Source organism: Eulemur rufifrons, chromosome 7 (genome assembly GCF_041146395.1).
Source record: "Eulemur rufifrons isolate Redbay chromosome 7, OSU_ERuf_1, whole genome shotgun sequence".
Lineage (NCBI taxonomy): Eukaryota > Metazoa > Chordata > Mammalia > Primates > Lemuridae > Eulemur > Eulemur rufifrons.
This window is the reverse complement of record NC_090989.1, coordinates 210,363,273-210,651,630: the sequence shown is the minus strand read 5'-3', so window position 1 is coordinate 210,651,630 and position 288,358 is coordinate 210,363,273. Positions and strand designations below refer to the sequence as shown.

The 288,358-nt window shown below is 37.4% G+C and overlaps 5 protein-coding genes and 1 non-coding gene across 18 annotated transcripts; 2 read left to right on the top strand and 4 right to left on the bottom strand.

Moving 5' to 3' along the window:
- Positions 1-19,522: 19,522 nt before the first annotated feature.
- IDNK (IDNK gluconokinase) lies at positions 19,523-36,358 on the top strand. 4 transcript variants are annotated; one of them, XM_069476336.1, is made up of 6 exons: positions 19,567-19,612; positions 23,642-23,846; positions 24,379-24,409; positions 24,782-24,868; positions 32,737-32,780; positions 35,108-36,358. In XM_069476336.1, exons 4-6 carry the CDS (start codon positions 24,839-24,841, stop codon positions 35,457-35,459), a joined length of 426 nt encoding a protein of 141 aa, XP_069332437.1. In that variant the 5' UTR covers positions 19,567-19,612; positions 23,642-23,846; positions 24,379-24,409; positions 24,782-24,838; the 3' UTR covers positions 35,460-36,358. The 4 variants fall into 4 exon arrangements, with proteins under 4 accessions (XP_069332436.1, XP_069332439.1, XP_069332438.1 ...); XM_069476335.1 differs by lacking the exon at positions 23,642-23,846 and having other exon boundaries at positions 19,523-19,612; XM_069476338.1 differs by lacking the exon at positions 23,642-23,846 and having other exon boundaries at positions 19,523-19,686.
- Positions 36,359-51,165: 14,807 nt separating this feature from the next.
- On the bottom strand, positions 51,166-92,357 carry UBQLN1 (ubiquilin 1). 2 transcript variants are annotated; one of them, XM_069476333.1, is made up of 11 exons: positions 91,676-92,357; positions 74,762-74,913; positions 72,989-73,104; positions 68,540-68,802; positions 67,277-67,435; positions 66,859-67,093; positions 59,326-59,468; positions 56,385-56,468; positions 55,056-55,171; positions 54,644-54,812; positions 51,166-51,679 (listed from the first exon to the last, which is right to left on the bottom strand). In XM_069476333.1, exons 1-11 carry the CDS (start codon positions 91,853-91,855, stop codon positions 51,527-51,529), a joined length of 1,770 nt encoding a protein of 589 aa, XP_069332434.1. In that variant the 5' UTR covers positions 91,856-92,357; the 3' UTR covers positions 51,166-51,526. The 2 variants fall into 2 exon arrangements, with proteins under 2 accessions (XP_069332434.1, XP_069332435.1); XM_069476334.1 differs by lacking the exon at positions 56,385-56,468 and having other exon boundaries at positions 91,676-92,356.
- A 29,523-nt stretch (positions 92,358-121,880) lies between these two features.
- Positions 121,881-189,531, bottom strand: GKAP1 (G kinase anchoring protein 1). 4 transcript variants are annotated; one of them, XM_069474085.1, is made up of 13 exons: positions 189,265-189,531; positions 188,724-188,855; positions 178,781-179,040; positions 178,096-178,239; positions 163,545-163,622; positions 160,227-160,350; positions 156,612-156,634; positions 144,180-144,332; positions 132,021-132,122; positions 128,550-128,613; positions 124,637-124,707; positions 123,767-123,844; positions 121,881-122,200 (listed from the first exon to the last, which is right to left on the bottom strand). In XM_069474085.1, exons 3-13 carry the CDS (start codon positions 178,994-178,996, stop codon positions 122,153-122,155), a joined length of 1,101 nt encoding a protein of 366 aa, XP_069330186.1. In that variant the 5' UTR covers positions 178,997-179,040; positions 188,724-188,855; positions 189,265-189,531; the 3' UTR covers positions 121,881-122,152. The 4 variants fall into 4 exon arrangements, with proteins under 4 accessions (XP_069330186.1, XP_069330189.1, XP_069330187.1 ...); XM_069474086.1 differs by having other exon boundaries at positions 121,952-122,200; positions 132,021-132,118; positions 144,176-144,332; positions 189,265-189,320; XM_069474087.1 differs by having other exon boundaries at positions 121,952-122,200; positions 132,021-132,118; positions 144,176-144,332; positions 188,786-188,855; positions 189,265-189,320.
- Positions 134,775-136,793, bottom strand: LOC138387185 (60 kDa heat shock protein, mitochondrial-like). The gene is given in 3 exon segments (XM_069474083.1): positions 134,775-135,014; positions 135,301-136,286; positions 136,289-136,793. Coding segments are annotated over 3 exon segments (1,731 nt in total).
- On the top strand, positions 183,976-184,079 carry LOC138389046 (small nucleolar RNA U13). Its single transcript, XR_011234486.1, has one exon. It is a non-coding gene; the product is annotated as a small nucleolar RNA U13 (small nucleolar RNA).
- Positions 189,532-208,398: 18,867 nt separating the features above from the next.
- Positions 208,399-278,267, bottom strand: KIF27 (kinesin family member 27). Of its 6 annotated transcripts, XM_069476324.1 has the most exons (17): positions 277,933-278,267; positions 269,491-269,691; positions 266,124-267,082; positions 259,758-259,901; positions 251,300-251,506; positions 247,040-247,209; positions 246,460-246,563; positions 245,023-245,178; positions 242,453-242,658; positions 238,434-238,631; positions 230,988-231,101; positions 228,459-228,635; positions 222,606-222,821; positions 217,491-217,697; positions 215,742-215,940; positions 212,992-213,156; positions 208,399-208,944 (listed from the first exon to the last, which is right to left on the bottom strand). In XM_069476324.1, the coding sequence occupies exons 1-17, from the start codon at positions 278,228-278,230 to the stop codon at positions 208,460-208,462; spliced, it is 4,206 nt and encodes a 1,401-aa protein (XP_069332425.1). In that variant the 5' UTR covers positions 278,231-278,267; the 3' UTR covers positions 208,399-208,459. The 6 variants fall into 6 exon arrangements, with proteins under 6 accessions (XP_069332425.1, XP_069332426.1, XP_069332429.1 ...); XM_069476325.1 differs by lacking the exon at positions 238,434-238,631; XM_069476328.1 differs by lacking the exons at positions 222,606-222,821; positions 228,459-228,635.
- Positions 278,268-288,358: the final 10,091 nt, after the last annotated feature.

Genomic DNA, 288,358 nt, shown 5'->3' with positions numbered 1-288,358 from the left:
CAACGCTGTTGAAAGGAGAGAAGAGGAACCAGGGGCTCTCAGAAGTGTTTTAGTTGTCGTGTGCAAGACCTGCAGGCTGGGGAGTTCTACAGCCATGGCAGCCAAGAGGCCTTCTCAGTTTATACCCATAGTGGGGACAGATCCCATCCCATCGATGTGGGACTGTATCCTACAAATAGTGTCTACATACACAGGTGGTCTGATAGTTTGCCATTTCAGAGAAAAATGTGATCAAATACTTTTTACATAGATCTCAGAAATTTGAAATGGAATATTAAATACCATTGATTTTCACAGACATTCTATTACATTCCTAATAGTCATTACATTTTTAAAAGTTGTATATATACCTCAAAGATTTTGTTGTTTAATTTAGTTGTACATATACCTCACTAGCATGTTACTATTAATACAGTATCATAATACCTAAAATAGTAGCTAGGTAGGAACAGACTTAAAAATTGAACAACTGTCTTCTTAATTCATATCAACTATTATATGCTGCCAGAACTTCTATAGCTTTTTGTGTTTACAAATGCTTTCACCTTTACGTCAACCACAGCATAAGATAGGGCAAGCATTCTCAAAAAGTTTAAGTGGTATGTCTCCAGAGAAGAGATAGTGTCTGTCTGAGGCATTAATAACTCCTCTATCAAAATTTGGAATATAATTTTGAGAGAAGTTATAATTCAGTCTACAAAAATGTATAATTTAGAAAATTTGTTTCTGTCTCTTGTTGGTTTAGTTTTTTAGATTATCTTATACTAAGGATGAGGTCCTAAGTCCATTAAATAGACATCAAAAAATGATTTTTCGTTTTATTATACTGTTTCTGAATTATCTCAAGCATAAAAATTGATATTTCTTTTCAAAAAAGTATCACTCTATGGTCCCAATAATATAGAGTAAAGATGGTTTGTATTGTTTCAATGGCCCTGCTTAATGGTTCTCAAATGAATTGTCTCACCTATTCCTTCAGGGCCAAAGTTTCTCATGTTTTAATAGGAAAAAAGGGCATCAGGCATCTTAAGAAGAATGGGCCACTGTGCAAACCACTGACTGTGGACCTGGATCTTTCGCAATGGTTGATGATTTTCATTTGTTCAAGAATAAAATCAATGACATGTGGTTTGGCATATTTTCATACCATATGCAAAAACTTAAAATGGAACATGAGGAATGACTTTCCAGGGCTGACTGAAGCCAGATTGGAGCAGGAATCCTTCTCCATCATCACAGCATCTGTGTGACCTGCTGGTTGGGTTAGCATCTATCTCACGGAGCACTGAACAGTCACCAATGAGCTCTGTCCATCATTTCTGTAAAATCCAGCACCACCCAGCAGCTCCACAGCGCTTGCTGCAATTCCTAATGACTTATCATTGTGAATTTGCATTCTCTAAATTAATAGAAGTCAAGTCTAAGGAAATAAAACAACAAAGTGTGGAAACTCAGCTGTAATTTAAGCTTTTTATCAAGTTATATATGTGAATGATTTCAAACAATATCATCCCTCCCACCAATATGAAATCATTAACAAGTTTAGGATCAATTTTTAAAGATTTGGCTTTATTTTTATTATTTTAAAATTTGTGACAAAATATATTTTTTAATTAACTGAAAGATGTTGGTTCACATTTCTTCAAACTTTTGTATGAAGGGCCTACAAAGGAAAAAAGATTGAGAAATGATATAGGGGTTTGCAAACTATGTTCACAGGGAATACTCATTTTTCCATGAGATGGATCAACATATTTTGCACTAAAATCATACAATGACAATTCATATTTTACCAACCCACAAAGTAATAGTAAGTTTTAGGCAAAATTTTCTTGAGATTATGTTTCTCTCACACATACTCTAAATTTATTAACACCTGTAAACCTTGTATGTAAATGAGCATCACCAGTAAACGATTCAACGAATAAACAGATAACATACTTTAATAATGTATTTTTTCAGATAAAACATTTTTCCTCTGGTAAAATTATTTCTAGTTCACATGACAGAAATAAATGTCAACATATTTCAGTGCATTTTATAAAAAATACCATGACTTCTAGCTTCCCTTGAAAAAAAATTAGTTTAGAAATTATGCTAAGTAAAAATCTTGAACTTCTGGCAAAAAGAAAATACACAAATAAAGTAATAAAAGACAAATTAGGGGAAATTGCAAACAAATATACAAAGAAGTTTTTATAATTCAGTGAGGAAAAAAGAAATGAACCAATAGGAAAACACAGAGAAAGACATGGACAGGCATTACCCAGCTACAAATCCACAAGTCTACCATGATTCCTGTGATAGAAAACAGTAAACTCAACAGAGTAACGGTGATGGTTCCTTAGATTCTTTTACAGTTTATGATAAATATCTGCTGAATCCATTCAATTCTTTTTCACTCTAAATCCATGTCTTTCAAGCAATCTTCTGATTGATAATTTGTTTTCTTAGGTTTCTAGAACCTGAAATGGGATGAGTTGTATTGTAAATCACAGATGTATAAATTAACTCTGGGACTTACACATTAGGCTCTTGTTATTAATCTCTAGGGACAATTGCTTAGGCAGGGGCAATTCTGCCAGATACGCATCCCCTAGGCCCAGGAGCACCTGTCCAGGGTGGAAGAGGCCTAGTGCAGAAAGCTGACATCCCAGAGCAGAGATGAGGAACTCTCTGTAACTGGCTGCATTAGCAAGAAAACGTTTTTTTTTAATAGTGTTTTTAGTTCCCTTATGTTTCAAACAAGTTTTCAGTGTTCACACTGTGGCTAGAGCTGGCTGCTCTCAGTGGCCTTGAATTGGTGATACCATAGACAGTGAGTTTTATCTCAACACCAGTAACTTAGCAACTGAAGTTTCAAAGTAGGCAGAAAAAAAATAGAGAGACAGAGAGCTTAGCAGACTCAGTAAGATTTGCTGACCAAACTTTGTAATTTTCTGTTGTACTGATGCATTCCTTTAAGTTTCTTTCCCAGAAACAGCAGAACCTCTCTGTAACCACAAGATAACTATAAAGCCTTACACCACCTGTTTGTCCAGAGAAGATAAGATAAGCAACAACCCACCACAGATCATACCCAAGGACCCACTGAGCTGCCTATTCCCCGAATCCCACCTCTAGACAAGGCTAAAAGAATGACCAATGTTAACCTCTAGCTCATTATACTACTAAAATCTCACCCAGGGAAGGAATTATCTGCCATTTTTTTGACCATGGGATGTATGTTCTACCATGATTTCTCACTGCACTTGCGTGCCCTGCACTCCACTCTAAACATGCAATGCATTATTCATTTCACCTCCAGAAAAATCCCTGACTCTGGTGGTTGGAAGCAGATTTGAGGCAGTCCATACCTCCCATCTCCCAGTTGATGAGTCCTCTGCAATAAGTCCTTTCTTCCTTGGCAACCCTCGTTGTCTCAGTAATTGGCTTTCTGAGGACCTATTAATAGAAAGCAACACCCCAAATAGGACCCAAAGAGTTGCCACAACTAAATCTGGTGTTTGTCTTCTATTCAATACCTCATGGGGAAGACTTTGTGAAGGTACTTTTGCAAAAGACTGCAAATATTTGTACAGAGAAAATAATTTAATTCCACATTCATCTGACACCTATTTATAACATGCCTACTCTGTGCTAGGCACCATTCTAGATTTTGGTGGGGAACAAACAGGCAAAAAAAAAAAAGAAAACTGGTCAAGTGGAATGTACTGAAAATGTTACTGTCTTAACAGATATCAACAACAACTACCAAATAAAAATCTCTTTGTTGGGAAAATATCTATGTAAACAGCTTGTACAGGGAACTGGGGGAAGATAGCATGAAAACGTGTATCAGAAGTCGAGATAACCAAAGAAGAAATTTCTCTACATGGGAAAGGAACTGGAATTTTGAGCCAAACCAGAGACTGAGCCTTTGAAAGAACAACCATGTGGAATATTATAAAGTGCAAGATAATCAATGAAATACCCCACATACAGTGGGGAAAGGACAGTCTCTCCAATAAATGGTGCTGGGAAAACTGGATATTCATATGCAAGAAAAATGAAACTAGAACCTTATCTCTTGACAGATACAAAAATCAAATCCAAATGGATTAAAGACTTAACTCTAATATCTAAAACAATGAAACTACTGAAAGAAAACATTGGGGAAATGCTTCAGGATATTGGTCTGGGCAAGGACTTCTTGAGTAATACCCCCAAAGCACAGGCAACCAAAGCAAAATTGGACAAATGGGATCACATTGAGCTAAAAATCATCTGCACAGCAAAGGAAACAATCAACAAAGTGAAGAGACAACCCACAGAATGGGAGAAAATATTTGCAGACTACCCATATGACAAGGGATTAATAACTAAAATATATAAGGAGCTCCAACAACTCATTAGGAAAAAATCAAATAATCCAATTTTAAAAATGGGCGAAAGATCTGAATAGACATATCTCAAAAGAAAACAAACAAATGGCCAGCAGGTATGTGAAAAAATGCTCAACATCATTAGTCATCAGAGACATGCAAATCAACACTACAATGAGATATCATCTCACCTCAGTTCAAATGGCTTTTATCAAAAAGACAGGTAATAACAAATTCTGGTGAGGATGTGGAAAAAGGGGAACCCTCATACATTGTTGGTGGGAATATAAATTAGTGCAACCACTATGGAGAACAGTATGGAGGTTCCTCAAAAAATTAAAAATAGAACTAGCACTGCCAGGTATTAATATATATATACAAAAGAAAGTATATTGAAAGATATCTGCACTCTCGTGCTCACTTTGGCAGCACATGTACTAAATTGGAACAATACAGAAAAGATGAGCCCTTAAAAAAAAAAAAGAAAAGATATCTCCACTCTCATGTTTATTGCAGCACTACTCACAGTAAACAAGATTTGGAATCAACCTAAGTGTTCATCAACCCATGGATGGTTAAAAAAAATTGTGGTACATGTACACAATGGAATATTATATAGCTATAAAAAAGAACGAAATCCTGGCGTTTACAACAACATGGATGGAACTGGAGAACATTATGTTAAGTGAAATAAGCCAAGCACAGAAAGACAAATCTCACATGTTCTCACTCATATGTTGGAGCTAAATATTAAAAACAATTGAGGTCATGGAGACAGAAAGTAGAATGCTGGTTACCGGCAGCTGGGAAAGGTAGCAGGGGGCAGGGAGAAATGTGGGGATGGTTATTGGGCATAAAAATATTGTTAGATAGTTAGAATGAACAATATTTGATAGCACAACAAAGTGGCTATAATCAATAATAGTATATACTTTAAAATAACTAAAAGAATGGAATTGGAATGTTCCTAACACAAAGTAATGGATGTCTGAGGTGATGGGTACACCCATCTTGCCTTGATTTGGTTAATACACATTGTATGCCTGTATCAAAACATCACATTTACCTTATAAATGTATACAACATGTACCATAATAATTAAAATTAAAAAATAAAAGAAATTTCCTAGCCAAAGGGTAGACAAAGGTCTTTGAGTAAAAAGGACAGTTAATACTAAGTTTTGTGTTGTTTGCATGGGCCTCTCTGGCAAGTTTTTTAGTCTGCTACCTCCAAAAACTCCTTACAAGGTAAATGTGTTTCTGGGAAATTGCAGAAGGGCTGTATCTGCAGTTAGTGGGCAGGGAGCGGAGAGTCTAGGGCCACAGGAGAAAGAGGAGCCAGATGTCAGAGACGACAAGGGAAAGATATTCCCTGAGGAATCTACTGTCTACAGTGAGGACAAGGATTGAGCCATTTCACCCAGCAGGAAGCTTCTGGCTTCTGCATTATACAATCCACCAAGGATTTCCAGGAACAAGCTGCACACAGCACTGATACAGCTTCCCTGCTTCCGCCTTTCCTTCTCCACACGTGGAGCATATCAGTGGCTCTATTCTTCTACACTCACTGGATGCAACAGTTTTCATGGCATTTACTTCCTCAGGCCCAGAGGTGAAAGAACCTTCTCCACTGAAGGAATTAGTCATAGAACAGGTCTGTGAAAATATCTCTGAGCCTCCGTTTGATATGAGCGTTGCAAAGACACATCTCTGTGTGGACCTTTCCCCACCCGCTCTCCTGCTCCAGGGAGGGAGGAGAGGAATACGTTTCCCTCTCACCTTAACCTAACAAGACAGGCTTCAAGAAAGTTCCATGGGGAGTTTGACATGTGTCTCCTGGCAGGGGGTGGGTGCAGAAACCAGCACCTAGTGTGAGAGTCTTCGGCTGAGTCAGAGGCCAGATGCCCTGTGAACGGCTGCCTCCCCAGAGCTTGACAGAGAGAGGATGCCCTGCTGTTGCCCATGGGCTGGACCTGGACCCCACAGAAGACAGACGGTCCTCTTAGAAGGAACTGAACCAGCTCTTCCTGGAGAGACAAACCCTGAGAGCTAAACCCCAGGTGCTGGGAGCTGAGGAGTGAGTGGCCGGAGTCCTGGCAATCAGCACGTGGAGCTAGAAACACAAACTCCAATGAGAAGGGGGCGTCTCCAGCACACACATCAAACAGCCCCAGCAGAGATACCCCAACATACCCCGAGGCCTCTGACTCCAGGTAAAAGCCACAACAGACTGTTAAGACTGGACCTTTTCTCACATGCCCCATCTCTCTCAAAGAGAAGGGGAAGAGAGAGAAAAAGAAATGAGCCAGGCCGTCCTTCCCCACCAAAGACCCACAAGGATAAATCAGGCACAAGCTGGGAGAGGTAAGAGACTCTCGATGGGAAAGGCGGCGGCGTTTAGAGCTGCATTCCGTGCACTCCTTGGCTCACACTGCCTTCCTCCACGGTCAGGACCAGTCGTGCATCACATTGCCTTCCTCTACGTCAAACATCCTCTGCCTCCCTCTTCTAAGGAACTGTGATGGTGTTTAGGGCCCACCCAGTAATCCAGGACAATCTTGCATCTCAAAATCCTTAATGTAATTGCAGTTGCAAAGTCCCTTTTCTCAAATAAGGTAGACTTCACAGGTGCCGGGGATCAGGGCCTGGCTATCTTTGGGGGGCGCTCTGCAGCCCACCCTCATGGCCTTGGGGAAAGTGTTCTCAACGCAGTGACGGGACAGGAGAAGCCAGGTTACAGAGAAGCAAGTGGAGCTGTCATTCAAGGTGGGAGAGGTTCGGTGAGTTTAAACGCCGGTGAGAAGGAGCAAGTAGAAGGAGGCGCTGCAGCGCGGGGAGAGAACGTTGCCAGGGTGGAAAGGGACCCATGGCCCAGGGAAGGCTTGGCCCTAGTTGGGGGAGGGAGGACAGGGAGGGCGGGATGCACACAGGTTGGGTGGCAGGAAGCGGAGGTTTCCTTTGTCTCTGCCAGGGGGGCATTGAAGTAAATGGTCTGTGGAGAGCACACAGGGTAATCTGAGATTGGAGAAAAGGTGAGAAAGTTTGAGGCCGTCACTAGAGAACCCTGGGAGAGTGCTGGAAACAGAAGGGGATGGGGCTCTCCGGACTCCTCTTAGTCTTCCCCTTGGGTGTCCTTTCTGATGCCAGCACCTGTGTGACCTAAATCCGCCAGCCCCCATGCTGTCCCCACCGCCCCACAGCCAGGCTGAGGTTCCAGCAGCGCCGGGATGAGTGTGCTGCCACCAAGCTGTCTCCGGTGGCTCCGCTCGCCTCTGTCCGAGAGCTCAGCTCAGGCCCGCAGGACACATGCCGGGCTGCCACCACCTTCTTTGCCCATCACCTGAGGCTCCAGGCCAACCACCCTCTCCCCGCAGAGCCTGTGAACCCCGATCTTACAAGGTCACCATGAAAAGTAAATGAGATGACATATTTAGGAGCGGTGCCCTGCACCTGCCCCTCTGTGAGCCTCTCCTTCCCCTGCACCCACTCCCAGGTGGTGGGGTTTCAGGGGTCAGGCCAATAGACAGGGGCAGGTCTCCCAGAACCCCAACATCTGTGTCTCACAAGCGTGATACGGGCTCAAGCCAAAGAGGGCCACCAACACCTCTCCACCTTGGTTTAACAGACTAGAAAATTGAAGTCAAGAGAACTGATTCCATTTCTTATCTTATTTAACCAATAAGTTTATGTGTTTGCTGAGCAGCTCCCGTGAAAGGCACTGCATTAGGTCGTTGACATTCGAGCATCCGCGTTGAATTCAGCAGTGTGCTAGGTGCTGTGAACATCAAGGATGACATACACTTCCAGACACACCAACCTTCTCAAAATGCCAGTCCTTGAGGAGGGTGGGAGGGGGGGCCAGGGGGCCATATGAAGGCTATGGACAAGGTTATGAGTGATCCTTAAAAGTGGAAGTAATAAAATCACCATCACATTGTATTAAGCCAACATTTTTGCTACCCATGATGAATTCATCCTTATTGCATTCATCACAGTCTATCATGAACGGTCCCACAGTTAATCAGTAAACACCATTTTGCACAGAATGTCACCGTGGCAAAGACTTTGCCGGGGCGGTGTCAGCAGATGTCCTTGCAGAATGGGATTCTACTCACCAGAGGGAAGGTGAACATTCATGGCAGCATCAACTGCTTTCCAGAAACCCTGTGTAACATAGAAACTCCCTTGAGGTGCTTTTAATGTCTGTAACTCTGAGGGACTGTTACCCTTTTCCTGCTTATCCTCAGTGAATAGACAGACTACTTCTGGACCCTGCTGCAGCCAGCTCAAACGTAGACAGGGACCATGACAGTGCAGAGGGCAGGGGAAAATATAAGTTCCCCACCACTGGCTTTTAATGTTTACCAGAGTTCTTTTGAAGTTGGAGATATAGATCAAAACAAGGAAGCTGAGAGAAATCCAAAGCACAAAGGGTATTCTTAAGTAGCTCCTTGTGCGTAGATGGTCAGAAGTGTTAAGACCAGTTGAAACTGTTTTAAGCTGCCTTGGTTGCCTAAGTACCCTTTAGTTAGCTGTAATGCTAAAGTCCCCACCTAATGGGGAGGACACAGGAAGTCCTGTGCATGCTTAACCTGTATGGTATGTACACATGCAGTGACGCAGAGAAAGAGCCCTGCACCATTTGCCAAAAAGGAATTTAAGGCTCCACAAATAGGCAGGGCAGATCTTACTCTCTGAAGAGTTCCTGCCACTGCCCAGGAGCAAGTGCCTGGAGGATTCCTGTCTTGACTGGGAATGAGAGCCCTGTGTACGTCACCTCTAATAAACTCATCTAACTCGCCAAGCTGGATTTATCTGAGCCATATCTTTGGTCTCTCAGTCCCATCTCAGTTTGGAGGGCGGTTTTTCTATGCTGTCCTGGGATTTTCCTGAAATAAGAGGGAAAAACAACAATGTGGTATATATGAGAGTGTTTGGGGACCCATGGGGACAGAGGTCAGAGTGGGAAAAGCAGAATACTGTAAGGTACCGGAGTCCACAGGACGGGCGGCCCAGCTGAAAGTCAAAGTACCCTCCCAGGTTTCGGCACCAAATGTAAGGTTTTTTGGAGTGGCTGGCACCAGAGAAAGAAAGATGAGCAGAGTTGAAAGGGATAAGTAAAGAGGCTTTATTGGGATGTTCCCAGGTGGGGGTAACGGGACCCAAGAGAGGGGCCCGGGCGAGCCTCATGGTCCCATGAGTGGAACCAGAGAAGCCCCCCTGCCCAGAAGTCTGGGTGGGCTTATATACGTTTTTTTAGGGGTGGGGGATGGGAGTTTCTCTGGAGGGAAGGTTTCGGCGGGAAGAGTGAGGAATTTCTTTGTTTCAGCTTTAGGGCGGGTATGGAGGAGTAGGAGGGGCTTCTTCTTTTTCCATTAGGGAGGGGAGGAGTGCCGCCACCAGCCTTACAAATACCAGTTATTTAATGCTTTGTCACAAACAACCACAAAATAGCAGCAGCATACAGCATTCGTCATCTATTTCTCACCTTGCCAGGGACTCCTCTGCCCTCTCAGCTGAGCCCACTTATGTAGGTGCAGAGTGACTGGCAGTTGGCTGGTCCAGGCTAAGCTCACCTGGGCAGCTCAGCTTTAAGGTGAAGGGCCAGTTGGCTGGGGCTCCTCATAGCGGGTTGGGCTTAGATCTGTCCTACGTGTGTTGATTCTGGGGGGCAACAGCTGACTCGGGGCAACACGTACCAAGGGCAAATTCTTCCCAAGAGAGAACCACAAGAGAACAAGCAGGAAACGTGACTTTCTGCCCACATTCCATAGGCCAGTAAATCAGATGGCCAAGCCCAGAGCCAAAGAGCAGAGAGCTACATACAGAGGTTTGCCGAGGAAGGGATGTGGGTATAGTGAAGGGCGAGAAATGGGGCTAATAAGTCAATATAGCACAGACAGGTAAGAAGAATAAGTAATGAAAACCAAAACAAAGCACAAAATCGGTGTAATGCCACCCACCAGCATCTGATCAATAAGAAATACAGCTATAAGAAATTACTCCATTTTGCAAGATGAAAAGTTCTGGTGATCTGTTGGATAATGATGTGAATATAATCAACATGACTGAACCACTTAAAAATGGTTAAGATGGTAAGTTTTGTTAAGTGTTTCTTTTCACCACAACTGAGAATTTTTTGTAAAGAGAAGTTACTTCATTATAGCTTCTGTTGTGGTAGCCAGCCTCCAAGAAGGCCCCAACAATTCCCACCTCCTGATGGTCACACCCTGTGCAGTCCCCTCCCATATTGTTCCAGAAGTGATGGTGTGTCACGTCCAAGATTAGGTTCTAAAAGGTTGGGGCTTTCACCTTGATTCTCTGTCTCTGTTTCTCTCTCTCATAACTCACCCAAAAGGAAGCCAACTTCCATGTTGTGAAGCCACTCAGGCCACCTGTGGAGAGACAGACATAGCAAGCAGCGGAGGTCCCCAGCCTACAGCAAGCAAGGAGCTTGTGCGTGAGCTTGGAAGCAGGTCCTCCCCCAACTGAGCTTCCAGATGAGACTGCAGCCCTGCTGACAGCTCGGCTGCCAGTCCCAGATCCCTGGCCCTCAGAAACTGTAAGATAATAAATGTTTGCTACATTTTGGGGTAATTTCTAATGCAGCAATGGGTAACTAATACCCAATGTGATGATCATTGAATATTCAGAATGACCCAGGACACTAAAATATCCTGACATGTTTTCTGAATCTTCAATAAAAGATGCAACTGCAGTCTCCTTATTTCACTGAGGACTTAGTATACTCAAATTCCCTGTGTGACACTAACTGTGACTTTCTGAGTCAACCAGAAAGTTTGAATAAGTTGAAATCCGTATCCCCCTAGCCTTCGGAGTAACTAGGAATTTATAACAGAGAAGAACTGAGAAGAAAAGATTAAGAGAAAGAAATCAAATAATGAGCAACACAGCGATTTTCTTCTATTTAAGAAATTGACTCTTAAAGATAATTTAGAAAATGTACACCATGTGAACAAAAGCTTTCAAAGGCTGGCATACTTTGGATTGACCCAAGAATAGCCAACTAACTTTTCTTCAAGAAAATAGAAAAGAGAAGAAGCTATTTTATAAGAGTAATGAAGTATAATTGTGTCTTCCACTTAAAGAGAATTTAGAGAAGCTTAGTTATCTGGGGAATTTGTACTTATATAAACTATCATCATTATTGTGTAGATCAAAGGATAAGAGAAAATGTACTTGGAGTGCATTAAAAAATAATAGGTAATGCATTCCATCATTTAAAGTGTTGTCTGAATCAACTGGCTCTGGTAGAGGAGATAGAGATATACTCCATCAAAGTTAAGCAAAGGGGTGTTTTTTTTTTTTTTTTTTTTTTTGTTGAGACAGAGTCTCACTTTGTTGCCCAGGCTAGAGTGAGTGCCGTGGCGTCAGCTTAGCTCACAGCAACCTCAAACTCCTGGGCTTAAGCGATCCTACTGCCTCAGCCTCCCGAGTAGCTGGGACTACAGGCATGCGCCACTATGCCCGGCTAATTTTTTTTCTATATAGATTTTTAGGTGTCCATATAATGTCTTTCTATTTTTAGTAGAGACGGGGTCTCGCTCAGGCTGGTCTCGAACTCCTGACCTTGAGCAATCCACCCGCCTCGGCCTCCCAGAGTGCTAGGATTACAGGCGTGAGCCACCGCGCCCGGCCGTGTTTTTGTTTTGTTTTAAAATGGATTTCATTTTTTTAAGTAAAATGTAATTCTTATTAAATAGCTAGTATTCACAAACTAACGCCAGTGAAGGAGTATTTTGCAATGCCACTGGTGTCAGAGAGAGTTACTATCAAGTGCAATGTCAGGAGACACACTAGCAGCCAGTTAGGGAGTAAATCAAGCTGGAGATGAAGGTCGAGAGCAATTTAGATTTCTAGCATATCAGACATTATTCACTCTTGCTTTGCCAGCAGGAGGGACTTCCCTGGGTGCCTCACTGCTGCTGGGGTCTGTAAATTAGGTAGGAAAGATCCCAGTTGAGTGTGTACATGATATATCACACACATAGAAGTATATAAAATATAGCTGTACAGTTTGAAGTAAAAGAACAGGATAAACACCTGTGTGGTCAATATCTAAGCTAAGAAATAAAATATTGCCAGTTCACTAGAAGACATTTTATGCCTTTTCTAACATCCTTCATTTTGAATTTTAGGTTAATCACTCTCTTCTCTGCATAATTTCGTTACATGTATATATATTCTTTGACTACAAATGTATTGGTTGCTTTTCTTGTTTTAAAATTTTCTGTAAATGAGGATCATATCAATTTCATTCTTCTGATCAGCATTATGGCTTTGATATGCTTTGTATCTGTAACCCATTTTATTTGCTATATGGTGTTCCATTGTTTAGATGTGCCATGTCTTATAAAACCACTTCATCATTGATGGACATTTAGGTTGCTTCCAGTTTGGGACTATTATGAACAAGACTTCTTTACATTTGCCTACATGTTTCCTGGTGTATAAACCCAGGAATGGAATTGTGGAATTGTAAGATATGTGCATATTTAAGTTTTACTCTATCATGCCAAACTTTTTCCAGAGTAGTGATGCTAATCAACATTTCCCCCAAAAGAGGATGAGGATTCTCAAGCTTCACACACCAGCCAGCGTTTGACACTGGTCCACTTTTCAATTTTTCCTAGTCTAGTGGGTACATACACAGTAGCTCATAGTTTTCATTGTATTTCTCTGATTATTAATAAGGTTAAGGTTAAACATTTTCTCTTATGTTTATGGACCACTTGTGTTTCCTCTCCTATAAAATTCTTGTTTATATATTTTTCATTTTTTCTATTGAATCTTCTGTATTTTTCATATTGATTTATAGGAGACCTCGTAATAGTCTTGATACTAATCCTGTGTAAAAAAATCTCTACTCATTCTGTGACTTGTCCTTTCATACTAATTATGACAAGTTTAATGTGTATACATCTTTTCCTTTATGTATCTTATTTCCTTTTGTATCTTATTTTAAAAACTCTTTGCTATTCTACACCCTCATATAAGATCTTCTAAAATTTTAATTTTTCCTTTCATAGTTAAGCCTTTAATCTACCAGGACTTGCATCAGGTGTGAGCAGTGTGATAGATTGCACAGACATCTGCAATTATTTCCCCTCCTGTAACCATGTCACTTTGTAATGTGACTTTTCAGTTCTTCCCATCAAGAAACAGAGTCAACTTTCCTACCTCTCAAAAGATCTCGAAAGACCTATATAATTACCCTTGATCTCTTGGAACTCTTCCTCCACCATATGAATAAGCCCAGGGTAACCTGCTGGAAGATGAGAAACCATGTGGAGCAGAAATAATCCCAGACTAACCTGCTGGAAGATGAGAAACCATGAGGATAAAGCCATCCCAGGGCAGCCAGTCCCCAGCTGATTTAACAGCTAACCACAGATGCATGAACAAGCCCAGCCAGGACCAGAAGAACCACTCAGCTGAGCTCAGCCAAACTGGTGACCCTTAGAAAGAAGACCTAAATAAATGGTTGGGTTTTTGTTTTTAAATCTCTACCTTTTGGGGAGGTTTGTTACACATCAACAAATTAATAGATATAGTTAGAAATTCAATTTCATATTTTCCACATGGATAATCACCTGTGCTTGTATCATTTATTAAAGAACGCATCCTTCCTCACTAATCTGCAATGCCACTTCTCTCAAATAGCAAGTATCAATATATGGATGGGTCTCTGGGCTTTCGGTTCTGTTCCATTGGTCTGTATGTTTATCTCAAGGCCATTACTATACTGTGTGGTTTACTATACTTTTATAATAAAATTTAATATCTGGTAGAAAAATTCCTCCCACCTTGTTCTTCTTCCTCAAGAGTTTGTTTTCCATTCCTGTCCCTTTGCATTTTTATATAAATTTTAAATTAAGCTTATGAGTCTTCATAAAATACCTTATTGGAATTTTGATTGACAATGCATTTGAATCATTAGATCAATTTTGAGAAGAGAGACATCTTTACAATATTAAATCTACCTATCAAAGACCATGGCATACCATTTATTTTGTCTTTGATGTCTCTAAAAATTCTGTAATTTTCTTCATAGAGGAGGTTAAAGGCCTTGCACACCTTTTGCTGACTTATTTCCAACTCACTTTCAGTGCTATTGTAAATAGCATCTTTCTATAAATTTCATTTTCTGATTGCTGCTGCCCAATAGATCTGTAATTGTCTTTATCTTTAACAGTGTTATTGAGATATAAGTCACAGACCATAAAATTTACCTACTTAAAGTATACAATATAATGATTTTCAGTATATTCACAGAGGTGTGCAATCATCACCATGATCAGTTTTAGAACATTTTCATCATTCCAAAAAGGAACTTAATATCCATTGGCATTTCCTCCCCACTCTCTCCCAACAGCCATCCTCCCACCTCTGACAACTACTAATCTACCTTTGTTTCTATAGATTTGCCTATTTTGGACATATCATGTAAATAAAATCATAGAATATGTGAAATTTTGTAACAGTCTTCTTTCACTTAGCATAATATTTTCATGATTTGTCCATGTTTAATACTAAAAGGAATCAGTACTTCATTCCTTTTTGTTGCTAAATAAAAATGTATATATATTGATTATATCTACCACTATTTATTTCTTCATTCATCAATTGATGATCATGTGGGTTGTTTCCAGTTTGAGGCTATTAAGAATAATGTTGCTATGACCATTCATGAACAAGTTTTTGTGTTGACATATGTTTCATTTCTCTTGTGTATACATTACACCTAGATGTGAAATTACTGGATCATATTGTAACTCTGTTAAACATTTGAGGAACTGCCAAATTGTTTTTCCAAGATGCATACCAGCAATGTCTGAGGGTTCTAATTTCTCCAGAACCTTGCCAACACTTATTACGATCAATCTTTTTTTATTATAGTTATCCCAGTGAGTCTGAAGTGGTCTCTTACTATCATTTTGATTTGCATTTCCTGATCTGATAGTGATGTTGAGTGTAGTTTCAAGTGCTTATTTTCCATTTGTATGTTTTCCTCATAGAAATGTTTATTCGTCTGTCCATTTTTAATTGGGCTATTTGTCTTTTTATTATTGAGTTGTAAGAGTTCTTTCTATACTCTAGATATATGTCCCTTATCAGATATGTGATTTACAAAAACTTTCTCCAATTATGCAGCTGTCTTTCACTTTCTTAATGGTGCCCTTTGCAGCACAAAAGTTTTTAATTTTGATGAAGTCAAATTTATTTATTTTTTCTTTTATTGCTTGTGCTTTTCTGTCATAATCTAAGAAACTAATGCCTATTCCAAGTTCACAATGATTTGTGCCCATGTTTTCTTCTAATATTTTTGTAGTTTCAGCTATTATATTTAGACTTTTGATCCATTTTGAGTCATTTTTTCTATGTATATAGTGTGAAATGGAGTCAACTTTATTCTTATGCATGTGGGTATGCAGTTGTTCCAGCACCATTTGTTGAAAATACTATTCTTTCCACATTGAGTTGTTTTGGCACTCTTATTGAAAATCAATTTCCCATACAAAAGTATGAGTTTATTTCTGGACTCTCAGTTCTATTCCATTGGTCTATATGTCTATCCTTATGCCAGTACCACATTGTCTTGATGAGTATATAGGTACAGTAAGTTTTGAAATTGGGAAATGTGAATCCTCCAACTTTGCTTTTTCAAGACTTTTCTATATCCTTCAAATATCCATATGAACTTTAGAATCACCCTGTCAATTTCTGCAAAGGAATCAGCTGGGATTTTGATGGGGATTGCATTGAATCTGTAGAACAATTTAGGGAGTGTTGCCATCTCAAAAATTTTAAGTCTTCCAAAACATGATGTCTTTCCATTTATTTAGGCCTTCATTAATTTCTTTGTTTTATAGTTTTCATAATACTATCTTGTATTTCTTGTACTTCTTGGACTTCTTTTATTAAATTTTTTCCTAATTATTTTATTCTTTTTGATTCTATTATAAATGGAATTTTTTCTTAATTTCATTTTCAGATTATTTAGAACTACAATTGATTTTGTATATTGATCTTGTAGACTGCCACTTTGCAGAACTTATTTATTAGCTTTAATAGGTTTATCATGAATTGCTTAGGTTTTCAATATATGAGATCATGTCTTCTGGAAATAGAGATAGTTTTATGTATTCCTTTCCAATCTGGACGCCTTTTATTTCTTTTTGTTGTCCAATTGCCCTGGCTAGAAAGTCCAGCAGGATGTTGAATAGAAATGGTGGGAGTATATACAAAAATATTAGCCGGGCATGGTGGCGAATGCCTGTAGTCCCAGCTACTCGGGAGGCTGAGGCAGTAGGATCGCTTAAGCCCAGGAGTTTGAGGTTGCTGTGAGCTAGACTGACGCCACGGCACTCACTCTAGCCCGGGCAACAGAGTGAGACTCTGTCTCAAAAAAAAAAAAAAAAAAAAAGAAATGGTGGGAGTAGACATTCCTTGCTTGTTACTGAACATAGAGAGAAGCATTCAGTCTTTCATCACTAAGTATGATGTTAGCTAGTATGATGTTAGATGTTTCATAGATACTCTTTGTCAGGTTGAGAATTTTGTATTCCTAGTTTGTTGAGTATTTTGTTCACAAAGGAATATTGAATTTTGTCAAATGCTTTTTCTGTATCTATTAAGATAACAGGTATCATTTTGCCCTTGTGAAAACTTTGTTCTGGGCCTTCCAAGTGGCTCTTTTTAGTTTTGAACATGTGAAGCCAATATACGGCCATTATTTCCAGAAGAAAGTATAACAGGTTACTTTGGAGCTTGGCTAAGACCTGTGGAGCTCTCCCATATATCTATTTGAATTCTTAGAATTAAACTGGAATCAAAGACTCTCCTGGAAGGGAAGAGGTGCAGACCCAACTTCTTCCCAGTGAAACATCTCAAGACATTCAGTCCAATCGGCTGAAAAAAAAAAAATTTTTTTTTTAATAATAGAAAAAGAAAAAAAAAGAAACATCTCAGATCTATGAGGCTTCTTTTAGGTGAATATCTGCCCCTATTCAGCCATCTTTGTAGCTGATTGGCTTCCCAGGGAAGTGCGTCTGTGCATTAAGAGCAGGTGTTCCCCACTGAACCCCATTTTACCCCTGTGAAGGAGGCAGCTTCATATAGGACCCTTGCCACAGCCACCATTACTGGGCAAAGCTTACAGTGCAGGCTGTCCTGAATCGGGGGGTGATTCGGTAACACATACAGGAAGCTTTGCCTTACCAGGAACTCTTGGGGTTTCCAGGGTACCATGTGCCTTAGCACAACAGTTCTTGCAGCAGACAGACAGGACCTAATATCAGACCAATGTCCAGCCTCAGGCTGCCCATTAGTGACAGCCAGGAAGCCCTGGGACTACCAGGACCAGCAGGTGGCACTCTCTGGAAACCAAAAAATATGGAATGAGTTCTGATGTCCTGGAAGCAAGCACAGGAGGACTTCACTGACTGGTGGGCAAAAGTGCTGGGTATCTTTCATTTGCTTCTCTAAACACACTTTCCACCCTTCTCTTCCCTGCTCTGTTCCCTGGGAGATTGGCATGTATAGGCCACTTCAACTTCCTAGCTCTCTGGGTTCCAGTTGGGTTTGGCAAGTGGAGTTTGGCCACTAGTATGAGATCAGAGGGCAGGAGGAGGGGAGGAGAGGGGAGATTATTTTTTCTTCTGATTCCCTCTCTGTTGGGTCAATGAGGGATATCTGTCTCTCTTCCTAAGGTGACAGTCCTAAGGTGACAGTTCCTAAGACAGTCCTAAGGCGACAGTCAGAGACATCTCTCTCCATACAGTGCACTTGCTCGCTCTCTCTCTCTCTCTCTCCTCCTCTTCTCTCTTCTCATAAAGGCTCCCTTGCATCACTGTTTTATAAGTAACTAAGACCTCAGTTACTAAGACCAGGACACTGCCCTTTGTTGCTGCTTCTGACCCCGCCCACCTCTCTGTGAATAGTCCCTTTGTTAAATCCTGTTCAAGTGACCCAACTTGAGTGTGCTGTTTCTTGCCACCATCCTGACAACTACAGGGAATTTGAAATCCTTGGACATACCTTGGGAGGGAAACCCAGGGAGAAGAACCAGACTTTCCGTTAATCATTCTGATTTGCACATTGAAAGAAATATGAACTTTTTTTTGTACAGAGCTGGTAAAACAAAGCACAAGTTACAGCATTTGCTTACACATCTGTTCCTCTTATTGGTCTGAGACTGCCTAGAGGGTAATATTCGCCCTTTTAATGAATGTTAATATTATACCAACCTGTGAATGGCAGCTGTTCAAGAAATGTCTATTCACCATAACTGACCTGTTAAGACCTGTCTCTCCAGGCTTCAATTTCTTCATCTGTACCACCCCTATCCAGATTGAAATCTCACCTACTCAGGCTAAGTATGAAAAACAAAGTCAGTAAAGGGGTAATTGAAATACTCATTAGATGAATGATTTTATGTCACTTCTATTGCTTTCTAGGGCACAGAGTAATACAAACTTGGTTAATAAAAGACCAACGAAGGTGATGCAAAATGTCATTAGAAGTGCTTTTAATCAAATACTTTAAATCATCCATAGTAAACACATCGTTTTAAAGCAAATGGGCATTTTAAAGGAGTGCTCCTTCCTCTAAGAAACGTCCCTAACCAGAGCGGGATTAAATAGCAGAGCCATGCAGCCATAGGCCACCCTATAGATGGTCAACCCTGGATTTGACACCAAAAGATGTCCCCCGCATTACTGTGACAAATAGCCAGGTCACAGAACACTGTACAGTCTGATTCCAATTTCATAAAATATTCATACCTGTCTACCTACACAGGTCGTTTTAGGAAGAGCTGCTTATTGCTGCCTGGTATGAGAAAGTGTGAGTTTATTTTCTGTTTATGCTTTTTACAAGAACATATTCTATAAAGAAAGAAATGAATGAATGCTGTTTCCATGGGTGGAGGGTCCGGCCTGCCAGGGCGGGTGTAGGCGCCCCGGCAGCCGAGAGGCCGGGTGGAGGAGACGGCGGGAGCCCCCTCCAGCCAGGCCCGGCGCGCGCTGCCCTTCCGGGCGGAGCGGCGGGGCCGCGGGGAGGCGGGGAGGGCGCGAGGCGCACGGCTCGGGCCGGGCGGGCGCGGCTCCGCCCTCCGGGCGCCGGGGAGGCCGGGCCGGCGGGGCCGGAAGGCGACGCGAAGGAGCCGGGCTGGGCCATGGCGGCGCCGGGCGCGCTGCTGGTGATGGGCGTGAGCGGCTCGGGGAAGTAGGTCGCGGAGGACGGGGGCGCGGGGTGCCCGGGAGGGGGCGGCCCTGGGGAGCCCCCACCTTCCCTCGCAGGTGAGGAAGCCGCGGCTCGCGGCACCTGCTTCTCCTCCCCACCTCCAGCCTGCCCGTCCCGGGGCGAGACCCCGGCTCTCCATCTAGGAAACTGAGCGGCTCCGGCGACCCCGGGGCCGGGAAAGCCCTTTGCAGTGAGGCGCCTGCAGGGGCGCAAAGAGAATGAAAGGTTGGCAGAGCAGGAGCGACCGTTCCACTCAACACCTACAGTGGCTCGCGCGGTCACACGTGCTCGGGGTTTGGGGCATCTTGCCAGAACAAGGCGGGAGGTGCAAGGCCAAAGCCGGGAGGCAAACCGCGTCCCAGGCGCTTGCTAACCATGGTGGGGCTGGGCACACGGCTGCCCCCTCCTGTCAGGCCCCGCACTTCCCTGATTAGATTTGGGAAAGTGAATTTAACCATCTTGTCTATTGTTTTGTGCTTTCTTTGATCAGTGTTTATCAGCTTAAACTGGAAGGAGACCGCGTTACTATGAAGGGTGGCTCCTGAGGGTTTGGAAAGGAAGGAGAGAATTCTGGAAACCACACAGGTTCCACCAAGCACTGTCTGGCAAACTTGGGGACTGGGAAGTTGGCCTTTGGCTTCCTGATTAGACCAAAATCTAACTGTGTCCTTTATCAGAAAACACAGCTACCGTACCATTCCACCACAGACAGGAAGAGACAGAACGTAATCAAATAAAAGATCATAACCTTCAAAGGCCTATAGTACCCTTCTAGAATTTTCTGAATCAGGAGCTGCCCATGTACTCAGGTGTACATTAAAGACTCTGTAAGGACCAAAGCCCTTGGCCCCTAAAGGTTTGCTGAAAAGGCAGATTGACTAATAGGAGAAAAGCCATACAGTAAATTTATTTATTTAACATGTATACATGTTCACGCAGCTGGGGAGACAAAAAAAAATGATAAATTTTTTTTTTTAGATATATACACGGGAGCCTTCAGAATTCAGACCCAGAGATACAGGGGAAATTGTCCATTTTTATGCTTAGGTTCAATCAAGTATAGACAGCCATTTAGAAATATGATTGGACAAAGCCGAGTAGGGAAACCCAGCAAGGCCTGTCGGTCTAGACTCTTCTTGGCCTCTCCGAGCAGCATCCCTTTTTTCTGGGGGTGGGGCAGGACCTTCTCTGGAATGGGGGCCTTATGACCTACAGTCCCACAAGCTAGGTCAGATCATTTCTTTATGGTAAGTTATTACAGAGTAATTTTAGGTTTTGTGGCTGGCTTTAGAAAAAGGGGTTCTGGTTTCTATGACCTGCCTTGGGGACGAGGGATTCTGGTTTCTGTGGCTAGCCTCTGAGGAGAATGGGACTGACAGGTAGGAGAGCAAGAGAAGGCCAGAGAAAAACTTGTTTCTGAGGCCCTCATTTTGGGGTACTGTTTTCTGAGCCCCAACAACTCTTACTCCACGTGGGTGGGTCTAGCTTTAAAAAATTATTATGGGGTTCTTAGCCTCAAAGACAAGAAATCTTAAACTTACATTGCAATAAAACATAGAGCCCCCAATTCCCTATCTGTTGTATGATTTGAAGAAATCAGAGTGTAAAACCATTGCCATGGTGTGATTAGAGAGCTAAGAGTCCTAGGTCTTGATTCTGCTGCTGCCTGGCTGTGTGAGCTTGGGCGATTCACGTACTCCTCTGAGCCTTGGATCAGATGGGGCAGGGGGTGGGGGCCTAAGCCATGTGGTTTACAGCTTGTGATATTCATGGATTCAGTAACCAGTCATTGAGCGCAATCCTTCCTCTATGTCATTGTCATATAGTGAACACAACAGATGGATATCTGCCCTCAAAGAGTTTACATTCTAGTATGGAAGACAAAGAGTAAATGAATAAATACATACAGAGTGTGCCAGTTGGGAACAGATGCTCTAGGGAAAAATAAATGAAGGGAAGGGGAAAGAGAATGTGAGGCAGGGTGGTCAGGGAAGGCCCGTCTGAGGAACTGGCATTTGAGCAAAGGCCCACAAGAATTGACGGACCAAACCGGCAGTCCCCAACCTTTTTGGCACCAGGGACCAGTTTCATGGAAAACAATTTTTCCACGGACTGGGGGTGGGGGGTGGGCAGAGCTCAGGTGGTCACACGCAACCTGTCTCTTAACAGGCCATGGTCCGGTAATGGGCTATGGCCCTGTGGTTGGGGACTGCAGGGCTAAGCCATGTGGCTAGCTGGGGGAAGGCCGTATGTAATAGGCAGAGGGAATGGCAGGTTCAAAGGTCCTGAGGCTTGTCTTCTTCGAGGACCAGCAAGGAGGCCATTCTGGCTGCGTGAGGGGAAGAATGATGGAGATGAGGCCAGAGAGAGGGAGAGAAGTCAAGGATGGTTCGGGATTTTAGGACTGGGTAGCTGGAAGAAGGGAGTTGCTACACGCTGAGATGGGAAGCAGTAGGTACAGCAGATCTGGAAGAAAACCTTAGAAGCTCAGTGTGGGATATGTTGGACGTGCCCATCAGTTATCAAGTGGATTTGTCAAGGGGATGGTTGGATATTCAAGTCCAGCAGTCAGAGGAGAGAGACTTTAGATGTAATATGGGAATCATTGGTATGTGAATGTATTTAAAGACGTAAGATGTTGAGGTCACCAAAAGAGTGAGTGTAAATAAAGAAGCTGTCCAAAGACTGAGCTGTGGGCCCCCCAGTGGCTGAAGGTCAGGGAGATGTGTCAGGTGTTGCTGACTAGCTGAGTAATAAAAACACTGAGACTTGATTATACTGATCATTGGACGTAGGAACATTGAGTTCTTTGGTGACTTTTGTGAACCACGTTTGGGGCCCACCCTCAGCATCCTTTCTAGGTTTCCTTCTTCCCCCTATTGGAACAAGCTCTGACCTTTGGAATATTTTTCTCATTCTGCATCCCTTCCTTCTCCCCCACTGGCCTCCTGTCTTTATAAGTCCCTTGCTCCTGATTTAAACCAACTGAGTGGGAGATATTTGGACCCCAAACCTTGGTTTATAAGGCTTGGGTCTGACCAGGCTCCTATGAGCAAAGCACTGTGCCTTATTTCAGCCAGGGCTCCTGGTGCGTATTCCAGGTGTTCTCTGGTTTGGGAGATTTGGATAGAGCAGCAGACAGTGGCTTTTCCTTTCCTATCTCCTTCCTGCCAGTGTACACCCAAATCTATGTAGCTCTACTTTTAAATTCTGGGTGGTGGCTGGCATGATCGTTCACCGCTAATCTAACTTGGTCTTCAGTGTGATTTCTGTTATGCACAGCTCTGGCTTCACCAGCCATGGATTTTGGCTGGGAGGGTTTATCCATCAGTGAGCTGCAACATGTCTCCCTTTGCAGCCTTCAATAGAGTGAACACGATGAGAAATGTTTCGGTGCTCTTTCAATGCTTTGGTTACTTCAAGGAGCAGGTCTCAGGGTCTCAGCCTGGTACAAGGGTGTCTTTAACACCTTTTTGATACCTTTTCAGCAAAAGAGACAGGACCCTTGCTAGGCAACAGTAGCCAGCTAGAATTTAATCACATTGTTTTGTTTTCTTTGTATACACCTTTTTGGTTACTTTCTATTTAAGGCAAGTGATGATAGCTTCTTGTATAAGGGATGAAAAGAGAGTTCCATTGTTTAACACACTAATTTAATTTTTACAGTGAAATAATTAAATAAAAATTTCCAGCAAATAATTGCAGAGGTGGTGTGCAAGACTTGAGAGAGAGGGCATGATGAAATGGCGTGAGGGTGGAGTGAAAATTATGAAGGTGGTACCCAAATAATTGGAGCTTGGGCAACATTTTAGAGATTGCGAGCAAGAAAGCACTTCTTACATCATCGTCTTCTGGCCTCTACCCCTACCCTGTGGTGCTAGACTGCACGCCTCGAGAGGGCTGAGACCGTGTCTTAGTGGGACACTGAGAGCTAGAAGTGCTCAATAAAGATCAGCTGAATGAAATGAGGTGAATAGGTAAACCATGCAGCTCGGTTCCCTTGTTTTGCAGGCGAGAAAACTGAGGTTTAGAGGAACAGGTGCTTTGCCCAGGAGCACAGTCATTTAGCGGCAGAAGGCGACTGTGGCCGGCCCCAGCCTCCAGTTCTGAGACCCGAACCCTTTTCACTAGCACGTGCTGCCTGTTAGGGCACGAACAGATTGTCAGCAGATGCTTTGCCCAGAGAACACTTAACTCCCAAGCTTAACAAGTGCTGGTAATTCTTCAGTCATTAACCCTTGTCCTTTTAGAGTGTGTCACTCTGAAACCCCAGGCAATGTTTTTATGCTTTTACGAGTCCCCTGAACTTTGTGTTCAGGAACACTTTGTGCTGCCAGAGACAAAATCCTCCATCAGAGCCCTCCTATTGGATATCCTCAATAGAATTTTATCACTTTTTTTAATTTGGTATTGTCTTGCGAAAAAATAAACATCTACGCAACAGGGACCAAAAAACTGATTATTGAAGAAAAAACTTCAGGGGTTTAATGAGATCTTATAGATTGCCTTTTGAAATAGAAATAGTGGTAGCTGGCTAATTATTTCTTCACTGACATTCCTGGAGGACAGCTAAGGCCAATTTCTAGACTCCAGCGTCAAGGGCATCACTGCTTTAGGATCATGTACATGGCGATTGGTGTTTCAGTGCTGGCTGGGGCAGCTGTCTCTTTTCTGGGTGTCCTTGTGTGGAAGGAGGTGTCACGTGTTGGGCAAGGGCAGTAATGGGAACACCTGTGTCTTCTCAACAGATCGACCGTGGGCGCCCTGCTGGCATCCAAGGTAACATGTTCTAATGCCTTCCTCAGTGCATGTGCCATTGTGTTCTTGTCACTTCTCTCCTTTTCTCTGGGCTGTAGTAAGTTGGATAGACACCTCCACATGGCTTTGAACCCACTGGGGCAATTTGATTTTCTCCTGGGTGATTACAAATAGTGACGAATGAATAAAGGGACTGCAGCAGCCCAGCCACGGGGGACTGTGAAATGGCATGGCCAGGCTCTCCGCTGCTGGGGGTTGTCCTTGGGGCCGATGGGGACAGAGGGAGGTGGTATTGTTTCCACACCTACCCATTAGTGTTAGCAACCCCACAGTGGCTGTCACATGGGCCCGACTGCCTGCCACGTACACGTATCCTTTCACTTTGTTCTGAAGCTGGGATGGAAATTCTATGACGCTGACGACTACCACCCGGAGGAGAATCGAGTGAAGATGGCAAGAGGGATTCCGCTCAACGACGAGGTACTGTTCACGGTCTGGGTCAACACACATATTCCACCTGGGTGACGCAGGGTGAGGTCTCTGCGGCCCCTGGTGTAGTCGAGTTTCTGAGTCGTGTCAGCCGTGTGCAGGTGCTCCAAAGAGCCAGGCGCACAGTAGGTCCTCCACGTATGTTAGCTCCGGCCCTGAGCTAGTCTCCGAACTCGGTGCCAAGAGCAATGCCGCCCTCTGCCCCAGCTTGGACAGGGTCTGCCGGAACACCTCGTTGCGGGATTTTAACCTGCAGAACGTAATCCCTGAGAGGGCAGGGGCTCCCCCATGCCTCATCCGTGGGCAAGTTCATCATCTTCTCTTCCACATCCCACCAGCCTACCACCACCGCCGTACCCTGGCATCCACCCAGCCAGAGTGATCTTTGCAAACCCAAATCTGGCCACATCTGCCCTTGCTAAGACCCTTTAGAGGCTTCCCACTGATCTCGGTCAAGACGAAACACCTAAACTGCTAAACGTGTGTGGCCTGGCGTCCACTCCCTGTCTCCGCAGGAGCCACCCTGGCCCCTCCAGTCCCTCCTCCTGCAGGGCTGCTCCCCACCAGGCCCTTGCATCCCTGTTCCCCTCTTCCCCGAGTCTGCCCTGCTCATCCTTCAAGTCTCAGCTCAGCCACTTCCCCAGGGAAGTCCTCATGGACCCCTCCGTGATGAACTCGCCTAGCACCGTTTAACTGTTGCCCTTGTCCCCGTTGTACCTCAACAATTGATGGTGTGAGGCTTTGATTAATGCTTATCTCTGCGACTAGACTTTACCCCCAAAAGGGCAGGGACTACAGCCGTTTCTGTTAACCATTGTATGTCAGGGCCCCACACACAGCAAACGTCAGAAAGTATTTGTGGCATGTTTTTGAGTGGATGAGCGAGTAGCACTCTCCTGTGTGCAGGGCCATGAGGACATCTCCTAGAGCGTCTCTCGCAAACCAGAGTTCCAGACTGTGGACTCGCTGGCAGAACTGAACTAGCTGTCACTCAGGAGAGGCTGTGGGGGCAGGTCGAGGGCTGCTCTGGGGCGCTTAGGTCCATGCGCCAAGTGTGTCCAAAGGGCAGGAACGGATGGAACTGGCCAAAGACCAACACTGTTGTTTTCACCTTCAGTGGCCTGGCTCAGCTCGCCCCAGTGGTGCCTTCCCTACCTCACTGTCTTCCCTGTGTTCTGCCTTGAAGGACTTGAGCCACTAACAAGATCTATTTCACTGGGTTCTTGGGAGGATTAAATGAGATAATACAAAAAAAGTACACAGAAAAGTACCTAAAGCATTCAGTAAATACCACTTTTTAAATAATTATTATTGATATAATACACACAACGTAAACTGTGTATACAAGCACAAAATATAAACCATTTCTACAAAGTTTGTAAAATGTGACTGTGCCAGTGTTATTTTATTTGTCTCTTTAGTGAATGCAAATAAAAGGTAAGTTAAAGAACAGAGTAAAGCAACCCAGGTGGATGGATTTCAAAATGGCATTTTGCAGCCTTGTTCACAGCTGTATGGATTGGGGGTAAGAGTCCAGAAGAGGAATTCACGGACAGGAGAAAAGGTTACTGGGAGAAACATGAGTTACTTACTAAAACTTTTCAGGAAAAACTATGCAAGTTAGCGAGCCCTTAAAGTGAACCAAAATAGGGAGAGAAAGAGGTAGAACCGCAGATGGTTTACATTCTTGACAAGAACTCGGTGAGTTACCCAGTCCTGCCCCCCAAGGGGCCCCATGGTATTAAGTAAAAAGTGTCAAGGGAGAGGCCCAGGTTCTGCCTCAGGGAAGAGTTTGGGGAGCGTTTGGGGAGGGTTTTGTGCCCAGAGTGTTCAGGGCTGAGGTCTGAGCTGAACATATCAATGGCTCTGTAAGACTATTTAAATGTAAACTAATTAAAATTAAATAAAATGTAAAATCCAGTTCCAGAGTTGTACCGGCCACATTTCAAAATCTCAATAGTCACTCGTGGCTGGTGGCTACCATATTGGACAACACAGCTATAGAAATTTCCTTCCTTGCAGAAAGCTCTATCTATGGACAGCGCCAGTCTAGAAAGCTATTCCACACAGACTGTGATAAATTATTAACGTGATGATGTTAAAGAATTTCAAAGCTATGATCACTGAGTCTCCCCTATGTGTCAGGCCCATACTGTCCCATCTGAGCCTGCAGGTGCCCCTGAGTAGACTTCAAAGTCCGTTTAAAAAAGAAGGCTTTTTTGAAAAAAAAAATTTTTCTCCTGATTATAAATGTAATATTTGCCCTGCATAGAACATCTGGGAAGTACTGAAAATTTTTTTAACAGAATATATCATCCTTGATTTCATCTTCCAAAAATATCTACTAATTGAATTTTGGAGTTTTTCTTCCTTTTGCGGTGGGGGAAGGGTATATATTCTTCCTCCATGCGTTCTTCTCTCTCTGTGCTTAAATTAACTTTTGCACCAGGTAAAACCAAGCCCTCTCCCCTTCTCCCCCCAACTCCTGCCTTCCCCTTCCCCTCTTTCTGCCTCCCCCAACTGCTGGACATGCTCCACCACCGTCTGCTCCTCTCTTCTCCCTTTGGCCTTTATTTCTCTAGATGTTTCCATCAGATCACTGAAACCACAGGCAGGGCAGCTTCCCCTGGCCTCACAATGTTCTGATTTAACTCTCGGTGGAATGTTTATTCACTTACTGTGCTCACCTCCACGCGCTGGGCTGGGGCTGGGGGCTGCACCCCCCACCACCACCCCTTGCATGTAGGACTATCAAGGCTAGATGACCTTGAACATCAGAGCCAGAGGCAGAGATGCTAATTTGGGCTGTTTTCTCCTGTCTTTCCCCAATCACTTTTGTGTGTATTTGACTTTTACAATTTATTGTATCTTCCACAGTAACTCTTTGGGAGGCACAGAGCTCTGTGAATTTGCTCTAATATCTCCTTCTTCTTGTCCCAATTTCTTCATCTGTAAAGAGATCTCCATCATTCCCTTTCTTCATGAATATTATGAAATAAAATGTGCAGCTCATACGTCCAACTCCTTCCTCATATCCCCACAGGAAGGTCCCCACTCCTTAGCAGGTCACTCAAGGTCTTGACCATCTCGTCCTGACAATGTCCCTACATATCAGCTCTTACAGCTCCCGTTCATCAGTGCTAAGCACCTGCCTCTTCTGTGTACTCGTGTCTCCATGTATAAGCTGTGATGCTCCCAGTCTTGGATTATCCCTTCCCTCTGCTGGGCAGGCCCTTCTTCAGTTGAAATGATCTGTATCTTCCCAAGGTCTGATTAAAATTGGCCTCTCCCCTATACGAGGGCTGTCCGGAAAGTATCCAGCCATTGTTAATATAATGAGAATGGTTACATGGCTGTATACTTTCCAGACAGCCCTCATACTCCTTATACCTCTCAGTATGATAAATCTTGTATGTCCCTCGTCACTGCCCTCCAGGTGATCTAATTGATCATCTGCTCCTCTGTCTCTTCCATCAAGTTGTGACCCCTTTGAGGAAAGGAACCACACCATTCATATTTGTATCCCAATGCTCACTATGGTGCTTTGCACATATTAGTATTCGATGTTTCTGGAATTAACGCTCAGTATCTACAAAATTCATAAATTAAAACTCTTTTAAAAATTGAAAGTAGGAAATAAATACTGTTTATGTCAGCTATTATTAATAAATCAGCCAAAAATAATGTTTAAAATGGAGTTTATTATTTAAATTCCAAAGTAGCTCAATAAATTTTATAAGATCCCCATTTTACAGATGAACAAAGAGAGTAACAGAGAAGTTAAGTAACTTGAGCAAAGCCACACAGTGAGAGGAGTCTTTCTAACCTCAAAGGCCATACTTTTCCTACTATGTTAAGGGTCCTGATAGTCCACCGAACAAATGATTCACAAGAATTGAATCAGGGTTGGCTAATTGGAGAGAAAAGGGTCAGAGAGAGCAGGGATGAGCGTGGCAGCTCCCCACAAGCAGGTGCATGGAAGGGGCCTAAGCTTTAGGGTGTTCAAGGCACTGACTTGAAGGGTGGTCTGGCTTGAAGCAGGTCAGGAGTGAGAAATCTGATTTCCACACTGGAGCTGCTTTGGAAAACCCTTCTCCCTGTGGCCTCATGGGATCCTCCAGGGAAAGATGCCAATCATTTAATTATGACTCACTATGTGGAAATCTCAGAAATAAAGTTCAAAAGGCTTCTCTTTTGTCCCCAACCTTCTCTCGTCGTTTTTGTGACGGAGGCACACGGTCTTTACTGGTGCGTGGTCATCAGTCTGGTCTGCCATAAATGCTGATAGGGCAAAAGTCGGAAAGCAGCCATTTTTGTTAAATTTTATTATGATTAAATGAAGCAACATGCTTTATTATTGCCTAAAGCATATATGAAGGCACTATTAAAACAATAAAAAAGCATAGATTTAAAGTAAACCTCTATTTCTTTGTACACAAGCTAGAAAACTTACCTACCCAAACATGTTTTTTTGTTATTTTTAATTTGTTTATTTCATTCTTATTATGAAGTATTTTAGGCACGTGGAAAATATAATGAATAATGTAGTCAACACTCAGCTTAACGAAATTATGTATTTGCTTCCTAACCCATAATATAATATAGACATTGATCTCCATTTCTACAGCACAAACGAATAGAAACATTTGTGCAGATGGGACAGAGGAAAAATAGGATCTGAGCAAAAGAACAAAACACAAGTCTGTCCTGCTAATGGGAGGAGAGAAGTATAGACATTTAAACAATTTTCCTCCCTCCTTGGTTCATCCAAAACCCATTATGAACATTTACTCATGCCAAAAAATAATTTTTTGTTGTCTATTCATCTCTGAGATGGTCCTAATTCATGGTTAGAACTGCCCCTTGCACTCTAAGTAGGTATGAAATATATAAATTAGCATTCAGTCCTCTGAACCTTCCAACCGTCTCTCCTTCTAACCCCAACTTTCTTTTTGCTGAATGAAGACCGGCAGCCCACACACTGGTGTCAGGATTTTAAGTGAAGTTTCACTGAGAGACTTGTGCGATGACAAGGGGTTCATTGTGGGAAAGGCTGGCTGACCACCCAGGCAGGACCCCCGGGCAGGCTCTCTCTGCCTTACCAACACCCTTGATATAGTCAACACACTGAACATGAGTTCATCCCTCATGTGAGACACCCCCAATCAGGTTTACAAGGTGGCTGGATAAACCAGACTGCCAGTTGATTAATTGACCAAGAGAAAACTAACTGTCACATGGCCCCTAACACTCACATCAATGTGATACGCACATTTTCAGAAACCAGCTTACAATCAAAAGGTTTCTTAGTGAACGTGGGAGAGTTAGGACCAAACTTTCTAATGGTCAAGACCATCCATCCATCCCATTAGTAGGAAGAGATTTGTTAATGAGAACATGATGTTCAGAGACCAGTGGCCAAGACTCCGGGTCCTGGGGACAGTACTTCACCATTTCAGTCTGCAGCACTCTGCTCTGGGCCTCCTGCCCGCCCGGCCTCCCTGGGACAGACATGCTGCCTTTGTGTGTGTAAAAATGTTTAATTGGATCACAGCGATGGCTTGCTAGCCTGGGAGTCACCCCTGCTCCTTCACATGACCTTGTACATCTCCACTCCTTTCCATTAACTGTTAACCCTTAGAGAACAATTTTATTTCCTTTGTTTCAAAGTCCTTAGGAAGGTACCTCGCTGTAGCTCTAAGAAGATACGTCCTTTGACTCTTAGCTTATCAAAGTTGACATCACTTCTGTGATTCAAAGCCAGATGCCCCCATTTCCATGTAAAACACACACTGGGGTTAGAAATCAGCCCCCTAAATGCTTATTATACCACTAAGTAGCTGGTGCTTCCCTTCCTACAGGCCCTGTAGGGGCCCCCACTTTATAGGATTGAATCCCAGGGTAGGACATAGAACTATCCTGCTGACGTGTGGGGTTTCCAGGCCCAGCCACCCTCTTCCATTACAACCTTCTGTTAGAGGAGCTGTTTTAGAAAATATATCCAAGAAGTTAGGAAAAAAAGGCAGCTTGTAAATAACAATATTATCTTTTTCATTTCCATTAGTCCATGAATGTGGGAGAAAAACTTGGCTAATTACAAGGGAAATACAGGAAAGAAATGAATTTAGAAAGATGAGTTGAAATGGTACCTTAGAAGTTACTCCACCGCAGAGTGATCACATGTAGGGTGTTGGACCAAAAGTGCTCAGAACAGTATCTGGGCCTCCCCAAGCACACAACACACACTTATAAATGGAAAAAGAAGGTGAAAATGCAGATTTGTGCTTGAATTGGCAGCTTCTCCTCAGGGCAATTTTTCCAAAAAATACTACACATCTCAGTCCATCCAGTTAATGTCCCTGCTACCTGGAATCCTAGACACCCTTCTTCCCTGTTCCCTGCCGTAGCCCAAGAAACACTGTTGCAGTGGTAGTTTCAAGTTGCATAAATGTAGCCCCTCCAACTGTTTTTCTCCTCACAGATTGTCCAGAACATCTGCTTTTTGAGTAGGATGTCCTAGAAAACCTTGCCAATAACAACCCTTAACTATATACACCCTCCTTCAAATAAAGTGCCCCTCTATATTCTAACTTCATGAACAGATTTCTTTGTGGCATGCAAATAGGGAGCTGGTAAGCCTCATCTTGTTACTGCATTTACAAAAAACCACACTTGTTCCATTAAATGCATTCAGACAAGTGCTAACATAAACAGGTGTTTCATTTGTTAGATACATTTAAGCTACCATGTGTGTACATGGCAGTAGCTGTTGTAATTTGAGTAATGAGTTGTGTGAATTATGTAGCTATTGTCATTTAGGATAAAATTTGTCTAAATCATGTGGCTTGTCATTTGATCTCTACTTTGTGTGACTTTTGTAGCTATTACGTTTGGACTCCTAAGGCAGGGGTCCCCAACCTATGGTGAGTTGTACAATTATTTCATTATATATCACAATGTAATAATAATAGAAATAAAGTGCACAATAAATATAATGCCCTTGAATCATCCCCAAACCATCCCCCACCTCCCCAGTCCATGGAAAAATTGCCTTCCATGAAAATGGTCCTTGATGCCAAAAAGGTTGGGGACCACTGTCCTAAGGGATTTCTGGTGGAATAGTGGGAGCCACGGTGGGGATGTGGTTGGGGGCGTATATAAAACAAAACTAATCGTGGGTTGAAAATTGCTGAAGCTCTAAAACCTCTGTGAATGGTAACTAGAGGTCTGTTTTGTACTATTTTGTCTGCTTTTGAGTATGTTTTAAATTGTCCATAATAAAAAGTTTTTTGTTTTTGTATCCGAATGCACTGTGGCCAATAATCAGGATTTATCCCAGGAAGAAGGAGAGAAGATGTCTCAGGGAGATTTCTTTGTGAAACACTGCAGGGTGTGCTATGTAAACTTCCGTCTTCTCTTTGGCAAAAATAGAAATTTCTTACAATGTTTTTATCTGAGGGGAGTTTGGTTTTTGGAGGGTTTGAGGAATAGGACCGGGGGACAGCTGACATAGGGGTTCATGTGAATACCCCTCTGCGTTTGAGATCAGAGGTACCTAAAGAATCCACGCAATACAATAAAACGTTTGTAAACATATCAGAACCAGGGAAAATGTATATATAATGGGGAGATTCAGATGGGGAGAGATACATACTAGTACTTTAGGGCAACTCTCATTATTATGAAAACAGCCACTAACACCTGAACCAAGAAACCATGTCTGTGGTTAACTGCCCTTGTGCATGGCCTACTTCTCAACGCCACTAACCTGTGGACCTTAACATTTGTGAACATGATGTAACTGTGTTTCTGTGCAAACAATACCCAGAAAAGCCACTGTGTGTCTGCTTTAATTTCAGGACAGGATTCCGTGGCTCTGCAATTTGCATGACATTTTACTAAGGTAAGAGACCATCAGGCCTTGGCATAAGTCAGCGAGTTAAGAGAACCCATCAGAAAGTTAAAAAAAAAAAAAAAAAATACACTCTTGAAATCACAACTAACTGATGGTAAAGGATCCCATAAATCGAGTGCACCTCTGTCAAGTAACGAACAGTGACTTCAGCCAGCCGCAGGCAGCCTGTAGTTTAGTTGGGCTCTGGAGACAAACCTTCTAGACAGCTCCATGATTACTAGCTAGGAATTTTGATGAGCCACTTGGTTCCCGCAAGCCTGTTTCTTCATCAGTAAAATTGTACTTTCTACTTACAGATTATTGTGAGGAATAAGTGAGATGGTGTGTGGGTAACACTTAGAACTGTATCTAATACATAGTAGGTGCTCAAACAATGTTAACTGATGCCACCTCTGTTACTGCCTGTCTTAGTCACCATGTTTTCTTCCCCCTTGCTTCAAGCTGTGGCCCGGAAGGAAGACCTGAGGTCATTTGCAAGTCAGCAGATAATTAGCCACCAAGACTGGAGTCCCACCTGGCCCAGCTCTGTGGCAGGCCTCTGAGCAGACTTGGTCCCCTGCGTTATCCGCCTGCCCCACTGGTTGGGACAGGAAGGAGGATGAAGAAAAGGCAGGGGTTGGGAATGGGTTATAAATCTTGCTTCCTAAGATGATGTCATATTTTACCAACCTAAAACCATCTGGGCCCTATGAAGTTAGCATACACTTAGGACTAAAAATTCAGTTTGCTTTTGGCACACCCTATTGACATGGCTGGCAGCCCCACTGTGTCGGCTCAGGGTTTTGACTTAAGGGGTTTAGGGTTTGAGAACTCCTGCCCACCTGGGTCCCCAACACAGACTCACTGACCTGGGATGGAAGGAGCAGTGAGGACCCTCCAGAGCACGGATCAGACCTCCAGGCCCAGAACAAACACGCGCTTGCCGTGGCCCTCGCGAGGAGCCAGAGCTCAGTACAGAAGTTTGTTTCCCAGGAAACACTCCAGCCACGGGGTCTCCGGTCCAACTTGGCCCCGAGATCAGAGGGAGGACCCTCACACCAGCCCCCTAAAAGTCCTTACCGTGGCCCGCTCCGGCCGGCATTGTTAGGAGCGGATCTGTTTCCTCCTCTCCTTGCCCACCATGACTGTTGTCAAGCTCTGAAATATTTAATATTTATTGGTGTGATGCGTGAGAATAATTTGTTTTAATTGCATTCCCATGATTCCCAGGGGGGCTGAGCACCTTTTCATGTTTATTGCCCATTTGGATATCGTATTCTGTCAGTTGTCCATTGCTATCATTTGTCTGCTTTTTGGTTATATTGTTTTGTCTTTTTTCTGAGTCATTTTTTTGCCTTCTTCCTTATATAAACCAGAATTTTATTTTCACGATGACTTTTTTCTTCTTTCTACAGTTAAGTCTGTTTCATCTACCCAACTTGACTATAGACTTCTTGTGAGTGGATATATTATTGTTGCTTTATTAGTATTTTTATATTTGCTAATACCATTTGTTGGCTGCAAAGAAAGGGGGGGCGCTTCAGAACTCATTTCTGAAGCGAGCTTTCTACTAGATACCCAAGCCAGCGTTTGCACCCCACCTTTTGACTGGAGTGGAGTCGAGAGGCTCCATCCTGACCCCAGGATGACTGTCTCCCCTGCACGGTAGCTGGGTGGAAGCCGGGGCTCACTTACTGGTGCTGTGTCCTGCCGCCTCTGTTGCTGGTTGTTTTTTCCTTAGTGCATCCCTGGAAACTTCTCACATCCTGCTCACCTTGCCCTGGCAGATGCTGATGCTCCCTCCTCTCCTGCCATCTCCAGCTCTGAACTGGCAGCTTCCCCAGACGTTCCCACGACATTGTAGAACAGGAGCCGGAGGAGCTGGTTGTAGAACGCAAATCACTGCACAACCTGCAGAGGACCCGAGCCGAGCTGCCTGCATGGCGCAGATGCACGCTGGCAGCCCCGTGCACACACAGAGGCTCGGCCACATCCCGCACCCATAGGAGCAGAAGCAACACTTATTGAGCACTTCTGTACACCAGGCATCTCAATCGAGTTTTTCCATACAGCAGCCCTATGGGCAGGTACCCTGAGTAGCCCCACTCAGATGATAAACTTGATTCCCAGGGAGGTGAACACCTTTGCCCAAGACTGTTCAGTTCACAAGTGAAAGATCTTTAACCCACAGCCAGGACTGCCTGATGCGTAACCACCATCTTCTAACAGCTGCCACTGGCACAGAAGTAGGACTGGAGTCCTCCCCCTCGAATCGATACCAGTTATTTTAAATGTCTTCGTTCTTTAGCCTCCCTTTTTTTTTTCTTTTTAAACAGAGATGTAACCTCAGGACAGTGTGTGGTTCTAGCCTGTTCAGCCCTAAAGAAAATGTACAGAGACATCTTAATAAGAGGAAAAGATGGTGCAGCTCTGAAGAGTGAGGAGTTGGGAGAGGAGGAGAAACCAGGGGACGTGCAGCTCTTCGTGGTCCACCTGAGCGGGTCGTTTGAGGTCATCTCTGGACGCTTACTCCAAAGAAAAGGACATTTTATGCCCCCTGAGTTACTGCAGTCCCAGTTTGAGACTCTGGAGCCCCCAGCAGCTCCAGAAAACTTTATCCAAGTAAGTGTGGACAAAAATCTTCCAGAGATAATTGCTACAATTATGGAAACTCTAAAAATGAAATGAAAATCGTTTTGTAGCCATGGTCCGGACAGAATTAGGCACAAATCTCTATCCCATCCCAAACATTGTTCCAGTCTCCTGGCCCTTGCTGTATTGTAAATTCTTATGGTGAACAAACCACAATGTGTCAAGATAGACTTGTTTGGATGTATTTTTAGGAATCACGTGCTGGCACATACAGAGAAGAGGGAGCTTTAAAAGTCAAGTTTAAATTGAAGTTTAACTCCATCTGTGATCCAATCAAATGATCATAGGAAATTTTCTGTAATCAATGATGGAAATCACATTTAGAACATTCTTGCTCATGCCTGTAGCGGTACAAATAAAGGAAAACTTGTCGATCCCCTGGAAATTGGTCTGAAGAGCAGAAACTTGTACAAAATCAGCCTCCCGCAAGCAAGTCTTTTCACACCACGCACCTCCCAATCCTCTCTCTGTCCTGGAGCTGCGGTTCAGAGCAGTGGCTCTTACGCTAAGGTCCCAAAAGGTGGTACTGGGAGAACAAGCAAACTTCGTCCAGTTCCTCAAACAGCCCAATGCAAATATATTCACCAGCAGCAATACCAAGTTTTTTGCCTTTTGGCTAAAATTATGTCAACTCAAAAGTGGGAACTCTGTCTCTGCTGAGCACTTGTGAGATACATAGATACAATTTAAACATAGAAAAGTTAAAAATTCCTATGTGAAAGGTAGAGTTTGGTCAACAAAATTTGGTATGATAATAAAAGGACTCATTTTGGTAGAATAGAGATTGAAAACAATTATTTTAGAGTAAAAAATATGTTTTCCAAGTAGGGGAGCTATCAAAATAGGTCACCTTAGAAGGTCCTACTCCAAACTGTGAATTAGCTGAGATCAGTGCTGGGGAGAGACCTCAGCGGTCAGCCCGCAGCATGGCAGCACCGCTGAGAACACAGGTGTGGGATTTCAGGTTTCCGCGATTTCAGGCACAGCATCAGTTTGATGCACTGGACCCGAAAGGCTGCCCCTTACCTTTCTCTGTCACTCTGCCCTCCGTGGCATGGAGAGGTGTCTTCGGTTCTCGCCAGCACCAGCCAAGCTCCCTTTTCAACAGCGACAGCAGCGGCAGGCTCAGACCCCTGGCAGACACCTGGTCTCGCCACAATCGAATTGCTTCATGTTCTCGTTGTTTCTATCTTTCCTTCTATTTAAGGCAAGTGTCCACTTTCCATTTAAAGCAGTGACATTAACAGTTTCTTTAAAACTGAATATATTTAAATAAAATGGGTCATTTCAGGATAAATAGGTAAAAAGTACACGACTCGTGTATATACAAAATTGTGAAGGTGGAAATTGGGTAATGAAGTGTGGGACTTGCTGAGCTGGTCTAGCCCTCGTTTTACAGAGAGGCACCTGGGGTCCAGGAAGACCCCGGTGAGACTAGGCTAGTGCCCGCCCGCCCTCCTGTGTAAAAGCCGTCAGTGACGGACACTGGGCAGGTGAAGAAAGAGCAGCAGCTCTGCTATGGCCCAGACACGAAACGAAACCTTCCAAGGGGCAGTAACGCGCCCCTGGCACGGCGGCGGCTGGGCTGGGTGAGGAGGCGCGGGAGGTTAGAGGTGCTGGTGCATTCGGGCACGTGGCTTGCCAGGGCACCCGCTGTGCAGGCCGAAATCTGCCCAACACGGGCCTGGTTTGAGCCCTTCCCCACACTGGGCACCAGGAAGACACGTGATCCCTCTATCCCAACCAGGGCCATAGGACCCGGCCACCCTGCAGACGCACCGCTTAGCTCTGGCCAGAGAGTGAGTTTAGGACCAATTAGCTGTGTTTCCTTTCAAGGGCAGGCCATCTTCGACTCGGGAACTGCACATGGAATGCGTGCTAGTGGAATGAAAGGGCCCTTGTGGGTGGATGGCCTTCGCCTAAGAAAATGCGGAACCTGGGATTTTGCTCTCTGCCAAGCTATGCGGAGCACCTCCTGCCTGGCTTCGGTTTATGTCAACCCTCTTACGCAGGGTCCAAGCCCTTGAAGTTGTCCCGTGAACATACTCCTGGGTGAGAGTCCCCCCGACGTAGGATTCAATCAACCCATTTGCACTAGTGAGTCTGCACCGTGAACTGCGGTGGGCGCTCTGCAGGGTCAGGGGGCGTGGAGCACAAACCCCTGGCGCTCAGATGGCTCACATCAGGGTGAGAGATAAGACATCTCACATTCTCTGGCACAGGCTACAGCCCTCCTAGGACAGAGAGGATATGACAAGGCCTAGAAAATGGGGGTTTAGACCTGCTGAAAGACAAGCATCCCAGGCCATTGTGCCCCTTCCCCCAGGTCCCCTCCCATATGGGTGCCAAAGCACATCCCTTGACAAAAGACTGGAACCAGAGCACTGCAGTGCAGCTGCTCCACAGCTGGACTGCCATGCTGGGCCTCAGCCTTCTGTGGGGGCAACAGGAAAAGGAAAAATAGAGGAAGACAGTGGTTCTCAACCTCAACCGCGTGTGGGACTCACCTGAGGAAGGAACTTAAAACACAGAGGCCGTGCCGCCTCCTCCCAGCTTACTGAAGCAGCGTGTGTGGTGAGGGGCCCAGATTTCAGGCCTAAACTCTCCACAGCTGACTTGACGTGCAACCAAGGGTAGGAAGCCCAGGGTGGGGTCTGGCAAGCAGGACCCTGTTTGGATACTCAGTCTGTGCTGAGCCCCACCCAGAGGGCAGCCGCAGGGAGACTTGTGACAATGACGTTCAGGGCTGGATTGGTTCTGACCGAGCAAGGACCCACTGGACAACTCCCAGAGGGCCACAGATGATGTGCAATCTCTAAAGTGGCACTTTGGGCGGGCGACGGGTTGGGGGGCAGGCTACGGGTTGGGGAGCGCCCGACCTCCCACCCACCCATGTAGAATGGCTGGTTTATTTGGCTGGGATCACAGGGAGAATGGACCAAAGAAAGGGGTGGGGTGAATTCCTTTTCTGGTTGAGGACACTGATTTACATAGCCTTGGGCACAGCAGACCAGAGGGGAAGCTGGTTTTGCTAAAATGGTCTGTCCAGAGGAAAAAGATAGTCTGCTGAATGCCATTGTATTAGTAATAAAGCTGGGGCCCTCCCCCCGTCAAGTGTTCCTCTTGGTTTAGAGGGGAAAGAGGTCAGTGAGGCCTTCCGTGAAGTGAATGCAGAGAGGCAAGGGGAAAGGTGGGGAGCCGACAGTCAAGGCTACCAGCTGATGAGTAAACAAAATGTGGCCTCTCCTTACAGTGGAGCATTATTAAGCCATAAAAAGTGCTGTCATATGCTACAACATGGTGGACCCTGAAAACATGCTGAGTGAAAGAAGCCAGACCCAAAGGCCACATACTGTGGGATTCCATTTATATGAAAGGTCCACAGGCAAATCTTTAGGAAGATGAGGGGGTTGCCAGGGGATGCAGGAAGGTGGGAATTGGGACTGGCTGCTCATAAGTACAGTTTCTTTTTGGGATGATGGAAATGTTCTGGAATTACATAGCAGTGATGTTGGCACAGCAGTGACATATACTAAACATCACTGAAGTGTCCTTTAAAATGGTGAATTTTATGTACATCATCGCAATGAAAAAAAATCAGTGGATCCAGCAAAGGCACCACAGTGTGTGAGGAGGGGCATAACCCGGCACCTCCCCACCACCCGCCGTGGGAAAGTCTCCCTGAGGGAGGCAGCAGGCCTGAATCCAGGCCCCGCACACCTCTCACACCTACGAACGATTCCTGTGTGTAAAGCCCCCGAGAGCAAGCCGGCTACCTCGTCTTCATTCAACCAGCCTAGCACTGATCTATCACGCTGGAGGGCGTAAGGCTGTGTGGGATTTACCCAGAGGTAGCCTGTGTTTGGTGGTTGGTTGTTCCAGGTTTGAGGACACTTTTGTGTGTGATTTTTATTTTATCAGCTGCCTTAGAAGACAGCAAAGATGCAGTTTAGCCCCTTGGAGGCTGTAATGGTAAGTCGGAAGCAGAACCTGACACCATGTGTGGTGGGAACGAAACCTCCCGTACTGGCTCATTCCGTGGCCCCCGTGCTGTGCTGGAGGCTGGGGACAGAGAATGGAGACAGAAGCCTGTCCTGCACGAGTGGGGCTCTGCACAGGCAAACAGCTCCAAGACAGTGTGACAAGCAGGCACAGACAATATAGTCTCCTAGTCCAGCCTAAGGACATCTGGAAAACTTCAGCATCTCCGTGTTACAGGTCAACTGCTCCCAGCCCTCCAGAGGCCAACAAGGAGCCAGCGGTTCTCAGTGAGGAAGGCACTTCCTCCAATGGCAGTTTCGGAAATTCATAGGGATGTTTTTAGGGGTCACAGTGATGGATGGCAATGAATGGGGTGGAGGTGTGGGTACTGGCATTTAGTGGGCAAGGGCATACATGGCAGTTCTTCAGAAAAAAGAACTGGTTTTCAAGCCGGGCACGGTGATGCGTGCCTGTAGTCCCAGCTACACTGGAGGACTGCTTGAGACTAGTTTAAGACCAGCCTGGGAAACATAGTGAGAACCCATCTATTAAAAAAGTAAAATAAAATAAATATATTTTTTTCAAATATCTTCCTGCTGGACATTCATGTAGGACCAAATGAAAAACCTGTTTATAATTATAGGAGTGCAGAATCCATTTTATACATACAAATAATTTTTGCAATTTTAATATACATTGAAATTTCCAAGAATGCAATAACCTTGTAAATAAAGGGACACAATTTTATTCTATTTTAACTTTACCGAGAGTTGTTTACCATTTTCAGAAAATCATGGTGTATTTGTCCCCAACACAACATACCTACATTCACCTGCATTTGTAATTCTTTCACGGTGGTCTGCTGATGGGCACAATCCACCGTGTTCCTCCAGGGTAGTCGTGCCCAAGCAGTACATATTGACAAACACAGTTTATTAATAAACTTACTTTCCTTTTATGTCCCCTTTATACTAGAGTTAAGACATATTTATTATTTGGTTAGATAAGTTTTATCAGCAATTAATTTCATTGTGAGATGGTAAAGGGAGCATTAGAAAATAGTCGTTAATAAGGAGGTGTTGAGTCTGGTATGTTGAGAAACACAGTTGACCTTCCCAAATGCCACCCCTGGGAGGGCCAAGGTGTGAGCCAGTACTGCCCTCTGGTGGCCAGGGGTGGGGGGGACACAGCAAGCACAAACAGCCCTCCAGCGGCCAAGGGTTCCAGCATGTCCCTGGGCCCCGGGGCAGTGGAAGGCTGCTCCCCACCCAGCCCTGACCTCACCCCTGCATAGCCCTTCTGACCTGGGAGGAAGTGCTGGACGGTTTGCAGAGGCTCAAATGGGATGAAAATAAAATATTTCCAAACCCTGCAAATACCACTCACCATCCCCACTGGCAGGACTCTCTACCACCACTCCCTAGTCTCTCTCTACTGACACCACTGGACTCCATATTAAATATTTTCCTCTCCTGTCACATGGGGATAAGAATGTGAGAAGTGGGATAAGACATGCAAAATGCTGAGACCAAAACCTGATACAAATCCTGGATCTTCATACTTGTCATCGGGAGCCTAAGGGACTGTGGCCATAGGAAAAACTCCTTTTCTGGTTGTGAGGGAGCCTGTGAACCCATTCTAAGTATGTGAATCTTAAGTCTTTTGGCTCTGATCTCCCTTCCTTCTTAACCCCTGCCAAGGTCTCCTTTCACCCCTTCCCCCAGCCTTTGGTCAGGTTAAATCAGACAGGGTCTGGGATGGGGCCCCTGAAGTGCGGGATGACCCAGCAACCTGCTGGACAGCCAAGCTCTGGAAACAGGACCCAGAAAAGCCTGGGCTCAAGATACAGCACTGTCACAACTTCACTGGGTGACCATAGGCAAGACAACCCTAAGGGATGTCACTGGGTGCCTCCGAGGTGCAGTGCTCACATCCTGTGCCTCTAGAAACTGATGAGCACACTGTTTCAGTGGATAGGAGTGCAAGAGCTAGGAGGAAATTAAAACAGGCTGACTTTAAAGATAACCATGAACCAGGGACTTTAATTTTCTTAAACTGCAATATTCGAGTTTATTCTCCCCTCATTCAATAGCAAATCTGTGTATTCAAAATGATCGAAATCGGGTATTAACTATATCATGGGCATTATGAATGCCTAGCTGTTACCAAGGAAGTAAGCTTTGATTACACATCCAGCCTATAAGCCATGTTGAGCATCAATGTGGGGAGCTGTTCCAATCCAGCTTCATAGAATCTCAGGTGTAAAATGTGGGCTGGTGCCAATTTCCTGGTCTGCAATCCCTCCAGTGGAGCTTCCCCCCAGCAACCTATTTTGGATGCTCTGGAAACTTAACTCCACTTTGTGGGAGGTTGGGGGACCCCAGACCTGAAGTTGACCCAATCAGATGATGCTAGGGGAAATGTCCCCAAACCTTGACAGTCCACGGCAGGACTTGCAAACTTAAAGGCCCACAGGGTGTGGCAAAAAACCAACACTGATGGGATAAGAGAGACTGTGAAGACAGTGACAAAATGAAAGATGCATGCCACAACTACACAGGGCAGCCGCTCCACAGCCCCAGATAATGCAGGGACACAACCTGCATTGAACACCTGGGTTTAGTGCTTGTTGTATAAGGGAGAACACACACCTTCAAGAACTGTGGAGCAATCTCTAAAGATGTTAGGAAGGATTTAAGAGGATCTGGATGCATGTAAGGCGACTTGGGAGAGCTCAAGGAAGCAGGGCTCTCTCTAAATGGATGCTGTCAGGAAATGGGGGATGACTGGTTATCATAATAAAGGTGAGAGGAATGAGGTGAGGCTAAAGCTGTAACTGGTAAAGGACATTAGCCAAGACAGGGAGAAATCTGGTCATTTTTGTGGTTTGGACAATGTTTGTGTTTTTCTGTGTTCAGGCATCACTATGGAATGGTCCCTTACCTTGACCCATCGTGGTCACAGAACAGTGTTGTAGTGATGCAAGTGTCCTGTGAAATTGCTTATGTTCAGCAAGACACAGAGGCCCAGCTTTTAATACCAGTTTACCTCCTGGATGACAGGTTTTCTTTCAGCGATCACTTCCACTAAGGTCTTTTAGGCCTTGACTTGAAATAGGGACACATTTATCTTTAGAATGACAAGCAAAGAATTCAGATGGGAGGGTTTAGCTTGATGTCCCTTCTCAAGAAATGAGAATTTGGTAGGTCTTCTACCTAAGTAAGGGCCAGGTTGCAGTAGTTGATGATGCCCCAACATGAGAGGGTTGAGTGACACGGAGGAGTAGATTAATGTCTCAGCGCATATACCACTTCTCCTTCTGCAGCGAGGGCGCTTGTGGTTAAGCTATGTGAATTGGTAGACCTTAAGCAGTTGTCCCATCTTACCCAATACATTTGTCCAAGGAATAACCAGGGCCTGTCTAAAAATGTCCATTTTAACATGTATCAGTATTTTTTGTTGCTGAATGATATTCCATTGTATGGATATACGCCACATTTTTAAAATCCATTCATCAGTTCATGGATATATGGGTGGTTTCCACTTTTTGGCTTTTAAGAATAACGCTGCTATGAACATTCATGTACAAGTTTGGGGCGGGGGGGGGGCCTTAACATTTTCATTATTCTTAGGTATATATTAATACATACCAAACAGTGGAATTGCCGGGTCAAATGCTAACTCGGCAGAAACTGCTGAATTGTTTCCCAAGTGGCTGGACCATTTTACCTTCCCCCTAGAGATGTTAGAGGGTTCCAATTTCTCCACATTCTCACCAACACTTGTTCTTGGTCTGTCTCCACAGTTACAGCCATGCCAGTGTGTGTGAAGTGGTATCTCCTTCAGGTTTTATTTGCAATTCCCTAGCCATGGAGAGCATTTTTTCATATGCTTATTGACAATTTGTTCATCTTATTGGAGAAATGTTTATTCAAATCCTTTATCAATTTTTTGAGTTATCTTTTTATTGTTGAGTTGTAGAAGTTCTTTATCAGATATGACTTCCAAGTATTATCTCCCATTCTGTTGTTTGGGTGGTCTTTCCACCACTTTCTTGATCATCTCCTTTAAAACACAAGTTTTTAAGTTCAATGAAGTCCAATTTACCTATTTCTCATTGGTTGCTTGTGCTTTTGGTGTCATATCTGAGACACCACTGCCTAATCTAAGGTCACAAAAATTTACACCTAAGTTTTCTTCTAAAAGTTTTATAGCTTCAGCTTTTACATTTATTTCTTGGATCTCCTCTGAGTTAGTTTTTGAGTAAGAATATGCATTTTAACAAGATCCCAGGTGATTTGTATGCACAATTAAAGTTTGGAAGCACTGCTTTAAATCACTAATAAATTCCCATTTCCTTTAAATCAGTGGTTTTCAACCCTACCAGCATATTATAATCACTTTGGGAGCTTTAAAAACTTATGCCTGTGCTTCACCCAGATACAACAATTCTACTTAGTCTGGGGTGGCCTTATTTTATAATCTCTTTAGTTGATTCTAATGTGAAGCAAGGGTTGTGAGAATTAACCACCTCTTTACTGATCAACCTTCTATAGCCCTCAACTAATTCTTCAACTTCATAAGGATGTCCACAAAGCTACTATCACCATCCACTTGCCTCCCTGTTTAATCAATGTTTCCATGTCTGTCTTATTTGAAAAGAAACCCTTACCATCATACACATACCCTTTCCACATGGATTTCACCCACATGCCTTTGATAGGCTGGTTTGTACCCACTACTTGTTTAATTGTGACGCTGGGACTTCAACAGTGCCACGTTAAGATTGGGATCAGTGTTCACAGTGCATGCAGTACACGAATATGAAGTAGGCTTAGCGTTTGTGGATATGACACAAATCATAACTTCATCAACAGACTGGAAGATGGAAGTTATATTGGCTGGTAGTGTATGAGGGTGAGGTGGAACAGAAACAAGAAGAGGAAATAGAGAACTTCAAGCATTCTGGAAAAATCAAAGATCTCAGGTTGGTCAAGAGCATGGTCTACAACCAGCAACATTTTAACATCTAGTTATGTTCTCTTTGAGGCATTGTTTGTCCTTGGTCTTTCTGAGTTTTTTCTTGAAGGGGAGGGGTGGAAATGGATAAAACATTCCATTTTGCATTTGCAAATCTTCCATTTGCAAATCCAGAACCACAGAACCAATTACAAATTGAACCTTCCACCATAAACAAAAATAACTCAAATGGATCAGTGACCTAAATATAAGAGCTAAAACCATAAAACTCTTAGAAGAAAACATACAGGAAAATCTCCATGACCTTAGATTTAGTAATGTATTCTTAGCTATGACACCAAAAGCACAAGCAACAAGAGAAAAATACAAAAGTTGGACTTAAATAAAATTAAAACTTTTGTGCAAAGGACATTACCAAGAAAGTGAAAACACAACCCACAGTAAATGGTTCTGCAAATCGTAAATCTTATAAGCATTTAATATCCAGAACATATAAAGAAACCCTACAACTCAACAACAAAACACAATTAAAAATGGACAAAGGACTTGAATAGACATTTCTCCAGAGAGATATACAAATAGGCAATAAACACATGAAAAGATGCTGAACATCATTAAGTCATTAGGGAAATGCAAATCAAAACCACAATGAGTTATCACTTTATACCTACCAGGATGGCCATAACTTAAAAAAACAAAACAAAAAAAATGAGCATTAAGGTTGGCAAGGATGTAGAGAAGCTGAGACTCACACACTGTTGGTGGCAATGTAATGGCACAGCCACTGTGGAAAATATTTTGATAGTTCCTCAAAAAGTTAAAAATATGACCCAGCAATTCCACTCCTAGATATATACCCAAAATAACTGAAAACAGAAATTCAAAACTTGTCTGCTAATGTTTATTGCAAGCTTGTTCACAACAGGAAAATGATGTAAGTGTCCACCAACAGATGAACAAATAAAATGTGGCATGAACATACGATGCACATACAATTCAGCCATAACAATATGGATGGACCTTGAAAACATACCAAGTGAAAGCAGCCAGACACAAAAGGCCACATATGGTATGATTCCATTTACATAAAATGTCCAGAACAGGTAAATCCATAAAGACAGAAAGTAGATTTAGTGGTTGCCAGAGGCGGGGGTGAGGGAGGAATAGAGAGAGTAAATACTTAATGGCTACCGGGTTTCCTTTTGGGGTGATGAAAAAGTTCTGGATGATGGTGATGGTTGTACAACCCTGTGAATGTATTAATACCACTGAATTGTACCCTATAAAACGGTTACTATGGTAAATTTTATATTACGTGTGTTTCACCATAATTTTTTTAAAACAAAGAAAACTATAGGCCTTCCCCACAGGGGTCAGGCCTATCTCACTAACCTCATTACCACACAGCAGAAGCAGACTAGAATACATGCTTCCCCTGGGACAGACTGTTTTCCAAAGAAAAGTAGCTGTCAGTCAAGTATACTTAGTTCTTTCTACAATATTGAACAAGCAGCTGAGTCCTACTTCTCTTAGAAAGGAGTGAGCAGTGGTGAAGAAATATGTGCCCCTCCAACATGTTTCTCCTGGGATTACAGTGTGTGATAGATCAAGAGGGTCACAAATTCTTTGACATTCTTCCCATCAAGCAGTGGGGCCTATGACCCCTCCTAAATTCGGGAAAGCTAAGTCTCCTTGACCAATAAAATGTGGGAGAAGTGACACTGGGCCAGTTTTGGGCCCAGGACTTAAATACTGGTGGCTTTCATTTTTCTTGAAATACTTGCTCTTGAAACCCATCCACCATGCTGTAAGGAAGCACAAGCAGCTATGGAAAGGAAATGAAACCCTATGTGCACTCCCAGATTAAAACATGCACTAACTTAACAACCAGGTGAACAAGCTCTCTTGAAAATAACTTCTCCAGATCCAGTCAAGTTGCTCCAGCTGTATTCACCAAGCCTTGCCAAAACTGCTCACTCATGAACAAAGTAAAGGATTTTGTTCTAAGCCACCAAACTGTGGAGTAATTTGTTATGAAGCATTAGACAACCACAACACAGTGGAAATCCCCTCCTGTCTCTGAGAAGTAGAAGGATGGAGAATATGTCTGAGTAACTCTTTTAAGAGATCTAGTTTGAATGCACAAGTGACTGTATATCCCACTAAAGAATCAGGCTCCACACTCAGCTTTGGTCTTCTGAGGGAAACTCTACTAGAGCTCCTACACCTGCCTAACCCTGTTCTAAGCAAACTGAGGGTATGCTTCACCACTGTCCAGCTCAAGAAGAAATCTCAATCTTGTTCTATGCAATCTTAAGCAAAAACACTGGAAAGGGGGTGCTCTTCCTCTATTTCAGAAAGAGTTGATCACAAAGAACAGTTCAGATGGGCTGGACAGGTGTCACTTCTACTGATAAGAAAAGGAAAAGTTAAGGAAAATGATGACTAGAAAGACAAAGACACCCTCCCCTTCACACCTTAGCCGCCCATGTAAAAAAGGTACTGATATTAAAAAAAAAAAAAAAAAATCCACCCTATTCTAAGGAATCAAATGCTGGCAGTAACTCCTTATTCTCTGTACTTTTTGGTAGAAAACAATTACCCCATCAAGTCTCCTCTGCGCCACCCCCCTCCATGCTATAGTACTTCCTATCTTCAAAGAAAACCAAAGACAAACTTCTGTATCATCACCACCACACGCACCCATGCCCCACAGATATAGTCCCTTTCTCTGATTCTCTTTACTTCAAAACTGTGCCTCCTGGTATCTCCTCAGTCTACTCTAACCACAATTTTACCCCACCACTCTAAACCCTGAGTCACAGTTATGAGGGTCATTTCTTTACTAAATCTAAAGAGTGAAAATTCAATCCATGATGAGTACTTGAAGCAGCAGCACATTTAACCTTTCTCCTCCTGATTAAGTGTCCTCACTTGCTTTCAGGATCTCTCTTGATTCTTACCTTATGACCTACCTGTTCATCTCCTCTGCAACTCCTCTACTTCCTTCAACATTCCCACTGAAAGAAACGTTCGATCAAGTACATTCAACTTGTATTAACAAGCCTTCCATGTCAACCCCTGAACCACCCCTACCTCATTCCCCACACCTCTCCAATCTTACTCCCTATACCACTTTCCCCCTAGCTTAGCCACACTGGCCTTCTTGGGTTCGACAAACATACTGAGAAAAACTTTTTATCTGAAAAATGTGAGGCCCTATAAATTATCAGGCCCAGAGAGGCATTTAAATTTGACAGCAGTCACATATTGTTCCTCTCCTCTTGAGCTAATGAACTCTTGAAGCCACTTGTTATGTGGGCTCCAGACTGACTCCAAGAAGCATAAAATGCCATACTCTGGACACCATTAACTCATACCCTGTAGTTCAACAATGTACAGCCAAACACTAATCAATGTTATTTCTGCAAACCAATGAAAATTCCTGTCAAACAATTTTGTATCAACCCACCCCTTGTTCCTTTTGTCTTTAAAAGCCTACTTGCAAAGGCCAAACAGAACTTTCCCTAAGGCAACTTGAAGTATATCCTTGGCAGCTGTCCTCACTTTCGTTCAAGAAAACTCCTTAAATTATATTTTGTGCCTCAGCTTCTTCCTTTAGGTCAACGATACTCAGAACACTTTACAGGCCCTTTTCCCTAGTTGTCCCTCTTCGTGGAAAGTTGTTCACCCCTCCAGATATTCAAGTCTCTGTTCAAATGTCACGTTCTCAATGAGGTAAGGCCTTCTCTGACTACCCTATATAAAATAAGAACATCCCCTTCCTGACCTAACCTCCTTACTACTCAGAATTTTTCACCAAAGCACTTATTAGCTGGCAGGCAATCAATATGTTTTACTATCTCCCTACATTCAACTATGTAAGCCTCATATGGACAGAACCTTGTTTTATTTACTGCTATACTTTGAGCAACCAGAAAAGAACTTGGCACTCAATAGATGTTCAATAAATGCTGACTTTCTGAAGCAATGGTTGCATATGGGAAAAGATAGAGAAGTTGAGGAGGAACACTTGATGTTACTTAGGTAATTGCCAAGACAATTTCAGAGCAGGGAAATGAAAGAAAAACAAAACAGTACAAAACGCCGTAAGGTGAACAGGAAAAAAAGAATGCAGCAATTGACAGTAAAGGCTAAGTAATTCAGAGTTAATCAATCACTGGATTAGCAAAGCTCAGGAAGACTTCAGAACAGCCCAGAAAGAATGCTAGGCTCTGTAAAGCCAAAGAAGACAGATAAACACCATATGCAACACCAGAGAAGGGGAGATTTACCAAGTATAGCTTTTCCCAAAGTATGTTCATTGGATATAGCATTACCTTAAAGACAAGTCCAGTAAAAGGGATGGAAAAGGCTGGATAAAACAACTTTAAATAGATTTGTTTAATGTAGGACTTCTTGTTGACTTTAAGACGTTTAATGTTAATCTCTAAGAGAGGAAGTACAACATGGAGTATTTCCCTGCCTTAACCACACAACTTTTTGTTATACATGTGTATATACATGTGTGCACACACAGCCTAGATTCATTTTTGCCACTAACATATTGTTATCCATTCTGTTGTATTTTATCATGATCTGTCTATTAAATTAACATAATAATAATGTCTCCCCAAACAAAACATCCCTTTCATTACTATATTTAAAGCCAAGCCTGAAACCCAAGATTCTGAATACACACAGAGGCCAGCTGTCATTTATCTGATTGTTCAGTATTTGCTACACTTTGTTTAGGATATCACAAATATTACACTTGGGAAATAAAATCTTGAAATGTTATTTTCACCACTTCATTTTTTATTCAATTTGTACTAAATGACAACATGAGAACAATTTAAGCCTATGGTATTTTTAAGCATCTTTTTAGTACTTGTAAGAATTTTAAGTATTTTCAATCCCTTAACAAATATTTAGATCTAAGATAAACATATTAAAACAAACAACAAAAAAAATCCTACCACTGCTGCAGCTTAAAGTACTTAGCAGATCACCCAGTCCAGAGCACCCTATAAGCCTCACCACCACCACGTGTATGATAAAGAAATCATGATGCCTCTTCAACGGCAAATAGGTAGGTACCAAAAACACAAGCAGAGGTCAGGTCACTTACCAGTGCGCTATCTTTTTAACACACCACAATACACTGTATGTGACATTTTAACTGGGGAAGCCTAAAAAATTAATAAAGAATAATCTAAAGTGTGATAAAATCTGGGGTAATTCAATTCCAACAGCCTTTAAAAGACAAGGTTAGAGAAAGTAAATTGAAGACATATTTTCCTTTCTACAAATGAGGCAAGACAAACCAAGTGTAAAAGCTAGAGATTTATTGTTATTTTGTGATTAATAAATCATCAAATTGGTTATGACACTATCCCACACTGTATACCATCACTCACCAGTACAAAAGTTTTAAAACCAGACTGAGGCATAAGGCAGAAAGAGCAAAGACACATGAATACCATCCTTAATAATCTCTAGTCATGCCTCCACCCTAACCTTTGTACATATTTTCCTCCTGGGAAAGTGTCAGAACAGTGCATGGACTGGGGGGCAACCTGGCCTCTTGACCTTTTTTTAATAGCAAGCAACTTGCAGAAGTAATGGAATTCAACTTGTATTTCCCTTGATTTTATTGGTCTGGACTCATTTTAGTTTACTTTAACATTTTAATTTCCTGTAACTGTACATGAGAGAATGACCTAAGAGAATACTGAACCAGAGTCAGTCAAATATATTACTGACCCTAAATTAAGTTTTAGTTGGTCCTAAAGGAATGTACCACCCCAACAGTTTGAGAGTTAGGCAGAACTTCTCTTGGGAGGGAAGAAAAAGGCTGCAGAACAGCCAAATGTACTCAACATTGTTAAAACAGCTTTTGTTTTTCACCCCTGAAGGATACTTCTTCACTACACTATATGCACAGAAATCCTAACAGAATCTTAGTTGCCAGTATTATTTAAACTGGCCTAATCCAGGATAGATTCCACTGTCCCCCCTTCCCCCGTCTCTGAGGCTCTGAAAGCACAATATTTAACTATTTCTTAATAGAACTACCAAAACACTTCAGAAACAAGTGGCTCACAAATCATTTCAAATCCATGTATTGCCTGTGCATGAGAAAACAGATAAACCCAAAAGACAGTTCTATTTTTATATGGCGATTAAAAATAACTGAAACATCAAGACACTTTCAGTGAAAGCAACATTTCAATTACAAATTGTAATGCCTGTTAAACTATCTATGGGAGAAGCTGAAAAGTCCTAGGCAAATGCACTTTTGGGTATACTACAGTGTTCCTTCAGTCTGCACAAAGATTAAGGTTAATTTACAGTCAATCTGTGAATGTTGAGACAATGTTACATTATGCTGTCTGTACAATTAAATGTCCTTAAAGAGATAACCAGAATCAGCTTTTCTACTGTATTTTCAAAAAACCTGACTAACCGATACTTTTGCTGGGAGATGTTTATCAAAGATGCTGTAAGATTTTATACAATTAGAAAATACTCAATTCTCAGAGTATTTCCTTATCTTTACTTTTTTGATTACAGGTGTTTTGCTCAGATAACCTATTGCAGTATGATTCTAGAAACACAGTCCCAAATGTGCATACTCTATATTGTATACAAATAAAGCCAAAATTGTCAGTAGTATAAATCTTACAGCATTTTGTTTGCAAAAATACATGCCAAAGTCACAATAAGCAATATTGTACCACAAATTATAGAGCGCAAATGATTTGCTTCTTTTTAATGCTTTTATTCTACATAAATTACTACCACAGGCTAATGTTTAAAAAGCAAATTGGACAGATGCAGGACAAAACCTGTTCACCCAACTATAAAAGGTGATGTTTTTAAAAAATTACAATAAATGCAGAAGTGTTTGATGCATGCAGTAGCCTTAAATGAAAAAGCATTGATTCCCACTGTTCCAGAAAAGAAAAACACAGAAAAACCCACACATCTTACTGCACTCCACCTTAAAATGCATCATATTGGGTTTGTTTATAACAGCACAGAATTCCAAGAGTCAAAATGAAATAAAGCAGGTATTTGAAAGTTTTAAGAGCCGTTATCAAAAATAAATTACATTTTTTTAAGATACAGAAATGCTGCTATGATGGCTGGGAGCCCAGTAACCTTTCAATAGCTGCATTGATATCACCTCCTGTTGCTATTAGCGCTTGCAAGTTTGCCTCACGGTTCAAAAATCCCATTGCACTGAGTTGTTCCAGTTGTTGCTGAAATCTGACTTCTGGATTCTGTAGCTGTTAAAAAAAAAAAATTAATCAGACTCTAAAGGAAACGAGTACATGTCACACCTAAATAACTTTTTAAAAATTTTAATTGCTCTTTTGTAACATATGCTGGTCTACTGAGCTTTAAAAGCACTGCCTCTCTCTTGAAACACATTCAACATATTTACAAATCCATTAGCGCTTTATTTTGTTATTTTAAATAACCTAGTTTATAGCTAAACAATCATGTCAAATGGATAACTTTCCTTTGGGGAAAAAAAGCTTAATAAACTCCATCCATTATTTTAGAGGCTCCATTAACACGCAGAAAAACTTAGAAGTATATAAGCAAAGAGTTTAGAATTAGATGATTTATTTTGTGTAGCTACTAACCAGCTGAGTAACTACAAAAGCCAGTGTTTTATATAAAATTCTCAAGTTCCAATAAGGCTTAGAATGTGGGTTCAATTTCTACACTGGCCAGTCAATTCTTAGAAGAGTTCCAGATGCAGGCCCACAAACTATACTGACAATCCGGTGGCATCAAATCTCTTTTCAGAAATGAGGTTAAAAGCATACACACACATATAAATGATCAACCCAATCCTGGCCAACCTGATAACAGGAGGGCTTATAGGTTAACTTATATAATAATTAATTCTGTCCTATACCCAAATCTTTTTTTCTTATTAATTCCACAAATATTTACTGAGTACCTACCATGAGCCAGAAACTATGCTAGGTATCAGGAATATAAATACATATTTAAGATACCTTGCCTTGTTTACAGAAAACACAAAGCATCTAGTAGACCTTGAAACTGTTTTCCCATTAAGACATTTGGGGACAACCAGGTACGGTGACTCATGCCTGTAATCCCAGTACTTTGGGAAGCCCAGGCAGGAGGATCACTTGAGCCCAGGAGTTTAAGATCACCCTGGGAAACACAGTGAGACTTCGTCTCTATAAAAAATTTTTAAAAAATTAATTGGGCATGGTGGCACACATCTGTAGTCCTAGCTACTCTGGAGGATCCATTGAGCCCAGGAGTTCAAGGCTATAGTGAGCTATGATCACACCACTGCACTCCAGCTCAGGAGACAGAGCGAGATCCTGTCTTTTAAAAAAAAGAAGTTCGGGGGCAAACTACTGTAACAGGTTTGAACTGGCAATCATCTTTTTATTAGGTTGGTGCAAAAGTACTTTTGGTGTTAGCATTGTTGAAATTTGCTGTTTGATATTGGAATACATTCTTAAATAAATGTGGTTATGTTATACATCATTTTAATGCGCATTTCTCACTTTATATTTTTTTGCTAATGATTTATTCCTTGCTGTTTAGACTATGGAAATGATGTTATACAAAAAACAAATTCCAGTGATTTTCTTACTCAAGTTCCAAATGGGTTGTAAAGCAGAGGAGACAACTAGCAACATCAACAACACATATGGCCCAGGAACTGCTACTGAACGTTTAATGCAGTGGTGGTTCAAGAAGTTTTGCAAAGGAGACAAGAGCCTTGAAGATGAGGAGTGCAGTGGCTGGCCATTGGTAGTTGACAACTACCAACTGAGAGCAATCATCGAAGCTGATCCTCTTACAACTACACGAGAAGTTGCCTAAGAACTCAATGTTGACCATTCTATAGTCATTTGGCATTTGAAGCAAACTGGAAAGGTGAAAAAGTTCAGTAAGTGGGTGTCTCATGAGCTGACCAAGAACCAAAAAAAACGTTTTGAAGTGTCATCTTCTACTCTTGTACGCAACGACAAACCAACTCCTTGATCGGATTGTGACGTGCAACGAGGAGTGGATTTTCTACCACAACTGGCAATGACTAGCTCAGTGGCTGGACTAAGAAGCAGCTCCAAAGCACTTCCCAAAGCCAAACTTGCACCAAAAAAAGGTCATGGTCACTGTTTGGTCATCTGCTGCCAGTCTGATCCACTACAGCTTTCTGAATCCCGGCGAAACCATTTACAGCTGAGATGTAGGCTCAGCAAATTGATGTGATGCACTGAAAACTGCAATGCCTGTAGCAGCATTTGGTCTACAGAAAGGGCCCAATTCTTCTCCATGACACCACCTCACACAACCAATGCTTCAAAAGTTGAATGAATTGGGCTACGAAGTTTTGCCTCATCCACCATATTCATTCATATTCTTGCCAACCAACCACCACTTCTTCAAGCATCTCGACAACTTCTTGCAGGGACAATGCCTCCACAACCAACAGGATGCAGAAAATGCTTTCCAAGAGTTCACTGAATCCCGAAGCACGGGTTTTTATGCCACAGGAATAAAGAAACTTATTTCTCATTGGCAAAAGTATGCTGATTGTAATGGTTCCTATTTTTATTAATAAAGATGTATCTGAGCCTAGTTATGATTCAAAATTCAGTCCAAAACATCAATTACTTTTCCACCAACATAATATAATGACATACTGTTAGCAAAGCCAATAAAGCTTGCAGACACAAGAACGTTATCAGGGGTCCATTATTTTTTAGCCATATTTGTGAGGTGTACATATAACACAAGTTACTGCAGGAGGTGGTGTGGTGGTGGGTAGGATAAGGTAGTTAGGATTTTTCCCAAACTCAAAAGACAAAGACTAGAATACAGCTGTCCTGTAGTTACTTGGAATAATCAAGTTTCCATTCCTCCCTGATAAACTTTTATAAAACAAAACGTATTTCCTACGATTTTCAAACAGGAACTCTGAAAAGAAATACATTTTTAAAGGCAACTTCTAAAAAGTAAGGCATTAGACTGTAGCATGTCTTCTCTACAACTATAACATTTCCTTTAGTGTATGATAAAACACAAAAGTCAATAATTTTTGTAATGCCTGTTTTTAGATTCAATATCCTTAAGACTGTGCTTTTCATTAATCTAAAGGCCCACCATTTTTCCCCCTTTTTCTTCTTTTTCGAAATTTCTACATTTCTAACATCAAGGAATACAAAACTTGAACAGAAAAGAATTGTTACCTGAGGGTTTACTCCAGCAAGAGCCTGTAGCATTTGTTGAATAAACTGCTGGTGTCCAGGTTCGGTGGTTCCTGCTGTGGGGCTTGTGTTTTCACTAGGTGCAGCGTTAGACCCATTGGTTCCTGAAGAGCCTCCAGTGCTTCCTAATGCCCCTAGGCCAGGAGTAAACCTAGGGAAAGCACAAAGAGGCAACAAACCTAAACTTGTGCAAAACCAGAAGTCAGCCTAGGTGGCAAATCAGTTACATTTTAACTTAGTATCAGCTAAGTAATCTTCTTGAAGCAAGCATTTTTAACTTGGAAAACTGTGACTTAACAATCTCAACAAAAAAAGGGCAAAATGACATTAGGTCTGAAATTCTCAGAGAAAGTAACCATTATGCACTTTTATAATCTTCCCCAAATAAGCCTACCCTGGGATGAGGCCTGGGGCTTCCGTTGCTAACGTCTGCAAACCCTGCTGAATCTGTAACAAAGCCTGCATTGCTCTAGGGTTTGACATTGCTGAGAGTGTATCAGGATTCTGCATCTAAGAAAAAAGAAAACCAGTGGTTACAAGGGAATTAAAATCAGTGAAAGTAAATCTTATTATCTTTTCTTTGCTATGTTTCTGGAGAAAATCTAAAACCTCATTGGTAACTTATAATTTCTTTCCCAAAATAAACACAAGTACCTCCTCTTTGACAGCAAACCTAGTGTGCAAATCATTACTTGACCTCCTCCCAAGTCCATCATGAAAGCCATTTGCATAATGGAAGACAATCAGGAGCTACTCTGGAAGCCACAACTATTCCCCTTCTCCAACAGAAGATAGTATTATTTCTAAGAGACAACCTCCAAATGCACAATTTATATGACATGGTAACATAGTGAAAGCCACATATTCCTCCTGACCAAATGTTATCTGTTGCTGACATAACAATCTTACCAAAAAGGTACACTCTAAAACAATAGTTCCAAATTTGAAGTTAATACATATGTCCTAAATTTAAAAGCTTCACTACTTCCAAATATACACCACCTGACTGACCAAAAAAGATAAGCTTACATCATTATAATAGATCAAGGACACTAACTAACCTTGGGAAATAGTTTACAGGCCTGAGTATCATTTGCATAATATATAAGGCCCTAGAACTACCAGTTTCAAAAACACCAAGACTGACTTCTCTTTTATCTTTTTACATAATAAAATACCATGGGAATCAAGTACTTTTCTTTGTAATATAACCTTCCTTATATGACAACACTGACAATTTTCATCTTACTAATTCCGAGTTTGAGGAAATGAGATCTACCCCTTGGAAAAAAGGCATTCTATTAATTTGGAAGAAATTAAAACATTACAAAGAAACCAAATCTGCAAAATAGATAGGGTAGCTCTTTCCTATTACTCGAAATTAGTTAAACTATAAGGCGTAACATGACACAAGGAAGCACTTCAAAGTTAGTACAGTGAAAGAAAATGGTTTATGGTATTAACAAAGCATTCAAAATCCTAAATCCTCAAAAGCAAAAATAAAATGGTTCTTTCCTCAGCATTTATGTTTAAGAAACATAAGCAAAAGGTCAGCAGTGAAATGGGGCTGAATTTTAAGATCAAGCTGAATTCTCTACCAATTGACAGCATTATCAATCTCTATTCTATGTTTTGCTATCAGCCAGAAGAGCAAGGAAAATGTTTATCAAACTTTTTTCAAGCACATCATTACCGAAGATAGCTAGCATCTTTTCTTACTCACTTGTTGGAGGAAAGTTGGGAGCTGTTGTCTCATTTGTTCTTGAAGCTGAGGATTTCCAGCAAATAGGGGATTATTCAGCATCATCTATGGGGCAAGTGTTCAAACAATTTTAACTGGAAATATCTGAAACAAGTAATGTACCTTGTTTAATATTCTATCTTCCCCCCCAAGTGCCTAAGCTGGCACTTAAAAGGGAGGAAGGTAGAACATAAATAAAAAAGGAAAGGGGAAGATACTGTCCCACAAGAGGGATCTCCAGAAAAAAACAAAAACGAGGCATCTTCTCTCTTAATGAGAATGGTGATGATAATGACATGCAATATCCTAAAAAATAAAAGCAATCATTTTCTTAGGCTTTTCCTTGAGCGAAGGTGAATATCTGCCCTTGAAAGAAAAATGGGAATAACTGGCATTCATGAAGGATACATGTGCTGCTACACTGACATAAACATCAATACATGAAACTATATACATGGCTTGCTTAGAAACCTTGACAAACAAGTGGGCAAGCACAGAGACGATCCATAGCTGGAACCACTATAATCTACCTGCCTACTACGAAACAGCTAATATTAGGTCCAAAAAAAGAACACCACAAAACAGCAACCAACTTGCCAGAGAAATGGAGCTGATAGGTGAAAATCAGCCCAGACTAGCACCAACAGTCCTCTGGGCAAAGTGTTAAAATGCTCTAAGACCTGAAAGACGTAAATCCATTTGAGAACACCAAGATTAGCACCTGGATTTCACCTCACTACCACCAGAGATGAGAAAAGTGGCATATCTCCTAACCTTCAAATAGGTGTTAAGAATTTAAAAGTCAGGGCCATTATTAACATGATGTGGTATACCTGAAAATAAGATTGTAATACACAATCAGCATAACCAGAAACTAATAAATTCTCATAGCTTTGAAAAAGACAAATTGTATATTATTTTTCCCAGAGTGAAAAGTCAACTAACAATGATTTACTGATAGCCTATTTACCCCTCCAAAGTCTGGGGAGGAAATGATTCATGCCTTCAAGTAGTTAACCACATTTAAGAGCAATTAGATGTAAATGCTGAAAATAGAATTCCATCATCCCTTTATAAAGTTCATCTATTGAAGCAAAGTGGATCTTTTAGTTAATTTCAACACAATAACCAAAGCAGAATAAGTCAGACAAGATTTCATGGAAATATACTATTTATTCAAAGTGACCAATAAGTTCACACAATAAATAAAGTAATACCCACTCGAGGTCAACAAACCTGCTTCTTTATTAGCGCCAGTCAAATATTTCTTTATTATGAACACATTAATGAGGTTATCACATTTATCTTTCAGGATTTATGTCATTTAAACTAATGTAGAAAAAGTACACCATCTAAAACTTACTCATTTTTCCTCAGAAAATCATCTCATTTAATTAAGACATTTATCCTAACTTACCTGACTGCTTATATCACAATTAATTCAGTTTTTACATGTAAGACTATTAAAAAAATATTTAGAAGTCAAAAGCAGAATAGAGAAATGGCAAATTTTAATCTGCTGATAACAAGAGTACATTGTAAATATAAACTGAATAAAAGACATCCATATCTAGCATTGTCAACATTTTGCTTTAGAGTACTCAAGTCGCATTATAAATGTAAAATTGTAATTATAAATGGCTAAGAATGTGCTCATTATAGTCAAATTTTAAAAGATGCACATTATTAACCAAATATACACTTAAAAATATACAAATAGGCTAACTCTACTTATTTTCTAATTTATGTCAAGCACGTGAAAATTTTTGCTTAACTTACAGTCAAAAATGGCTGAGTACAGTAAGTTGAGATATTTATTCTAAGTATATAATTTACATATGAATAAAATAAAACTATCTTCCATAAAATGTACCTACAATATGCAAAATTTTAAACGCAAAAATTATCCTAAAAGTTTTTTATTTCCAATTCCACAAATTTTGAGAGCAGAAGTTAGTATTGAGAATTATACATCAGACATCTGCTATATACTTGAATCAATATGGTCCTAGAGTTTGGAAAATAGAAACCATTTCAACTGACATAATGAACAAGTGATTAATTATAGCTTTTAAAAGTTAATAAATGAGATTAAAGAAAAGTATTTCAAACTCCTAACACTCTACAGAAGCCACTTTTAATAAACAGCAATATAAACTACAGATGAGCAAGGCATACTTCACATTCTCCAGAATTTTTCAAGCCCAATGGTACAGAGCCTAGACAATACACTGGAATCATCCAGGAAATTGGGAGTTGGAGGGGAACATCCAACCAATGCAATTAAATAAAAATCTCTAAGGATGGGGCCCAGGCATCAGTGTTGTTTTAAAAAACTCCCCAAGTAACCCTGAAGCCAGTGTTGATATCCATTAATTTTCTTAGTTATGGTCTCTTTAGAAACAAACTAGAAAATGAATAAATTAATAAGAAACCACTATACTATCTTGGGGTGGGGGGATCTATAATATAGAAAGAATAAGAACATGCCCCACAAGTCCCTCTCTGCCTTTAATAAACAATTTCAGGCTATGTTACAATGCCATTTTGAGGATGACTATTATAATCCGAGTGATCTACTAAATAAAAGATTTCAAATTTATTAACAGCTATTAATTGCTTTCAAGATTTACATTTCACTAAAGAGTGTATCTTCAAAAGAGAGCAATCCAAAACTTCTGTACTTATCTCCTAATTCAACATATGTAGATACAAAGTAAACCTGCACTATTTTCTAGTCAATAAATGGCTGCGATGACATTATTTTAATTATATATGAAGTATTAATTTACTACAAAGAAACAGACCGTCCAAAAAAACTGGATATGCAGTTTACATTTCTAGCGTACTAAAAATCACAATTATTGGATTACGTTATTTCAATTCACACTGCATAGTCCTTTAAATACAATTACAAACTCACCTGTGCAGCAAGGTCAGGGTTCTGGCTTAGTGACTGCATCATGCTTCTCATGTAGGGGGCAGACAACATGTTTTGCATGAGTTGCGGATTTTCAGTTATTTGTTGCAACAAGCTCTGCATTCCTGGTGTGTTGAACATACTAGCTGAAAGTTTGTTTTTAAAAAAAAAAGACATTTTATTAAGGAAATAATACACAAACGAAAGTTAAAGCTTTAAAATATAATATATACTGTGCTTAATTTTAGCAAGTGCAGATGAGTATACACATTATGCTATCAATTGAACTAAGAAAGAATTTTAAAACTAAGATGATCTCCAAAAGTACGTGCCCAAATTATACCAGTAAAAGATGACTTATGACTTTAAACATTCTGGTTACATTTACAGTAAAATCACATCTAATGGAAGGGCTAAGTTCTAAAGTCAATTTAAGGCAAAAATGAGATATGGTCAAAATTACTATTGAAAAATCCCATAAAGTGAAGAACTCTGAGCCAACTTTTCCTCTAGGAATGCAAATGATTGCTTAATTAGAACCATGTTCAGCACTCAACATGCTCACACTCATGAAAGAAGACTTCACGTCTAGGGAAAACAATAGATGCAAGTTCTCTATCCCATTTTTGCTGAGTGCTGGCACTCACTGAGTGAAATGGTAGGCACATTTAACATCTGAGAGACCATTAGAGCACAGCGACTAAGCGCAGTGTCTGGACCAAGATCATCTGGGTTCAAATCTAAACCAGGTGATAACCACAGGCAAGTTATTCAGCTTCTTCATACTTCAGTTTCCCCCTGTAAAATGGAAAAAATAGTATCTACTTCATAGAGTGGTTGTAATAAATTATTTAATGTGTAAAGTGTTTGTTATGATTATTCTTATTTTTGTCTCTTTTTTGCCAAGGGCTACAGGTGAACTAATGTGAATTCAATATATCATGACTCAACTATATACTCAGGCAAATCTTCACTGAAAACTAAGTAATTTCCTTAGCTTATACCTAGGTTTTCAATTACTGGGCAGATATACTTAAACTCTCATATATTCTCAAACTTACTATGTCAACTCATTAGCTTTTTCATTTCCTTTCTGCTCTTACTCTTTCCCATGTAGTTTTATCAGGCTTAAAACATTTGACTCTTCCCACTTTTCTTTCTAGTTTATTGTAATTCTCCTACTGATAATTTTGTTTTTCCTATTTTTTCATGTTATAAGTTGGAATTTAGTTGTTTCCACATCCTAAAGTCTAAAACCACAGGCATACCTCAGAGATACTGCAAGTTTAGCTCCAAACCACGACAATGATGTGAGTATCACAATAAAGCAGGTCTTACAAATTTCTTGGTTTCCCAATACATATAAAAGTTAGGTTTACACTATACTACAGTCTATGAAGTATGCCACAGCATTACATCTGAAAACAATATACATACCCTTAATTTAAAAATACTTTATTGCTAAAAATGGCCAATAATCATCTGAGCCTTCAGTGAGTCATAATCATTTTGCTGGCAGCTGTGGCAATTCTTAAAAAAACACAACAGTGAAGTACGCTGCATCAATTGACTCTTTCACAAAAGATTTCTCTGTAGCACACAATGCTGTTTGACAGAATTTCACCCAGTGGGACTTCTTTTAAAACTTGAGTCAATCCTCTCAAACTGTGCCACTGCTTTATCAACTAAGTTTATATAATATTCTAAACTCTTTCTTGTCAATTTCAACAATGTTCATGGCATCTTCACCAGGAATATATTTCATCTCAAGAAACCACTCTTCGCTCATCCATAAGAAGCAACTTTTCATCCTTTCAAGTTTTATTGCAACACTACAGCAATCCAGTCATATCTCCAGGCTCCATTTCTAATTCTAGTTCTCTTGTCCACCATATTTGCAGTTCCCTCCTCCACTGAAGTCTTGAACCCCTTTACGTCATCTATGAGGGTTGGAATCAACCTCTTTCAAACTCCTGTTAATGTTGATATTTTTTCCTCCTCCCACGAATCATAAATGTTCTTAATGGCAACTAACATGGTGAATCCTTTCCAGAAGGTTTTCAATTTACTTTGCCCAGATCCACCATAGGAATCACTAAGTTATCACCTTACGAAATACATTTCTTAAACAAGACTTGAAAGTCTAATTACTCCTTGATTTGTGAACTGCAGAATGGATGTTGTGTTAGCAGGCATAAAATCAACATTAATCTCCTTGTACGCCTCCATCAAAGCACTTGGTTAACTAGGTGTACTGTCGATGAGCAGTAATATTTTCAAGGAATCTTTTTTTCCTGAACAACAGGTCTCAACAGTAGGCTTGAAATATTCAGTAAACTATGCTGAAAACAGATATGCTGTTATCCGGGTTTTGTTTTTCCCTTTATAGAGCACAGGAAGAGTAGAATTAGCATTATTCTTAAGGGCCCTGAAATTTTCAGAATGGTAAATGAGCACTCGCTTCAACTTTAAGTCACTGGCTGCATCAGCCCCTAAAATAGCCTGTCCTTTGAAGCTTTGAAGCCAGGCATTGACTTCTCTCCTGCTATGGAAGTCCTAGACAGCATCCTTCCAACAGAAGGCTGTTTCCATTACACTGAAAAATCTATTGTTTTGTGTAGCCACATCTTCATCAATTATCTTAGCTAGATCTTCTGGATAACTTGCTGCAGCTTCTAAGCACTTGCTGCTTCACCTTGCACTTTTATGTTATGGAGATGGCTTCCTTCTTTCAACCTCATGAACCAACCTCTGTTGGCTTCAAACTTTTCTTCTGCAGCTTCCTCACCTCTCTCAGCCTCCACAGAATTGAGAGTTAGGGCCTTACTCTGTATTCACAATTTGGCTGAAGGGAATTTTGTGGATAGTTTGATCTATTCAGATCATTAAAACCTTCCCCATATCAGCAATAAGGCTGTTTTGCTTTCTCATCATTTGTGTTTTCTAGGGTAGCTCATTTAATTTCAAGAACTCCTTTGTATTCAAAACTTGGCTAACTATATGGCACAAGAGGCCTAGCTTTTGGCCTATCTTGGCTTTCGACATGCCTTCCTCACTAAGCTTAATCATTTCTAGCTTTTATTTTAAGTGAGAGACGTATGACTCTTTTACTTGAACACTTACAAGCCACTGTAAAATTCTTAACTGGCCTAATTTCAATATTGTCGTGTCTCAGGGAATAAGGAGGCCTGAAGAGAGGGAGAAAGACAGGGGAAGCAGCCAGTTGGTGGAAAAGTCAGAACACATACATTTATGAAGTAAGTTTGCCGTCTTACATGGATGTGTTCTGTAGTGCCCCAAAACAATTACAATAGTAACATCAAAGATAACTGTTCATGGATTACAACAGATACAATAATGAAAAGGTTTGAAATATTGCAAAAATTACTGAAATGTGACACAGAGACGCAAAGTGAGCACATGCTGTTGAAAAAAATGGCACTGATAGACTTACTTGACAGAGTTGCCACAAATTTTCAATCTGTAAAAATCAAAATATCTGCAAAGCGCAACAAAGTGAAATGCAATAAAATGAAGTATGTCTGTATTCTAAGACAGGCTGGCAAACTACAGTCTGCAGGATACATCTGGCCTACAACATGTTTTTTGTATACAGCCCATGAGATAAAATATTTTGTGAAATGTAAAAACTATCTGAAATTCAAATTTCAGTGTCCATAAATACCATTTTATTGGAATAGTCATGCTCACTCATTTATCATCTATGGGTGTTTTTACACTTTGACATACGCAAAACTGAGTTGAGACACAGACTGTCTACGGTGTTATCAGTGCTTCGTATTGCTGCTCAGTGTACTACCACAAATCAGTTAATCAGTTGTAACTCATGCAATGTGAAATCATTGCAGCATGTGTTTTTATTTTAATTACCAGTGCCTATCAATCATGTCAGAACAAGAAAAAAGGAAGAAGTGGACTATGAATGTTGTGCTTTTAAAGCACAGTGAAGTATAAATTATTTTATTAAACCAGATGGCAAAACATTGTTTATTATGCAATGACACCAAAAGAATACAACATGCATGGACACTGACAAACTAAGCACTCATCACAATATTCCCCACCCACAGGAAAGCAATGGTTAGAAAAATCACAAAATTTAAAATGAAGTATCTCATCACTGCCAAGTTTGTCTACAAAAATAAAAATAAGGCTGCCACCAAAGTTAAGTTTCCAAGTGACTTATTTGTTAGCCAATCAAGGAAAGCTGTGTTCTAGTGGTGATTAATCAACATAATTAATTAAATCTTGACTGCAGCAGCCAAATAAATGTGTCCAGAGAAAATAAACTTTAGTCTATTAGCCCTTCAGGGAGAAGAACTTTTCCCACACAGTTGAGGACACTGGGTGCAACACCAATATTCAATTAAAAACTAATGCAAATGATTTTGATGAGTCCCAGTTCTCGATGAGTCAACAGATTTTACTATTACCACTCAGTTCTTATTTAAAGAGTCAATGCCAACTTTGAAGTGACTGAAAAATTAGCCTCTATAAACAGTCTGAATAGAACAACTAAGGCAAAACTATCTTCAAAGAAGTTAAGAAATACTAACTGGGTACAACCTGAAGTAGAATCTGCTAAAATGTGCTACATCAGATGGTGGCAGAAACACGGAGAACTGAAAGGATTCAGCGGGACAAATTTACAAAGCCTATAAAAATGTTATTCACCAGCAGGTACTCTGGAAAATATTTTAATCTATCATGTTACTGAACCAGGAATATCAATGATGAACATCATTCTTCACTCTTGTGAGCTTAGCCAGTCAATTCCATGAATTTTTATTAAAAACTGTTCAGTATCCTGACATGCCAACCACACAGCAGGCTGGTGGCTTAGCAGAGGTAAAGTTTCACTGCATTATCTTATGAGGTCATGCCTAAGACTAAAACATTTGTAAATAGGAACCATCACCCAACCAACATTATCATACACTGAATAATTTGGAAATCAGTTTTTGGTAGGGAGTTGGTAATGTTTCTCAATAAATTCAACCCAAAATTACAAAGCAAATAGCATTTATGTGTGAAACTCATATTGTAGTAAAGTCATTTTAACAACTAAAATTGTTTGAATCATAAGCAATGTCAAGCTGCTTTATATACTCCTTGTGCTGTCAAAAACAAGACCTCCATTCCCATTAATTTGCAGATTTATTTATTTTATTTATTTTTTATTTATTTTTTTGAGACAGAGTCTCACTCTGTTGCCCAGGCTAGAGTGCCGTGGCATCAGCTTAGCTCACAGCAACCTCAAACTCCTGGGCTCAGGCAATCCTACTGCCTCAGCTTCCCCAGTAGCTGGGACTACAGGCATGCGCCACCATGCCCGGCTAATTTTTTCTATATATTTTTTAGTTGTCCAGCTAATTTCTTTCTATTTTTAGTAGAGACGGGGTCTTGCTCTTGCTCAGGCTGGTCTCGAACTCCTGAGCTCAAATGATCCACCTGCCTTGGCCTCCCAGAGTGCCAGATTTATTTTTGAGCTCATACTACCCAACATCTTTTTTCAAACCTCAATACAATGGCAAAGAAAATTCACACTTCAAAATTCATTTAACTGTGTAATTGAGGAGCTACGACCTAACCCTCAATTTTAAGTGATTAATCTGCAATGTAGTAGCATGCTAAAAGCAAATGAATCTAATAGAATTCTATAATGCCTCCCCACACTGAGGAATATGCTATTAAAAATTATATATTTTTGGAATAAGTACATAGTCTGAATAAGTCTCATCATATATCAGTATTAACAGATGAATATTTGCAATCAATTTTGATAAACACAGAAAACTGTGAACTCCAATTAAGTAAAATGTTATTCCCCTAAAGAAGTCCATTCTTCTCATCAATAGATATGTACGAGGAAAATATTATATGCAATTATTACCCAGTTTTTAATTTCATCAATAAAAAAATTTGTGGTAATTTGTTTTCTCTCTTGATGTAATGTGCTCAATTTTGCCTTTTGGCCAGCAAAGCCTAAAGTATTATCGGACCCTTCACATGAAAAATTTAGCAACTCCTGCTCTAAGACCCCCTTCACTTTCTACAGTAAGTGCTTACAGGGTAAAAGAAGAGTCAAGAATTTCATCTTTACATGTATATGTGTACATCTGTACATGAAACTTCAAAGACTTGAGTAAGAATCATAATAGTACACAAATATGCTGGCAAATTTATCAGCCAGCATAGTAATTTCATTTTTGCTGTTTCTTACTTTCCCTTGACAGAAATATTAACACGAAATGTTAAAGTACCAAGTCATTAAATTAAAACCTGAGTAAAAAGTTGCAAAACTGATTTTTCGCTTGTTATACAAAAGTTGTCACTGTAGACAACCATGCTATAGGAAAAAAAAAACAATACTCTGCCAGTCAGGAAATCTGATTAAATCTTTGCTCTGCCTGCTCTATATCCTTTAAAGTGGGAACAGTGCTTCTCTCTCAAAAGATTGTTAATCAATACGGATCAAGTAAAATATATAATATGGTAATTTTTCTTGATTTAAAAATGGTATTATTTCAATTTTTATAATACCTGTATTATGTCCAAAAACTTCATGATACTCAAACTGTATTCTACGAAAGAATATACACCACTGTGACCATCAATTACTATCCTCATTCTGATTCTTCTCTCAGCAAGGAATTTTTAAAAATTCCTTATCCAGCATCTCATCTTTACACTTCCTCTGACGAGATTACAGGCATCTTTAAAAATATATCCAGGCTCTCTCATCATAGGTAAGTGCTCCCATGCCTCTGTTTCTTCCTATTTTTATGCTAAGTATTAGGACTAAAAAAATCATCACTCTGGCTAATGATCTTGGACCTAATTCATAGAAAAAACATCACTATGTAATATCTGAATGTTGAAAAGAAGCCATCCATTTATTGAATCTAGTTTACAGCAAAGTGGACAAAAGTAAATTCTCAACCCACTCCCACATCAGAACCAGGAGGAGCTTTACACGAACACAGATCTTAAACTCCACAATGAAAGATTCTGCTCCACGAAGTCTGAGACCTGGGAATCTGATTTTTACAAACCTGGCAAGTGCTCTGATGCAGCTAGTTAAGCCCTGACCTCAAGGCTGGTGTTTGAAAATCCACTGATCTAAAATACAAAACGAGACTAAGGCTAACAAACATGTACTCTAGTAACAACTACACAGGTAACTACGTGTTCCCTCTGCACTTCAGTTTCCCTACTAGAGAAGTAAGACCACCACCCACTTCACTCAGTACCATTTTAGGATGTAAAAACATAAAACTGCTTCTGGAAATCTTCAGTACCCCTCTCCACTATAATGCACTCAGGGAGTAACACTAACCATCACCTAATAAAGCTTTCTTAAAAAAAAAAAAAAAACCACTTGCAACATGAAAAGACAGTTCATAAAAGGCACTTACCATACACACAACACAAAAGCACGAAGAATAACAGTATAAGCAATGTTTTCATTATTCATATAGGTAAGGAAAAAACCATGAGTGGTTATACACATACCTCCTACTCCAGACACCAAATTTGGCGCAGTAGTGCTCTGCCCAGCAGTGCCACTGGCTGCATTACCAGCAGCGCCACCCACAGTGCTGGTGGTGCCACTGGAAGCTGGTGAACTCTGGGAAGCCGGTGGAGCCCATGGATTGGGTAATGGATCTCTATTTTCTGTACGGGAAGGTTGACTACCTTCTCCTGAGGATGTATTGCTCACTAAGGAAGCAAACGGATTACCACCAAACTGTAATAAAAGACACAAAAACCATAAAGAATAAGCTTTTGTTCTAAATAACACAGAAATTAAAAAAAAAAAACAAAAAAAAAAAACCCACATTCACCATATAAAGGCACCCCTCAATAACACACATATTTGAGTTAAAATAGAAACTACTCCCTGGCCTGAATCTTGGAGTTAGTGGATCACCTGTTCTTGTGCGGCACTCAGCATCGGTTCCTGAATATCCGTGTACATGCGCCTTAAAGCATTGTATCCCCCTGGGATGCTTTCTAAGTTGCTCAGGGCTCGGTCCTGGTTTCTCATCATTTCTTGCATCATTGCTGGATTCCTGGCAAGTTCCAGTGTCTAAAAAAAACATTTCCATTAAAAAAAAAAAAAAAAAAGGCAGTGCAATACACATGAATTACTTTAGCTATTACCTATTGTTAAATAAAGTTTATGGGAGGCCACTGTTCTGGACTAGAATCCTGCACTAGGCCACAGCAGATGAGACCAAACCAGAATAAAGTCACTTGTGCTAAGTGCCATGCAATCAAAATGAACTTTGAAACACGACAGTTTTTCCAAAAAACCAGGAGACTCCAGTCAACCTGAACATCATAACAAGAAAGTTCCCTTTGTTTTAACCCCATTAGGAAAGTAACTATGAAGAACTAATCTGGTTTTTGTTCCTGTTTGTGCTTTCTTCAGCCCTTTTCTGCCTATAAAGCCAACCTCCCCACTGCTCACTTCACGGGAACACTCATTCTACTTTATTAAATGAAGTGCTGTCTGATTCTAGAATCCCAAATAAAAAACTATTATAGCCAGGTGCAGTGGCTCATACTTGTAAATCTTAGCATTTTGGGAGGCAGAGGCAGGAGGATAGCTTGAGGCCAGGAATTTGAGACCAGCCTGAGCACAAGACCCATCTCTACAAAAACAGAAAAATGAGGGCCTACTGGTAGACCGAGGCAGGAGGATCACTTGAGGCTAGGAGTTAGAGGTTGCAGTGAGCTGTGCTGACGTCACTGTACTCTTGCCTGGGACTAGGTAATAGAGTGAGACTGTCTCAAAAAATAAATAGATAAAAAAACAACTGGAGCTTTAAACTAGAGTTGTTGTAAATTTGTCTTCAATATTTAAAAGTCGGAAAATTATTCCTGGTAGATTTCACCTTCAAAAGCAAGCTAACATTCAAATAACATCACGAAGGAAGAACTTTATTGTGAGTGAACTGCCCACAAAAAACTATTGTTTCTGAAACCTTTAAACTATTTACAATGATCTTTCAAACGTTAACAGAAAATTCAGAGTTCAAACAGTCCACATTAATGGTTTGTTAAGTTTTCCTACACAAAGATTAGGATTTCTCTCTTTACCTTAACCATATGTATAGGGCAATCTCTTTACCCACAGAAAACTAAATAATAAGAAAAATATTATGAACTGGAAGAACTTTCCACATACTTGTCTCATTATATCTGGATTATTCAGCATATGACTAATTTCTGGATTTCTCTGTATCAACTGCTGCATTTGTGGATTCGCCATAATTAACTGTCTCATCAGGTCAGGATTTGAGAGCATGCTCTGAACAAAGGGATTTTCCATGATCTGGACCATCATTTCTGGGTTGGACAGAAGTTGCCGCTGCATCTGGCTCTGTAGTTCAGAGAAGTTGGTAGTATTCAAACCCAGGCTACTCAGACCTGCAAGTCCTCCAAGGCCACCTATGAGGATAAGGGAGAGAAAAATACATAAATAAAAGTCAGAAATTTTATCATTTAGAAGACTATGCTAAAGTAGGAAGACAACAAAAGTATTAACTGACCCAATAGTCCATTAAAAGAAACCATTTTAAAATAAAAATAATACCCACTACTAACACATGCTTAACTCCTATAAGTGAAATCAGCCAAAAATTTACACTTTGATATTTAAGTAATAAAATCCACAAAATGTATTTTTATGTGTATAACATAATACAAAAATATATTTGGTCTTTCTCCTTGATCCCTGACAGAGTTCCTAAAACCCTTGGGATTTCCTGAGTGACAGGAAAGAAATGTCTTTTGTTATTAATAACAGGCCCCTTCGAACATTATGTTAATGAAGTGACCCTAGCCAGAAAGACAAAGTAATAATTAAAGGGTTGGAACTTTCAGCACTAGCCACCAACCTACAGGAAGGTGAGAGGAGGGAGCTACAGACAGAGCTCTGTACAAACTGACGAATAATACGATTCAGAGCTTCCAGGAAGGAAAGCACATTTGAGTGTTAGGAGGGTGATGCACTGAGAGGACCTGGAAACTTTGTGCTCAACCTCCATTCTCCACGTACTCTGACCCAATTCTCTTTGAAGCATTTGTTTCTGAGTTGTATCCTTTATAATAAATAGGTAAACATAAATAAAGTGTTTTCTTGAGTTCCGTGAACTATTCTGGCAAACTATTGAACCTGGAGGAGGTCATGGGAACACCCCCGATGGTGGCCCAGAACTCGTAACTGGTATCTGAAGTAAAGGCGGTCTTGCAGGACTGAGTCCTTTAATTTGTTGGATTGAACGCTAACTCCAGGTAGGTAGTGTCAGAACTGAATTGAATGCTGGACACCCAACTGGTGTTAGAGAATTGGTTAGTGTCAGACAAAACACCCTAGAATATGCCAGTTAAAGGAAGAAATAAAAAATACACACCAGACTGTATTTCTAATAATCTCTTTCCACAAGATAGTTTAAGTTTAGCAAGTATTAAATAGAATTCACCTCTAAACTCTGGGTAGAAAAGGGCTACTGCCAATCAAGGAGAGAAAACCAGAGAATACTATGGAAATAGATGTCTCTTTGGAGAAATGAAATCACTGAGAAATCTAATAGCTCTAACAGAATGATTAACTCCTTTATCATAAAATGTTTGCTTTGTAAATTACACAACCAAAAGCATTCATTCCTCACTGAGCAATTACTATATATGTCAAGGAATGTACCACATATTAGAAATTAAGGTGACAAGAAAGACCCAGTTACTACCCTCAGAACTCAATTTAGTGGGGAAAAATGACAAGAAAAAAAATGCCTACAAGGATGTGAATAACTACTTCAACAAAGATATTCACAGCATATCATGGTAATAGAGTACCCAAGTGGAATGACTGCCTTTCAAAGAAGAGAAGATATTTAATAAGTTTGGACAATGAATAAGTTGGCAAGAAGTGAGGAGGGTTAGGAGATTTAATAACAGGCATAAGGAACACCATATACAAAAAGCACAGAGATAACTGTACTGATGAATTTTTGAAAACGAAAAAACTTCAATACGACTGTACGGCAGACAGCAGTGCTCACCAAACATTTCACGTGCAGCCTTATATTTCTTTTATACCTGGACAGGCCCACGTGATAAGTTATGGCCAAAAGACTGCAAGAAATGACGTATGTCACTTCTGGCCAAAGTATGGCAGGTTCAGCTTGAGACCCTTCAGCTATCTCTTCTGCCATGTTTCAAGTGGTATAGCGACAAGATGGCAGAATTTCATTAGCTTGAGCCTCTGCGGGACTATATGGATAGAGACCTCACAGACCAGTGAAAAACCTGTAGCATGCAGGAAAGCTCTGTAGCAAGATATTAAGCTTTGTTGTATTAAGCCACTGAATTTTCAGTGCCTTAATTAACACAAGATAGCCTATCATAACTAATATAATTAACTGATGGGTAAGAAATGAAGATGTAGAGGTAGATAATGACTAAATTTTAAAAATCTTTTTAAAGACTTAAAGGATTTTAAGCAAAATAGTCACATGAGATGTTCTTATTCAAAGAGCAATGTGGGAAACAACCAGAGTGAACATTATAGATGAAGAAAGTTGAGGGCCTGCATCAAAGAGTAGCAATGGACAATAATTGCATGGAGTGGGATAGAGAAGAAGTTATGGACCAAGAGACTCGGTGTGGGAAAGGCAGAGATTTGAAGAGCAAGATGGTAAGTTTTTGCATTTGTTTTCTGCTTTTGTTTACAAAGGAGACACAAGCTAAATTACTTAGAGAACATCAGGTAATATCTAAGAGAGCTGAATACAAGGAATGGAGTTCAGGAGTGATGTGAGTTGAGGTACAGATTTGAGAGTCTCCAGGATGTAACAACAGGATAATGTCACTCAGGAAGAATAAATAGAGTAAAAGAGAAGAAAGCCAAGGCAGAACTCTGAGGAATGATGCCAACATAGACAGGGGAAAAAGAAACCCACAAATGAGGAGAAAAAAACTGATCAGAAAACTAACCAGAGAAAAAAATAGCATCATAGGAGTTAAAGAAGAAACCTTCAAGGAGAAATTTGTAAGCATTAAGAGAGACTGATTTAAAATCTAAAAAATGTCCACTAAATTTGGCAATATTATCCAGGAAATTTTCAGTGAAGTAACGGGGGCAAGAAATAGAATGCAGTGAACTTGGTAAAAGGAAAACATAGAAAACAGAAAATGCATTTCCAGGGATAGCAAAAGAAAGGGTGGTAGTGAGATTCTGTGGCTTTTACAAATGCAATAAACCTTAATGAGACCAGCTAGCAAAAAAGAAAGCTGAATATAGAGAGTAAAGGAAATAACTGATGGAGAAAAGCCACTGAGATAGGAGGAGGGTTGGGAATGAGACTAGAAATGAAGGGATTAGGGAGCTGTTTGGCCTCAGACAAATTAACCAAAAGCCTCTTCAGGCTTTGATATCTTTGGCTTTAAAATGAGGGAACACGGGAGAGATTTACCTCAACGATACCTTTCATGGGTCTGAACACTAAATAATTGCATCTGAATCTCTCCGGATTGTTCATGTTAATTATTTTGACAACTAAAACTCACTTGCCCCAACCAAAAGATCTAGCGTAAGATCTTTTTTGAAAATAAGAGCAAATAGAAAGAAATTAGCTGGACAACTACAAATATATAGAAAAAATTAGCCAGGCATGGTGGCACATGCCTGTAGTCTCAGCTACTTGGGAGGCTGAGGCAGTAGGATTGCTTGAGCCCAGGAGTTTGAGGTTGTGGTGAGCTAGGCTGACGCCACGGCACTCTAGCCCAGGCAACAGAGTAAGACTGTCTCAAAAAAAAAAAAAAAAAGAAAGAAAGAAAAGAAAATAAGAGCAGCAGACATAATAAAATAAAATAAAATAAAGCAAATGTGAATTTATGCCAATGCATGCCACGCCTCAAATGCTTCCAACATATATTTGGCATAGTACAACTGAATTACTGAAACACTCTTAAAGAACGGATAAAAAGTATGATCCTTGATGTGTGAAAACTGTGCATATAAAAAATAATGCCATTTCAAGGTACTATACCAGTCGTACAACTTAAGAATCAAAATCTATCTAGTTCAACTTCTGTGAGTTTCAGAATACTTTTTTCCTCAACAAAATCTTGCACAAAACCTTAGTATATAAAACCAACATTAAAAAAGCAGTTTTGGCTGGTACAGGAGATCCTTAACTACTGGGCTGATTTCCAGGCCCCAGTCCTTCCATGTGTGTTCAGGACAGTTAGTAAATAAATAATCTGTTCATTTTTGAATGAGAAAATTATTATTCAGGAGGCTATCTTATAATGAACGATTAGCTAATCTTCCTCAGATTCAATTATGTGGTAGTAGTCACATTAGGCATACATACATCTCTTTCATTATTAAAAAGAAATGTGTCAATTACTGACCACTTATTAAATGTAAATATAAGCTAACCCAGAACTCCTGTATTCCCAACTACTTCCTTAATATCAACAATTATAGAAGTAAACTACAAAAGTTTTTTTAAAAATTTTGTTGTTAAAGTAATGTAATGGTTTAATTCCGTTATTTTATCTAAAACTACTCAGAAAGGGAGCTGTTTCTTTTTTTTTCATCCCTGTAAAAATGACTAAAGACACTTACCTAAACCAAAAGGGTTGCTAGTAGCAGAACCAGATGTGGAGTTACTATTAGGAGCTGATGATGTGGTAACATTGCTTCCAGTGGTATTTGTTTGCTGAGCTGAATGATCCTGAGACCTACGCAAAATAATTAAATCACAGTGTAAGCAGTGGGGCTAATTATTTTTAAAGGAACCTCTGAAATAATTCTGATACCCAAAAATAAGGGGTAAACTCTCAGACCAACTCAAATTATCATTAAGTAAATACTCTGAAATAACTAAACATTACAAAAATAAATATACATAGTAAAACCTTACAAAATCTAAAATATATATTTGCAACTGCCCCTCCTCTTTGAGTATAATATATATAAATATTACGATCAATCATATTGATTATTTAAGAAAAAGAGATAAGTCATAATGATCAGTCACACCAGCAAAGATGGACTATAGAAACAACTTTTTACCTACCCCCTTCTAGTTCTTGAGGTTTAGGGGCCAAGAGGGGCCAGTTTCACTCAGACCCTTGAAATTCTTAAAAATAAAAAGTGAGAGACCTCACCAAGAGAAGGCTGAGAAATCAACACAAATAACTGAGTATTACTTATTATCTTTAAGACAATAGTTTATCAGAAAACCATTCCATCTGATACCAGTTAAGAGTTCTGAATCTGTTTCTTCTGCTGATTCTAAGGCACACATTTTTTCATTTTAATGTCTTTGAAATCAGGATCCGTCTTACAATTGTTGACAGCCAGGCATCAAGTGTAATGTCTGCAAACATGTGCTCTGTAGGACTTCAAATGAGTAAGTACAGTGCTGTACCATACAAGTTGAGTTTAATTATCACAGAAAGTATCTTCAGAAAAATGAGACCATTAACTGGCACTGAAAGAAGTTATGATTTATACAGAAAAGCAGAAAAACAGGAAGAATAAATTTTTTATCAGTAAAGCAAATATTTGCTTTTGGGGAACACCAGTGTAAAAACTTACAGAATGAGTGTCAATGGCTTGGAAGAAAATCCTTGAGAAAATATCGTAGTGCTCTTTTAAGAAATGTGATACCACCAACACTCTTGACAGAATACAGTTTGGTACTGTATGGAAAAATATGAACACTGACGAAGAAGTCAAAAGGGGATTCAAAAAAAATCCGACAATGTAAAGAAGTTTTAGGGAGGTTTTAACCAATTTATTTCATTTATATTTTCTTTGTATGTATGCCAAGACTGATATGGTAAAATTCCATATCCAAATAAATCTAAAGGAACTCTTTCACTAAGTAGAAAATAAAAATTCTAACTGGCAAGAAAAAAACCAGTTCAATTTAGCAGTATTCCTTTAGTGATACACAAAATAAATATTTCTCTTAAAAATTTATGATGCCTTAGACTTAAAGAGATATGGTTATCAATTTTTGGTTTGCTAAGGTGGTAAGTAACCCATGATCTTTGTAGATCTTTGTAGAAATTTCCCTAAAACAAAAATAGCTAAAAACATATTAATTTGCTTATTCTAATTCAAATAATTTAGACATAATGACTAAATACTGTTGAATCTTCTAAAATAATAAATGCTCATATGACAAACATATAAGCACTAACATGAAATCACATTGGTTGTTTTTTTTTTTAAATTCTGTTATAAACAGCAACAAAGAAACAAATTTTAATCCATTTAAATTTTAAATGGACGGGGAAAGCCATTTAAAGCCAACACTGGTTACTTTAAAAGACAAATATAAACATGTATTCATGGTTTAAAGCTCTATGTCTTCTAATACCATACCTGTTTTGTGTTTTGATGACAAGGTGAACAGTAAGTCCATCGTGAATTCCATGCTGACTCAAAGTATCTTGATCTTTTAAAATTTTCCCAGCAAATATCAACACAAGTTGGTCAGTATGTGATTTGAAACGTTTAGAGATTTCTTCCTTGAACTAAATGAGAAAATAATAAGTATGTATTATAGGTGTTTGCATAGCACCATACAGTTTTAGTTTCCGTAAGTACCTCAAAGAGGCCCCTACTACAGATACTACAAATCAAACAATATAAAGATGCATCTTTTATAGCACCTCTTGTATTATCCTGGATAGAGCTGGAACCCATTCTACTAAGTGAAGTATAACAAGAATGGAAAAACAAGCACCACATGTACTTACCAGCAAATTGTACTCACCAGCACATTGGTATTAACTGATCAACACTTAAGTACACATATAATAGTAACATTCATCGGGTGTCGGGCAGATGGGAGGGGGGAGAAGGGGATGGGTATAGACACACCTAATGGGTGTGGTGAACACCATCTGGGGAATGGACAGACATGCTTGAAGCTCTGACTCGGATGGGGCAAAGGCAATGTATGTAACCTAAATATTTGTACCCCTGTAGTATGCTGAAATAAAAAAAATTTTTTTTAAAATGCAACTTTTTTGTGTATCTTGATCTTGGAAATGATTACCACTTCATCTCTAACACACAGGTCTTATTGTAAGGTGCACATATCCTATTTCAATCCTCTGCTAAGACTTAAGAACTCAATACCTTATAATAGCTTTATTCTTATTATGTCAATAAGACCAAATTTAGTTCAAGCCATAATCTGTTCTTAACAAGTTTACAAAAATCTATTCCTTAGACTTCTATTATATCTTCTTCAATCCTACTTTCTTTCTAGTTGACCACAGTATATATAGCCAACTTCATATTCTCGGCCTACAGGTTGAGTATCCCCAATCCAAATATCTAAAATCGAAAACTTGTTGAGTGTCCATGACACTCAAAAGAAATACTCATTGGAGCACTTCAGATTTCAGTTTACAAGCGTTTTCTCCTTTAGCAGCTATCAGAAATAATAACGTAATGAACAACAAAACACACAGTTTTTTGAGGAATAAATAAGAATGTATATAAAATACAAACATCATACACAGGTGGTAGTCAATAAATGGTAGCTACTACTATGACAGCTCTTTGAATCCTCAAAAATCTTGTGAGGAAGATGGTTTGTAATCCTATTTCAGACACAGAAAAAGAAGTTAAAGATGTTCTCCTTCCCCCCATAATGACATAGCTAATAAACTGCTGGGTTAGAATTCAAACCTACATCTGACTTCAAAGACAGAATCATCCAGATTACCTAAGACTCTATTTCATATATAAAATGAAAGGGTTAATCTAGATTGGTGTTTTCTAACCTTAAACTCAGAAATCCTTTTTAGAATTTTTGATATCCCTTGTTATTCTGAAATAAATGATTTAATTATCTAACATGCAATATAACATTTTATATTTTAGTATTTGAAGACATGTATCTACTCTTAACATTCTTTCAAGTCCCCAGTAATACAATAGGATTTTTAAAAAGCTTTACTGAGACATAATTCACATACTATATAATCTGTCCATTTAAAGTATACAAGTCAATGGTTTTTGGTACATTCACAGATATGTATAACCATAACCAGTCAATTTCAGGATATTTTCATTACCTGAAAAAGAAACCTGTACCCTATAGCCATCACCTACCTATGCCTCCATCACTTCCAGCCATATGAAACCAGTAATTTACTTCTATCTCTGATGTTACTCATTTGGGGAGCTCTAGGGCAAGTCTAATAGATTTGCCTATTGGATATAAAAGCAATCACAGATGATCTTTGTGACTTGGCATGTTTTCAAGTTTCATCCATGCTGTATCATGTGTCAATACGTCATTTCCTTTCTATGGCCAAATAGCATTTCATTGTATGGATATATCACGTTTTGTTGATCCACTCATCAGTTGATGGACATTTGGATTGTTTCTATCTTTTGGCAATTATAAACAATGCTGCTATAAACATTCACATACAAGTTTTTGTGTGGATGTATGTTTCATTTCTCTTGACTATATATAATACTTCAGAGTAAATTACCAGGTCATATAACTCTATGTTTAACCATTTGAAGAACCACCAGAGTCTTATCCTAAGTGGCTGTACCATTTTACATTCCTACCAGTCATGTAGGGTTCCAATTTCTCCATATCACCAACACTTGTTATTAGCTGACTTCTATTACAGCCATGCTATTAGGTGTCAAGTGGTTTTGATTTTTATTCCCCTGATAGCTAATGATGATGAGCATCTTTTCATGTGCTTACTGACCATTTGTATATCTTCTTTGGGGAAATGTTTATTCAGATCCTTTGCCCATTTTTCAACTGGGTTATATGTCTTTTTATTATCGAGTTGTAAAAGTCCTTTTTATATTCTAGATATAAGTCTCTTGTCAGATATAAGTTGCAAAAAGATTTTTTTTTCCTGAGTTTCTAAGGCAGAAACTCAAGACGAAAGAACAGATGGAAAGTTGTCAAGTAAAACAAAATTTGGAAGCTTGAAATCAGATGGACATATGATCAATGAGTTTAGTAAACCCAAGAGTACTGAGTCCTAAGCTATTCAATTTACTCTGCATAATTTCCAGAAGACTCAATACTGGAACCACCAGAGGCTGAGGATGGGAAGGAAGAAGATGTGGGGTGCTTAATGAATAAAATAAGCAGGACTCTCCGAAAGTCTAAGCAGCAAACATCCTCACACTGCACAGTAAGCAGGCAACTGCCCCTCCCCAAACCCAACAAAAGACTGGAGGATTTTTTCCCTCTCTGGAAAGGGAAACCAAGGGCCTCTGGACTAAAGGACACACCAAGCATACTGAAAGCAGGAATACAAATACTAAAAACAGAAGATTAAGTATAACACAGACATACTAGATACTGAGTACCCTGCGCCCCCCATCCCAATACCTTTCTCCTAGCAAACAGAATTCTGGCTGCTGCATCTTCACCATCCAAGCAGGAAGATTATATTAATAATACTTTGTGTCCCCAAGTAGAATCTAACTAGCCAAAAAGAACCTGAAGATATAGAGGTAAGAGTTTTTCACAGTTAGTCACCCTACAAATCACCCTGGAGCAGTGCTTCTTCACAGGGGCAAAAGGAGGCATTTGGCAACATCTGGAGACATTTCTGGTTGTCACAACAGGAGTGCGTACCACTGGCATGTGGTGGGTAGAGACAAGGGATGCTGCTAAAGACCCTATAATGCAAAGGACTGCCTCAACAACAAAGAATTGCCCAAGTCAAAATGTCAATATTGCCAAGGTTGAGGGAGGAGGCAAAAACCACAGTGTCAAAAGTGAGAATACTGGTTACCTTTAGGAGGTTTGTAAAGGATGACAAGGTAACCTCTAGAGAGACAGTAATGTTCTATATTTGACCTTTATGCTAATACATGGAGCTGCACATTTATGATGCATGTATTCTTCTGTGCGATACTTTAATAAAAACAGTTTTAAAAGTTGACAAGGAATGCCCTTAAGAAATAGCAGCAAGTCAAAACACAGCCAACTTTCCTGAGCATTCCAATTTCAAGTGATTCACTCTGTAGAAAGCTAAAATATGCCTTGTCTCCGGCAGGTCATCTGAAAGGAATTGGAATGAAGAGAACCTAGTGTTAGGTAGCAGACTACACTGGATATAAGACACGGAAATGACAACAGAGATAATCACCCCAAAATAAGAGATGATCATCCACGAGCATTTTTATATCAAAGACAATTAAGATCTGATATCCAAAACAGCTGCAACCTCAAAAGGTTATAGAACAGCAATGAACAGTTCAGTCAAATTCTTAGCATTATTTAAGGGCTGGAGTCCTCCTAATGATGAGTTGTAGAAGGACCAAAAACTCTGCACATGCGTCAAATATCCTTAAACTTCTATTTTTCTCCCTAAAAAAGGAAGGGTAATTGAAAATAGTTTCAGTTTACACTGGCTTCAAACTTCCTAGAAATTTTATCACTAACATTTTGAACTTAACTGCCATGTCTGTTTTATCTATCACACTTTTATTGCACAACAAAAATTAGAAGCTAAGTATTACTGACGTGGAAAAACTTCATTAGCAATCTTAGAAAGTCTCAAAGCTACTTTAGACAAAAGCAGCCCACTGACATTATCCTTCTGCAGAAACAAAAAACTTACAGCAACAAATTACATAAAATATTTTCATCTATCTAGGGAATAACCAGAACCATAAAGGAAGGATTTTTGTAATTTCCATTGGACTACACCTAGATATACTTATTTTTGTCCTTAAGCCCATATGGCCACCATTAACTCAAAATAAAAAACACATGACAGAATGTGCCTTGAAGGATCCATATTTCCTACAAATGTATATCCTACTCTGGTCTTACACTGACAACCTACAATAACAACCAACAGGCCAGAAGAGTTGGAAACTGAAAATTACTAGACTCTTACTCAATAACCACAAGAATAAAAATTCTAATGTACCTTGAATATGTAATTTAATGATTTCAAAAATCAACCCAGCATATACAAAACATTCAGCAGCTCCTTTCCCAACATCATCCAAACGTCAGATGTTTCACATCAGTGTACTACTCTCCAGTTAACTGAAGTTTACCTGTATGAGCACCAAAACAATTTAACTTTTTTTAAATTTTTATTTAAGACCTTTATTAACAGGTGCTTGCAGTTTGTTGACTTTTTTGAAAAAATCAAGTTGTAAACTTTTATTACAAATTAAAAATGAAGTTCTTAAAAATCTCAATTTGACCAGATATGAAACAATTTAAAAACGTTTAAAGGCGTATTGAGAAAAACCAGGCATTTGTTATTACCAAAAAAGACATCTTTAGGTAAAAATAATAAAAACCCCATGCTGCATAGATAACGCAGATAGTTCTAGTTATCTGGTCAACGGGCAAAACGCAAGCACTTAAGGTCTTCAGCTCCAATCTTGTTCATTTCTTATTGCTGGAATTTCACCAGCATTTCTTCTTGTTGGATGACTAAACCGGACGATGGTGGAGATGGTAAGCTGGCATTTACTCAGCCCCGCCCCGCTCAGCCTCGGGAGTGGACGAATTCTCAGCTGGTGGATGGGCTGCTTTTGTCTCTTTGCCATCTTGTGGTTTAGGGTTCTGATGTGGATATCAACTGCTCTTCTGCAGTATAGTGATAACTGTTCCAGATTCTCAAGGTGCCTTTTTTCTTTTTCTTCTTCTTTTTTTTTTTAAGAGACAGGGTCTCAATAGTCACCCCCTAAGGCTGGAGTGCAGAGGTGCAATCATGGAGCTTACTGTATGTAGCCTTGAACTCCTAGGCTCAAGAGATTCTCCCACCTTAGTCTCCCCAAGTTGCTAGGACTACAGGCATGCATCACCATGCCCAGCTAATTTTTTTAACTTTTTTTTTTTTTTATAGGCAGGGTCTCACTATGTTGCCCAGGCTGGTCTCAAATTCTTGGCTTCAAACAATCCTCCTGCCTCAGCCTCTCAAAGTACTGGGATTACAGACATGAGCCACTGAGCCCAGCCCCTGTATCTGCTTTTTTATCAGACTGTCAGTTTTTGTTTTGATAGCATACCTTCTCTTCTCTCCATATCTGCTATTTTTAATCTGGAGAAGAAGAGGCAAATAATAATCAAGAGTTTGAAAACCATATAAAATAGAATGCTCAAAGAATTTGAAATGTTGTCCTGTAATGAAAATACCTAAGATTTAACAGATCAACTTTCAAGATGCCAATCTCAGTTGTTTAAGGCCCACTTTGCTTACTCCTTGTTCTTGATTGTTTTGGGGAAGAAAAATGAGACATACAAGGGGGGAAGAGGGAAGAATCAAAGTGTGACCACATTACACAAAATATTTGAGACGTGGGCCTTAATTCAAACCTTGGCTTCGCCACTTACTAGTTGTGTGACCTGGGGGATGTTACCTACCTCGGTTTCCTCATCAGTAACTTGGAGATATTTACTCTACAGGGCTGATGGGAGAATTAAGAGATATATGGAAACTGCCTGGCACAGTACTCACAAAGACACTCAAATATTGCTAATCTAATTATGTACGTATAGATTCTCAATTATAAAGTTTTTAAATTGAGTTAATATGACTTTAAGTTAGCTAAAAGAAATAGTCATCCTTTAAAAATATTCCGAAATCCAAACTTGCCTTTAAACAGCCATTCTCTCTCTCTCCCTATTAAATATCCTCAGGGAAAAAAAAATAGAAAAATCTTACAACCTATCAAAAAAGTAAAATTTAGTAAGCTCTGAAGATAAAACATACACGTTAATTTCATTTCCTACAGAACCACACATTAACAGCAGTAACATTAACAGCATTTTGCTAGAATTTTCTATATAGTTGCCTGAATGATATACTACATTCAAACCTTTGCTATGTCAGTATTTTAAGGTTCAGGTCCTTCAAGAATTTATTTCTGAATCAGTTCTTTACTCAATATTGCTACCATCACTTGAAAAAATATCCATGGTTAATACATCATACATATACAATAGCTGACAGATAACACTCTACAAACATCTGATGTTTAACCTTGAAGTTAGTACCCTTATTAAAACCACTGCACAAACCTTATACAAGGATGTCAAATATGAGAAACAACTACACTGAGTATATGAACAGATACATGGGAATGGGCACCTTCTTATAAAATTGAACACAGCCACAAATGTTACAGTGGATTATCTCTAAAATGTATTTTTTAAATAGAGTATCTATGATCTAAATATGACAAAAAGAACAAACTAAATGTTTCACTATTCACATACTATGATACCCTTCCTTCTATCGCAAAAACTTAAAACTCAATTCACTGGTGAACAAAAGTGTGCAGAGGGAAAGAAACCAATACAAGTAAAGCATATAAACTCTTGAGCCAGGTACTTTATGCATAGTATCTTATGAAATCCTCCAATCTACTAAGTATAACTAATATATCACATGTTAAAAATGTAGCCAGTGAGGCTTAGACGGGCTCCTTGCCCAAAATCAGATTTCTCCAATTCCAAGGTTCGTGCTCTCTCAATGCAGACTATATTTCAATATACTTAAAAGCCAGTAACATACCAGCACGTTTTTTTCTTTCTAAAAATATTAATATAAACAAACCAAAACAATAAAACATACAAGTAATAAGTAAGTCAAATGAGCTAGTTCTACATGGAAAGACTGCCAAGATGATACAAGTACAAAGAGAATAAAGTAAAGTATGGGTATTGACCCCACCTGTTAAACAGAAAAAGTATATACAGATATACAGATAAATATCTTTCTGGACAGAATCACCAAAAAAAATTGTTTTCTCTGGGTGTGCCCATTTTTATTTCATACTTTTCTACATCATTATGAATTTTCTAATTTTGAAGTAATAACATGCAAAATGTATTTATTTTTTCTTTGTATTCTTTATTTTTAAATATAAAAGCTGTATCCTTCAAGAAAACTGGAGAATACTTTAAAGATTAAAAAAAAAAAAAAGGCCAGACATGGTGGCTCACGCCTGTAGTCCCAGCTACTCGGGAGACTGAGCAAGAGGATCCCTTGAGCCCAGGAGTCTGAGATTGCAATGAGCTATGATGATGCCACTGCACTCTAACCTGGAGATAGAACAAGACTCGAAAAAAGTTAAAAAGATTTTAACAAAAACATTATATCCAAGTCTAGACATCTGTATAGCAGCTGCTTAATCAGTAAACCCGTCTGTTGCTGTCATATCTATAGAACAAGGTAACTTGTAATTGCACAAATTTACCTGGAAAAACCAGAGGTCAGGTCTTCCAGTAATATTTTACAAAATACATTTTTTTCAAAGTTATAAGAAATGGAATCTGTTAATCCAATAGTTTATGCATCAAACAACAGATTTACAGATACACAGTCTCTAAAAAGCTCCCAATGTCAATTTAATGAGTTTTAAATATAGTTTTTCACTTTTAAATTAATATTTAATTGACAAATCATAATTGTATACATTTATGGGGTACAATGTGTTTTAATATATATATACACACAATGTGTAGAATGATTAAATCAAGCTAATTAACATGTAATGTCCATCACCTACCTCACTTATCTTTTTTATAGTGGAAGGTGCTGGCACAAAAAAGCAACTGAAATAATGCCATCAGACATTTAATTAGACTAAGAATAAACACATTTCTTCAAGTAAATCACATTGTTAAAATAATCCTAAATAAGTACAAAATACTGCAAATAAATCTTTAAAACACTATTTCTTCACTTACTCAATAAATACTTGTATTACTCAATATGCACCCAGGCCACAATGCTAGGCATCATGAGATAAGAAGGTAAGTGAAAAAGTCACTACCCTTGGGGTTCTTACAGTATTTGGGGTCAAAGGAGGGGGGAAACAGTCCATATAATCACAAAATGGAGTCACAGATTACACTCAATCTAATTTAGAGTGGTAACTCCAACCACCCTCTTATGAACTGACATTTAAATAAACTTTTTTAAAACAAAGATATGGGGGTCTTGCTATGTTGCCCAGGCTGGCCTTAAACTTCTGGACTCAAGTGCCATCACACTCAGCTCTTAAAAACTTTTAAAGGCTGAAAAGTCAGCCAGAGAAAAGTCAAGGCAGTATGGAACGTGGTTAGGTGTGGACTCCAAAGTGTGAAGAGCCTGGGTTTGAATCTAGGCTCTGCTACTTAGTATGTGCATGACTTTAATAACATTATTAATCTAAGTGTCAGTATCTTCATTTTTAAAAAAGGATAATAACAGTACTTTCAGCATAAAGTTGTGAAATTTTTCTAAAAAGATAATGCATTATGCCCTACTAAACCTGCAATAAATATTAGCTATTAGGTCACAGTCATGAGCAGCATTTGCAAAAGCCCAGAGAGGGAGGAGAGAGCTAGTGATATCTAGGGGAAAGAAGACAATACAAATGGCTGAAATGCAGTGACAAACAGGGAAGACGTAGGTAGGGAGCAGATTCTGAAAGCTCTATTAACTGTGCTAATTCAGTAGTCACTAGCTGCATAGGCCTGTTAAGCACCTGAAATGCAGCTAGTCCATACTGTGATGTGCTCTAAGTGTAAAATACACAGCAGATTTCAGTATTTAAAAATTCAAAATGCTTCATAATCTTTCATATCAATTAAATATTAAAATCTTTTGGATATATTAGGCTAAATGAAACATTAAAATTGCAATAGCCAAAAGGTAGAAGCAACCCAAGTGACTACCAACAGGTGAGTGGAGAAATCAAATGTGATATATACATACAATGGAATATTACTCAGCCTTAAAAAGTAAATTTTGACACATGCCACAACATGGCTGAACCTTGAGGACATTACATTAAGCGAAATAAGCCAATCACTATAGTCCAAATAATCTAAGACTCCACTTACATGAAATACATAGAGTAGGCAAATTCAGTCAGAAAGTACATAGAATGGTGGCTGCCAGGGGTGGGGAAAAGGGTGAAATGGGGAGTGATTGTTTAATGGGTACAAGGTTTCAGTTTTGCAAGATGAAGAGTTCTCGAGAGGAATGGTGACAGTTACACAACATGAATGTACTTAAAGCCACTGAACTGTATACTCAAAAATGGTTAGGATGGTAAATATTATGTTCTCTCTGTTTTACCACAATAAAAAAAATTAATTTTGGTTCTTCCTTTTTGTTATTTTAAGTGGCTACTAGGAAAATCACATATGTGGCTCACACTGTATTTTTATTGTACAGCATTGTTTTATCAGTCACAGCAAAAATTTCCAATGAGAATTATTTTTGATGAACAGTGTGACAAAAACGAAAACAGGAAGGCCTAATGCCTGGGTCAGCAAACTTTCCGTAAAAGGATAGACAGTAAATATTTTCGGCTCTGCCAGCCATACGGTCTGTTCTGAAAGGAACCATAGATAATATGTAAGGGAATGGGCATGGTGGATTTGGCCTACAATAGTTTGCTAACCCCTGCCCTAAGGCACCCATCCATTGTTAAGAATGCCTCCTAAATTTTCAAGAATTTTATGAGCCCATTTGATATTGGTAGCTTGAAATCTGCTATGGTGAGAATATCTGCCTCCTGGAAATCCAGCAAACACTACAAATCAGTGCTGTTTTTCCTGAAGAACTGGTTGATAAACCAGTATTTACCAGCATACCATTGACTATGTAAAGAATTACCTTCTCATCTATGCATCTAAGATTATGTCACTTACGAATCATCTTTGAGAAAAATGGATAGTTACTTAAATAATTGTCTGTGTTCTGTGGCTCTGATGAGAATTTCCAGCTATGAAAGGCCATTCTAGCACAATGTGTTCCAGGCAGAGAGAAGCAAGAGTGAGCATCCTAAGGCAGTCAAGAGTTGTGCTTCGAGAGTGGAGAGCAGTTTAAGATGAAGCTTCTAGAAAGGGCTAGAAGCTAGTTTATGTACATACTGCATTCAGTAAAGGTTCAATAATTAGTAGTTATCATTAAATCGATATTATTGTGCATAATGGTCTGTGTTCATTTATAAACAATTTACTAAGCCCACACTATGTGCTAGGCTCTGGTAATGCAATCACAAACAATCACTGTTCCTCTCTAGCAGAGGAGAGGCATTAATTAATCACATAAATAACTTTTAACTGTGATGAATTATGACAAAAACCAGGGTGTTGAGAGAAAATGCAACAGGGGTCCCAATCTAGGGATACTTCCTTGAGAGACTGACCTTCACACTTAGATTTAACAAATGAGTAGGAATGGACAAGAAGTGGATGTATTCTGGGTAGCAAGAACAAATGGTAAAAAAAAGTCTTGAAGCAGGGGAAAAAATGTAATAATAGGTCGAGGAACTAGAAAGTCAACGTAGTGAGCCAAGTGAGCATGAAGGAAAGGCATCAGCAGATAATGGAGAAGGTGGCAGGAACCGTATCACACAGGGCCTCATTACTGGGCATATATTCTAAGATCAATGGGGAGCCATTAGTTTTATGCAGAGGGCTACAAGATCTGTTTAATATTTTTCAGAGATTACTCTGGGAATGAATGGGTGTTACACAAAAGTGGGAAGACTGACCAGTAGGCTACTATCGTTTCCAGGCAAGAGACAATGGCAAACCAGTAAAGTCAATCCTCAATATTTTGTACCTACATAATCCATTAAATACTCTCCGCAACAGACATTTTTGTTCTCAGGACACCACTTTACAAATTTGGAATTCCAAAGAGTTGCATTTATGTAGGTTTTATCCATTGATATTTACTATATTAGAAATTAAAACTGAATAATCTTTTAAAATATTAATTCATTTAAAAATAAACCCACTACACGTTAATATAAATAATATTCTAATGAAAAATAACTATATTTTCCTAGTGAGAAGATTAGCACAGTTTTAAATTTTTGGCAATCACTTCAGTAGTTGGATTTTCCTATCTGTTGTGATATCCCATATCTTAAAGCCTCTGGCAAAACGTACTGCTTGATTTTGAGAAACTCAGACTGAAAAAACACAAATAACATCTCAGAATCATTATGAAAAGTTTGATCTCATGTACCCCTAAAAGGGTACTGGGGACCTCTGGACCACATTAAGAACTGCTCAAATAATAAAAAGCAAAGTAATCACAGTAAGATAGTTCTCCACAGCCAGTAGGATGGCTATAATAAAAAAGACAATAATAACTGAAATCCTCATGCATTGCTGATGGGAAAGTATTATGAAATGGTACAGCCACTTTGGAAAATAATTTGGCAGTTCCTCAAAAGTTAAACATAGAGCTACCATATGACAAAGCAATTCTACTCCTAGGTATACACCCAAGAAAAATGAAAACATATGTCCACACAAAAACTTATACATAAGCGTTCATAGAGGTGTTAATCGTAACAGGCAAAAAGTATAAATATCCATCAAATGATAGAGAAATAAAGTGTGGTATATATGCACATAATGGAATGTTACTCAACAATAAAAAGGAAATGCTACAATGGGGATGAACCTTGAAAACATTAAGTGAAAGAAGCCAGTCACAAAAGACCACGATTCCATTTATAAAACAAATGTCCAGAATAGGCAAATCTATAGACTAAAAATAGATGAATAGTTGCTTAGGGCTGGGGGTAATTGCTTAGGGCCGGAGGGCACAGGAAAAATGAAGGGCAACCACTAAAGGATATAGGGTTTCTTTTGGGGGTGATGAAAATGTTCTAAAATTGATTGTGGTGATGACCATACAACCCTGTGAATGTACTAAAAAAACACCGATTACAAACTTTAAAATAGTGAATTGTACGGTATGCAAATTATACTTCAATGGTGTTTTAAAAACAGATAAGCAATCTCTGTTAATCAGAATCATTAAATCACAAGAGTTTTTCAGGAGTCCAATATTAGAATACAGCAAATAAGAAAGTAACACTAATTTCAGGGACATTTTTTCCTTAGATATATCTTAAAATAGTGATTGAACCCAACCTTCTGGATAAGATGCTGTCCAGAAGAAATAGAACACAAGCCACACAAAGTGATGTTAAACTTTCAAGCAGCCACATTGAAAAAGTAAAAAAGGTCAAGTTAATTTTAATAATGTATTTATTTAACCCATGGTGTGCAAAATGTTATTTTGACATTTAATACATTTACAAGCTATTAAGACATTTAACTTATTTTGTTTATACCAAATTTTCAAAATCTGGTGTATATTTACACTTACAACACATCTCAATTCAGTCCAACCGTATTTTGCACTCAATAGCCACATATGGTTGGTGGTATCAAAGCGTACAATGCAGTTCTACATCCACATTTTATAACGTTAAATGATGTTTGTGATGATGATCCTACGGCATTGCAATTAACCTTATCAAAGAAAGGCTCAATTTTACTCAATACAACATTTAAACTAAGTATAAATTAAGTCTAAGTATATTAATATTTTCCCCAAAGTTCCCATTGCCAAAGACACTTTCAGGCAGCATACATTGCCTGAACATTTCAGATAAATGTATTTCAAAATTTTACACTATAATCTGGAGGGCTACATAATCCAAAGAAAGCTAATTACAAGTTATAGAAACTCCCTTCCATTCTCTGCACTAATTTTAATGTTTCTCTCTCTCTCTCTCTCACCTCTCTCCATTCTTACAGATGTTATCTTGCTTATTGTAACCTGGAAATCCATAAAGTTGTTTCAAATAGGTAATAATGTATAAGTAACAGAAAATATAATCTCATACACACGGACTTTGTGCCACTACACATTTATGGTTTTTAATCTATTTACTTATACAGGTTGAACATCCCTAATCTGAAAATATGAAATCTGAAATGTTCCAAAGTTCAAAATATTTTGAGCCCCAATATGACACCACAAGTGTAAAATTCCATACCTGACACCTTTGCTTTCTGATGGTTCAATGTACACAAACTTTGTTTCACTCACAAACTTATTAAAAATATTGTATAAAATTACTTTCAAGCTATGTGTATAACGCATATAGGAAATGTAAATGAATTTTGTGTTCAGATTTGAGTCCCACCCCCAAGATATTTCATTATGTACATGCAAATGTTCCAAAATCTGAAAAAATATGAAACTCCAAACAGTTCTGGTCCCAAGTACTTCAGATAAGGGATACTCAACCTGTATTATTAGGAAAACTCCTATTAATGAAACCACCTTGAAATATACACAGTGCAGTTTATAGCCTAACCACCTCTAAGTACAAATTTAAATGTGACTCAATTGCTTCTGAGTGCTCCATGAAAAATAAGTTTCACTTTAATTTGGAATAAAGTTTAAGCTTTATTATCAACTTTGAACAAATAACCTTATTAAATAGCAAGTGTACACGAAAAATTAAGGTATCCCGTTTTTGCCTGTTGACCACCCACAAACAGAAACCAAGGGAAAAATAAGAAAATAAATTACCACCTTACGATTTATTTTACAAGCTACCCAGGAGGATTAACATAATTTCATCTAATTAGGACATATTCATATGAAAACAATATTAGTATGTTACTCTACATCATATAGAAATACTTATTGAAAGATTTTAACTTAACAGAAAATGGGATTTGCCCGACAGAGCACATAAGGCTTCAGTGTTATCCTTTGGAAGTCTTTTGCTTAACCTCTTACCCACCATGATTAAATAAGAATTTTCAGAACCAAGTATTTCTCAATTTCTAACTAAACATTATTATAGTGGAATCTTAATGTCATTAAGTATTTTTAATGTCATATTTTAATCTGTAGCAAACAGTTTAAATCTATCAAACTCTTTAAGAAAGTTTAAATTACAAAACGGCAAATCTTTTCTTGCGCTTTAAGGAGAATTTTACAAATAGGTCATCTGAATACTGCCTTTCTTATTCTTGCACATTTTCTGGCATCTGCTTCCCTTTACAAAGCCCAACTTGTCTTCAAATTGGTGCAGAGGTAAACTTCAATTTTTATCACGTTTTCTGCTTCAACAAAAAGCAATGATCAAAAATTTAAAGATTAACTGCCATCAGAAAAAGTTACTTCTGAAAGGCTTTAACTTTATTAAAAATTCACTTTGGTTACAGCACGGTAAAATAAAAACTTACACAGAATTTTAATTTTACCATCACAAAAAGCAAAAAACATTCTCACAGATAAAACATATACTGACCCAAATGAAGTTTTCTATTTATAAAATATTGACTCTTTCTAATCTTTTGCAGTAAAATGCTGAAAGCAGCCAAGATGATAGAGACCTGAACAAGGAATCCTAGAAAAAAGACCTAGGGCTTCAAAACTTAATATGGTTACACATCCACTAAACTAGCTAGCACTAAAAAGACTGACAATATCAAATGTTAGCAAGGATGTGGATACAGGACTTCCCATACATCATTGGTGGGACTGTAAAATGGTACCAGCATTGTTTTAAAACAGTTTCTCATAAGACTAAAACATATAACTGCCCTATGACCTAGTCATTCCACTTCTAAATATTTAACCATGAGAGGTAAAAGCATATGTCCATAAAAAGACACATACAAGACGGTTCACAGTAACTAACTGGAAACAGCCCAGGTAAATCTCAACAGTGAATAGATAAATTACAGTTTATTCATACACTGGAAAGCCACACACCAATAAAAAGGAACTACTGACATACATAAGGATGAATCTCAAAAACGTGCTGAGGGATAAAAAGCCTTAGAAGAGTATATTCAGTACAGATCCCACTTATGTGAAGTTCTAGAGAAGGCAAATCTAATCTACAGTGGAAAAAACTCAAAACAATGGCTGATGGAGGGGAAGAGTGACTGAACTGACTGGGAAAAAGCAAAGTTTCTAGTCAATTATAAGGTTCTACATCTTGATAAAGGTTTGGGTTTACACAGGTGTAAGCAATTGTGAAAACTCATGGAATGGCAACCATAAGCATTTCATTGCATGTCAAATTTACTTTAAAAATGTAAAAAATAAAGTTGGACTCAATAACACGCACATTGCTGAGGTGACATGCACTTGTGTCATGTACTGATATTTGCAATTTACTTTGAAATGCATCCAAAAATTAAGATGGACTTAGATCATATAAGAAATACAAGAAAATGGTAATTGTAGGTGATGAACATATGGGTGTTGATTGTACAATTCTTTCAACATTTCTGTATGTTGGAAAATATAAAAATGTTAAGGAAAATTTTTACAAGAACATCGGGAGACCAAAAAAATGCTATAATTGGTGGTAAAGTTTCTCTCATTTGATGCTACACACCCTACTGCTTCACAAAACACACCACCTTTGGAATTAGATAAATCTATACCGAAATCATTTACTGTCCCCGGGGAAACTCACATTTCAGGATTTGTTCATTGTTTCCCCTCATAAACCGTTCACATTTTTTGAGATCGTCAGAGATAAATTCAATAATTAATGGAAAATACTGTAGAATGTATTTAACAATAAACTAAAGCAATTTGAATTCCACCAAGATTCTTAACTGCAAAATTTTGTATTCCTAACAAACTTCAGTTAGTAAATTATTTGGTAATATTCTCCATTAGCTCCAATTTTATTTTTTTATTCGGTTGCAAACACTAGTATCTGAGTAACGTCACTACCGTCCTTCTAAAATCAAACAAAAACCTACCCAATAACTGGCATCTAACAGATAAATATACTAAATAGGAAACAGCGAGTCATCAATGAATGAAAGTCATTCACTTTTCTCCTTAAACCTAGTACTATTACTTAAGATGTGGCTGAAAGCAATTCCTACGTCATACTTAATTTTTTTAAAAAAAGGTTGGAGGCTGGGAAAGATTTCAGCAGTCAAAACACAGAACTAAATGTACACGTGCTCCTCACCCCAAAACCTACCTTAACCCGCAGACAGGTAAAACAATGAGCACCCCCTCCCTTTTTTAATTCATGAAATAATAGCAGCCAAAGCTAAAGCCAACCTTCGACCCCGCCCAGCCTCCACCCCGCCTGGAGCCAGACGGTGGGTCCCTTTCCTTTGTGAGGAGCTGGAGGAGAGGCGACTGAGGGCGGGGAGCTGGGGGAGGAGGATGGGGGTCGGCGGACGCCAGAGAAGGCAGTCTCGGAGCAAAGCGGCGTCGGCGCGTCCCACAAACAGGCCGCGCAGCCACGCCACAAACCTCTGTGGTGTCCCGAGGAGCAAACCCACGAACTTGGGTGTGATCTAATTTGGGGCGAGAGCCGCAGAATAGTCATAGGCACCTCCGAGGACTAGCCTCTCCCAGGACCTTCCGAAATGTCTCCTCCGGCGGCGGGCGGAGGTCCTGCCGCCACCCCCACCCCGGCCCGAGCTCCAGGCGGCCTCACCTGCTGGACGGAGCTATTCTCTGGCACAGCGAACTCCTCCTTCTCCTTCGGGGTCTTCACGGTGACTTTCATGATCTTGGGCTCCGCAGAGGCTGCGGCCGCGGGGGCGCCAGCACCTTCGGCCGCAGCGGTGCTGTCCTGGGAGCCCGGTGGGCCGCCGCTTTCACCACTCTCGGCCATGGCGGCGGCGGCGGTGACTCAGGCGAGCAGGAGGGAGAGGGCGAGCGAAAAGAAGCCAGCAAACGCCAGAGCCGGCCGGCCCGGGCAGCAGAGAATGCAGGGCACGCCGCCTCAGTGGCAGTGGGCGCAGGGCCGCCCTAGCGGATGAGGGGCCGCGGAGCTCGGCGTGGGCTCCGGCGCAGGCCCGAGTAGGGCGCTGGACAGCCGCGGTGTGTTCAGGCGCCGCTCGTTCGCAGCGACATCCGCAGCCACCGCCGCTTCCTCCTCCCTGCCCCTCCCCCCGCGTCCCTCCGCCGGCGCCGCGCGGGGCACGCCGGGTAAGCGCCGCGGGCCGCGTCGCCGAGTCATCCCTGGCCGGCGTCGCTGTAAGCTCCGAGTGCGTTCCTTTTCCTCTCCCGCTCCATTGCCCAAAGTGCAGGTGCGTCCAGCGTGAAGGACTAAAAGCAAAGTGGGGTGGGATAGATCAGTTCATTTTTTATCCATCTCCTTCACCAAAAAATAAAACGAGGTTTCTAGGAAGCACTGTCACGGCGCACAAGGATGACGTCACGGTTAGCGAAATTACTAGAAAGGGGCTCGACCACTGGGCGCTGTGGCCGCGCATGCGCTTGCAAGCTCACGGTCCAGGTAGTCTCCCCACCCCCTTACCCCAGCCCCTGGCTGGGCCGTGCTCTCCCTTCCAGGCCGTTGCGGTCGACTGACCTGGCCTTCCTGCGTTCCCCACGGGGAGATGGGTCTGGTGATAAAATAGTGGTGAGGTAGTTTGTTGTTATTTTGATATGCTTACTGTTTAACTGCTTGGAGGGCTCAAAAGGCTTGCTCTTACTGCTCTGTCGCGGAAGCTGAAAGATTAATGAAGGAAGAGGTCTCTTCATAACGAAGGGAAAATGGAGTAAACACCTGTGACTACCCTGCGCAATCCCATGGAGTCATTGCTCCATGGCCAGAGTTGACCGCCCTCGGGTCAGCCGGGTTTGGTCAGATGATCTGGCAGCCTGTGTTGACAGTGGCCTCCGCTGCCCCGCTAACAGTCCTGCGCGGGCGCCCCCAGATTCTCCTAAAATGTGGGGCGGGAACAGTGTGCCTGAGGGGTGCCCACCTAGCTGGGACAATTTAATATACCTGAGGTGCCCATTTTATATTCTATCAAATTAAGTGACTGCTCCATTTCGGACTTTAGGTGGCATTAAGGATAGTTCAAAAAGTATTTCTAGTGTTATATAGATACAACTAAGAAACAAGTTAATTACTTTACTTCTGAGACTCCTACATTTGAAATGACCCCATCGTTTGCTTTTAAAGATGACTTGCAAGGAATATACAAACCAGTACATTAACCATGTTAATCATTATTGCACAAACGTAAACTTTGACAGCCCATTATGACCCAAATCTGCAAAGACACATTCTGTATTTCTGCTCTTACACCATCCAGCCCTGTTCTGGGGATACTGTTGCATAAACACTACTTTTTACCAGAGCCCTTTGGAATCTGGGTCTAAGAAGTTCTGAAGGTATAAATTTCAATATAGACATCATTTGATACCACGTAAATTTCTGGCAGCATTGTTCAATTACACGAACTAACACAAGGTCTTCTACTGAAGGATGACTACTTGGTTATGTCTAGGTGTGAGATAATCACTATTTCTCAAGGTAAAAAATGCCATCATTGGACGACCAATCATTTGAAATTTCTTCCATATATTTAAATTAAATTTCAACTTCCTTACTTCCCCATTGCCTGGTCCCCTGTCATGCTGTATCTAGCCTGCACACTTTGCTTAGGCTGCCTCTTCTGCCTAGAATGACTTTCCCCTTGCCTTCACCTGCCTAACTTCTGCTCATCCCATATCACATTCCCCTAGAAAACTTCACTCCTTATCATTTAGAGACCTGGTGTCTCTCTTGGTTCTCCAATAAATACCTGTGAGTGTGTCTGTGTGTGTGTATGTGTATTCCTGTATGTATGGATTTGCTTTGTAATTATCTGTCTCTACATTAATTTCTAAAATTTTCTGATGCATATGTGACACAATTTATGATGTAATATGATATATCTGTAAGAAGATTGAGTGTAATTGGTTATCCATCGTTGAGACACTTTTTAGACATAATCCTAACCTAGAAGGGGCCACTGGAGGTAGAAGGACCATGATGTAAATCAAGGATTGACAAACTTTCTGGGAGAGCTAGATAGTAAATATTTTAAGCTTTGCTGGCTACATGGTCTTTGTCTAAAATACTTAGCTCTGCCTTTATATCACAAAGCAACCATAGACAATACGTATGTGAATAAGCATGGCTGTGTTTGCTGAAAACTACTTACAAAACAGAACAAGCACAGGATCTGATTTGGCCTGTGTAAGATAACTTTGACAACCCCTGGTATAGGTGTCTGTTTGAGGTATGTTCTTCTGAATGGTTTTTGTCAATTAAATGGTTAGTCTGGAGAAAATTATAGAGCATATTTTATCCATGCTACACATGTTAATTGAACACAATTAATGTCCAAATACTGTATTGAGGTTACAAAGACAAATACAACTCAGTTTGTGCTGTCAAAAAACTTAGAAGATAGTTGGAGAAGGGAGTTGGGGAGGGAAATAGACAGTGATGTGCTGGTAAATTTTTAATAACCAACTCTCCAGAAAACAAACCTTGATTTATAGCATTTGCCAGTTTTCTTGATGTAAATACTTGGAAATGGCCAATTCAAGCTACCAACTTGAGGTAAACTGGATCATAAAACACCTAAAATTTTACCAATCAGGCCTCACAAGGTAGCTCCAACTGAAGAGGTCTCACTTTGAGAAAATCCTTACTCAGAATTCAAGTATATTGATAAGAGGTTATTATTCACATGATAGAAGAATTCTTGGGGTAATCACACTGTGGCTCTCCCCGTTAATAAATTCATGTGCCTTGTCTACAAAAGAAAAAAATTCTTTGATAAAATGATTCAGTCAATTCAATCAATAAAAATTTATTGAGTACCCTCTGACAAACTTTAATCCTCTGATCTTGTGTCCAGAAACTGACATACCTTTAATGCAAGGTAGTACATATGTCAAATAAGTGGTATAAATAACATGTCTTTATCATGTTGCTACCCTCCTCAAAATCCATTATAAACTCCCCATTGCCTGGCAAATAAAGTCTAAGCTGCTTTTTTTTTTTTTCTTTTTTTGGTAGCTCATGCAGAAGGAAGCTCAAGCTTCTTAACTATGAACTCAAAGCCTTCTGCAACCGATTCCTAGTCTGTCTTTCAAGCTTCACTCCTGTTACTCTATATGGATACACTCTGTTCCATTCAAACATGTTTATTACCATCTCTGGAAGTACATTACACTTTTCTCACCTCTGTACCCATTATTGCTACCTCCTCTCTAAAACCTTCCTTGGATACCCAAGCCTGCGGAGTCGTTTTAGTTCTCTGACCTTCTGTCGTAATTTTTTGCACAATTCTCTTGACCATTTCATCACTTGTAGCATAGCTTCTATTATCTTAAGCTGTTTCTCCTACCACCAGTTTAGTTCACGTCCTCATTAACTCTGGCCTAGATTACAGCAATAACCTCCTAAAGATTCTTCTGCCTTAGTAAACTCTCCAGTCTCAACTCTTAGTTTCTAATGGTTCTGTAAATTATCCTTCTAGAACTAAGCTTTGATCGTGACACCTGCTCGAAAAATGTTAGTTGCTTTCGCTAAAGTATTGGAATAATGTCTAAACCTTGTGGCATGGTATCCAGAGCCTTCTGTAACCAAAACCTTTCTCCTCACTCATATCTTATCTTCAACCAAGCCAGTCCACTAAACTGCCCAAGCATGTCTTACATTTTCCTACCTCCAACCTTCCACACAACATTTACTGCAAATAGAAATTCTTCCCCCTTATTTTGTCCCCATTGTTTTACCCATCCTTCAAGATTCAAATGTGACTTTCCCTAGCAATTTTTCCCTAATAATGTTTTTGGATCAGAAATATTCTGTAAATCCTCTATATTCCCATATAGCCTTATTATCTTCATGTAACACATCACATTCTGGCTTGTTTTATACTTACTTGTGTGCATATCTCCTTTATTAGACAAGGTCCTTGAAAACAGAGATCAAGTCTTAATTATCATTTATACCACACAGTGCGCAGCCTAATTTCTTGGCATGAGAACATTTACTGTTGAACTGAATTGTTGAACTGTCATGGTTTCCACTAGGGAGGAAACTCACGTAGAGCTTTAGATCACATTTTATACTCCTTTGTCTGTCCTAAAGTTTATAGTGTAGTGACATAGAGAGATAGATAGATACATGCATACATGCCTCGGAACTTAATTGTTTTACAGTGGAAGTTCAGAGGAAGGAAACATTATTCACTCCCTACTTGGGGGTGGAGAAGGTGGGAGAGTCCAGGAAGGTTTTTGAAGGAAATGATTTGAACCAGATTTTAGGGAATGAATACAACTTGTTATGTGTGTTGAGAGGGACAACATCCTGAGAAAGACACAGTAGTGGGAAATGGAAACTCTCCTAGAACACTGGTGTCAAAGTGGGTCCACAGTTTAGGAACAGTTCATAAACATCTCTAGGGCTCTCCTGCGTGCCCTTCACCCAGCTTCCCCCAATGGTGACATCTCAAATTGTTGTATAATATCAAACCCAGGAAATTGATATGTCACCTATACTACAGATCTTACTTGGTTTTCACCATGTTTTTTTAACCTGCATTCATTTGCACATGTATGTGTTTGTAGTTCTGTGCAATTTTATTCCATGTATAGACTTGTATATCATCACCACAGTCAAGATACAGAACTATTCCATCACCAGTCTCACTATTTTTTATCCTTCCTATATAGCAGGGTTTCTTGACCTTGGCAGTCTTGACAGTTGAAGCCAGATAATTTTATGTTGTGGGGGGCTTTCCTGTGCATTGTAGGATGTTTAGCAGAATCCCTGCCTCTACTCATTAGAAGCCGGTAGCAATCCCACTCTACCCCTGTCATGACAATCAAAAACATCTCTTGACACTGTCAAATGTCCTGTGGGAGGCAAAAGTGTCCCTGATTTAGAACCACTAATGTACAGAGTGCTGGTGGGATCATCCCTACCACCTGTACCTTTCCTCTGATTTCTTCTCACACAAAGTGGAGTAGCAAATGTTATCAAGTATCAAATGATATTTCACTACAAAATCTTTTTAATTCTGAGTTTGTTATAATACTCAAGATAAACTTCACTGTGGATTTTCCCCAGTAGATGGTAAGTATTGCTATGATTCCATCATAAACTTGGGTTTAATCTCAGTTGTTGCGTTTCACTTACTCATCTCTTGTCAAGAATCTGGAATTTACGAAGTCTTTATGAAAATGCCTGAAAATACTCAAAGACTATTCTCTTTGGACCTTTCTTACAAACAGCATACCTGAGACACAGTCCCTAGGACAAGCATTGAATATCTTGTGGAAGTGGTAAAACTGGTTCTTCTGGAAACATATGATTACAAGGATAAATGTTTTGATAAATAGACTCAGTCTTGGTCTTACTTTGTGTAAAACCCCATGCCTAATGATTTCAGTGGACAAATTTATTCAAAACAGACACATTTGGAATGTGTTTCCTGGCCTTAGGAGGTTTCCTTATGTGAAGGAAAAGTCTGCCATCACGTTGTATAAACTAAGCAAATGAGCAGTGGGGAAATTTTAGGTGTTCTCTGAGAGCGGAGAGAGGTAGGTTACAGATTTTCAAAATCTATATATCAAACAAATCATCTAGGAGTTCCAGAGGATAATAATGTTTCTGGGGAAAAAAAATAATGCTTTTTGCATCATTTGGGGGGTACTGAAGAGTTTTATAACACTCAAGAAAGCAACTTGTTGAGGTATTTTATGAGAAGCTGAGAAGTGTTTACAAAAATATATTGTCTTCCCATCATTCCATTTCATCCAAATAATTCTTATAATCTTGGTTCCCAAAATGAGTTGAAAGGTCAGGGAGAACAACACTGTGGCTTATCTGAGTTGTTCTGTAATCTATCAAGAACTAGAAAGCATCTGAGATTTTTCCCTACTTACAAGCTAACAATTTCATTAATGCTAGCAGAAAACACAAGACTGCTACATCAGAAACAAAGGACTTTGTTAACAGCAGTATCAGTGGCTAGTGTATCAGCATTTTCTTTCACCATTTACCCAACCCCTAATTTCCACAGGGTGATGCAAATAAGGCTAGGTGATCTCTGTACACAGGTTGCATTATAGGAGAGGAAACCCAAACATGGGGAACCCAAATCTTTTATACTGGATAATAAGCATGCCTTCCCTTGGCTCCGTAGGGAGATACTGTATCTTCTAAGACTGTTCACTATACAAATATCCTTGAAAAAATGGTCCAGAACAAAGGCAGTATATTAGTTTCCTATTGGTGCTGTAACAAATTACCACAAATTTAGCAGCTTAAAATAACACAGATTTATAATCTTGCAGTTCTGGAGGTCAGAAGTCCAAAATGGATCTTAAAGTGCTAAAATCAAAGGCTGTGCTCCTTCTGAAGGATGTAAGGGAAAACATTTTTCTTGCTTTTTCCAGTTTCTAGAGACTGCCACATTCCTTGATTTGTGGCCACATCACTCCAACCTCTATTTCCATTGTCACAACTCCTCTGCCTCTCTGCCTCCCTCTTTCCTTTATAAAGCCCCTTGTGTTGCTGTTGGGCCTACCCAGGTAATCCAGAATAGTCTCCGTATGTGAAGATCCTTAACTTAATCACGTCCTACAGAGTCACTTTTGCACGTTAAGTTCTATGAACTGAAATGTGGACATCTTTGAGGGTCCATTGTTCTGCCTCCTACAGGCAGTCAGTGCCTTTATTCACAAGAGGTGAAAGACCCATAAAGAATTGTCTTCCAGTAATATCCAACCCTTGTTTCTATACTCTCTTGACTTCTGGAAAACTTTCCCAGGAGTATTCCGCTCTGTTGGTCACTGATTAATCTGACTACCTGAGGCTGGGACCAAATCCATTCAATTTGTCGCATACAGCATTAATAAGGATACTGTAAACAAGACTCCAAGGAGCAGGATAAGGCCAACCTACAGCATTAAGAACCATGCTTCCCAGGGTTCCAGACTCAATCAGCTGAAGAAATCCCACAAACTATCAATATCTATTTTGTCTGCCTCTTGGGTATTATTTCTTTATTGATTTTTCTACTTGGCCCAAGGTATTAATCCAAGTACAGCAAGATGTATTAGCATTTGCACATACTTTGCCATGGTCTGCAAGGAGGAAATCTATGACAATTATATCAATCATAACAACCCTGAGCAGTGAGTTGAGGCTAATTTGAATGCCTTCCAGAGACAATGTGATGTCATTTATCATTTCAGCTAAGCTTTGTTTCACTTCTTCAAATTGGATGGTTCACATTGTAGGAATAGCTAACACAGGGTACACACAAATAGCAAGTCAGTTATTCCTCTGAGAAACTCCTCCAAGTAATCTAGAGTGGCCTTGTTTTGGAGAGTTCTCCCAGCTATCTGAAGAATATGTGATCTACTGGTGGTCCTTCCTTAAACACTGGAAGCTCTCTTATGACCACCTCTGAGGTGTAAGTCACTGCCTGATTTCAACATAAGAAATTCAGTTCTGGGAGTGTACATGGTACACCTGGAAAGAAAATGTTTATCAATTATTAGAGCCCCTGAAATGTGGTGTATATCAGTCTGGAGGCACAGATAATGCCTCCATTGTGGCCTTCCAGATGGTTGGTAGGCCTTAGGGTTCCTCGTTCATTTTGAATAATTGAGTGTAGTTTTTATTTATGGAGGGACTTCCTGAGGACAATTACTCCAAACTGTCCTGTTTGTTCATGTGAACAGCCAGGTGGCATTCATCTGCCCTACAGAACGACTAGCAAAGCTTACAGGTATGGGAGTGGGAAAGATATCCAGAGGTGTTGATATGTTTTGCATGAGAGGTGCAGTAGCTGGGCCATCCCCTGCTGTCTTCAATAGGCTTCTTATTACGATTAAAGAGAATGGAATTTTGTGGTCAGAGCTTTCTGGCAGGGTATGGCAGACCCAGCAGTCAGTTATATTTGAGGTGTTTGCAAGTTCAGGAGAGCCTCACCAGAGTATTTTCCTTCATGAGAAAAGATATGGGGATACAGGAATAGCTCTGAAAGATAGAAGATCATTAATGTTTCTCTCTCTCTTGTGCCTCCCATCGTCTAAGATGTTCCTTCTCCTAGCGCTGGAGTTGTTTAATCTACTTCCACCACCAAAAAAAAAAAAACAGTGTGTCCCAATCAAAGTACAATGTAATCAATATGTCAGGAGTGTGGTCTCGGTCACTGGGAGACAAGGTGTCAGCTTTTGTCAGGAGTCACAAGTTTGGCATGCAGTGGTAGCTTCCACATCAGATACATAGATTTCCCTGCCCTGTCTATGACGATGGGTGCGTACTGTGTCTAGTACAATGATTTACACAGGCAGCAAAGGTGTCAGTCGGGGCAGCACAAGCTTGATCATCAGCTTAGCTCCAATCAGCCTCATGAGAGAATGGGCCCTTACCATGGACATCTACTGGTGAGACCCACAAGGTTGGGTCAGCAGCTATGATTTGTTTCCATGGTTCACAGCCCCAAAGAGGAGTGTTTTCGATCTGCCGGTCTTAAGGTTTCCAAGTGCAGATCAAAAAGCTAAGTCAGTGGAAACAGCCCAAGAGTCAGTACAAATATAACAAGGTTCATCAAGAGGACTATGATCAGAGATAAGAGATTGGCCTTGAATTCAGTCTACTGAGTGTAGCAACTACATCCAGTTTTGGTTCTGCATAGTTAACGCTAAGGCCCAACAGCCACAGCAGCTCAGAGAATACCCATCAGGTTTCAGCTTAGCCAAACCGCCAGTGAATCAGGCCAGGAATTTAGGGGAAATTGTGAATTTAGGGTCCCATTGAGCCAGTGGCTTTGCTTTAGGCAGAAAAGGCAGAAAGAAAGAAGGGAAAGGGGAGTATAAAGTTTCTCCCAGAGGGAGAGCTGCCACTTTTTCACATAAAGACAAGATCCTTCTAGGGCCAAAACGGTGGCATTCTTGAATATACCATTTGCATTTGACAAGCAAGGTTTTTCAAGCTCTTCCCACCTTGTTAGTCATCCTGTCCAAGCTGATGTACCCCAAAATGGGAATTTCAGGCTGAGAGTCACAAGGCCTTTATCGATCAAACACTCTGTTTCAACAAGAGCCCAGTACCAAGCAAACAGCTGCTTTTCAAAATGTGTGTATGTGGTAGCTGTGACAGGGAGGCTATGAATCCAAAACTCTGGGGGCTACCTCTAGCTGGAGGCTGCCGCCTCTTGTCGGAGACTTCAATCAGCAAAATCATCAGTCAGGTAAACTTTGTAGCTCAGAGGCGTCATTAGGACCTTGGAGCCTTCCTCAAAGGCACTAGCACTATTCTACATGCAGCTTTTCTCAGTCAGGAGACTCTCCTATGGCACTTACAGGATGCGGAAACACAAGTATATAGCATATCAATTCCTACTATACATTCAGATATAAAAGCAACAGTATACTGATTGGCCCAGAGAACCCCACCCACAAGGTCATGCTAGTGCTCCTTGCCTAGGTGAACCCTTCCCAGACTCCATTAGCTGAGTCCAGGTGCTACTGCCTCCCATGGAACTGGGTAGAACAGTGACTTGGGCATCTGTGCCCAGTAGAGCCCAATTTCAGTTCCTCCTCTCCCCAAAATTCCTCAACATATTTGACAGGTGTGTAGGCCTTTGGTCCCTTTTAGTGACTGGGAAACCCCTAATCATGTATTCCTTAAAGCAGTTTGGGATAGAGAAGGAGGGAGGGACCAAGGGCCCTGGGAGAGAGTGACCACATGCTGGAAGCAAGATGCATTTGCTTTGTTTTAAGCAGTGCAGTGGCTGACCACAGCTTAACCAAACAAACTTCCAGTGATTTCAGTCCACTCAGAGCCCTATGAGGTTGCAATGTCATAATTTGCTCAGACTATTTCAGCCTTAGGACCTGTGGCCTATTGTAAAAATAACATCTCCTAAGTTCAACATGCTAGAGGGAGTTTTTCATGATGGCAGGGCTGATTGCAAGAAGTTATCTAGATTTCTCTGAGTCTGTTTCTCATTCTTCAGTGGGTTATCTCATCAGCATTGTAAACTTAATCTGGTACAGTAAGAGCCTTAATACTAATATAAATGCCTCATTTATTGTTTCCCATGGGAGTTGGTCTATCTCAGGAAAATCTCTCCAATAGGGCCAAAGCTCCTTATGGCAGTCCGGTGTACTGCAAGAAAACCAGCCAACCAAACAAAAAACTCTAAGATCTTTTACTGTCATCTTCTGATGGATCTAAGATTAGCATAATAGACTAAAGGAAGGACTAAGCCATAGGATGGCCTAGCTGATGCCATTCTTAACAAGCATTACACCACCACTCCCCGTCTCCCAAGTAAACCAGCCAAAGTTCTAGAAATTTGCATACTTTCTGCTGATAGTAGTTGCATATTTCCCTTTCATGTTCAATGTAGGTGCATGTCTCTTCTTTGTCTGAAAGAAGGCAAAACTTAGCCCTGGTTACAGTGGAGAGAACCTGAGGCTGACTGCCAGATTGACAGAGAAGTTCTCCCACCCAGAGGACAGTCAGCAACAACCAGAACATCATTTGGATAGTTATCATTGTACTCATTTCCTGGTAATTGGCCTGCAACCAGCTTTGCAATTCTTCCTCATTAACAGGCAAGAAAATGGAGAACTATGTGTAGTCTGATTGAACATACAATTTAATCAACAGATTCCCTTGGACTTCCCAATGATTCCCATGGATTTCCCTAAAATCCTATAAACCAGGCCACAAGACCCTTATCCTTTCTCTTCCAAAAAGATATTTCTCTGTCAGCAATCCATCCTTGGCATCAAAACTGTCAAGAACTGTGAAGGGTGTGAGATTTTACCCTACTTGCAAGCTAACAAGTTATTGTGCTACAGTTTTATGGATATGGGCAGAATACACAAGAATCCTAGGTCAGAGGCAAAGGACTTCATTACTCACATAAATAGTAGTAGGCAGAGTATCAGCATTTTCATGTACCAGTTCCCGAAGGTCTAATTCCCAGAGTACAATGCAAAGAGGTATGTTGCACAGGTATCATCTGTATATGCAGTGAGTTGCATTACAAGAGAGGAATTCTGAGCTTAAGGAACCCAAATCTTTTATAATAAGCAGTAAACCTGCATGCCCTTTGCTCCAGAGGGAAACTATCTAGTAAGATAATATAATGGTAATAATAGTAAATATTTTAAGCTCACATGCCATAAATCTCTGTTGAAGTTACTCTGCTGTTGTAGCACTAAAGCAGCCATAGACAATATGTAAATGAATTTATGTGGCAATCAGCGTTACAATAAAACTTCACTTATGGATACTGAAATTTCAATTCTGTATACTTTTCATGTGTCATGAAATATTCTTTTGTTTTTCAACCATTTTTAACTCAACATTAAGAAATGTAAAAACCATTATTAACACACATTAGGAAAATAGGCAGCAGGCCAGATTTAACCCATGCTGCCGTAAGGAATAAGATTCTCATAAATTAGCATGAATTCAATTAAGAAATAGCAACATTTTTTTTCCCTATTTATGTATTTATTTATTTTGTTTCAGAATATCATAGGGGCACAAACATTTTGGTTACATAAATTGCTTTTGTACCATTTGAGTCAAAGTTATAAGTGTGCCCATCCCCCATATAGTGTGCATGGTACCTGTTAGGTGTGAATTTACCCATCTCCTCCCCCCCCCCACCTGCTTGGTTTCCAGTGAATGTTATTTCCATATGTGCACATAAGTGTTGATCGATTAGTGCCAATCTAATCGTGAGTACGTGTGGTGTTTGTTTTTCCATTCTTGTGATACTTCACCTAGAAGAATGGTTTCCAGTTCCATACAGGTTAATACAAGAGGTATTAGTTCGCCTTTTTTATGGCTGAGTAGTACTTCATGGTATACAGATGCCACATTTTATTAATCCACTCATGTATGGATGGGCCCTTGGGTTGCTTCCACATATTTATTTTTTGTAAGTACCCGTTCCCCACAATGGGAGAACTCATGGTTATAGAAAGAAGAAAATCACTTAAGTACTAAGGTTTACAAAAATGCTAATTATAGGACCTTCCCAATAGTCTTCAATTAAATTTAGAAGAAAATGTGCAACCATTTACAAGATAATCTCTTAGCTTTTGTAGAAAATTAAACACCCTAATTCAATTGTGTATAAAGAAGGTGTAATCCCTGAAGAGTATGGCTGTATTAATACACATATTGAATGTCTTAGTCCATTTTGTGTTGCCATAACAATACCTGAGGCTGGGTAATTTTTAAAGAAAAGAGGTTTATTTAGCTCACAGTTCTGCAGTCTGGGAAGTTTTTGGACGTGCATAGAGTGGCAAAAGACTTGAGTCACTGGATGCATGTGTTCCCAGCCAAGGTCAAACAGGGTGATTGTTCTGCCTTCTTGTTTCAGCTCTCACTTCACGCTGTAAACATTCTGCAGTCTACTTAGTGCTATGTTTTAAAAAGACATTTTTCACTTTTTTTGGAGATGTCATTGTTTAAAATTGCCCCCAAGCATAATGCTGAGGTGCTTTCTAGTGTCTTAAGCACAGGAAGGCTGTGGTTTGCCTTATGGAGAAATTACATGTGTTAGGTAAGCTTCGCTCAGTGCTGTTGGCCATGAGTTCAATGTTAATGAATCAACAATATATATTAAATAAGGTGTCCTTAAACAGAAGCACACATAAAAGAAGGTTATGTATTGATTAGTTGATTAAAAATGTTGTGGCCAGAGACTTGCAGGACCCTAACCCTGTATTTCCTCTCTGAATGATGGTTTAGAATTTGCTAATCCAGTGTTCACAGAGACATTATAGAGTATAACTACTATGAATAACAGGGTTCAACTGTAAATGTGTTAAGGATATGGGAGCCAAGTTTCTTGATGTCTGAAAAAGGAATTTACAAATACTGTAAGGGAGAAAACTAGAATGACCTTTATAATACTGGATTGGAATCAGTTGAACTCATGGTTTTCAATATATAGATATAGCTATAGATGGAAATGTGTGTGTCTGTGAGTGTGCAAGTGTGTGTGTGTGTGTGTGTGCTCTTAGCTCTGTACACTGGAGGAGCAGCAGTATCCCAATAGCAATAAGCATACCTAGCACATGGATCTGGGCTTGTAAATACCTTTCTCTTATAATAAGAACCAGGGCTCCCTGGAATATGCCCAATTCATAGGGCTGCAGTAGGAAAAGTACATCTTTTTGTGCTAGAAAGCAAAAAAGTGCTAAAAGAATGATGGGACTTGTCAAAAGGACATCAAAGACAGCTTAAAGAGGCTCCCAATAACCAAAATGAGGACAATTTGAACAACAGAATAATAGATTACAACCAATTGATACAATAGGAAACTGTGAGTCCATAAAGATATAAATGAATGAATAAATTGAAAATTTGGTAAAGAATGGTATATTTACACAGTTTTAAAGCACCTCCCCACAAAAATTTATTAATTACAAAGGAAAAAAGAATATAATGGGCAAGCCTGGCAGATGCCACCTTAGTCAAGCCATCAAAGTGGACATCACCATGAATGGGACAAATCTGCATCATGCACCACCTAAACAGGATGCAATGAAAGGGACACAGTACCACTATTGTGATTTTCCAGCTTAAAATGCATAATTTCAATACAATCATGAGGAAACATTAGACAAACACAAATTGAGAAGCATTTTACTAACTAAATGGCCTGTATTCTCCAAAAGTGTCAAAGTTATGAAAGTTAAGGCAAACTGAGAAACTATTCCAGACAGAAGACAACAAAGGAGACATGACAACCAACAGTAACACCTGATTCCCAGGTGGATGCTTTTGCTATAAAGGACATTATTGGGTCAATTTGAGAAACCAGAATGAGGACTAAGACTTACCTTGTAGTAATGTAACCATGTTAATTTCCTGATTTTGATGGTTGTATTGTGCTTATGTAAGAAGATGGCTTTGTTTGTATGACATACACATAAAGTATTCTAGAATATCAGGTTGACAAATTATCTTGGGGGGAAAAGCTTGTATTATATTTATAAATTTTCTGTAAGTTTGCAAGTGTTTCACATTTTTTTTAAAAAAAATCATGAAAACTTAACAATAGGAAGTAGTGGCCACTAGAAGATGAGTGAGTTTGGTGATGATATTGTACCAGAGTAACTTTATTTACAAGTTTTCATAAAATTATTGGGCTGATAATTGGGCACTTGGAGTAAACATAGGAACCCTGATTTCAGCAAGATATTTGAAAAAAATCATCATATAATATCTTTCTAAATAAAATGGAAAAATATGCACTGGAAAATAGAAAAGTTAGGTAGATTCAAAGCTGGTTGAATATTTGTACCAAATAAGCTGATTTTTTTTTTTTTTTTTTTGTAATGTCAGCTTGAGAGGAAGGCTCCAGCAGCTCAGTACAGGACTTTGAACTTGCACTTTGGATTCTGTCCACTCTTTTTGTCAACATGAAAGACATGAGTCATTTTGATAAAATGTACAGAGATATGTACAACTACTGTGTATCCATAAAAATCAAAAAACATACAAAGGATAACACTTAGACGACTAGCTAATATAGTGGATGAAAGAATCATTCAAAAATTCTGTAATGAGAGGCCAAAGTGAATTAAGAAATATTGAATACAAACACATACAAAACCTTTCGCTTAGGTATACAAAACTAACTAAACAAGGACATTTTAAAAACCTGGTTTAGTAGTAGTTCAAGTGCAGAAAAGACCTGTAGGTTTCAGTAGATTACAAGCTTAAGTAACTTAGCTGCCAAAAAATGATTTAAGCTTAGGCTGCATTAAAATAAGGCTATTTTCCAAGAGAGTTTTTTGTACTATGAACTATTCAGGCCAAGTTAAAAGGACTAAATTCTGGAAGCCACTTATTAAGAGGAATAATGACAAACCAGAGTGTGAACCCAGAGGAAAGTGGTTTCAATGAAAGATCTATAAACCACAAGAAAGTCATCTAAATATAAATTGCTACTTTTTCAGTGCTTACTATCTACTAAGTCCTATGCTAAATATTTTACTTCCATTATCTGATTTTATCTCCTTACAAGGGCCCTGTGAGGGCTTAATTTACATGCCTAATTTACAGATAAGAACACTGAGGCTTAGAGAAGTTAGGTGTCTTTTGCCAACTTACAGGACTAGTAAATGGTGTACCTAGTCTATAAGCCCAGATCTGTTCTGATTTTAAAGCCTGTGTTCTTTTTTTTTTTTTTTTTTTTTTTTTTTTTTTTTTGTGTTGTTGAGACAGAGTCTCACTTTGTTGCCCAGGCTAGAGTGAGTGCCGTGGCGTCAGCTTAGCTCACAGCAACCTCAAACTCCTGGGCTCAAGCAATCCTACTGCCTCAGCCTCCCCAGTAGCTGGGACTACAGGCATGCGCCACTATGCCCGGCTAATTTTTTCTATATAGATTTTTAGGTGTCCATATAATGTCTTTCTATTTTTTTAGTAGAGACGAGGTCTCGCTCAGGCTGGTCTCGAACTCCTGACCTTGAGCAATCCACCCGCCTCGGCCTCCCAGAGTGCTAGGATTACAGGCGTGAGCCACCGCGCCCGGCCAAAGCCTGTGTTCTTAACAACCCTACTCCACTGCCTTGAAAAAGAAGGGAAAGTTCAGTTTGGACCACGAAAAAGTCTCAGTGTCAACATGAAAGTTATTTTCAAATATATCATAAGCAATTATATGATTCCCAAGCATAGAATTAAGACCACTGCGTGGAAATTAAAAGGAGGCAGATTCAGTACATCCTAAAGGAAGAGTCTTTAATAATTAGAGGGGCTGGGCATAGCGCTGCTCACACCTGTAATCCCAGCACTTTGAGAGGCCTAGATGGGAAGATTGTTTGAGGCCAGGAATTCATCACCAGTGTGGGCAACATAACGAGACCCCATCTCTACAAAAAAAATTTTTTTCAAAATTAGCCAGACATAGTGGCACATGTCTGTAGCTATTAGGGAGGCTGAGGTGGGAGGATTGATTAAGCCCAGGAATTTGAGGTTGCAGTTATTTCATGCCACTGCAATCCAGCCTCAGAGACAGAATGAGACCTTATGTCTAAAAAATAATAATCATCATCATGATAATAATTAGAAGTACTCAACAATTGACTAAATTGACTTATGAATGTTTATGTAAAAGCCAAATGAAAATCTGATATTACAGATATTACATACAGAAGAATTCTTGCATTGGCTGGGCTTAGTAACCTTCAATATAATTCCCATTTTAAAATTTCATGGAAGAAAAAACAGCTAAAAATTTTCAGCGCAAATATTGTTTTTCAACGTCCAAAGAGGCTGAGTTGTGCCCTATGGAACTGTGAATTAAAAAAAAAAAATCAGTATAAAAATTCATCTAAGGGAACAATGTAATTAGAACACTATTCTGTAATTAATATAGGCTGAATTTGGTAATTAAATGAAACCTTTGCAGGATAGGTATATTGGGTCTAGACCTATTTTTATAGGAGTTTAGACTCTATGAAATATCTTACACAAAAGCTAGCCATTTTTTTTGAGAATGCTGTACCTTTAAATTCGCTGCTAGTCAAGCCAGTACAATAGGAGAGAGGGAGAGAGACCGAGAGGGAGGGGAGGAAAGAAAGGGGAGGGAGAGAAAGGAGAGAGAGACGGCATGAGCGAGTGCAAGCTTTCAGAATGAGTTGCTTTTCTCCAAGGTAGAAATTGAATCTATTAGGTTCAGTGTACTAATCACACAGAAGAAATAGATCACATCACACAAAAGTAAAAGATAAGAAAATATAGGTTTCACTTAAATGCAAAAGTTATTTTTGTCTTGTTTGAAGTTGGACTATTAAATCTACTTTACCACTTTACATTTCAACACTATGTTTATCCCAAGTGCTCCAAAGGACAAATGCCAATCTTTATGAATCATATAATCAGTATTTTAAACTTAAGTCTTAGAATGGAGAGACTGAGGCAAAAGACAACTGAGTGACTATCATCAGGTAAATGGCCGACTCGGCTAAAACACACAGTTTTCTGAATTTCCATCAAGTTTGCCTTCTGATGAGACATCCACTCACTAAACCCTGCTGCGTCTCACAACTGTCTACATTGCACTTCAGAAGAGCTATTATGGAGATTTCCATCTAGTGGAAAGACCGGATAAATAATACTTCTCTCTCCCTGATTAATATAAGAGCAATAAAACTGTAGAGGCTTTTATAATATTAAATGGCTTTCAGGAGCCAGGACAAAGAGAAAATACATCAAATAGTGGAGGCATTAGCCCCCAATTTTATGATATTCCAAATAGGGAAACTGCCTCCATGTTTTTACCTCCAAAGAACAGAGGACATTTTTATTTTTTCCTGAATGGAGCAGTTGGAAGTAGAACTGCTCAGCAAACTACCTAAAAAGGAGGAGAGTATTTCAATAATTTTTCTTTTTCCTACAAGCAGCAGTATCACAAAATGGAAGGGGCTTGGCCTAAGGCATGCTAAGTTGTGTTTTTTCTTCCACTTTTTTCCCTACTCTTCAATTTATTATTTTCTGAGTTTTACATTCGTTGGGTTCTCCAATAAGAGCTGCTTTAAGTCCTAAGAAGCACCTGTCTTGACAATTGTTTTTCAAGCAGGTTAAGCTTCTCCAAAAATATGAAAACCTATGGAAAAAAGTTTAAACTTATATTCAGAACTCTTAGACCTTAAGCAGTGGTGTCCTGATAAATGTTTAACAAACAGCTGGGGTGAGGATGGGAGTGCTGATGTGCAGCATTTATCATTTACCATGGCCAATTTCAGGCTATCAGTGTGACAGGACATTACTGAGTTGGGAAAAGATATATACAATCAACCCTGGGGAGCAAGTAAGAGCCATCGCTGTGGTCTTAAATTGCTACCTAACACATGTAATCATTTATATTTTTTAAGGTACACTTTTAAAACTTACATAATGTTCAAAAATTTTCTCTTTTGCTTTAGTTACTTATTATCAAATGGGCAAAATTAATAATATTTTTAAAATCACAAAAATGGAAAATGGACATTTAGAGTCTTCCAGGGCCCCAGACATATCCATAAGTCCTTCAGAGGGGGGAAAAAGCCTAATTTTTTCTTCCTAGAAGGATTTAAATTGATTTTTATTTAAGGCGCTAGGATCTAGGATTCTTTTTGTTTTCTAACACAACATAGAACTGCCTTGTGGACAGTACTAAAATGAGAAATACTTGAAAACACCCTCCTTTTTTATTAATTAATTTTGTGACATATAAAATATGGTACATAGAGAAAGTACATTTTATATAAATAATCTAGGTATTTCTATTTAGATATAAATATATCCAAGGTCAAGAAATAGAACCAGTACCCCAGAAGGCTCCCTGGTGTGTCTCTTCCTATCATAATCCTCTCCTAATCTCTAGCGATAAACAATAAAATGACTTTCATGATAATCAGCTATTTGATTTTGTATGTTATCACTCATAAAATATCAATATGCAATTAATTTTGTCTATTTTTAAATTCCATATGTCCAAATTTATATTCTTTCCTGTCTTTCTTCTTTTACTTAGTATTGTCTAGGAGATCCATCCATATTGTTCTGTAACAATATAAGGTTCTATAACAACACGAGGTTCTCCAAGGTATATATACTTATGGGTGGATTGCTGGGTTACAGGGTCCATGAACCTACAGCTTTGCAAGATAATGCCAAAGTATGTTCCAAAATGGTTGTAGCAATGTGAGAGAATTTCCACTGACCCAAAATTTCACCAAACCAACCCTTACTATTATCAGACTTTTAAATTTTTGCCATTTTGGTAGGGGAAGAAATGGTTCCTTACTGTTGTTTGAATTTAAATGAAGCTAGACACATTTTCATATTTTTTATTGGCCATTTGGATTTCTCTTTATGTAAAGAGTCTGATATTCTATTTTTTCCATTTTTTATTGTGGTAAAATACACATAACATAAAATTTACTGTCAATCATTTTTAAGTGTACAGTTCAGTGGCATTAAGTATATCTATATTGTTGTACAACCATCACCACTATCACACTCTAAATCTCTTTTCATCTTGCAAAACTGAAACCCTGTGACCATTAAACAATAACTCCCCTATTCCCCCCCACCCTCAGCCCCTGGAAACCACTATTCTATTTTCTGTCTCTATTAGTTTGACTACTCTAAGTACCTCATATAAGTGGAATCATACAGTATTTGTCTTTGTGACTGGCTTATTTCACTTACATAATGTCCTCACAGTTCATCATGCTCTGGCATATGTCAGAATTTCCTTCCTTTAAGGCTGAATAATATTCCGTTGCATGTATATACCACATTTTGTTATCCATTTACCCATTGGTGGACATTTGGGTTGCTTCCACATTTTAGCTATTGTGAATACTGCTGCTATGAACATGGTTGTACAAATGTCTCTTTGAGACTCTGCTGTCTTTTCTTTTGAGTATATATGCAGAAGTGGAATTGCTGGATAATACAATTAATTCTATTTTTAATTTTTTGAGGCACTATACAGTGGCTGTCCCATTTTACATTCGACCAATGGTGCACAAGAGTTGCAATTTCTCCATATTGTCACTAACACTTGATTTGTGTTTCCTGAATGATTAGTGATGTTGAGCATTTTTTCATGGGCAATTAGCCATTTGAACATCTTCTTTGGAGAACTGTCTGTTCAAGTCCTTTGGTCATTTTTGATTCAGGTTGTTTGTTTTGTTGTTGTTGAGTTCTATGAGTTCTGTATATATTATGGATATTCTGTATATATTCTGGATATTCTATGAGGTCTGTATATATTCTGGATATTCTGGATATATTCTGCATATTCTGTGAGTTCTGTATATATTCTGGATAAATAGAATATCAGACTCTTTACATAAAGAGAAATCCAAATGGCCAATAAAAATATGAAAATGTGTCTAGCTTCATTTAAATTCAAACAACAATGAGGAACCATTTCTTCCCCTACCAAAATGGCAAAAATTTAAAAGTCTGATAATAGTAAGGGTTGGTTTAGTGAAATTTTGGGTCAGTGGAAATTCTCTTACATTGCTGATACATGCTATATCAGACATATGATTTGCAAATATTTTCTTCCAATTTGTGGTTTGCCTTTTTATTCTGTTGTGCCTCAGATGAATAAAATTTTTAAATTTTCAGGAAATCAAATTTGTATACATATTTTCTTTTGTTACTTGTATGTACCTTTGGTGTTATATCCAAGAAATCGTTGCCAAATCCAATTTTGTGGAGATTTGCTCTATGTTACGTTTAGGTCAGGGATCCATTTTGAGTTAATTTTTGTATATTGGATTTAGGTAAGGGTCCAACTTCATTCTTTTGCGTGTGTATATCCAGTTTTTACAGCACCATTTGTTGAAAAGAGTGTCTTCCTATTGAGTGGTCTTGGCACCCTAGTTGAAAATCATTTGATCATTTGTGTGAAGGTCTATCACTGAGATCTCTATTGTATTCCATTGGTCTGTATGTCCATCTTTATGCCAGTACCACACTGTTTTGGTTAATATAATTTTGTATTAGCTTTTTGAATTGGGAAATCTGAGTCTTGAGGTTTTGTTCTCTTGTATTTTCAGGATTGTTGTGGCTCTTCCGGGTTCCTTGAGATTCCATATAAATTTTTGGACGCATTTTTTTGATTTTTATAAAAAATTGGTAAGAATCTGTAGATTGCTTTGGGTAATATTGACATTGTCACAATATTAAGTCTTCCAATCCATGAACAAGCTATGTCTTTCCATTTATTTATGTCTTCTTTAACTTCTTTCAGAAATGTTTTGTAGTTTTCATTGTACATGTCTTTCACCTCCTTGGTTAATTCATGAGTATTTTATTATTTTGATGTTATTGTAAGTAAAATTCTTTTTTCTTCTTTTCTTTTTAATTTTTAATTTTTTTATTTCAGCATATTACAGGACTACAAATGTTTAGGTTACATATATTGCCTTTGCCACACCCAAGTCAGAGCTTTAAGCGTGACCATCCCCTGGACAGTGCGCACTGTACACCTTAGGTGTGAATATATCCATCCCCTCCTTCCACCTCCCACGTGCCGGACACCTGATGAATGTTACTACTATATGTGTACTTAAGTGTTGGTCAGTTAAGTCAGTTAATACCAACTTGATGGTGAGTACATGTGGTGCTTGTTTTTCCATTCTTGTGATACTTCATTTAGTAGAATGGACTCCAGCTGTATCCAAGATAATACAAGAGGTGCTAGATCACCATTGTTTTTTGTGGCTGAGTAGAACTCCATGGTATACATATACCACATTTTATTAATCCACTCATGTATTGATGGACACCTGGGTTGTTTCCACATCTTTGTTTTTTTTTTTTTTAATTTCAGCTTATTATGGGGGTACAAAAGTTCAGGTTATATATATTGCCCATGCCCTCCCATCCCCCTGAGTCTGAGCTTCAAGCGTGTCCATTCCCTAAACAGTGCACATCGCATTCATCACGTAGGTATACACCCATCCCCTCCCCCAACCCCCGTCCCCCCAAGTCAGAACTTCAAGCGTGTCCATTCCCCAGACAGTGCACATCGCATTCATCATGTAGGTATACACCCATCCCCTCACCCCACCCCCCACTTCTGTCCAATACCCAATTGGTGTTATTCCCAAATGTGCACTTAGGTGATGATCAGGGAAACCAATTTGCTGGTCAGTACATGTGGTGCTTATTTTTCCATTCTTGGAATACTTCATTTAATAGAATGGGTTCCAACTCTCTCCAGGAGAACCAAAGAGATGCCATATCACCGTTATTTCTTATAGCTGAGTAATACTCCACAGTATACATATACCACATTTTACTAATCCATTCATGAATTGATGGGCATTTGGGTTGTTTCCACATCTTTGTGTGCTGCTATAAACATTCGAGTGCAGATGTCTTTTTTATAGAATGTCTTTTGTTCCTTTGGGTAGATGCCCAGTAATGGGATTGCTGGATCAAATGGTAGATCTACTTGTAGCTCTGAGGTGTCTCCATACTACTTTCCACAGAGGTTGTACTAGTTTGCAGTCCTATCAGCAGTGTACGAGTGTTCCTATCTCTCTGCATCCACACCAACGTTTATTGTTTTGGGACTTTTTCATAAAGGCCATTCATTCTCGCTGGAGTTAAGTGATATCTTATTGTGGTTTTGATTTGCATTTCCCTAATTCGAGATGTTGAGCATTTTTTCATATGTTTTTTCCTCCAGGTGCTATTAAGCAGTTTCTATGTATCACTGGTTTTCAGCAGTTTGGTTATGGTATGTCTTGGTTTGATTTTTTTATATGTGCTATCTTTTACTTAGGGTTTGTTGAAGTTCTTGGATGTGTAGATTTATAATTTTCATCAGCCATTTCTTCAATTTTTTTTCTGTCTGGACCCTCTCCTCCTCCTTGGACTCAAATTACATGTATGTTAGATTGCTTGATATTGTCCCACAAGTTACCAAGACACTGTTAATTTTGTTCAGTCTTTTTTCTCTCTGTGCTTCACTTTGTATTTCTATGGCTTCAGTTTTAATAATCTTTTCTTCAACAGTGTCTAATCCCATTTGATATTATACTTTTCATGTCTAGAAACTCTATTTGGTTCTTTAAAGAATATTTTTAATTTCTCTCATGCTCATGTTTTCCTTTGAGTACACATAGTTATCAAAGCTGTTTTAACATCTTTACTGGTAGTCCTATAATCTCTGACATTTGTTTCTACTGATTGATTTTCTTTTTAATTATATGTTACATTTTTCCACTTTCTAAGCACAGTCAGTAATTTTTTATGAGATGTTGAATATTGTTAATAGTGATTAGTTCAAATTAGTTTTGAATGTCAATTATTACATAGAAGTGAGGAGAAAACTTTTTTCATAGTCTTTTGGCCTAGTATATATTTCTCATTAAACAGACTGTTAGATTTGTAGGACATTTAAATGACCCGGTAGGTGATATCTAACTTTGTTCTCCTTGCTGCATGATGTTAATATTGTTTGAAAATTAATATGATTACTCCTGCACTTGGAATTCATTTCCCTCTTTTGATCTAGATCAACCATACCTTTCTGCTTTGAGTTGTCTTGTATACTGCAAATTCAGCACCTGATGTTCTCTCAGATAAATCTTGGCTACATTAGTAAATGCTTCACTTTTAGGTAATGAATATCGCTTTTAAAAAGTCAGACTTGAGCTAATTGACTTTTTTTTTTTTTACAAAGTACAATAGATCTGTTGCTAAAAGCAAAAAATTGGCAGTTATAAGAAGGCATTTGTGATATTTTAAAAATTTTAAAATATACGTTCAAATCTTTTTTTCCTTTATATTTTAGGAATGTGGTTCTTTAGAATGAGTTCATTTTATTCACCATGCCCCATATGAAACCAGTTCTGGCTCAAACAAAACTCTTTAAAATAGGCTTCCACATTTAGTTGTTTACTTATAAATGTTATAATGAATGATACTGTCTATGAGGTTTGTTTTCTTTATCCAAAGGAAGGCTATATGAAGTTGATGCACTTGTGATAGTTGGCAATTTTTGTAAATAACTTATTTAAATTTTGAAGTGGTTTTCTGTTACTTAGTAATGGTAATTTTCAGTCACTTGTATCACTATGATATCTTAGATATTCACTGTTTGAATATTAAATGTGTATTTTATAGTTTCAAGAGTTGTGCGAAGAATTTTTGCCTTTAGACCCTAAAAGGATTTTAGAGATTAAGAAAATTTTATTGTACAGATAAAAAAATAAATTTTACATGCGAAATAGAAGTTTTGTGAACTTAATGATATTGAAAAGTATTTTTTTCTTTTAAAAAAATTTTTAACAGATTTAGGGGTATAAGTTGAATTCCATTACATGTACATATATTTTGTATAGTAGTGAAGTCTGGGCTTTTAGTGTATCCATCACCCAAATAGTGTACATTGTACCCCATAGGCAATTTTTCATCCAACTTCCCTTCACCCCCCATTTTGAGTCTCCAGTGATACCACTATGTGTGTCCTTGGGTTCTCACTTACAAGTGAGAATACTTGGCATTTATTTTTCTGTTCCTGAGTTACTTCACTTAGGATAATGGCCTCCAGTTCCATCCAAATTGCTGCAAAAGACATTATTTCATTGTTTCTTATTGCTAAATAGTACTTCATGGTATTAATATATACATACCACAGTTTCTTCATCCACTCATTGGTTGATGGGCACTTAGGTTGATTTCATATCTGTGATTGTGAATTGCACTGCAATAAACATGTAAATGCAGGTATCTTTTTATATAATCATTTCTTTTCCTTTGGGTAGATACTCAGTAGTGGTATTGCAGAATTGAATGCTAGATCTACTATTGATTCTTTGAGAAATCTCCACACTGACGTCCATAGAGGTTGAACTAATTTACATTACCACCAACAGTATATAAATGTTCTCTTTTCACCACATCCATGCCAACATCTCTTGTTTTTTTAACTTTCTAATAATGGTCATTCTAATTGGAGTAAGATGGTATCTCTTTGTGGTTTTAATTTGCATTTTTCTGATGATTAGTGATGTTTAGCATTTCTTTATATATTTGTTGGCCTTTTGTATATTTTCTTTTAAAACATGCCTGTTCATGTCATTTGCCCACTTTTTAATGGGATTGGTTTGGTTTTTTTCTTGTTGTTTGAGTTCCCTGTAGATTCTGGATATTAGTCCTTTTTTGGACACATAGTTTGTGAATATTTTCTCCCATTGTGTAAGTTGTCTATTCACTTTTTTTTATTATTTCTTTTGCTATGCAGAAGCTTTTTAATCAAGTCTCATTTATCTATTTTTGTTTTTGTTGCATTTGCTTTTGGGGTCTTAGTCATAAATTCTTTGCCTAGGCCAATGTCAACAAGAGTTTTTCCTAGATTTTCTTCTAGGATATCTATGGTTTCAGGTCCTACATTTAAGTCTTTACTCCATCTTGAGTTAATTTTTTGCATATGGTGAGAGATACAGATCCAGTTTCATTATTGTGCATATGGCTAGCCACTTTTCCCAACATCATTTATTGAAATTTGTCCTTTTCCCAGTGTATGTTTTGTCTTTTATGTCAAAGATCAGTTAGTTGTAGGTATATGGCTTTATTTTTGGGTTCTCTATTCTGTCCCATTGATTTAAGTGTCTACTTTTATGGCAGTCCCATGCTGTTTTGGTTACTATATCCTTACAATATAATTTGAAGTCAGATAATGTGATAGTTCCAGTTTTGTTCTTGTTGCTTAGGATTGCTTTGGCTATTTGGGCTCTTTTTTTGGTTCCATGTGAATTTTAGAATTATTGCTTCTAATTCTATGAAAAATGATGTTGGTATTTTGATAGGAATTGCATTGAACCTGTAGATTTCTACGTGCATTATGGTCATTTTAACAATATTCATTCTTCTGATCCATGAACATAGAATGTTTTTCCATTTGTTTGTGTCATCTATGACTTCATTCATCAGTGATTTATAGTTCTTCTTATAGATGTCACTCCCCTTGGTTAAATATATTCCTAGGCATTTAAATTTTTTTGTAGCTACTATAAATAGTATTACATTCTTGAGCTGGTTTTCCGGCTAGATTGTTATTAGTGTATAGAAATGGTACTGATTTCTGTATGTGGATTTTGTATCCTGAAAGTTTACTGAATTCATTTATCAAATCTAAGAGTTTTTTGGTGGGGTCTTTAGTGTTTTCTAGACACAAGATCATATCATCAGTGAACAGAGATAATTTGACTTCCTCTTTTCCAATTTGGATGCCATGGGCCTGGTGTGGGGGTGGGTTTCAGGCTCCTGGGAAGCTGGTGTCATGTGGGTGGTGGCAATAGCAGTGGTAGAGCCCACCCACTGGGACCCAAGCCATCCGTGTTGGCCTTACTGGTAGCTGTGATGGGTTGTGTGGGCTTGCCCCCAGTTCCACAGGGAAGGGCACTGGGTATTGTCCTATGTGTACTTAGGAGAGTTTGGTCTCCCCTTCACCTACCCCCTCTAGGTGGTGGCTGCAGCTGTGTCACCTAGAACATGGCCTGAGGGTGGGGCGCAGCCCAGTGTTATACTCTCAAAATGGTGCCAGCTGTGGGCCTGGGATCAGAGAGGATGGGGCACTTTCAGGCACGTGGCAAGGACAAAAAAACTGCAGGATGTCTCATGCAAGTCTCAGTCTCATGGGAGCCTTTTAGGAGGGTGGTGGGTATTATAGGTGTACACAAGAGAGCCTGGTCTCCCCTATCCTTGCTTAGCTGGGCAGAGGCTGTAGCTGTGTTAGCCTCAACTCAGCCTGAGGGAAAGGCACAGCTCAGGAGTAAACTCTCAAAATGGCCTGCCATCAGGGAGTGTGGGGCCCTTCCCAGGCAGGAGGAAGCTGTGGGGATTGCAGTCCACTCACGTCTCAGCCTCACAGCAGTCCAATCTGTGCAGGGTGGTGGGTATTGTCCTAGATATGCATCAGAAAGCCTAGTTTCCCTGTCTTTCCTCAGCTGGGTGGTGCTGCAGCCACATCAGCCTGAACTCCAATAAGGGGTTTTATGAAAAGGAATGACATGGTCTGGTTTCCATTTCTGAAAAATTGATCTGATTGGATACAAATGGTGTGGGTGCATGAGCAGAAGCAAGAGGACCAATTAGTAGTTCAACACAGTGATGACAGTGACTTGGATCACGAGGCTGGCAATGGAGCTGGAGAGATATGAGTGAATTTGAGATAATTTTGGGAGGAAAACTTGACTGGACTTGCTAAGAGAGAGAATGATGGAGAGGGAGAGATCAATGATGATAGATTTTTGGATTGAGCACCTGAATGGATATTAGTATCATTTACTGAGGGAGGAAAAGTGGGAGGGGGATAAAATGAGCTTGATACATCTCTTATGTATTCAAGTGAAGATTAGTAGTTGGATATATGTCATATCCATATGTTCCCAACTGCCTGTCTTCAAGGGAGAAGCCAGGTATGAAAATATCCATTTGAGCTATATCAACATATTGGTAGTATTGAAAGCACGGTAATGGGTGAACTCACTCAGGATGATGGTGTAAAGTGAGAAAAGTAGACAATCCAGACCTAAGTTATGGAGCACCACAATATTTAGTAGTCAGAGAAGGAGGATCCTGCAAGGGAATCCATAAGGTAGCAAGTAGGAGGAAAACGAGGAGAGTCTAATGATGTAGAAGCTGTGATGTATTAATTTCCTAGGACTACCATAACAAATTATCACAAACTTGATTACTTAAAATGACAGACATAGTTCTGGAGGTTAGAAGTCTGGAATCAAAGTGTCAGCAGGGTCATGTTCCCTCTGCAGGCTCTAGGATGTTTGTACACTTCCTACTTTTGGCTGCTCCTGGCAATCCTTGGCTTATACCTGCAGCAATCCAATCACTGCCTCTGTTGTCATATGTCCTTCTTGCCTATGTTTATGTGTCCAAATCCCCCTCACCTTTCGTTTATAAAAACATCAGTCATTGGATTTAGGGCCCATCCTAATCTGGTATGACCTCATCTTAGCTTGATTACATCTCAAAGACCTTCACTCCAAATACGGTCACATTCACAGATACTGGGGGACTAGGACTTGAACTTATCTTTTGGAGGTGGGGGCACAATTCAACCCACTACACATGAACATTAGTTTGTGATCAGCATCTATTCTCACTTCCTTCTGTGCTCAGATCTGTTATTCAGGGGATAGAATCTAGGGATCACCTTACCCAGACTCTCTTTCCATAAGGGTTCTGGATATAATTTAGGTTCTTCCAATGAGACTCAGAAGACTAGCGTGGAGACTTGGAAGGTAGAGGCTGTTTCCTCCAGTGGTGATGGTTAATGTATGAGCTCTAGCAGATGTGAGTTTTTGCAGTGGCTGGACACTACTTTCCACTGTCTGGTCACTCTGGTGCTATGAGATAACTGTAACTTTAGCAGCGATTCCCTATAGCTTTATGGAATCTGGGGGCAGCAACTTCCAAAACCGAAGGCTTAGCAGTAATCCCTTGGAATCCATTCTGATCATTCCAATGATTTTGTAAGCACCCAATGACTGCATTATATCTCTGCTTGAAATACTAAAACGGTTTCTGTATTCTCTATTGATCTCTGACTGATAAGAATAGACTGGTGTTTCAATAAGAAATGTTATCTGTGCCAAAAGCTGGTAATAAAAGGAGAAACGCCCTTGGTATTTGTATTCTTTAATTTCAATTTCCACCTGCTCATTGCTAGTGCAATTCCTTTTGTATCTTTATATTTATTTTTAATAGGCATCATCCAATTAGATCTTGCTTTTTAAAGACTCAAATCTGACAATCTCTGTCTTTTCACTGGGGTATTTAGACCATTTGCATGTAATGTGACTTCTGACGTAGTTAGGTTTAAATCTATAATCTTTTTCATTTTCAATTTGTCCCATCTGTTCTTTGTTCCTATGTTCCTTACCTTATTTTAGATGAATTAAATGTTTTTATGATTCCACTTTATCACTTTTGTTGACTTTATTAGCCACAATGCCTTGGTTGGTTATTTTAGTGGTTGCTCTGGGGTTTACAGTATAGATCTTTAATTTATCACAGTCTACCTTCAAATGTCTTTGTATCAGTTCATGTATAGTACAAGAATCTTATAACAGCATAGTTCCACTTCTCCACTGCTGAACTTTGTGCTGCTGTCATATACTGTGCTTTCACAAATGTTATAAACCTCACATTACATTGTTCTTATTTGTAACAATTATCTTTTATAAAGATTTACTTAATATGAAAAAAGTCAAATATATTTCCCCATGCAATTTATTGCCTTATGTTCTTCATTCCTTTCTGTAGATACATATTTCCATCTGCTATCATATTCTTTCTGTATGAAGGAATTAACATTTCTTGTGGTATGTATCTTCTAGCAATGAATTCTTTTGCCTTTTGCCTATCTTAAAAATCCTTATTTTGCCTTCATTTTTAGTGGAATTTTCACTGAGTATACAATGCTCAGTCTAGGACTATTCCCTCTCTGGGCTCTTCCCCATGACTGAGGCAAGACTTTTGTGTGTAGTCTACCCAATGCCCTGTGTATTGTGTGATTTTTCAATCTGGCTTCTGGGAAGAGACACTATTCCTAATTTTGTGTACAGAGTCCCTAGACACTGTTACCTCTAATCCTTTAGGTTGATTCCCTTGCCTCATGTAGTTTCCTCATACGTATGCACTGCTGGATAATCAAGGCAGAGCCCCTGCAGATATGTGGAGATCTTTCTCCATGTTCCTCTCTTCTCAGATACTTTGTCCCATGGACTTTAGATGCTTTGTTCTCTGTGGACTCTCAGATTCATCTCCTTAACACAGAGAGTGTGGTAGGCTCTGCCTGGGTTTCTCCTCTCTGCACTGTGGCCTGGAACTCCTTTCAAGGCAGTAGGCTGGGGCAAGAGTAGGGCTCATCTCATTTGTCTCCTGTCTCTCAGGGAGCAATGTCATTTGTTGCCCGATGTCCAGTGTTTTGAAAACTGTTGTTTCATACATTTTTTCCCATTATTTGATTGTTTTGGGTGAGTAGAATCGTGCCCCTTGTGACCTTAGAAAGCAGTTTTAATGAAGTGGTGAGTACATCACGACTGAGTGAATGGGAAGTGAGAACGTATACATATCTTTTGAGAAGTTTTGCTAGCAAGAAGAGGAGAAATACAGCTGCAGCTAGAGAGGAATACAGTTTGAAGAGGTTTTTGTTTTTCTTTAAATGAGAAATGGTAAAGCATGTTTGATGCTTGTGAGAATGCTCTAGTGGAAAGGACCCAACTGATTGTGATGTAAGCAAAAAATAATACTTTCACATTGTTTCTGAAACTTAAAAAATCAAACATATTCGTGTAAGAGTAAATTAATTTTATTGACTGATGAAAAACTAAAGTGATAAGAAGTATGGATAGTAAACAATAATCACTGAGTTCTGCTGAAATTCTATATTTCTTTTCACTTTAAGCCAAAAGAACATAAAATTATAGACTATTAGTGAGCTAGATGCTTTTAGTTCTTTCAACAAAAACTGCATAGTTTAGCAGTTGCACAGCATTAAATATATACATTTTTGCAAAATCCTGAAAGTTTTAATTTTTGTGTTGACTTCAAAGGCTAATGTAATCACCTACACTGGTCAGATTCAGAGTTTCTTTTCCCTTTTCTGCCACCCTGTAAAGAAAAATAGAGCAAATTATTCAGGAAAAACCATTTGGGGGCCATTTTCATTTTAAAAATATATGAGACCAAAGGCATTTTTGGGTATGAGAAGGAAACTACCTCTTTTTTCAATTTGTTGTAAATTTGAGTCTACATGCCACTAAATTATTTTCATATGGTTACTTCTATAAATGGTTAAAGCAGGTTGTAGAAAACAAGTGACTTCTCTTTGATTTAGTCTTGGCTTAGTAAGATCACCGATATCTTATTTTCAGAGCTCATTTTGACCATCTCAGAATTAAAAAAAAAAAATAAATAAAGGTTTTGATCAATACTAAAATAAACCACACACTTAATTTGCTCCATATGATCAGCAAATTTAGTACTTCAGTTCATTACATTTCAGGTAATTCAATTTATAATTCAAGTTTTGTCTAGTGTTATTCATAGTAGCATTAGAAATTTGATTATGGTCATCTGTGGATTGAAAAGTAGGCAGTGGCATATATAAATCTGTATTTAATTTGTTCCATATGAAAAACCATGTATGGTATTTGACTTGAGCCAAGGAAAAAGAAAGGTAGCTTAAAAGACTAGAAGAATTTTATACAAATTACTTTTAACATAACATTTCTACTTTTTTCTGATTTAAAAATACCCATTGCATTGCAACAATATGGAAAGTACAAACATACAAAGAAGAAAATTAAAATCATCCATAACTAACCCCAATTTAACCACAAATGATGGTTTGATATATTTCCCTTACAATAGTTTTATAGTTTCCTCCACTTTTATAGACTATGGCAATGGTACCCAAACTTAGTTGATCATTAGAATCACCTATAAGTAGTAACATTTTAAAAATTCTAACATCTAGGTTTTGTCCCCACCTATTTAACTGGCTAAAAATCTGTAATTCAAAAAGCATTCAAGTGATCCTGGTGATCAGCCAAGTCTGGGGACTACTTGTCTGTGGAAGTGACTTTCTTAACATGGTGGTTGTATCGGGGCATATGCAGCCCCAACTCATTGATAGTAAATGTAGCTTCTCTTCATTTCTTGCATCCTTTTTCTGACCATAGTTTCCCTCTTAGGGTCAAAGACATTTCTATGTCAACCTTCTAAAACAAAGCAAAACAATACCCCAGTATAAGATGCTGTCATTTATTCCTGACCACTGCAATTTATTTTTCCCGTTTATTAATTATAAAGAGGAAAAGATAGCTTTACAATGGAGATAACTAGGAGATATCACTGTACCCAAGTGATCAGATTTATGATATAATGGGACAATTATCATTTTGTACCTTTCCCCAATATGATTCAATGGCATGATGCCATATCATCTATGTACTACCAAGGATTTTCCTTAATTACTTTAGTTATTATGGTACATACCAATATCTAGAGTAACCTTAACATCCAAATTGTAAATTACATGACCAATAACAAAATTAGCAATATATTTGGTGGATACATTTTTGCCTAAGAATAAAATAGTACATTTATTCTCACAGTTATCTATTCCAAATGTATTTTTTTTGGTGAAAACACTTTAAAATTATAAAAGCATACCTGGTATTTGGCTAATTCTGCTTGTAATACTTTTACTTTAGATCTTTCTTGTTCTAATGCAGCATGAAGTGAAGTCACCTATAACCAAATAGTCAATAAGGAAAAGACAGTTTTTGTCTTTTTTTGGCAAATACTTTTTTTTTTGGAGACAGGGTCTCGCTCTTTTGCCTGATCTACAGTGCAGTGGCATCATCAAAGCTCACTGCAACCTCAAACTCCTGGGCTCAAGCAATCCTCTTTCCTCAGCCTCCCACATACATCACCATGCCCAGCTGATTTTTCTATTGTTTGTAGAGACAGGGTCTCTCTTTTGCTCAGGCTGGTCTCCTGGCCTCAAGCAATCCTCCTGCCTCAGCCTCCTCAAGTACTACGATTACAGACATAAGTCATCATGACTGGCCACAAAAACTCTAATTCTTAAGACTTACTCACAATGATGATTTTTGACAACTAGGTGGATGAGTAATAGAGGAGAAACCCTCCCCATAATTTCCATTAGGCATCGTACAAAGCTGTATGTTAAAGATACATAAGACAAGTTTACTGTCCTAAGAGAAGACAGAATAAGGATGTGAAGGGGACAAAATTAAGTCCAGGTACAGGATAAGTTCTATCTGCCCTGTTTGTCTCTATATTCATACTCCATTAAAATACAACCTTATCTTCCCCTATTCTTCAGAACATACCTACCTCCCTTAGTGCAGTAAACAGAATCTTCATTTATTTGCTATTACACAATAATAATAAAGTATAACTTACATCACTTTCTTGCAGTGTTGATGGGCTTTATTTCTGTTTAGTCATGTTTAGTAATTCAAGACTAAAGAATAGCTTAAGAAAAGCAGTCATGTATGCTGCACAATTCCTTACCTGTATAGTTAGCTCATTCTTGATACTTTGTGATTCATCAACTTGCAGAAGTATTTCTGCTTTATCTTTCACTGATAAAAAAGGAAAAACAGCAGTATAGTCTTTTCAGTTACTCAAATACTTTAACAATACTTTAGTGAACCAAGACATAGCAGTACAGTGAGAACAATGATTTCTTGTCTTGATACTTTATGTATATACTTCTCGACCTTACATAACTCTTATTTTTCACTGGTAAATTTTTTTTTTTTTTTTAAGAGACAGAGTCTTGCCCAAGGCTGCGGTGCAGTGGTACAGTCATAGCTCACTGCAACCTCAAACTCCTGGGGGTTCAAGCCATTCTCATGCCTCTGCCTCCCAAGTAGCTGGGACTACAGGTGTGCACCAACACCAGCTAATTTTTATGAATTTTTTGTAGAGATGGGATCTCACTATATTGTCCAGGCTGGTCTCGAATTCCTGGCCTTAAGCAATCCTCCCCCCTTGGCCTCCCAAAGTGCTGGGATTATAGGCATGAGCTACCATACCTGGCCTCTTTCTTTCTTTTTTTGGTTTTTATCAGTAAATTCCCATCATTATTATCAACATGGCAATTTTTGAAAAGTTTACATTTTCTGTGGTGTTAAAATATTAATTGCACTGATATGATGAAAGATTAATTTTTACATCTATAGTAAATAGGACAAGGACACAAGAAAATAAAAATTTTCGCATAGAAAAAAACTTTAAATACTTTTACTAGTCCTAAAACAAGATTTTAAAAACAATGTAGAGTGATTTTTTTTTTTAATTGTTTGGGTGAGCATACTATAAGTCCAACAAAATTATTATTCTCTGACTTTTCATACCAATAAAGCACTGTCAAATAAATGTAGCTCACATGATCATAACTGATCATACAGTATCTGTGGTCTCTTAGAACTATTCATTTGTCCTGTGTGGTTTTTCACTCTTTGGCGGAAGCAAGAGACCTGTATTTTGGCCCCTATGTTTCCTAAGCTTTGGAAATCTTTGCTTAGGGGAGAACCTTCTTAACTCATAATAATGATTAATGTGTGAAAAACTAACTCTTTACTTTGAAAACAAGCTGGGAGAGACTGAAGAGGTAAAACTGTAATAAAATTAGCAAAGGAGGCAATGTTCAAATAGATGACTACTGACATCACCACAGCTCTGACAATGTGAAAAAATTCAGTTTTTTTCATAGATTAATATGATGCTCAGTAAGATGAGGCACTGTGTCAAGAATCAACACATAGTATCTTAAGAATCAATGTGAGAACTCTCACAAATTGTATTTTCTACTCCTTCATTCTCAGGCTTATATACACTCACTAAAAACTAGTAGTTTTTAATAATTTACATAATACTTCAGTTACAGTCAGTTCTCCTATGTGCCTTTTTTGAAAACAAATTTATTTCAATGAGGTTGATATATTAGGTAACAACTTCAACATTACACAAATTTTCAGTCCACTGAAGCACAATTTCACGAGCACAGAAAACTGTACCCAGGTATACACCTCAGATATCCATCAGCTACCTCAGTTCACCATGTGTTAAGAACTACACCCAACTGGTGTTACAATTTTCCATCTTTCCACCATGTAACAGTAACACACAAGCTGCAATCCTTCTGAAGCCTACCTCCCCACAAGCAAACTTAAGGGTTTTTTTAAGGTAAAGTGCCATATTTATATGGTATTTGTGCATTTAACCATTTTAACATGTGTAAAACTGTTACTGTTTTTAAGTTCCCATCTTTTTTAATGTGTCACTGATAAAATTTTTGAGCGTTATGCTCCTAACCCCATTTTCCTAAGTCATTTTTAACTGTGATTTTGCAGAGGCTGGTGATTTTTAGGAATACACGTTGCATTATAACAGAACTGCTAGAATGTTACAAGTATTTTCATGTAATGATCCTATATAAAATTCTTCTGCTTGAATTACTTATAGTGTGGAGTATGGACACTAATGTTAATTCTGATAGTCATTTTTAATCTATTTTCAAGAGCAAGCTTTTATCAGTTAACTTTCTCGCTTTCTACAATGGTTTATTAGTGGGGAATATTATTTATGTATTTAGAATTCATACATTCAATTTCCAACGATACTCTTCACTTCTTCAATTAGAAAGATACCCTCTAAACACTTTTTTTTTCAATTTTCATAGTTTTGTTCACTAAAGGACCCATATGGAGATCAGTAAAATGCACAGGTCTAAATTAATCTCATGATGTTGACATACAAATGTCCAAATAATGCCTTTCTCCCCTATTCTTTAATCTCTATTTCATCATAGTTAAGTTATATAACAGTTAACAAAAAAAAAAAAAATTGTAAGTTTGACACTATTTCAAGACTATCCACTCTGTTTAACCAGACATGATTTCTGGTTTTTATTCATATCATTTTGATAACTGTTGTTTTGTTCTATAGTTGAAATTTTGGTTGAGAGAGTTCTGCTGCCAGTACAGTCATTCCTTGGTATCCATGAGGGATTGGTTCTAGGACCTCCCAAGGATATAAAAATCTGAGGTATAAAATGGCACAGTATTTGCATATAATCTATGCATATCGTATTGCATACTTTAAATTATCTCTAGATTATTTATAATACCTAATAAAAGGTAAATGCTACGTAAATAATTGTTATACTGTATTATTTAGGGAGTAATTCCAATAAAAATATCTGTACATATAGGTGCAATTTTTTAAAAAATATTTTCGATCCATACAATCGGTTGAATCTGCAGATGCAAAATCCACAGAGATGGTTGGCTGACTGTACATTCAGATCTGAAAACAACTTTTGGTATCTTGTTTTTCTATTCTTCAATGTGAGTTTCACAATTTCTTAAGTTCTATACAGTACTCACAAGAGCTACATTTGGGATTTCATTAGCATTTATTAATAGGAAAATTGTTTCTTATATTTAATTTTGTGTATTCAGGAGATTTTTTCATTTATTTATGTCTATGTCTCTTTTGTGGCCTGTAATTTCCTTTGCATAAATCTCATATTAAAAATACACATTTCCTTTTCTGTTACGAATGGAAAATTTTCATAGAACTTTCAAGGTAAGTGTTACTAAGAACACAAGTGATTTCAGGGGCTTTCATATAACATCAACTTTACTAATCTTATTATCTCCACATTTTTTGGATTGATTTCCTTGGCTTCCTGCTGGTGATCTCTTGTCAAAAGTTTAGAGTAGTAGCAAAAGTATAAAGAGTTCTGGGGTGGGGGAAAATGAAAGAAGAAGGAAAACCTAAAAATGATGACAGCCTATATAATACGTGTGTGTGTGTATATATATGCATATATATATATATAAACAACTATATATAAAAATATATAACTAAAAAGCAGACTCCTAAGCAAATGTTATGCTTATTTTCTCTCTAAATATAGTACAATAATTTATAAGAATTGAAATTTTAAGGGTTTCTCTTACCTGAATAGTAATAAACTAAGGTACTGTAAGGGTGACTTGTAAAAATAACATTATCAGCTTATAATGATATCAATATATCCAGCTTATATCACTTTGGGAAACCTTTTCATTTTGTTGAGTTTTTTCCCAATTATTTTTTTATTGATACACAATAATTGTACATACTTATGGGGTATATGCAATATTTTGATACATGCATTACAATGTGTAATGATCAAATCAGAGTATTTAGGATAACCATCATCTTAAACATTTATCATTTCTTTGTGTTGGATATACTTCAAATGTTTTCTTCTAGCTATTTTGAAATACACAAATTATGTTAACTATAGTCACCTTACTGTGCTATCAAACACTATTTTGTTGACTTGATAAATCACATATTTGAAAAATTATGTTCAGATATTATTGTATGGTAAACTTTTAATTCTAAAAACATACAAATCACTTACTTTCACCTTCCTGAAGCATTTTCAATAACTGTGCATTTCTTGCCTTTACTTCTTTATACTTTGCCTAATAGTCAAAGAAAAAAGATTTAATTTTTTAAAAAGTAAATGATGTAATTAATGATTTACTATCAATTTACGGAGCTGTGAACTCTAGGCTCACTCAAAGACATGAACTACTTTTCAAAGAAATACGACGGAAAAAATGTAGTCAAAACTATCTACTAATTAAATTAAATCCCTGGTACAATAATAGATATTAATATTATAAGTGATTAAAAATTACGGAAGAGAGGGATAAAAGTGCAGAAAACTCAGGATAAAACTAAATTTTCCTGAATTTTCTTTTTCTTCTCTGATTAAGACCCTTAAACAATTTAAGATAATTTAGATGAAAACCAAAAGAAAAATGATTCATAGTGCTAAACCAGTACTGTCCAGCTACTACAACTTTCTATATCTGTTCTGTATCTGCCACTATCCAATATGCAGCAACGGAATACTGGAAACATGGCTAGTGTGACTGAGAAAATAAATTTTTAATTTTATTTGACCCTAATTTAAATTGTGATAGACCTATAGTGGTTACTGAATTTTACAGTGCAGTTCTATACCTCCTCAGTTATGGTTTAACTAATCTCTTGTTATTCCATTGACTAAATAATTATTGTTATAGTAATTTTTGGCTGATGTGAATTAGCAATTCACTGAAATATCTTTCAACTCCTTTTCAATTTCTTTTTCTAAATGGCTTACGCTTCTTCTCACACTACATAAATGATACAATCATACATTTATGAACAAGAGGAATGGTGTTCCCACATTAACATCCATATTCAAGCAATTTTCTGCCCACACTTGGATTCAACATGTCTTGAACACTATCTGAATTATTTTTAGAGATTTAATACATTAATACATTAGAGAAAACAATACATTTAATATAGAAAACGAAAGCCTAAAGAAAACAGATCAGTATAAGAAATTTGTTATTTTTTTCTCTCAGCATGTACACAGACATGTACAGAAGTTACGTTAAAAACCTTTTGTAAAATAAATTTAAATATATTTTAAGTCCAATGAAGATGGCTTTTACTAAATAGTACTTTGTCCATTAAATTGATTTGATAAATCAGCAATGTTTACTGAGTAATACCACAGTCAATGCAATAAACTGAAGAAAGCACCCTAGTGAATATAAGGGGACTGTGACTGCTGAGAAGCTTAGCAATGTAAGAAAGAGACAAGTCAGATGGAAACATAAAAACATAAGGAGGAAAAACATATACACTTAACTACAACTATATTCACTATGAATATAGAAATATTCACTACGAATATGGAACTATACTCACTATGAAATCCCCAAACTCAGGGCTTAAATCTACGTTAATATCTCACACCAAACTTCAACTCTAGCTCAAGCCTTTTGTCCAAGGTCCAGACCAGTATACATGGAGGCATCTTTCGGTCAAACCTTAGCGTCTAAATCAGCTCATAATGTAAAAATTGCAAATGAGCAAGATTACATGTGAAAATTCCTTATATTGCATATAAAAATAGCATGTATAGTTTTGTATATATAATACTGAATAGTAAATGTGTCTACAAAAATATAAATGTATAGGATACCAGTGTAACATGTAGTTTACAAAAAGAGCACATATAAAATATACAATGTCCTTACTAGTATTTTTAATTTCATGAAAAAAAGAGCATATAGAGTTGATAAAGTTAAATGCACATATGTTGTGATTCCACTGTCTCCAACTGCATCCTGAGCATACATGCCTGCATGTACCACAGCTATTTCAATTTCAACATGTCCAAAATGGGAATCTATTTGTTCCCATTCCTCAAAGAAATTAAAAAATGTGCTCCTCCTCTGACACTCAATACCTATTTACTGTTTTACCAGACTATTTTCACTTCAGGCCTCAGCTACATGCATTACCATCCCATAAAACAATTATCATGCTACTTTCCTTCTAAAGACCTTTACTGCCCTCTCTGTCTAAAATCCAAATGCCTTCAAATTCTAACCCCACCTAACTTCTCCAATTTCACCTTCTACACCTTTCCCATTTCTCTAAAATGTCAGCTATAATGTACTTCCACCATTCCCATGCCTTGATACACACTGTACTCTTTACCTGGAAAAGTCACCTTTTCTATGGCAACTCATTCATTCCTTTTCTGTGCTTTTGGACCACTGTCAAATCTCATTTATAAATCCTACACTGTATTAAAGTTATTTACATGTTTATCTTCCCCATTAGACTATGAGCTTCTTGCTAACTCATCTTTGTAGTCCCTGTGCCTAGTACAACAAAAGCAAAGGAAAATATAAATGAAAAGCTAAGGGAGATGGGTGGGTGCAGTCAAAAAAGGTTTTAGCAGGCATTTCTTAAAGGCATGAGTAGATGCAGGTAAGTGTAAGAATCATCAGGGCTGGAACTTGATTTATATTTTTTCACTATTACATATGCAGGGCCAGAAAAGTACCTGGCACATTACAGGCTCGCAATGAATAACAGTTATCATTGACTAATAATAACAATATTATTAATAACTTAACATTTATATTAGTCAAAAAATAATGATACTTAAGATGAATAACAGATTTTTTTAAAAGCCTAAAGGAGGAAGAGAGTAATAAACAGACTTGTGGTTAAAAATAAATTGTATACAAAATAAGTTCTGGTGAATTGGAGCCCTTATTCATTGCTGGTAGGAATGTAAAATGGTGCAGTTGGTATGGAAAACAGTTTGGTAGTTCCTCAAAAAGTTAAACATAGAATTATCATATGATCTAGCAATTCCACTCTTCGGTATATACCCAAAGAACTGAAAACAAGGACTCAGATACTTGTGCACCAGTGAACAAAATATAGTGTGTACATACAATGAAATATTATTCAATTATAAAAAGGCATGAAATTCTGAAACATGCTACAACATGGACAAACCTTGAAAACATTACGCTAAGTGAAAGAAGCCAGGCACAAAAGGATGAATATTGTATGATTCTATCTCTGTGAGGTACCTAGAATAGGCAAATTCATAGAGATTAGAGGTTACCAGGGACTGGGGAGAATGAGAATGGAGAGTTGTTCAGTGTATACAGAGTTTTTGCTTGGGATAATGAAAAAGTTTTGAAAACAGTGGTGATGGTTACACAATATTGTGAAGGTACTTAATGCCACTGAAGTGTACACTTAAAATGGTTATGTTACATATATTTTATAGCAAAAAATAAATTATATACTGTATGAAAACTGTATCTCAATAAAGTTGATTTTTTAAAAACAAATATATTATCATTCAGACTTGAAATCATTACTCAAAGGGTTTAAAAACCTAAATAGCAGAATGACTATTTATATTAACTGAATATTAAACACATTTACATATAAGAAAAACAGGAAATGTGCAAATTTATTGAATTCTTTCCTTGTGTAAGTGGACACAAACCTCCCATTGAGTGATCACATTTTTCAGCTTCTGGATTTCAGCATCTTTCCTTTCAAGTTCCAACTTTAGCCTTTCAATTCTTCCATCCTTCAGAACCACTTCCTGAAAAGTGAAAAATGCTATTTATTTTAGGCCTAAGATTTTTCTGCCGAGCTTTGTTTACAATATTCCTTTGTGAAAAGTTTAAGAGGGAAATCCTGATTTTAATTTTCTAAGGCAAACAGAGTACATTTCCACTTTGTCTCAGTTATATAATCTAATTATGTATAATGTAAGCAAATAAAATACTTATAATTAATCTCAAACTACAAACATACCCTAAAACAATATCAGAACTTTGAAAGGATATTTCTATCCTGGAATAAACACATTAAAAGTTCTCTGTCTTGAAAATCCATAAGAATTGAAAAATAACTTAAAAATATAAAATAAATAATATGCATAAAATATAAAAAAAAATAGCTTTTCTCTATATTAGCAATTAAAAGCTAGGAGATATAACTAGAAAAATAATTTAATCTCAACAGCAATAAAAAATACCCAGAAGGATAAAATTAAGAAATCTTTAGGACCTATACTAAGAAAATTACAAAATTTTGAAAATGACAGAACAAAGTATGTTCGTAGATGGGAAGGCTAAATGTTACTTTGTAAGTTCAATAAAATTTCAACTGAAATTCCATTGGGATTTTGTTCTCTGGAAATTAGGTAGTAAAGACTTCATCTGGGAGAATACAGGATGGAGACAAATAAGAAGTTAATTTGATGAAGAGGGATTTGCCTATTAAATAATTATATAGCAAAAATAATTAAAAGAGTGTGGTTATGGCACTTGGGTTGACAGAGCAAAGTACCAAAAAAGAAAGTTCAGAAAGAGACTTGAGATATAAGAATTTACTGTAATGTAAAGGTAGTGTTTTTAAAAAGTGAGAAAAGGCTGAATTACAGAATTAATAGTAGGTTACAGGACAAAATGGCTAACTGGAAAAAATCAAGTTAAGTCTCTGTCATCTTGTACCATACACCAAAACAAATAAATTCAAGTTTAAAAAATTACTCCAAAGTCTTATTTTAATAAGAATATACATTGGCTCTAATATCTAACAAATAATGTGGCAACACTAACATATTCCACAAATACTAAGCATCTAATTGCCAGGTGCTGGGTATACAATGGTTAACAGAACTGAAAAGATTCTTGCCTTCACGAGACTTGTCTGGTGGAGGAGACAGATATTACATAAACAAACGCTGTAATTAGAAACCAAAGTTTAAGCTCTGAAGAAACGAAACACAGTGCTATAAAGGGAAAAATGTGGATTATTCCCTTGTGGATCAGGGAAGCTCTCTCTAAGATAGTGATACTTAAGATGAACCTTGAGTGATAGGTAGGAACTGGCTAAGTAAAATGTAGACGTAAGAGCTTTTTAGGTAGAAAGAACAATGTTTAAAGGCCCTGAGGCAGGAAGGACCTGGAGAATTTAAAGAAAAAAAGAGGCCAGTGTGGTTGGACCACAGTGAGGGAGAAGATAGTACAAGATGACTTTGGAAAAACTGGTGGAGACCTGATCTCAGAGGGCTTTGTAGGCTATGAGGACAGCCTGCATATTATTCTGAATAAAATGGAAAGCAGTGAAGGGTTTTGAGCAGGACTGTTGGATTTATGTTTATGTTAGACATATGTTTGTAAAGGACCCCTTTGCATGCTGAGGTAAGACAAATAAACAGACACCTTTCATTGCTACTAGAAACCCAGATCAGACGAGATTATGCCTTGTATTAGGATAGAAGCAAGTATAAATTAAGACAAGTGTATCTTAGAAATAATTTGGAGGCAGAATCACCAGCATTTGATGAGGTTGAATGTGGCAGATGAAGAAGATGGACACTGCAATCCAAGTTTCTAGTTCAAGGAATACAGTGGCTAAATCAAAATTAGAAATATAATACTATAAATTAAAGAATCTCACTTCTAGGAATAAATCTCAAATAGACAAGTGAGGAAGGGAAGCATCTATGAGAGTTTTCACTGTAGATTTATCGCAACAAAAAATTAGACATTAATTTAAATGCCAAACAATAGAATATAGGCTAACCATATAAATTCACCAAATTGAAAACTCTGAAGTCACCCAAAAATGATGTAGAACTATAAAATATATTTGCATGATATCAAAATTATAATGATATGTACAAAGAAAAAATTCTAGAAGGACATACACCAAAGTCTGAATAATAACTACCTTTGGGCATGGAATTATGAAAGATTTCACTTTTTTTCAACTTTAGACAAATTTTTATTACACAAAGGCTGTCACATTATTGGATATTTCTCTACTTTGTACACAATTATTCTTACTCTCCACAGAAAGGCTGCTTCTTAACCTCTCATCTGGTGATGGCAAGCACTAAAATCCTGATGTGAACAGAACAGTAGTAAAAATGCCTCAGTGATTTAAGTTGAAAGCAGCACACTGGTACATGGCTCTTGCACCCAGTATCAGGAATGTACAAATGTCTTTTTATTCAAAAATGCAAAGTAAATTATCTGTAGGCATGGACAATGACAGCAGTAAACCATTATATATTGTCAACTGAAACCAGTAACTGATGATTATGTAGTGATATTCTTAAATATCAGCCAGCCTTTTCTTCATTTTCTCCAACTGACTTCTCTGAAGTTATTGGTGAGGAACACTGCGTTCAGCTTCCTGTCACAGTTCATTAATAACGGTAAAGCACTAATTCTAGGAATTAGAACATGCCACCTCCCATGCCACCCATTGCACCCATTCCAGGGTCCTTCTCTTCTTTAGGAATTTCTGTGACTACAACCTCTACTGTAGTTAACAGAGAGGCCATCCCAGCAGCATCCAATAAAGCAGTTCTTACAACCTTTATTGGATCAATGATTCCTTTTTTTTTTTTTCATCTTATTATTATGGGGGATACAGAATTGCAGGTTACATACGTTGCCCATGTACCGCCTTTCCCCTCAAGTCAAAGCTCCAGGCATGTCTGTTCCCCAGACAGTGCGCGTTGCACCCATCATGTAGGTATATATCCCTCCCTTCCCCACCCCCCTCTTCCCGAGTCAGCACCTTCAAGCGTGACCATTCCCCAAATGGTGCACAATGCACTCATTATGTAGGCATACACCCATCCCCTCCCCCCACCCCCCACCTCAGTCTGATATCCGATTGGTGTCGTTCCCAGATGTGTATTTAGGTGATGTGGATCAATGATTCCTTTTTCCACCATATTCAAAAAATCTCATAACCAACTTCTGAGAACTTTGCATAATTTTTTCAACTATCAAAGATCCTTCAGCACCTGCATTCTTAGCAGTGGTCACTGCAGGAATTTTGAGTATTCTTTTAATAATTTCTATACCAATTTTTTGATCTTCATTAGCTGGAGTTAGTGAGTCCAAGGCTGGAATGCACCAAAGCAGGGCACAACCCCCTCCCAGAACAATGCCTTCTTCAACAGCAGCTCTTGTAGCATTAAGGGCATCTGTAACTCTGTCTTTCTTTTCGTTTACTTCAATATCACTTGTCCCACCAACCCTCAGCACAGCTACTCCATCTGAAAGTTTTGCCAGACATTCATTCAGTTTTTCCTTTACATATTCACTAGTTGTAACATCTAACTGCTCAATGATTCCTTGAATACGTGTTTCAATTTGAGCCTTGTCACCTTTTCCTTTCAAGAGCATGGCATCATCTTTGGTCACAATGACCTCTCCAACTTTTCCTAAGTCATGGGGCTGAACTTCTTCAAGGTTTAGGGTGAACCCCTCTTCTCCAAACACTGCACCAGCAGTAGCAATAGCCATGTTGTTAAGCTGGTTCTTTCTATTATCACCAAAACCTGGAGCTTTGACTGCTATGACTTAAAGACCAACTTTTAACCTATTCAAAACGAGTGTACTTAGAGCTTCTCCATCAACATCTTCAGCAATTATGACCAAGGGCTTATGGTGAGCAGTGGCAATTTCAAGAGCAGATACAATCGACTGGACACTAGAAATTTTCTTTTCACTCAATAGAACATAGGCATCCTGGAATTCACATTTCTGACCTTCTGATGTGTTAATAAAGTATGGAGAAATATAGCATCGATCAAATTTCATGCCTTCAATAATTTCTAATTCATCATTCAGTGTTTTTCCATCCTTTACTGTGATGACGCCCTTTCTTCCAACCTTTTTCATTGTATCAGAAATGATGTTGCCAATTTCTTTTTCTCGGTTTGCAGAAATCGAGCTATTTCTTCAAGGGTTATTACAGGTTTAGACTGCTTCTTTAGTTCAGCAATTATAGCAGCAACAGCTAACATCACACCTCTCCTGACTTCCACTGGATGAGCACCTTTGCTAATTTTCTCAAAGCCTTCCTTTGTAATAGACTGTGCCAGTACAGTAGCAGTGGTGGTACCATCCCTAGCCTCTTCATTTGTGTTATTGGCAACATCTCGAACAAGTTTAGCTCCAATATTTTTATATTTATCCTTTAAGTCAATTGACTTTGCAATAGTCACACCATCTTTTGTTACTTTGGGACCTCCCCAACTCTGTTCAATAATCACTGTTCTTCCCTTTGGCACCATTGTAACAGTGACAGCATCGGCTAAAAGGTCTACATCTTGAAGCATTAAGGCTTGGGCATCTGTACCAAATTTTACATCTTTGGCATAAGCCCGAGTGAGATGAGGAGCCAGTGCCCTGGACACCAGTCTTCTCTGGCGAAGGATTGTGGGTAACTGAAGCATTTCTGCAGGGCAGCGACAGGGTGTGCACGCGGCGTGGCAGGTCGGCAGCAGCGAGGGAGGGATTTCACTTTAATGTTTAAAACTTCCTCCTTTTATCAAAATTATATTATACTGAGTATATTATCATGGAATAATAAATACTATTTTACTTTTGAAAATAAATGGAACCATACAAGCATTTTTTAAAATATAGATGAGTATGACTATCATCTTTGAACAGAAAAGACCTTCTGAAATTGACACCAAAGGGAGAAAACAAATTGATTAAAAGATTTAACTTGATGAAAACTCTTAAAAAATACTGTAACAGAATAAAGAGGTAAATGAAAAACTGGGAAAACTAGCTGCAACCAATATGACAGACATATGACTAATAAACATGATAAAATGTAATCACACTAGTAAGCAACGTGATGTTTTATCAAATTGGTACATTTCAAAAAATTTTTCTTAGTGTGGATAATTGAAGGCAATTTACCTATAAACTGAATTATTTAATGTATAAGAATTACTTAATGTCTTCAAATGCTAACCATCTGTATTTAACTGAACAAGTGGTCCATATAACAGCTTCTAAATTACTGTTTCCATATACCCATAGAAAAGTAGAATCATGCCAAATAGCAATACTGTAGTAGTTTTTTCTAGTGAATGAAATTAAGGTACTTGTTTTCCCACTACATATGCAAATTGGGAATGATAATGGTACCCACAAACTTCATAGTTAATTGTTGAAAATCAAATGAGAGCATGTCTTTTAAATATTTAATACAGTGCCTGGCATATACATACAAGCACTTAAACATTTATTTTTGCCATTATCATTTCTTCATTTTATTTATCAGTAGTTTCCAAATTTCTACAATAAACAGATATTACTTTTTAAAACAGAAAGTCATACTGTTTTAATGCATATTCATTTTTAATGGAGTCCTATATTTCAATAAATACATTTTGAAAATTATCTTCTGAGCAGAAGATATTATACTAAAATGGGGATAAAGGATGTGTAAAGGATGTGCAAGTCCCCACTAAGGGACTTGCAACCTATTAAATATGGTAAGAAAGATGTGCTATGTGAAATGTGCTGTAAGAAAAACAAAATACTATGGGGTATCAAAAATGAAAAGCTCATGTCCAGGTTTTATGTTTCTATGTTTGGGGCTGGGCTGGGGCACTGAGAAAGCTTCAGGGAGAAGGTGGCATGTGAAATGTACATAGAGCAAGGCTGGAAATGACCCAGCATTCTGTGATAAGAGTGGTCTGCTCCAGCAAGAAGAAAATTTAGAAGCGTACATACAGCTTCCAAATGCTGTAGAACAATGCTTTCAAACTTATTTGACAATGATCCGTGATAGGAATGTTTTATATCATGACTTAGAATGCACATAATGTATGTATGTATGTATGTATGTGTATGCTGTGCATGTAAACATACAGCATGCATACACAGAAAAAAATTTCATAAAATATAAGTAAGTGTCACATACTCTGTTTTCTCCTATGCCATTTTTTTTTGTAGTAATCTACTAAAGGTGATTTTAGGACTTATTAAATGGGTTAGGAAACTTAATTTGAAAAGCACAGCCAAGGAATTTAAATGACCAGGTCAGGTCAAGGACATTGTACTTAATCCACAGACACTAAAGTTTAACGGCAAAACATGGCATGGTGGAAGTCATGTTTTATGAAAAGGCATTTGTTAGCAGTGTGTGAGATAAATTACCTGGCATTAAAGGCAATAGGCAGAAAGACTGGTTAGATTATTGAAATAATAGCAGCAAGGGAGAATGAGGCCCTAAATTAGGGAAATGTTAGTGAAAATGGAAGAGAAGACAGATTTAAGAAATATTTCAAAGATTTAAAACTCTAAAATCTTGAAAAACAGAAAAGTGAAACAGGAGTTTTAGAATCTATGTGGCTGGATAAAATGATTAAACAAAAAACAGAGATGGCAGAACTCAAACTAAATGGTTGGTCTGGAGAGTAAGGTGATAAGCTTGGGTTTGGACATAGTGAGTATAAGGTATCCACAGAACAAAAGGGTGACATATGCCACAAGGGTAATTAATAAAATAGAGCCCAGAAGGCCACAAGAGGGGATGGCATCAGGAGTGGTTGATCTACACAATGCTAGTGAAGTTGTAGAGAAATTAGTGAGCTCATATCCTGCTGCTGAATGACAATATGTTGATATACATCAAGAGCAACACAAAAGTTTATGTACCTTTTGATTCAATTACCACTTAAGAATTTATTCCAAGTGATTCACCAAAAAAATTAAATACATGAAGATATTCAATGAATATCAAACAATCAATTCTAAACAATGTTTAATAATAGGGCAATGGCCAAGCAAATTACAACATGTTAATATGATGGAATATAATATATGGTTTACAAAAATAAATATAAAACTATACTCATTAGTTACCATTATTTTAAAATACCTATACATGTGGCATTTTCCTAGAAACAGACTATTCAAAAATGAAATCAAATGTAGTGCTAAGAATGGTAGACTTAAGGTTGATTTATTTTTCACCTTTAAAAATTCCTGGTATATCTGGGGAAAAGATTCCTTATTTAATAAATGGTGCTGGGAAAACTGGATATCCACATGTAGAAGACTAAAACAAGACACACAGCTCTCACCCCTCACAAAAATCAAATCACGGTGGTTAACAGACTTAAACCTTAGGTCAGAAGCTATTAGAATTCTAGAAGAAAACGTAGGAAAGACTCTTACAGACATTGGCCTAGGCAAAGAATTTATGAAGAAGACCCCTAAGGCAATCACAGCAGCAACAAAAATAAATAAATGGGACCTGATCAAATTAAAAAGCTTCTGCACAGCCAAAGAAACAGTCACGAGAGTAAACAGACAACCTACAGAATGGGAAAAAATTTTCGCATACTACACATCAGATAAAGGACTGATAACAAGAATCTATTTAGAACTCAGGAAAATCAGTAAGAAAAAATCAAACAACCCTATCAAAAAGTGGGCAAAGGACATGAATAGAAATTTTTCAAAAGAAGATATAAAAATGGCTAACAAACATATGAAAAAGTGTTCAACATCTCTAACCATCAGGGAAATGCAAATCAATACCACAGTGAGATATCACTTAACTCCAGTGAGAACGGCCTTTATCAAAAAGTCCCAAAACTATACATGTTGGCGTGGGTGTGGAGAGACAGGAACACTCATACACTGCTGGTGGGACTGTAAACTAGTGCAGCCCCTGTGGAAAGCAACGTGGAGATACCTTAAATAGATTCAAGTAGACCTACCATTCGATCCAGCAATCCCATTACTGGGCATCTACCCAGAAGAACAAAAGTCATTTTATAAAAAAGACACCTGCACCCGAATGTTTATAGCAGCACAATTCACAATCGCAAAGATGTGGAAACAACCCAAATGCCCATCGATTCATGAATGGATTAGCAAAATGTGGTATATGTATACCATGGAATATTACTCAGCTATTAGAAATAATGGCGATATGGCATCTCTTTGGTTCTCCTGGAGAGAGCTGGAACCCATTCTATTAAGTGAAGTATCCCAAGAATGGAAAAATAAGCACCACATGTACTCACCAGCAAACTGGTTTCCCTGAGTGCACATTTGGGATTAACACCAATTGGGTATTGGACAGAGGTCGGGGCTGGGTGGAAGGGATGGGTGTATACCTACCTGATGAGTGCAATGCGCACTGCCTGGGGAATGGACATGATTGAAGTTCTGACTGGGGGGGGGGGATGGGGTGGGGGGAGGGGAAGGGGCACACCTACATGATGAGTGTGATGTGCACTGTCTAGGAAATGGACACAATTGAAGCTCAGACTCGGGGGGATGGGGAGGCATGGGCAATGTATATAGCCTGATCTTTTGTACCCCCTTAATGAGCTGAAAAACAAACAAACAAACAAACAAAAAATAAATTCCTGGCATATTAGTGTATGTATAATTAAAAATGATTTTAACCTTGGCAGTAAGAATGAGCTTTCTTTCTCTGAGAAAGGAGCGCAATGGGGAGAGGAAAAAGGTAAGGTAGATACAGAGACAGTAGTAGAGAATTCTTAAATGGCCTTAATCTTCTTTTTCCCCCCCTCTACAATCAATGACATAATAGACAAAAACTTAATTTTATTTAAGAAAAACTTCACATACACCAAAGAATTATATGTACACATATATAGGACACATTAGGGAAAATGAAAAATAGCCCAATATGCAGAATAAGAATTTGAACATTATCAACACTTTGGCAGCCCCCATATGCCTCTCCCTAATCCCTTTCCCTCCCCTCTGGAAGGTATCCATTAGTACGAATTTTGTGATTCTCTCCCTTTGTTAAGTCTTTTCCTACATGTATATGAATCCATGAATAATATATTAAATTTTCTATGTTTTGAAATTTACATAAGTGGTATCAAACTATTCTTATTTTATGACTTTTCATTAAACATTACATTCTTGCTAGTCATCCATGTTGCTATGTATAACTATAGCTCATTCATTTCTCCTATTGATTTGTTATTACAAACAATTGAGTTTTGAACATTCTTCTTGAACATGTCTCCAGGGGTTAATTTAGGGGTAGAATTTCTAGAACATAGGTCATGCCCATCATCTTCAACTTTAAAAGTTAATACCAAATTATTTTCTAAAATGGTTATTTAATCATATTTCCACTACTAGTATGTTACTATTGTTCTATACCCTTACTTAGTATAGTCTTTACTATCCTTCAGTTTTTCCTAGGCACTGCAGTGAAATTAATATTACTATATAAAACTTTGTTCTCTGCTCAAAACCCTTCAAAAATTCTTTACTGTCTACTGACTAAATTATAAACCATACTTTAGATTCTCCACAATCTTTTCCAACCTATCTTACCAAACTTATATTCTTCTGAGAACCTTCTATTTTAATTAAACTGGTTTATACTTCACTGCCTCCATACTTTTACTTAAGGCATTCCAGTTTTTTCTTCCTCACCTCTGCATGTTCACATCCTATTTCTTTACATTTCCAATTCAAGTGCTATTTTCTCCTCACAAAGCCATCTCTGAACCCTATTCCTGTGAATTACTATAGCACTTTATTAGTATAACCTTTTTGGACTTACTGGTTTTTGCCTGTACAAAAATAATTATCTATTAGATGTATTCTGTGTACAACATGCTCTGCTAAGCATTTTAACCCATAATTGTTAACTTCCCTAATAATAGTGTAAGAAAGGCAGGTAATTTCATTCCAACATAACACAGCTGATTAGCTGCAGAATTGTATTGTCTTATTAGGTTTGTTTGATTTCAAAATCTGTTCTCTTTCCACTATAACCACACTATCACTTTAGTTTTATTATATCATTAATACTAATCATTTAACTAAACTTATATATACTCAACGTTGCTCTACAAAGGGCTTGAGGCATCTAAGTATTAACATTTGCTGAAATATATTAATATCATTCCTTCTATCCAAAAATGATCAGAGATGGCTTAAAAAATAAGACTGTATAAAGGGCAAAACCATAATCAATGAAAAAGGAGGAAGTGAATATGCTAACCATAATGTTAACAGGGTTACATGGACTGTACATAAAATTTGGCAGTCAAAGCAAGACAGGAAAACACTGAATTTAATTCAATGCCAGAAAGGAAGCAGCTCACAAGTACCTCAGGGTAGGCAAGGATTTCCCACTAATAAGTTGAAAATAGATTTTCATATAGAATAGTGTTATTTATAAACCAATCTTATTGCTGCATTAAGTAAAAAGTCCTTACAGCCTCTCCTATGCCCCATATAACAAAAACAACATGGAAGGTATTTAATTTGTTGAATGACTAAATATATCAGTTTCTTAGTAAACAAAAAGATAACGTCCATCGAAGAGAATAAAAGGATGGAAACTAGGTTCTTAGAATTTGAAATAGGTATTGTAGAAATTTGTCAAAGGCAGAAAGAGATAAATCAAAGGACTGTTAAGTAGAAATGAAAATATGGCAAGTTACATAGCACTGGTTTTCAGATAAGAACATTAGCACTGTTTTAAGAAATATTTTCTAGCAGTATCTGCTGACCCAGTAATTAAATTAGAGTAGACAATACTATGAGAGCCAATCTGCATCCTGGCAAGAAGAAAATAACAGAAAATTAAGGAAGTAAGGGGAAAGTGTTCATGGGGACATGACTCAGATTATTTACTACAAGTTTTGGGCTGGGAGAATCAATGGACTAGAGGTCAATCTAAGGTAAAGTATAGGTTCATAGTTAAGAGGAAGACAGACAGACTAGGGATTGTGGTGACAAAAATAAATGTAGACTGAGAGGTAACACACTTTCACTATATGATGAGAGTTAAGATGTGGCAGCGGGGATCTTGGAGTAGGTCATGCCTCTTCCTGCATCTAGGAGTGGAGTATAAGAAGAGAAAGCATTTTTCCCTCAGATAATATATTTTGGGTAATACTGGACTGTAGCCCAGGTTAGCAAATTTTTTTCTGTGAAGGGACCAATATTTTAGGCTTTGGAGTTATAGTCTCTGTCACATATACAGTCTCTGTCACATATTCTCTTTTCTTCTTTTTTTAAACAGTATTTTGAAAATGTAAGTACCATTTTAGTTCATGGCCCTTGCAAAAGCAGACCACTGACCAGATCTGATTCACAGGCTAAAGCTTGCTCTGCTGCCTAGGATAAATTCTAACTTCTTAGTTTCACAGAAAAGGCCTTTATAACATAAACCCAATCTATTTCTTCAGTCATGTCATCCCACACTCAACCCCAAAGTTAGCTGCAGAACTTCTCAGTTTCCTGAATACTCAGTCTAAGTCCTTTTATAACTTGGAACCCCTTTGAACTGCAAAGTCTTTCTCCATTTCTCCACTTATACAGTTATTGATTACTCAAAATCCAGCCCAAATGTCACTTTTCTTATATACCCATCACAATTTATCCAAGCAGTGATCTATTACCTTTACTATTCAAAACTTTTTTATTGCTCATGTCTCCCTTAAAGTCGTCATTGTGCTGAATGATAATCACTTCACAGGTCTACCTCCCTATATCCCCCACCACTCTGAGTGTCTAGGGGAAGAAAGGTCTTATCCATCTTGGTATTCCCACTCCCTCATACCAGCATAGCATACAGCATATGCTCAATAAAGAGTCATCAATAACTAAACTATTTCATATAGTACGAATATACTTCATACTTTTTAATTTAAATATCTGTTGATAATGACTATGATGATATCCTAAAACTATTATATATAATCATAATTGTATTCTACTGCTTTTTCAAAAAAAAAGAAAAAAATTGCATTTAATTTCACTGTGATTTTAAGAGAATTTTCTACTTTACATGCCTGGTTGTGTTCATGAGCTGTACAATTATCTGTTCCATTATATTCTGTAAGCTGTTCTCTTCTTTTTTCTCTAATAAGAATTTTATGAACATCATCTTCCAGTCTATTGAAGAATCCTCCATCATGTGATAAAGTCTGAGAAGAACTCAATTCCTGTCAAAAATGAATTATAATTTACTATCATTCAACACAAAAGTGTATGCATTTAATAAACCTAGTCAGCCACTAGAATGATAAAAAAAAAAATGAAAGAAAAATGATAGCTAAGACACAATCAACCACTCGACCCTTCTCTTATCTCCAGAAGATAAACAATACAGATACATTTGCAAATATTCTTTTCTTACTTCTTTGTATTTTTCAAGTTAGGTATTGCTTGATTTAAAAATTTTTATTATTCATATACTATACAATTCACCCAAACAAGTCAATGGTTTTTTAATATACTCAGAGTTGTACAGCCATCACTACAATCAATCTTATAACATTTCCATCACCCAAAAAGAAACTCGACACCCATTAGCAGTCACTCCTCATTTCCACCTAATATTTCTCTCTAGCCCCAGGCAACAATAATCTATTTTCTGTCTCAATAGATTTGCCTATTTTGGACATTTCATATAAATGGAATCATCCAATGTAGACTTTCGTGACTGGCTTCTCTGACTTAGCAGAGTATTTTCAAGGTTCATCCATATTATGGCATGTATCAGAACTTTATTCCTTTTTATTGTCAAATATTATCCTATTCTACATTTTCTCTCTCCATTCACTGGTTGATGGACATTAGAGTTGTTGCTACTTTTTGGCTAATATGAATAATGCTGCTGTGAACATTCATGAACAAGATTTTGTATAGACATGTTTTCAATTCTCTTGGATATATATTTAAGAGTAGAATTGCTGGTAACTCTATGTTTAACCTTCTAAGGTACTGCCAGATAGTTTTCTAAAGCAGCCTACCATTTTACAATCCCATCAGCAGTGCAAGAGGGTTCCAATTTCTCCATATTATCACCAACACTTATTATCATCCCTTTGACTATGCTACCCTACCAGGTATGAAGTGGTATTTCATTGTGGTTTAGAGTCGCATTTTCCTGACAGCTAATGGTGCTGGAGCATCCTTTTACATGCTTATTGGAGATTTGTTTATCTTTTTGGAGAAATGTCTACTCAGATCCTTTGCCCATTTTTAAATTGGGTTACTTGTCTTTTTGAGTTATAAGAGTTCTTTATAATTCTAGGTATCTATACCTTATCTAATATGATTTGCAAATATTTTCTCCCATTCTGTGGGATATCTTTGCACATTGTTTATAGTGTCCTTTATATCACAAAAGTTTTTAATTTTGATGAATGAAACCATTGCCTAAATCAAGGTCACAGATATTTACTCCTACATTTCCTTCCAAGAGTTTCGTAGATTTAGCTTCTATATTTAGTCCTGTGATGCATTTTGAGTCCAAATTCATTCTTTTGCATGAGGTTATCCAGCATCATTTGTTGAGAAGACTATTCTTTCCCCCATTGAACTGCGCTGGCACTTTTGTTCAAAATCAATTAACATAAATATCATGGTTTGGTTTTAGACTCTTAATTCTATTCTATCAATCTATATTCTTATGTCAGTACCACATGGTATTTGATTACTATAGCTTTGTATTGTTAAATCTTTTAAATTACATTTAAAAATAATTTTTGCATAATTTCTACATGTCAATAAACAATTGATTTTAAAAAGATTTTATCACTGTCTATCCAATTACATAAATTCAGAAATGTTAAACACTCTCTAAGAAAAGTAGCATTTCCTCTCCAACTTCCCATTACAAAGACAGATTGAAGAAAATGTTTCTCTCACTCTCATTAGTTTCACCTATGTCCCACATTCTTGAACTTTAGTGCTCACAATTTTACCCATTTCAATTGTATTTGTAAGGAAATGACCTAACAGCTCAATAATTGTTCATACTTTTCCCTTCACATTATCTTAGAAAGTAAAGTGTTTGAAAGAAAACTTTACTTTAATATCAGTGCTTTGTATTAATAAATGACATTAAAGATGTTTGTACAACTTTATATTTTGCAAAGCACTTAAACATTACTTTATTTGAATCCCCAATACCATGAGAAGTTGAAAGAGCAAGTATAATTTCCCCAGCAAGTAATTATGGCCTCAGGAATGCCCATGAATCATTGCTAAGTGGTACAGGTATAACTCTAAGTCTACTGCTTCATAAAATATTTGAAGTATATTCTTGTAAAATTTAATCTTAACGCAATAAATACAAAAATGCTTAAAACACTGCTGAGCTTCTACGGAAAGGACAGCATGTTGCTGGCAATTAATCAGCCTCTTATTTCAAATCACTGAAGACTGTGGTTCCACCCAGTGTCCCTGTTTTTTTTTTTTTTTTGATAGCTTCTCCCATTACCAGCATGCCTATCCCAAAGGGCACTCTCTCCCTTAAGTATTTTTGAGTGAGGCATAAAATTACTTTTCAGCCTGAGGATAAGATTTTCCAAAAGATACCTTGAGGAGAAACAATAGTGGGGAAAAGCAAAAATAAATCAACCACAACTCCTCCAACACACACCACAGAAAAAAAGATCATAAATAAATGTGGCAAATGTAAGAACATAGGTTCTATAACTTAACAAGTCTAGCCAATTCAATTTCACTTTAATTCAAATTTTGCTCACCCATATGTGCCATGTATACAATGAATAAGAGTATGGTACTTGTGTTAAGTATAGACATACAGATCAATGAAACAACATTGAGAATCTAGACATAAACTTTCACATTTATGGTCAATTTACTTCTTAAAAAGGTATCATGGCATTTCATTAAGGAAGCAAGGCCAGCGTGGTGGCTCACATCTATAATCCCAGCACGTTGGGAGTCTGCAGCAGAAGGATCGCTTGAGCCCAGGAGTTTGAGGATACAGTGAGTTATGATGATGCCACTGCACTCTACCCAGGGTGACAGATGAAACTGTGTCTCAAAAAAAAAAAAAAAAAAAAAATAGAAGAAAAGAAACAAGAGTGTTTCCAACAAATAGTACTGGGAGAATTAGACATACATATCCCAGTGAGTGAATTTGGACTCTTTCTTCACACCATACACAAAAATTAATTCAAAAATGCATCACAGACTTAAAAGGAAGAACTAAAAATATAAAGCTTCTAGAATTAAATCCTCATGTCCTTGGGTTAGGCAAAGAGTTATTAAATGAACACCAAAAATACAATCCATAAAAGAAAAAATGGATAAACTGGACTTGATCACAATTTAAAACTTTCATGCTTCAACAGACACTATTAAGAAAATTAAAAGGTACCCTGAAAATACGTACATCTATTATGTAGCAATAAAAAATTTAAAAAGAATAGAAAAGAAAAAGGCAAGGCACAGCCTGGGAGAAAATATTTGCAAATCACATATCTGAGAGAGGACTTATATCCAGACATACAAAGAAATCTTACAAATCAATAAGAAAACACTTAAAAATGGGCAAAATATTTGAATAGACATTTCAAATAAGATATAAGAATGACTGATAAGTATATGAAAAGATGCTCAAAATCATTAGGAAAATGTAATTTAAAACTACACGCAATACATAATGAAATGAAATACACTACATAATGAAATACACTACATAACCACTAGAATGGCTATAATTAAAACAAGAGACAATATCAAGTGTTGGGAAGGATATGTAGAAATGAACCCTCCCTATGCTGCTGGTGGGAATGATAAATGGTCCAGCCACTTTGGAAAATAACTTAACAGACTCTTAAAAAGTTAAACATAAATTTACCAAGCAACCTATCAGTTTCACTCCTAGGTATCCACCTAAGAGAAAAAAAACATATCTACACAAAGACATATATCAAATGTTCATAGCAAGTCTATCAACTGGTGAATAAATAACATCTATACAATGGAATACTATTCAACAATATAGTTGAATTAACTCTTGATATATGCTACAACATGGATAAACCTCAAAAGATATGCTTAAGTGAAAGAAACCAAATGTGAAGACTACATATTATATGAGTACATTCATATTCATAATAAGCTACCAGAAAAGGCAAATCTATAGAAACAGAAAGTAGATCAGTGGTTGCCGGGGGCTGAGGTGGGAGTAAGGATTAACTGTTACAAATGGACATGAGGTAATTTTATGGAAGTATGGAAGCATTCTAAGACTATACTGTGTTTATGGTTACACAACTCTTTATACTATAAATGACTGAATTAATACACTTGGAATGGATGAATTTTACTGTATGTAAATTATAACTCAATAAAGCTGCTTTTTTAAAAAAAAGATAGCATGATCTTACCCTATTTTACTTAAAAACTAGAACACTACCTACTCCTTGTGCCCATCTATGTCCTCCTCCCCTAGTCCCATCTCCTTGCCTCCATGAAGGTAATTATCCCAAATTTAGTGTTTATCATTTCCATCTTTTTGTTGTTTTACAGATGTATCACTAAATAATTTCATTTTGCTTGTTTTTTTACTTATTGTGAAAAATTTCACTCATACATTCTACAACTAGATTTAACAATTGATAAGGTTTTCCTATATTGATCCCCTGCCCTTTTTGTGCTCAAATGCTTTAAAGTACAGACATCATGATATTTCATCTCAAAATTCTTTCACATGCAGCTACAAAAATAAATTTTCCAAAATTTAACCATATTATCACACCTAACAAAAATCATTCCTTAATATCATTTTATACCTAGTTAATATTTAAATTTATTCAATTATATAAAAATGTCTTTTATTGCTAATCTAATAAGAGCCTATACATTACATTTGGTCATCTATTAAATCTATAATCTAGAACATCCTCTCTACACCCCACCTTTTCTTCTCCATAATACTTCCTTGTTGAAGAGACCAGTTCAGTTGTCCTACAAAGTATCCATCTTATATTACCTGATTGCTTCCTTTAGGTATCATTTAACTTTTACTTCTAATCTCTGTATCGCCTATAAAATGAAAGTAAGATCTTAAGGCTTAATTTACATATAAACATTTTCAGCAAGATGCTTGAGTTTAAGTTTCATAAAATTGGTATCACTCTGATGCAATCTTCTGAGACTTGTTCTTTACTCAACATTCACTTTTGGATTCCTCCAAGTTGTTGCCTGGACCTATAAATTCATTCATTTTTACTATTTCATAAACTATTATGTGACTATATTAAAATGTATCCATTCTACTATAGATTAACATTTAGATTTTCTTTCAGTTATTTTTCTTGGGGGTTTTGAGGGTGGGCTGGGCTATTGCACACATAAACATATTGTACATGGCTCCTAGGAAACATATTCAAGTTTCTCTAGGATATATATAAATACGAGTGGACTGATAAGTCATAACTTATAGCAGGGGTCAGCAAACTACAGCCCAAAAGGGGGCCTGTTGCCTTTTTTGCAAGTAGTTTTATTGGAACACAGCCATGCTCATTCATTTAAGTATTGTCTATAGCTGCTTTTATGCTACAGTGGCATAAGTGAGTAGTTGTGATGGAGACCAGAAGTAACTCAAAGTCTAAAATATTTTGCTCCCTGGCCCTCTACAGAAAAAGTTTGCTGAGTCCTGGGTTATAATGAATATTCAACTTTATAAGAACACCAAACTTATGCAAAATATTTGTACTAATTTACATTCCCACCAATATAAACTGATCCATAACTCTATTGATCTAAAACCTCTGAATTTTGGTATTTGCAAGCTTCATAATTTTTGCCTGCCCAGTGTGTAGAAAAAAAATGGTATCTCAGTGAGATCATAATTTACATTTCTCTGATTAATAGCAAAATAGGACTTCTTTGGTATGTTTTTGCTATTCATATTTCCCATTTTGTGAAATGCCTGATGTCTCATTGATTTTTTAATATTTCTGTTATAAGATACTATCATTTGATTGGAGTTCTTTATCTGAATACTAATCCTTTATCAGTTCTATGTTTTGAAAATACCTTCTTCCCATTTGTAGCTTGTATTTTTATATTTTTTGGTATTTTTGTGGAAAATGAGTTATTCATTTTGAATGACATCCACTTTATCAACCTTTTGTTTTATAGTTAGTGTTTTTATTAAGTTTTTCCCCACCTCTACATCAGTAATATATTCTCCTATATTTTCTAGTTCTATAAGTTGTAAAATTTGCCTTCCACATATGAGTGTTTAATCTAATATGGAATCGATTTTATAATGTATGATGGAAGGTAGAGATCCAACTTTTTGCCTAATTATAGCTAAAACTGTCCCTGGCATTATGATGTTAGAATAATTAACACAGTGTGGTTTGGCACAGGAATAAGCTGACCAGTGGAACAAAATACAGAGCTCAAAAACAAATCCATGCATGTACGGAATCTTGATAAATGACAGATATTACATTATATTAATATATAGTAACACACAAACCACAAAATGGCCCATCTCAATGGGCTACTTCTCTTTACCACTCTTGAGTGTTTTTGTTAATGACTTATTTCAAGGGGAAATCTAAATAATGATGTTCTTCAAATGAGCTGTTATATTAAGGATGATATTATATAAGGGTTAAGACTATATGTTCTCTCCCCCAGGGTAGACCCTGATGGACTCAACTCTTGAATCTGACTTGAAATAATTATTTATTAAACTCTTACTATGAGATTAGTGTATGCTATGCATGGGCTATTTTCATGGAACTCACAATCTACTGGGAAAGACAAAAACTAACATATGAAATAGTAACAAATAATAAGTAAGCACTTTACTGTACATCAGGGATGATAAAGCATGTACCTGTAAAGCATGTACCCACTTCTTCCTCTTTTATAAATGGCAAATGCATAATAATTACTTGATAGTGACAGTTTTTCTTGCTAAGCAAGGATATCGTCTCAGAATTATTCTTAATGCAGAGCTCCAGAGCTCTTAACGCAGAGCTAAGTCCTAACAATGTGCTTGAACTGGCAGAGGAAACGAAACCTACTATGTGCCTCTGTTCTAAGTATTATAAAAATATATAGCACGGCCGGGCGTGGTGGCTCACGTCAGTAATCCTAGCACTCTGGGAGGCCAAGGTGGAAGGATCACTTGAGGTCAGGAGTTCCAGACCAGCCTGAGCAAGAGCGAGACCCCATCTCTATAAAAAATGGAAAAATTAGCCGGGCGCGGTGGTGCATGCCTGGTCTCAGCTACTTGGGAGGCTGAGACAGGAGGATCGCTTGAGCCCAGGAGTGTGAGGTTGCAGTGAGCTATGGTCACACCACTGCACTCTATTCCAGTGAACAAAATGAGATCCTGTCTCAAAAAAAAAAAAAAAATACAGGAGAAGCAGACCAAAAAAGGTTTTAGATAGAAGGCAGAACATTCATTCATTTATCAACCAACATTCATTTACATTACCTACTGTGTTCCAGGAATTAGGACTACTGGGGAAACAAAATCACCAAGATATGGTTCTAGACTTCCAAGAACTCAAATTCTAGTGAAGAAGTAAAACAATTATAAAACAGGGTGTTAAGGGCTATGAAGTATACACACGGTTGTTCTGGGCATCCAAATAAGACCAAGATCCAGGAAAGCTTCAGGAAAAAAGTGACCCTCTGGGCAAGTTCTGAAGCATACTTAGCCAGATCAAAAATACAGCAGACATGGGTAGGCAAGGTATTATGAAAAAATATAGTATGGCCAGAAAAACTCCAAATATTTTTGAATGTCTTGGCAAAAACAGTCAATCTTGAAATATGAGAAATATTTTAAAAAGTAGTAAGGAAAGGGCAAGAGCTAGGGTGGGAAACCACTGGTTTTCACCATAAACTCTCCTCTACCATTCAATTAATTGTTTCTACATATATGTATTCCTGAAGTAAATATTGAATGAAGAATAAGCCCTTAAGAAATAATGTATCAAAGAAGTAATCATTACTAACTGCTAAAAACATTGACTGAAAGGCTGATGAGAAGCTTTTTATAATGGCTGACAACACCTGAACCCAGTGATCAATTTTTTTTAAATAAACTGGGCTTCTGTTACAACCAAAGAGAGCTAACAAACATAATACATATAAATAAGGAAAGGCATGGGAACAAGAATGAGGTCAGCACATTGAGAAGAGTAGGAAACAGCTTGAATTACTCAGGTAAAACCAGACTTCAGGTGAGATTTTTAAAAGCTAGGTTGAATTTATTTACTTTAAAATTTAATAGTCTAACTTTATTATTGCTACTCTCCTGTGTTTTGGTAGTATTAACTGTAAGGTTCATTTTAAAGTATATTTTTATTATTTTTTTTAAAAACACATTTATCATAATTTTAGAAATCAACAGACCCAACATTACTTTTCATAATATAACTAGGGCCCTAAAGTGAATAAATTATTTGTCCAAACTCATAACTAGCTAAAGGTAGACATGGTGGAAGCATAGTATGAAAAAAAGGAAATAGGTGGCTGTGGAGCTAGATAGAACGGGGTTTATTCCCTGGCTCCTTCCCTCACCCAGTCCTTTTTATTTTTAATAGAATTTTTTAATAGGCAGTATATAGACATGATAAAAAATTCAAACATTTATATTGTGAAAAATAAGCCTTTTCTCCTATCTTTGTCCTAGTATTCCCCTTACTCCCCCTCTGGCAATCACTAATACAGTTTCTTGGGTACTCTTCCAGAGATAGTCTATTCAAGCATACTGAAGAGTTGATTTTTTAGACTTCAAGACTTATGACTATCACTAAAATTTTTAAAACTACAAAACCATGCTACTATAGAAGGGCTAAAATCAGGAAGGCCAAGTAAAAGTGGGACTGGAGAGAAAGGAATAGTTATGAGATACCCTTCCCAACAGTACTGGCATTTAAAAAGGCATCATATTAAGATTAAAAAACAAAACTTTACCATTAAAGAATGAGCAAAAGGACATGAACAGAAATTTTTCAAAAGAAAGACAGACTAATGGCCAAGAAACATGAAAAAATGCTCAACATCTCTAATCATTGGGGAAATACAAATCAAAACCACAATGAGATATCACTTAACTCCAATGAGAACAGCTTTTATCAAAAAAATCCCAAAACAACAAATGTTGAGGAGGGACAGGAGCACTCATACATTGCTGGTGGGACTGCAAACTAGTACAACCTCTGTGGAAAGTAATATGGAGATACTTCAAAGAGCTAAAAGTAGAACTACCATTTGATCCAGCAATCCCATTACTGGGCATCTACCCAAAGGAACAAAAGACATTCTATAAAAAAGACATCTGCACTAGAATGTTTATAGCAGCACAATTCACAATTGCAAAGATGTGGAAACAACCCAAGTGCCCATCAATACATGAGTGGATTAATAAAATGTGGTATATGTATACCATGGAGTTCTACTCAGCCACAAAAACAATGGTGATCTGGCACCTTTTGCATTAGCCTGGATAAAGCTGGAGCCCATTCTACTAAGTGAAGTATCACAAGAATGGAAAAACAAGCACCACATGTATTTACCATCAAATAGTATTAACTGATCAACATTTATGTGCATAATTTAGTAGTAATATTCATTGGGTGCTGGGCAGGTGGGAGAGGGAAGGAGGGGATGCGTATATTCACACCTAATAGGTGTGGTGCACACTGTCTGGGGGATGGACACACTTAAAGCTCTGACTTGGGTGGGACACAAAGGCAATATATGGGCCGGGTGCGGTGGCTCACGCCTGTAATCCTAGCACTCTGGGAGGCCGAGGCGGGTGGATTGCTCGAGGTCAGGAGTTCGAGACCAGCCTGAGCAAGAGCGAGACCCTGAGTCTATTAAAAATAGAAAGAAATTACATGGACAGCTAAAAATATATATATAGAGAAAAATTAGCTGGGCATGGTGGCACATGCCTGTAGTCCCAGCTACTCGGGAGGCTAAGGCAGGAGGATCACTTGAGCCCAGGAGTTTGAGGTTGCTGTGAGCTAGGCAAACGCCACGGCACTCTAGCCCGGGCAACAGAATGAGACTCTGTCTAAAAAAAAAAAAAAGGCAATATATGTAACCTAAACATTTGTACCCCTGTAATATGCTGAAATAAATAAATAAAAAGAATTAAAAGAAACTTTAGAATCAAATAATATCTCTTAAAAGGCATGACTGAGGTTTCATAAAGTATGCACAAGCACCTACTGTTATTAATTCTGCTTGTCTAGCATTCCCTTCATATCTTCTTGACTATACTGTGGTGAAGAACACATAGGGGACTGAGATAGCAGTGGCAGTCAACATCTCCTGGACATTTAATGAAGAAAAGCTAATTGTGTCCCATTCCCTACTCCTACAAGTGTCATGTTTACTCTAAGAGTTCTAGTGTGATAGAGATTACCAAGAATTAGAACTGGGAAGAAAGCACTGAGATTAATAACACATCATCAAGATGGAAAGAGAAAGAAAAAAGGGAATGATGAAATTACCCTGAGAACAAGTTTAGCCAGCAGTTAGAGGAACATACATGCAGTTCAAGTACCCCTCATTACCCATCAATAAAGTAAAATATCTTTTCCCTCATGAATTTTATCCAATAAATACCTGATTTAAATGGGGGCGGGTGAGAAGAATACTGTTCTCAACAAAGGTTAGGAACTTCAGGGTAGCCATGAAAAAAATCTCTTGGCATAAGTAATATATTAAAGATAGAAAGAATTAAGTCAGTTATTCAGCATACAATTTAACAAAGACTAGTACATTTGCAGGAGCAGAAAAACATATTTAATTTTAGAGCTCAAATAGAAAATTTTTTTAAAACTTTTTTTTTTGATTCTCTGAAAAAAAATTTCTTCTAAATTCCTAGAGCCATGGTGTAACCATTGCAACATTTAAATATTTAAGTCCCAGAAAGTGAGTGATACCCCTAATGAAAATGGAACATAACTTTGGTACTTTTAACAAGTATCAAAGGATTATGTGAATTACATATTCTTTTGGCCAATTTCTTAAAATAGATATGTGGGAAATAAATTATAATTAAACGGCATTTACAAATATAGAACTTGTCTTAATCATTATTTTATTACATACCAAATTATTTAATAATAGGAGACAATAAGAACACAGCTCTAAAATTATAAGGAAAGACAAAATATTCCACATACAACTCATCTTTAATATATTTAATAGATAAGATCCTGTCAGTCTATATTTTTTGTTCTTTTGAATAAAGAAAGAAGAAAAGCAAACATGATAATATATAGAATTATTTTTTTCTTCCACTAACAATTGTTGGTAATCTCTCAGGAATAGGGTACCCCATTTGTACCTGCCTTCTCATCTGCATAAAACTAACTCCCAAATAAATCAATGTAAATTGGAATCAGTCCAAAAGTACATGTTTTCACTTTTAAATATGGAATTAATATTCAATCTATATATGTGGTCATTTAAATTTTAATCTAAGAAATTGTGACAGTGGTTTGTAAATAACTTAAAAAGAATTTCAACCATCTGTTTTAACAACAAATGAATTTAATGTTTGCATGCATAGTAAAGGACTAAATGATTAATATAGTCGTAGTTATTAAAATGAGGTTTTTTTAAAGAGATGAACTTCACTTTCCTAACCTGGCAAGAAAATGCTTAAAAAAAAAAAAAAAAAAAAAAAAAAAGTCATCAGAAACCATATATATATATATATTTTTTTTTTTATTTCAAGAGCCATATGACTATGAAAAAAAAGTAATGGAATTACAAATAAGAATATATAATGGAAGAATAATGAATCTTTGAAATTATTATCTAAAGAGATGAAAAAATTGTAACATTTTATTAGTATCTTCTTCAATGTTAGAGGATATTTTATAATCGTATCATCTTCCAATTCTAAAAGATTTGTGGAGGCTGTACTAGAGTCTTAAAACAAAACAAAACAAAACAAGCCCTAACACCAGAAAGGCATGTAGGTGCGCTGCCCTCTAATGGTGAATGGTAAGAGAAGTATATACATTAGGGTACTCTTCCCCATGGGTGTATCTGTAGAATCACAGCTCACCTCAAATTTCCATAATTCCAAAATATCTTGACAGAATAGGTTTTTAAAAAAGATTAAAATATAGACTTGGAGATTAAACCAATTTTCACCAAAATTTCAAGCTTGGCACACACACACGTGGTAACTTTTTGGCTCACACACAGAGAGATATACAAATTAGGATGATATGCTTCATGCAAATAACTGTATTTTTATTCTATTATAATATATTTTATATCTTTATAATTCCAGAAACATGAGTGGGTTCACTCAAGACAAACCTATGAGTTGTTCTTTAAATGGCTATGACTCAAAAAACACTTACTGTTAAATACTGAAGTATTATTTGTAAAATCATCAGTGTTTACTGATGATTACAATAGGAGATGATTACAATAAGACTTACCTCAGTCTTTTTACTAACGTGATCTGTAAATGAAAAAAAAAAAGGTAAGACTTCATTGAACGGAATTAATATACAAAACATATTTTAACATGTAAAAAAAATAACTAAAAGAATTTCTAAATTAAGTTACAGAAATCATTTAAGGGTTTTCTATGACTCACATCTGATTTGCTGTTCTAGGTTTAAGATGTTAAAATTCAGTATATAATTACTAATATGCTCAGCTTAGGGTCCAGGTCTTATATCCCAGCAAATGCCACACATATCAACGATATTATTAAATTTTAAGCATGCACATTCCGTATAATTTAGTTTTTTTGGTTTCACATAATTTGGGGGTTAGGTGGAGGCAAATCAAGGGGACACAAATAGTTCAAAATCAAATCACAGGTTACTGTAACTGCAAAAACTGTTCAGATTACTGCCTTTGTGTAATGATATAAAAGCAGAATAGTAATTTATGTCCTTAAAATCTATTAGCTATTTTATTTTAAAAATATAAATGACAGTAATTTGATAATACTATGAAAAAAATCCTAAAAACTGATGTATATTTATACAATAAATATAAAAAGAACTCATTACAAATATATCTAGATGAAACAAATCATTGATTAAAAGCAACACAGTATGTCTGGAAAAGTATCACTGAGAGCAGAATGAGGAATGGGAGACATAAGGGAATCTATACATGTACAAGGTTGAATCTAAATACAAATAGCAAGCAAGTACTCTTATTTAAAATGGAGATGATCAGGATATCTAATACTTAACAATGCTTCCTGTGTACCACAGAAATTTTCCACTCTCAAGGGCTAACAACAATAGAATAGCTTTCTTACTACCAAGAACCTAAAAGCTGGTCCAGTTCTCTAATCATCTCTTGATCAGAATAGAGTCCATGAACACAGTAAATTCCAAATTCACCAGGTGAAAATCAAACTACCAAATTCTGGTAGGTTATAGTTATTCTTCTAGCATGTTCTACTTGGCATACAGTGTGATGCCAGAGCCCAAGAAAGAATCACAACTGTGTTAATCATTGCTTGCAAAAGCTGTATAGCTTCTCTTGAATGGTATCATATTGATGTGTCTTTCAATGCATCTAATAAACTTATATACTACTGAAGAAATAAAACACATGGAAAATAAATTAGGAATTTTAAAAAGCATTCTTTTCATGCTTCTGACTGTTTTTAATGAAATATATTTCTTATAGGAAATATTTCTTACTAAACTTGGGAATTTTATTTTAACATGAGTGTATTCTTTTAACCCCAAAGCTAAGCAAATTAATTACTGGCAGACTATAGGAAAAACTTTCTTGATCCTCAAAGGAAAACAATATAATCCTCTAAATTTATTACTAATTTCACAGAGAGGTTTCTAAAAACAGTATTTAGCTTTCTTATTTTTATTTTTTGAAATTATTGCTAAGGTATCATTTATCCTCACAAAAGAATGTCCAATGTACTAAGGCTAAATTCACATGAATCAAATAAATTGCTCTGTCAATGAACAAATAGCTGTTCATATGGTCAGCAACTGGTATAGACATAGTGCTTCAATACAAATTTCTATAATGACAGTAATGTTCTATAGCTGCATTAATATGAAAGTTACTGGTCACATGTGGCTACTGAGCACCCAAAATAAAGGAACTATATTTTAAAATTTTAATTTATTTATATCTAAATTGCCACACATGAATAGTGCTACCATACTGCACAGCACAGGTTAAGAGTTTTTACCATTTCCTACATTAAAAATAATGTCCTTTGTGGTCTATCTTCAAAAGTCTAGTGGATGGTAAAATTCCTTTTTTCTTCTCTGTTCGATAATAAATACAAATGGGGCCAGACGTGGTGGCTCATTCCTGTAATCTCAGCACTTTGGAAGGTCGAGGAGGGAGGATGAACTGAAGCCAGCAGTTTGAGACCAGCCTGGGCAACACAGCAAGACCCCATCTCTCAAAAAAATTTAAAAATTAGCCAGGCATGGTCACACATGCCTGTAATCTTAGCTACTTTGGATGCTGAGGCAGGAGGATTGCTTGAGCCCAGAAGTTCGAAGCTGCAGTGAGCTATGATTGCACCACTGTGCTCTAATCTGGGCAACAGAGTGAGAATCTGTCTCTAAAAAAAATTTTAAATACAAATGACATTATAAAATAGTTTTCTAGCATTAAGTCTCATTTAAAAATTTTTATTTTAATTTTCTAAGATGCAATTCTAGATAACTTGAAAAGGATGACCAATAATGGCTAAAACCTAAAGATATTATTCCTGGTCTACTTTAAGCCAAACCACTTCATGTATAAGGACAATAATATGTTTCAAGATGACTAAGAAACTACAAATGTCAGTTTTTATTTTCAGTAAGTTAAAAAGAACAAACTCAGAAATACAAAGAGATAAATTCTTACTTAAGTTTTACGGAGTTGTTTTTTTTTTCTTTTTTTTTTTTTTTGAGACAGAGTCTCACTCTGTTGCCCAGGCTAGAGTGCCATGGCATCAGCCTAGCTCACAGCAATCTCAAACTCCTGGGCTCAAGCAATCCTTTTGCCTCAGCGTCCTGAGTACCTGGGACTACAGGCATGCGCCACCATGCCCGGCTAATTATTTTCTATATATTTTTAGTTGTCCAGATAATTTTTTTCTATTTTTGGTAGTGACAGGGTCTCGCTCTTGCTCAGGCTGGTCTCGAACTCCTGAGCTCAAATGATCCGCCCACCTCAGCCTCCCAGAGTGCTAGGATTACAGGCATGAGCCACCGCACCTGGCCAGTTTTATGGACTCTTAATGAGTGATTTTAAATTATTTTAAAACCCCAAATGGTTTCAGTTTATTTCCAAATAGGTTGCTACAGTTTGAGTTTGTCCCCTCTAAAACTCATACTGAAATTTAATTGCCATTGTAATAGTATTACGAAGTGGGACCTTTAAGAGGTGATTAGGCCATGAAGGTTCCACCCTCACGGGTGGGACTGGTTATAAAAGGGTGAGTTCAGCCCCTCTTGCTCTCTCGCCCTCTTGCCTTCACTCTTGCCATGTGATGACATATCAAGAAAGCCCTCGCCCAAAGCTGGCATCTTGATATTGGCCTTCCCAGCCTCCAGAACTATGAGCCAATAAATTTCTGTTCATTATAAATTATCCAGTCTCAGCTGGATACAGTGGCTCATGCCTGTAATCCCACAACTTTGGGAGGCCAAAGGGTCACTTGAGGTTAGAAGTTCAAGACCAGCTTGGGCAACAACAACAACAAAAAAATTAGCTGGGCACGGTAGTGCTCCTGTAGTCCCAGGGAGGTGGAGGCATGAGGATTGCTTGAGCCCAGGAGTTTGAGGTTGCAGTGAGCTATGATCATATCACTGCATTCCAGCCTAGGTGAAAGAGAGATCCGGTCTCAAAGGAAAAAAAGAAAAGAGCCTCGTACATTATCCAGTCTCAGGTATTTTGTTATAGCAGCACAAAACACACTAAGACACAGTTTTGTGCTTTTTACATTCTAAATGACACAACAAAACAATTTTTACTTATTTTAAAGATCAAGTATTACAACTTAAAGACTTAGAATAGTTCTTTTAGCATAATAGATATTGTACATACATTACCTTCAGATTGAAAATCTTTTAGTGATACTGTGAGAGGTTTGTCTTTTCCCTGATGATTCTTTCTTTTATCTTTTTTATTCATAACTTTTGACTGAGTTGAAGCATTTTCAGCATTTTCATACTCCTACAAAGAATAACCAACAATAGTTAAGTTCAGTTTACAAACTGTAAAATCAATTCACCAATAAGTAACATGTTTCTTAAAGTTTTATTTTTCAAAGATAAAAGGCAAATAAAAAACCAAAAGTTAGGCTAACAAAATTATATAAAAGGATAACTGTTTGTTTATATACTCAATCGCTTGTATCTTAAACATTAAAATAAAAACAAAAAATTAAACCTTGGTGTATAACCCCCTCCTCCTTGCCACTTTCTTCTTCTTCCTTTCAAGAAAGAGTCAATTTCTTGTCTTACCCCACTGAAATCTGGCTTCTGCTGTTCTCTGACACTAAAAATTAAGGTCAACTTCTTATTTACCAAATCCAAAAGACATTATTTTTTCAAGCATATCTTGATTTTCTTAATACATTTCTGACTACTCCTGAGTTTCCTTTGCTGGCTTCTTTTCTCAATTTTCTCCTTAAAAATGTAGCTTCTGTTCACCATTATCCCATTCTTAACCTATTCTTATGCTTCATGTCCATTATTCTTCAATCTCAAAGTTTAAAGTTCTACCTACACACTAATGATTTCCATATGTACAGACAAATCAACTGAAATGTTCAATAAGCATCTCCACACTCAATGTGCTATATCTTTCCAACCCACCACCCTGCCTTCCCCACTTAATCCTCTACCTTGTTATGCCACTGCCATCTATACAACTGTCTAAGCTAGAAACCTCAGAGTATCCTTGCCTACTCTCCTACATACTTTAACCCAAATTAATTACTAGATCTTATTGAATTCATCTCCTAAATATCTCTTAATTCTATTCTCTTTTCTCTGTACATTCTGTCATTCCCCCTATCTTCTTTTTTGCTTGGACATTGCACCAGTCTCTAATTTTGGCCCCTCAATTAACCCTCTACACTGCTTCAGAATGAGTTTCTAAAATGAAAACCCAAAATCAGTCTAAAAGTTAAAAATATTCAATAGATTTTTGCCAACAGATATATAAGACCCAATCTCCTTAAGCTAGTACATAAGGTTCTTTATATCCTATCCTCTGGCCATTTCTTCTCCAGTAGTTCTAGGTCTCTAAAGTACAGGTTTTCAAATATGCTATATTCTTTCACATATACACATATACCTGCCACTCCTTCCCTGGTAATGCCTACTTTCCTCTTGTCTACCATGTGAACTTCTAATACATCTAATAAGACTCTTCTTTAAGAATTCTTCCCTAAAACACATCCCCACCAAAAGCACTGAAAAGTCTCCTATTTTTCTGAATTGCTGCTGCACTGAGAACATGTATCTCTCAATAATATCACTATAATTATATATGTATTTCCCTCCTCTAAACTCAAGGGCTGGGACCATGTCCTTATCTTTGTATTGTGTGCCCAGCACATTTTGTCCAATCAATAAATATACAGTGAATAAGTGACAGAACAGAATAGAAAATTCCACCTCAAACTTTAGTTATTTATTATAAAGGTCCTTAGGCTAAAGCAATTATACTTGTTTTATTTGAATATTGACTTAAAACTCAATGACTACATCAATGTAATCACATCAAACAAAAGAAGTTCCTCCATTCTGTTAGAGTCACTACTGCCTGATAAAACCAATGCTTCTGGGTAACCAGGGCTATGACCTTGTCAAGAAAACTGGCTGGGAGTATGATATTTTATCAACGCCATTTACTCTATTCCTCCTACAAGAATACAGCTAATCCTCTAGCTTTAGACATAGATCTAACAAGAATGACTATTGTATAATAATATTCTATTTGATAAATTTCATCTCCTAATTAAAGAGGACAGGAGGACCTTTTCAGTATAATCTGAAAGCACATTTAAATGATTCAATCATAGGTGCATCCATTTTTGTAATTGCCTGTTTTGTGTCTAAATGGACATGTAACAAATGATGATAGTCATTCTTGATTATTTGGGATAACAGAAATAGGGATATGGAAATAAAACCAACACATATAGTGTACAACATCCACTTTACTGGCAACTTTTATTCTTTTCCATTGAACTACAGAACTATAAACACATAGCAAAATCATCTGCTGTGAATTTTCATTCCTCTCTTCCTTTCATCTTGGATGAAGGCATTAATATAAAATGGCATGGCCAAAAAGCCTTAAACATGACCAGAGGCTATTTATGATCAATCACTGAGTAATCACAAGTTGAATAAAGTTTATGAACCAAAAAAGAATCCCACTAAATGTTAAAAACTAAAATGTTAAATGATATGAAGGTAATCAATGCTCAATTTAAATATAGCCACTAGAAACCAACACTACATTTTACTTAAATGTTCCTACAGCCACAAGCTATAGAATGCATTTCAAAACACAACCTAAGGCCGGGCGCGGTGGCTCACGCCTGTAATCCTAGCACTCTGGGAGGCCGACGCAGGTGGATCATTCAAGCTCAGGAGTTCAAGACCAGCCTGAACAAGAGCGAGACCCCATCTCTACTAAAAAAAAAAAAATAGAAAGAAATAATCTGGACAACTCAAAATATATAGAAAAAATTAGCTGGGCATGGTGGCACATGCCTGTAGTCCCAGCTACTGGGGAAGCTGAGGCAAAAGGATTGCTTGAGCCCAGGAGTTTGAGGTTGCTGTGAGTTAGGCTGACGCCATGGCACTCTAGCCCAGGCAACAGAGTGAGACTCTGTATCAAAAAACAAACAAAACAAAACAAAAAAAAACACCACAACCTAATATCAAAGCTCAGTGATAAACGCTGAGTTTATGAGGCCAAAATATCAGAATGGCTTTGCATTTACTTTGCTTACTTATAGTGTATCTCTGGCAGAGGGTCTCATAATGAATGCCCGGGTACTGTGGTACCCATGCTAAATTTTTAAACCTATTTACTTTCTATATTCATTTAAAATTAAAAATAAATAATCTTTTGTGAATTTCCTTCCCTCCCTTCCCTTCATCTTGGGTGGAGAAACTCCTTAAACATTCCAGGTCACCCGACAAAGCTCAGTCCACATGTTTCTGTTGTCTCTCAAAACTTGAGAAGAAATGCCATAAGAAAACACCTTGAAAATATTTTGTTACAATGACAAAATTTTAGGACAAACTTTCAAAAAGAACTTGCATGTAAAGTTCATGAAGGTTGGTCCTAACGTTTGACCCCTTAAACTTTTAAAATAGCTAAATAAATAAATGTGTAAATACCTTTTTGTGCTCTTCATATTCTAATTTACTTAGCAACAATGCCTTCTCAAGATCTGCTTCAAACATTTCAGATGTCAGCTAAAAAAAAAAAGTTTCACAATGAACAGATGATAACATTATGCCACACCAGCAAAATAACCTTGACACATGACAATATATAGAGAGGGAAAGAAAACAAATATGTTAAAAAATATGGGTTCTCGAAAGTTATCTAATCATGTCAAACTAGGGAAGCCTGTATTTTATAGAAGATACCAAAGCACAAATTTCCAATTTTGAGATTTCTATTTCCCCCCTTCATTGTTAATTATCTGTTGTACATGATATAGCCTTACTTTTTAGTTAAATCTCTCAAATAAATAGACAAATATATTAGATGTCAAACATGCTATCCACTTTAGGACACTGAAATTATAATAGTGATTATTACTCAAACATATAAGAATACTGAAAAACAACTCAATAGGTATTATTAAACATAACATACCATTTCCTGAATATAGAAAAATCCATCAGTACAGAACCTTTAAATAAGGTGACCAAATGTCCTGGTATGCTGCGTGTTACAGAATATTTATAGCACATCATTTTACTCTCAAAATGATAAACTATATGGTTGTCTTACCTTTAAGTCATCTAATAATATAATAAAATGGTCCTTTAATTTGGGATCTATATCCATCGGTTCCTCTTTCCACCACTCCATCTTACCTTAACTTCTTACAATCTAGCTTCCACCACCCTCCAATTGAATTACTCTCTGTAAGACTTTCTTTTCCTAATTGCCAGACAGAAGTGCTGCAGTAGCTGCATAGGACTTTGGGTTGTCTACTACTGGGGATAAGGTGAGTGTATTTGCAGCTGTATGTAAGACAGATGCAACATGATAGGAATAAACATCCTGGATTTGTGCACATGTGTCTATTGTGTACTGGATAACAAAGTATAAATTTAATAGACATCTCTTGTTTTTGTCAGTCTGGAATCCCTTCCTTTATTCCTCTGAATAACTACACTTCATTCCAACATCCTAGGATTTCGGCAGCACAGCCAATCACATAATCCTGCATACTACCCACCACCATACTTCAAAATTCTTTAGTTTCCATCTTTCCCAAGATCTTATTGTTTAGTTTTTAAAATTATTTGTGAATCACTCAGTACCCTTCCAACACATTAGCTTTTGCCTATGTTAGTCAAAATTGTTTCGCTTAATGATAAAAAAGTCTGAACTAAAACAGAAACCCCAAAAGGTAGTCAGTGATCTGTTTCCAATGGATACCTTAAAAACTAGAAAAAAAATGTTAATACTGGACACCATGAACTAAACCTTTCATTCCTAACCAATGTCATCCCTTTGAAGGCTTCTCATCTAATGCTATCTTGAGACAATAAAAAGGGAGGGAAAAGATTTACACAGAAAACATTAACTCAGAAAAATACGATTAGAATTTATATGGTAAATATGGGTATATAGGACTAGAAAATCTGATTAAGCCCAGAGTAAACTGTACATAATTTTTCCATGGAATAACTGAAAAGAAGAATTAATTCAATCTTCACAGTAGGAAAAAGTAACAAATTAACCTTTTAGGTTTATTATATACAGTTATATAAATGGGCATTCAAAGATAACAGTTTTAAGGTAAAAAAAAAGAACTGGATTTATGTCAGTGTTACAAAAAAAGTAAGCTTTCATCAATTTCTCCACCTAGATTCAAAGCAAACTGAGTACAAAATGTTTCACTACAATTAAGGGATAGTAGTCATCCTAACATAGAAAAAGTAGCACTGAGTTTATTCCAAATAAAGCTGGTTCAATTTGCTACTAAACTTTTAATCCTCATGGCTGATATTTAATTATGGAAAAAGCATTTAAGATTTTTCCAGTATGTCATATATTTTAACTGATATTCCAAAACTAAGTTAGTGGGCATGAGACTAGGTTAGAAAGTTGGGAGTCTTGAAAGATATCATCATTATTTTCCATATTAACTCACAGAATTTAAACATTAAGGTAGCTGATTCTAATAGCATGATAAAAACTGAATGCAACAGAACTTTTAAAGTGAAAAATATGGCTCTCTCAGTATTTGATTCTAACTGCAGCAGCTTAGAGCTTAAATTTACCTTTTAATCATTAACACAAACAGGTATAGAAGAAAATGCAAGTAGACAAAAATAACTTAAAGTTTTTGAAAACTAGAACAAATAAAAAATGTCACTACATGATCAATTGGTCAATAATTGATCTTCTATGGGCTGTGCCCTGCCTGTGGGGCTTTAAAGAGGCAACATAAATTTGGCTTTTGCCCTTTCAAAGAATTTTACTCCAGTTGGGGACATAACACTAACACATGTGAATTACAAGTAATAGAATAAGACATTAAAAGAGCTACAAAAGGTGAGAAAAAAAGACAACAACAAATGTAATTCAGAGAAGCATACGGGAAAAAATGAATTTAAATTGGTACTTAAAGGACAGATACAATTTGGATAAGTAGAAAGAGAAATAGAAGAATTATAGGAAGAAAGAGCCACATGAACAATGTTATAATATTAATAATAAATATATTACGGGACATTAAGGAAAGCCATCTTGACAAAAAATGAATTTTAAATAATACAAGAGGAAGATGTTACAGAGATGGATAATTTAAATTCCTATTCCACCCATGGTAGCTGAGACTTTGGACAAGTTATATAACTTCTGTGAATCTCAGAATATATAAAAAGGACATGGAATATCAACTTTACAAGGTAGTTTTAAGGATGTAAAATTGTAATACATATGAAGTACCTAGCACAGTGCCTGCCTAGCACAAGAGCAGTACTAAGTAAATTCGAATTCCCCTCCCTTGTGTTAGATAATAATAGAAAATACGATTACTTTAGGTAGAGTAGAATTAGGTTCCAGACACTCCCTAAAAATTAGGGATTTAGGGTAGATAATAAAAGAGGAATGCTGATAAAGTAATTTTTAAGACATAAATTGGAATATTATAACAATAAGAACCTAGAATCAATGTGTCTGACTAAACCACTATAATCTCAGATAGAATACAGGCACCTGGACCAAAAAGTAGCAAAAGTAGAAAATAAAGAAGAGACTGAACAAGTTTTGGAACACTAACTGACTAATGAAGTATGAAAGACAAATTAATCAAAGATAAATTTTTGACCCTAGCTAACAGAGAGAATGGTAGCTCAAGACTAACACATCAAGAAAGAGAAAGAAAATGTGACTGAAATTTCTCTAAACATATCTTAATTCTCCACAATAAGACTGCTATAAATATAGTGATCAATCTAATAAATCAGTACACAGGTAAAACTAGAATATGAGAGAGAGAGAGAGAGAGACAGAGAGAGAGATACTGGGTCTATAAGACAAGCCCCAGGCAATAAAATGTACATAAAACCATAATTTTTTAAAAGAATACCTTATATTTGGGGTTGCAAATTGAAAGTTCCTTGTCATTTTCTTTGTATTTATGGGAAGAGGAAGAAAGGAAGAAAAGGAGGAAACAGTAGGCACTAAAATGTCTACAGAATTGAAGAAGATACTTATATGTGCCCAAGATGAAGTACTTCAGATCCCCTTCCTTTTAGCCTCCTTCATTGCCTCCTACTCCCCATCTAGTAGTAAAACATTTTTTTTCTTTTTTTTTTTTTGTTGAGACAGAGTCTCACTTTGTTGCCCGGGCTAGAGTGAGTGCCGTGGCGTCAGCTTAGCTCACAGCAACCTCAGACTCCTCGGCTTAAGCGATCCTACTGCCTCAGCCTCCCGAGTAGCTGGGACTATAGGCATGCGCCACTATGCCCGGCTTATTTTTTCTATATAGATTTTTAGTTGTCCATATAATGTCTTTCTATTTTTAGTAGAGACGGGGTCTCGCTCTTGCTCAGGCTGGTCTCGAACTCCTGACCTCGAGCGATCCACCTGCCTCGGCCTCCCAGAGTGTTAGGATTACAGGCGTGAGCCACCGCACCCAGCCATTTTTTTTCTATTTAAACCTATAGCTCAATGGTTTATGACCAAAGTGTATGAAGAACCAACGAAAACCTGAAGGACAGTAAATATTTTGGTACTAAGATGTTTAAAAATTAATTTGTAAGTCTAAGTACCATAACAATTTTATCCATTTAAATCCAAACAAAACAAATTCCAAATGAAGAGTTACCCTTCACTTCTCATAGGCAACATGGGAACGCAATTATTATAAAACACAGAACATCAATCCAAACATCTAACACTTGGAGCCAACTGACTAGCCATAACAGCAGTGATGCATTGTGGTCCTCTAACTCAGTGATTTTCAAAGTGTAGACCACATATCTTTCACTAATTTGGAAGGCAGAATTATTTTCCCAGAAATCTTATAATCGTCTTAACAAACATTATGATTTTCAAGGCTGTCAGTGCTCTACAAAAACTACATGTATCTATTCATGCTAATTATTACATTCGTTTCTTCTCAGCTAATGTATTTTTAAGTCTTTAGGGTGCTATCTACATTTATTAAGTCTGCATTTTTATCATATACTTTATTATATCCCACATAATAAAAATGGTTCAATGATTCATTAAAGGATTAAAAGGGCCGGGCGCGGTGGCTCACGCCTGTAATCCTAGCACTCTGGGAGGCCGAGGTGGGCGGATCGTTTGAGCTCAGGAGTTCGAGACCAGCCTGAGCAAGAGCGAGACCCCACCTCTACTAAAAATAGAAAGAAATTATATGGACAGCTAAAAATATATATAGAAAAAATTAGCCGGGCATGGTGGTGCATGCCTGTAGTCCCAGCTACTCGGGAGGCTGAGACAGGAGGATCGCTTGAGCTCAGGAGTTTGAGGTTGCTGTGAGCTAGGCTGACGCCACGGCACTCACTCTAGCCTGGGCAACAGAGTGAGACTCTGTCTCAAAAAAAAAAAAAAAAAAAAAAAAAAAAAAAAAAAAAAAAAAAAGGATTAAAAGCAGCAATGAAAGAACAGCAAATAATGCAATGTATAAAAACACAATAAAATTTAAAATTAACAGGACTCTAATAAAGTGAATATAGAATATATTAATAAACCTATATATGTGTTAGGACAAAAGTGATGCCACATGAGCAGCAGAAACGGAAAATTATAAACAGAAAATAAAGACAATGAATATTAAAAATTTTCATTTATTGAGTTACCAATCTATTTGCTCCTAGCCACCTGCTATGAAACCTGGTTGCACCAGAAGCCTGAAGACATCACAATTTTTGTTTCACTTTCAAATAAAGTCCAGTGACCTGTATGAGTCTTTCCAGAACAAGTACCAAAGTAATGCTTTCCAGCACAAAAGTGATGAATTTTGTTGCTAAAGAGCCAAAAACCTGGAGAACTTATTTGAATTTGTACTTCTTAATAGGAAACCAGTACAAGTCAAACTACTGCCAAGGGACTTATCTATTAGCCACAAAGTTAATAACAAATATCACATTCACAAACAAAAGAAACCAGAACAAGCTATTGGCAAAACACTTTTGCCAAATGAACTGGAGGATACCATGTGAGAGAGGAATTGCTATCGTGCACAGGCTAACAGACATATTTCACTTTAGAGTTGGAAAAAAACGGTGATAAGTGGAATCTGAATCAATACAATAAGAGGAAGAAATACACAATACAATTTGGTCTATTTATCACTGAAAACTCATGAGAAGAGATTTTCCTATACAGTTAATTATTTTTGAGCCATGAAGTAGACTTTTTAAAAAGGTACACTAGAATAAATAATATCAGTGCATCATGAATAAAACAGATTATACCTGAATAACATCTACACAGAGATTTAATCACAGGCAACAGCTGTTAGTGAACAATATATCTCCTGATCTTGATTCAGTATTAAAAGAAAGAGCAAAAATTATGCACACAATCATACCAAAACCTTGGCCTATACATCTTTTTAAAAACAGCTTTACTGAGATATGATAGGACAGCCTTGCTAATAAACTATATAACAGAGAGAAAAAATAAACTACCTAACAGGAAAAAAAAAAAGAAAACTCAGCACATAATTTCTCCTTTGAAGGGAATTATCACAGCACAACAGCTCCTCGTTTGATTAATCACCTGTGTGGCTCAACTCACTGTCTTTAAGATTAACCTTCTGCTATCAGCTGGCAGCAATCACTTTGTACCCCTTTACCCCCAATAAAAATCCCAACCCCTTATCCTCCCTGCCAGCACTTCTCCTTTCTTTCTCTTGTGCTGAGTCCTTCCCTCCCTTTTGGAAAGTTAAAATAAACTCTTTCTTTAAAACTATTCTAATCTTTGTGTCGATTCTTTCTCAACCTGCCTTATAAGCTCCCACCCTAACAAGATACATTTCACATATCACTTTTTTTTTTTCTTGAGACAAAGAGTCTCACTTTGTCTCCCAGGCTAGAGTACAGCGATGTCATCATAGCTTACTGCAATCTCAAAGTCCTGGGCTCAAGCAATCCTGTCTCAACCTCCTAGGTAGCTGGGACTACAGGCACATGCTACTGGGCCCGGCTAATTTTTTCTATTTCTAGTAGAGATGGGGTCTTGCTCTTGCTGGTCTAGAACTCCTGGGCTCAAATGATTCTCCTGCCTCAGCCTCCCAGAGTGCTAGGATTACAGGCGTGAGCTACCGTGCCCAGCCCACATATCATTTTTTTAATCCCACAACACATTAAAACCAACCCATTTCAAATGTGAAACATATGTATTTTTTGATATATATATATATATATATATATCCATGCAAAGAAATGAGTAGGGAATATAAGACTATTCTTCCACAATGAAGTATGCTGGGATATATAAAAGTTTATGAAATGAAAATTGAGATAAAAACATTTCTTTAAACACACTAATAATGTAGGGAAGTTCTTTGCTACAATTTCCAGTAGCTTTGGCAGCATATCTCAGCAAAATATACAGTATCTCGAATAGCCTGAATCAATCTTTTCGGGGTCAATATATCAAAATTTTTAATGTTAAGGAAAAGATTAGAATTAAGATCAAACTATGGTTCAATTTGTCCCAATTGGTCTTTGTCTTTTAATGGCTAAGTCCAACTATTAATATGTATATTTATTCACAGAACAAAGTGTGTATTTTTTATACCTTATTTAGCTTTCCTTTCCATCTTTTGTTATATGGACCAATTCTTTGGGGTTTTCTTCAAGTGATTTAAACTGTATAGAATGAAAAGTGCTATGTATAAGTGGTTCTCTTTAAATTTTAAAAATCACACTGGGAACCATGTATTTTGTTATCAACACAAAAAATCTGAAATACCTATTGATTCCTTGACCTATTTCTTTCCTATTTTTTTGTATTCACAGGCGGGGGCGGGGGGGTTCATTTCAGACAAATTCTTTAAATAGGCTATGTTATTTTTAATAACCGCATTTACAACCATTGCTTAGAGTTAATTCTTTTATTGAACTAGATTAAACACTCACCATTGGTGCTTTCCAATTGTTGAGCCCTTTATTTAGATTAAGTTAATTGGCAGGAGCACAACTCATAAAAATTACAGAAAGGATGATGGTGGTACACTTTCTCAGTTACTGTATGTCTGAGAATGTATTTCTGGTGCATTCACACAAATGACATCTTGGCTAGAGGTAGAATTCTTGGTCCTAACATTTCAGTTCTGGCATTAAATTAGCCTTATTTGTCATCTTTTGTAGGCAACCTGTTTTCTTCTATGCACACATTTATAGCATTATTTCTTTATCCCTAATTCTGAAAATTAAAAACTAAAATTTAAAAGACTTAAAGCTCATTTCAGTTCTTTCAACCTTAGATTCAAGTGTTAAGCCTAGGGAAATTTTTATCAACATAATCTTTAAAACTTTTTTTTAATTGACACAATAATTGTACATATTTATTGGATACATAGTGATACCGTAATACATATAATGTACAGTGATCAGATCAGGGTAATTAGCATAACCATTAACCCAAACATTTATCATTTCTTCGTGTTGGGAACATTCAATAATCTCCTTCTAAGCTGCTTAAAACTATATATTAGGTCATTAAATATGAAATGTTCGATTTTGAATCAAAAGTGTAGTTTATTATATCTCCAATAAGTAGTAGTACAATTAATCAAACTGTTGGCACAGTTTTGCCATGTTAACAGTAACTTGCTTATGCCTGCAGCGAAGAAGCCTGGATAGTGAGTGTCGATGAAATCATGAAAGGTGTTTTACACAATTTATTGAGAATTGAATATTTTTCCTTGCAAGAAGTGGTCCAATGCCTGGAAGAAGTGGTAGTCAGTTGGTGCAAGGTGTGGTGAACAGAGTGGATGATGGAGAGTTTCCACGTCCACTTTCTGTAGTTTGAACAGCATTGTTTTTTCCAACATGTGGTCTTGCAAGAGGCCTGGACTGTCTCTATTGACCAATCTTGGCTGCTTAATTGCAAGCATCTTCATCATTTCGTCCAGTTGGTTGCAGTAGACATCTGCTGTAATCAAGTGACCAGGTTTCATGAAGCTATAGTGGACCACCAAACAGACACCATTAGCTTTTTTTTGAGGAGTATCAGTTTTGGACTATTTCGGCCCTTCATCTTTATCTAACCACTGTGCTGAACACTTGTGATTGTCAAAAAGAATCCATTTTTCACCACACATAACAATATGGCATAGAAATGGTTTACCTTTATGTCGTGACAGCAAAGAAAGGCAAGCTTTGAGATGATTTCTCTTTTGATGCTCGTTTAATTCATGCAGTACCCACCTATCTTGTTTCTTTACCTTGCCCATTTGTTTCAAATGGTCCAATATTGTTGGAATAGTAATGTCAAACCTTGCTGCTAATTCATGCGTGGGTTGAGATGGATTCACTCCCACTACAGCTTTCAGCTCATCATTACCCACCTTGGTCTCAGGTCACCCACATGGCACACTTTCATTTTCAAGATTAAAATCACCAGAATGGAACTTCTTAAACCATCGACATACTGTTCATTAGCCATATACTTCCTAAACACTTCATTGATATTTCAAGCTATCTGTGTCGCATTGGTTCCACAATGGAACTCATATTCAAAAATAACACGAATTTTTTACCCATTCATGGTTGCACAAAAATTCCTCAAAAAACAATTTGAAAGACAATTACAAGCCAAAATATGCATTTGAAAGAATGGGGAGGTAACTTCACAATATATAAAAAAAAAAAAAAACCAAGAAGTGTCAAAGTGAAATGTCACAGATATCAACCATCAAACTTAGTACTTGAGGAAATCGGACATTCCACACTTAATAACCTAATATTATCATTAACTACAGTCATCCTACATTGCTACAAAACAGCAGTCCCCAACTTTTTTGGTAAAAGGGACCAGTTTCAGAAAATTTTTCCATGGACTGGGGCAAGAGGATGGTTTCAGGATGATTCAAACACATTACATTTGTTGTGCACTTTATTTCTATTATCATTACCCTGCAATATATAATGAAATAATTATACAACTCACCATAATGCAGAATCAGTGGGAGCCCTGAGCTTGTTTTCCGGCAACCAGATGGTCCCATCTGGGGGTGATGAGAGACAGTGACACCTGAAGTGTGTTGATTACATCCATTCTACTCCATAATCTCATTTTAGTTGCTGTCACTGCAGAAAACCCTGCTTCACAAAGATAGGATGCTGGAAATAGAAGCAGGCTTTTTAGTACTTTTGTGGCAATGTCAGGATATTCCGCCTTGACTTTAATCCAGAACATATAGAGATCTGAAGTTGTCTTAAACATACTTGTAAGGTCACCATCATTTGTGATCTCAAGGAGTTGATCCTCTTCTAGCATGGACAAAGTTGATTCACCTGGCTTATTCACAAATGGGTTGAGGATCCATTCCTTTCCAGTTTGGGGGTCTTTTGTGGCTGGGAAGTAATGCTCAAACTCTTTTGAAAGCTGAGATAGGTGATCATGCACCAGCTGGGAGAAAGGCGACCCTGGCTCAATCTCTTTCAAAATCTCTGCTAATGTTTGAAACATGTCAAAAATCACCCCCATAACTCCAGTTTGGCTTTGAGTGCAGTCACTATATCTGCTGACTCGAATACAGTTAACATTCTCCCCTGAAGTGACAGATTGAGTTAGTCGAGCAGGCTGAATATGTCACACAGGTAAGCAAGTTTTGTGACTCATTCTGTATAATTGAAATGTGCTGCCAGTGGTGACTGTTTTTCTAAAAGAAATCTCTGGAGTGGCTCTCGTAACTCAAAAACTCTGGCCAGTGGTCCACCTTTAGAAAGCCATTCCACTTCTGTGTACAAGAGAAGATTTGTGTGCTTTGTGTCCGTCTCCTCACAGAGCTGCGCAAACAGATGTTGAGTTAAGGGTATGTACTTTAATGTGGTTGATAATTTTAATCACATCCTGCAAACTGTTGTTTAATTCAGGTGACATCTTTTGACTACCCAGCATTGCTCTATGGATGATACAGTGTGGAGACTCACATTCAGAAGCAAACCTCTTTGACCCAAGTAGTAAAACCAGAAAGCTCTTCAGTCATGGCAGCCACTCCATCTGTGCATATACTGACACAAAATAGCCAATTCAGTTTTCCTGATATGTAATCATTCAAAGATTTGAGTAGTTCTGCAACTGTGGTGTTGGTTGGCAACAAAAGTACACATAACACATCCTCCTGAAAAATATTATGCAAAAACAAGCATTGTTGTCTTGCTGACAACATTGGTAGACTCGTCAACCTGGATTACATACCATGGTGACTCATTAATCCTAGTAATTGTGCTTCAATATCCTCTATTTCATCAATTCATCTAGTTATGGTGCTAGCTGAAAGAGGAACAAACATGCCACCTTTTGAACTTCAGCCTCTCATAAAAGTTCATGGCAAATGTCCTTAACAACAGGCAGGATCAACTCTTCACCAATAGTAAAGGGCTGCTTAGCTTTAGCAATGCAGTTAGCCACTAAGAACGATGCTCTCAGTGCAGACACGTTTGATGAAGTGGTGGCCTTCAATAATTGCTTCTGTTCTTTGTGTTCACGTTTTTTTCTTTTGAAAAACTCCAAAGGCTTGTCTTTTAATGCAGGGTGCTTGATCTCTATGTGGTGAAGCAGTTTTTAAGGTTTCATGGCTTTGTTGGATAGCTGGTCGCCACACATTATACAAAGTGGGCTTGGAGAATGTGAATCACCTGTTGTAATGAACCCATAATTTAAGTAGGACTTGGTATTTTCTTTTAAATGCAACTTTCATTTTGTTGGCAGTCTTAGAGTCTCCTGCTGTCTCATCACTGGGTCTTTCCACCATTTCAAAGAAGCTCTCCAGCAATGTTTGTTTTTTTACTCATTTTTGCTAGGGTTAGCTTGTAGGCTTACCAAAACTATGACTGAAACAGTGTGCAGTGTGAGAAAGAGGCATGGATGGAACGGGCAGGCCATGCACGGACTAAAATAAAGTGTTGGATTCTGACTTAAAGCCTGCCACCACATGCAGCTTAATTGTCACTTGCCACTCATTGATAGGGTTTTCATATGAGTCTGCAAACAATTGATTTATTATGATCTCTGTGCAGTCAAACACCTCTCTGTTAACGATAATCTGTATTTGCAGCCAGTCCCCAGCACAAGCATCACCACTTCAGTTCCACCTCAGATCATCAGGCATTAGAGTTTCATAAGGAGCCGCAACCTAGATCCCTTTCATGTGCAGTTTACAGTAGGGTTCGTGCTCCTATGAGAATCTAATGCCGCTGCTGATCTGACAGGAGGTGGAGCTTATGTGGTGATGTGAGCAATGGGGAGCAGCTGTAAATACAGATGGAGTGCTTGCTAGTTTACCTGGTGCTCACCTCCTGCTGTGCAGCCCAGTTCGTAACAGGCCAGGGACTAGTACCGGTACATGGGCTGGAGGTTTGGGACTGTAGCTATAGAACACTAAGATTTATTCCTCCGTCTAGCTGTAATTTTGTATCCCTTAACATAATCTTTAATACCTCCTTCTGTTCTATCTGTTTCACAGACACTACGTACACCTCTGTTGGATTTCAGTTCAGTGTTCCAATCTATCATGTCAATTTTATCAGCAAAATTTATCTCAAATTTTCCTTCACACAATTGACCCCATTTTCCTCAGTATATATTCTTTGGTCCTTCTAATGAAGTTTTTATTCTGCTTTAATTTTATTTTCTAAATTTTGTAATTTATCCATCTCCCTTCCAATTTCTCTCAGCCACTTTTTTATTTCAGTCCATTATCTTTTCTCACCTTATTATATAACACTACTATCCCCTTGACTTTTACAAAATGATCTAGCACCTTGACTTTTATTCAAGCAAAAAATAAGTGCTATCTAAAATTAACTTCTGTTCCCTATAACAAATCTTTTCCAAAGTGCTTTTACTCTGGATACTAAGTACAATGTTCTTTTCCTTTTAGCTTTTCTTCAGCTGACATGAGATCAACTAAGATCCAGGGTTTGCTCATAAGTAGGTGGAATGGCTGCTTCTCTACTGTCCATCTGGTTGCTGTTTAATTCCAGCTCTCAAATTTTAGGCTGAGGCCTCGCCGATTTAAGTTTGCATTATCATTATGGTGATTCAGGAGTAGGAAACTTTGCCTTAGCATAATTTCTTTTCTGCGTTTGAAATAAGCAACCACATAACAGGCAAGATTTCCATGCCCAGCTTTCTGTCTGGCTCAGCCCTCCACACCTGGACTTTCTCATAGTGCTGTTTCCCTAGTAGGACAGGGAGAACAACCCCATACTATATGCTTTCTGCCTAGTATAGTCACTGTCTGTCCCTCAAAATGTGTCTACTTTTGAAAACTATTACTGTTCAAAGTAAAATGGATTCCAAGTGGTATACCGTCCATTGGTTCCAAGGCTTGCCCTTAACTCCTCATCATCTCTCAGTATAATTATCTCAGATCTATTTATTTCCATGCCCTTGATTATCTTCTTCCAAGTGAGACTTTCAAATAAGGGACCAGGTCTTCCTAAGTGACCTATCAATAGTATACCTAGCAGAAATTCCTCAAAGTTCCTGGGCCTTGGATGGCACCGGTCAGGGCCAAGTCAACTATTTCCTTCTCATAATTACTGGGTTTTGATAGCAATCAATAGGAGCATAAGGAAAGGCAATCAGATATCTGTGTTCAAGTCTTCATATTGCATGATATTTGTTTTGGTGCAAATTTGAGTAGTTTTCCTTCATCTGTGTTCCAGCGCCCTTTGGGCCACTGGGAGAAATTCTCTTTGGTGAAGACACTGGTAAATTCTATTATTGTCTAAATAAGTAGATCACATTTATACTTGTAAACAAGAATCTGTCATAAGGAATATTATACAAGGAAGAAAAAAATCAAATAACCCCTAGAAGTAGTACAAGATGATTTATCCAGCACACCAGAGTCTAGAAATGTCTTTTGAACAGCATTACCGCATGGCTCTAGAGTAATAATTGACACTCATCATGACAAGCCTAAGGCACTACAGAATCCTACAGAAAATGTTGTAATTAACATAGTTTATGTTAAGAGCATAGTTTAGTACAGTCTACTTACTTTAAAACTGGTAATCCAAGAATGATAGGAACAGCTACTCTAATAGACCTAACATCTGCTAGAATGATACTCATTCTTTTTTTTTTTTTTTTTTTTTTGGCCTTCAAGTGTTTTTATTTATTTATTTATTTTTTTTTTTGCATTCCAGAAAAAGATAATTTCTATTTATTATGCTTTTTTTTTATACATTATTTCTTGTACAATGATATGAAATAATATGGGAAATATTCATGATAAATTATTAAGTGAACAGTGCAAGTTAAAAACAATAGTTTCATATTTTTTTCCCCACCCCCCGTTACTCATTCTTAATAGATCAAATGACAATTTAAAAGATAAGCAAATAAATAACTCTTCATTTCCTACACAAACAGCACCTTCTAGAGTATATTCCAGGCTTAGCATGTTACTTTCTTGGACACCATATAAAAAAGAAATTTATTGGTCTTAAAAAGTTGTCTATTTGACTATTAACATTTAATACAGGCACAGAAAAACAAAATACATAAATAGGTTAAAAAAACAAACAAATGCCATAAACTATTTTATATCAAGGTTTAAAAGGAAAAGTTTCCCCTCAAAATCTATCTTTTTTAAGCAAAACTGTCACTGGGTATTTTTAACAAAAGAACTCTGGCCCTACAAATGTGATTTTTTTTTCCTACTTGAAATAATTTAGTAAGATTCCTTTACCTTCCCTATCTCTCTCTCTCATTTGTAAAAAGGCAGATGATTTTAAAAACTACAAAATAATTGCTCTGAATTGCCAATACTAACAAACAATAAATGTACCAAATCTGCTTTTCTGTAGATCAAAGACAGAACTTTTTCTTAAAAGCAGCAAACACATGTGAATTAATGCAATACAAATCTGCTCCTCAGAACAGTGATGACACGGATTCAGATGCACTGTCATCTGAAAAATCCATAAATTCACTGAAAGACAAAGCAAAATAATTTTATTTACTTAGCTGTACCTGCTCATCTCTTTGTCTCCACTCTTGCCAATTTTCTTCTCGTGAATCCTTCTGTACTGGGTTTGACAATGAAAGCTCATGTTGAGCATTACAAATAGCATGGGAGGATTTCTGGGGAATTTTCTTAAAAGCAAGATTCCTGAGCTATAAAACAAAAGATATATTAAATATATTTCAACGATAAAAAAAATCAGTGATATTTTTATACTTCTACTACAAACACTTACCATGTTAACTCACACAACCTAAAGTCACTATTTGTGTTTTTGTATGTAATCATTGTAGAATGCTAATTTTGCCCGCATTCGAGATAATGCTGGTGTTGTACTCTAGTATACCACTATTATTAATGATTCCTCTCTACTAAAGAGAAGTTTTATAGGCGTAGAAGACTGAAACAAGTATGCTCTTAAAATACAAAACAGTACAATTCAAAAAACTTGAATGACTTCCTCATTTTAAATTTTTTGAAATAAACACGTTTCCATGGTCAGAAAAAAAGTATTTTAAAAATGTTCATTATATTTGACTTTAAATACACACAAACTTACATCCATTCATCCAAGTAATATTTGCTGAGTACCTGTGAACCAAGTACTGTGGATACATGGATGAACAAGTAATACCTGTCCTCACGATGCTTATAGTTTATTGGGAAAGCAGACAACACAATTATAATTGTCACCTCATTCGCTTCACTCTGTTGCTGTTCCTTCTTTTTTCTTCTTTTCTCTCTTTTTTTCTCATTTGTAGTTGATTTGCTTCCCAAAGTTTGAGACTTTCCAGTATTCCGACCTTTGCCTTTTCCAGGTTCAGAATCAGAACCACTGCCACTATCCACTTGTAACAGGGCAAAACGAGAAGCGGTAGTGGGAACAGAACTAAGTACTGCTGAAGCCATTGTAAAATTTTTTTCTTTTAAAATACTTCTGTCAAGAATAATTCCTGTGGAAAGGGAGAAAAGGAAGCAGAGAGGTAAATACACTTAGTAAAATTTGTTCTAAATTCCAGAACAATCATATACAAACATTTCTCCTGACACCAAATTTAGTAAATCATAACCACAGTCCTATTGGCAATAATATACTTTTTGACTTAAGTAAAAAACATAAAATTATACAATAGAAAAATTATATATTGAAATTTCACAGGTAACTATTACAAGAATACCACCAATACAATGTATGTGTTCATCTTTTCAAATATGGTTTTCAAAACTTCTTGATTTTCCTCTCTCCTTTCAATGCTTCTGTAATATACACAGATTTATGGAGAACATCTTAAATCAATATGGTTTACAGTAGAAAAGTAGGAATATCATTTTTCACTGTAGACCAAAAGACACCCTTAATTCAACTACATGTTTTTTTTTTGTTTTTTTTTTTTTGAGACAGAGTCTCACTCTGTTGCCCAGGCTAGAGTGAGTGCCGTGGCGTCAGCCTAGCTCACAGCAACCTCAAACTCCTGAGCTCAAGGGATCCTCCTGTCTCAGCCTCCCGAGTAGCTGGGACTACAGGCATGCACCACCATGCCCGGCTAATATTTTTTATATATATTTTTAGCTGTCCATATAATTTCTTTCTATTTTTTTAGTAGAGATGGGGTCTCGCTCTTGCTCAGGCTGGTCTCGAACTCCTGAGCTCAAACCATCCGCCCACCTCGGCCTCCCAGAGTGCTAGGATTACAGGCGTGAGCCACCGCGCCCGGCCTCAACTACATGTTTATACCAAACTTCCAATACAAGAAAAAAAGTAGAAAAGAATATTACATGCTACCTTAAGCTTGATTCTAGAGATTATGATTTAGAACTGACAGCAAAATAAAGAGCTTAAATTCCCTCAACCAAAAGAAACTTTTTCAAAATCACCTTCCACATTATCTCTTAGTTCACTAGTTTCTGTGCACCCCACCACTCCAAGCATAGGTGGGTGTGGTTTCATTTAGTACTCTGTCAGCTTTTCAACAATCTTTTAGACTTAGGAGGGATCTTAAAGGTCCTCCAGTAATTTCTAGCCCAAATCTTTTAGTTTTACAGATAAGGTAACTGGAGTTTAGATTGGTTAAATGACTTGCCTAAGGTCATTCTGCAAGTTAGTGCCATAGTCAGGACCTGAACCCAGATTTGCTGAACTCTGCCCAAGTCCAAAGAAAAAAGCCCTATAGCTACTAGAAGACTAAGTACTCTTCCAATTTAAAAAAGACACAGATTTTCTTAATAGATTGTGAAACTCAGAAATGTGTTTTTATTTTGATGTGTACCAAGTACACAAAAACTGGATAGTCAGTTTAAAAAAAAAAAAATGAATAAGTACTCAGCACCAAGACTAAAAGAATGTTACCTGACACTATGCCTCTCTCCAAAAGCATCTCCCCACTACCTCCATCTAGAGATAAGTATTATTCTGATTTTTGTGTAACTTATTCCTTTCCTTTTCTTTACTGGTTTTATCAAATGTGTCTTGAGTCACAGTGCTCATATCTGAACTAGCCACTCTCATTTCCACAATATCCCACTGGTTACACATATATTAATATTTCTTATTGTATCACAATATCACACAGGTTCATGTGGAAGAGGACTATGCAAAGGTGAATACTAGAAGGTGAGGATCACTGAGGTCCATTTTGAAAGATAAACACACACTATAGTTTGTATGTTTGCAGGAGGGAACAAAAATGAGAAGCATGTATTCAATCTCCAATCTTAAGAATCCAGAAAACTATTTAGCAATATTTCAATTTTTTTGTTTACACAATGAAGAAAAATCATAATATTTGAAGATGTCATCTAGCAGTCATTAAACCAAAGTATTTTTACTATAATACCACATTAATACGCATTGCTGCTATGCCCATAAATAAGCAAATCAAGATAAAAAATCACAATATACATAGATGACATAACACTGATAAATTATGACATTTTTAGGTTTAAACCTATACTGGAAGCATGAAAATTAAGGCTTCATAAATTATTACATGGGAGAAAAGATTACAAAATGAAAAAGAAATTCCAGACTCAAAAATATGGAAAACATTAATTCCCCTTCAACTTCAACATGTCTTTTTAAACGAATCCTACATAAAGTTTTAGTTTCTTGAGTACTTCAGGTACAATATTTCTATACAGGTGTTCAGCAACTACCACTATATTTAGTTTTAACTGTTGGAACTATAAATTGAAAGTGGTAGCTCTATAACTGTTCACAAATATTCACTGCCCCCCTTTGAAGGAGAATTATACTCACTCTCTCTCCCTTGTTGAATGCAGACATGACCACATGACTTAATTTAGCCAGTGAAATGTTAATCTTTAAAAAGCTTTAAAAGTCAGCACACAGTTCAACATGTTCTCTTTTCTCTGCTTCTGTGATTGTGTAAGCACATGTTGAGATGGAGTCTCCATCAGCCAGGTCTAATAGAGTCTAAAACTACAATGAACCTGTGATGTACACGTAGCTTGAGCAAGAAAGCAATTTTGCTGCTTTAAGCTGCTGGGATTTTTAGGTTGTTACTGCAGTATAACCTAGCCTTATTATGACATAGCTTACACACACAAAAAAATTTCTCTTCCATTCTAGGGCTATCAAAACTATAAATTCTGTATTTGGATTGTTCTATATGAGTTAAATATTTATAAATGTCTATTCTAAAACATCTCTCCAAAGCTCACAGAAATTTTCTTTCTGCAGCTTAAGGCAGAGCTTCTGTACCTGGTATCCTTAGATAGTTTCCCTCAGGCCTTGGGGCAGCCAGGAAAACCCTGGAAAAGTCAGAGCCTCTGGGCTGCTCAGCTCCAGATGCAAGCAACCTTGTCTGGTGCTCATCAGTGGGTAGCTCCTGTACATGCTGCTCTGCAGTTTTGTCAAATATGACAAGGAAAGTGCTCCACCCTCTGGTAATCTACTTCATCAGACAGCTGCAGAGAGCACTGCTGCCCATGATGGTAGACAGGCCTGTGGAACTGTTGGAAGAGTTTATGTTCCAGGTGCCCAGACAGCAAGGCACACAGTACAAAGAGAGGAGGTCAGGAGTTGGGGAGCACAAAATCTCTTACTGAGCAAGGTTCCAAGCAATGGCCTTAAATCTCTATATTAATATTTTCCCCCATTTGCCAGTGACATGTGTTTTTAGCCCCATAAAAATCTAGCTGCACAGTGATTGCTCAAACAATGCACACACTTTCTGTCAATTAGAACTTTGTCATTATCTCAAAACACTTGAAGTCAGAAAATCCAACTGAATTTGAAATCCTTTCATTTTTACCCCCAAAAAATTCATATTCTATTTTTGGCAAAAATAACTTTTAGATTCTTTAAAAATAATTTCAACTGTTGTAAGTTATCGAATGCTTAGAAAACAAAAATGGTTTGTTTTTATTATCTACTATTCATACAAACAAAATTTTAAAGGGGACTGAATTCTAAGAAACCATCATTTAAAAGCCTAGATCAGGAATTGTACGTTATTTCACGGATAAATCTGATATTTAATAGCTTATGTTCTCCTAACCTTGTAAACCACCTGGGCAAAAACAAAGCAATACAAACAAACAACTAAAAGCTTATGTTCATGGAAGCAAGCACAATTTTCAAACTGGAAACCCTGAAAAGATTTTGAAGCTTTATACAAAGGCAACATTTAGTATCTTTCCTAATACTTTATCCTCAGCTTTGCTTATTCTAGTCATATACTATAAAGAAAATGTAACACATTTTTTTCCATCCAGTTCTATACAGACACTTACAGATCTCCTTCCAGTTTGGGGACAATGAGATGCCTATGGTCCTTTATGTTAGTAATGCAACAGTCAAACGGCAGAGAGCCCTAGCATAAGTGCTGACCTGAAGCCAGAATGCCCCTTCAACTTGCTACTTACTGTGAGCCCTTAGGCAACTTACTTGACCTGTTTCCTCTGTGAAACAGGAATAAGAATACCTAGCTTCCTGAGTTAGTTGTGAAGATTGAATAGGTTAACATATGTAAAGTGTTTAGAACAGTAGCCAGTACAGCATAAGCACTCAAATAGAGTCATGGGTCACTTAACGATGCAGATACTTTCTGAAAAATAAGTCATTAAGTGATTTTGTCATTGTGCGAACATCAGAGTATACTTCACAAACCGTGATGGTGCTGTCTACTATACACCTAGGTCCATGGTATGGCCTATTTGCTTGTAGGCTACAACCTGTACAGCATATTACTGTACTGAATATTGTAGGCAATTGTAATACAATAGCAAATATTTGTGTATCTAAACATAGAAAAAGTACAGTACGGTTTTATAATCTTATGGGACCACAGTCATGTATATGGTCCATGGTTAACCAAAATGTTGTGCAGCGTGTGACTGTATAAGCACCTACTGGTGTTCTTACTATTATTATTAGACTGAAATGTGCCTGGAGGTCCTATGAGGCATAGGAGAATTGGCGCAAGCTATTTAAAAATTCGACTAAGCACATCTGACTCCATTGCAAAAAGTGTTTTGAAACTTAAATCAACATCTGACCCTTCCAGAAGCTAAGGCTTTAATCTTTGAAATAAAATAAAAGTTTCCAGGCATTGAACAGTAATTCAACGGTCGGCCACCAAAAAGAATCAAAGACCTAAAGATTACACCTAACATACTACAGAAGGAAAACACCAATCTACCAGAAACCCAAAAATCACAGTTGCAACTCTGTCTTAAACAATGGGCATAACACAAGTCTTAAACACAATAGATAATAAATGTTTCCTAAATGAGTGAAAAGAAATAATAAAAGACAGAAACACACAGCAAAAAAAAAAAAAAAAAAAAAAGTATTAGAACAAATACTGTTATCTGAGAAAAGAACCAATGATAAACAATCCAAAGACAAAATTATTTTTCTGGAGATCCTTTTGTAGTTCATAAGCCTGATGATTGGGTTTTCATGCTTGTGTGTGAGATGTGCCTCCCTCAAACTTTGTTATGGCATCAGCTCTTTACCTGTCTGATGTGAAAAAATAATAATAATAAATTATTTCTCTGGGAAAGCAGCTACCTATATCACCTCACCAAGCAATGTGTTAACATACTTAAACTTATGAAAGGGGGAAATGCTCACCTATAATAATTATTCCTTGTTGACCAGGGGTAAGATTGTCAAAAAAAAAATAGGATAGTGGCAGCCACTTGCATTATACTTTACATGATAGTAAATATTAAAGACAAAAAATAGCAACTACTTAGTCTGCAGCTAAGGGGATAGGAGATAAGACAATTGGAAGGGCTCAATCATCTGCGCTACATGCTGGATTTTTAAAAATAAATAGTCAATACATTAACATAACATCTACCTCAAAAGCCATCAAAGAAATCCACATACCACATCAAAAGGTATACTAACAGCAGAGCAAGATCATGTCTCCAAAAAAAAAAAAAAAAGGTACATTAACTCAAAAGATATGAAAAAAAAAAAAGAACAAAATGGCACACTAACTAGTAATTCAGAAGTAGAGGAAGGGAAAATACAAATTTTAAATAAAAGAGGGGAATAAAACATTAATATAAAAAAATCCCCAATTTGTAAATATGTATTATTTATATATACCAATGAGAAGAGAGAAATTCATGGGATTACTTATTATGCTTCTTTTCCTTTCTATAGTTTTCACTATTTCCCCAAATGTTCTACAATGACCATATTACTTCTACAAAAAAAAAAATCTCATCTTGAAAAGGGAAAATGAACATCTGGTCATCTATACCCAAACTGAAAAAGTTAAGGACAATGTAATCAATGCAATATTGATTTTTCTTCCCTATGACAAAATTTAGAAAGGGCAATTACAGGTCAGAGTGGACAATGAGACGCCTTTGGCCATTTATGTCAGTGATGCAAAAGTCAAATGACAGGCCGGGCGTGGTGGCTCACGCCTGTAATCCTAGCACTCTGGGAGGCCGAGGCGGGTGGATCCCTCAAGGTCAGGAGTTCGAGACCAGCCTGAGCAAGAGCGAGACCCCGTCTCTACTAAAAATAGAAAGAAATTATCTGGCCAACTAAAATATATATAGAAAAAATTAGCCGGGCATGGTGGCGCATGCCTGTAGTCCCAGCTACTTGGGAGGCTGAGGCAGTAGGATCGCTTAAGCCCAGGAGTTTGAGGTTGCTGTGAGCTAGGCTGATGCCACGGCACTCACTCTAGCCCGGGCAACAAAGTGAGACTCTGTCTCAAAAAAAAAAAAAAAAAAAAAACAAAAGTCAAATGACAGAGAGCAACTGTCAAAGACTTATGTTGCATGATTTTAAGAAAGCATTATCTTATTTTTCAGAATTTATAAAAAGATAGTCATTTTATATAGTCCAGGAATATCTTTGCATCTTCTTTTTTAACCTTGATGAGAAAAAAAGGGATAAACAGACAGACCAGGAAAACATCAGGCTTTTTAAAGATACTATTTCAGGTCATGGCCAGGGTTAATATGTCTTCAGTCTTGTGTCCTAAACTTCTGCATCTCCGCCTACAGTCATATCTAAGAGAGATTAAGATAAATAGATTCAAATACAGGTCTTCCCCTTCACCTATTTCCTCTTTATCTTTCAGTAACACTTGGTTTTTAAAATTCAAACACATTCTCAGATATATACATACACTTAAATGATATAATTAAGGCCTACAATGTAAATAAAAGTATAGGGGACCTCCAACTAAGCTATGTACATTAATCTATGAATATGGTGGCTAATGCTATATATTAAACATTTATATATTACTAAAATACTACACAAATCAGGTGTTTGGTTCAGAAATCTATTGATTATATTTTATTTTCCCCTTCTTCCTTTTGAGTCTTTTAAAAATAATTTCAAGGATAATTTTAGTTATTTCAAGGATAAGCTTAGTTGAAGGAATACAAAGGATATTCACAAGATAATTTTAAAAAAGGAATCTTTCAGGTCAAAATGCAAAAGAAATACAAGTTCACAATTACAAAATCACAGGCAGCTCATCATCTATAAATATATCTTCTATTATTCCATTATCCTCTATAATTTAATGACTACCATTAGTAAAAACAATTCTTCTGTTCTTAAGATGGCAGCAATGTCAAAAGTATAACTAAGTCTCCATTTTGTAATATATATACTTCATACTCAAAAAGCCAATTATTTGATTTATTAAATATTATAACATATGTAAGGGGTTTCTATAGCAACTCTCCTTCTTCAGATTCTGTTTGTACTTCAGGAAAAACCAACTACTTAGAGTTTCTTGAACACACAATTAGTTTACTTGTTCATATCGTTATCTACGCTGTTCCCTTTGCCTACAATGCCCTCCATCTCTTCCACTCAAAATTTCCATTCACTCCTCAAAATCCTGCTCAAGTGCTAGCTTCTCTATGAAGCATTCTCTGAACTACTGCTTAAGTTAATCATTCCTTCCTCTGTAAGATTTCCATATTTTATAGTTACTTCTATTATTGAATGGACTCCAATAAATTCTCTTTGTTGTTGCACCTGGCCCCCTATAATCCTGATCTTCCTGAAAGACATGGCCCTCTTCTTTCTATTCCTAACAACGACCACAGAACCTGGTACACAGAAGATAAATTTATTGAATTTAGTGTTTTTTTCATGTTTGCATTCCCGAAGTACACAGCTATCTATGCATTGAAAGATGTGCTCTAGAAATAGAAAAAGAAAAATACCAAGTGCAGTATAGCTAATCCCCAATCCCATAATGCAAATGTGGATTAATGATAATCAGCGGTTCAAAGTTGTTTCATTAGGGTAAGTCTATTCTACCAACTAATCATCATTACAACTAACTGTATCTAGGAAGCACATTTGTGTAGGAAGCTTATTTGGTTCTGAAGTATTGATTTAAAAGAATTAGGATGCACACGGTACTTAAGTAAACTGCTTCTAAAAATAAATAGCCACAAGAATTTCTAAATGGCTGGTACTCTTGGGCTCCACCAAGGCTCAGAGGACCACCGCCATTATGACTTCACTCCTCTAGACCATGATATCACTAGGGTCAGGAAAGATGATAGCAGCAGCCATATCTCAGCCCAGGGCACCACAATGAGGGCACTTCTAAACTGACACACACACACACACACACACACACACAAAATCCTTAATCAAGAACAACCAAATATATCCCTCTCTGTAAGATGACAGTCATCTTCTATTAACACAATCAACCAGGCGGCCTGATCAAAAAAGAAAACTAAGGGCTGGGCGTGATGGCTTATACCTGTAATCATAGCACTTGGGAGGCTGAGGTGGGAGCATCGCTTGAGGTCAGGAGTTCAAGAACAGCCTCATCAAGAGTGAGACCCTGTCTCTACTAAATATCAAAAAAAAAAAAAATTAGCCAAACAACTAAAAATAAAAAAAATTAGCAGGGCGTTGTGGCGCATGCCTGTAGTCCCAGCTACTTGGGAGGCTGAAGCAGGAGGATCGCTTGAGCCCAGGAGTTTGAGGTTGTTGTGAACTAGACTGACACCATGGCACTCTAGCCTGGGCAACAGAGACTCAAAAAAATAAAATTAATATGATGTACATGCCAATTAGTGTGGCCCAGTTGAAATGTAATACAGATTTAAAAAAATAAATTGGGCATAAAATGAAATAGCACTGAGTATCACTGATTTAACAACTGGTGAAATAAAAAAGTGTGTTATTTTATATTCTGTTCTTCAAATAACACAACTATACAGTATCTTTCACTTTGGCTTCTTAAAAATCAAGATCCGTAATCACCAAGTGCCAAGTGCATACTAAAACTTTGCTCACAACATACTTATTGCAAACAACATAAACTTAATGGGTACGCCTCAAACTCCCATTTTTTCCTCATAGTTAAGTACTGCCTCCCCTCTCCAATTTGCAGCTACTAATTTCCATAGGCTGAGAAATCTAAGCAAAAAGTACAAGCAAATACTGAGAACCTAAGGGATTGTCCCATGAATAAAGCACATGTATTTCCATTTGCCCACAATGTTCTTTTAGTCAACTTTAAGGTCTTACTCTTCCTCCACAGAGTTGAAGCCACTTGACTGATATCTTATGGATAAGTTTATTGTACCCATTTACGATAATTAAAATTATCTTTCATTAATGAGGATTTGACTACTACCAACAATAGTGTTACAAGCCTGTTGAGAAAAAAAATCTAGATTTCTATAAAAATTTTTAATATTTTAATTTGCCAAAAAGTTTCTCAAATATCTTTATAGATACAAGTCAGATTTATTAAACTGATGGTTCCAGTTACAATCACAAGCATGTTCAGTACATAAACACACAACGCTAAACGGTGAAGAAAACAATGTCACTGACTTTTCAGTATAAGAAAGGCATTCCTTCATTAGTGCCTCTCCTGAAAGCATTAGCACCTACGCCGAAAAATCTGGCTAAGGTAAAGAATGGCAAAAGGGGGATGGAGAGAAAAGACTATCAGACAAGTTAGAAAAACTAATTTTGTCATGACTATTCAATATTTATTAGAGATCTGACAAAAATTCTGAAAAACGGTTCCAAACTGTAACAGAAAAAAATAAAAATAAAAATCCTGTTCGTTTACTTTTCAATAGCTGGCGGGGAGGAGGAGGAGGAGCACTATATTCAAAAAGTAATTCACTATACCTCGTTCATGAATGAAAACCAAATTTCACCCACAGGCTGTTAACCGATGCTCCAAAACTTACTCGCAAAGTACACAGAGAAAGAAATAAGGCTCGGCAAAACCTAACTCTGGCAACGAAGCGGCTTCAAAACCTGAAAGGGAGAAAAAACAAGTCAGGTCGTCGCTCCAGAAATTTCCGAGCGCCCGGCTCGTCGGGAGCGCGGATGCCAGCGGCGGGAGGGGACAGTGGCACCTGTCACTCGAGCGGTCCCCGCGGGGTCTGAGGGCTCAGCCATAGCCCGAGCACAGGGCCCTGAGGTGGAGTGCGGGTCTCTCCTCGCCGCCCCCGCGCCCAGCGCCGAGCGTCGGGCCGCGGCCCGTCCCTGGGAGCGGCCCTCCCGCACCCTCTGCCCAGCGCTCCGGTCAGCGGGGCCGGTCGCCTCAGGCCGAGTCCCCACCATCCGAGCCAGGGGCGCAGGGGGAAGCGCGGTCGAGCCGCCGCAACCGCCACAGGGGCGCCCGAGGGGACCCCACGAGGCGGGCCCGCCTCCGCGTACTCACCGGGCCTCCCCGGCCGCCGGCTCGGCCCTTCTCTCCCGCCTCCCCCGCCGCCGCGGCCGCCTCTCCCGCGGCTCCTGGGGCGGCCGCACTGGGCGTTGGGACTGGGCTGGGTCAAGTGTCGGGAGGGGCGGGGTCGCGCTCGCGCCCGGCTGGGGTCGCGCGTCGGCCCGTGGGCCGGGCACTAACGGGTCCCGGGGCGCCGGGCCGGCTGGGCGGACCGCGGCGGTGAGCGCGGCTGCAGGCTGCGGTGAGGGGCGGGGAGAGCGCGGCTGCGAGCCGAGCGAGCGAGCGGAGGGTGGGAGGGAAGCCCGGGCGGAGGGGGCGGCGTGAGAGCCGCGGGGCGGGGGCGGGGCCTGCCGCACCAGCCGCCGCGCGCGGGGGGTTTGTTTATTTTCTCGGTTGGTCGCGGCGCTGGCGCGGAGTAGAGGTTCGCCGCTGACGTGAGCGCCAGGAGTTGGGGGAGAGCACCAGAACCACCTGCTGGAGAAGGGGAGCTACGGGGGCCGGGCAGGGTCCAACGTCTCACGTAGGCGGCGGCGCCGCGGTCCTCAGGGTCACAGGCAAGAGAAGGGCTCTCCCAGAGCGGGTGGAAGGAGGGAGGCCTCCCGAGAGAATAGGAGTCCAGGCCACTGCCCCGCAGCTGGGCGGGATCACCTGCGGCGTGGAAAGCTGTTAGAGGGCCCTGGAGTGCAAAAGGGCGGTGGGACCTGGTAGCCTTGGTTCCCAGCAACTCGGGGCTCACCTCCAGGCAAGTGAATGAAGTAGAGAGGGTCCTGCAAGTCAAGATTCTCTGTAAGGAAAATACTTAACATTGCTTGGGTCTCTGTGGAGTTACACAGACCTTTCACGTTATCTTCCTTGGTGCTCCATCAGGTAGTAGTAAGTCTAATTTCACAAGCGAAGTGAAGTGACTTACCCAGAGCCTCAGGGCTCATGAATGGCAAAGCCAAAACTCAGCTGTACTGGCTTCCAATTCTGTGCACTTACCGCCGCATCACATTATCTCCATACATCGCTTTGATTCAACTAATACTAGACACCTCCCCCACAGGTAAAATGCTGCAAGGTTACAGAGAGAAGTGGAAGATGTTATCCTTGCCCTCAAAGAGTAAGGACTAAAACAAAGACAAAACAGAGAATAAAAGACAAACCATGATAGGTAACATGTGAAAAGTACAAAGAGTACTGCAGAGCATCAAAGTACCATTCGTATCTGTCTGGGGGACCAGGAAAGAAAGGCAGTATGAAGGAGTAGGGATTTGGGATTGACCTTGAAGGAGATGGGGAGAGTTCTACAACAAGGGGATAGTTATAAGAATATACATGAAGGCGAATTAAAAGTTGTGTTTGGGAAAGAGCAAACCTAGGGTATGATGGAAGGTGGCAGAGACAAAGGTGAACAGGGGCTCAGATGCCAAATGGATGAATTTGTATTTAATTCAGTATTTTGAGTATTCATGGTTTAAAAGTTTTAGGGAAGAAAAGGAAGCCTTTTTCTTCGTACTACTGATCTCTCTGTGAAGAGCTGTAGAAATTAGTGGTGAAAAAACTGACAGAGACCTACGACAGGCCAGGTAAAAGGTAAAGATGAGTCTGAGCTAAACAGATGGCAGGTAGGACTTAAAAGAGTGTGGTTAGGAGATGGTGTGGAAGCAGAATCTACAGAATTTGGCAACTGACTGGTTAATTGTGGGTAGGAAGAGAGAAATCAAAGATAGCACAGGTTTTGAGTTTGTAAATAATTATGATAGAAAAGAGACAAGGGAAACAAGAAGGAGCCGCTCTTTGAGAGATGATGGTCAGTTTAGATTTGGACATTTTAAGGGTTTGAAGGGATGTCAAGACAGCTGGATAGACATAGACAGTAAGAAGTTATAAATAAAGGTTTTGAAATATGGGAAAGGTACTGAACTAGAAAACAGACTGGGAAGTAATCAACTTAGCAGTGATATCGCTATGAGCGAGAGGAAGGAAACAAAGGGCAGAATTTTGGATATTTTCTTTAGAATCTTGCTACTCAAAGTGTGGCCAATGGCCCAGCAGCATTGGCATCATGAGGAAGTTTGTTAAAAAATCAGAATCTCAGACCGTACCCCAGACCTGCTGAACCAGCATCTTCAATTTAACAAGAACCCCAAGATATTTGTACCACAGCAAAGTTTGAGAAGCGCTAATCTAGATGAGAGAAGCCAGCAAAGAAAGGGGGAGGATAAAGTGGAAGGAGAGCCAGGGTAATGTAGAATCATCAAAGCAAGGTAAATTGGAGTTTCACAAACAGGAAAAGAAGGAGTGTTGATCAATAATACCCAAAACCATGGAGATTGAAAAGCACAAGGAAAGATGGTATGTTTGCAGTTTGTGGTTAGGTAGTATGGTCACTATGATCACGTTCTAATTGAACAGAAACTTCTACTTTCTGGTCAGGGAGAGCCTAGTGACCCCCACCCCCCTAGTTCCCACACATGTGGGACATATTGAAGTAAGTGGGTAGATTTCACACTGGGAAAAAGTAGAAATTCTCTTCTAGTTGCCTCTGTTTTCTCAGTAAAATAAGAAGCAAGATCATTTTGGCACACTGCTAATTGTCCATCTCAATTTCATCTCCTCTTCTCCCTGAACACACAGACTACTTTTCTCCTCTCTTTCAGTTAGATATGGTCAAGTATTAAGCTATTGACAATAAACGTGAGTAGAAATTATGTCTGCCACTGCCAGGCCAGAGCCTTTGAGTGTACTCATGCCGCCTCCATGCGTTTTCCTTTCTGACAGTTGTACCTGGGACATGGTGACTCTGCTTTGATAATGCAGATGACTTCAAGCCTCTAAGGTTGACAGAGATACAAGAAAGAAGGTGCCTGGATGAAAGAGAGCTGCCTATCTACAGCCATACCACCCTGAACGCGCCTGATCTTGTCTGATCTCGAGAGCTGTCCACTGACCTGGAACATCCCATGATGTGAGCAAGATATGAATTTCTGTTGAGTTGGAGCCATAACATTTTGGAGTCTCTTTGTTATAGCAGTGTAACCTACTCTAGTTAACGTATTCATTAACTGAAAGTAGAGAAGAGGAGGGAAGAAGGGGGGTGAAATATGAGTCTGAGTGAGGGAGAATGAAGTTTCCAGGTACAACTAAGGGCCCCCGCTTTGAAAAAGTAGTCATGAATTTATAGTGAAACCAGTCAATAGGTTGTGCAGTTTTCTCCAGCCATATTCAGTTGCTCATGTGTAGGCACTGACTAGCTAGCTTTGGCAGTCACCAGGACTGAGATTTGGTCAGGTAAGTATAATGTGGAGAGAAGGGCAAAGTAGTTGAGGGTAGAAGCAAAGGAGGCATTATAACTTCAGACGTTGGAAGAAATAAGACTATGAAAGGAATGGTGAAAAGAGGGTAAGGTGACTAAATTGGTGTTTCTGATCAGGTTGAAGAATTGAAGTTTATTATATGGAATGATATGAAAAGATAAGAGACATGTTGGAGAGTGGGAGGCTTGAAATTAAAATTAAAGGGGGTTGATCAATAATATCCAAAAGCTGTAGTTATTGGTAAATATCAGGGTGTAGGGAATGATCATGAGAATGGATAACTGAGGTAGCAGTGAATACCAGATCCTTTGAAGAGAGGTCAAGGAATTGAGAGGCTGTAAGAGTTTTGAAAGGAGCATCACAGTTACATACATTATACAAACACACACATACATACACACACACACCCCATAAAGAATTGCCACAGGAGTGATTCATAATAGTGTTAGAGTAGTGAGTAGTCTTAGACAGAGTGATAGTAACCCTGGTACTAAAATATTTAAACAATGAGGGGTTGAATTTTTTGAATTAGGGTGCTCAAGGCCATCAGTGGTTTAATATGTTAAATTCTTTCCAATATCATATTTCATTCAAACAGGCACTTTTAAGTTTTATGTTGCTAAAGTGGGGTTTCTAATTGCTTCTCTGTGACCTCTCAAATTATGATGGCAACTGCTTTATTTTACAGGAAATGCCCATCTGTCTGTATTATATACCCAACACATGCCAACCTTCCTAGTTTAGATGACTATGCTTTAAAATTTGTCATAGGCTACTCTGTTTTACCTCCAACATGTATCTCAAATAGATATGTCTACAGTGATGCTAGCTATGCCACATCAAATAATACACAGTAAATGTTCAAAATCTACATTAAAAACCTCACTTACAGCTTAAGTTAACAATAAATAGGGATTGACTGAAGGCCTGACAAATTGAAAATAACAAGATTACTTGTAGGTTGGACAATGAAGTACATGTTATATATTAATAGCAGAGGGGCTCTGGAGTCAAAACCACCGTTGAATTATGAGAAGAATATTGTGAAGATATGTCATATTTACTTAGCCTGGGCAACATAGCGAGACCCCATTTCTACAAAGAAATTTTGAAAATTAGCTGCACATGTGGCACACAGCTGTAGTCCTAGCTACTCTGGAGGCTGAGGCAGGAGGATCACTTGAGCCCAGGAGTTTAAGGCTACAGTGAGCTGTGATGATACCACTGCACTCCAGCCTGGGTGACAGAGTGAGACCCTGTCTCTTAAAAAAAAAAAAAAAAGACATGTCACATATATGTGTGTTATAAGCATTTTAAAATATAAGTATTCAATTAAAGTTAGGTATAATTATTCAATTATTGTACTTACATCTAATTCTTATAAAATTGCCTTTAACTACACTTGAACTTTTACTATTTAAAAATGTTATTACATCTGTACATGTTAATATTTAACAGTAAGGAGACCTCTGGGCAAACCTGGTACATTGAACACACGTTTGTCTCCACTTACTCCAGTAAAATGACATTAAAATGACAGTGAAGGAACGAAAAAGATATAAACCTATAAAGACAAAGCAAACAGGAAAAGATATCCCTGCTGAAGAAGGATGCCAGCAAAACTTAGGAATGTGGAAAGCAGATGGATGAGCAATAACTGATTTACCAAAGCTGAGAAAGTTAATACCTAAGCTTTTAGGAGGAAGCAGAGCCAGCCAGAAGTGAACCTATTCAAGTCACAGCACCCTGGAGAGGCTTGAAAACTAGAGCTGCCATACCTTAGAGAGCAGAAGTAGAGTGAGGCTGAAAAGGGGGATTTGTTGTCAAAGTTTTTTAAAGAGCAATGAGACCCTTCCTTACCCATATTCCCTACTCCATCCATGCTGCCCAAATTCAGCAGAAGACAGATGGTTTACGTTCTGGAGAGGTTGACTCATAGCTCCTCTAGACACCAGGGAGAGCTGAGGACAGGGATGACGGACTACACAGAAAAGCAGAATTAAGTGAAGTTGTACATACTGAATTATAAGACAGGTCCTCCAACCCAGCCTCATTCTCAGATTCAGATTCTAGAATGCGGGATGCTATCAGGAGACTGGAAGCTTCCTTTTAGGGGAAAACCAGCTGGTCCAAGAGAAAAGCCCTCCAAATATTGAAGTTTGGGGTCCCATAATGAAGAATGTGGCTTGCTGCTGACCATACCTACAGAGGCTCTAATCAACTTTTTATCACCTTATTCTTTATTTTTAAAATTTTTGTAGAGACGGGGTCTTGCTACGTTTCCCAGGCTGGCCTCAAACTCCTAGGCTCAAGCGATCCTCCCACCTCAGCCTCCCAAGTAGCTGGAACTACAGGGGTGCATGACCTCATTCTTAAATGTGGGTGAATAGTCAAGGATCTCCATATATTTGAAAAATCTCTCTTACCTGAAAGACAGAGCCTAAAATGAACAAACAGAAAAAAGAAAAGAAAAGAAAAAGAACTTGGAGGAAATAAAACCAATGCAGGGAACAGGAAAAGATGTCAAAAAAAAAAAAAAATACTCTCAAAAATTTTAACCCCCATATGCTCTTGTCAGGAAACTACTTGAGGGAGATACTCCACCCAAGTAAGAGTACAAATCAAGAAACATTAAAAAAAGGGATCTGGTAAATAGGAGCTCCAACAAAGGAGAAAACAGAGAATTCCCCAGATGAAGGTGAAGGGAGGTTCCAGGATGACAGCTGGGTAGCCAGTCTGGAAAGCAGCCAGTCCATTCTGATGCGAGGATGGAGGGCTCCCGAAGGAATGTCTCCAAGAAAAAATAATGGAAATGATGGAAATGCAATCTGATGTGTTTGAACCTTATGAACAAAATTTCACAACTCTGGTGGAACATATAGAGATGTAATAGTGACAGGTATAGAGGAAAGTAAGCAACCTAAGAAAGAAGGAATTATAATCTCCAGCAAAAACAAAATATTTGTGGCAGACTGTTCGATTATTTAAGAATATTTGCTGTCCATCTCTGGAGAAAGATGATACTTCCTCACCCTATTGATGTCAGACTTGGCATCGTGAATTACCCTGACCAATGAAATCAGGGCAGAAGTGAATATGTCACTTCTAGGCAGAAGCTTTAAGAACCCACTCATGGTTCCCATGTCTCTGCCCCTGCCACAGATCGGCACTGTTTAGATAGAGGTTGCTCTGGCCATCTGAGTCCGGAGTGAAGACGTCATAGAGCAGGAATGCAGCAGACCTGCCACTGGACATGCATGAATAAGAAGTAAATCTTTATTGTTGTAAGCCAACACAACAAGAAAGGGGTTTGAGGGCTTCTGTGGTCATTTCTTAACGTGTCATACCTTCTCCTGACTGATATAACATGAAGTGCTGTGGACAATATTTATATAATAGTCATTAAAATATATTACCATAAATAACTGAAGAATGTGCTATAAAAATAATGGGAAATTAATACGTGGTATAAAATGGCTAAAACTGAAAACTAAGAAATGGCAGTAATGTGCTACTTAGAAATGTGAAATTAAATAGCAGAGCCATAACTCTCCTCTGGGACCTGGGAATCTGAGTGATGACAGGTGGTGCAGGGCCTTCTGGTTTTATTACGGGCCTTGTATTTATTTGACTCTTAAACCATAAACATAATCACTGTGAAAAAAGTAAAAATTACATTTCTTTTAAAAAGAAAAATGAATGGTGAGAGGAGGGGGGTTTAGTATTATTATTTTTAATTCAGCCAATTTAATAGACTGTTAATCATCCCACTCTAATGTTAAAATTGTAAGAACTAATTCTTGATTAGTACCTTAAAAATATATTTTTCAAGAAAATTGAATTGAAGCACTAAAAGCTAAATTTTTTCATTCTACCTTCACACTGTCCACTGCACAACAGAAATGTGAATGTTGCTTTCCTAGTATTTTGATCAGCTACCTCCTTCCCTTGCCCTTACATGTGATGTTATTTATAGTGTACTATTTATATGACATTAAATATCACTAACTTGAATTTGAAAAGTGACCTATATGCATATGTAATTATTTTATGAAAAGCTATTTTATAATTGCAAAAATAATTGTTTTTAAAAATAGTCTCTGACATTAGACCCTAAAAAAGCATTTTCCTCAGGAGGCTGGCAGTGATTAAAATGGATTTGTTATGTATAGATATATAGATATCACCTATAATTTGTAAATAATTAGTTGTACTTAATGGGGTTTTAACTCTTTTCTGGTATTTTTTTTTTTTTTTTTACCTCATTTACTATCTATGAAGAAAAAGGATTTGGGGAAGCAAAAGTAAACCAGTCTAATTGCTATATAAATTATAAGGAATAAAGGCAGCAGTCTCTCCATAGCCTTCGGATTTGTTAGTGTGGCCCCTTTGTGATCTGAGCCTGGCCCACCCTCCTGTGCTCATCTCCAACATCCTTTATATCCAGCACTAATCCACTCAGCCATTCAGCAGACACTTATTCCAAGCCTCCAATGTACTAGGCCTATTATTGCTAAACTGCTTGCAGATCCCTGAGCAGATGATGTCATCTCCTACTTCTTGGGCTTGTGATGGGGAGTTTCCTGATCTAAAATACTGTAATTCATATTCCTGTACCTTCCCCAAGGCCAACTTGTCCATTAAGACATTAAGGGGAAGGGGAAGCCTTACCTTACCCCTGAAAGTTAGGTGCCCTTCCTCCATACTCCCATAGGACCCTCTATATTTTTAACAGAGCCATTATATTCCTCTTTACATTATGAGCCCCATAAAAGCAGAAACCTTGTCTGTTTTACTCACTGGTATGTCACTGCAGTGCCAGGCTCATTGCTTGCATTCAAACAATTCTTGTCTGTCTTTACTCAACAGGTTGTATGCTCCTTGGTGGATAGGTTTGTGGTTTATTAAACTTTGTTTCTTTTAGCATTTAGCATAAGACCTAGCACATAGAATTTTGCTGAATAAATTAACTTTGTCAGCATTACCATTAATCTTTAAAATATATAGCATTGAAGAGTATACAGAAAGTATCCTCATGATCCAGAGAGATATGGGATGCTGAGGATTTGTTCCTTTGTGTTTCACTTAAACAGGAAAAGTATATATGAAAGATCTGAAAGAAAAATACATAGGAAATAGGAAAAATACATATGTATAAAATTATATGAAAAATACATAGGCCACAAATGCCAAATGGCCTATAGTGCTCTATGCTGTCACCACACCTAGAAATAAAATAGAAATAATTCTTATAGAAGTAGTCTCAAAATAACCAGCTAAAATTATATCATCAACAACAAATCACTTGGGGTTTCTGCTCATTAAATTGGTTTGTATAGATAAGCATTACCTAAGTTCTTGATTCATGACATGGTGTGTCTATAATCCAATTTACTATCCATTAAAAATAAATTGTAATCGATATACAAATATCAGTCATATTGCTGTATACTAGGAATGAACAATCTGAAAATGAAATTAAGAAAACTTTCACTTACATAAATTTAACCAAAGAAGTGTATACATGTACACTGAAAAGAACAAAACATGGTTTTAAAAAATGGAAAGACAGCCCATGTTCATGAATTGGAAGACTTAATATTGTTAAGACAGCAATACTCCCCAAATTGATCTTTAGAGTCAGTACAATTCCTATCAAAATTCCAACTGGGTTTTCCCCCCACATAAGTAGACAACTGATCCTAAAGTTCAAATGGAACTTCAAATAACCAAAACAACATTGAAAAAGAAGAACAAAGTTCATGAATTCACACTGCCTGACTTCAAAATTTACTGCAAAGCTACAGTAATCAAGACAATGTGTTATTGGCACAGTAAAGACATACAGACCAATGGAATAAAATTAAGAGTATAGAAATAAATTCGTACATCGATAGTCAGTTGGATTTCAACAAAGGTGTGAAGATAATTCAATGATGAAAGAATAGTTTTTTTCAACAAATGGTGCTGGAACAACTGGGTATCTGCATTCGAAAGAATGAAGTTGGAGTCCTACTTCACATCATAGACGAAAATTAATTCAAAATGGATCAAAGACCCAAATGTAAGACTTAAAACACAGAAAAAAAGATGGGTATAAATCTACATTATCTTGGATTAGAGTGAGTGGGTGGGGAACCTACATCCTTGGGGCCACATTGTGGCATTCTGGACCCTTTAGTGCAGCCTTTTGACTGAATCCAAACTTCACAGAACAAATCCTTTTAAAGGGATTATATGACAGATTATCCTTTAAAAGGATTTGTTCTGTGAAGTTTGGATTCGGTCAAGGGGCCACACTTGGGATCTGGAGGGCCATATGTGGCCTTGAGGCCAAAGCTTCCCTAACCGCCCGCCTAGGACAACTAAAGCGCAAACCAAAGAAAACAAATAAATTGGATCTCATCAAAAGTAAAAACGTTTACAATGCGAAGAACACCATCAAGAAAGTGAAAAGACAACCTAGAGAATGGGAGAAAATATTTGCAAATTGTATATCTGATAAGGGACTTATATCTAGAATATATAAAGAACTCGTACAACTCAACAATGAAAAGACAAATAATTTAAAATGGGCAAAGGATTTTAAAAGACATTTCTCCAAAGAAGATACACAAACAGCCAATAAACACATGAAAAGATTCTCAATATCACTGATTAGGGAAATGTAACTCAAAACCACAATGAGATGTCATTTCACATCCACTAGGATGGCTATAATCAAAAAAGACAAACAGCCAGGCATGGTGGCTCATGCCTATAACCCTAGCACTTTGGGAGGCTGAAGAAGGAGGATTGCTTGAGGCCAGGAGTTTGAGACCAGCCTGAGCAAGAGCAAAACCTTGTCTCTATAAAAAATAAAAAAAAAATTAGCCTGGCATGGTGGCGCATACCTGTAGTCCCAGCTGGGAGGCTGAGGCAGGAGGATCATTTGAGCCTAAGAGTTTGAGGTTGCAGTGAGCAATGATGATGCTACTGCTCTCTAGCCCAAGTGACAGAGACCCTGTCTCAAAAACAAAAACAAAACGAAACAAAACAAAAAGATAATAACAAGTGTTGACAAGGATGTGGAAAACTGGAACTCACGTACACTGCTGTTGGGAATAAAAAATAGTACAGCTGCTGTGGAAAACAGTTTGGCAGTCCCTCTAAAAGTTACACCCAGAATTACCATATGACCCAACAATCCCACTCCTAGGTACATAACCAAGAGAATGGAAAACATACGATCACACAAAAAAACTTATATACAAATGTTCATAACATTCTATAGCATGGTTATTCATAATAGCCAAAAAGTAGAAATAATCCAAATTTCTATAAACTCATGAACAAAGTGTGGTATATCCATAAAATGGAATACTATTCAGCCATAAAAAGGAATGAACACTATACATGCTATATAATGTTTGAAAACATTATGCTAAGAAGCTAGATACAAAAGGCTACATATTGTATGATATAATTTATATGAAATGTCAAGACTAGGCAAACCCATAGAGACAGAAAGTAGATTGATTAGTGGTTTCCAGGGGATTGGAGTAATGGGAAATTGGGACTGATTGCTAATAGGGGCATAATTTCATTTCAGGGTGATGAAAATGTTCTGGAATTAGTATGATTGCACAACATAGTGAATATACTAAAAACTACCTAATTGTATACCTTAAGATGGTAAATTTTTATGTAAATTATGTCTTTATTTTAAAATTTAAAAAATGAAATGTGATCCTAAATTTGTATTAATCATAAGCAATTGTACATCAAAGCAGTTGATCTAGAGCAGTATGCTGTTTGTGAAGGGACAAATTAAATCAGTGCTCTTCCCCTCCCATCAAAACTGGTTCGATGTGATTTCTGTATTCATATACACTTTATGATTCTTGCCCCTTTTGAGCATGCATACATTAGGTCAATTGAAAAGCAATTTTTTCATCAGTGAGTGTACATCTAGTTTTTACAACTTTATGTATATGTGAGCTCAGAAACACATTTCTATCAAAAAAAGCACCCCTAATTCTCTATTTCCTTACCCTGCTTTATTTTCTCCATAGTACTTATCAGGACTGTAAATTCCTTGAGGGATAGGGCTCTTAGTTCTCAGCTCTGTCTGTGAAAATAAAAGGTTGATAGAAAACATAAAGCAGGAAAATACCTATAAATTAAAAATATGTAGAAATTTATATCTGTTGTCTATAGAAGGTGCCCATAGATGCCATTTCATGTTATCAGAAAATAAGTAATTTGAGCTACCAGCTCACCCTTTGGAAGAGGCACAGATTCCTGTATAAGCACCAAACCCTAGGGTACCAGCCCTGGTCCTGAAGGGTGTTTTGCTTTGCTGTGACCTAGCCAACTAAACTCACACAGTCAGGTCCTTACATCTAGCTTCCTTTCTCATGGGAGATACTGAATTTTGTAATAAACCTTAGAAAGAGGACCTCAGTACCACTGAAGGCAGCTCTTTCAGGAAAAGTGTACATTAGTATTCTTCCTTTCTGATTTATTTGTTCACAATCCACTAGAATACTTCTGTTTGTAGGTTCCATTACCCTTAAATTCTTGGTCTTCTCTTTGATTACTTGGCTGCTCAGGTCATGAGTCCTTCTAGAGGAAAAATGTTCTTTACCATTGGCAGATACTTGCCAACTAAGGGGAATGGGCTCCTCTCTGAATGCTTATGAAGAAGAGGCCACCATGGTAATGTCAAATTTAATTCTAATATACTTCTTGTATATAGTAGGGGTAAGAATATCAAATGCCAAATGAAGACTGACTTATGCTGTTAATTTGATCACATACCTATACATGTGCAAAAAAATTAATTTCTTATAGTTTCCTTGGGGAGAAAAAGAGAGTTTAAAATATCTTTGTGATTACTAAATGGAAACAATTCTTCTGTAGATGCATTTCAATAATTCACAAATGTATTACTAAAGAAGTAACAACTAGTCAAAAACTGGTGGTCAAAAACCCAGTAAAGGGCAGGAGGTGGGGAAAAGAGAAAAAAAAAACAGTAAAAAACATATCCTTTTATTCATAAATCAAAGAAATAGTCATGAAGCATTTCTTATGCCTATAAAAATAGATTAAGCATGTTTCTAAAATATTTTGTGAGGATAGAATTCATATGAATCCTCTGAGACAATGCTGTTATTTCTTCAGTTGATAACACACGACTAAAACTGAGTATCAATTCATTTAGAAAATGTCTTATGATGCTTCATGACTATTTGTTACTTCTTTAGTAATACATTTGTGAATAAGCAACGACATGTGTGCCAAAAAGTTATCCTGTTTTGACACCAACTTGATGGAAAATCTACTTATAATTTTATCTTAAACATATATGGTATTTCAGTTTTCAATTTGCTTGTATTATTTGTTTTTTTAGCAATAAAGTATTTTTAATTAAACTACATACATTTTTTAGACATATTCCTATTGCACACTTAATAGACTAAAGTATAGTATAAACATAACTTTTATATGTGCTGGGAAACCAAAAAATTCATGTGACTTGCTCTATTGAGATACTTGCTTTGTTGCCATTGTCTGGAACTGAACCTGCAATATCTCTGAGATATGCCTGTATGTGCTTTGTCATTGACCAAAACATCATTATGCAGCACATAATTATAAATTCTTTCTCTAAGTCATTTCTTTCCTCTCACATCATACTATATACAGTTAAAAGTAGCCATGTAGCTCCTTCAGTATTTGGCTTAGAAATTTCTTCAGCCAGATATCCTAGTTCATCACTCTTAAATTTCAACTTTCATAAAGCCCTCAGGCATGGACACAATTCAGCCATGTTATTTGCAGTTATATAATAAGGATGGCCTTTACTTCAGTGTCCAATTCCTGGTTCCTCAATTCCATCTGAGACCTCATCAGAATGGCCTTTACCATCCGTATTTCTATCAATATTCTGATCATGGCCACTTAAGTAATCCCTAAGAAAATTTAGGCTCTTCCTAGTTTTGGGGTCTTCTTCTGAACCCTCACCAGAATTTTTCTTAATTCTTTATTTATGGAAAGCTTTCATGTATTTATTTGATAAAGCAACAGACTATTTACCATATAGTAAAAATAGCAGTTTTCTTCCCAATTAATTTATTAATTACTTTGAATTGCATTTGAAAAATAAGATTTTGATTTTAAATGCAAGGCAGTGGTTCATAAATAGCTTTTAAAAAAAAGAAAAGGCTATTTGATGTTTTAGAAAATATCATTTAATGTAAACTCCATTAATAACCTGGTCTTTCCAGTCATGTCTTACAGCTAGTGACACCTGGGGCTAGCCACGAAAATGTCCAGTGAAATAGATTGGGCTTAGGCCCAGGCCTGGAATGGAACAATTCAGATGCTGCCCAACCCCTATCCCCAGGTGATGGGAATTTCAAAAGGAGATTGACTTCTCAGTATAAAATACCTTGCCCTGTTCCCATTCGTCATCTAGAAAAAACACTCATGCTAGAAAGTAATAACAACAAACTTTAACAATTTTAATACTTATTATCAAAATTATGAATAAGTTGAATTCAGTTAACTCCTCCTTTTCACTCCTACAGGTAGGAGTGAATGAAATGCAACTGCAGGACACAAACAAAAATGAGTAATGGTAATTCAGCTTGTCAGGGCAGGCCAATAGCTGCTGGTTTGTAACCATGAATGGAATTCTTTTAACCACACGTTTTTCAGTAGAAAACTTCAAGGATATTTTAGCAAAGAGAAAAATTAAGCAAAGTGATTGAGATAGTATTGTTTTAAAACGCTAAATCCTGTCACTTTTGCCTACAATCAAATGTTTATATTTTGGCATACTTTTCATTGTTCTTCACTGGTAAAAATCACTTAAGTCCTAAATTCATTCTTCGGTTTGTTAGGCAGTTGGAATTTATCGAAAACTACTGTTTCTTGTAATTCTCTACTGGATGGCTCCACAATTTCTATTTGAATTCTATCTAGGATAGCTTCTTCTCATATAATCCTAAATGAAAAGTAATCATAGGAAAAGGAATCAGCATAAAAACTGAGATGTCTATTTTCAAATGGCAAAGTCAGTACTAACTAGGAGTATTCTTTAGGGTTTAGAGTTAGCCAAAGGTTGAAGTTAAATTTCAGTCTTTTTGCCAGAGAAATAAAATATATTCTCTCAAAATACTTTTGAAAATACTTTGCTGGCATGGAATGCTTGCAAATACACCTTTTTCTCTCCTGTCCTCCTACCCCCTGCCCTAGTCATCTGTCTTTTCAGAACTATTGGAATCCTGGATCATTGTGGAGAGTCAAAGGTAAGTAAGCACATGCCTCTTAATTTGCTATTGGTAATTGGGGCTCGAGGTCCAAGAAGTAGTTCTTTTAAAAATAAGACACCTCAGATCAGATAAAATAAATTCTAATAATATTTACTACTATGGACTTGAAAAATTATACCTTGCTTTGTATATAATAAGCTTGAAAACACAATAATACAGTATATGAATATAGTTTACAAATCATTCCTTTTGTTCTACTTTAATTACATAATTAACTAATAAGTGGAGTTTTACATTTCCAAGAATCATAAGTATAAATTTTTAAAAATATTTATATAATTTTCTACTCTTTTCTGTTGTGAATGGTTTGTTCCTTGGGCATGTAGGGATCTTGCAAATTATTAAAACAGTCTGTGAGATTGTTATATTTTTTTCTTCTAGTTCTACAGAGATAACTCTAGAATTGTGGGTTATAATTAATCAGCAGAACATAGTACTGTCTAATGTAATATATTTGAGTTCAGTCAAACTACAGTGCTAACATTTCAAATGTAGCAATTCTGTTGGCTCACTGTGGAAATTCCTAGAAGAAAAAAATATAAAAAGGGACAAATGAGAACTATGCAAAATATCAAAAGACAACATTATAACATGAAATTTTTCTGAGATTTCTTTCTATAATTTCCCTTATTCTAATTGCCTTCATGTTGAGTCTTTTTTTTTTTTTTTTTTTTGAGACAGAGTCTCACTCTGTTGCCCGGGCTAGAGTGAGTGCCATGGCGTCAGTCTAGCTCACAGCAACCTCAAACTCCTGGGCTTAAGCGATCCTACTGCCTCAGCCTCCCGAGTAGCTGGGACTACAGGCATGCACCACCATGCCCGGCTAATTTTTTGTATATATATATATTTTAGTTGTCCATATAATTTCTTTCTATTTTTAGTAGAGACGGGGTCTCACTCTTGCTCAGGCTGGTCTCGAACTCCTGACCTCGAGCGATCCACCCGCCTCGGCCTCCCAGAGTGCTAGGATTACAGGCATGAGCCACCGCGCCCGGCCCATGTTGAGTCTTGTTCAGGTCAACATGAAGGCCATTATAAAAATCAAACACCATTCTGGTACTTGGTGCCTTGTATGCAGTGTATTCCAAGAGCAAGGATTGGGAACAGTCATCCCTGGTATAGGCAATAAGGGGTGCATTGTTTGTAGTGAATTTAAAAACAATAAAAACCGTGAAATGTCAGTCTACTTTTATCAGCAGCAATGATAGTGATAAAACATTCCTCCTTATTGGGCAGAGGCTCCCACTACCTTGCCCTTGGTACACTACTGCCCATATAAGCTCCTAAGTACTGCATACCCAGTGCATTTGAGATGTTTATTGCAGAAGGATCTCATTTTCACCTTTATTTTCAATTTTTAAAAATATAAATGTAGAAGAAGAGTATGTTATCAGTATTAATGAAGGCAACCTACAACCTGTTACAACTTTAAATGTAAAATATACATAATGAATATTTTTAAAAATTCCAATGGAGTTGAGAGAGAAATGTGGACCTGAGTGACTTTCTACTTGAACTTTCAGACATTGATACTCCTCTATTTTAAAGTCATAAGTATGTACCTAAGGTAAAACTGAAAGCTCAAAACATGTCATACTTGCATTTAATGTATGAGAGTCTGTGTTGATCAAAGAAATGAACTCCCACTAAGGATCTGACTCCATTATAATTCATTCTAAAACTTAGTATAAGACCTTTATTTTTTTCCATAGAAGGCACCTATTTTCAAATAAGCATTCATCACTTTATTGACCTACACTAATATAAACAAGGCAATGCTAGTGGCAATATAGTTCACGTTACTGAAGATCATATGTATTTTTGCTGAGTCCTTGGACCCCAAGTACATGAAGATATGAAGAATTGAGAGACCAAGAAATTACATTAAGGAAAGAAAACAAACATTAAAGCACAAAAGCACCTTCATCAATGTTCTCACACCTATGGTTCCCGAAACTACAGAATTTCCATCTCTGTTATCTGTACTACTCTGGAGTTAGGAAAGGAACTAGTACTTTATGGAGGCAAATATTTTTCCTTTTGAATGCTGTGTTACAGGTAGAGAAAAAAGGAACATAAAGAACAAAAAAAAGAAAACCACAACATTTTCTATAAATGCAAAAAGGCAAACACAATGACAAAATGTTTAGACTAAGGGAAGCATGTGAAAAAGATAGTAAAATCTATTATTAGTATATGGTAAAAAATAATTTTACTTGCCTTGGGGAGGTTCCTTTTTCTTTCCTTTATGAGAGCACTGACTAAACCAGAGTAATCAGAGACTCACTTCCAGAATATATTGTTCAGGACATTATTTATATGTGTGTTTATATATGTGCATGAAATCTATCATAGCATATAAAGGATCTCTATGTTTAACTAAAAGGAAGAAAAAAAATCATACCTTTGTTATTTAGAAATCAATTTACATTTGCATTATCAAACCTGATCATTGTTGCTCTGATATAAGTTTTCTTGCTTTTTTGGTGAGTTGGCTTTTAGGAAATGTGTTTCTATTTCCATAGGTAAAACAAGTATCTGTTAATTTCTTGGGCAAGCAGGATTCTAGTATCAGAATACATTCTTATTTGAATTATTTCTAATTGAGGCATAGCATATTAATCTTACAAGAAATTTAGAGTTAGGACCTTAATAAATATATATTTATTAATACATTTATAATTGTGCTTTATTGAAGGCACTGGCCTTTTGTGCGCGCGCGCGCACACACACACACACACACACACACACACGCATAAATGCATGCCATATAAACAAATGGTGAAAAAGGAAGACTAGCTGAAAACCAGATCTGACTTCAAATAGTCCCTGGTAAAAATAAAATTTCCAAGTTAGTTTACAAATTAGTTGTTTGAAACTTAGAAAACAGTGTCCTGTTGGGCTAATACTATAAATTGTTCCATTCCCAGATAAGTCCACAGAAATCTATTTAACCCATAATTTAAATGAATTTTAGTACCGTGCTTAAGAGATTAAAAAAACTGTTTACCTATTTAGAAGTTTGTTTTATTTTGATTTTTTTTTTTTCGCATAGGAGCTGGTTTTTGGCAATGAGAAAAGGAACTCTATTCCCTAAGGGTTAGCAACTAGAAAAAGGAAGCCTTAAGTCTTTGAGCCTGGGGTGACAGCTGGATCTTAGGTGAGATGGTCAAGGTCAACAGCAACCGAGTAAAGGACAAAAGAAGAAGGTCTGTGGCAGCATCAGATAGGAAAAAATGAGTTCAGCAAGAAAGTAGATGACTTTAACTGAGTAGGCATCCATAAGTGAGTGTGGTTTTGCTACTGCCCCACCCAAACGTTAATTAAACTTAACTTTAGTTTACAAGTGAAAGTTTAGAAAAGTAACAAAAATAACAATATAAGAAACAAAATAATACCTCAGGTTATTATAATGGGATGTTTCCTATGATAAAAAATATTGTGAAAAAGCACAAGCTATTATTTAGTGGGCAAATTATTTAGTTCTTAATTCCAAACTAAACTGTACATTATAAAGTAAGATTTCTACCAAAAAAACTTGAAGGGAAATTTTAGCAAAATTCATTTACATATTTACAGACCCAATGCAGTTTGGCCTGCCTGTTTGTAAAACCTGACTAAGCAGGTTGTAAAGAAAAATCTCAGACTTAAGCTCATCAGATTATTAGCTAAAGATCCTTTGGCCAGACTTCAGACTTTACAGACGTACTCCATGTGACCAGATATATCATAACAAATGTTCTTTTCCTTGAAATGTTACAATGCTTTAGTGTTATTCTATCATTGTTTCCCTGTTCCATGGAATTGCATCCATTCTCCCAATTTTAGTAGCATGAGAGATACAGTGAGTGCACAGGGCAGAAGAGATGAAAACTTACATTCTGTAGTACTACCAAACTAACAACATGACATTATAAGTAAAAAACAATTTCAGAAACAGAGCAGAGACCATGTTTAAAAAGTCAAGACTGACCACTCAACTTCTGTGGGCTGTGACGACTGTCAATTAACCTCAGTCCATAAATCTGATAGATTGTCTTAGCCCACAGACTACATTTTTGGCCCAAATTTTCAGCTGTACCAAAACATATACAGCAGATGACTCTCCCTCTGACATAAGCAATATTTAGCTGGATCTTTTAAAAATAGCAATATAGTTGTATTTGAGAATAACAATAATATACTTATATTGTAATTATAACATACTTTTATAATATAATATACTTTTATATTATATAATAATATACACTTGATGGATATTTTAGTCTATCAGTTTTGTTCTTCAATTATGCCTAGAAAAAATTCTAAGCATATTTATAAGTAAAAATATTTAAATGTTATCAAGTATTAAAAAACATGTATTTGATTATGGAAATATAAATTAAAACTCCCCAAATATACTATAGAAGATATACACATCTATAGTGTATAAAAGGATTAAGGATTCCTTCTTCCCTTTCTTCCTTTATCTCGAGGAAGAGATAGTCAGCTTGAGCTTTAATTTTTAACAAGTTAGAAAAAGGAATCTTTTTACATGTCTACTAAATTAAAATTTCTATTGTTAAGTGCCTAAGTTTTTAAGTCAGTTGGTTTCCTAGATACTTCAATGGAATCAGCAGACATTGATCCAACCCCAACTCCAAGACTAGAGCGTCGTAATGATAGTTCCAAGGCAGAAATTTGACGTAATTCTTTGCGACACAATTTTACAGGCATAACACCATGAAGTTGTCCCACATTTCCCACAGGTTGAATTTGGGATGATGGTCGACAGTGAGATTTTGTAAACTGATTTTCATCCGTTTCTGTTTTATCCTCATTGCTTAACAAATGCCCACTGGGGGGTGCTAAAGAGCCATAAATTGTAGGTAATTCTGGGAGCTCTTCCCCAAGCTTCTGAGGATTTGGTTGTGTTCTTAAACTGCTTGCTGAACTGTCTATTTCTATTTCTCTTCCGCTTAATTTCATACTTTCAGTTCTGGATGCCCATTTTAAGTCTTCTGAAAGCATGCCTGCTTCTTCTGGGTTTAGGACTCCATCTTTAGCATCATGATCTAAAAATAATCCCAAAACCAAAAAATTAGAGATTATTTCCTCAAAACTGGATATTTTTATCCTAATATCTTAACACAGATACATTATTATAACTTGATATACATATATACATGATGTTTTTCAACTTTTTTGTTAAATCACTCCTTTTAGATGAACAGATGTATGAGTGTGAATTATTCTTATTTCTTATTCTTATTTAGGCACCTTGCATGTGAATAACTCAGAACTTTAATTCACGGAACAATGTTGAGAAAAAGTCTTCTAGGGATTTTGGTACTCCCTGGAAACACAGGAGTGGCTCTGGGCCTCTCTGTTGCCTTTCCATGACTGCCCTCTGTTGGGCTTGCCACTAGTGAATTCCATATTCTGGCCAAGTGAAGCAGCACTAGATAATATTAGCTCTGCCCCATATCTCCAGGGAAACCTCTGGGACTGGGCATTATATATGTGAAAATCTGGTCCTGGTTGACACTCCCAGCGTAACAGGGTTCTGCTGTCCAAATGTACTCTGGGAGGTGTGCCACAACTTCCACCATCAAAATGAAGATGAGAGCATACCCCTTCAAATCAAATACCTAATATCAAACACAAAGACTTGCTTAAGAAAAATCTATATAGGTACTAGACCTAATATGATGAAAAATGCCAACTTTAACATATGTAGATACATGCTTAATATACTTTTAGTGTTGTGAAGATAAGGTTTAAAAGCAGAGGTTGCACATTAGCAAATCCCAAGCCAAATCTAGCTCACAGACATGTTTTACTTGGTCTGCAATGTTTATAACACTTGACCCAAAATCTAAAAATTGGGAAGTTTCATATAAAAATACAGATTTCCAGCTTTTCTAGAGAGGTTAGAAAAGCTAACAATTTCTGAATAGCAACAACAGCTGGATTAGAGTTGCCACTGCCAGTTTAGATGACTGCTGCGGTCCCCACCACGCACCTTTGGCTTCCCCAGCTCCTGTAGGCATTCTAGTTTATAACCCTTAGTTTAAAACATAACTGACTTTCTGGTTTTTAAAATTCTTTCAAAACAAGCAACCGGAACTAGCAAATGACATAGCTCCTCACATGGAACTAAAACAGATATAAAGGTGACCACAGACAGGGGCTCCCAAACTTTGTTGTACATTAGAGTCACTGGGAAGCTTTTAAAAATCCTGCCTCTGAGGTCACAATGTCTGGGGAAGGGAGCAAGCATCTTATTTTGTAAAGACTGTATGTGAAGAAGCAGAAATGAGTTCACTGTCAAGGCTCACTCCAAAGCCCACTTGGATTCTTCACAATAGGAAGTTTCCCTCCTCCAGAATTTTACAATTGAGGGAAAAAACTAGGAAAGGTTAATTTGCCCAAGATCACACAAGTAAAAGTAGTTAGGCTTCCAACCCAGATTTTTATACATATAGTTTGACAGTGATTTAAACTGATATAAGGATAGTTTTAAATAAAAGTAGAGAGACTGCATATTCATATAAACTGATATTATCCTGATAAAATGTTAGAAAACAGATGCATTATAACAGAGGTATGACTACCAAGTGGACCGAAACACTTTAGTCAAAAGATTAATTTTTCTGCTATTAGAAAATACCAAAAATATTTTTATGGTAGGCAGACAATGAAAAGACTATTATCAAAGCTCAATGAACTGAAGATGAAGACAGTTATGTATTAACTAGGATATTGATTATTAAGCATATAAGACATTTCAGGGAATTCAAGAATTTTATATATTTAAATTGCTATATTTTATAATTCAAACAAACCTTGTTTAATGTCATTATATTAGAGTAGCATTATGAGATAGGATATAATATAAACTATATATCCCTAATATGATTGTAATTATATTTTTTTAAAAGCATGGGAAACTATGAAAAGAATTATGTTCTAATGTGGGTAGGATTATGGGTGACAATTTCTGCTTCTTGTTTCCTGTATTTTCAAAATTTTTGTAATGACTGTATACTACTTTTTATTTTTATTCATTCATTCATTTATTTATTTTTGAGACAATGTCTCACTCTGGTACCCAGGCTGGAGTGCAGTGGCCTCATCATAGTGCACAGCAACCCCAAACTCCTGGGCTCAAGGGATCGTTCTGCCTCAGCTTCCTGAGTAGCTGGGATTACAGGGTCGCACCACCACAACCGGCTAATTTTTCTATATTTTGTAGAGACAGGGTCTTCGTTCTTGCTAAGGCTGATCTTGAACTCTTGACCTCAAGCAATCCTCCCACCTTGGCCTCCCAAAGTGCTAGGATTATAGGCATGAGCCACCCGTGCCTGGCCAAAAGGGGTTTTTTTTAAAAAGCTAAAATGGTCTTATGTTGTTCGTTCTCTGTTTCTTAATACCTATTTACTTTTTAATTTTTTACTAGTATTTCAAGTAAAAATTATAGCTATGTATTGCAGGCAGTATTTCAAGTAAATGTTTGATTGTATCAGTAAGCACATCTACATTACTACACTGAGAATGAGAAAATTTAGTAAGTTTTGGGCTGGATTTGTACATATTTTTGTGTCACATCTCTATCTTAAAACAACTTCTATCCTAGAATACTGAACCAGGAATCACAAGATGAGGGACCTTCTCCCATGTTTTAATCACTGTTTTGTTTCTGCGTCACTTGGCCTCTCTAAGCATCAATTCCCTCACCTAAAATTAGAGTTAGCGGATACCAGCTTACCCTGAGTTTGAGGGTTAAATGGAATTATTTGTGAAAATGTCTGTAAGTGATAAATATCATAATATAACAGCATTAGAACTACTTTTCTAAATAATACTGAGTTTTAAATTTTAAAACTATGTTAACTCTGCTTCTATCATATATTTAGCATATACCATTTCATTGTTCTTACATATAATTTTTTATTGGTCTTTTTATATCTTATGTGGTGGTTTTCTTTACAGGTACAAAATAGGTGTATTCCTAAAGGGTTTTTTTTAATTTCAGAATATTACGGGGTTTTAATTTCTTTTTCAATTTTTTCTAAAAGACTTTAATGTCAACTTTTCATAAACCATCCTTAAATTATTAGAAGAATATTCTCTCCAAAAGAAGCTAATATTTTACTAAAATGTAGAGTATATTATTTTAGAAATATTGATTTTATTCAGCTATCTTTTAAAAGGTATATTTAATCATAGCAATATATTATCTTCATGGCACATGTTACTTTTGCCAAAGTATTTTGCCATGTATTATCATTTTATTTAGAAGGTGTTAATCTACACATCTACATATAATTATGAGAGGGAACATCTTTTGTCTCAAAAATTGACTTATATTTTTGAATTTATAGCAGTCATAATATGAAAAGACCTGATTTATCTTAGAAATACATACTTTTTTTTTTTTCTTTTGAGACAGAGTGTTACTCTGTCATTTGAGCAAGGGTGTCATCATAGCTCACTGCAACCTCAAACTCCTGGGCTCAAGGGATTCTCCTGCCTCAGCCTTCCAAGGAGCTGGGACTACAGGCATGAACCACCACACCTGGCTAATTTTTCTATTTTTTGTAGAGACAGGGTCTCCCTCTTGCTCAGACTAGTCTGGAAATCCTGGCCTCAAACAATCCTTCCGTCTTGGCCTCCTGGAGTACTCAGATTACAGGCATGAGCCAATGTGCCTTGCCAGAAATACATATTTTTACCTTTACCTTATTTTTATTAGACATCTTTTTTGTGACAATTGAAGGCTTAATTTAACATAAAATAGGGAAACAACAGCTATCTTAGATTATAGCGTTATTTTAAGGATTAAATGATTAAGGACTACAAAAGCCCCTGGCATGTGGCAAGCAATCAATAAATGATTGTTTCCTACATGCATATACATTTGTTCATTCATTCATTCACTTCTCGTGTGGTTCTGTCTTGTATATAGACTAGACAACTCTACAGAGACAAATATAGGAGTTAAATGTTTAATCCTAAATAACACAATCAATTTTAAAAGGCTACACTACAAATCTGGACTTCACCAATGCTAGAGAAACAGTGTTAGCATGACAAATAACACTGAAAGTCTTACGTACATTCTGATGGTGTTAGTTGCTGATGAACTGCTTCCCCTACAAGTTCCTTGAGTTTCTTCTTAAGATGTCTGCTAGTTTTCTTATAGAAATAAAGATCCTTTTCCAACTGCTGGATTTTATCTTCATATGTTTTTAAAGTTTCCATAATGCCTTCTCCATCTTGCTCTATAAAACAGAAATTTACATTTAAATTCAGTTTTAAATAAATGATTCAAAACTCTGTTTTAACATAGCCTCCAGACTATATTTAAAAGATCAGAAGTATGTTACATGTATCTATTACTTAAATGGTTTTGTTTTCAGCTGCAATTTGGGTTCTTCTGCCTGTAAAATATTTCAAAGTAGGATTGAATCCTTAGCCACCTTCTCTACCTTACCCCCTATTAACCACCACATTTTCATGATTCATAAGAATTTTTTTTGAGACAAGGTCTTGCTCTGTTGCCTGGGAGAGTGCCGTGGCATCAGCCTAGCTCACAGTAACCTCAAACTCCTGGGCTCAAGAGATCCTCCTGCCTCAGCCTCCCGAGTAGCTGGGACTACAAGTGCACATCACAAAGCCCAGCTAATTTAAAAAAAAAAAAAAATTTTTTGTAGAGACAAGGACTCGCTATGTTGCTTAGGCTGGTCTCAAACTCCTGGTCTCAAGTGGTCCTCTGGCCTCAGCCTCCCAAAGTGCTAGGATTATAGGCGTGAGCTACCATGCCCAGCTTCCATAAGCTTTTTTTTTTTTTTTTTTGCAGTAGCTACCAACTAGACTTATCCTTAGAACACCAAAAGGTGAGCAAGTGTGTCATCATCAACTTTTTCTATAAAAAGTTCACGTTTGGAACTCTGTCCATCAGCTGCATTTATATCTTATTTAAGAGATCTATGTCAGGAACTGTGTTTGTATGGAAAGTCATAAGGCTAGGGTTTATATGCCCAAGAAATATAAAGCCAAAAAACCCACAAAAACAAAAACCTGTTAAAAGAGGCTAGAAAGATTAAATTGCAAAAGAAAACACCACAGAGAAAGAAGAAGGAAAATAGCCCGCATAAGTAAAGTTCTAGTTTATACCACAACATAACTTAAAGCTTCTAATTAATATTTGTGAATGTCTAACACTGTCCTCATTGGGTTATATTCTAGAATCAGTAAAATCCAGTGTTACTGTCCTTTAGAAAATAAAGACTTTCAAACCTACTTTCTCCTGTTGGCATATTTATAAAATGGTCCTACTTGTTTGTATTTTTCTTTTGTTATAATTGGCTGTTTTGTAAAATTTTATTCAAGTATATTTGTATATTTTAAATTAACCCATCATCTTGTTTTTAAAAAATACTTAAAATTAATGACATCATAAATCAGAATCCTCATAATGGGTATAATTTAATTTTGTGCCTCATATTCAGTTGAAATTAGACAATTCATAAATTGTTAACATTGCAGTTACAACTTTGTGATAAAAACTTGTATAGCTATAGAAATCCATGATTTTTAAAAATGTTCTGATTTAGCTATAGCATGAGTTTTGGTGGTATAATCCCAGTCACTCTAAAAATACATAAAAATTCTATTAAATATCACTTTTCGAGACTTAAGACAGAACGAAACTAAGGTAAGAAGAACATGTTTGAATGCAATATTGTGTCAAGGAAACCCTGTCATTAGGCAATTAACCAGTTACAGAATTAACTTAGAGACAAATTGCCTTAGCATTCAAATTCATATATTTTCAAATTTTCAGCTAAGGATTCATGAGAATCAAGACTAAGCAGCCTGGATTGCAGCAGTAACAGTATCGCCTGGCAGTGATCAGCTATTTGTGTACTGGCCATATGCCCAGGTAACACCAGCCTAATTGCTTTGATAGCTCTCTTTCCACATGGGAGTTGATGGTTGAACTATTGCTCACTGATAACAGTAGGTGACCATTAATGGTAGACTAATTTTGACCTAAGATACAACTTTATCGATTGAAAATTTTAACAAGAAATAGAACTAGGAATATGATAGAGCCTACCACTCTATTTTTGTGAATGAAAAATAATTTAAATATCATAGTATTATATCCCATGGAAATAGAAAATTTTCAACTGTACATCAAAAATCCAGAAGTAATCCCACATTTCTACATAAAAACTAGACCAACAAAAAACTAACAGAGGCCGGGCGCGGTGGCTCACGCCTGTAATCCTAGCACTCTGGGAGGCCGAGGTGGGCGGATCGTTTGAGCTCAGGAGTTCGAGACCAGCCTGAGCAAGAGCGAGACCCCATCTCTACTAAAAGTAGAAAGAAATTATATGGACAGCTAAAAATATACATAGAAAAAATTAGCCGGGCATGGTGGTGCATGCCTGTAGTCCCAGCTACTCGGGAGGCTGAGACAGGAGGATCGCTTGAGCTCAGGAGTTTGAGGTTGCTGTGAGCTAGGCTGATGCCACGGCACTCACTCTAGCCTGGGCAACAGAGTGAGACTCTGTCTCAAAAAAAAAAAAAAAACAAAAAAAAACTAACAGGATTGTAGCAGTTCTTATGTGTGTGCTGGGGGCAGGCAGAAGGGATAACATTTCAAGCATGAATAGCCCTAAAACAAAGTCAGCTACTCCAAAACGTGGTAACCAAAACATGCAAAGCCCAAACACTTGTCTAGTAGTAACTATTTAAACATGTTGGGATTTTAAGTAATCAAATTCTATCCTATCTTCCTTCCTCAATACCCCATTCATATATCACCTTTACGTAACTGACAATGAAGGGCAGTTACCTTTGAAATGATGTAACAGCAACTGCATCTTTTGCTCATGTTCCTTTTGCTGGAGGGTCAGTCTACGGTCACACTGCAATTTCAGATGTTCCAGTGCAGATTCCAACTCACGAACCATATTATCCCGTTCCAGAACCTTCATTTTCATTTCTTCATTACGTAACTGTTGTTTCCGTTCAGCTTCTCGTAAGTTAACCACCTAGAAAATACATTTTTGACCTTTTAAGTGTGTCTTAGCCTAATATAATAAGACTCATGTACTTTTCTTAGGCTACATAAAGATGAACTTCCTTAGTTTCCATAGTATAAGTGATTCTTGCCAAGATATTGGATCCTTAGGTAAATGCTTTGTAACATATCTACAAAATAACCTAGCAGCCTTTTGAATTTGGAGGAATTCTGAATTGGTAACACTTTCATTTTCAATATAATGTTGCTCTAATAATCACCCCTCCATAATTTCTTAGATATGATCTCTGAAGTTTACATTTTATAATTCTCTAACTCTTTTTCTCTAGACTAAGTGGATATTCAAAAGCTAAAGACTCTTGTATAACATCTAGATAATTCCCAGTTTTAACTCCAAAATGGATATTATAAGTAAGTGACAGAATTTTTTAAACTATAAACAGAGTTCAGTTTCAGGTCATGCATTTTGTCTCCTGGGCTCTTTTCTACTGATACGAAGTAAAAATACTTCAGACAATGTCTGTGTCACAGAACTTGTTAATAATCTAATGACCTTCTCTCCAGAAAAAAAAATACTCATTAATACAAAGGGTCTCAGGATCAGAAAATCTACTGACTTGGCAGAGGTATCTTGGGTTAAGAACTCTTGCTTTAAAAGTACCACAAAAGAGTTATCTATATCAAAGCCTAGGACAATACTATTTTTCTGCCCTCTAAACACACAGTGATAGGATTACTATCATCAATAATATTAATAGCTTACTACTGAGAGTGATAAATCCAAGAGGAAGCCATGTATAATAACATTTTCATTCATTTTTCATCTTTATTTAACAGAATTAGAACTTTATTTTAAAACTTTAGTGTTTTATTTTTGCTTCATTGTCTGATATTCCCATACATTGAATATACTTTTCAGAGAAAAGAATTATCTAGTTGTGTAACACTTCATAATATATATTTTAAGTGGAAAAGACAGAGAAAAGATGTAGTTCTCAATGCTATGAAACATCTCTGGATCAGTAAATGGTCAAATGTGTAGAAAATATTTTAATTGATTTAAGCACATGCAGGTTAATAAAATCTATTAGTATCTTTGCTACTGTGGCACTACTTCACCTCCATTTCAACTCACACATTATGAGAAAGTACAGGTTCCACTATTCTACAGCAGTGAAGAAAGGGGAAGCAAAACCTGGAGGGCCCTTGATTTTTCATGAATGTTATGAAAAACCATCCGAATCTAAAAAAAATCCAAGAAATAATGAGCAAGGAACATAACTTAAATTCTTTGGTGTTTAAAACTATTTCAAAAAGGCTTTCTTTTAAGAGGCCCTCAAACTTTAAAAGCTCACAAAGTTAGGCCTGTAGATTTGGATAATCACAAAGCTTTGAGATGACAGCATTCAGTACTATAAAGAGAAATCATGCTTAAATTTGTAGTTGTATCATTAAATCTTTGAGCCTTTCAATTTCTTTAAAAATTTAAAATAAACACAGGATACATAAGCATCTTGACCCCTCTTTATAAGAAAAATATTCTGTCCCTCAAAAACAAACCTTATTGAAGTATCTGAAAAGAATTGCTCTAATCTCAACAGCACTCAGGCAAGTTAGTTTTTCCAAGACATCAGCTTCACTACGGGAGAGGTTTTGGAATGATGTTCTAAGCGAGTTCTGGCGACTCTGGATACTTTCATTCTTGTATTCAATTGCAGCTTCCAAAGCTTCAATCCCTTCTTCAAGTTGGAAAAGAACATGTTCTTCCTGGATATAATACAGTAGAAATCACTCATTTTAAATGAAATAATACACTTGGACTTTGGCATATACTCGGATCCTAGTATGCTATTTGAGTCTAATAGACATTACTACTCTTTTACTAAATTTTAAGAATATAATGTTTGCTTGCTATGCTATACAATGCACTGTGTATACTCATATATATATATATATATATATATATATAAAACATATAATCATTGAGTCCTCACAATATACCTTGTTTAATAAAATGGAAGAGTCAGTAGTTTAGATGAGTTCTGAAATGTTCCAAGGTCATACAACAAATGCTTGTCATCTAATCCAATGAATACACTTGAACAAAGCCTCAGTCCACAGGATTAATAGTACCGTCATTTATCTCCCTCCATAACTCCAAAGTGCATATTATATGTCAGCATTTCCACTAGTGAGATCTAGAGACCCCCTGCTTTCTTTTCAATGATCTCTCAAAACAATACACTGCTAGGAAGGCAAGGAGAGACATTTACAGTAAATTATTAAGAACTAATAATCAGGAGAGTCTCTGAGGAAAAAAACACAATATGGCATAAAAAAATGAGGAGTTAAGGATTTGAAACATTTCATAAGATTCCTATAAAATGTTATTAAAGGGAAAATATAGGTATTAAAAATAGTAGCGGCATAATATTTTTTTCATATATCAGAGATTTCCTTTGTGGGGAAAAAAATCTGATAAATCTGTCAGAAAATCTACCAGTTCTTTTACTTTCCTCTCTCTCTTTTTTTTTTTTAAAGAGACAAGGTCTTGCTATGTTGCCCAGGCTGGACTCAAACTCCTGGGCTCAAGCAATCCTCCTGCCTCAGCCTTCCAAGTAGCTCAAGCGGGACTACAGGACCACTCCACCATGTCTGGCTATACCAGTTCTTTGAACTATCCAAATACATGTTATTTTGGAGATCCAAATCTCTGGTAACAAATTATTTCAGATTGGGGAGATTTGGATATATGTTTCTGTATACCTATACCTGTTGTGGAAGTCATCTAAACTTTAAATTCCTTAAGGGCAGATTGTCTTATTCATACTCATATCCTTATTGCCCAGCATCATACCTATCACATAGTTTAAATTCCATAAGTATCTGTTGAATAAGTTAAGGAAGGAAGAGGAGAAAAAAATATTTTCATGTGTCTGTGGTTACATGACTCAAGTTATTTATCTCCACTCCTCCCCCCAGCATCCCAAGGAAAAGAATATGAATATTTCTGATATATCTAAAGAATAGAGTGACTTCTGGAACCTATTCTAGTGGAAGGTTGAATAATACTCATTTTTAAAAATCATTTTATAAAATATTCTGAAAGAATCATTTTGGAAAAAAGATGTCCAACAGCCATTCTATTTCTCTGTGCAATCACTAACCATCAGGAATTTGATGATTTGATAACTGCTCTATAAGGAATAAAATAATATTCACCTTCTTAAGGAAAAAAAATCTTTAAATACTGAAAGGTACTTAGGAGAATGAATAAAAGGAGCCACAAATAAAAATGAATTATCAAAAAAAAAAAAAAAAAAAGAATTATCTGGCCAGGTGCAGTAGCTCATGCCCTGTAATCCCAGCATTTTGGGAGACCAAGGAGGGAGGACTGCTTGAGGCTAAGAGTTTAAGACCAGCCTGGGCAACATAGTGAGAAACGCTGTCTCTATCAAAAACTTTTAAAAATTAGCCGGGCATGGTGGCATGTGGCTGTAGTCCCAGCTACTCGGGAGGCTAAGGCAAAAGGATCATTTGAACCCAGGAGTTGGAGGCTGCAGTGAGCTATGACTGTACAACTACACTTCAGCCTAGGCGACAGAGTGAGACCCTCTTTCTTTTAAAAAAAAAAAAAAAAAAAGTAAATTATCCAAAGAATATATAATAAGTCATCAGTAGGTTCTTGGAAACTGTGACTTTAAGTGAAATGATATATAGCAGGTCCTCCGATAATGTCATTTCTTTCAGCATTGTTTTTTGATAATGCTGATGAGAAAGAAAAAAATTTCTTATATGTTGTTTCACTTAAAGTCACAGTTTCCAAGAACCTACTGACAATGGTAAGTTAGGACTTTACTTGACTTCTGAACTTATACTGTGATTATATTTTACCAGAAACAAATGTGAAAAGAGTTTGCTTTTATATATGGCTGAGAATAATTAGCATAAATTCAGTTTCTATAGTTTTGGATCTAAGTTAAGGAAGTACCAGGATGATATAAGGTGGTATGACTATAGAACACAGAGGGTAGGTGGCTCCACTGAGGCTGTAGCATATAAATGTTTGTGGTTCCCTCTAACAATAGGTGTAGGTTGACAAGATAAGTGGCAATGGGAGACGGTTCAGGGATGAAAAATTTGCTACAACACAAACCACAAATTATCAAGAGTTGACTGTGCTTTTTTACATAGCGCTGCTTTTCAGACTTTAATGTAAACCCAGTAGCTTGTTAAAATTCAGATTCTGATTCAGCAGGTCTAGGTAGGACCTGAGGATCTGCAATTCTAACAAGCTTCCAGGTGATGCTGTTGCTGCTGGTCCAGAGACCACACTGTATCAGGGACCTAAAGCATTGGTGGCCTCCACACTTTTTTGATCACACATTCCTATCAGTAAAAAACAAAACAAAAACAAAAACTTTCAAGCAAGCACTTCATATGGGTGTATTTTTCTATAAATTATATGAATGGTTGAATCATAAAATGTGCAACTGAAAGTTTAAAAGATTAAATAAACATAACCGTTCTTCCTATATCCCACTTACTAAGCAACTACTCTGTATTACTAGAAAGCTAGAGTTCAAGTATTCTTTTATTTTTTTAATTTTAGTTTCTGGATTTTATGGAAAAAAGAGGAGGTGATTTGTCTATAGTAAATTGTTGGGTAATACTCTATTAGTATAGTAATCTAAAATCTTTCTATCACTTCCCATAAAGTAATACCATCAGGAAAAATGTTTTAATTTACTTTGGAAAGAGAAAATAATCCTAAGAAAGTTTAAAGAGAGTAAACCATTCCACCTAGATTATATTGATATCTTGTGTAACATCAGAATCTCATGTTCTTGATCATCTGCTATTGGCAGATCTATTTAGGAATATTAATCTTGGATTTAAAATAGTGGTGAGAGCAAAGCCCACTTCAGAGCTACCCTAAAAAGAACGAATGATGTGGAAGGAGGGTGCACAGAAGCTCACATGACTAAATGGAACCCCCTACCAGTTGTAGAAAGCTCAGCATTCCTTCAAACCAATGCAGAGTGGCTGCTAAAGAGGTAATTATAAATGGTACTATATATTTTCACCACAAGTCTGTAAATAACGTTTTTAGTTACAGAATCCCACATGAAACAGAAACCTAAATGTTTCTTGATAATAACAGAACTCTACCCTTCTGCACAGAGAATTTGTTCATTCCCATCTCTGTGCCTTATTTAAGGATGTTTTATCTAAATGGCCTTATTCCTTATATTTACTAGTACATATCATGTTTTTCATAATCCAGCTCAAGATTCCAATCCCGAGGCTGCCTTGATGAATCTTCTCCCAAACAATCATGGCACTGCTTTGAGAGTTATAGCTTTAATACATTATCCATAACTTGCTTTTTTATATTCCTCAGGGTTTAAAGTTTTCTTATATTTCTCTCTCTTTTCCCAGATAAGAGTATGAATTTCTCAAGGGAAGCATAATACTTTCTACTTTTTTTGTTTCTTCCATAGGGCCTACTAACAGTTCTGGGCAGGCAGAATTCCTTAAATACTTAAGTTTTGCTGTATCTTAGGCCCTTATACCTTCAAATCTATAAGCTTGGGGCTCCAATTTAACACCTTGGGAAGACAGCCTGATTCTGCAATTCTCTGCACAACCACCCAAGTTAAGTTATGAAACAGGGCAGTAGAGGCTTAAAATGCTCCTTCAGCTGCCACTTACCCCCTAATCAAGTTAGTTTTCAATTCCTTTCATCAATTCAATGAGCAATAATCTAATTTCATGCTATCCTTTCTCCTGTTTCTTAACTAGCCCCCTTAATTTCCTCTCACTTGCTCCAATCTAAAATACTAAAAGATTCAGCAAGATGTGTGATTCCCAGGTACTCACCTTCTCTTAGCAATCTTCCCTTGCTTTGATGACAGGACATCAACAATAAATATTTACAGAGAAACTTCAGGCTCATTAGTTCATCTTTGTCTAATAAAGTAAAGTATAGGTACCACTGCTGGCTGAATTAAAATTTTGAAAAACGACAAAAGTTTTGGGCAATTTGATAGCCAATAAATGAATCATCTTTTACATAGTTTAAAAAAAATAAATGTGAGAGGAGCCATATGCTCCCCTAAATGAAAACTATTATATAACTAAAAGGTATTTTACTGGGATTTGGATTTTGTATATCTATTTGGCTGGATAAAGTGTGGAATATGCTCCCAAACATTGAGCCTTTCTCAAGCATGGAAAGGTTATCCATTGTATATAATAAGTTACCTAGTGTCACTCAAGAAGGATGTATAAAGAAAAGTTAGGTGTCCTCCTTCGAAGAATTGAGAAAAGAGTCCCTGAAATCATTTTCTGTGTTCTGTGATTTCAGATGAGTAACTCCAGCTGAGAAGTTGGCCATACTCAAGGAAAGTATAGTATTAGTTTCCTAATGCCTGTCAGTGCCAGGAAGGGGCCACGTCCATGGACCACTATGTCAGGACATCTCAGTCTCTCTAGTCAAGCATGGTTTATGGTGCCAAACAGGTGCCAGGTGAATTCATTATATCTGACAAAGTGTCAAGGAAAACAAATTTACCAGATTTATGATTTTTTATGATTATGTGAAAGAGACTGAGGAAATCACTCAAGTTATCCATCATACAGCACCTCCAGTTCCAAAGAATACTGACTTACTTCAGGTGACAACACACTAGCATTTTTAAGTTTTTCATCCACACTGTTTCTTTGTCTCTGGAGCTGATCCTTTTCTTTCTGGAGGGCTTCAACTTGTTCTGAAATCTTTATTTGCTCCTCAGCTGTGCTGCCCTGGAGCTGCACACTCTTTTCAGACAGCTCTTGGTCCAACAAGTTCAGGCGAGTTGATATTTTCAAACTATCTGTGCTTAAGGCCTAAAAAGACAAAACCCATCAGACACCCCAAAAACAATTACTAGAAATCCAGACTGCATATAAATTAGGAAAAACATATAGAAAATTACTAGATGAATACGTTTTTGGCTTTTTATATTATTATTTTCACCCATGGATTTTTTTTTTGAAGGGGATGTTCATTTTCTAAAATCTTAAGTTAAATGCCTTTTTTAAAAAAAATGTATATTTGAACTATGAGTTTACTACCAAGAATTGCTTTAGCTAAGTTTTGAGAGGTAGTATTTTTCTTTTATATTATTTTCTGAATTGAGCTTTTCTTTTTTGGCCTGTTATATTGTAGCATTATATTATAATTTCCTAAAGGTTGAGATTTGGTTTGTTTAAACATATGATTGGTTGGTTTAAACATATAATTTGTTTTTACTCTTATTTTATTTTGGTCAGAAAATATGGCCAGATTTATAGAGGTGTTCATTATGGCCTAATTTAAGATAATTTGTAAAATATTTTTTCATTATGGTAATTATATGTATATATACCATAAAGTATATGTGTATATATACACATATATGTGTATATGTATACACTATCATAAGGTTTATAATTTTAAAAAAGCAGTTCATCCCCCCAAACTTTAACCACTACCCAGAAATAGCTACCTTCAACCTTTTTAGTTGTTTCTTCTGGAGTTTATGTCCATGTTTCTAAATGATATTATCAACCTTAGCTATTGTATATTGATTGGGTATCATGGGAGATAACGATTTAGCACTCTTATACTTCTTCTCTACTTCCCCTCCCCCTCCATTCTTCCAATATAAGTTAAACTATTACAGTTTATAGTTAAATCAGCATTCATTTACATTATTATGAATTTGTGACTATTATTCATATGCTTAACTAGTATAAAATGATCATAAAAAAGCTTCCATTTGCTACAGTTTTTGTACCTTATTTTTTTCCTTAGTCTTTTGTTTTACCAGTATTTTTTGTATCTTATAACTAATTCTTCTCCAGTAGAACTATAAAATTCCTCTCAATACTTTTTCACTTGAACAAACTTAGCAGGAAATCTCTTCGATCCATTCTTTTCCGGAAACATTTTGCATGCAACATTCATCCTCCTGCTCCAAACTGGACTAGTTGTCCTGGGACTTCCCTTTGGTATTTCCCAGGAATTTCTATGTTGGATCACATTTTCAGAATCCTGAGTCTTCCTTTTTCATAACTTACGCCCTTATTTTTATGGAGCATATTCTCCAGCAGCTTCCTGAGACAGGCTTGCTAGGAGATAATTTTTTCACTTGAAAATATCCTTATTCTAGCTGCACATTTGATTGAGAGTTTGGCTTAGAAGAAAATTACTGAGTAGAAATCATTTTCCTCATGAGTCTGAAGATTGCTTCAGGTCTTTTAACTTCTAATGAAGAAAGTTGGTAAGTCTAATGCCACTTTGATTCTTGATATTTACAAGTGACTAGTCTTTTCTATCTAGAAGCTTTCAGAATCTTCTTTTTTCCTCTGTCAGTGTGCTTAAACCTTCACAGTGATATGCCTTGGGCAGTCATTTTGCTGGGCCCTTGATGGGCTATTTCAATCTATAGTTTTCACATCACCAGTATCGGGAAAATTGTTTATATTATGCCTTTGATAATCTCCCTTCTGTTTTCTCTTTCTGGAATTCCCATTACTTGGATGTTGGGCTTCCTGCATTTATGTGCCAATTAAAAATTTTTTTCCTCCTGTTTTCCATTATCTCTTTACTTACTTTCTGGGATATTTCCTCAACTTTATCCTCTAACTCTTTTAATTTCCAAGAGTTCTCTCATTTTTTTTAATAACCTACAGTTCTTGTTTTATGGAGAGAGTATCATCTTTTACCACATTGAGGATATTAAGGCTTTTTAAAAGTTTTTTCAACTTCTTACTCTATCTTTAATTTCTCTGGGTTTGTTTTTTTCCTTTTGTCTTTAATGTTGGTGGGATTCCTGAAAGCCCGTCACATTTAAGAGTCAGGTATTAAAAAGCTGATATGATGTGTGATGGTAGCATATATGTGGGATCCAGCCACTTAGTTGGGGGCTCCCAAATTTAAGCGTTTTTAGGTCTTTTTTCAGGGACTATATTTCAGAAAATCTACAAATCTCCTGCTGGGAAGTATAAATCTGGCTGCCAGCATTCTGGGATCCAGGTAGAGATTACGAAATGGATTACTCAGAATTCACATGGAGACTTGCATTCATTCCCTGTTTGGAGTATTTTGACTTATCCTGACCCTTTGCTGTGACTGGTTCAATCCTCAGAAAATAAATCATCTTGTCCCAGAGTGAGAAAAGAACAGTTTCCTGACTATGCCCTATTTTCATCCTATGCCTTGCTCCTGCCTTCTGAAAATCTTAGTTCCTTCATTTCTGAGTCTTTTGATGTTCTATGTGAATTATCTCTCTCTAATGCTGTAGTCTTTTTGATATGAATCATATATCTCTAATGATATTATATTTTAAAAAGGGAAAAAGCTAAAGCCAAAGCCTTGGCTCTCATTTGTATCTTTCTAGGCATTTGGATTACAGCTTCTTCTGTTCTGCTAAGTCAATAACTTCTCATCTATTTGCTTTCTATCTTATAAATTTTTTTGGGGGAGTTAATCTTTTGTCCTCTCTTATCTCCTCTACTCTCTTTACCCTTTTATGAGTTTATGGATTTTTAAAAAATAATAGCTTTAATGAGATATAATTCACACACCATAAAATTCACCTAAAGTGTATAATTCAATGGTTTTTAATATATTCATAGAGTTATGCAACCATTACAAATCAATTTTAGAACACTTTATCACCTCCAAAAAATAAACCCCATACCCATTAATAGTCATTCCATTTCCTCCCCAATCCTCCACCAGCCACTATTTTATTTTCTATCTCTGGATAGAAATAGAATTGCCTATTCTGGACACTTGATATATGGTATTATACAAAGGTGGTTTTTTGTGACTGGCTTCTTTCACTTAATATGTGTTTTCAAGGTTCATCCATGTTGTAGCATGCATCAGTACTTCATTCCTTTCTGTTGTCAAATAATAGTCCATTGTATGGATGGATCACAGTTTGTTTATACATTCATCAGTTGATGAATATTTGTGTCATTTTCATTTTTTAGCTATTATGAGTAATGTTGCTATAAACATTCATGTTCAAGTTTTTTGGTGGACATATACTTTCATTTCTCTTGGATATATACCTAGGAGTGGAATTGCTGGGGTCACATAGTACCTCTATGTTTAACCTTTTGAGGAACCACAAGATGGGTTAGCCAAAGCAACAGCATAATTTTACAGTCCCACCAGCAGTGTATCAAGGTTCCAGTTTCTCCACCTCCTCACTAACACTTATTATCTGTTTTTGTGATTACAGCTATCCTAGAAGGTGTGAAGTGGTATCTCATTTAAGTTTTAATTTGCATTTCCCTGATGGCTAATAATGTTGAACATCTTTTTACATGCTTATTGGCCACCTGTACATCATCTTTGGAGAAATGTCTATTCAGATCTTTTGCCAATTTTTTAGTTGGATTGTCTTTTTATTATTGAGTTGTAAGAATTCTTTATATATTCTAGATGCAAGACCTTTATCAGATATATGATTTGCAAATATATGAGTTGTCTTTTTACTTTCTTTTTTTTTTTTTTTTTTTTTTTGAGACAGAGTCTCACTCTGTTGCCTGGGCTAGAGTGAGTGCCATGGCGTCAGCCTAGCTCACAGCAACCTCAAACTCCTGAGCTCAAGCGATCCTCCTGTCTCAGCCTCCCGAGTAGCTGGGACTACAGGCATGCACCACCATGCCCATGCATCTATATATATTTTTAGCTGTCCATATAATTTCTTTCTATTTTTAGTAGAGATGGGGTCTCGCTCTTGCTCAGGCTGGTCTCGAACTTCTGAGCTCAAACAATCCGCCCACCTCGGCCTCCCAGAGTGCTAGGATTACAGGCGTGAGCCACCGCGCCCGGCCCTATAATCAAGTCTTATAAATATTTCTCAAACACTGGAAGAGATGTAATCTTTGTGTGCCTTTTGTTCAGAAAAGAACCCATCAGGATAAGTCTCAAGTTTCTCTTCTGTTTCATTAAAATAATTTTCTAAGAATCAATTTTACTTTGATCTATTGTGGTTTTCATTTATTTGTACTTCTTACTTATCTCAGTATGTTCTTGCTTCCGAAATATTACATCTTATTGAGAACAGAAAACAGCTGTTTTCATTTATTTATTTATTTTTCTGTATCCTGAAGTAAACTTATTTCAGGGAACAGATTATCCTCATTCTTTTTTATTTTTCCTCTTCTCTTGTGATACAGAACATATCATAAAGGTCCAGGTAATCTTCTTCTGTTTACTCAAGATTTTGTTAATCTCCTTTGCTGTCATTTATATGTTGTGAGGGACAGCTTTTACAACTTGACCCTGACAGCCAGTCTTAGCAAGTTGCCTGATATTGCACAGCTGGAGGGGCCACTTCTAACCCTGTGTCCCATGGCCTGGTGCTAATGGCTATTTCAACACAGATTGGGAAGTGGAGGACAGAGCAAAGGTAAGTACTGGTCCTCAGTCCCATCTACTTGTTATATTGATGTAGAGAGGTTAAGAACACACCGTAATCAATTTGGGTCCTACTGGTCTAGATGCTGACTGAAAAGCAAGTCTAATAGAGGAGCAGGTTACAGATCCTTTGTCTGTTCCATGACTCTATGGGTAGACTGACCCTGGGCCCAAGGCCAGCTAGAGGTGAAGGTGACAGATACGAAGTCCTCTCCAACTCTAGGGCAACTTAGCCTCATTTTTAGATGCTGTTGTTGAAAATATGTATAGACAGGTCCAAATAAAATTATTCCTGATCCTTCTACTCCCTCCACAATCACTCTTTTTCAAAAATTGAAATCAAGGCAAACTCCTTCATAAAACCACTTCTTTGGCTCATAAAATCCAAGTCCTCCAGGAAAAAATTTTTGTAAAGGTTCCCAAGTCTTTATAATTTGAAAAATAAACAAATCTTCATTACATAAAATCTTCTTTTATAGGAACCCTACAAACTCCTAACTTTGGGTGGTAGTAACAATTAGATAGACTTCAAGTTTATTTTTCCAAATTACCAATGTTTACCATAAAGCATATAATGGTACAATTTATTTAAAATATCCACTAAAGTTAATGATAGAGGTTGCCCGGGGCTGGGAAGAGGGAAAATGGAGAGTTATTGCTTAATCATTACAGAGTTTCTGTTTGAGGTAATAAAAAGTTTTGGAAATAGATAGTGGTGATGGCTATACAACATTGTCAATGTAATGAATGCCACTGAACCATGTAATTAAAAATAATTGAAATTATAAATGTTAAATGTTCTGTATATTTTACCACAATAAAAAATACAAAAAAAATTAATAATAAATCACACTTGGCTGAACACTGAACATTTTACTTTGAAATTCCAATAGGTTTTAGTGATGGTCATTTGATAAGCAGTAATAAGCAAAATATACTGAAAACAAGAAGTGTTTTCTTTTGGTTTCTAACTTTACAATGGTATGATTTACTTTTCAGAGAGGAAAATCCTAGTTTATATGGCTTACAACCAGAATCAAATAGCATATTAAATAGAATACCTGACTAGATCTCAACTTCTTATTTTCCAAGTGGCTCTTCTCTTGTAACAGGGCCTCCTTCTTAGAAACTATGGCCTCCCGTTTCTTTAAGTCTTCTTCCAGCTCCTCTAATTCTTGGCGTTGGTTCAGAACTTTCTCTACTTCATCATCTAACCATTTCTTTTGCTCGTCCAATTTCTACATTAAAATTTCAAAGAAATGTTATTTGTTTTTCCTTCTGCCATAAAAGTTATGTGGTAACAATGTAATTTCAGATTGGCTGAAACCTCTTAAATGAACACTTAAAAATTGTCACTGAGAGTAACTCATGTTCCTGTCTGAAACCCTAAAGAAGTGGTTCTAGTCAAGATGTTGCTGTGTTGTTTTTCTTAAGGAATTAAAATTTACTCCCCAAATATGTCAAAGAGTCTGGGGTTTTTTAGCATGACAAAGTAGGGGCTGACAATTTTCTATGTCTATGTTAAGAGCATCTTTTCCTATGTCGTAGAGGTGCATACTTCCATCACAGCACTTACACTGCTGGTTGCTCTCCTAGTCTGTCTCCCCAACTTGAGCTCCCTGATTGACTGCAGGGAATGTACTTTTTACCTCTTCATCCATAATTCCTGGTACATTGCCTAGCCCACAGTTGGCATTCAATAAAATATTAAATGAAGAGTGAATGAATGCCTCATTCAATCAATTAATCAATGAAGTGAATAAATGAATACACATAGTGGAAGACATAGGTGATGGAGCATAGAAGGAAACCCAATCTGCATTGTAGCTTGTCAACATCAAATAATTATTTTAAAAAATAAACAGAGCTGGAAAGATCTCCAAAACAAACACCTTAGGATACTCTTGAATTAAGGATACTCAGAAACACATAAACACATAAGTATTAATGGAATATGACTGTCCAAGAAGAACTCTGCCAATGAAGCCATGCCACCAAACAACAAATAAATTTAAAAAATCAATATAATAACAATTTTCCAGTCCTTCATGAACCTTATACAAAAGGTTCCTAGAAATCTATATTAATACAATGAGAGTGAATATGCATAAGAAAGAGAGAGCACAGTGGCCAAGGCAAAGAAGATGCAGAGCTATTCAGTCTTCCATCTGGACCTAGATAGTATGATTCTGTAGGCACTATCCCATTCAAGTAACACTGAAGCCTAAAATAGTAGCTCTACAGTTATTAGGAACAGGAAGAGCAACTATAAACATATATTAGTTTTGTTATATTCTTAGAAACACCAATAGGAGACCCTATGAAGTCTAGCATGTAACTTAGACATACTCTACAAACATTCCTCAACTGTGAGTGGGATCTGAAAGGTGAATTAGAAGTCCTTTGTAAGCCTCATTGCAAAAACATAAAAATGAAAAATTTATGATTTTTGATGACATTTCTGGGTGGAAAGAGTGTGAATGGGAATACATCCATGTCCTAAATGTCACTATTAAACTATAATATACAAAATTTAGGGGCTGGGCATAGTAGCTCACACCTGTAATCCCAGCACTTTGGGAGGCTGAGGCGGGAGCTTGAGGCCAGGAGTTCGAGACCAGCCTGGGCAACAGAGCAAGACCCCATCTCTACAAAAAATAAAAAAATTATCCAGGTACGGTGGCATGCACTTGTGCTTGGCGGGCTGAGGCAGGAGGATCACCTAAGCCCAGGATTTGAGGCTGCAGTGAGCTATGATCACACCACTGCACTCCACCCTGGGCAGCAGAGTGAAACCCTGTCTCAAAAAAAAAATTAGGAAGAGAGAATAAATTTTTCCAAATTAAGGTAGATGTACTTGCATGAGTGTAATTACAGTTTTAAGTACAGTATTTTTCTTACATAAAATTTAAAATTTCACACCTGAGAAATGAGAGTAGAAAAAAAATTTTAATTTCAATTTCTTTAAACTTTGAAATGATTTTATGGATTGTAAACTTTTATTCTTAAAATGTGGCACTAAAATAGCTTTTTAAAGCAGCAGTCCCCAAACTTTTTGGCACCAGGGACTATTTTCATGGAAGACAGACTGGGGGTGGAGGATGAGGGGATGGTTTCGGGATGATTCAAGCGCATTACATTTATTGTGCACTTTATTTCTGTTATTACATTGTAATATATAATGAAATAATTATACAACTCACCATAGGTTGGGGACCCCTGAATAGTACATACACAATTTGGTTCTGTTTGAATGTTGAGCTCTGATTTTTAGAAATATACCTGTCTTCATGAGAATAAACCAATCTTTACATGGGAATAAATATAATCTAGTGAACATGGATTTCATATTTATATTCAACAATATTCAAGTAAACCCATTTCTACTGAAATAAGAATATAGCACATTTCTGTATGAGAAAGTAATTTTTAATAATAAAAGTTTCAAGAGAAACACTAGAAATTTTGCACTCAAGTGGCAAAAAATCTAGTGTTTGAAGGTTTTATTCAGAGTCCACCACTTTTTACCTCTAGTTAGACAATCACTAAATTGAAGAGAAACCAGGAAGCACTAAATAGAATCAACAGACCTGGAGTGGGTCTATACTTCCCAACATATCTTTTCTCTTTTTCCAGTTAAATGCATCAAGGTCCTCAGCTTTCAGTTTTAGACCTTCTTCTTGTTCTGATTTTAACTGTAGTTCCTGTAGAAAAAGAAATTGAAAATACCTTATTGCTTTCTCTACCTAGCCATCATTAAATATGCACATAATCATTTTCTTAACATTTACCCTCTTAGTTGCAAAAAGGAAAAAATGAGTAAATGAAGATTGGAGCTATTTGAGAAGAAAATAATGTGTTTTTTGGTTGTTGTTTTTTTTTTTATTTAATTGACAAATAATAACTGTACATATTCATGGGGTACATAGTCATGTTTTGATGCATATGATATATACTGATTAGATCAGGGTGATTAGCATATCCAAGAAGCAAATGTTACCTCTCACTCAGATAATAAAATCTAACTAAAAAAATCAGGGTTTACTAACAAACTGAGCATTTTTTTTCATTCTTTGTAAGTGTTATAAATTAGCATAACAGGGATAAGCATATGAAATGTGCTTTTCTCTTCTGCCTTTCTGAGCTCATTACCTTCACAGCTAGTCACCCAAGATACCCACTTGCCATGGGTATATTAAAATTTATTACAGGAGAAATGCAAAAAGAAAAGAAATACTCAGTTTCTGGTGTTCAAAAATGAGAGTTTGTAGCATGAGAATAGCCTTGCAAGACAGATCATGGTTCTGTGGAGTATTTTCCAAATTCCTTTCATTTCCATCTACATCTTAAGGGTCAAGAGGCCTGACGCTCACAGTATTCTCCTGGGCTTTAGAGAAAATGATGCTGTTCACCAGTAAAGGAACCAAGAAGGAGGCCATGAGTCAAAGTGGGCCAGTCTTCATACTATTTGTAACTGGTCCATGATGGACAAATACAAAATTGAAAGTGTTTAGATACGTTTATAGCAGTTTGACAGAATTTTGTATCTCTTGACTTTAATAATTTAAAAAATGGACTTTTACTGGCATATTTTCATTTCATTTTTCTGCTAATGCATATTTTACAAAAGTATTAGACTGTGACAAATTCATAATAAAATGAAAACTGTACCTTCTCCACAGGTAATTTCAGAAGTAATGATAGAAAGGAAGTAACAGAAAAAGCCTAGCACTCTCCAGCCCTGGGAATAGCAGAAAGAAAAAAAGAGACAGTAAGGAAGACTTGTATCCCAACTGTCCCTCTGAGTTTTGGCCCAGAAAGAGGGTAAAGAGTAAAGGTAGGCCGGGCGCGGTGGCTCACGCCTGTAATCCTAGCACTCTGGGAGGCCGAGGTGGGAGGATCGTTTGAGCTCAGGAGTTCGAGACCAGCCTGAGCAAGAGCGAGACCCCATCTCTACTAAAAATAGAAAGAAATTATATGGACAGCTAAAAATATATATAGAAAAAATTAGCCGGGCATAGTGGCGCATGCCTGTAGTCCCAGCTACTCGGGAGGCTGAGACAGGAGGATCCCTTGAGCTCAGGAGTTTGAGGTTGCTGTGAGCTAGGCTGATGCCACGGCACTCACTCTAGCCTGGGCAACAGAGAGAGACTCTGTCTCAAAAAAAAAAAAAAAAAAAAAAAAAAGAGTAAAGGTATCAGTGAGGGCAGAGAGGGTCCTACCCCATTCAGGAGAGAGAACACAGACTCAATGCAGAGGCTTCACACCCACATGGGATGGCTCACCATTGCCAAAAGAACAGAGAGATACAATTAGGAAAGGGACACTAAATGGACTCTTTGGTCTCAGGTAACACGAATCCTGAGTTAAGGGCCAATATGGGTAAGTCATTGTGGAGAACTGGCCCCAAAGCTGGCGGTAAGGATAAACCACTGGGCTAGCAAGCTAGATGGAAGACCTAGTGGCCTCAACAGGGGTTTATGATGGTGGGAGATGAGATAAAGTAGAAGCAGCCCCATGTGCTAAACCAGAAGCAAGACCAGACTATGAGTTATACCAGCCAGGGGCTTCACCATAAGGGCCAGCAGGTTAGGCAAGGTCAGGTGGACAAGGGAGAACAGATTCCAGCCAGTCACATCCCTCAACTCCATGAGATACAATAAAAGAAAGCTATACACCCAACCACCACATATACTGGATGCCATCTTAGAGAGAGAAGCATATGGAGGAACAGGTTAAAGGACTGAACATTCTTATTCAAGAGACTTGAGAAATATTTAAAGGAATGTTTATATTTTCAGAATAAGATTTGAACAGATAGGACATTTGGTTAGTTCTCACCATATTCCCAGCAATTATTGTGACATGGATGGTAGGGGAAGGGAGCACTCACAAAGAAGACAGGTCTGTTACAGATTAAATAAAGACATTTTCTATGCCCATCCGAGTTATATTATGAGTGAATTGGGATCATAGTATATTTACTACCCATTCATTCTTCATGATTCCCTAGCTCTAGTTCATAGCTATACTTTAACCCCTGTCACAGCCCTAACAACTTCAGGATGCTGAAATAAAGCTATCTTAAATAAAGCTACCTTATACTTGGAGTTGACTCTCTTCTATTCCTATTTGTCCACATACACTTTAAAAGTATACTGCAATAGGTCTAATTCCCTCTTCCACATATTGGTCCATACGTTATTGCTTTTCTCTTCAATTGTCATCCTTGTTATAGTATTAAAATAACTGTGTACCAGACACTGTGCTAGGCTTTTTACATCTATTTATCCCATTTAATCCTCACAATAACCCGATGAGATGGGGACTACTATAAACTCCATTTTACAGATGAGGAAATAGGTGTTTAGGATGTAAAAAGCCCAAGATCACACCACCACTCACAATTTCAGGGGTTTCTATATTTTTTCTTTGAAATCTCTCCATGGACCTCAGCTAAGAACTGCTGCTCTGAGGAGAACCTATGCAGAAGTCATAGTATTCTCTGGAAATGGCTTAGTCAAGTAGAAAATGGACAAACAGGAGTTTCAGAAAGTTAGCTCCAAACAGATGGCAAGATTTCCTTTAGGACTGTAAGCAGGTTTTGGTTTTTGCATGAAGTAGTGGAACTATCGATGTATCTTTGGAGCAGTCTATTCCTTTTTCTGGAATAGACTCCCCATAAATGGGTCATTTCCCTAGAATTAGAAATGTAGCTAGATGGAATAAAAGTGCCCTAGATCAGAATGTAAGTTACAGTCAGAGTTGCATTTCAGCAGACTGTACACTCTTTGAACAAGAGTTCTTTTATTTTCCCTTAGCATGGACTTGGTGCTATATCTTGCTGGGTTAAGCCACAGGCTATAAGAGATGAGGAGCTAAAAACCCAAACACCACAAGACAGGCCTGATCCTCACATTAGAGGAAGAGAAAGAAACTAGGTTATTGGCAGCAGAAATGAAAACTGGACAGATTCATGATGTTTGGAAGATATAATGGTTCACTGGATATGTGAGTGATAAGAGGCAAGAGTCAATGATGACTCCTAAATTTCTAGTTTACCTAACTAAATGGATTGACATGTCATGTAAGGAGCACTGGAGAACTACATTTTACCCTCCATGAAGGAAGCAGGAAGAAGTAGTGGGGAGATAAGCAAGGAAAATTATGAATTAATCTATAAGACAACCTAGTGAAGATGTCGATGGTTGGACATATGAATCTAGAGCTCAAAGGACAGATTAAGGGATTAAGGATTAAATTTGGGACTGTCAAGAGTTTAATTGCAGCCATGTAAAAAGATAAGGTCACCTAAGACAGAAGATAGAAGACAGACCAGATTTAAAAGGACTGGTAGAGTGGGATGAACAAGCAAAGGCAGAACAATCAGAAAGGAGGAAAAAACAAGTATAATGTCACAAAGGCAAAGGGGAAAATATTTCAAGATGGAGGGAGTGGACTGTGCTGGATGCACAGTGTTAAAGGACTTTAGCGACAGCGTTTAAGTGAGTGGTAGAGCCAGAAGCCAGCAGGAAGAGGATAAGAGAATGAATGGGAGCAGAAGAAATACAAACAAATGCTGGCAACTTTTCTGAGAAGTTTGGTTACAAAGGGGAGATGAAAGAGGGAGTAGTTGGAGGTGAAAAAATGGTTGAAAGAGGATAATTTTAGGATGGAAAAACCTTATGTTTAAAGACAGAATGCAGGAGAAAAGGAAAAGTTGAAAACATAGAAGGAAAAAAGGATTAAATAAGGCATATACATGTTTAGTACAGTATTGTCTGAATATAAATTCTCCATACATGTTAACTATTGCTATAATAATTATTACCATTATTATTTAGAATAAATAACTTAAGGAAATTAAGAAAGCAATTCCATTTACAATAGCTTCTAAAAGAATACAATATCTGGGAAGAAATTTAACCAAGGAGGTACAAGACTAGTACACTGAAAATTAAAAGACATTGCTAAAACAAATTAAAGAAGACTTAAACAAATGGAAAGACATCCTACGATCATGGATAGAAGACTTAATACTGTCAAGATGTCAATACTACGCAGAGCAATCTAGAAATTCAGTGCAATTCCTGTCAAACTCCAATGGCCAATGGCCTTGTTTACAGAAATGGAAATGCCCATCCTCAATTTACATGGAATTATGGGGACCTCAAATGGCAAAAATAATCTTGAAAAAGAAGAGCAAAGTTCAAGGACTTATTTCCTGATTTGAAAACTCACTACAAAGCTACAATAATCAAAATAGTGTGGTGCTAGCATGTGGACAGACATATAGACCAATGGAATAGAACTGAGAGTTTAAAACCATATATCTATGGCTAATTTTTTTGAATAAAAATTGTACATATGTAAGGTACACAGATGATGTTTTGATATACATATACATAGTGAAATGATTACTATAGTCAAGTTAATTAACATATCTATCTCCTCACATAGTTGCCATTTTGTTTTTTATGGTGAGGACACCTGAAATCCACTCTCTTAGCAAATTTCCAATATACAATACAGCATTATCAACTATAGTCATCATGCTGTACATTAGATCTCCAGACTTATTTATCCTACATAACTGCAACTTTGTACCCTTTGACCAACATCTCCCCATATGCCCCATCAGCATCTCTCCAGTTCCTCCTCCAACTGATTTTTGGCAAGGGTGCCAAGTCCATTCAATGAGGAAAGAATAGTCTCTTCAACAGATGGTACTGGGACGACTGGACTTCCACATGCAAAAGGGTAAAGTTGGAGCCCTACTTCATACTATATACAAAAACTGACCCCAAAAGAATCAATGACCTAAATATAAAAGCAAAACCCATAAAACTCTTAGAAGAAAACCCAGGGGCAAATCTTCATGACTTTGGATTTGGAAATGGATTCTTAGATACGATAGCAAAAGCACAAGCAACAACAAAAACAAAGAAAAATGGATAAATTGGACTTCATCAAAATTAAAAACTTTGTTAGATCAAAGGGTATTATCAAACAGGTATCTGATAGCATTTAATGTCCAGAATACATAAAGAACTCCTACAACTTAACAAAAAACAACCAAATTAAAATGTGGAAAAAGAACTTGAGTAAACATTTCTCCAAAGAAGATATAAAAATGGCCAAAAAGCACATGAAAAGATGCTCAAGATCATTAGTTATTAGGGAAATGCAAATTAAAGCCACAATGAGATACCACTTCACACCTACTTGGATGGCTATAATAAAAAAAGAAAGAGAAACGAGAGGTGAAGATGTGAAGAAATTAAAACATTCATACATTGCTGGTGGGAATGCAAAATGGTGTCGCCACTGTGGAAAATGGTTCCTCAAAAAGCTAAACATAGAGTAACCATATAACCCAGAAATTCCATTCCTGGATGTGTACCCAAAGGAATTGAAAGCAGGGACTCAAACAGTTACTTATTTGTTGATACAGCTTCACAGCATTATTCACAATAGCCAAATTGTGGAAATAACCCAAGTATCCATTGATGGATAAATGGATAAACAAATTGTGGCATATCCATATAATGGAATATTATTTGGCAATGAAAGGGAATGAAGTTCTGATACATGCTACACCATGGATGAACCCTAAAAACATTATACTAAGTGAAATAAGCCAGACACCGAAAGGCAAATATTGAATGATTCTACTTAAATGAAGTATCTAGAATAAGCAAATCTATAGAGACAGAAAATAGATTAGTGATTACCAGGGACTGGGGAAGAGGAGAATGTGGAGTTACTGCTTACCAGTTACAGAGTTTCTGTTTGGGGTGATGAAAAATTTGAAAATACATATTGGTCATGTTTGCCCAACATTGTGAATTTAATTAATGCTGCTGAATGGTATACTCAAAAATGGTTAAAATTTTATATTATACATATTTACCACAACTTACAAAAACTAATGTTATAACCAAACCCATTGAATCATATACTTTAAATAGGTGAATTGTATGGTATATGAATTATGGTATATGGTATATGAATTATATCTCAATAAAGCTGTTTAAAAAAAAAGAATGAGTAACTTGTCTTAAATGCTCCTTAAGTTCCCTTCTATCACTAAATTCTGTGATTTTTTTTTTAAAGTCAGAAAATAGGTTATATCCAATGTTAAAAATCTAGGAAATCTGGGAGCTGTAAATAATGGGGGAGGCTATGCATGGGGTATATGGCATATTACTATAACTTCCTTTCAATTTTGCTGTGAACCTAGAATTGCTCTAAAAAAAAAAATCTTAATTTAAAAAAATCTAGGAAATCTCCAATTATGTTCCAGGACTTAGGTTCAGCTTAACATTTCAACAGAATAGAACCTGTTCTGACAGTGCTAGATAAGTGTTTGTTATTATGATGATGATCATCATCTTTTTTCAAAAAGGCCCTGTGAGACAAGTATGATTAAGGCCACTTTAGATAAGAATAAAGACTCAGAGAGGGTAAGTGATTCTCTCAATAAATCTCTCAGCCAGGAACTGAGAGAGCTGGGATCTGAGCCCATGCTAGCCTGGCTCCAGAGCCCAGGCTGACACCACTAGACCCCGCCCAATCTATTCTACAGAACTGCTATGCATTCAGGTCTGATCACTCTTCTACTCACTATGAGTGAAATGGTACAATTTAATCTGGTACTTTTTTCCACATAGCCACATGGAAAATGCACATCAAAACACTGTGAAAATGGGAAATCCTATTCAAATGATAGATATTATTTAGAAAGTTGGTTTTATAAGTTTATGTTTTTGATAGCTTCAACTAAAGTTAAGATCCTACTAAGATAAATTTTATCACTGTACCTTCTTTTGTGAAGTCAAAGCCTTCAAGACAGTACTCAGAATTCAATAAATAGGTTTTACTACGTAGATGAACAAAGCTTTTAAGTGAATAAGGACAGCAGTGAAGGGCAGGTCAAGGAGAGATACTTCAAAAGCCAATGAACCTTGGCTTCCATAGCTCTGGGCCGTTTAACATGTCATATTATACTTAGCAGGAATGTATGACAATATTACTTTGATTTTTTGTTGATCCCGCCTAATTTCTGCATCCAGTTGCTTCTTTTTTTCATTTTCTTCTCGAAATCGTTTTTGCAGCTGTACCTTTTGATATTTCATGTGTTCTACATTCTGCTCTAGTTCATTAGCACGTTTCTCATTTTGGATTGACAGTGATGCCAATTTCTTACTATCTTGTTGCTTCTTCTTTAAGACCTGAGATCATATGGAATATTTCAAAATGAAAAACTGAATATCTCACATTCATCAACTAAACTTAATCTTTTCATTCAATGGTAAGGGCAGGCATTTTCCCTAGATTTTCATTTATTTTTGACAGGTTTACAAACAATTGTTTACTCTTCTACATTCTAATTTTGCAATTAGGGAAACTATAATAATTTCATCAGATATATAAATATATAAAGAATGATGAGACTTCCTGATGCTGACAAGCAAACAAAACAAAATGGACTCTGCTTTTTTGAGTATTTTAATTAAAAAATATTATGTATATGATAAAAGTTAAAACCTTTTTAAAACTGAATTCATATTTTAAAAGATTCACTCTTATCCCAGATCTCTAATCTACCTGTCCTGCTCCCCAAGACAATATTACTAATTTCTTAAATATTCTTCCAGAAATAATTTATGCATATGCATGCAAATAGCTTCATATATATTCTATACAGACTACTCTCTCCCCCTCCCTGTTTCTACTTATCTTAGAGGCCTTTTCCTATAGATTTATTCTATGTGACTGCATAATATTCCACTGTGCTCTTGTTTTTATATTCAGCTATAGCCTAAATCATTGATTTCTAAGTTAAGATGATCAGAACCGATACTATTTTCCCTGACAGTGACCAACCTCTCAGGGTTGGTCACTAATTTATTTGCACATTAATCTTAAGTAAAGCTTCTCCTCATCTAAAATTACCTATAGCTAGCATTAAAAATTTGCTAATGGGGCCGGCGTGGTGGCTCACGCCTGTAATCCTAGCACTCTGGGAGGCTGAGGTGGGCGGATCATTTGAGCTCAGGAGTTTGAGACCAGCCTGAGCAAGAGTGAGACCCCGTCTCTACTTAAAAAATAAATAAATAAATAAATAAAAAGAAACTAGCTGGAGAACTAAAAATATATAGAAAAAAAATTAGCCGGGTATGGTAGCACATGCCTGTAGTCCCAGCTACTTGGGAGGCTGAGGCAGAAGGATTGCTTGAGCCCAGGAGTTTGAGGTTGCTGTGAGCTAGGCTGACGCCACGACACTCTAGCCTGGGCAACAGAGCGAGACTCTGTCTCAAAAAAAAAAAAAAAAAAAAATTTACTAACATTTTCAAGTTGTTTTACTACTAACATAAATTACTAGAGAGTTACAATTTAATGTTGATCAAACAAACAAACATACATTAGACTTGTATTACATGTTTTGCATTACACTAAGTACCTCCTAGGTGGCATAAAGAAGGTAAGAGGTCATTCATAAATTATACAGACCACAATTATTTCCTTTATTTTGGCAATAAAGTATTAACATAAACATGTTTTATTTTAATTAAACTAAGCACTAAATAGGCAGTGCAGCTTAGAGCAGTGCTTCTCAAAGTGTGGTCTTCGGCCCAGTACTAGTCCACAGCCTGTTGTCAGTTTGTACTGCTAAGCACACTACTAGATTCAGTTGACATTTTCATCCAAGACTTTTTTGATGAAGGGGGCTGTGCACTGATTGACCTTTATCTTGTCACAGACCCAGAAAGAAAAATCTGAAGATGGACTACTTTGAGTACCACTGGCTTGAAGGCCACAGGCCTTTGCAGTTTTCCATTCCTGAATTTGGACACTGGCTTTGTCACTTACCATTGATGGTAATTGCAGTACTGCATCAAAAATGATAATACCAGCATTTTAGTGCCTTTTCATATAATATTGGAAATATCAGTGTACATCCTGATAATTTTATTTAAAAATGAGATATGGTTGCCATTGTTTTTTGCACTTATTTCACAGATGCACAAAAGTGCACCTTTCTTAGCATTAAACTATTAATGTAGCATATAACTCTCCACATATATCAAGAGACAGAAAAAATACAGATTTTTAGATTTTTTTAATTTAAAAAATTTTTAAAGTTTTAGAATTGAAATAACTGTATTATACCAATAAAAATGCTAGTATTTCAATAATTTAAAACAGCATGATATGTTTGGTATTGTCATCACCACTATGTGACTCTGAATGGGTTATTTTACCTTTCTAAACTTTAGTTTCCTCATTTGTAAAATGCGGTAAAAATGCCCACTTTGGAGGATTAAATAATACATATAAAACATATGGTATGTATATGGCACTTTGTAGATACTCAGTAAGGGGTAACTACCATCTTCCTCAACATCCTTACCATCCTCATCCCCATCAATAGTGCATAGATATGTCAAAGGGACAGAAATTTCTAAAACTACATATCTTGTTTCCATCTTCTGCTATATCAACTGTTTCCTTTGAGGTTAAGTTCTATACCTTTCTTTTCCTTTCCTTATCAGTACTGTTAGCAGAAAAGGATATGTAGCAGGGAACATGGAGAACATGGAAAACATGGAAAGACATAATAATTCACAAACTCTATTAATAATCCTTAATCTTTTAATCTCAACCATTTTAGTTGCATGAGATATAGGAAATATCAAAATAACCCTTGCTAAATCCATAAACAAGGCTCAAACTACAGATGTACACATGATAAATAAATATAATAGCTTCCTTACAAAAATAATAGTTTTGGTTATTAATATTGAGTATAAAAATTACAATCAGAACTGAAGCTAGGATATAAACCTATTAAATTATAATTAAAATTTCACAATAAACACAAAGGAAACATCTTAATTGTTTTATTCTAGTAATGGTTTGTTAAAATGAGTATTTGTTAGACATCCCAGCCTTAATTTAAAGGGTCAAGAAGTAATTGTCAAGAAGTAAATATTGATCCCAAGCCACTTGGAGGTAAATTCCAAAGGGGAACTAAGTATTTTGAAGGAAGATGGAAGGCGTGACATAATCACCATGTTCTCCTTTAAGCATTTCAACTATTCAAGTCATATTAATATTATTTTAACTTGGTGTTGAGAAGCTATAGGTAACAACTTTTAGTGGAAATATCCAGATATTTGAGGCGGCATTCAAAACCCTAGGAGAGACTTTTTTGGCCTGTTCACCTCTGCATCTGTACCTAGAATAGGACCTGGCACACTGGATGTGTAAAGTAAACATTTGTCTGTTGAAAGAAAATAATGGTGGTACAGGTCCCCCCCAAAATGCTCTGAATAGGTTAACAACCCAATTCTAGCTATAATGAAAACAATATGAATATATTTCTATAATGTGGAAGCAAGAGATCATGAGATGAAAAGAACTAGAAAAGGCATCCCAGAAAGTTCATTATGATCAGACTGACAAAGCACTGTGACTATCTCCAAAGAATCTGGAAATGGCTTCATTACACAAAATCATTCTGTAATGAAATATTTCTCATAGAATAGAATTTTTAACTGTAGCTATTTCTGAAGTTACAGCTAAATCCAGCCATTAGGAAATTAAGGATGAGTTGTAGTAGTCAACATTATTAACCTTTCTTAACCCAATCAATCAGTGATGGTTTCAGAAAACTGTCTGAAATAGTTCCCACTTGTTGAGCGTCTACAAAGTGCCATATCCGTACCAGATGTTGTATATGTATCATTTAACCATTATTTAATTCTTTGTCCTTCAGAAAAGGACACTATTTCTGTGGTTACCTTTATTTCTTACCATGTGGTTTCTGATATGAAGATTATGATAATATACTTCTTGAATGAAGAAATATACTACCCAGATTGTAAAATACATAAACTGACCAGTACACTGCAAAAGACAAATTGCCATCCAGTTTCTCCTGCTGGGCTGGTAAAAAATGAATCTCACTTCTTTCCTAATTCAGTACAAGAAGCTTTGAAAGCAGGAAAGCTTAAATAAGTTTTCTCAATTACATTTTAAAAATTACCTGGATTCTCAACTTTGCAGCATCCATCTTTTTACGGAACTCTTTCTGTAATTTTACCTTCAAAGCAACATCAAAAAGATCTTTGTTTTCCAGCTCCTGTAGCTGCTTTTGTGTTTCAGTTAGTTCCACTCTCGCCTGTTCCGCATCGTGCTCTAGTTTTGTTACTTTCAGAGAATACTGTTTGCTTACAGACTTGGCATTGTTACCTTAACCATAATAATAGTAAGAACAATTATAAATTATGTAAAAAAATTAAAACATCAAATACATAAAAATGGTCTACTCTAAATAAAAATCCAGCTGGGCAGTGTTATCCTTCAAGGCATAGCATTAAAAATCCAGTCCCCCCAACCCACGCCCGCCCCACCAATCAAACACAGGTTGCCACCAGGCCTCTTAATGATTAGTTACTTAATGATTATTCCCATCCGCTGTCATTCAGTCTTCTTACTAGCTCATCTTTTGTGTTTTAGTGTGACACTTCTGAGCTTCTGAGTTTGCAGTTGAGCTTTGTTGGCATCAAATTCAATTAAGAATAATATTTGGAGTAAGAGGGAATTTTTGCCTCTTAGTACACTTCGGCTTCCTGCTACCTATAATCTGTCTCCCTGAATTCTTTTTTGAAAAATTATGAACAAAATAAATAATAAAATCAACCCCTATAACCCAGATTTGAGAGTTATCAAGACTTTGTCACAGCTGCTTCAAATATGCCTTCTTTTGGCTGGGTGTGGGTGGCTCACATCTGTAATCTCAGCACTTTGGGAAGCCAGTGCTGGAGGACTGATTGAGTCCAGGAGTTCGAAACCAGCCTGGGCAATACAATGAGATCCCTGTCTCTACAAAAAATTTAAAAATTAGCCAGGTATAATAGCATGTGCCTATAGTCCCAGTTACTCAGGAGGCTGATGTGGGAGGATTACTTGAGCCCATGGAGTGAGCCCTGCAGTGAGCTATGACTGCATCACTGTACTCCAGCCTGGACAACAGAGTGAGACCCAGTCTCTTGAAAAAAAGCCTTCTTTTGTTTTACTATGCTTAAATGTTATAAAGCAATCACAGATGTCATAACATCTCACCTATACATACTTCAATAAGCATCTATATAAAACACGGACATAACCAAAAGGCCATTACACTTAACAATAGTAATACATACCAGTCTATATTCAGCCTTCCTTAACTGTCTCAAAAAAAAAAAAAAAAAAAGAGATTTTGAGACAGAGTCTCACTCTGTCACCCAGCATGCACCACTCATGCTCGGCTAATTTTTTCTATATATTTTTAGTTGTCCAGTTAATTTCTTTCTATTTTTAGTAGAGACGGGGTCTTGCTCTTGCTCAGGCTGGTGTTGAACTCCTGACCTCAACCCTCCCGCCTTGGTCTCCCAAAGTGCTAGGATTACAGGTGTGAGCCACCGCACCCAGCCTCAAAATGTCTTTTACAATTAGTTTATTTTAATCAGGATCCAAACAAGGTCCACAATACATCTGACTGTTTTACCTCTTAAGGATCTTTTCATTTAGAGCCGACATTCTCCTTTTTCATTACATTGAACTTGTTAAAGATGAATTATTTTTAAATGCTTTTCTTAGAATATTTACAACATAGAAAAAATAGAATATAGATATTTCTATCTATTTTTTCATTCTAAGCCCAGCTACTGATCCTAAAAACTTTTTTTTGATTTGCTTTGAATAGGCAACTGTCTGTGAACTAGACTAACAAATTCGTGGCAGCAGGAAATAGTCTAGAGCTCCAGGGATGAATAATCACCAGGGACCATTTATAGTACTGTTATGCAGTTTACTGTATTGTTACACAGTAAATCTTGTAATTTTTTAATAAAAAATTTTAATTGTTTTTCATAAGGTTGGGGAAAAGAAATGCTAGTGGCTCTCCTTTCTTCAATTCTTTACTAAATTTCAAAGTAGTCAAAGCTGATACTTTGAGCATACTGAGGGGGAAGAAAACAAAAAGCCTAAGATGCCCCTTCTAAGGCAAGCCTAATCTAGCTGAGGATGAGGACAGGATGTGGTAGATACTCCCAGTGTGCCAGGATTTGAGACGTAGGGGTCAAAGCTAAAAATCTGGCCCACCTAAGAGAATAGCTCTCAGAACAAATCCTTACATCTTTAGGGAAATAAAAAAATCTACAACTAAAATATAAAGTTTATAATTAATGTTAAAAATAAGCTAAGGAAATGAAGACTAAAACTTTAAAATAAATAAATATTAAAATGAGCTAGAAAAAAATCTCAGACATATTCCTAGATGCCAAGTATAAAGCTTCTTTAAAAATAGCAAAAAAAAAAAAAAAAAGTTAAGTGCTGTTGAGTTTCAGTGCAACACAGTTTACACCGGTTAGAACAACTCACAGATGAAATCACAACATTACAAAGTTTTTTTGCTAACTAACCTATACATATTGGCTGTAACACACACCTTGTTATACCAAATCTAAGCTACAGGAGATAGTTCTAGAGCTTCAAAAACTAAATGTTACCACATTGGAAGCAATTTTAGAAGCTTTTTTTCCTCACATATGCTGGTTCACAGAATACTATTACCTGTTTTTATTAATTCTTTAATCAGATCTTCCTTCATCTTGATGTTAATTGTAAGTTCTCTCATTTTTTGTTTAGCTTCAGTAAGTATGCGTTCTGAGTTCCTTAATTTTTGCAAATTCAACTCTTGACTCTCCTGGAGACATTCAATCTTTAAATCTTTAAAACAAAAGAAGCAAAACTGAGAACTAAAACTATCTGCTCATAGATAGTCAACAGAAGTTGAGTTAAAAAAGAAAAGCAGTTTAGAGGTAGCAGAGAAAGGGACAAAAAGGGAAGGAAAGAGAGGAAAAAATACTCAGCAATTGGGACTTGAGCTTTCTAGCTTACAGTAAGAGTTTTCATTTCCTTAGAAATTAAAAAAAAAATATATATATATATATATGCATGCACTTTAGTCATAGGCCATAGATTTGGACACATAGTTTTTCGTTACCTTTAACCTGAGATTTGAGATAGATGTAAAATCTCTAGGTGGGTAGAGTGGTAGATTTTTTTCCTATTAACTTCTACTTTTATTATAATCAAAGAATGCATTCTATACCATGTTACTCAGAGTGTAGTCTAGCACTGTTTGTTACTCTCCTGAACCAGAATGTAAATCAACTATGTCACTAAGCTTTAGCTTAGGTTACAGTTTTTTCAGAGCAAGACCTTCTCAATGAAGGACCAGTGTACTCATTTACATTCTGGCCTAAGTTTCTTCCCTGGTTGCAGACCAGTAACAAATGGCCCAAGGATGGCTACTTGAGTAGTACTTATCTTTACTATTTCCACATTTTGAAATTTATTTTAGTTTATATTTTTGGTAAACATTACATACACAGGCTCTTAAAAAGATGCTCTGTACTTTCATAGTATAGCACTTATCATGTTATTTATATTCTCTGTACCTTTACTTTTTGGGGGTTGACTGGCCAAGAGAGAGGAGTTAAAATCTCCTACTATAGTTTTTGCAATATAAATGTTTTGATGCTGTTATTTGATACCTAAAAATTCTCATCAATTGTGTACTGAAACATTACAGGCACCTAGTAAACTAATTGAGCTCTAATGGTAAATACATCACTAACGTTAGGCATGAGTGCCAGTGAAGCAGTAAATTACACATCTAGTAAGTTACTTACGATGTATTTTAAAGTAATCAAGAGTATCAAAGCATATTAACTCAGGTCGGCATATAAAAATCCCTCTTCTAAGAGAGTTAGCCTATATCTCTAGTCAGAATTGTTGGTAGAAAATCTTGTTTATTAATGAGTAAAAAGACTGAAAAATTAGAGGTAGAAAAGAGAATATAAAGGAAATTCTACCAACCAGGAAAGCATTCCTACCAAGCTCTGGTCTTTGAGAACTCCTAGATGTTTCTTAAATTATCAACTGAAGAAAAAGAGAAGGGTCCTATAACCATTAGGTCTAAGTTAATTGAGAAAGCCCATATACCTTCATTCCCTAAACTTGACTTTTGTGTTTCATCCTGAGTATCATTCAATTCAACAAGAGAACAAACAGAGCCTGGCTTCTGAGTCCATGAGCAACTTCTACATCTAAAAAAAAATCAGAATCATAATTAACTTGTTAATGTTTTCTAATGTGTCCTCATATTAGTTTCCCCCAAAAGTGACAGTAACATTAAAAAATTATTAATTATATTTAAAAAACAGAATTTTATTAATATTTTTCAAAATAAAAGGATGCCCCCTATCTTCTTTCTGGTTGTCTAAAAAGAAAAAGAAAAGGAAAAAAAAAATGATGCCCCCCAACGTTGGATCTAGTGAAAAATTTATGTTTGTTGCTACCGTAGCACTATAAAAGCTCTAAAAGCAAAATTATTTTTCAATTTTAAGACTGATGACTTGTGTTCAAACATTAGTTTCATAACACATTAGCTGACAGTATATTTAGCAAAAACTACTTACCATTATTTTAAATGCAAAAGATACACTTTAATAAAAAAAACTACATCTCCTATATTTATTACATCATTAAAAATGTTTGTTAAATCAGCCTATATTTAACATACCTAATTCCAGATTTCTCTTGGTCTTCAGATTCTTCATCATCACTGTTATCAGAAAATTGGCAGTGGAGGACTTTATCTTGCTCTTCTATGTGACCCAACAGCATCTGACTTCGTGTTCGAAATCCAGCAAATACTCGATCCAGAGAATACACTGGAGGACTTGTGTAGATCTTGCGAGTAATTCCCCCACCCAACAACAAAACAGTAATTTTTAAAATGTCTATTTTTATCTTATTACTCTAAATGTTTTTAAGAGGTTATTAGATAGGTACTCTTAAAAAATAGCCAATCACTGAAAATATGCCCCCCTCAAAAAAAGTCAAAATTAATTTCACAACACTATTATGACTCATGAACACATACTTCTTTCAGAATTTATATAGCTCATTCTCTTCTAAAAAGCTCTTCTATCTTCAAAGACGGCTTCATGGAAAATAGGATTCAAAAATGAAACCAAGAAAAGCCTAGAAAACATCCCAGTTCTTAAACACAGCCCAGGCATTCCCCAACAAATGTGCCCACATCCCAATCCTCCCAGTTCAGAACACTTGGAGAATTGTGGTGCCGCTAAAGGTCTGCATCCCCCTCCAATCCAAGGCCCACCACAGGAAGAAATCCATTCCCTATGCCAGGGCAAAATAGTCCCAATTTTGATGTCAGAATATACTTACTTGTTATACTTTCCATGTGATAGTTAGGTATAACTGAATTAATGGTCTAAGTGATATATTTATATGTATTTATATATCATGGGCTAAATAAAATTCTATGGGCTAGCCTGGGAATTTTCTATATTATAACATGCTTCTATTGCAAATGCACTTTAAATTCTCAAAAAATGACCTTGGAAGACAACAACAATAAATTAGAAATTGCCTTTATATTTTTGTTTTGTTCTAGTTTCCATTACCAAATATTTCCTTTTTCATCACTTCTCTGTAACCAAACCTCAAGGTTATTTCCCAAAAAAGCTAAATAATAAAATATTAGAAGAGATATTCATCAATATCCAGCCAGGCGCGGTGGCTCACGCCTGTAATCCTAGCACTCTGGGAGGCCGAGGTGGGCGGATCGTTTGAGCTCAGGAGTTCGAGACCAGCCTGAGCAAGAGCGAGACCCCATCTCTACTAAAAATAGAAAGAAATTATATGGACAGCTAAAAATATATATAGAAAAAATTAGCCAGGCATGGCGGTGCATGCCTGTAGTCCCAGCTACTTGGGAGGCTGAGACAGGAGGATCGCTTGAGCTCAGGAGTTTGAGGTTGCTGTGAGCTAGGCTGACGCCACGGCACTCACTCTAACCTGGGCAACAGAGTGAGACTGTCTCAAAAAAAAAAAAAAAAAGAGATATTCATCAATATAAATCATAATAAGCTGTTAAAAGTATAACATATAGTGAGATATGTATATCATTACATAGTATTCAACATTAAATCACTTGACAGTAGGTCCCTCACATATCCCCTTCCCAGAAAAGCCTTCCTGGTCCAGAAGATCCTCTTATATCTGATTTTTGTGCCTCTACTGTTAGCCACCTAATTAGACTATTTGTACATGAGTACCACGATGGATGGGGGTAAAGTTTTCTAGGTGGCCTCCCAATTCTGGGGTACAGAGAACAAGGGAGGGTAATTCTTTACAGAAGAACCAAATCAAGAAGTATTTATCTAACAAGTACAATGTACTTATTAGCATGGCAATTTTGCCCCATAACTGGCAGGCATCAAGGTTTCTCCTGTCAGGGTTTGGGAATTATTTCAAGAACAAATAAAACTTTTTGTTCAAAGTCAACTTTGTTCTCTGGGACTGTAATTTCCTTTTAAAATTTCTTTTTATAAAGAAAACCAACTGGTCCAGCTTAATAATGAACACCAAATAACATCTGCCACAAGGAGTAACATTTCGCAAATTAACTCTTTAAGGGCCCACCCAACATGATGGCAGGTTCATAAAGCTTTCTATAATCTGGCCTCTTCCTACCAAGGTGTTGGGTCCTACCTCCCCTCAGTTGCTTCTGCAATCCATAACTCACCACTAGGGATATTTCAGCATTTTCATTAATTCTCCAAATAGTATTGATCCATAATATAAGTAGTAAAATGAGCTGATTAATACTGCAGCTAACTGGCCGGGCGTGGTAGCTCACGCCTGTAATCTTAGCACTCTCGGAGGCCGAGGCCAGGCGGGCGGGGGCGGGGATCGCTTGAGGTCAAGAGTTCGAGACCAGCCTCAGCAAAAGCGAGACCCCATCTCTATTAAAAATAGAAAGAAATTAGCTGGGCAACTAAAAATAGAAAAAAAAAAGTTAGCTGGGCGTGTTGGCATGCCTGTAGTCCCAGCTACTCAGAAGCCTGAGGCAGGAGGATAGCTTGAGCCCAGGAGTTTAAGGCTGCTGTGAGCTAGGCTGATGCAATGGCACTCTAGCCCAGGCAACAAAGCAAGACTCTATCTAAAAAAAAGAAAAAATTCAGCTAACTAAGGAATATGCATCTAAAAGCCAATTTTTAAATTCTAACCACTTTTTCCTACAATTACATAGCCCCAAGGCTGGAAAGAACTTACCTGGAAAGGTTACCTAGTTCAACCCTCATCTTATGTCTGACCTCTTCTGCAATACTGTAAATTATCATCTAGCTTCTGCTTAAACACATTCACTGTGGTGGCCCTAACAAGCCCTGGGTCCTCTCATGCCATTGCAGTTCTCATTAATAAGTTCTCCTTTATATTCCCTTAGTGCTTCCTCTCACTGGTCCTAACTCTAAAGAAAAAAATATAACAATAATGATAAGTCTTCAGATATTTGGAAACAGTCATCACGTTCCCTCTGAAAAAGAACAAATCTATAGTCACTTCAGACTTGTTCTGTAAAATTTGGATTCAGCCAAAAGGCCACGCTTACGGATGTAAGAGGGCCACATGTGGCCTTAAGGCCACAGGTTCCCCACCCCTGAAGAGTTTGATTTCACTTCCTATATGATTGCTTAAATTTAATACATATTAGAGGGAAAGAGTAAAAAGATCGTATTTATTTTATTATTATTTTTATTTAAAAAAATTTTTTTTAGAGACAGTCTCGCTGTGTTGCCCAGGCTGGAGTGCAGGGGCTGTTCACAGGCATAATCACAGCGTCATGAGCCCTCCTGGGCTCAAGCAATCCTCCTGACCTCATCCTCCCAAATAGCTGAGACTACAGGCACATGCCACTGCACTTGGCTTAGGTCTCATTTATTTATTTGTTTACCTCCCCAAATTTGTTTAACATATTACCCCCATTCTTATACATAAGGAACCTGGGGCTCACTTGGGGGTCTAAGTCATACACCCAGGGCTACACAACAGAGCTGGTATTCACACCCAAGCCTGCCCGATGCAAAGTCCATGAGGCTGCTCATATACCATTTGCCTCTCATAATTCTTATCATTCTGACTATAAACACCACATAGCTCTCACTGAAAAAATCATTTCCCTTCATAAAATTAGTATATAGAAAAGAACATTCATTAATCCGCTGATTAAGTCTTATCCATAATAGAGATTCCTTGATAATTCTTAAGAGAAATCTGTAGATGTATATATTTTCCACCCACGCACAAACTAAATTTCATATTGATCTTTATACTGTCTTGATTATGACAACTTGGTAAGACTGAATAATAATAAATGTTATTTTGAAAATAATAAGACAGACCAGATAAGTCTAAATAAATACCCTCCAACCTCATCTCAACTTCGTATAGTTAAAGAAAGAAAAAAATTCATGAAGATATCAAATTTAGTCATGTCTGAAAATATGCCACAAAAGATAGCTTTTTCTCCTTGATAAAGTGTAGACATTATTTCCATCCAACTATTCCCTCTAAATATAACTATGTATTATCTTTATTAATTTTTTATTAAAAAGAAGCATGGGCCAACTAAAATATATATAGAAAAAATTAGCCGGGCATGGTGGCGCATGCCTGTAGTCCCAGCTACTCGGGAGGCTGAGGCAGTAGGATTGCTTAAGCCCAGGAGTTTGAGGTTGCTGTGAGCTAGGCTGACGCCACGGCACTCACTCTAGCCCGGGCAACAAAGCGATACTCTGTCTCAAAAAAAAAAAAAAAGAAGCATGCTTAAAAGAAAACATATACACAAAAGCCCATGAAAGCAAACAGAAAAAGCTGCTAAGACTGTATAAATACACTGTGATATTATATTATATTACATATAATTTTTTTTAATCTCAAAATAGGAAAAAGATTAATGTTTGGACTTTACCTTCTTGGAGTCTTGTCTTGATGGGATATAAATATAATGCCCCAAACGAGTATCAAATGGTACAGTATATGGTCTCTTTTCAGGGATCCTGGCATCTGGCCCATCTCCACAATTTTCCTTAGCTGAAGAAGTCATTGACAGGTTAAGTTTTGTTAGTTCTTCACTCAGTTGATCCACAAGAAGCTGTTGTTCTATTATTTTTTCATTCTTTGTAGAAGAAAGATGAGAATTTTAGACATAAAGAACCTCAGTACATATGTATATTATGATTAAAAATGAATTTTACATTGACCAAAATCATAACTACCTTAACAATACTGTCAAACCTCATTTATCCAGAGACTAGCCTTCTGATGTTCACAAGTGACTAAGATTCTTCTGAGTGATAAAACTTTCTGAGCAGTAAGCAGCAACAAACACAGCCAAAAAAGTCAGATACTCAAAGATAATGTCCCATTCACTGTAACTGGTTGCTTTGCCAACTTGAAGCACCTTGGTTAGCTTAGCTATCTTTATAAAAGCATAGACTTTCTGAGTGAAATGCAAGAAGTAACAAGAGATGTGAAAGTTGAAAAAGTGGAGAAAGAATTGCAGACAGCACAGGTTGCAGCAAAGGAAGCAGAAAGTGATAACAGGTGCGGGAAAGTGAAAGCCTTACTCAGTGAAAAAGGAAGCCAAATGCACAAAGAGATAGAAGATAGCCGCCAACTAATAGTCCTGGAGGAAAGAGGACTTGGAAATCAATGGCAGAAGAAACTGTATGTCAAGAGTGTGTGTGTGTGTGTGTGTGTGTGTGTGTGTGTGTACGTGGTTTCATTTTTAAATATATTCTCTAAAGAAATATCTTTTTTTTTTTTTGAGACAGGGTCTCACTCTGTCACCCAGTCTGCAGTGCAATGGCATTATCATAGCTCACTGCAATCTCAAATTCCTGGGCTCAAGCCATCCTCCTGCCTCAGCCTCCTTAAGTGCTAGGATTACAGGCATGAGCCATTGCTACTGGCCCTCTAAAGAAAATTTTAAAGTGTATCCAATCCAGAAGCTCTAACATCAATCTCTGTTTTACAAGCATAAATTTATGTAAATAAAATGTCATACATCTTAATACTTTCGATGTACTACGTTTAAATAGGGAGAAAAAAATCCTGAAGTTTCATTGTGTTAACACTGAGCAATAAAAATGCAACCTTATTTTAAAGTCATGTATTCAGATAATTAAAATATAGAACACCAATGGCATATAAGTTGAAAAGTATTATATGGAGTCCTTACATTGGGAAAAGGCTTAAGGTACGAATTAATATTAGACTTTATTAAGTCAAGGGTGCATGGTATACATTCTAGGATAATAACTTTACAAAAGTAAAAGTATAACTTCTAAGTTAATGGAGAAAACAATAGAAAAATACAAAATACCAAATTGATCCAAAAGATGGTAAAAAAAAAGTATAGAAAAAGGAACATAGAGCAGGAAGGATAAATAAAAACCACAATGGTGGATGTTAACTAAAATATAATAGCAATTATGTTAAATTTGGAAATGAACTAAATAATCCAATTAAAAGATAAAGACCATTGGAGAGGATTGTAAAATCATCTTATATGCTGCTTACAAGAAACACTGAAAATAGACATAAAAAGATTAAAAATAAGATGGAAAAAGAGATACCATGTAAATATTAATCAAAAGATAGCTGATGTAGCTATAATAATATCAATGTAGACATTAAGGTAAAAGTCATTAGAAGAGATAAAAAGAGGTAAAAAATCATTAAAAGGCCAATTCAGGATGATGTAACAATTTTACATCTATATCCACTTAAAAATACAGCTTCAATATATATAATGCAAAAACTACCAGCACTCCATGGAGAAGACAAATCCAAAATCATAATAGGAGATTTTAACATTACGCTCTATATTACTGATATAACAAAAAGATCCAAAAAGGTGTGTAAAAATAGAGATTTGGGCTGGGTGCAGTGGCTCACACCTGTAATCCCAGCACTTTGGGAGGCTGAAGCGGAAGGATTGCTTGAGCCCAGCAGTTCAAGACCAGCCTTGCTGACAGTGAGACCCCCATCTCTACAAAAAATAGAAAAATTAGCTGGGCGTGGTGGTGTGTGCCTATAGTCCCAGCCACTTGGGAGACTGAGGCAGGAGGATCGTTTCAGTCCACAAGTTTGAATCTGCAGTAAGCTATGACCACACCACTACACTCTGCCCCTGGCAACAGAGTAAGACCCTGTCTTAGAAAAAAAAAATATGTAGATTTGAATAACAGTATTAACAGCACCCAAGTGGCGTTATGTCTAAGGCCGGTATCACCCTGATACCAAAACCAAAGACACAACAAAAAAATAAAACTAGACCAATATCCCTGATGAACATAGACATAAAAATCTTCAACAAAGTACTAGCAAATTGAATCCAACAGCACATCAAAAAGATAATATACCCAAGATCAACTGGCTTTTATACCAGCATGCAAGGATGGTTCAACATATGCAAATCAATAACTGTGATACATCATATAAGCAGAATTAAGGACAAAAAACATATGATCATCTCAATAGATGCAGAAAAAGCATTTGATAAAATTCAGCATCCCTTCATAAAAATCCTCACTGTACTAGGCATAGAAGAAAGAAACATGCCTCAAAATAATAAAGATCATGTAGTACAACAAACTCACAGCCAACATCATACTTAATGGCAAAAAGTTTAAAGTATTACCCCTAAGACCTGGAATAAGACAAGGATGCCCACTTTCGCTGCTCTTATTCAACACAGTACTGGAAGTCCTCACCCGACCAATAAGGCAAGACAAAAAAATACATGGCATCCAAATTGGAAAAGAGAAAGTCAAATTACCCGTGTTCACTGATGATATGATCTTACATCTAGAAAACCCTAAAGACTCCACCAAAAACTCTTAGATTTGACAAATGAATTCAGTAAAGTCCCAAGATACAAAATCAACATACAGAAATCAGTAGTGTTTCTATACACCAATAGCAATCTAGCCAAGAAACAAATCAAGAAGGCAATCCCATTTATAATAGATACCAAAAAGAAAAAAAAAACCACCTAGGAATATATTTAATCAAGGAGGTGAAAGATCACTACAAGGAAAACTACAAAACACTGATGAAAGGCCGGGCACAGTGGCTCACGCCTATAATCCTAGCACTCTGGGAGGCTGAGGCAGGAGGATCGTTTGAGCTCAGGAGTTTGAGACCAGCCTGAGCAAGAGCAAGACCCCGTCTCTATTAAAAATAGAAATAAATTAGCTGGACAACTAAAAATATATAGAAAAAATTAGCCGGGCATGGTGGCGCATGCCTGTTGTCCCAGCTACTCGGGAGGCTGAGGCAGAAGGATTGCTTGAGCCCAGGAGTTTGAGGTTGCTGTAAGCTAGGCTGACACCACGGCACTCTAGCCCAGGCAACAGAGTGAGACTCTGTCTCAAACAAACAAACAAACAAAACACTGATGAAAGAAAGTATCAATGATACAAACAGATGGGAAAACATCCCATGCTTATGGCTTGGAAGAATTAACATTTGCCCAAAGCAATCTACAGATTCAATATGTGATCCCAATCAAAATACTAACATTTTTTTCAGAATTAGAAAAACAATTCTAAAGTTCATATGGAACCAGAAAGGAGCCCAAATAGTCAAAGAAATCTTGAGTAAACAAACAAACAAAAAAAACCCCAAAGCTGGAGGTATCACATTGCCTGACTTCAAATTATACTACAAGGCTATAAAAATAAAAAAAATGGTACTGGTATAAAAATAAACACACAGATCAATGAAACAGAATAGAGAACCCAGAAATAAAGCCACATACTTACAGCCAACTGATCTTTGATAAAGTCAATAAGAACATACACCGGGGAAGGGACACCCTTTTCAATAAACGGTGCTGGGGAAACTGGATTGCCATACACAGAAGAATGAAATTTGACCCCTACCTCTCACCATATTCAAAAATCAACTCAAGATGGATTAAAGACTTGAATATAAGACCTGAAACTATAAAAACACTAGAAGAAAACCCAGGGAAAACTCTTCTGGACATTGGTCTAGGCAAAGAATTCGTGACTAAGACATCAAAAGCACAGGCAACAAAAACAGGCAAATGGGACTCAAATTACAAAGCTTCTACACAGCTAAAGAAATAGCTAACAGAGTGAAGAGACAACCTGCAGAATGGGAGAAAATATTTGCAAACTATACATCTGATGGGACCAATATCCAGAATTTACAAGGAACTCAAAAAACTCAACAACAAAAACAAAAACAAATAACCTCATTAAAAAGCGGGCCGAGGGCCGGGTACAATGGCTCACACCTGTAATCCTAGCACTCTGAGAGGCTGAGACAGAAGTACTGCTTGAGATCAGGAGTTCAAGACCAGCCTGAGCAAAAGCAAGACCCCGTCTCTACAAAAAATAGAAAAAATTAGCCAGATGTGGCAGCATGTGCCTGTAGTCCCAGCTACTCCAGAGGCTGAGGCAGGAGGATTGCTTGAGCCCAGGAGCTTGAGGTTGTAGTGAGCTATGATGATGCCACTGCACTCCAGCCCAGATAACAAAGGGAGACTCTGTCTCCAAAAAAATAAATAAATAAAAAATAAATGAGTTAAGGACATGAATAGACATTTTTCAAAAGAAAACAAATGGCCAGCAAGCATATGAAAAAACGTTCAACATCACTAATCATCATAGAAATGCAAATTAAAACCACACTGCAGTATAATTTTATACCAATCAGAATGGCGATTATTTAAAAAAAAACAATAACAGATGGTGAGGATGCAGAGAAAAAGGAACTCTGTGTCGGTGGGAATGTTAATTAGTGCAACCTCTATGGAAAATAGTATAGAGATTTCTCAAAGAACTAAAAGTAGATCTACCATTTGATCTAGCAATCCCCACTACTGGGTATCTACCCAAAGGAAAAGAAATCATTATATTAAAAATATACTTACACTCTTACATTTATCGCAGCACTATTCAAAATAGCAAACATATGAAATCAACATAAGTGTCCATCAGTAGAGGACTGAATAAGGAAAATGTGGTATATATACACAATGGAATACTATTCAGCCATAAAAAGAAGAAAATCATGCCTTTTGTTGCAACATGGATGAAACTGGAGGCTAGTATTTTGAGTGAAACAAATCAGATACACAAAGACAAATATCGTATGTTCTCACTTATAAGTGGGAGATAATGTGTATAATGTACACACATGGAAGCAGAGTGTGGAATGATGGACAATGGAGACTTGCGGGGAGGGGGGAGGTTAAAGGGTGGGGGAAGGATAGATAATGGGAGGTTGCTTGGTGGGTACAATGACAATGCTCATTGCTCCTATGATGGATACAATGAAGACTCTGACTTCACCACAGTGCAATGTATCAACATAGTAAAATGCACTTGTACACCATGAATATATACAAATTAAAAATAAATTAATGAAATTAAAAAATAAAGCAAAAAATTAACAAAATTTAAAAATTTTTAAAAATGAAAAAAACTGGCCTTATGCTGAGCCAAAAGGCAAACTTCAATACATTCAAAGGACTATAATCAGACATAGTTATGTTATCTGACCACAGTGCAATTAAGCTAAAAGTTAATAAAATAAAAAGAAATCACTCATATATTGGAAATAAAATAATTTTATAACTTATAGGCTAAAAAGTCACAATAAAAATTAGGAAATATTTTGATCTGAATATGGAATGGAGGTGGAGATAACCTTAATAGTACATGTGTAACTTTAAATGCATACATTATCAAAGAGGAGAAGCTAAAAATCAATGAACCAAGAATCTATCTAAATAAGTCAGAAAGATAGCAGAAGATTAACTCCCCCAAGAAAGTAGAAATATTAAATATTAAGGGCAGAAATTAATGAAATCATGAACATACAATAGTCAAAGATCAACAAAGTCAAAAATTGTCTCTTTGAAGAGAATCATAAAATTTGTAATTTTATTAGGGAAGCCGATTAAGGAAAAAAAGTGAAAGAAGGTATAAATAACCAGGAATGAAAAAGGGGATATGTGAATATACATCTAAAGATATTAAAGAGATCCCAGAAAATATGGGAAGATAAAAAAAAGAAATAGAAGATTAAAGGATTGTAAAGGAAGAAATAAAACTGTCATTATTTGCAGATGAATTATAAATTCAATTTATAAATGAACTCATAAATGAAAATCCAAAAGAATTACAGATAAAACATTGGAATTAAAAAGTAAGTTTACAGGGCCGGGCGCGGTGGCTCACGCCTGTAATCCTAGCACTCTGGGAGGCCGAGGCGGGTGGATCGCTGGAGGTCAGGAGTTCGAGACCAGCCTGAGCAAGAGTGAGACCCCGTCTCTACTAAAAATAGAAAGAAATTATATGGACAACTAAAATATATATATATACAAAAAAAAATTAGCCGGGCATGGTGGCGCATGCCTGTAGTCCCAGCTACTCGGGAGGCTGAGGCAGTAGGATCGCTTAAGCCCAGGAGTTTGAGGTTGCTGTGAGCTAGGCTGACGCCACGGCACTCACTCTAGCCCGGGCAACAGAGTGAGACTCTGTCTCAAAAAAAAAAAAAGTAAGTTTACTGAGATTGCTGGATATCTAAGATATTAACATACAAAAATCAATGTAGTTCCACATATAAACAAACAATTAAGAAATCAGGAAAATAAAATTTTAAAAAGATTCCATTTAGTCACATAAAAAATTCAAGTACCTAGGAAAAACTCTAACAAAATATGTGCAATATTTCTATATATACACACAAAAAAGAGAAAAAGCCATTTTTAAAAGAAACCAAAGGAAACCTAAGCAAATGAAGGAATATACCATGTTAATGGATTAGAAGACTCATAATCAAAAGATGTTAATTCTTTCCAAACAGATCTATAGATTTAATACAATTCCAACCAAAATCACAAGTTTTTCTGTAACCCTTGAAAACTAATTGTAAAATTTATATGGGATGTGGAAAGGGTACATGTTGATCAAAGGGTACAAAGTTTCAACTACACTGGAGGAGTAAGTTTTAATGATCTATTGCACAGGATGGTGATCACTGTTAATAATAATGTATTGTATATTTCAAAATTGCTAAAAAATATATTTTTAACATTCTCACCACAAAATAATAAGTTGTTGAGGTGATGGATATGTTAATTAGCTTGATGGAATCTTTCTATAATGTATACACAGATCAAAACTCCACACTGTACCTGATAAATATACAGTTATTTCACAATTAAAAATAAATAAATGAAAATATCATTTAAGTGAAAGAAGACTGACACAAAGGCCATATAGTATATGATTCCAGTTATAGGAAATGTTTAGAATAGGTAAATCCATAGAGATCGAAAATAAAAGTGGTGGTTGCCAGGGGTTGAGACAAAGAGGGAATGAAGAATGACTGCTAATGGGTATAAGATTTCTTTTTTGGGTGATAAAAGTAGTATAAAATTAGATAGTGGTGATAGTTATACAACTCTGTAAATATACTAAAAATCACTGAGGTCACTATTTTAGGCAAGGTTATAGATTAGTGTCTCAAGCTTACAGAAGTATAGTAAAGCAATATTTAACATTTATCAGAAATAAAAATCTTCAATTGTTATTGTTTAATTTATGAGAAAAAAAAATAAAAAAATAAAAAAATAAAAATCACTGAATTGTACATGCTAAAGGGTTAAATTCTCTGGTGTGTGAATTATATCTCAACGTTACTGTTTAAAAAACAAAGAAAAAGAAAAGAAAATGTACATGGAACAAACAAGACATTTTGGGAGGGGGGAGGGTAGAAGAGAGTGGAAATCCTTGCTCTATAGAATATCTAGACTTATTATAAGTAAGAAATGTGATATTGGCTCAAGAATAAGTAAATAAACCAGTAAGATATACTAGAATGCCCAGAAATAGACAATAGATTCATGTATAAATGGATCTTGATTTATGATAAAAATAGCACTCAAAACAGTGGTGAAAGGATGGTTCTTCAGAACTCTTTAACTGAAATATACTTTTGTAAACATTCCCATTTATCATTTAAAGTGCTAGACTGTTTAGTTTGATACTATTTCAACTAAATCTACAGAGCTATATACGGTAAGAAACCCTCGACCAGCCATAGTGGCTCATGCCTGTAATCCCAGCACTTTGGGAAGCCAAGGCAGATGGATCATTTGGGGCCAGTAGTTCTAGACCCCTTCTCTACAAGAAAAAATGTTTTTAATCAGCCAGGTGTGGTGGCGCATGCCTGTAGCATTAGCTACTTGGGAGGCTCAGGCAGGCGGATCACCTGAGCCCAGGAGTTAGAGGTTTCAGGGGGCTATGATCGGGCCACTGTACACCAGCTTGGGTGACAGTACAAGACCTGTCTCTACAAAAAAATAAAAGAAACATCACCTGCAATCTATTCACTTTTTGGGCTTCCTTCAAAGATACCACATGTCCTTTGTTTTCCTGTACCATCATTTGCACTTGATTCTTCAGTTCCTTTACTTCCAGTTCCTTCTGATTAAATACTACTTCATCAGCAGCGAGAGCACACTAGGAGGGAAAGAAGGCAGAAGTGATAATCACTACAGAATATTCAAGAGAACCCACATAATACCACAAAAATGGTGCTCCAACGATAGCTTGATGATGTCTCATAAAATTTTCTTATTCTTTTCCTTTTCAGTTGTTTCAGATTTCTTTCTAAGAAAAGCAGAAACAGTTGAGAGGACCTATCATTGCTATAACATGGGAATTAATTACTACGAAGACAGGAAGATTTTCCTGACTTTTATTTCCTGCATATGAAAACCAGTTATTTAAGTTCTTGAGTACACTCAATAAGATTTTTAGGGCCGGGCGCGGTGGCTCACGCCTGTAATCCTAGCACTCTGGGAGGCCGAGGTGGGCGGATCGTTTGAGCTCAGGAGTTCGAGACCAGCCTGAGCAAGAGCGAGACCCCATCTCTACTAAAAATAGAAAGAAATTATATGGACAGCTAAAAATATATATAGAAAAAATTAGCCGGGCATGGTGGTGCATGCCTGTAGTCCCAGCTACTCGGGAGGCTGAGACAGGAGGATCGCTTGAGCTCAGGAGTTTGAGGTTGCTGTGAGCTAGGCTAATGCCACGGCACTCACTCTAGCCTGGGCAACAGAGTGAGACTCTGTCTCAAAAAAAAAAAAAAAGAAAGAAAAAAAAGATTTTTAGAAGTTTGCTAAAACTGCTAAGAGATTTAATGCGGGTTTTTGAAAATCAAAGTAGTCACATTTTCCAAATTGACATGTAGGATATAAGAATACATTTGGGCATTTAAATAAAGTATATTTGCAGATTTTGTATACTTATAGTATGAAGAGATATATTTTGAAGATGTCTAAAAACAGGGTTAAACAGTTTTACTTTTTAATTTCTGGTGAATTGTGCCTGTATTTCAGTAAACTTTGGATATGTAAACAATAATTATAAAATAATTTTTAAATTAAATAAACAAAGAAAATTATCATTTGTCAAGGGCCTACTTCATTCCACCTACTGTCTTGGTATTTTAAAAATCTCACTGAAGAGACATGATTCCCTTTTCATGAAGAAACTGAGGCTCAGTGAAATTAAAACCTCTTCATAAGAAGATACAATGGATAAACCAAACTCCTGAGATTTGAACCCAGGCCCTATCTGGATCCAAAGCCTGTGTTTTTTCCACAGAGCTACAGGGAAAGCTGAGAATGAGTAAATGATTTACAAAAACAGTGTTCACTTTACAAATGAAATTTAATTCATAAAATGAGGTGGCATGGCAGCAGATAGGCCCCTGCAATGGGAACCCATGGACTGAGGCCAGCCTTGATTTTTTACACCATTTCATGGTGGGGTTTTGGGTAAGTCCATTCTTTTCTCTGCTTGGGATCCTTAAATCACCAAATGAGAAAACATGAAATTTCTTCAGTTTGAGATAAAAATTAAAATTTCCTATGTCCATTGCCTTGAAAATATTCATATTATGTTTCTCGAGATAAAATAAACTGCTGACCAGGAGAATTAATTGCTTTTTTTAAAATCTGAAAACCAAATATATTTTTAAATTAAAATTAAAAAATTACCAAATGAGGAGGGTGATGGTGATCCTGATAGTCCTTATAATGCTATATGGTTATATAATCTATGTGACCTTCTCTCTTCTCTAATTCTCATCAGCTAATATCCTCTTTCTACAGGCAACTAATTATCTATTGACAAGGTTAAAATATAATTGCTCTCCCAGTTCTGCATATTTATATATTTTTACATATGCTTTATAACTTAGTTTTATTATTAAACACTATTTTATTAAACACTATTTCCATGTTCAAAATCTTTAATAAAAAAGGCAATGAAGGCTGGGCACGGTGGCTCACGCCTGTAATCCTAGCACTTCTGGGAGGCCGAGGCGGATGGATCGCTCGAGGTCAGGAGTTCGAGACCAGCCTGAGCAAGAGTGAGACCCCCGTCTCTACCCAAAATAGAAAGAAATTATCTGGACAACTAAAATGTATATAAAAAATTAGCCGGGCATGGGGGTACATGCCTATAGTCCCAGCTACTCGGGAGGCTGAGGCAGAAGGATCACTTGAGCCCAGGAGTTTGAGGTTGCTGTCAGCTAGGCTGACGCCACGGCACTCTAGCCCGGGGAACAGAGTGAGACTCTGTCTCAAAAAAAAAAAAAAAAAAAAAGGCAATGAAGTCCTTTAAGAGATATTTATGAGTGGGTAGAATGTTCTAATAATTGAGTAGTAGTGAAAAATCAAGGTTTCAACACTATCTGGCAGTTTCTAAGAAGGAAGAGATGTAACTTCAGAATGATACTTACTTCCCTAGCACAATCCAGCTATTATTCCATCTGTGATATGGCCCACAATCTCATCTTGGATAATAATTTCTTAAATAAGTATTTACCTGCTTACCTAACAGGCTCAAGGATACAGGGCTGACAATGGAGAATATCCTTGCTCCTCCTAGCTCAGACCTGCTAGTCCCCTTGCCTAGCAATCTCCCTAAGCAGCTGAGTTTACAGAGCTGCCTTCACAGTAATCCCTAAGTGCGAGCTACTGAGTCCAATCCTTTAGCTGCCACTGGGTAGGAAAAGGCAGGTGAAAAATAAATGAGAGGTATGGATAGTAATAAGCTAACATTTATTGAGCCTTACTACAGGTTAGGCATCCTTCTCACTGTTTTATGGGAACTAATGCTTTAATATTCACAGCAACTCTTTGAGGTTGGTATTATTGTTTCCATTTTACAGATGCAGAAATGGAAGCACAGAGAGGTCAAGTATTTGTACAAGTTCATAGGGCTAGTAAGCAAAGGAGGCAAGATTCAAACCTAGGGAGTTTGGTACCCATGTCCTTAACTACTATGTTATTTTGTCTCTGACAGAGAGCAGAAGAGGAAGTTTAAAAAATAATTTTTTAAAGAGAAACACAAGCTGAGGAATGACAGCAATCATTTATCCATTTGCTATCCAGTCGTACCCAAAGATTACTAGTCTTGCAAGATCCCAAACAAAGAAAGGGAATCCATATTTTAAAATTGGGTAACACCAGGCCAGGTGTGGTGGCTCACACCTGTAATCCCAGCACTTTGGGAGGCCAAGGCAAGAGGATGGCTTAAGGCCAGGTATTTGAGACCAGCTTGAGCAAGAGTGAGACCCCGTCTCTGCAAAAAATAGAAAAATTAGCTGGGTGTGATGGTGCATGCCAGGCTGAGGCAGGAGGACTGCGTAAGCCCAGGAGCTTCAGGTTGCAGTGAGCTATGATGATGCCTCTGCACTCTAGCCTGAGCAACAAAGCCCTGTCTCAGAAAACAAAAAAATAAAAAAATAAATTTTAAATTAGAGAACACCAAATGTTATGTCTCTCACTTTGAGATTCATAATATTCATCAGCACTTTCAAAGTTCTGAGAAGTCTTGCCATTAAAAAAACCTGTGTGTTTTTTGCAATCTATCATTCCTCAAAATAATCTGATCATGGTACCCCTTTTTCAGCAACACTGTTAATATCTCTGGGAAGTCATAATCTAGAACAAGTTTAAATTTAGTTTCCAACAAATGGAGAGAGGAAGTTACTACCCACCCTGCCCCGAAGCAATGGGTTTCATGGCCTTCCAATTTCAGCCACCTTAGAAGCATGAAGGAAAAGTGCTTCCTATTACCAACTCCTATATGCTTCCAATTCAAGCTTCCAATTACCCGAACTTCCTATCCCACCTGTTTCTTATACTAATGAGAAAGGGCCTGCTTTACCTAGGCAGAGTTACTACCTTTCAAAAAAAACCGCCCCCCCAAAACCCAAAACCCCAAAGAGACTTAAAAGGTATTACCTTAAATGCTTGTATTTAAATATTAAAGCCACTGTAATAAAGCAGCAGTTCTCACAGTGTTCCACAGAAACCCTTTTGGCATGTCCCTGTTGCAAAAAGTACTTGTACAACTGAGTTGCAAGCTCAACTAGCTACTTATTTCATGGGGTACTATTTTTACTCTAAAGAACAACAGAGAGATCATGGTTTTTCAGACTTGGATATTTGGCAAACATTTTTTTGAAAATGAGAGCTCATGATTTCAAAGAAAACAAAAAAATATTATTTGTTGTGAATGATAAAATTCAAGTTTCATACAAAAATTAGAATTTTGGAAAACATTTCTACCACTGTAAGCTTGACAGCTTCCAATACTTAAAAGAGGTTGCTGGTGAGATCACTAGTGATATTAATGAATGTGATTTTTTGATGTTGTATAATGAAATGTGTCACCATCTGAAAGATGTGCATCACTTAGTACACAAATATTTTCCAAATGACCAAATGCATAATGATTCAAAATCACATGTGGATAAAATATCCATTCAAAGTATAAGATAGAGACTAGTAGATTTCAATATATAGATCTTAATGTAACAAAATAGTTTCAAATCCCAGAAGTTGAGGTCGAGGATTGCTAGAGGCCATAGTGAGACCTCATCTCTTAAAAAAAAGAAAGAAAGAAAGAAAGAAATTTCCATTTGTTGAGTTTTGGTGTAGCAGCAAAGAAGAGTATCTACAACTATCTGACAAAGTTATTAAAATACACCTCCCTTCCAATTGCAAATCTATGAAGCTGAATTTTCTTCACAAACTTCAACTAAAACAACATATTGTTATAAATTGAAGGATGAAGCAGATATGAAAATCCAACTGTTCTCTATTAAGGCAGACATTAAAGAGGTTTGCAAAATGTAAAATAATTCTACTCTTAAAATTTGTTTTGTGTTGGAAAATAGTTATTTTCATGGGGAAAAAGAGTTCTTTATATTAACATGTAATAAGGCTATAATTGTTAGTTTTGAATGAATTAATAATAGCTTAAATTGTTTTCAGTTTTAATTCTAATATAGTAAATACCTATAGATATAACCCAAATAAATAAAAACTCTTTGGGGAAACCTTGATTTTAAAAGTATAAAGAAGTCCTGTTCCCTTAGTTTATTAAAGAAATAAACCAAAAAAATTAGGCCAAGTGTGGTGGCTCATGCCTGTCATCCCAGCACTTTGGGAGGCCAAGGCAGGAGGACCACTTGAGGCCAGGACTTCAAGACAAGCCTGAGCAGCATGGCAAGACCTCATCTCTACAAAAAAAATCAAAAAATTAGCCAGGTGTGGTGGCATGCATCTGTAGTCCTAGCTACTTGGGAGGCTGAGGCAGGAGGATCACTTGAGTCCAAGAGTTTGAGGCTGAAGTGAGTTATGATGATGCCTCTGCACACTAGCCTAGGTGACAGAGCAAGATACTGTCTCTAAAAAAAAAATAAAATTTAAAAATAAATAAATAAATAAGTCCTGGGATCAACGTTTGAGGACTGTTGTAATAGAGGACACTATAGATAGCTTCTTTATAATAATTCATATAAAAAGGTTTTACAGAAATATTTCTAACTAGAAAGCTATGTTTTTAATTACATGTTTTCCTATTTTAAAAAACAGACAGACTCATGAAGTTTGGAACCATGTTACTTAAGGAACAACATTCCTTAAATAAATAGGACCATCCATTTGCTCACTAGATTGCAAACTTTCAGCAAGCAGAACTACAATATGTCCTATTCTCCACTATTTCCACAATCTTCATGCAATAAATGTTTTCTGAATGAAAAGTGGGGAAACGTAATTCTAAACTCAATATACGTATATATAATATGCATACATGTACATACCTACATTCATTAAGTATCAACAAATATGTTGATTTGTTTCTCAAGGAATGAAGTAAGTTTTTCTTTCAAGAACCACTGACCAGGGTGGGCGGGCAGGCAGACAAGGGGGAAAAAAAAAGAACCACTGACCAGTAGAGGGAGAAAAACTTGGTAAAGTATAACTCAATTTTGTTTCTGAAAATGTGTTTCTTTTCATCCTCTAAATTGACAACCAGTTCCACAAGGTTCTATTTAATAAATATAACAAATAAATTAAACTATATTTTAACCAAAGGAGAAAGAAAGATGAACCAAGAAAGGTATAACTGTGAGGAAGAAGGATAGCGAGGTTAGAAAGAAACAAAGTAAGGGAAAGGCAAATGAGATTCTACATATAAGTCTTTTAAAAAACCTGAAATTCCAAAATTACCTAGAATTTACTTGCCCAAATAAATTTAGTACTCAAACAAGATACTCCTAAAAGTGATGTCTAAATGTATTAAATTATCACATGTACCCCAAAAATGTGTATAACATGTATCAACAACAACAAAAAAGTGACATCTAAGTACCTGGCATTTTTTAAGCTCTCTTTTCAGTTGGAGAACTGTAATATGCTGTGGTCCTTCTTCCAGGTTTCCAATGGCTCGGTTTTCTCGGACTGAGGTGAAGACATCCTTCCTGATCTCCTGGGTCATGTTAAACCACTCCTGCAGCTTGTGTTGCTGCTTTTGGTTTAGTCTGACAGCGTCTTTTAAGTCCACCAAGAAGGTAAAGGCTTCTTCTATACAACTTTGGTAACTCAGACATTCTCCCTGTAGCTGAGCTACTTGCTCCTCAAGAGAATGGATTTTATTTTTATCAGGAGTCCCCTCTCGATGGATCTGGCTACTTTGGCTGACACTAGTCCGCTGGCTTTGCAAAGCTTCTCGAAGCAACTTAATCTCAAATTCCATTTCATCCATACGGTCTGACTCAGGGCTGAAGTTTACGGTGGGTTTGTTTCTAATGTTCCGTGCTCTGTTGGCGTATTTGAGAGAATTTAAGGACTCATCAAAATCTGAGGAGGATGGGCTGACACACGTGATCATGACAGTCTTAGCACTGCCTCCCAGGGAATCTTTCAGAAGCCGGGTAATTTTAGCATCCCTGTATGGAATATGTGAACTTTTCCTCCGTGGGTCCCCAAGAGCACTAATTACGTTGCCTAAAGCCAGCAACCCACTGTTGATTTGAATGGATTCTTTGAATCTTTCACCAGTATTCCCCGTTTTGGTTACTCTTTCTGATCCAGCCAGATCCACAAAGTGGAACTTTGAGACAATATGCCGATGGGAATACCAAGATCCATCTTCAGCTGCCTTTGTATTTTTCTCAACTTGACAAATGCTGATTGTAAAAATTGCATGTGATCTGCTGGAGTGCTCATTCATTTGCGTGGTACCTGTATGTCTGGCTGCATTCCCCATCTCCAGAAGACTCATCACTTCATCTGCACCCTCTACATGACATTCCTTGGCCCCAACAATCACTTAAAATGCAATAACAAGTTTTTAAACAAGGCTTTCATCAAAATTCAGTATAGTTAATCACACAACAGTTATCATTTGCTAAAAGGCCTGGCCAAGATAGTCCCTTTAAAAAAAATCAATAGCATTTCAAACAAAAACAGTAACATCAGCAACATCATCAAATAATTTTAGATAATCTCTCAAAGGAATTATTTTGACAGCACTCATTCTGATCTTAAAACTCTAAAAGATATAATTTTTTGAAAAAATAATCTAGCTTCTTTGGAGTCACATATCACACTCAATTCTTTGAAATGATTGATAAGGCCAGGCACAGTGATTCATGCCTGTAATCCTAACACTTTGGGAGGCTGATGTGGGAGGACTGCTTGAGCCCAGGACCTTGAGACAAGCCTGAGCGACACAGTAAAACCCCATCTCTATAAAAATTAAAAAAAAAAAAAAATTAGCTGGGTGTCATGGCACACCTATAGTCCCAGCTACTTGGGAAGCTGATGCAGGAGGATCGCTTGAGCCCAGGAGGATGCAGTGAGCTATGATGATGCCACTGCACTCTAGCCCAGGAAACAGAGTAAGACCCTGTCTCAATAAATGAATGAATGAATATATAAATAAATAAAATTACTGACAAAAGAAAAACTCTTTATTCCAGTATTTTGATTTATAAAGTCTAAGAGATTAAAAGATAATAGATTAAACATAATTCAAAAGAGTTAATCATTGGTAGATTAAAAGAATTAATTAGAAATAATTAAAAGAAATTAGTTTTTTTTTCAGTTGTTTTACTAGTCAAGCCATCCTTAGCTTAAATTTAGGCTTTTTGATATGTAGAGTCATAATCAATGATAAGTCAAAAATTCAATACAAATAAAGTTGGTTATTCATTTCAAAAACAGATATGGCCTACGTAATATCAGAGTGCAAGGTAAACAGATGAGATGACAATTCAAAAAAGGAAAGTTTCTATTTGAGCAGCACAATAAGAACAAAAAATAACCTAATAAGCTTACTAACTGCATTATTTGTTTATATCCAAAAATATTTCAAAGAGGAGTAGGTGGATTTGGGCTTCGAATCAGAGCAGAAAAGCTCCTGATCTCGAATTAGTGCCATGCTGCTTCTTCACTCAGATCCTGTCACATCACACCATATACTTAAAAAATAATCATTTCATTGACATTATTTCCATCATGACACTTTTTTAACAACCTAGCTCATTGAAAGTACCTTCCCACAAACAGGCAGTGTTATAATATCAGAGTTTATAGAATATGGCAATATAACTATAAATCATATTAAAACTTTTATAAAATTTTTCTAATGTTAGGCTGTGAGCACTATGCTTCTCAAATCCAAATCACCTGGTAGCTTTATAAAAAAATAGTGACATGGGGCCAGGTGCATGTAATCCCAGCACTTTGGGAGGCTGAAGTGGGAAGATCACTTGAGGCCAGGAGTTCAAGACCAGCCTGGGCAACATAGCGAGACTCCGTCTCTACAAAAAATTTTTTAAAAATTAGATGGGCATGGAGGCATGTGCCTGATGGAAATGATGTCAGCTACTTGGGCAGCGGAGGCAAGAGGATCGCTTGAGCCAGGAGTTTGAGGTTGCAGTGAGCTATGATCATGCCACTGCATTCCAGCCTGGGTGACAGAGCGAGATCCTTCTAAAAAAAAGAAAAGAAATTATATGTAAACAGAAAAAGAAATTTGGAAGGAAACACACTGAAAAGAGAAGATGCTATTTCTAGGTTCAGAGATAATCTTTAACTTTCTTCCTTATACTTTCCTGTTTTCAAAATATTCTATGATGAACATTAGCTTTAAAATCAGTAAAGCAGAAATTATTCCTTAAAATATTTGCATTTTGACCTTCCCATTTTCAAACAAATGCACATTAGTTAATGAGATTAACAAGTTACTATAACAAAAAGTCAGAACTTTAGAAGCACAAACAACATGTAAATGTCAACATGGAAAAGCAAAAACAAACTCTAACTTAAAAAAAAAAAAAAAGGTGTGCTGGGACAAAAATCAAAGAAGAAGAAAGTTCCTAAAGGAAAAGCCATCCCCAATCTTGGGATAGATGTGGGAGGAAAAAAAGATACAAAAACAAATTTAGCCTGTATCACAGTCTCACTTGAGGTCAGGCCACAGAGGGACAATTTATAGGAAATCAATATCTTAAATTACAAATTAATAACTTCACCTTACCAATCAGTCTGAACTACTTTTCCATATGAGTTATTTAAATAAGATTGATAATCAATAAGCCATTCAATTTAAAAGTAAATTCAATTCATTTGGCTTCTATATCTGTTTTTAAAGATTCCTAAAATATATACAGAAACTGAATTAAAGCATGTCTGCTTGCTACTGAAGGCAATCAACTTAGTGGGCTACTTACCTGTGTTTCCTTTTTCATCTTCTCGGATGTGAAGATCCTTCATAGATGTCTCCAATTCTAAAAGATCTCTTAGTTCTTCCTTGTATACTTCTATGTAAGATACTTTTATATTAAAGTTAATGCTAGGATGTTCAGAGATGCTTTGAAATATTTCTTGGATAGCTCGAGGAATGATACCCTTTTGACCTTCCACAACTGAAGCTGAAAATTTAGAAAAAGAAAGCATATCTAGAACTTAAAATATAAGTAAAGCTACAACCCAAAATTTACAGTTAATACATTATTTTCTTATATTTCTCTATAATATTTTTGAATCACAACTACAAAATATATAGATAAAAGTTTTCACATGCATCCCCTTAGAATTCATTCACACATTTATTCAATAAATATTTATTTAGTACCTATTATATGCCAGGCACTGTTCTAGGATTCTGGGAACCATCAGTGAACAAAACAGGGAGAGAAGAAATCTCTGCCCTTGTACAAAAGATAATACCAAAAAAAAAAAAAAAAAAAACCCCAACAACTGATAAGTGAATTACATAGTGTATTAAAAGGTACTAAATGTACCTGGAGAAAAAAAATAGGGCTGGGTAAGGGGACTGGAAGTATGACTGTGCATGGGGTGGGAAGTACTCACAACTTTAAATAAGCAGGTCATAGCGGGCATCATTTTTTTTTTTTTTTTTTTGAGACAGAGTCTCGCTGTGTTCCCCGGGCTAGAGTGCCATGGCATCAGCCTCACTCACAGCAACCTCAAACTCCTGGGCTCAAGCAATCTTTCTGCCTCAGCCTCCCGAGTAGCTGGGACTACAGGGATGCACCACCATGCCCGGCTAATTTTTTCTATATAGATTTTTAGCTGTCCAAATCATTTCTTTCTATTTTTAGTAGAGACGGGGTCTTGCTCTTGCTCAGGCTGGTCTCGAACTCCTGACCTCGAGCTATTCTCCCACCTCGGCCTCCCAGAGTGGGCATCATTTAGAAGCGGACATTTGAGCAAAGACTTAAAAGAGGTGGTGGAGGGGCCCCATGGATAGCTGAGGAAAGTGTCCCACACAGAGGAAACAGCCAGTGTGAAGGGCACTAAATTGGTGTGACTCATAAAGAAGGAGGCCAGCATGGCTGTTGTAGAGGGATCAAAGGCAGGGTGACAGGAGATGAGGTCAGAGAGGTGACAGAAGCCAGTTCATGGAGGTCCTTACAAACCACTGTACACTTTGGATTTTAATCTGAGTGAGATGAGAGCCATTGGAATAGAGCAGTAACTTACTATTGCTTGAGATTTTTAAAAGACCACTCTTGCTGCTGTATTTTACAAGGGTAGAAGCAGCAAGACCACTGAGGAGGCTACTGCAGTAATGTGGGAGTCAAGGAAGTCAAGTGGTACACAGAATGGTGGCTCACACCAGGATGGTAGCCGGATTCCGGGTTTATGTTGAAGGGAGAGCTATTAAGATATTCTGACAGACTGGATATGGGATGTGAGACAAAGCGACTGAGTCAAGGATGACTCAAAGGTTTTGTCTTGAGCCACTGGAATTGCCATCAACTTATATGGGGAAGGACCGGTATTGAGTTGGCTTGAGGGGAAAATGGCAGAAGTTCAGTTTTTAACCTACTAAGCTTGAGATGTCTATTAAGCATTCCTTAGGTTGAATAGGAAGTTGAAAATTGGAAGTCAGCCACATACATATGGTATTTAATGTCATGAGAGTGGACGAGATCACCAAGAAAGTAGAGTCAGAAGAGAAAAGCACCAAAAGTCTGACACCTGGGGGCACTTCATTTATTGCTTCACTTATAAGGAACCAGCAAAAATCATGAGGAGCAATCAGTTAAGTAGGAGGAAAACCAAGAATGTGGTGGCCTAGAAACCAAGTGCAGAAAGTATATCAAATCTGCTGATAGGTCCAGTAAGATGAGATATGAGAACTGATCACTGGATTTAGCAAAGTGAAGGTCATTTATGATTATCTTGGCAAATACAGTTTTAATGGTAGTGGAGGTGAAAGTCTAAATAGAGTGGATTTAAGAAAGAATGGGAGGAGAAGAACTGGACACAAGTCACAGGTAACAGCTTCAAGGTTCTGTTGCAAAGGAAAGCAGAGAAGTGAGATGGTAGATGGCTGGGGAAGTGGGTAAATAAAGGGTTATTAATAGTTGGTTTTCATTTTTTATAGAGATGGGGTCTTGCTATATGGCCCAGGCTGGTCTCAAACTCCTGGCCTCAAGTGATCCTCCCACTTTGACCTCCCAAAGTGCTGGGATTACAGGCGTGAGCCACTGTGCCTGGCCTATTAATTGATTTAAGAAGAGTAAAAGCAGATGTATCAAGCATTCTCTCAACTTTTAATACTACTAACACCAAAATACTACTACAATTATCATTGTAATTGATGATAAATTATATTCACAGTAATCTAATCACTATTTATAATTATTCACTGTTTAAAATACCATGTGGGCAAAGATTTAAAATTTGATAATGCCTACTGTTCTCAAGGATGTGAACAAACTGGGTCCTCTAATATACTATGAGAATGTAAATCGGTATAGCCTTTTTGGAGAATCATTAATACCAATAGTATCAAAAATTTAAACATGATCACCCTTTAACTCAGATATAGTCCCAAAGAAATACATCTGCTCATACCCAAAGATGTTACGTGAGGATCAGTAAAGATTGACTATAATCGTGAAAAAATTCCTAACAACCTAATAAATCCATTAATAGGAGAATGGATAGTTCAATGGTAGGTGCATAACGTGCACCTACCATTGAACAGATATCTAAGATCTATGAAGTAAAAAAAGCAATTGCATGACAAATCTCATCTGGGTAAAAGAAAAAATACATATCTATGCAATGAATACTTTCGAAAAAGTATATAAAAAACTTAATGGTGGCTACTTCTGGAGAGTTAAAATGAGCAAAGAAAAAAAGATAAACTTTTTATCTTAATTATAATATTTGAATTTTTACCATTAGAAATAATTTTTGAATATATAGTTTAAAAATAAAAGTTTTAAATATAGATTAAAAGTAAATAAATCTATTGTAGAAAACTGGAAGAAGCATAAAACAAAGAAGCTTACAATCAAGTGACAAGACAACCCAATAAACTAAATGATACTTATAAAAGTTTAAGGCAAAAATAAAAGATTTTATGAGAAAATATATTTGAAAAGTTCCATGAATGAAACAGGCATAAGTGGTACCAATGAAGTACAAAGCAGGTAGGTGTAGTAGAAATGTCCACTTTAATATAAAAAGATAACACTGTATGGGGTAGCATTTTATTTCATAAATAGGCCATGCTATTTTATAAATATTTGACATTTCCCAATTTACTAATACACTGTTCATTAAATACTAGATCCAAAAAGGTGGCCCTTAGCTTATAAAAAAATCTTTCAACACAAAGGGCTGCCTGCCCCTGTCCAAAGACATCCCATCCCTGGGATATCCACTAGTGTCCCCACTATTAGTGGAGTCACTGTAATAAAAATGTTGCTGCTTTTAGATAACATGTAATTTCTGAAACCAAAAAAGCCATAAAAAACCAGGAAACTCACCCCAGGTAAGACCAACCTATTTCACAGTCCTTTGCACTGAAATATCTTTCTCTTTGGTTCATTTATTATGGTCTGCAAGGAATCCTAAACACTACAGTGCAAATTCATTTATGTAGGCAAGATCCTTTTTCTAAAAAAAATCCTTGTATCATATTTCTTTGCACTGAGCCAAGAACATCTGTTCTGAGATTTCTGGGTGGGGTGGGCAGGTGCAGGGAACTTGAGTAGAAAGGGATAAGAAAGGGCAAGGAAGCAAGCCAGAGTCTGGAGGCAATAGAGGATGTGTGTACAAGAGGTACAGAAAGGCCAGGAATGAGAAAGGGTACACCTCTACACCTCTTCTCCAACACTATCTAAGCCAACTTCCACAACCAGAACACAGACCAGTACAATAAAATCATGAGTGAATATCTATTTATTCCCCACTTTGTTTCAAAAAGGACTTTAAAGCAGCTTTACAAAAATGTGTATGAGGGACTCAAACAGATGCTTTTATATCAATGTTCACAGCAGCATTATTTACAAGAGCCAAAAGGGGGAGACAAACCAAATGTCCAACAACAGAAGAATGGATAAATAAACGTGGTATATACGTACAATGGAATGTTATTCATTCAGTCATAAAAAGGAATGAAGTTCTGATAGATGCTACAAGATGCTAAGTGAGATAAGCCAGATATAGAAGGATAAATATTGTACACTTCTACTTTTATGAAATATCTAGAATAGGCAAATTCAAATAGACAGAAAGTAAATTAAGGGTTACCAAGGGACGTGGAGTCGGGGGAGTTATTGTTAAAACAGGTACAGAACTTCTGTTTGGGGTGATGAAAAATTTTGGAAATAGTGGTGGTGACTACATTAACACTGAATGTATTTGATGCCACAGAACTGTACACTTAAAAGTAGTTAAAATGCTAAATTTTATGTTACATATATTTACATATATTTTTATCACAATTTAGAAATTAGTAAAGGCTGGGTGTGGTGACTCACACCTATAGCCCCTGCTACTTGGGAGGCTGAGGTAAGAGGATCACTTGAGCCCAGGAGTTCGAGACTGCAATGAGCTATGATCACACCACTGCATTCCACCTGGAGTTGACAGAGTTAAGACCCTGTCTCAAATAAAAAATGAAAATAAAAAATAAAATAGAATAAAATAAACAGTAAAAAAAAAGTATATAAGATACAACTTAAAATAAATGGAAGGAAAAATTGAGATTTAAAGTTTCCATAGGCAAGTTTAGAAATCCGCCCACCATTTTTAACATGGTTCCACAGAAAATATACTTGAAGCAACAAAAAGTTGGCTTACAAAAGAACCTTAAAAACAACTTGTGTCCAATCTTCCAGTTGAAGATAACCAAAGTTTAGATTTGAGGCAAGAAACATCCTGAAAATCTGAATCTCTATGAACTTGGATGGCTGCCTTTCACCTAATTTAAGATGCAAGACTACCATCATGTGGCAAGTAAAGGAAACTATAGGTTTTTTCCAATACCATACAGGGAGAAAGTGAAGATTTCTTTTTAAGAGCTTCCAGGAACTAGCCAATAGGAAATGTCTACACTCTTTCAAAACTATAGTATAGATAAGCAATCTAAATTAGCCAAAATATACAATTGACCAGAAATAGCTCATTTATTCCTCCCTTCACTGGATAACAAAGCACAATAAATCAAAACACTTACCAAAAAGCTCAATTTCAAATATTTATAATAAAGTTTCAATATGTATTTTGGTAATGTAAATATCATATTTGCAATATTAGTCTTATATTCCTAAAATACACTATTTCAGAGAGAAAATTTGTAAAACTTCAACAGCCATCATTTAGCTGTTATATGGTATATAAAGGGTACACAAAAGGTTTTGGAAAAGGTTATGCCTTGTAAAGGTCAGTAAATCCAAAGGTCAGAAAATTCCTGCATTTTCCTGAAAAGCAGAAAAATGAATATTAGCTTAAATAAGCATATATTAAAAAAATAAGAGATTTTAATTCTGCCATAGTGCCAGGCATGATACCCTAGACACTGCAGATGCTCAATAAATATTCATTGGGAAGAAAAAACAATAAATAATTTGCATGGTCAATAATCAAATAGCAGGCCAGGTGTGGTGGTTCACACCTGTAATCCTAGCACTTTGGGAGGCTAAGGTGGGAGGATCGCTTGAGCCCAGGAGTTTGAGACCAGCCTGGGTAATAGCAAGACCTCCATCTCGACAAAAAATAGAAAAATTAGCCAGGCATGGTGGTGCGCACCTGTAGTCCCAGCTACTCTGGAGGCTGAGACAAGAGGATCACTGGAGTCCAGGAGTTAGAGGCTGCAGTGAGCTATGATGACACCACTACACTCTAGCTCAGGCAACAGAGAAAAACTTGTATCAAAAAACCTTTTTTAAATAATGAAACAGCAGATAACTGACCCAGAACTGGTGTCCTACATAGACAATCTGAGAAATAGAAAATGCTTGCTAATTTCACTAATATACCAAGAAATAAATGTAACTTTAAACAAGAAAACATAATCTTTCACCTATCAGATGGAAAAAAATTGAATTTATAATATTACTAAGTGACAAGGCTATCAGCAAATGGCTTTCATATTTTGGTGGTGGGAATTTAAAGTAATACAGCCTTTTTGGAGGGTACTTTGTGAGACTGATCTAATTTACATTTTAAATGTGACTACTCTTTGACTCAACAAATCCGTCTCTAGGAATTTATTCTATAGAAATACTAACACATGTAATGTTAAATGTACAAAGATATATACTGTAACTTTTTTATGACAGTAAAAATCAGAAATAAGGCCAGGCATAGTGGCTCATGCCTGTAATCCTAGCACTCTGGGAGGCTGAGACGGGAGGATTGCTTGAGCTCATGAGTTGGAGCCCAGCCTGAGCAAGAGTGAGACCCTGTCTCTACTAAAAGTAGAAAAATTTGTCTCTACTAAAAATAGAAAAATTAGCCAGGCGATGTGGTGCATGCCTGTAGTCCCAGCTACCTGGGATGCTGAGGCAAGAGGATGGCTTGAGCCCAGAAGTCTGACTTTGCAGTGAGCTATGATGACGCCACTGCGCTCTACCCAGGACAACAGAGGGAGACTCCATCTCAAAAAAAAATCTGAAACAACCTAAATATCCATTAATACTGGAATGGATGAGCTACAATTCATTTACATTGTGGAATATTATACAATCAAAAATGAGATGAATTTCTGTGACCCAAATGGGAAGAAGTGAAATGATATTTTATACTATTAAATGTAAAAAAAAAAGTTACAGATGTAACATCTCATTAAACAAACAAAAATACCAAAAAACTACATGTGTAATATGGCTACTGTGCATTAAACTCATATTATTTGGGGCCAGAGGAGCTTTTCACATGTTTAATTTAATTTCTTATGTACCACTTCCAACCCTTTTTATAATATACATTTCTTTAATTTAAAAAAAAAAGTAGAAAGAAAATACCAAAACTGTTCTTAATGATGGTCTATTTCTTCTGGTATGGAGATTTTAAGAGCAGTTAAAATATTTTAGAACAGATAACTTTAATAACTTTTTCCCTTACAGAATTAAAATAGTACTCATGGCCTCTTAATTAAAAAAACAGTAGTGCTATAATTACACCAACCTCTGAACATTTTATAACTCCTATTGGCATAAAGCGCACACTGGGTCAGTGAGATTATGACATTTGCCAATCAAAAAAAAAGGCTACAAGAAAAACCACAACTTATATAGAAAAACTGAATTCTTTTTATTGTGAGATCCTAAAATAATCTAGTATCTGTAATCTCCTAATCCTGTAGAACAGAAATTTGTAAAAATTGGCGGTAGTGAGCTCTTAAGGCCTCTCCATTTAATCTTTGGAATAAGGACTTCCTTAAAATATACAGTTACCCTTGGAGGCTCCCTCACATTCACGCAAATAATGGGAGAAGTTTCTGAAAGTCACATATTTTACATTTGAGAAGTAGAAAAATGAAAAAACACTGAAAGCCACCTCATATATAAAGAATACTAACTAAAATTTTAGACAATGATTCCTATGTGCAATATTCAAAAGTTTGCTTTTAGTAGAAAAACACCAATACAGTCAATAGTCTCAACAGAGGACTTGGCTTTCAATCCCCCACTAACCACCTAACTGAACACTCTCTTCATCTCTCTAGGCCTAGGCTCCTCACTTATCAATGAACAGAAATGATTTCCAAGGTTCCCTCCAGTTCTACAGGAAAGCCTATGATTCCATCTTTTCTAAGGCTTCTTACTCTGTATGATTCCACTAATATGAAGTTCTTGAAAAGGCAAAAATAATCTATGGTGGAAAAAAAATCAGAACTGTGATTGCGGCCAAGGGTGGGTTGGATGAGATTGTTTCCATCCTTTCCAGGACGGAATTACCAGCAGCAGAAATTATATCCTAATATATTCAGTATCTGGCTAGTAAGTGAAAAAAAAATAAAAGACATTTTAACCACATAATAAATTTTTCCTACTACCCCTAAGTCCTGGTTGCTGGACTCTTAATATTTACAACTGACTTGTTAAAGGGTACAAAATCTAATGTTAACTCATTTATCTCTATTACAATTATGTTCAAAATAACAAGGGTTGAACACACTTAATTAAACTTCTTTCCTCATGCAAATATTATGTAACCATAAATTAGATTTCTTAATGAAATGTCAATATTTAAGAACAAATCTTTCAAAGATGATCTTATCATATTTGATTATACTATTCATTCTTTTATTATTCAACCAATACCCTAAGCACCCGTGTGTCAGGTATTGTCCTATTTTAGCTTCTTTCCAGTGTTTGACAAAAAGAGAGTAATCTTACCAACATGGCCTCCTCCAATGGTGTACGTCTTCCCAGATCCAGTTTGTCCATAGGCAAAAACAGTTGCATTATAGCCCTCAATGAGTGACAACACTAGCGGCTTTATACACGTATTATAAACTTCATCTTGAGTGGAATTTTTGCCAAAAACAAAATCAAAAGTAAAGACTCTATCTCTCCCAATGATAATTTGCTGGGTGTTTGGAACAACTCTCACACAAACTTGATGATTATGAAGAACTTCTTTGCAAAGCAGAGGTCTAATTCTTACAGCAACTTTTACTGGTATTTCTTCCATGGCAGCTTAGATTTTACTAAATAGATTTTCCACTTAATGTTCAGTATGTAGTGTGAGAAATATCCATTTTACATAAGATCTGGACTTCTGTGTAAATGAAATAAAAAACAAATTGTAATTATTGTCTCCTTTTATCCAATAAACTAACCATCTCTAAAGCAAAGTCAATTAGAGCAGATTTTGTTCCCATATAAAATAGTTACAAAGAGTAAATCTGTCTCATAAAGTATATCATTAATTTATAGATGAAATGATATGATGTCTTGGGTTTGCTTCAAAATAATCTAGGGGGTGGAAACCATGAGTTGGTAAATGATGAAGCTAAGTGATAAATACATGGGATTCTATTGTGCCTTTATTTCTACAGTGGTAGTGTTTTCTAGTTCATTAATTTAAACATTGAATAATTAGGGAGTTAGAAAATTAAGGCAAAGAAATAATTGAGGAATTATACACATGTTAAAAGCAAACATTAGGCCAGGCACAGTGGCTCAGGCCTATAATCCTAGCACTTTGGGAGGCCAAGGCAGGAGGCTCACTTGATCAAGAACAGCCTGGGCAACCTAGCAAGACCTTGTCTCCACAAAAAATGTTTTTAGAAATTAGCCAGGTATGATGGTATGTGCCTGTAGTCCTAGCTACTCAGGAGGCTGAGGTGGGAGGATCCCTTGAGCCCAGGAGTTCAAGGTTGCAGTGAACCATGATTGTGTCACTGCAATCCAGCCTGAGCGACACAGCGAGACCTTGTCTCTAAAAAAAGAAAAGACAGATCATAATAAGTTTTGGCAAGAGTGTAGAGAAATTGGAACTCTCATACACTCCTGGTGGGAATGTAAAAGGTACAGCCACTTTGAAAAACAGAATGGCAGTTCCTCAACAAGTTAAACACAAGAGTTATCATTTGACCCTGCAATTCCACTTCTAGGAGAAATGAAAACACATGTTTGCGTAAAAATGTGTACACAAATGTTCACAGTCTTGGTAGGATAAAGCTTATACTACACAAAAGCTAAAAAAGGAACAAATGAGTAATCTATGATAATGCTTTTGGAGATGCTGAGTCCTGAAAACTATCATTAAGTAACAGCAGACTACTGTTATTTCATAGCAGAAATAACATTTTAAGCACGACTTGCTATGGAAATGTTGATATATTAATATTTAATATTCACCAGCCTTTAAAAACCCTGCAGCAGAATTTTGCATTTATAATTCTGTGACTGGATAGTCAGAAGAGGATCACAACAACAAAAAACATTTACTCTACTAAAAGCTCACTGAGAGTAAAAAAATAACAGGTCTCTTGGGCTGTAAAATCCCAAAACAGAGTCAACAAACTACCTTTAATGGCCAGAACAAAGAGATACACCAAACCTTGGCAGTTGTAATCATTCTAATGAAATTTTTACATTGAAAAAAAATACATGCTCATGTGTATGGTAAATCCTTTCTTGGATCCAAAAGGACTCTACAATCATTTGGTACCAGAAACTTTTCCAAACCGTAGGGATGCTAAGTTGATTCTTCCAAATGTCTCTGAACACCTACATTTGAAGTTATCCTATAGATTAGCTTATTTTTTATGCCATCACATTAAAGCAAAAGTCATAGCCTATGTTAAGCCAAATCTAACTGCTTCCAATGAATGTGCTAATAAAAAATGTCAAATGTAATTGGGATATTTTCACTTTTTTGGTTTTTATAATGGTAATATCTATAAACAATTTGGATATAAAGGTAACTGAAACTCATCTATTCTAACCATTAAAAAAATAATATGTCAGAGTCACTAAAAGAAAAAAAAATTTTAAAGAAATAATAATGGTCCATAAACATGTGGCTTATAAAACAGTCAATATACAAGAAGTTTTAAAAAACAAAATCGAGAGCACTTATACTTCTTCAGATTCTGCTCAATTATAATCACTTTAGATTCTGATCAATTGTAGTCATCAGAAACATACGTGTCACCAATAAATGCAAAAACACGGTGAAATCTGATTGGCTGGCAATATTTAGCCATACTTAACGGGTTTCCGAAATCTGATCAAAGGCAAGGTAAATATTATTTAATCCCTGACGCCATGTCATTGGTCAGGAATAGGTATCTCCAAATACCGTTGCCATCCTGTACCCTTGGTTTCTCAGAAAGCAGTGGTTGTCTTAAAGGGGTAGTTTGTTAGTAATTAATATTTACATAAAAAACTTCCCAGAAGATGGACAATGAATCGCAAGGATTTCAGAAAAGGCCGCAAATGTGTAAAAGATAGGGGAGTAAAGAGGAGGAAACAACAAAGATTTTAAAAATTGGATGAGGTGGTTACTTAAAAGGTGTTTCGAAAAAATAATTTGGGCGCCCTTTCTTTCTCCATTATCACCCGTCTATGAGGGCTTTCGGACTTGCACAGCGCCTGAAAGCACCAAAGTTTCAACCTCTACGATGGCAAAAGGAGGCCCGCGACAAGACGAAACCCTCAGAGACGGTGGGCCTTCCCGCGCCTCTTCACATCCGCAGTGGGAAGTATAAACACGAGACGTACACGGGATCCACTCGGGGGGCTCGGTCCCACGTTCCGTCGCGTCCCAGTTCCCCGGGCCCTTCTCCCTCAGAAAGGGGAGCTCTGCCTCCGGCCGCTCGCCCGGCTCCCAGCGTCGACCCTGGGCCCCCTTGGGCGCCCTCCTCGGCCTCGCCGGCGCCGCAACCGCCCCCCCAACCCACCCCGCGGCAACCCTGACCCCTGGCCGACGCCCCCTCCTCCCAACGGCGGGCCCGGAGCGCGGGCGCAGGGGCGCCGCGGGCCGGAGGGCGCCCCACTTCCCCGCACCGCCCGGCCCGGCCCGCAGCGCACTGACCGGCTCGGGAAAGCCCCGGTCTCTGGCGGCGAGCGCAGGACTCCTCGGCTTCGCCCCGGCGCGCCGCCGCCGCCGCCCGCGCCTTTTGTTGTTGCCGGTTCTCCCGGCAACCGGCGAAGGCCGCAGTCCGACGTACCCCGTCCGCCCCGGCCCCGCCCCTGCGCCGGGCCACGCCCCCGAGCCCAGGCCGTCGCGAAGGGCGGGTCTGCGAGCTTATCCTGTTCACAGCAGCTGTGTCCCACCAACCCGATGGGACCGGTCTGGGAGGGCTGAGCGCACGCATCTCTCCACAGGCTCGTAAAATGAATGTGAGAACGATTCCACACTGCGTTTCAGTATCTTAGATACCAATTCAGTTTATTTGTATTGAGGTAAAATATGTGTAACATAAAATGAGCCATTTTAAAGTTCACAATTCAGTGGGTGTAAAACATTACCAAAGGTGCAACCATCATCTGTGTGTCTGGTTCCAGAACATTTTCATCAGCACCCCCCCAAAAATCCCTGAAACCAGTTAGCAGTTTCCCCTTTTCTTTCTGGGCATTTTATGTTAATGGAATCATATAGTATGTAACCTTTCGTGTCCGGCTTCTTTTCCTTAACAGTATTTTCAAGGTTAACTCATGTTGTAGCATCTATAAGCACTTTTTATTCCTTTTGATGCCTGAATAATCCTCCCCTGTAAGTATATACCACATTTTGTTTACCCATTCATCAGTTGATGACACCTGGATTGTTTCCTCTTTTTGGCTAATACGAATAATGCTGCTATGAACATTCATGTACCAGCATTTGTTTGAATATCTGTTTTCAGTTCTTTTAGGTACAGACCTAAGTGTGAAATTGTTAAGTCATATGGTAATTCTATGTTTAACTTTTCCAACTTAGTTTTGAATGCCTTAGCGCCTCCTGGTTTTAGTAGCACAATCTAAGCATCTTCAAAAAGCCTTCCTTCTCTCATGAAACTTAGGAGTGAAGTTGGAAAAAAAAAACTTCCATAGTTAGGCCGGGCGTGGTGGCTCAGGCCTGTAATCCTAGCACTCTGGGAGGCCGAGGCGGGCGGATCATTTGAGATCGGGAGTTCAAGACCAGCCTGAGCAAGAGCGAGACCCTGTCTCTACTAAATATAGAAAGAAATTATATGGACAGCTAAAAATATTATAGAAAAAATTAGCCGGGCATGGTGGCACATGCCTGTAGTCCCAGCTACTCGGGAGGCTGAGGCAGGAGGATTGCTTGAGCCCAGGAGTTCGAGGTTGCTGTGAGCTTGGCACACGCCTGTAGTCCCAGCTACTCGGGAGGCTGAGGCAGGAGGATTGCTTGAGCCCAGGAGTTTGAGGTTGCTGTGAGCTAGGCTGACGCCACAGCACTCATTCTAGCCCAGGCAACAGAGTGAGACTCTGTCTCAAAAGAAGAAAAAACTTAGTGGAACAGTACTTACCCTTACTAAGTGTGATGTTCTATGATGTCTTCTATTTTATTCTATTCTATTTCAATGGTTCTTAAGTGTAGATTATAACCCTTTAAATTGATTTCATGACCCACTAATAGATTGCAACCTAAAGTTTGAAATAATCTGGTCTAAATTGACATTCTAGCTGGATAAGAGATGACATTTCATCTACTAAACAGCATTATATACCTACTGTCTTAGTTATCTATTGCTGAGCAACAAATTACCCCAAAACTTAGTGGCTTAAAACAACAGACATTTCTTATCTCATAGCTTCTGTGGGTCAGGAATCTGGGCGTTGCTTAGCTGGGTCTTCTGTTTCAGGGCTCTCACAAGGTTGCAGTCAAGGTATCATCCAGGGCCATGATCATCTCAGGGTCAACTGGGGCAGGATCTGCTTCCAACCTCGCATAGTGCTTGGTGATAGGGTTGTGGGACTGAGGGACTCATATCCTTGTTGGCTGTTGGCCAGAGGCTGCCCTTGTTACCAAGCAATGGTCTCACTACCTGATGCACATAGAAGCCAATACTATGGCACCAGGTTTTGAGAAAATAAAAGCTTTATTGCAAGTCGACCAGCAAGGAGACAGCAGGCCAGCTCAAATCTGTCTCCTCAATCTAGTGTTTGGGGCAAGTTTTATGGGTTAGAGAGGATAGGTTTGTATGCAGAAGTGCCGGCAGGGCAAGTTTTTATTGGAAGGACTTTAAATAAGACTATGGTAAGACATAGGGAGGGGTCTTATCACCAGACATTCCTAGACAATGGACACATCACTTTTGAAAGTCTTCTGTTCAGACATGTGTGTTTGGGAAGTTAAAAAAAAAAAAAAACCACACACACACACACACACACACACACAAAACCACACACAAAAAAACCGAAAGTGTTCTAGTGTTGGGTTTTAGTTATGTCCCAATCTTTTAGTTCCGTGGGGATGAGAGGGTGAGACTTTAGTCCCTGGTGTTATTTGAGGTTGAAAGTTTTTTTTTCTGTAAATGCTCTGGTTTCGTAATTTGTACTGTCTTAGCTCTGTGCCTGCAAAATAACTGGACATTCTGTTATAAACAGAGTATGTCCAGATAAGAATGGTCCAGCGGTTATACCCTCAGTTCCTTGACTAGTGGCCCTCTCTGTCAAGTTAAGCTTGTAAGATGAGCCAGGGAAAGAAAGTAGCAAGACAGAAGTCAGAGTTATTTATAACTTAATCGTGGGCAGGATAGCCCATCACCTTTGCCATGTTATGTTCACTAAAAGCAAGTCACTGAATCAACCGTATTCCCTGTTTTAATCACCAAATTCTGCTAGTTTAACATCTGAATATTTCCTGAGTCTTTTTCTTCTACTCCCTTTGTTTTTATCTCTAGTTCAAGGTCTCACAATCACTCACTTAGACTACTGAAACAGCGTGCCAACTAATCCACCTGCATCCAAACTTGGTCTCACAAATCCATCCTCCACACCTTCTGTAGTGATCTATATAGGACATAAATCTGACTATGTCTGTCCTCTGCCTGAAGCCTTTCTGTAATGGCACGGAGAATATTACTTAGCAGCTGGAATGAGAAATCTATATACAGAGAGACACAATGTTGCAGAGGAGATGTATCGCGAGCCTACTCTCAGGTAGAAAATAAGCCTCCTGAGTTTGATTTGGCTGGCATTCAGTATTCAGAGAAGAAGGTGGTGGTGTTCATATGAGACCAAGAAAAGAATTATTTGACTGTTCTTGAGAAGGAATGAGGAAGATTGGGGAAGCGGATGGTGTTAGGAGCGGCTGAAGCAGAGAGGAGGCAGAGGATAACTGATAAGGGAATTCCAGGGACATGCTGTGAGGTGTGCAGTTCAAACTCCTTTTTCTCTCTCCCCTGCAAAACTTCAGTAATGTCTATGTTGCTAACTGACTCATTTGTGACAGAGGATTGTTTGTAGATATGCCAATCCCTGAGTCCAGTCTGGTGCTAGACAAAACCAGAGATTGACCATGTGGGCCTAAAAGGCAAAGGATAAGAAGAAAGCTGAAGTCTGGCTTGCATGTCAGTATTTTTTTTACTTCACTAATAAACCAACCAAATGATTTTCACCTAGTTGGCAACAACTTTTCATAATGTAGTACCACCAAGCAGTCACCCAGACAGATATGTTTGTATATAATGTCTCTTCTTGTCATCTCTCCTAAGAAAATAGGGATTATGATCAAGATTCATGTTACAAGGGTGTTCAATATGGTGTTTTTTATAATAGTAAAAACTGAGAAGTTACACATATAGTCTGTGAAAGGAGACAGATAAATTAACAACGGTACATTTAGAAAAGAAAAATTATATAGTTATTGAAACTCATGTTTACAAAAATTTGGTATAGAAAAATGGTTACAAATTAAGAATACAAAATAGTATCTAGTTTTCTTACCTGAAAAACTGAGATAAAAATCGTCCCTACCTCATAAGTTGTAAGTTTTTAAAAGAGGAAATAATTGTAAAGCACAAAAAACAATTAAGTGCTCAAAAATTATTGGGTAGCTAGTATGATGATGATAATTTTCTCAGTTTTGTTCAGGGGAGAAATACACATACAAAAACACAAGATAGAAAAATGTTCAACAAAATTCACCAAAATGATGACCATCATCATTTCTGGGTGGTGGGGTTAAAGGTTATTTTTATAGTTGAATCAAATAGGGTCTTGGTTCCAAGAAGCAGAAACCAAAACTTTGTTGAAAAGCTTATCATTAGAGTTCTTTATGTTACAATTAATTGAAATCCCAACAAAAGTTATCTTAAACAAGAAAACATATATCATATACTTTGATGTGAAATGTGAAAAAATTACATCTTAGAATTAACAAGGTATATTTATGGGTTTATTTGAGGAAGCTTCTTCTGTTGCATCAATCAATTTATTCCTGTATCAATATCATACTGCTTTAATTACTACAGCATTCTGGTGTATTTTGCTATTTGGTAGGACAAGCCCTTCCTTACTGTTCTATTTCTAAATTTTGTTGGCTACTTCTTGGTATTTTTCTTCCAGAACTTTTGAATCAGTTTGACAATTTCCAGAAGAAAGTTCCATTGAGGTTTTTTTTAAAATTGAAATTGTATTTAAATCTTTCCTTATTTTATAAATACATTATTTTTATCACCATAAAGGACAAACTTTTAAAAGACCTTCAATGGCTCTTTATGATCAAATCCAATTTTCTTGACATGTTATACAAGGCCTTCCATAATCTACTTTTTGCCTACCTTTCCAGACCCATTCCTACTATTTCTTGCCTCATATTTTATTCTCCAGCATCAGCAGAGATCATATATTATTTATCTTTATGTCCCCATTGTTGAGCATAGTCAGTGTCTAATACACAGTAGACAGTAAGCTCATCCCAGAGGTTCAATAAATGTTTATGGAAATAAAAAAAATTGGGAAAATAACCCCAGAAAACAAGTAACTTGCTCAAGCCTACATGGTCAATAAGTGGCAGAGGCAAGACTGAAGACCATGTCTATCAGATGGCAAAGTCAACGTGCCTCCCCAAAGACTGAGCTAAGCTGTAGCTTTCCACCTAGTGCATCTTAGGTTTTGTTTTCTGTTTTACAGCTGATTTGCTCAAATCAGGATCCAAACATGGTCCACATATGGCATTTGGTTGATATGTACCTTAATTCTCTTTTAATCAATAACAGTTACCCTCCACCTTTTAAAAAATTATGGTAAAATGCACATAACATTAAATTTACCTTCTTATCATTGTTAAGTGCACAGTTCAGTAGTGCTAAGTATGTTCACATTCTCATGCAACCAATCTCCAGAATTTTCATCTTGCAAAACTTAAACTCTTTACCTATTAAATAACTCACCATTTCCCCCTTTCCCCAGCCCCTAGCAATCACCATTCTACTTTCTGTCTCTATGAATTTGAATACCCTTGGTATTTTATAAAAAGAGTCATACAGTGTTTGTCTTTTTGTGACTGGCAGATTTCATATAGTATGATGTCCTGAAGGTTCATCCATGTTGTAACATGTATCAGAATACCCCTCCTTTTTAAGGCTGAATAAAATTCCATTGTATTATGCGCCACATTTTGTTTATGCATTCATCAATCGATGGTCACTTGGGTTGCTTCTACCTTTTGGCTGTTGTGAATAATGTTGCTATGAACATGGGTGTATAAATCTCTCTTTGAGATCCTTCTTTCAGTTTTGGGGGGTATTGTTATGGGCTGAATGTTTGTACATATGTCGAAGCCCTAACCCCCAATGTAACAGTATTTGGAGGTAGGGCCTTTGGGAAGTAATTAGGTTTATATGAGGTCATGATGAAGGTGGGATCCCAGTGATGTAGTTAGTGCCCTTATAAGAAGAGGAAGAATGATCAGAGCTCCCTCTTTCTGCCACATGAGGACACAGCGAGAAGCTGTGTATGCAAGCCAGAAAGAGAGCCTTCTCTAAGAATCAAATCTGCCTGTGCCTTGATCTTGTATTTTTCAGCCTCCAGAACTGTGAGAAATAAACATCTGTTATTCAAGCCACGTAGTCTAAAGTATTTTGTTATAGCAGCCCAAGCTAACTAAGACAGATTTATACCCATAAGTAAAATTGCTGGATCATATTGTAATTCTATTTTTAATTTTTTGAGGAACGACCATACTGTTTTCCATAGTGGCTACACCATTTTACATGCCTACCAGCAGTGCACAAGGGTTCCAATTTCTCTACATTTTTACCAGTCCTCACCTTTTCCCCCCCATTTATTTGTTACTGTTTTGTTTGTTCAATAGAATTTCCCACACACTAGATTTGGCTGATCCTATCTTTGTATTTTCATTTAACTTGTTCCTCTATTTCCTACATTTCCTGTAAACTAGTCCTTAGATCTAGATTCTTGATTAGATTAAGGTTCAATTCTTCTGGCAAGAATAACTTGTAGATGGGGCTGTGTTCTTCCTGTTGCAACACACCAGGAGGCATGTAACGTCTGCATATCCTGCTTTTAGTGAGGTTATTAGTCAGTTTAGGTGTTTTTCAGCCTAATCCATCCATTAAAGAGGTCCTCATCAACATTTTGCCTAATGGCTTTAACAGCCATTGATATCATTTTCCAGATCTATTATTTCATTAGAGATTGCAAAATGGTAATATTCTAATTTTAATAGTCCTTTTGCATTCATTAGCTGGAATTGTTCTATGAAGAGCTTTCCCTCTATCAGGTTATCCTGAAATGCAATTACTGCAGGAATGACAGAATAAATGCTTGATTTTTTCCTCTTTATCAATTTTGAGAATAATAAATCGGTCCCTGCCAATCTTCAAATTCGAACAATAGGATTTCTTTTTCTTGGAGTGTGTGTGTGTGTATAGGGGTTGATTATGAACTCATAGACTTTTATATTTTTTACTTGCTTTCCAAATAATGTTTTCAGTTCTCAGAGTATTTCTAGGCTTCTCATTAAATACCATTATGGGCTGTATGTGGTGACTCACACCTGTAATCCCAGCTCTCTGGGAGGCCAAGATGAGAGGATTGCTTGATCCCAGGAGTTCAAGACCAGCCTGGGCAATATAGTGAGAACCCCCATCCCTACAAAAAATTTAAAAATTATCCAGGCATGGTGGCACATACCTGTAGTCCCAGCTTCTCGGGAGGCTGAGGCTGGAGTATCATTTAAGCCCAGGAGTCTGAGGTTACGATGAGCTATGATCATGCCACTGTATTCCAGCCTGGGTGATAGAGTGAGACCCTGTCTCTAAAAAAAATTAAAAAATTAAAAAATAAATACTATTGAAACCTATTGTTTCTTTTCACTTTAACTCAGGCTTCG

What these genes read in the sequence shown, in the direction of transcription:
- IDNK (XM_069476335.1), top strand. Translation starts at nt 19,563, where the DNA reads ATGGCGGCGCCGGGCGCGCTGCTGGTGATGGGCGTGAGCGGCTCGGGG. An exon ending in GGCGTGAGCGGCTCGGGGAA is followed by an intron (nt 19,613 to 24,378) that starts GTAGGTCGCGGA and finishes TCTTCTCAACAG; the next exon opens with ATCGACCGTGGGCGCCCTGC. An exon ending in GCGCCCTGCTGGCATCCAAG is followed by an intron (nt 24,410 to 24,781) that starts GTAACATGTTCT and finishes TTTGTTCTGAAG; the next exon opens with CTGGGATGGAAATTCTATGA.
- UBQLN1 (XM_069476333.1), bottom strand. Translation starts at nt 91,855, where the DNA reads ATGGCCGAGAGTGGTGAAAGCGGCGGCCCACCGGGCTCCCAGGACAGC. An exon ending in TCCCAACTTTCCTCCAACAA is followed by an intron (nt 55,172 to 56,384) that starts GTGAGTAAGAAA and finishes CTTTTTTCTTAG; the next exon opens with ATGCAGAATCCTGATACACT. An exon ending in GCCCCAGGCCTCATCCCAGG is followed by an intron (nt 54,813 to 55,055) that starts GTAGGCTTATTT and finishes TGCTTTCCCTAG; the next exon opens with GTTTACTCCTGGCCTAGGGG.
- GKAP1 (XM_069474085.1), bottom strand. Translation starts at nt 178,996, where the DNA reads ATGGCTTCAGCAGTACTTAGTTCTGTTCCCACTACCGCTTCTCGTTTT. An exon ending in AGAATGAGCTAACTATACAG is followed by an intron (nt 123,845 to 124,636) that starts GTAAGGAATTGT and finishes ATTTGGTTATAG; the next exon opens with GTGACTTCACTTCATGCTGC. An exon ending in CAGAATTAGCCAAATACCAG is followed by an intron (nt 122,201 to 123,766) that starts GTATGCTTTTAT and finishes TTTTCTTTACAG; the next exon opens with GGTGGCAGAAAAGGGAAAAG.
- KIF27 (XM_069476324.1), bottom strand. Translation starts at nt 278,230, where the DNA reads ATGGAAGAAATACCAGTAAAAGTTGCTGTAAGAATTAGACCTCTGCTT. An exon ending in AGATGAAAAAGGAAACACAG is followed by an intron (nt 267,083 to 269,490) that starts GTAAGTAGCCCA and finishes TTGCATTTTAAG; the next exon opens with TGATTGTTGGGGCCAAGGAA. An exon ending in CTAGTGTGTTGTCACCTGAA is followed by an intron (nt 217,698 to 222,605) that starts GTAAGTCAGTAT and finishes TATTATATCCAG; the next exon opens with GAAGAACATGTTCTTTTCCA.